The sequence below is a fragment of the Raphanus sativus genome, chromosome 5 (genome assembly GCF_000801105.2).
Source record: "Raphanus sativus cultivar WK10039 chromosome 5, ASM80110v3, whole genome shotgun sequence".
NCBI classification, from domain to species: Eukaryota; Viridiplantae; Streptophyta; class Magnoliopsida; order Brassicales; family Brassicaceae; genus Raphanus; species Raphanus sativus.
Genome location: NC_079515.1, coordinates 7,701,079 through 7,945,998, shown reverse-complemented (window position 1 = coordinate 7,945,998; position 244,920 = coordinate 7,701,079). Strand labels below are relative to the sequence as shown.

Here is a 244,920-nt window from a genome sequence, read left to right as displayed (position 1 = left end):
GGCAATTTTGTATAAATGTACTATTACATCTTATCTTAGACCCATATCATTTTAGAAACATATAATTATTAACTTTAAGAATGACAACAACATGCGTTGTATAATTCACACTTGCCATATCGATAATTATTTTTGTGACAAAAATTATCGCATGTTTCGTTGTTTCCACCATTTTCACATGGTCCCGCGTAACAGTCATATGCTTCCTGATTTATGCCAAAACCTAGATATAATAAAAAAAATTATTAGACCAATTTGTATTTTATCTCTCCATTGTTAAAGTGTGGATATAAGAAAACCAACCTAGAGCATTAGCAGTTGTTGCACGACAAGAAACAAAAGAGATTATGTGAATGACAAGTATAACAAATATGACTAAGTTTTTCATGCTGATACCCATTGTTATGATATTTCTGTTCTGTTTTATAAATTTCTCTTTATTTAAAGTAAAACTATATATAGTGACACAAACATATACAAAATAGGTATTCTCATGTTCAAAGATGTAGAGTATAAAATCAGATTATTTCCATACAATTGTATAGTAATATAAGTATTGATAATATTTCTTACCTAATTAGTTTTAATTTAAAAATAAAAATTTACTATTTAAAAATAGTCAAATTTGTAAATTTGCATAAATAAATTCTTGAATTTTTAATAAATGTTAATGGTTGTAACTCCAAAATAATTATTTGTATTAATAGTTGAAATAAAAAATTACAAAAAATGAAAAACATTCTTTTCTGCTATCAAATGATTTTAATATCAAAATCTGATGAATCCTGTAGAGAGTAGGGACTAGAAAAAAATAAAAAATCTAAATACAAATATCAAAATTTTACTTTGGCCTTTTATCTTGTAGATTTGGGTTTTAGATTATTCTGTTGCTCATGTTCATTTTTTTAGCTAGGTCATTTAATTTCTCTGGTTATCAGCTGGAAGCGTTAGGCGTGGACAAAAAAGTAAACCCAAAATCTGAACCCCGACAGATCCGAAGATAATGAATCTGAATCGATTCTTATATAAATACACAGTTTATTGGGTTTGGCTTTTATCCGAACCAAAAATGAATTCAAGTAGATAACTTAAAAAATTTCAACAATAAAATATCAAATTCAAAACCAATACGGAATAAATACTTAAAATACTCAAAAGTTTTCGATAAATACATAAATAATTATCCATTACATGAATAATTAACTCTGTTACACAATTTCTTACATATCTTTTGGTATTTGGTCAAATATGAGATTTTTATGTTCTTACAATTGGCTGACAAAAAAATTATATTCTTACAATTGCATTTGATGTTTAAGTATAAATAATTTAAATTTAAATTTAAACATGTTTATTTTATTTTATTTTTAAAATTTAAATATTGTGTTCATCATTAATAGAGTTGTTGGCTGCTAGCTTAAACTGTTAATTTTTTCCTCATCAAAATATTACTAATTTTCGATAAATATAAATATATCAAAATAAAGAGAAATTATATATAATAACACAAACATACACAAAATAAGTATTTTTCTTGGTCAAAGATCTTAAGTAAAAAACCAGATTATTTCCTTGCAGATATATAGTAGCAAAAGTATAGAGAACATTTCTTACTTAATTATGTTAAATTTTAAAATGATTTATATTATTCTTAAAATAATCAAATATTTAAATTTCCCATAAAAAAAATCTACAAATGTTAATACATTTTAATGGTTGTAACTTGAAATTATTTAAAATAATAACTGAATATTAAAATTTACGTAACAGTAAAAAAAATTATCTTCTGATTGTAACACCAAAATATAATGAATCTTCTATAGAATAGTGAGACACACATATAAGATATAAATATCAAAATTTTACTTCTGATTATTATCTTACAGAGTTTTATGTTCAGATTATTTTTTTTGCTCATGTTCATTTATTTAGCTTTGGACATTTCATTGCTCTTGTTATCGGGTGGAAGAGTTAGGTCTGTACAAAACCAAAACCAAAAAAAACTGAATCATACAGATCCGAAAAACATAAATCCGAATTGAATCATATATAAATACATAGTATTTTGGGCTTTTTATTTTATCCGACCTGAAAACAAAATTTGAGTAGATAACTCAAACATCTCAACAAAAAAATATGAAATTCGCAACCAATATAGAATAAGTACTTAATATGCTCAAAGATTCCAACAAATACATAAATAGTTATCAGTTACATGAAAAATTATTTCAGATATAAAGTTTTTGATATATTTTTGGTATGTAGCCACATATGAGGTTTTATATTCTTACAATAGTATTTGATGTTCGATTTTGAATACATTTAAATTTAAAATTTAAACAGTTTTACTTTATTTTGAAATTTAAATAATGTTTTCTATAATTTTAGTGTTGTTAATTGCTAGTTTAAACTTTTTATTTTTTCCTCTTTGAATTATTATAAAATGGCAATTTTGTATAAATATACCATTACATCTTATCTTAGACCCATATCATTTTAGAAACATATAATTATTAATTTTGAAAATGACAACAACATCCGTTGTATGATTCACACTTGCCATATCGATAACTAATTTTGTGACAAAAATTATCGCATTTTTTTGTTGTTTCCACCATGTTAACATGCAGTGGCGGAGCCAGAAATATTTTGTACCGGGTCAAAAAATTTAAACATAATTACTAAACTATATTCTACAACCTTTATAATTTGGAACCTTTTATTAAGATTACATTGATTACCTTTTTAAATATTTGTTTCGATAAAATATAAAAATATTTATTTCAACCAATTATCATATAGATCAAACTAAGAATGGTTAAATCGCTCTGACGTATTTTTTTATGAGCCTTGTCTTAAAATTATGATCACGAGATCGACAAAGTTCTCAAGTAAATATTTGCGTTTTATCTTGTCTCTTTTTTTAACATAAAGTTCTCAATTAAACATGACAAACGTTCACAGCTTCACAGTTAAATCAGAGTTTAGAACTTGTTTTGTCATAATCTTCTGCACAATCTAGGGTACCATTTCGTTATGTTTAACAATCTGTTTAATTCTTCTTTTCATCTCCACTACTCATCTTAGCCATTTAGAAGAACACATAAGATGATCCATCAAAGAAAACACACAATGTGGTCCTTGAGTGGCTTAGCTGGAGAATTATAAGAGAAGAAATGCAATTTTCTGTTAACCAGTAACCATTGTTGTCAGGAACAGATCTAGAAAATTCTGTAACATGGGAACAATATATTAAATAACACCAATCAATCAATACTATTAAAACATGTGCATTTTTATCTACTTACAAAGAGTCTATGTTGGATCATTAGATTTATTTAACTTTCTATTATTTCTCCTATAACTAACATAGTTATTATTAAATATATATCATATCTAATTAATTATTTAAATATTTTCAAAATAAGATATCTAAACATATATTCTTAAGTATCTTTTTGTAAGATTACATTTTGAAAATATATTTTACTATCTTTTATTTAAAATTTAAATATACATGTCTTTTTAATATATATTCTTAAATAATAAAAATCATAATTAATATTAACTACTATTAAAAACGAATATTGATACATTTTTTCATTTATATGACAAGAAATAAAATTTCTATAACATTTATGTATACATAACTTATATTAATAATTAAATTAATACACCAATTAATAAATATAAAATGACTTAATCTATTTATTAACTATTTTATAGACCATAAAATAATAAAATAAAATATATTCATGAATTTTACAACATACTCCAACTTATTAAACAAATATTAAACCAAGATATATATAAATTTCATATTTAATATATATATATATATATATATATATTTAAAAATAATTTTATATATTTAAATTATATATTTAAAATAATTTAATATATATTTATCATGTATGAGGCAGATTGAGTGCCAATATTTAATTTATATAATGATGCTGAAAAATATAATAATAGAATATATTTTTACCAATGTAAAGTTAAAATAATTTTGTATTATAATTTGAAGTTTAAAATATAATTAAACTTGATACAAGGCATGTTATATAAATGAATTATCTTATTTTCATAAAATTATATTCATGTAAATCTTAATTTAACTATATATATACTTTAAAGACAAATGTTATCATAGATAATTTTTTGAATAAAATTAAAGAACAGGTAAAATCTAATAATAAAAATTATTATTAAATATAAATTAAAAATTTATTAATAATTAAATATCTAATATGAATAATAAAATTAAATTCAAAATGCAAAATAAACCCAAAAAATATCGAAATAAATTCTAAGATATGTGAACAATAAAAGTAAAATAAATAAATGATTATATTTATTTTAAACTTAAATCACTAGATTGTAATAATCGTATACAAATAGTTTGAGGCTCAAATCTATTTCTATTTTATTATGTATTATCTTAAATATTAATCGATTACGATGACAACAAAATGATAAATTAATTTGACTAAAAATTGTATGGCTAAATTGGAGCATCACATTCATAATATATCCACCATTCAACTAAACATTCATGAATTATAATATTTTAAATATGAAAATGTAAGTCAAACTGTATTACATAATGAGTCATCCATCAGTTCTACCCAAAGTCGGTCACAGGTTTTAGCGGTTTTTTGCAGGTTTTATATAATTTTTAAATAACGAGTTAAAGAAAAACCAGATTACATAAATGATCATCGGTATTGCCAGTTTAATTGTGTGTTCGGACCGGATTTCTGATTACTAGATATAATGTTTCATGTGTAACATTTAAATGTAGATACACAATCAAGAATACAAACTTAAATCATATAAATTTGATTTGTTTCAAAAATTGTCCCGCGTTTTGAAAACGCGGATCAAAATCTAGTCTATACCATTAAAATAGAAACATTCATATTTTCTCTTTAATTAAAATGTCAAGTTTCCAAAAATATCCTAAACTTCTAAAGGAAATTTGATCTTCATTAATGACACTTTTGTCTTTTGATTTTGGGATTCAAATTATACATACACATTAATTTATTTCATTGCATCTATGATACATTATGAAAATTCATTCCAGTAATCATAAATTTGATTTTATTAATAATTCTAAATTGTATGCTTCTAAAAAAGAAATAAATTATTTACATTAAAATTGTAATAGTATTTATCAATAAAAAAACCTATAAACTGAAATGCATAACATATATACAATTACTTTACATGACAAATTAAACAATCTATTCAGTTTTATGAACTATTATAAAGTATATGAGAAGTTTAATCAACTTTTTTCGGAAAAAAATTGTATAAATTTTTTTGGGTTTTTGCTAGGTTAACGGTGTCGATTCACGAGTCAATGGCGAGTTTTTAAGTTTTATCGATTTTGAATTAATATTCATTAAATATCGAATTTTGTGAAAAATATCAATTGGTAGAATCTCGAATAGAATACTACAGGAAGAATATAATCCAATCTTGATTATATACGGGTTTACTTGTTTGATCGTGGATCCAAATCAGATATAAAAACACTGATTATCTTAATTCATCTATAAACCACATGTAACCACTAAAAAAAGTTAACAAATTTGTAAAAATAGAATGCTTTCTTCGCACCATTTAAATGTAAATGCATTATTAGTCGTAAAAGGAATGTGGTTATGGTTGAGACTTTCTTTCGGGGGTGCGGGACGGAGTCCTTGATTGTCCCCATCATTTGGTTTTGGTTTGAGTATTTTGGTTTTTAGGTGTTTTGGTTTTAGAAATTTAGGAACCATTCATGTATTTTGGTTTTAGTTAGGTTGTTTTCGTTTTTTAGTTTGGTTCATTACCAAAGTTGGGAACCAGTTAGTATGTAAAGAAACTTTAGATCTAGCTCAGTTCCTCTCTTTTTTTTTACTCAGTTCCCCTCTGATTTTGGGTTTCTAGGTAATTACGGACTTATAGATAAAAATATCGGATAATTTATAGTTTTCAGTTTAAATATCGAGTAATCTGGGTTCTTCGAATAAAAATATCATAAAGTTCAGACAATTTTTAATATTTTGAATAAAAATATTTGGGTAAATAGATTTATAAATAGTATTTTTAAAATATTTGATTATTTAGAAATTACATATAATTAATATTGGTAAATATATAATTTGTATTCTAAAAATTTAGATATCCATTTGATTTTCGATTTGGTTTCAATTTTTCAGTTACAGAAATATATAATTTGTTCGATTATTTATGAAATCTAATTCAGTATTTTTTTCATTTTTTCAGTTTGGTATAGTCTGGTTTACGGTTCGAGATAAATGTGTCCAAACCTATACACTATTTTATATAAAATTTATTTTAAATAGTTTATTTAATTTCGAAAACAAATCTGGGCTGATCAAAATCTAGTTAAATATACGATCACTAAACTTGCGAACAACATTCTTGTGTAATTATGTTTCAGGACACTTAGTGAATGAGGAGGTTATAGATCGGAGTCTTTGCGCTGCAGAATATTATAGAAGATAGCCATTATGATTTCTTGTTTATAGATTCATATGTCATCGTTAATTCTTTAGAAGATCTGATGAAAACTAATCCTTAATTACCTTATTTAGAACACTTTGGACGTAAACAAAAAGGCTATGACTGCATTGATAGGCTGGTGAGAGTTCGTTAACCAACCACTAAGCATATTTTATATCAGCTTTAGTGGACAAATCCTTGTGAACAGATGCAAGCAAAACAAAATGCAGAAACGTCAACAAGAACGATAATGTTTTGTATCATTAAGACAAAAGTGATGTGTACTTTTATGGTCTACGATAAAAAAAGAGGAAATGACTAAAACAATTAGTTTTGTCTCAAAACATATCCATTCTAGTTTTGTCACTATATACCAAAAAGACAACATTTGAGATCACTTCAAAAGGATGCACTTGCAAGCAAATTCAGAAAACGCATATGCTTCCAAGTCTCAAAATGCAATTACCTTTTTAGTCTTTTGACTCTATGGCTTTGCCGAGTTTAAAGTCCTGAACCGACCTCTACTGTTCCGAAATATAAGTCTCCCATCCGCATTGGAAAGAGGGCTTCAAAGTCATTGTTCGATCTTGATGTAGTGGCTGGTCAGGAGTTTTGAGACTGATATGTCCTCGAATGAATCAACTTCAAAGAGTTCTTTCAGCTTCTCATCGCATATGATTCTCCTCTTATCAGAAGGATCCTAAGTTTATGAAATAAAAAAAATGTAAAGGAAGCAGTTTTGAGTAAAAAAAAAAAGAAGCAGTGCAGAGAGCAAATAGAAAACCTGAAGATCATTCTGTTCTATGTACTCCCACAATCTCTTTACCACATCTGCCCTCGACAAATAGCTTTCTCCTCCATCACCCAAGAACTTGATAAGAGCATCTGAAAGTGGAAGTGGAGCAAGAAGACCACAACCTTCCTTCTTTGGCTTTTCTTCATTCTCGTTTAGTTCTTCACTCTCTGTGTCTAACCGAATGTACATACTCTGTTTAAACCTTGATGTAAAAAAATGAACAAATTGAAATTCATCTAGCTTTCTTACCTCCTTCCTCTGTTTCCATTTTTAGCTTTCCATTTTTTGGAGAGCTAGAGCCAGCTGATTCTCCTAGACCAGAGACGAGTAACAGATTAGAATACGGTTTTAAAAGGCCATGTAAGAAGGTACCAAGACTACCAGTCATCAAAGTACCTGCATCATCCTCTAAAGGCCATATGTGCTTGGTTAGATGTTTATTCATTTGAAACATATTGATGGACTCGAGAGGGAACAGAGATCTCAATGATTCGTCGCAGATGATTGTGCGTCCATCCTTTGGATCTTGCAAATTGTTCTCTTTTATGTACTTCCAAAGCATTTTCACAACCTGAAACAACCAGACAAAATGTCAAAAAAAAAAAAAAACAAGGGATGAAGAGAAGCTGATTTCAACTCGTGTGAGAGACATGTACCTCTGTCCTGGCTAATTTTGTCATCCCAGTAAAAGCCTGAAGCTCTGGCGAGAGGCTGCAAACTTTAGCAAATCCACCACCTCCTTTCCTCTTGGGCTTCTCCTCGGACTTGGCTGGCCTATTTGATTTAGAGTAAACTTAGTTGATGGGCAATCAAGGTGGGTGATTAACTAGCTGGACAATACAAGAAGTGAGAGGGAAATAGAAAGCTAACTTCTTTCTCTTGCGTTTACGCAAACTCCTGACTTCCTCTTCACTTTCTTCTTCGTTATCCTCTTCCACTTCTTCGTTTTTGTCCTCTTTCTCGTCTCTTTCCCCTGATGCATCACCTTCATCTTCTTCTTCTTTCACACTGGTTACACACCCTGAGAAAAAAGAATAATTTCATAGTACTTAGTCAGTTCCCCCTAACATAAAAAAAACACCAATGTATTAAATCTAAGGGCTGACTCATAGATTAACACACAATCAAACATGATTAGGCAATCAAGAGATTTAAGTATTTAAGACAAATGGTTGACAGGAACAGGAAGAATATGGATGGATAAGATAACATACACTCTAATGTGTGTACCAGAAGCAGCATTGAGTGACTGAGAGTCCATAAAGAAGTCAGGAATACAGTCTAAAACAGAGCTCTATGATTGTCATAAACACTACTCTATCCCCCAAGTTTAGTTAAAAATACTATGAATTTATGCATGCAGAGTAGTAAATGAAAAGGAAAGGTACCATCATCACCCAAGGGCCAGATATGCTTGGCTAACGCCTTGTTCATCTGAAACATGTTAATGGACTTGACATGGAACAAGGAATGCAGAGACTCATCACAGAGTATCTTCCTTCTATCCTTTGGGTCTTGCAAGTCTTTCTCTTTAATATATGCCCACATTTTCTTCACAACCTAATAACACATACGCAACAAAACACAGAGAGAGTAAATAATTAATTAATCCAACAAAACATATCTGAACCATTCTACAAAAAAAGATCAACACTTACCTCAGTGCGAGCTAACTGAGAGGAACCAAGAAACTTCTCAAGGTGAGGAGAAAGCTGACATACTTTGGCGAATCCACCACCACCTCGTTTCTTAGCCTTTACTGGCCTAATTCATTCACACATTTAACACAACAACGTTTAATCTCTTTTCCTTAACAACTAATTAATCCCTTAAAACTCAATTCGACTCAGTTAAACCTATGTTTATTGTCGGAAAACATTTTTGATTGGGTTGTGTAATGATATCCTTCGATTCAAATCATACAAAGAAATGATAAATTTACAAATCAGTAATAACATAAAAGAGATTTACCTTTCTTCCTTCTCTTCATCGTCTTCTTCTTCTTCTCCATCGCCTTCTTTGGTCATTTCATCGGCATCTTCTTCAGCCTTAGGGGGGCTATCTGGATTCTCTTCTTCTCCAGCTCCTCCGCCATTGCTCTCGAGGAAAGCATCGATTTGATCTCTGATGAAGGCCTTCTTATCCGTCAATTCCACACCGAAATCCGCCTCCAGTTGACGCCGGACGGTTGCCGGAGTCGTCGTTTCGAGGTCGGAGCTACGGAGAATCTCTCGGAGTCGGGTCACCAGGTCCGAGTCGCTAACCATTTTTTTTTTTGCCGTTAACGAGAGAGAAAATGCTCTTAAGAAAGAGAGAGTACAAAGGAAGCGGCTGATGGATGTTAAGGAAAACGATCCTTGAGGTGGAACTGAAAAACCAACCATAGGGGTATTTTGGGAAATTCGCTTACTGGTTCGTTCCTTCGGTTTCGTAACGGCGTCGTTTTCTCTAATCCTTCGCTTTCTCGTAGTTAATTTAATTAAAGACCATAGTCACGATATAATCATGGTTTATGACAATTTGGAGATGCTTTTAGATAATTTTGATCTTCTAGAAGTTTTTCATCACTCATCTAAACTATTAAAGCTGAAGTACAAATAGATTTAAGCCCTAATAGTTGCACAAAAATTACAAATGAATGTCATTGTCATACCCTGTCATTTTGCTTCCATTTTTTCTAACCGAAATTTCGTTTCCATCTAACCATTATTGGGCTTACCTATTTTTATGGCCCATATCAGTTCACAATGATATTTTTTTCTAAACCGTGGAGCTGAGCTGAGATTTTTCTAATTAAATGTTCGAAAATTAAATTACAAATCTGTTTCCAATATATTTTCCTAACTCTACGCACTCTCCATATAACAACTTTCGATAAATTCTCTTTCAAAACACTTCCTATATACAAAAATATAGTCAATCATCTATCTATATTATTAAAGTTGAGGTACACAATTGGATTGTTTAGAAATAAGGATATTAGAATAAATAAAATATGTTTGGAAACATGGATAGTAGAGATGTATACTTTCTTTTATTTACACATTTAGCCATTTTATTTTTAATAAATTAATAACAAATGAGAATTGTTTAGAAACATTAATAACATATTTAATACTTCTTTTTATTTAAAAATTTAGCCATTATTTTTACAGTAAATTAAACAACATTCTTTCTATATTTTTTTGTATTTATAATTCTGTCACTATATTTACAATTATTTTTATTTACATTTTATGGTGAAAATAAAAACACAAACCGAAATATAAATAATATATTATATAAAAAAAATTTAAAAACAATATTATTACCTTATTTAGTTTAGTCAAATATAAAAAATTTAAGAGTTCAATTTTCAAAAAGAAAACATATTTTAAAATTAATAATAATTCATAGAGAACTAATGCAAAAAATTAAAATTTTGAGACATGGATAAAAGTATATTAAGAAGAAAAAAGTAATGGCTTATGTTATTAACAAAAATTGGAAATCCATTATATCAGTTTTTCCAATATATATAAAAAAATATAACAAAAGATTAATTTCATATACCAACTTAAACTATGGTTTTTACATTTCACATTAAACTTTAAGAATATATACATATGATTATTTACAAGATGGTACATATAAAATACTATTGATTATATGATTATTTATATGATGGACCAGTACAATTAATTATATGATGACATATATATGATACATAATAGTGACTAGGGATGGGTGTTCATGTATCTATTCCGGTTCGTTTCAGATCTGTTTGAGTTTCAGGTTTCTAGGGTCAAAGATTTCAGTCACATTCATATATGTCTTAATTTTGGTTCGAATTATGGCTAGGGCTGGGCGTTCATGTATCCATTCGGGTTCGTTTCGGATCTGTTTGGGTTTTGGGTTTCCGGGATCAAAGATTTCAGTCCCGTTCAGATATTTCTAAATTTCATTTCAAATTATATTTGGATCTTTGCGGGTTTGGTTCGGATAACCCATTTAAATTATTTTTTAAAATTTATTATATATTTTGAATTTCTTAAAATCTATGAATAAAATAAAATATTGTATATAAATCTGTATAACATATGTCATAATACCTAAACTTAATATATAAATTGGTTTGGTTTAAATTTTGGGTCAAAAATCAATAATTATTTTAAATATTTTTGGTGTTTTGAGTGAACTTCCACTATGTTAAATATTTATATTTGACCATTTTTATATATTTCTAAGTATTTAAACCAACCTAAAAGTATCATATATATTCTGAATGTTTAAAATATATATAAGTCTATAAATCTTTTTCGGATAAATTTTGATATCCAAAGTACTTCGGTTTGAATTGGTTATGGTTTCAGTTGTCTAAATATCAAAATTTTGAATAATTTAGATATTTAATCAATCTTGGTTCAGATTTGATATTACTCTTTCGGATCGTGATCGGTTCGGTTCTTCAGATTTAATTTTTTTATCTATCTTTGATATTGACATTAAAAAGTAGCAATATAATTTTAATATATACCCGCACGGGCGTGCGGGTCAAAATCTAGTCTATATTATTAAAGTTGAAGTACAAAATAGAGTCGTTTGGAAACATGTATAGAAATTTAAAAAAAAAGTGTTTGGTAACATGGATAGCCTGTAATTAATACTATTGCTCTTTTTTGTTAAGAATATGCACGCCATAAATTTACTAACAAGCTAATCTAATTAAATTCTTCCGTATACAAAAATTGACTCTGATACCTCACTCTACTTGGTCGTCTTAAAATTAAAAAAAAAAAAACAGAATTTCATAACATGATAGCCAAAAGACAGAGCTTAAACAATCGTGTTTGTCATCAGAGTACTGTTTCAAATACTTTGGTTTGTGTTTTATATATGATGTATAAGTGCTTGAATAATCCTGCTTGATCACGAAAATGCCATGTCAATCCGAAATAATTAAAGATGAACCAATTTGATTATTAGAGTGCATCAACAAACATCTGTGCTCCGCAAATGTGTAATTAATAGTCCAGATAAAAATCTATAATTGTTCAGATGATGTTTACACCAAATTATCAATTAATTATAGTGAAGTTTTATTAGTATATTATATTTTTAATGATCAAACCGTAAATAGTTGACGAAAATCTATTAAACCGGATTAATAGCACAATCTATTTGAGTATACCACATGAATTCCTCACCAAGTTTGAATTAATGGCACCAAATATATTAGTCAACTACTTACTTGACAAAATCTACTCATCTATCTTCCACATATATTGCTATTCGCTAACTTAATAACTCACGTATCTCCTACGAATCCTCATTACTTGGATCACTAATATTTTCGCATTCCTTATACAATAAATTATATAAATATTTTTAAAATTTTTGTCAAAGTATGATAACTAATTTTTCCTATCTTTGCCTATAATATCTATAAATGGGAGTGTTTGGAGACTTGAATATGAGGATTAAAAAAATTTGGAATGTTTGGAAACTTGAATATTAGTCTTAATGAAATTTGTTTGGATACTTGAATAGTAATATCTATTAATTATGTTTCCATATTTCACTTAGTTTAACAATTTAATTAATTATATTACCTTAATAATAATTTACATCATTAATTATATTACCATAATAATAATAGTGAATATTTTTATTTATTAGTTAATCAATATTAACTTTGTGCTAACTATAAAATGGAAAATGTTAAATAATTAGGGGTTACATATGATTAAACATTTGGTTTAGTTTATTTTACTAAAAAAAAATATTTTAGTTTCAATCGGTGGAAAATTACGTACCCAAAAACATAGTTCAAAGATACGATTTTGTGAATAAAATAATAACTTAAAATCAAAATAATTAAAAGGTGCTACCATTATTGTCACTTAATTTTTCACTCTATATAATTATTTTACTTGATAAAAAACTCTTTCTATTTCACTTAATTTAGCCAAACACATAGAAAGAGTCTTTTATTAATTTATAAAATCAGTTAAACATGAACATTATCTGTCCATTTCGGTACATGTTGTTCCTTTCGGGTATCGTTTTTTTTTAAACCAACTCCCGCTTGAATATTATAAACTAAGGTGTGGATTTTGAGTTGGGTCATTCTGGATCTGGATGAATTCGGTTCTGATGTATATGAACCTAAAAATATCTAAATAACCAATGTATCTAAAACGGGTTCGGATATTTGTAACAAAAATAGCCATATAACCTGATTCAGTCCAGATCTTTTGAATATCATTATTTATATTATGATACATCTAAAATATGTAACACTAATTATGAAAAATAAATATTGATGTATAAAAAAACTCTTTCTATTTCACTTAATTTAGCCAAACACATAGAAAGAAATTTTTATTAATTTATAAAACCAGTTAGACATGAACATTATATGTCCATTTAGGTATATGTTGTTCTTTTGGGTATCGTTTTTTTTTTGAAACCAAGTCCCGCTTGAATATTATAAACTTATGTGTGGATTTTGAGTTGAGTCATTCCGGATCTGGATGAATTCAATTCTGATGTATTGAAACCTAATAATATCTAAATAACCAATGTATCTAAAACGAGTTCGGATATTTGTAGCAAAAATAGCCATATACAGTAACCTGATTCGGTCCAGGTCTTTTGAATATCGTTAGTTATATTATGATACATCTAAAATATATAACACTAATTATGAAAAATAAATATTTATGTATAAAAAACTCTTTCTATTTCACTTAATTTAGCAAAACACATAGAAAGAGTTTTTTTTATTAATTTATAAAATCAGTTAGACACAATGTTTTTAAAAACACTTAATTATATGTTAATTTTTAAGAACCGTGTTTTAAAATTAAACCGGGTCACCGGTTTTACCGGGTTTTAGCCGGTTTTACTGGTTTTTATCAAATCCGGGTTTTAAACCAAACCGGACTCAGCTTCTTCAGCGAGTCACGGTCGGACCGGATCGACCGGCCGGTCCGATCCGGTTTTCAAAACACTGGTTAGACTTAGACATGAACATTATCTGTCCATTTAGGTACATGTTGTTCCTTTCGGGTATCGTTTTTTTATTTTGTTTTGAAACTAAGTCCTGCATGAATATTATAAACTTATGTGTGGATTTTGAGTTGAGTCATTCTGGATCTGGATGAATTCGGTTCTGATGTATAGGAACCTAAAAATATCTAAATAACCAATGTATATAAAACGGGTTCGGATATTTGTGACAAAAATAGCCATATAACCTGATTCGGTCCAGGTCTTTTGAATATCATTAGTTATATTATGATACATCTAAAATATATAACACTAATTATGAAAAATAAATATCGATGTATAAAAATACATTTATGGGGCCAACTTAACAAAATATTAGTTGGTTCAGTTGAAATAAATATATTTAAAATATTTATAAGAACTGAAAAAAAATCAGTATAAAAGTACTGTACATTTGAATTCAAAATCATTTCTTTTAATAACAAACTACACAAATATGTTGATTTGTATACCAATTTAAATTAAAGTGTAAATATTAAATTAATATATAAATATATCATATTGTTTAAACAAAATATCAATGTAAAAGTATTGTACAGATGCGTTCTAAAATCATTTATTTTAACAATAAGCCAAATAAATATGTTGATTGGAGAGAAAATAAAACAAAGTCAGAGAAACACATAGTTTACTAAAGACATTCTATGTGTCGAATTTATTATAAAGAAAATTTTACTAAGATAAATACATTCAATAATTACAAAAAGAAGATATTTCATAAAAGTGAAAGCGCGGATCAAAATCTAGTAAAAGATTAAGTACTGTACAAGTAAAGTGATTTCTTTATGTGTGTTCATGGACAACTCTCGTTAACTCATATCTACCGCATGAAGAGTGTGGACCACAATCATGTATAATCTTCAGACTTGTATTGTAATAAGGAGGTTGATTGTTTTCAGTTTCTAGATTGGTTTTTGGTTTTTATTTCTTAAAAAACCATTTTCTAGCCAATTAAGTTTTGATTCCCTATAAATTAGGAAAACTAGTTTTGCAAAAAACTTGTTTCATAACCAATCAAGATTCTCACGAAAAATCTTTCCTATAAAATAGGGAAACTGGTTTTTAGATGTTTTGACCAAATTTCAAAGAAAAACCAAAAGCCTTGTTTTGGTGGTTTTGTAAAAACCGTACGATTACTTCTCATATCTATATATTCTTATTTTCTTTTAAATATCAATATTTAAACACAAGACCATTATATGTATATACTTTCTAACTTTTTGTCTTAAGTAATTTTATTTTACTAATTATATTTTCAATATGGACTATTTTGCTAGTTTCCCCTTTAATAATGTGAAGTAATTTATTTGTGTTTCATATCTGTAAAATACATTTAGTTATTTATGTATAATTTTAACTAACTGTAAGCAATTAGTTATTAGATTATATATTTTAATCTAGAAAAATATAATATTTTAATCTAGAAAAATAAAAAGATTGTCATTCAAGTTTTAAAAATTAAAAATAAAGCAGATATTTTTGTTATTTATATTTTAGTATAATGTAAGTTTTTTAAAAATATAGTAATTAAAAGCATGTTAATGTATGTTTATGTGTAAGTAATAATCATAATATTTTGATCAATTTTAATAGTAGCTTCTAAAATTTGATTGCTATTTTTTTCTATTATTTTAAAGTAATATTTTAGTTATTTTCGAAAAAAACTAAAAATATACTAAATCAAAAACCAAAAACCAAATCTAAAAACCAAAAGCTAAAACCAAAAACTGAAAATCAAAAAATAAAAATCTGAAAATCAAAAAACCAAAATCTAAAATCTAAAAACCAAAATCTAAAAACCAAAAACTAAAACCAAAAACTAATAAAACAATCACCACCAAGGTTACGACTTTTCATCTTTACAAAATACAACGTTAACTATACTCGTAAAGTTAAGTTTTAGAAGAAACATTAACGGCAAGTTGTAAAGTCAAAGACAAGACCCCTATGGAGTGAGAGCTCAATACTTCTTTGGGCCTAAGAGATTATGATAACATCTTACATTCATTGATATTCGAGAAAGCCCATGGGTTGTTAATTCATTGAGGTTCAAATCAGCTATTTCAAATTTCTTTTAATTTGTATCACATTTTAGTTCACATTCTAAAATTTGTAAGTATGAATCAGATTTACATTTAGATATAAAACATTGGTTTCTGTTTTAGTTATATAAATTTCAAATACTCATCATTAGATATCATATCAAAATAAATATGGAAAACTGCATATTTAAATTATATATTTAGTATTTGAATATTTATATTGCATACTAATTTGAATATTCATATATTTTTCAAGTTTTCGGTTTTTTGGGTTATCCATCCAGGTTCGGTTAATAATACTTTGAATTTAAATATGTTTTGTAATGCCTTACAAAATTTGTTCAGATATTTTTTACAGTTTGGATCAGCTATGGATCAATTTTTTTGGTTGGGTATAGTTCAGATTTCGGATTTTGGATTATGGATTTTATGCCCATAGAGACTAGGACGAACCAATTATGGAAAAGATAATGTTATGTCTACGAAAATCGGTATCGTTTTTTTCTTATATTGTAAAGAGATCTCAAGCAATGATGAAGTGATGAAAATGATGTGATAACAAAAGAGATATATGACCACTAGACCGTTATCTAAACTGATGAATGAGGATTGTATATTGTTTCATTAGTATAGACTAAAAGAAACATATACGATATTTTCAAATTATCGATCTTTCTGATCTCCCAACTTACTTTCAATTCACAATACACAATGTATGGTTGATGTTTTCTTTCTTTCTTCACGTAACCATATTTTTCGTCCATTTTATTTTTTTCTTGTTTATAGATATGATTTCTGTTTAAATTGATCCACTGTTTTTTTTTTCTTACGTTCCTAGTTTATTTGACCACGATCCTCCATTGCTTCCTTTTGCTCATCGAGTGCTTTCTTCTTATCCTCAATCTGCTTTTTCTGATGTCTGAGTGCGTTTTTTCTGGTTTTGAAAATGATTAGCCTTTTATTCAAAATGTTTTCTCTACTTAGCCTTCTCTTTCTTTGCATTTTTGAGTTTCTTCAAATACCCACAAATTATAGTGATGTTCTCAAAAATAGTTTGAGAGATCTTCCAAAAAGCTGCTCGGCAGCTTGATCACGATATTGTTGAACATGACGACTGATTATGAGTTCGTTCGTGTTCAGTAAACAAGCTTTTATAAGGGGGTTAAAATAAAAAGTTTTACATTATGTTTTAGTCAACTACTTTACATAATTTACAGTTTAACTCTTCGCCTATAATTAGTCTAAGTTACCTTTTGATTGTTATAACTAGAGGTGGCCACTTTGTTTAGATTTAGGATCCAGTTCAATCTCAATTTGGGTTATTCGGTTTTAATTAAATCTACAAAATTAGTTTGGTTCCTTGTATGCTCGGTTTAGTCATAATTTAGTTAAAAGATATACATCACAACATAAAATCAAATTTCATAACTAACAATAAAATAACTACACTCAGTTACTTAAAAAATGTGTTTGGTTTAATTTGGTTCTGCATGGGTTGGTTTGTCTTGGTTTGATTCGGTTTTGTGCTCATTCCCAGTTATAACTACCAAAAACTTCATTTCGTCTTTTATTACTTATGCGAAGCTACCAAATGTATATTTGTAACATATAATTACACGTTTTTTTATATAAAAGTAGTTTCTTTCTTCTTGTGTTCTTTCTTTTACACTACCGGTCTTCTTTCAAATATACAGTTAGAAAATAATCTTGGATATTATTATAAGTAGATGAAGTCCATGCTTATGATAAAATAATAAAATGTGGTTAAAAATAAATATGGAATATAAATTTTAATATTTTTTTGACACAAAATTAAGGATCATGAGCTTCACTGTCTCTATTTTTTAGAGTCAATCTCCTATGGGTTTCGGTGCTCTTTTATGTCTTTTTCATAATTCTTTTTTTGATTAAAACTCAAATTACCAAATCAAATTCTCCTCTTTCATCAAAACTAAATCCTAACCCCCATGGATTAGTGAACCCATGAGAAAAGATTTAAATTATATACCTTTCAAATTTGGGAAAAAAAATTTTAAAATCGTTTTTAATTATATTTTGATGATTTTCGCGAAAATATGAAAAAACAGTTTTTCGATTTTTGAAATATTTTTATCAAATTCTATAAATTAAATAAAAAATACTCACATTTCCAGTTTAGTTTTATGATTTTTCGTTTGCCATATAAAATTAAAAAAAAAACTGAACCCATTAAAGATTAAGGAATGAGATATAAGGGTATTGGAGCAATTGGTTCCAAAATGAACTAATCTGTTGTTTGGAAACATAGACTCATGGAAACTAGAATTTATGCCAAAACCAGATACTAATGATGAAATTAATGGAAAATTTTGTTATAGCAAAAAGCTGAATATGGCCACTAGAAATGATGTAGTATGTATTATCTCATTAGGTAGTGGGATGAGTGAAATGATGTCTATTCCCTTCAATATGATTTACAAATTACATTTAAGTATTCATGAATCTTACAAAGACTAGTTTTACTCATACAAACACATATAAATCTTTCACCTGTCTAAAGAAGTGAAAAAAGGAACCTGAGACATCTTTCTTGGACTCTGACTCCATGATCTTCTTCTAGGCGAAGGCATTGAAGGCATCGTCCTCTCGGGATTTCTACTTCTTCTACTCTTTGTCTTCCCCTGCATCAAGATTTTTTAACAAACTTCTCTTATTAATTCATCTGCAAAAGCTACAGTATTGAAGCTTCAAGCTTTAACTATATCTTACCTTTAATCTAAAGTTATCCAATTCACTTTCAAGTAAACCAACTCTTGTCTTAAGCTGTTCAAGTGCCTCTTCAGCAACTTCAGGGTTTATATCTGTGATATCTTCTCCTGTTACACCTGCTGCCTGAGGAAAATTTGAATCCACACAAAGATGATGTTAAGAATGCATTAAAACAAAGTTTCAGATCATCGGAATTAGAAAACTTATTACACTGATAAAACAGTGATGTCCTCTTCTCTTACCTTTAAGATACTGGTGGAGAGACATAATAGCTGCTTACCCAGCTGCATTCTATCCTCTTCGCTTTCCTTCAGTTTGGTACTTAAATGATGCATTTTTTCAAAGTTTGAATGTTGGTTCTTCCCCGAAGATGCTCGGTACCAAGCAAGCTCTTCTTTAGCACGAGAAATATTCACATCTGCTCTCCGTAGCTTCAGATTCAGCTCATCAAGCTGAAGTTTTAACACATTGTTTTCTTCCTGTTGCATATGATGAGAGAGGTACATAAAAGGGTTGGTCAGTACTAGAATAAAGAAAAGTGACAAAAGAGAAACACACAGACAAGTATTGAGAGTTTGAGAGATTCTTTCTTGCCTTGATTCTAGCATGATCACGAGTTCGCCACTCGGGGTTTTGCTGAGACGAAAGCTTCTCCACTTCTCCTTCAAGCTCCCTTAGTTTTCTTTTATGACTAACATTCTCCTTCTGTTGAAAAGTCAGAAGAGTTAGATACTTTCTGTGATATTACTAAAATGGAACAAATAGAGCGCCAATGTTTCTAACCTTCAGTAATTCGTTTTCTTTCTTGAGCAGTTGCTCATGCTGTCTATGTTCCTCCAGTTCTATCTGCGCAGTAACTAAATCAGTCTGCTTTCCTTCAATCTCCTCTAGCCATCTGCATCAAGACATTGTAAAGATAAAACATCTGTAAGGAACCAAAAGAACATCTTCCCTCTATTTAAAACTTGACAAGTGTAATTCAGTTGCTTACCCTTGCTTTTCCTCATTATATTCACTGAGTTGCCGCTTGAGCTGAGAGACTTCAAAATCCTATATACAGAAAGTTTTCAGACAAGAGAGTTTTGATTATAGTATGAAAACTTACTATTCATTCTTCCAAAGAAAATACCGTTTCTCGTGAATCTGAACTATAACGTTGAAGCATCTCTGCTATCTTTGATACTTGCTGACTATCCAATAATGACTGATAAAGAAAAGAGAGAAGAAGATATAGAGATCATTGACTGAATATACTTCAGGTACAAGAGCAGAGAAGAACATGTAAACACAGTTACTTACTGCACAATTCTGTTTGAGTCCGAGCATAACTCGAGTAATGTCATGGGTCATGCTATCCACCTTGGCGAGTTTTGAGTTCAATAAAAATATCTGGGAGCAAGAAAAACGAGGTAAACATAAATACTATATGAATGCTAAATGTTTCCGTACAACACTTTTTCAACTAGTTACCTCTTTCTGCTTGGTTGCAACTACAGTTTCAAGCTCTTCAATTCGGTGCCTTGCAGAAGCAAGCTCCTCATCCTTCTCAGACCTCATTTGTTGTGCAAGTCCCAACCCTATGCACCTGAAAGGAGAGCCAGAACCCCGAGGCTTCCCTGAACCTTTATTCAATGAAGAATCCACAGCTTGAGAAACATGAATTTCTGGTTTCACTTGCTCAGCCATTGCCTCCAGTTCCTTAACCTATTTTGAATGGAACAGTCTTAAGTAACGCCAGTCTTTTGGAAAAAAATAATTCAGCTAGTGAATCTATAAGGAACCCATCTTTACCTTATGCATGTATTCTCTAGCCTGAGCCTCTGCATGCATATTTAATTCTGAGATATGCGAGCTGAGTTGAGTAATCTGTTGGAGAGTAAACATACATATAATCATCAGCAATTTTAAGAGTGACTTAAGAGTTAAGAATCAATCACTGTTTAAATAAATTGTTACCTCGGTCATTTGATTAGCAGTATTTCTCTCAAGCGCTTCGATATGCCCCTGAGCTTCCTCAAGATCCATACGTTTTTCATCTAAAATTCTTTGACCACAAAAAAATAAAGAAATGAGTTGTTTTAAACATGTAACAGTTTATGTTGCTTAGTTTTTTTTTCTAACCTCTTCATTTCCTCATCAGCATTTCTAACACTTTCCATCTGTTGGCGTATTGTGTGAAGCTCTGTCTCCAGCTCCTCCCTTTGCAGACGTTGTCTTTCAGCTTCATCTTTGATAACGTTAACCTATTAAAATACGCCTCCATCAGAAAAGTAAACACAGCGACTAAAATTAAGCTGTTACATTGAAAATAATGATTAATCCTAACCTTATTTTCAAGTACATTGATAGTATACTCAAGCTGCTCAACTGATCCCTCTAGTAGCTTCACTTCTTCTTCTCTCTGATCAGCATACATCTTTCTTGACTCAGCAATCTGTGAAAGAGGGGAAGCGAGTTTTAGTAAGCAATACAAAAAGGGTTGAGAAGTAGACATGTTTTGTTAACACTAACGGCTTTGGTGTCTACCTCTTGAGCTTCTATGTACATAACTTCTAATTCTTTAGCCTCAGCTTTCATTTTCCCCAGTTCTTCTGTCAGATACAAAACCTCATCTTGGAGATTATCCCTCTCATCGATGGTCTCATCTAATTTACTCTGAGTAAACTCAACTTTATCATTCAGTTGTCCGAGAGCATTTCTTAGACTAAAGAGCTCCATCTCCATGCTCTCTGATACCTTCTTTGTCTGGATAAGCTCCTCCTCTAGAGAGCTTTTCTCTGCCAAGAGATCTTCAGCTTCTGCTCTAGTTTCTTTATTTTCTTCAGACAGCTGTTTTTGACACTGCATTGCCTTTTCAGTTTCCGCTTCAAGGTTGCAGATAATTTCTTTGCTCTCTTGCAGCTGAACTTCAAGCTTTTGAGCAAAAGAAACAGCATCTTCTAGTTCAGAGGTTCTCGAAGCTAGTGTCTTTTCCAAAGCTTCAACATGAACCATGATTTCCTTTGTTTCATCTTCCTTGTCCCTTGAATTGGAAGCAGATTCTTGTAGTAGGCTGAGGTCAAAAGACAACCCCTTTAGAACATCATCCTTTCGCAAAAGCTCGTCCTGGAGATTCAGATTTTCAGACAGCAAGTCTTCTACATCAATCTGCAAAGACTGAACAGTATCTGCGAATTCCGAAGCTTTGTTGGCGTTCTCACATATTAGTTCAAACATTTGATCAGAGATTACCAAACCATCCCTGTTTAGTTTCTCCAGTATTGTGCTACCTTCAGAACATTTGGCAATGCTTAAGCTGTTGGCATTTAATGCTTTAGATTGATCTTCAACAAAATGTATAAACTTGTCCCCAAGTGATCTGTTTTCATTCTTCAACGCACCGACAGCATCAGCATAAACTTGTATATCCCTTTCTTTGATACCCAGTTCTCCTGCAGTAATAGACTGGGAATGTTGGAGACTATCAAGTTCAGAAGCTTTCCTCTCTAAATCTTGCTGTAGGTTGGAAACGCGAGACTCCAAGAAGAAGACTCTTTCTCCAAAACCCTTGTTTGCTTCATCCATTTCGATGGTTTTTTGCACACTTTGATTAAGATCTGATGAGAGAACCTTGATCTTTCTTTGTGCTTCAGTCAGCTTTTGTATCATTGAGACTGTCTCCAATTTGTTATCAACCAGACAGAGGTCTTTGAGCTCACTCTCCACCTGGGAAACAAACAGTTTCTCTTTAAGATCCTCAACGATGGCCTGATGATCAAGAAGCTCTCTATCCAAAACTGCGAGACAAGAAGAACATTCTTTTACTTTTAGCGCCAGAACAAGTGTCTCAACGTCCTTTGAGCAGAGATCCATTAAATAACGCTGAACTTCAGAGTCAAAGAAATCACTTCTCTGATTCAGATGCAGCTTTTGCTCCAACAGAGTTTCTGCAAGGTTCCCGTTGCTCAAATCTATTTCTTTCATCAAACTATCAAGCTGAGACCCCATGCTGTCAGATCTTTGCAACATCAGCTCCTCCTGGTACTGCAAACCTGAAATTTTCTGCTCAAAACTGCTTAATTTTGTAGTGAGAAGATTAGTTGCTTCTTCATTTCTTGAAATTCTCTCAAAACCATTCTTTACATCAGCTAGCAGCTTACCCTTGAGCGTTGTGAACATTTCAAGCTCCCTTCTTAACCTGAGATTGTTATCTCTTAATCCGGCTATGGAAGAGTTTGATTCACCGAGACCACGTTGAAGCAGACTATTTTCGGCATTGACCCCTGTAACTGTTTCTAACAAAACCCCCATATGGCATAGATGTAGAACTGAGAGAGCACAATCCTTCATAATTATTTCAGACCAGATATCCTCGAGGAAGAACCTAGCTGACTTTGTCTCTGAAACCCAAGACTTTAACTCAGATAAATCATTTGCCATCCCAGTCAAGGCCTCAGATGACTCGTCTTGTAGTTTTCTGACAACAGTTTCCAGCTCTTCGACAAGATTTCCCACACCCATCAAACTTGACTCGAATAGCTTCTCAAGGTACTCAACCTTTTCATTTCCTTTGACATTTATGGATTCTAGCTCCTGCAGTTCATCAACTAAGGCGTTTCTCTCTCCAACCAAGCTGGTTTCCCTTGTCTTCTGTTTCTCCAGGTTGAGTTTCATCATTTCATTCGCTATTATGAGCTCATTGATCGTGATATCTGCTTCTTTAATAGTCCATTGAGCCTCCTCGAATTTCTGAAGAACACATAAGTTTTCTACATGTCCCTGGCCAGCCTCTAGCTTCATCTTAGCAAGTTCATGCTCCAAAGTCTGTAAAATAGCATGGGAACATTAGTAAAAAAAAAGAAGAGAGAAAAAAAAATCATAGCATCTGAGTGTGTTACATACCTTAAGTTTATGATCTGCATCTTCCAATCTGTGCTCATATTGTTCTTTCATGCTATTCATCACAGTCTCAAGGCTGGAAAACTCTGCAGCAAGATCGTGCAAGTTGCTTAAGCTTCTTTTCTCAGACGCCTTTAGCTCTTCCTTCTCAGCCTGGAGTCTGGTCATCTCAAATTGAACCTCCTTCAAGCTTGCAAGAGCAGATTCCATTTCTTGCTTTAGCAGAATAATCACTTTACCTCTCTCACTAGACATCTGGCTGCTAACTCTCAAGGACTCCATGTGATTTTTGTTTGGAGTCTTCTCAATGCAAGACGACACATTCCTCCCAACTTCCTGTATGAAAAAAAAAATTCGAGCAAAGGACTAAGAACAATACAATACATAATAAGCCATGTTCGTTAAAACATGAAAAATTGCAGCTCACCTGTCCTTCACTACAGTGGGCTGGAGACCCTAGTGAATTCTCTGCTTCAGTGTATTTCTCATGTTCTTGACACATGTTTATGCATGATCTCAGTCCAGATACGCCACCTGTAAGCTCAGAAAGCTTCTCTTTCATGGCTGAAATGCCAGTCTCCTCAATTTCTTCAAGCTTTTGTTCCATAACAGAAGCATTCTTTTCTTCTTCCAGAAGCTTGCTTCTAAGTTCTTCACAGGTTGCTTCCAAATCTTCTACTTGTTGCTTCAGAGAAAGAGTTAATCCCGCAGATTCCTCAAGCTGGAGATCCTTTTGCTTCAACTCAAAACTGTGGGATTCAATTACCTCAGAATATCGGTTGACAATTACTAGAGAAGCTGTTGCACAATGTGATGCTTCATAAATCCAACTTTCAGACATCTTCAGCTTCTCTAGAAGCTTTGTCATGGCCTCTGTTTTTGTGCACAACTGCGATTTCAAGAGGAGAACATGTGACTCCTTTTCCTCGTACTCTCTCTGGTGCGCTTCACTCATAACTAATGCTGCCCCTCTAAGAGACTTCAACATGGATTCTATATCACACTGCTTTTTATTGGCATCCTCTAAACAGCTTTCAAGATCTTCGATCATTAGTTCCCTCTCAGAAATTGTTCTTATTAACCCTCCAACCTGTTCAGATATCCATATCCTTTTATCTGGAAAGGAGCCCGAAATTAGATCAGCCTGGTAACATGCATCTGTAAGACCTTCATTCCCACTCAGCAGAATTTCTTCAAGCTCAGAAGTGAGAAGTTCCATCTCGTTTGAAATGATCTGTAGTTCCATTTCTTTGCTTCTGAGATTTTCTTGCAACTGCTCATTATCCATGGTCATATCTCGCAAGTTATCCTGAAGCTCCTCCATCCGAGTTTCCAAAAGCTTTACCTGCTGTTCAGTCACGTTTTCTTTTGATTGGAAATCATCAACCTCCTTCTGAAGAACTTCGAGCTCGTTCTGCAAGCAGACAATCACCTCGGCAGTCTCAGCTTCGGCTTGCCTGTGAACTTCGTCCCTTTCTTCAACTCCAAATACCTTAGAAGCACAATCATTCTTGAACCTCATGTTCAACCTCTTAGCTTTTTCAAGAGACGCTTGCATTTTCTTGAACTTGGCATTAATTGCATTGTCCTCTGCAGCTGCAGGATTATCTTTGAACTCATTGCACTGTTTGGACATCATTGCTGGGATGCCAAGCTCTTGCTTTTGTAAAAGTTCAGTATAGTTCTCCTTGATTCTCCTAAACTCTTCATCTTCTTGGATCAATATACTGTTTTGCGAGTCGAGAGCTTCAACGACAGATTTTGTCTCGCGCAGCTGACTGTTAACATTTTCTTGCTGCTTGCTCATCATAATTAGTTGGTCCTTCAACTCTCCAATATTAAGTTTCAAGCTAACTGCAAGTGCTTCTGTATCACCACGTAGTGTTCTTTCCTCATCCAGTATAATTTTCAGTACATCCAAATCAAGCTGCAGTTTGATGATTTCTTCGACATGGTTGACCTGCTGATCAGCAAGTGTTTCCGGCCGACTAACATTTTGAGTTTCCAGCAGGGCCTGCAATTTTTTGGCAATATGAAACGGTTAAGTAACAACATCACAGATGGTTTTGCAGATTAGTAAACCACACTGTTCTTATTGTGTAGACCTTTTGTTTGTTCGCACTATGTTCATCAGGTGTGGAAGCTCTGATATCGCTGACCATAGCCTGAAGATCATGGATTTCCCTGCAGAAGATGGGCGAGAAGACTTATCAGTTATCACGGATATGATGAAAATGAGAAGTCCTTTGGCCATATGCAAAGAAACAAAAAAAAAAAGAATCGTCAATCATATTTACTAACCTACTAAGCTTTGCATTCTCTTCAAGGCAAGAACCAAGTTTGCTTCGGCATTTTTCAAGCTCGCTAGAGGTCTTTTTTAACTGCGATGGGAAAAAAAAATCAAGAAACTGTGATTAAAATGGTAGAATAGAAAGAAAACAGTAGGATGACTTCTGAGCAAGAAAGTGAATCAACCTCCTCCTGTAGAGAATAATTTTCTTTGCTAATACGTTCATCCTGCGCCATAGAAAACCCAACATCTTTTCAGAACAGAATAGAAAGTAGAACAAGACTGATGATGACACGCAACCAATGAAGCATAACCCTCTGGATCTTAAGAGATAATTAAACACATGTAAAGATTAAAGAGGAAAGTAGATGTTACCTGTGGCTCTGTTACATCATCAGGATGCTTTTGCCGGTCAGAGCTTTCATTAAGAAACTGAACGAGCTGCAACATCAATAGCTAGGGTTAAGTATGGCATTGCAAACGAAAAGACTTTTATTTCAGGATACGGTGCTAACTATAGTCACCTGGTTTCGCAGATTCGAGACTTCGCCCTGTAGAATTTCTCTCTCACCTTCCTCATAGAACTCTTGGAATCTACAAGTACCATAAAACCAAAGCTTCAGAAAACAGACGCACACATTTTTTTTCTTTTTTTTCAGATTTAGAAACTTTCTAAACATATATCCACCTTCTAAGTTGGTCCAGAAGCCTTATGTTTTCCAGGGCAAAGCGGGTCAATTCAGGATTTTTATCAATTTTAGCTTGAAGCAACTGATTCTCTTCTGACAGCACGTTATTCTCTTCCAACAAAAAAGAATCTGCAGATATCTGGTTGCCAAGTAGTGATTCCAGCCTCTGTATCTTGTCTTCTCGAAACCTGAGCATCATTTTTGTGCTCCTAGTATCTTCCTCTCTTTGCCGAACCTAATATAAACAAGTGATTCAGGCTCTCTACAACATAAGTGGGAATGGAGCAGTGTAAGTGAAAAGGAATTACCAAACGGTTTAGGTGCTCAATCTCAGCTTCAAGCTTCTTAATTGAAGCATCCGCCACATGCTCTCTTCTCAATGAGCCAGCAAGTGTTATCTCCAACGATTTCAACTGACATATACATATAGTTTTAGCAGAACCGCATGGCAGAAGCATTTGAATCATTAAACTTTCTGAAAGTCGGTATACCTGCTTTCTAGACATCCTTACACAGCCTCCAGATTCATACACAAGTGAGTTACGAGCCTGTTGATGTCCTGTCTCCTGCAATACATTCTGTAATTGACTTGGAGAATCGACTTGGAATTCTGTAATGTTGGCTGTTGCTGATCCAAATGACAATGCCCTGGAGATGTTCTGGCGCTTGAGGAGGGAAAGCTCTTCCTGTTTCACACATACACAGCAAAATTGTCTAAGCTTATCTACAGATACACATAAAGATCACCTAGTGATAGTTCAAATGTCACACCTTTAGAAGTCGGATTTGACGGCGTAATTCCAGGACATCCCCATTGAAATCTTCGTTGACCACAGCCTAAATCATTTGAAACATAACATTTATTCATCATCATTTTCAACTACAATATGGATAACAGTGCAAACTTACATTATTCTGGATTAGCTTTGCTCTCTGAGCAAATTTAAGAGTGTTTAGAGTTTCTGCTGCACAACTGCCAGTAATAATCCATAAAAACAATAAGTTGAAATTCTTTACTGACTGAACGAGTTTATGGAATACTAGATGGAGTTTGTGTTGAAAGAATACCTGACGGAAGGACTAGCATTAGCAATGATCATCGTCTTTGAATTGCCACCCAGTGAGTCCTGTAGATGAAATGAGTACCATTATAATGCCATGAAAGGATAGACTGCAACTTAGACGAAGAACGGCAATGAATTCAAGTTTAACCTGAAGAAGAAATGTCAGCCTTGAATCACGATATGGAATATGCCTAGGTTTACCATTTGCAACATCCACAAGAACCATAATGACATGTCTACAATCAAGATTAACAGAATAGCAAGATTCAGCACAACAAGTGATTGATAAAACGTTTTATGCAATGGATTTAACTGTTCCTTGGTTACCCTAGTGTGGACAATGATTTATTGATGCTAGCAGCTTCTTTTAGGCGGTCACCCTCAGCGCCAGAAGTTTTTTGCCTGTTACATAATGTAGAATGTAAGAAGAGGTCTCTAAGGAAGTAGTACCAAGCCAAAGTACCATAGTTACCTCTCTGATCCAGCAAGATCAACCAGGTTCAGTCTTGCAAAACGCATATTAGTTGTTGAGTCCTTTTCCCATCTGCTCTCGATCACGCATGTAAATACACTATGTGATCTGCTGCTCTCTCTGTTCATATTTGTGGCTCCAACTTTTCGATTCAAAGAACCCTATTGTACCAAATATAATTAGAAACAAATAAACATAAAAATGTTTGGGAGACGACAATAATAACCTGTGTGATAAGCCCTAAGATGTCTTGAACACTCTCTACTTCAAACTCAGTGAGATTTTCCACATAGACACCGTTCTTAATGTCCTCTCGAAGCTAAAAAAGCGAGAACACATTAGAATACTAAGCCTTGCATATGTGTGTATTTTTACCACCAAAAACAATTTAAGATTACCTGCAAATTTGTTGAAGACGGTTCAAGAAGGTCTGTGATCTGTTCATTGTAAATCTCAAGGAAAGAGCATTTGCAATTGTATTTAAGTCTCTCGTCTCTTCTGCTCTCTTCCTCCTGCCAACAAGAACAATGGTGTAAGATATGATTAGCAAAGCTAATAATGTCTGTAATAGACATGGACAAAGCAAATATCATAAGAGAAATTACAGCTTGTATTCTTGCAAACAAAAACTCAAATATCCGTGGCATCATTCCTCTGTTGGGACTTGGTTTAACTTCTAAATCACCGACTTCCCCAAGCATTGTATATGTTTTTCCACTTCCTGTCTGCACAACCCCAACAAAATATTACAAGTTTGGAAATGAAAGGCAAAATAATAACTCGCAAGAATGAAACTGTCTCCACTTGGTCCTATTCTGGAAACTTAACTATCTCGTCTCTACAATGATAAAAGAATGCATGTACCTGACCATACGCAAATATACAGCTGTTGTAGCCAGACAGGCAATTTTCCACCATGGGCAGACCAGCAACCCGAAAAAGGGTTTCCTATAAATCAAGAATTCGATAAGTGAAACATGATCTCAACTAAGAATAGGAAAGCAAATTTTCTACCTGGTCAATCGTCTCACAAGCCACATGATCGAATAAAAACCGTGTCTCAGGTTGTCCAGTCCACGCAACGCATTGAGAGCTTTCCTGCTTTAAGCACCTATTGTACCCATTTATACTCCTCTCCATGCTATTAAGCGGCCGGACACGTATAAGAATCTACAACACATTCAAATAAACTCATCAGGAAACCAATGCTTTACGTTAAGCAATGGAAAATCAAAAACACTTTACATACCTGAACATTGTGATCCATCCAGAACGATGGATCTTCTTTAAGGTCAAAGTGAGGGACTTCAACGGTATTAACAAGAGCAGCAGCACCAGAAAGTTGCCTATCAGAGGTAGACAAGCCTTTGTACAAGGAGGCATACCCTCCACCAGCTCTGCTGCCCCCATCAAGCTTCCCTCTGTAACAAGACCCCGGAGGAGGTGGAGGCTTAGACACGCTCTTACTAGGCGTATTCTGAGCCGAACCGGTTGTCTCCGAGTAGTAGCACGAACCAGCTCCTCTCCCGACAGCTCTACCGGTCTTAGGAGTCGTGTTAGCGCGCTTCTCGCCCCAACCGAACCGGTGCTTGTGATCAGGCGTTTTCAAAGGCAATGCTGGATCTGGGTTCTTGGGTTTGGGCTTTGACGGAGTCCGATCCATCTTATTGCTACTCCGGGTGTCCTTAGGGTTGTTTAACGGGTCGTGGATCGTGTTAAGCGGAGCTCGTGGTAGAGAGGAAGAAGAGGAGTCGTTGCTGGTTTGAGAGAAGAAGGAAGGTTGGAGGAGATTCTGAGGGACGTTCTCGATCTCCTCCTCGTGCTTGCCTGAGTCTCTACGGGATAACTTAGCATCCCTCAACATCGTTAAACCTACAGTGAGAGAATTGGTAAAAAAAGTTATAAACTTTGGAATCAGAGATGAAGCTGAAAAAGATTGAAACTTTTACTTGCCTGTGTGGCTGTGTTAGTGAATTGTGTACCAAAGATTCAAAATTTAACTAGCTAGTGACTAGTTCTGATATAATTTATCTCTCTCTCAAAATATGGTTTTTTCTCTCTCTAGATTCGCATGATTTCAGCAGGAGAGGAGGAGGATGGAGAGAGAGAGAGATGGGTGATGTAAAAGAGGCGGATGATGAAACGGACGGCTGAGATTGCATCCTGTGTTCTGCGCTTTGTGGCGGAGTTCAAATTTGAATTTTTGGGTTTAGGGCTTTCCAACGTAATAATTTAAGCTAGTGAGGGTAGATATGTAAATAAACAACATTTTTTTGCCTTTATTCGAAAATATTCAACGACTATGGGGGAGATGAGGGCCCATCCTAAATTCAAATATTGCGTTGTTAATTACAAATATATACTCCCCCAACGGCTTACAAATAGTATTAAATTTCGAGATCATAAAACGCTTTATTTTAAACTGGTTTAGTTTTCGGTTAGTGTATGATTTTGATCGGTTAATAACTATTAATCAAGGTTGACAATTGGACTCGGAACTACTATACTTTAATCGGGTCGGGTTTAATAAAGAACCCGACTAGTTAGAGGGAGTAGAGTAGTGTAATGGATGTTTTGGTCTCGCTTTTGTTATTGTCTTTGTAGAGACAGCTATTAATGTTATATTCAACTCTACAAAACGCCTTGGCTCCATCGCTGCCAGATGTAGTTGTGACATTTTAACTCTTTTTTTTTTCGTCAAAGATTTTGATTAAAAAAGGGGCTAAAGCCCAAAACATTACAAGGCCCACAGAGGAGCAAACAGACTAAAATCCCCCAATTGAACCAAACAACACCCGGCCCAACTTGAGCAGACAGACAACTCGAAACGCAAAACGACGTCGGCTCTTCATAGATCTCCTCTCGATTTTGGCGCCACGTGTACTCATCCTCAGATCCGAGATGACACGCGTCACAAAAGCCCTCTCGTTATCTCCGTTTCTCACCACCGTCCGCGAACGACCGTGCGCTTCGCCGGATTACACCGGAGTTCTCAACTCCACTACATCCACCGCGAGCGCCTCCATCTCTTGGGGTTTCTGAAGTGGAAAGCATTAATCGCCAAGCGAGAGCTATTCCTTCGACAATAACGAACCACCGCAAGAGATAAGGTGCCGCCCACGAAACATCTTTTCCACCGCTATTTCTTCTTGAGCTTCGTCACCATCGCCGTAGATCTTCGGCTTCAACCGAGATCTCCCATCACGACCCACGAGCCCATCACCTTTTACACACCGCAACTTATTAAAAACAAACCCTAAAGCCGACGACGCGAGCTGTGGTAGCCTCCACGCCCCAGAGACTAGACCGACGTCGGTGAAGCTATGGAAGCTTCCACCTCGCGGAGAACAAAGACCGGCGGCGATGGATCTATGTAAGCCTCCACCTCCCGGAAAAATCCCATCTATGAAAACCTCGCCGCGCCGTGACTTCCAACAACCGCGTCCTCACTCCACGATCAGAAACTACCGCGGATGGTGACTGTCCAGAGCTTAAACAAAGCGGACACCGGAAGAAACGGGAAGAAGACAAGGAGCGGATGAATAAACTTCAAAGACAAACGACTCCGGCGACGGCACGGACGCTCACGCGCCGGCCGTACGCCGGAACCAACTGGATCTGCTTTCTCTCTTCTGTATGCAAGTACGGTTTGACATTTTAACTCTTTATAGTCTTGTCTCTTTGAGTTTATAGTAAAGTTTTACATGTCAGTCTTCTAAGTGAACATTTTAAGCCCCCTTTTTCGTGTACTAGGATGACAAAATTGGGGTTTCTAAACTCTATAGTTGTTGGCACATACAACAAGTGTTCAAGCTGAGCAAGGTGATGTTGACCGCCTGGGTTGTATTTTAATTTATATCTCATGCAATTCTTGTACTTTTCTGTTAGTATTGAACATTTTAGTTTGTATTCTACCCTTTCTTTAAACCCAACTAGAATTCTACCCGCGTTGAAACGCGGATAAAGTTTTTTTATTTGTTTATGAATATTAACATTTTTACATACATTTGTTCATGTATTTGTAGAATTTTAAATTTTCTTTTTGAAAAATTATGTTGGAGTTAGTGTCTATCTCATTTAAATATATACCTTTTTATATGTGAAATATATTTTTATATGAAACTGATTTTTAAATTTGTAATTTACCTGTGGATATACATTTTAGATGTAAATTATTTTTTTAAAATTATATTGATGATTATGACTAAAACATCAACATTTATATATCGACCTTTTTTATACGTGAAATATATTTTTATACGAAACTTATTTTTAAATTTGTAATTTGCCTGAAGATATACATTTTAGATGTAAATTAGTTTTAAGAAAATTTACATTGATGATTATGACTAAAAATATTTTTATAATTATATAAAATGTAAATATTTTCAATGTATTATTTAATCATTGATGTATTTGATGGTAAATCGGTCATAAGTATCTTGCTGAGGCATCAAGTTCTAACTGTTGTATCAGTCGTACAAATATCTTAATACTATTTAAAGCCGCAACCATCCACATTCGTAAACATCCACAACCACATCCGTAACCGCTGTGATTATACCAATTAACTAACAAATGAAATAAACTTTTAGAATACGTTTTCTCCAAGGATGGAACAAATCTAATCTAATAATTAATCACATATCAATTATACCTTATGTAGTTGAAAATGACTATGTAACATATAAATTTCTCTAAATATGTGAATATCATATTTTTACAATTATTATAAACTAATATCAGCTAATATTTATATAGAAAGTTTTATTTTTGGGAAGACTTTTCGGTGGATGTTGGTTTACAAAATGTAATAATGCATATATCCAATCTATACTATAGAAAATAAATTATGAAAGTAGTCAACATAACACATCCTCATTTTAATCAATTTATGGTGACTATTTTTTGTTTATCCACACGACATACTGAAATTATTTTGGTTTGGTACATAACAGATTAGTATAAGTCAGTTAGTCTATTAGGAAAGAATATAATACCGACGACATATATTGTGTAACCAATTATTATGAATGTATATATGTAACTGAATTATAGGAACTGTTATATTTATTTCTAATGAAATATGAATAAGTCCAAAACTTAAGTGATAACATTTATAAGTAGATAAAAAATAGGACTCTAAATTAATAGATCAGATTTTTTGTCTCTGGATTCCACTTTTCTTGTTAATTCCTACGACTTCGCTCTAAAGGTTCTAGTCCTTTTTTTTAATCTGGTTTTCAGAATTATGTATGATTAAATCATCTGACGTAAAAACATGGATTTCATGGAACTTTTGTTTATGTAGTTTAGGCATGGGCATTCGGGTCGTCGGGTCGGGTTCGGGCCGGGTCCTTTCGGGTCCGGGTTCTTCGGGTCTACGAGTTTAGGATCCGATAGGGTAATTTCAAATTTTCGGTTCCGGGTCGGTTCGGGTCGTACCGGGTTCGGGTCGGATCGGGTCTTATATAGTTGGACCCATTCGGGTAATTAGAATTTATCGGTTCGGTTTTGGGTCGGGTTCGGGTCGGGTTCGGTTCGGGTTCGACCTAAAAAATATCTAAAAATACCTTAAAAGCATCTGAAAATATTAATATATCCGAAAATATTTGACATTTTATTTAAAATTTGTGTTTTTATTATATTAAAATGTGTATATATACTAAACTATGCGAGATTGATCAATAATTGGTTGTCTCCTAATGGCTGATCCCTTTGTTCTGTAGACAAATAACCCGTCGTGGACTCCCTCTAAATTCATTTTATTTAATTTACATTATTAATTCGGGTACCCGTCGGGTTTTGGGTTCGGGTCGGGTCGGGTCCAAGACCCGCGGGTCCTCTACAACAAGACCCGATAGGATAATTTGATCGGATCGGTTCCTACCCGGACCGGGTTTTTCCGGGTCGGTTTCGGGTCGGGTCTTCGGGTCCGGGTAAAATGACCAGGCCTAATGTAGTTGTTCTTCCTAAGCGTACTTTTTGTTGGTAGAGAAATTTGACTTCTCTAAACGGTTGCCAACAACAAGGCGAGGACGCTGTGCAAGGAACTTGCACTGATGTTGCGAGAGTACTGCCAAAACTATTATGTATATAGAAATGACGAAGATTAAAGTTGGTTAATTCTCTTGAATAACAAAATCAAGTTTTGAAATTCGATTTTACTGGGTGTCTAACTATCAAAGACCAACTTGGCTTACGCCTCTCCAGGTTTAAATATAAGGAGGTGATCTTCAAAAGGGAAAGAGGGTTTGAAGTGACAGATGGTGACTCTCGAGAGCTTGATAAGCCTCTCCAGATTTATTAGTAGGCGCAAAAGAAGAAGAAAGAGCTATAATCTCAAGTAACTCTCCAATATTCATTTGGTGATATGTGACTTAGGATTCGTGACAATGGTGAGATGTCGCAGCTTGTTATTCGTTTAATTTCTACTGAATTGGAACATTTGTTAAGTTGATTGGAGGTTGCATAAACTGGTGAATATTGGAGTAAATGAAAGTTATTTAAATAGAGTGATTAAGAGGAAAAGAGGTAGAGTTATGAAAATAAATGAAAGTTCAACATAATTTATTGGCTTTGATTTTTTTTTTTGTCATCTGGTAGATTAAGATTGGATCAAACAAAGTTTACAAACAAAGACGGCAAGGACATTGCCTATCCTTCCGGAGTTAAAAGCCAGCGTAATAACATGTATCACCCGGAGACAAAAGATGGATAAAACATAAATTTTTACAGCTAACAAACTATTTATTGGCTTTGATTCTATGTTCAGCCAAAAACATACAAATCAGGTTAACTAGTAACTTTTTATCTTTTCAACTACTCACTGTACATTCAGAGCTAGTTTTTACTCTATAGCTTAAAAGAATATAAGATTTGAGCTGGGTTTTATTTTCTCTCCACTTTCCATTTTTTTTTTAATTTTTCTCCCTTTTCCACCATTTCATTTACTCCATTTTACTCTCACTTTTACCAATCACACTCAAAGTGAACTATATACCTCTAACAAAGTAACAGGAGTAAAAGAGGTAAGTTGGTTTGATTAGCAAAAGTTAAGTTGAACTGAAAAGAAAATTAACAATCGCTAAATGTTCTTGCTAAAACTACTTTTCAGTCAGACCCTAAGTATAACTGTTAGTCTAGAATCTCTTAGAGCATGATTATCCCTAAAGGGATCTTAATATTTTTTCTATTATTATTTTTCTTTCTTTTTTGTTAGAAGTAAAAAAAAAAAAATTAAAAGTGACCAATCATGGATACGTGGGGCCCAAGAACAGTCTAAGAGTTGTTATGTTTCACCTCTTGCGTGAGAGGTAAAAGAGATGAGATTTTAATACTTTGTGGGACCCACAATTAATTTATATTTTTTTTTTGTTAAACCCTTGTTAAGAATCAGGGTTAATTATGCTCTTAAATACAAGATTGCTTAAGTTTTATCAATATGGACATTTTTCAACAATAACAAAAAAAGATTGATTTTAGTTCTAAGAAGAAACCAACAAAAATGGAAAAATAAAAAATTGTTTTCTATAATATTTGTTACAGTTGTGCTAGAAAACAAAAAAAAAAGTTGTACCAATAATTATTTATCTGGTACGTTATATTTAAGAAGAGAAATAAAGTCTTTGGTGGTCCTGAATATTGATCACTATGTATTATTTCTAAATTCCATATTTGCATCTGAAATGTATTATTGTATATACGTACTTGTAGACATATAAGTATATAATTGTTAAAATTGGTTTGAAATGGAACAATACAAAAGCTAAAAGTACACACGATCGTCATCAATTTTTATTTTATGATCTCGATTAGTTAAATTTTCAAGAGCATTTTTTATATATTCGGGGGAGAAGTGGATAAGATTATGGAATAGAAGAATAATCAGAGAGGAGGATGTGGTCGTTAAAGGTCGACATACATCACAAGATTTTCTTACGTTTGTTTAATTCGTATTACTTATTGTATATATTAGACTTCAGAGTTATTGGAACATGAAATCCAACTCCATGTTGCATGCAAATATAATACGAATTCCGCATTATCTCATATCCAAGTTGCTAAACAGACATTCAAGGTTATCGTCGCTTATGCGTGTCTTTCATTAAAGAAAAACAAATATGAAAACGTTAAGTGAGTTTCCACCTATGTAGCATGGAATCGCTAGTCAAGCCTCGATTCCCGACTCCGAACCGGGAGCGGAAACGGAAGCGGTGGGAATCGCTTGGAATCGCAACAGAAACGCGTTTCCTAAAAAGTGATGTTTGGAAACGTAGAGGAAATGTAAGATTCTGATTTGGAAGCGGTTGATTGTTAGTCGGAAACGTAACCTGTAATTTCCATGGCCGATGGTTTATCAAACAAACAAAGAAGACAGACTTCATTTCTTAGGTTCATCTAGGTCCAACTTTGATTTTATCTCTCTCCCACTATTAGAATTAAATATTGTAAATTATATTATCACAACATCATAAAAAATATATTTAGTGTTGTATAACATTGATTATATATTAAATAACTTTGATTGACTAACAGTAAATTTTTTATTAGGAAGATCTTAGTAATAAAGAACTATGCTTACAAATATAGTTTTGTTTTTGCAAATATAGTTTAAAGTACATTAGAGGTTATATACTGAATTATTATATTAGACTAGGTATTGTAAACTTAGGTTTTAAGAAAAAGATATTTAGTTATAAATATCATTGATGGAGTTGGTAAATATAAGCATTAAGATAAAAAAATTAAAATTGATTTTAAAGATAATTAATTCAGGTTTTATTAAGTTAATCAATATATAATATTTACATGATTTTTAAACTATATATATATATATATTTATTTATTTATACGCTTCCAAAACGTACCCGCTTCCTAATTTTTTTAAAAATCACGCTTCTACACTTCCAAACGTTTCCGCTTCCACGTACCCGCTTCCGATTCCATGCAACATAGGTTTCCACTATATCATTGATGTAGTCATCACTTTGTAGGCAGTAGAATCTGGAAATGAGATTCTCTATGCTGTCTATTGGTTACCTTTTAAATGTTTTCTTTTTTTCTTAGGTACTAAACATTTAAAATGTCACCAATGGTTAGAGATGACATTACATTTGATTTTGAAAGATAAAGGTTGGAGGGACTTTAACAACGACGACGAAAACACGTGGCACGCCTCTCATGGTCTCGTAGAACAAACATAATGTTAGATAATTTTAGTGCTTCGTTTAATTAAGTTTAAAGTTTAAGAAACAATAGTTTAGATGATCCTTTCAAGTCGTAGCAAATTTTTAGTAATAATATTTCTCAGTTGTCCATCTTATGGGTTTGGTGCTACGTCCCATCGACTACTCTATTGAATTTCGTTTCAACCCCACGAATTATTTTAATTTAATTAACCACCCCAATCTTTAATTTGTTATTTAAGACCCTAAATTCTCTTGTTTCAGGTAACTTTGCTTTCCTAAGGTTTTGTGTGAGTGTTTAGCTATATTTATGAAAGTTTGGACACAATTAAACAAACTGTTCTTCCTCATCAAGTAGTTTGGATTTTTATTTTTTATTCAATAATTTGGGTAAGTTTGATTGAGTTTGGTTTTAGATTAGATCTGAATAATAGGACGATCTTATTGTTTTAGTAACAAGCCATGTTGTTATTTGCAAATATCACAAACTTAATGACACAGTTTCCACTTTATGGGATAAACAACTGTCAATAATTCGGAATAAAGAAAAAAAAATTCACTATCTTATGCACTTTATTGATCAGCACTTTTTGATCTTTTGTATTGATAACAATTTGATTCCTCATAATAAAGTATCAACTTACATCATGTGATGTTACTGATGTATATGTGCATGTCTATATTAATCAAAATCTTAGTCAGCATTACACTGCAAAGGGGACATGAAGTTTTGTAAGTATTATATATCCACGCAAGTTGGTCACAATTATATTTATTGAAATTCCAGTCAAAAACAACATCTAATTGTCTTGATGTCCCCCGTGTCCTTCACTCCTATTGGTGCCGAATTTTCATCCTGATCCATATCAACCAACCTAGTGCAAGATATACATATATGTGAGCTGTATCTTAAAATAAAATTATAACTACCATAAGTTTTCACGTGGATTATAAACATGAACATGTTATCATAAACGATCTATTTATATGAATCTTAAACTACACAATAACCATACCCCAAAAAAACTAAAGAATAAGTTATTTTTTAACCAATGTGTTGGACCACTGGCGCTTAAAAGATAATCCCAATACGGTGAATAAATTTGATTCTCGTTGAACATTCAAATTAGCGTTAAATCGTAAAAATACGTGGAGTATTGTAGATTTCGTGGAACTAGTCGGTCATCAGATCCCTATAGTTATATAAAAAAAAGTCATTTGTCGCTTTTAGAAAAAGTTATTTATAGGATCTCTAATTTTAGATTAAAAATTAGTTTAGCTAATTATCGTTGATGGATGTCCTGATTTAGTTATTTTATAACTCAAATAAATATTGTGATCCAGTTAGATATATATATTCTTTTTTCATTAGTACGAAGCATCATTAGTAGTTAGATATTCTCAAAAATATCTCATCATAGCATCTATAAAACTTTAAATTCATTATTATTTGTATAAATTTTAAATAAAAAATGCTAATGCAATTATAACAAGACAAGCGTTTTTAGGTTTATCAAAAAGAGTTTATAAATATCTCAAATGAAATGTCTATTCTGGACTGGTGTTGAATATCTCAAATGAATATCTCAAATGAAATGCCAAATGAGATATTCAAAAAAAAGTTTATGAATATCTCAAATGAAATGTATAAATTTGGTTTACTTATTTTATTGTTTAAAACCTTTTCGAGAGACCCCTCATGATTAAAAGTAACCTTATAGCATTTAGTTGCATGCTTGTATCTAGGGGTGCCAAAATTTTATACTTCATGAGATAGCTCAGATCAACTTAATTTTTTATGAGTATGAATTCTATTTTATACATTTATTTAATATATAAGTTTAAAGAATGAGCTTAAATTTGATTGTGAGCTATATGAACAACCACTAATGAATATGAGCCAACTTATGTGTTTGGTAACTTTTATACTGAAAATTATATATAATATATATATTAGTACCTATTTTTCTTATGCAAAAAAAAAAATTCTATATTTTATCATATTTATCTTTTACAATTAAATTTTAAAACCAATTTTTTTTAGATATGTATAGAAAATGTGAAAAAACACTCATCATCTGATATCTCAAATTAATTATTTATATTTTGTTATTAATTAACATGAAATATTTATAAATGTTTTATTTTAATTTTATGACTTATACAGATGAAAACTTTGAAGTTGAATCATCTCAGAAGTTTCAAGAAGAATAGGATTTCAGATCATTAGTTTAGCTTTAATTTAATTTATTTTAGGTGTTGTTTTTGTATTTAGAATTTAATACTAATGTTTTGGATGTTTAATATTTAAGTTTTGAAAAAATATTGTAGAACTTATTTTAACATTCTATTTTATAATTATTTTTATATTAGATCGCGATTTACCTCATGTAACTCATGATCTAAACGATCTAAATTCAAGTTGAAATTTAATAGATAAGTTGAATTGAACTAATTTGTGAAAAATCCAAATTCACTATGATTTAAGCTAAGTTGAGCGAATTAGATCATTTTTACACTTCTACTTGTATCTTTAAAAATTATACCGAAAACATAGTTGCATATATACAAATCAAAATATTCGTATATCCCTAATTAGGCCTATCCCTAATCACCATGCGTAATGCGTTAGGCATGTACTTACACATAGTAAGTATAGAAATGCCCCCAAAGAATATTTGGCTCTTCGGATGAACCAAAGTACAACAACAAATGCATCTTCCCAGAAATAAATGCTAAAAGAACCAAACGCCACATGGCATTTTATAAATCAAAAAACTTTCATCATAATCCACAAGAATAATTGTATGGCTCTACGTAAACGTGTATAAATATAACTCGGCTGTTGCAAGTTAAGACCTCACAAAGATAAGAGCTCTCGAGACGCGGAAAACATAGAGAGAAGAAACACGCATACCTCAAAAGCGCAATACACAAAAAGAAAAAGTACATCTTTAGTTTTCTCCTACAAATTAAACACAATATGGTGTCTCAAAAGCTGGAGATCTGCATCGAGTTAGTGAAGACTGCCGTCTCTTTTGTAGCCACCGTGGCTGAAACAGTGGAAGAAGCTTTCCGTAAGCCTCCGCCGGCGCTTCCGTCAGCTCATGATGTTCGCCGGAACAGTTACGCCGACGTTCCCATTCCTCTTGTTGGATTCATGTGATGAGCTTTTTGTGTTTGTTAAACTTTTATTCTTTAGTTTTGGCCTCGTTTGGCTCTCGTGCCATGAGGCGTTTTGGAATGTTGTTGATTTGTGTATAAATATAACCAAGTGAATCATGAAGAGTTACAGATGAATCGATCGTCGATGTTTATAAAACTTTTTGAGTATTAATCGCTTTAACCGTCTTTAAGATCATTTTAAGCTACTAAGCACACCTTATTTAAATTGCAGTTACAAAACTGTGTATATTCGTTACCATATAATATGTATTATGCCTTACATTATTACTAATCTATTATTGACAATTTTTCCAAAAAAAGAACTCCATCCATTGCAAGTAGAGAATGAGAAAGTTTACAAAAAAAAAAGTAGAGAATGAGAACAAATAATAAAAGTTTTACTACAGAGAAATAAAAGTATCACTTTCTGTGTTGTCAAAAAAATGTATCACTTTCTGTGGAGAAACCTACGTTACATGGAATCGCCGGTGGAGGTGCGTTTCTTGCTTCCGAAGCGGAATCGGAAGCGGAAGCGCTTGGAATCGCATGGAATCGTCTTGGAATCGCGTTTCCAGAATTGTGGTGTTTGGAAGCGTGATGGAAGCGCACGGTTCTTAGGTGGAAGCGTTTATGGTCGTAGATCGGAAGCTTAATGGTGACTGGATTGGTGATATGCAAAGAAGAAGAACATTTTTTTTATTGGCTTGCAAATTTTAATTGATTTTCGGTCCAAATAACTCTTTTCTTTGTCAAGCGGCCCAACTTAATTCACTTTATTAAATTTTAGTTCACAAATAACAATAGAGTTGGAAACTAAAAACTCAAGTCCATTATATGATGTTTTTTCACTTATTTGTTTTGTTTCTTGTTGTTTGTATTATTCAGTTGCTGCGTATGAATTAATTAATTGAAGTGTTTTTTTCTTCAGTTTCAAAGCAATCATACATAGATTTACATATATTATTATATTTTTTCTTTGTAACTATACATATTTATTTTATTTTAGTTATAGTATATGAATAGTATATGAATTATGTACTGGATTTTACTGTTTATAAAATTTTATCCTGTATATTAATTTTGGTGTTTAATATATATATACACGCTTCCAACACGTATCCGCTTCCTAAATATTTTTAAAAATACGTTTCCGCGCTTCCTAGCGTTTCCGCTTCCACGTACCCGCTTCCGTTTCCATGTAACATAGGGAGAAACAATGCTGGGAATAAATTTTTAGGTGCGTAAATTAAGTTAATTGGTTTCTAGAAAACATGTCTCAAAACTTTAGGACTACCGGATCGAATCGTGAGTATGTTCTTGACACGAATTAGGTCTCAGATGAAATATTTATCCATGTTCAAGTTAATAGATCTCTGAATTAAATTTCCTATCGCATTTAATTTACATATTATTTTTGTTTTTTATAAGATTGATTTCATCTAGTTTTTCAGGGAACAATAAAATTCGATTCATTAGATTTTAATCGTCTCATGATCCAGCTTCCATAATGGCAGCCTAATTAAAGTGGCCTACTTACTTTGATTAGTTTTATCATTTATGAAATAATTTAGTTGGAATTGCAAATGTTGAAAAGTCAAACCAAATATAAAGTGATATCACACACGAAAATATAAATATGCACACCATGATGGCTTGTTCAACATAAGCATAGTAGAATTGACAACCATTAGGACTCGCAACAACATGTTGAATCAAATGTGGAATATTTTCAAGCAAACTTCTTAGCCAAAGATAGAAGACGGTCACCAAGATCCAACGGCTTGGAAATCATGACCATATGATCAGAATCCTGGATATGCTCAACGTGGTTAGGAGGATTGTTCTTGATCATCCAGAGCTGGAACTCTTTCATTAACGTTTTGTCTTTCTCGGACACTACAAAGATCCGGTTTACCGATCCGTATCTCTCGGGAGTGAGAACAAGACTTGTGTCTGTATCTTCGTTGCTGAATAAACGTTGTGGCCGAACCAATGCACCCGCCAATTCAACGTCCTTCAAATCATACATTGTACGAGTCCAAAAGTGGTTATATATATAAGTATAGAAAAATGAAAATAAAATTATTATTTCCAGTTACGTGATAAATTTTTGTGTATGTTTACCTCTCTAGGACTAAGGTCATACATATTTAATGAAAGGAAAAGTGGACCTCCAATGGAAAGAGTAGGAGGTTTATCAGGCCCATCTCCAAATATAAACTTCATGTCTAGTAATGGAGCTTGCCACCTCACCAACTTACAAAAAGTTTAAGAGTGTCACACGATGATTATTATTTTTGAAACTATGTAAACGAGGAATGTTACTGTAGAAGTGAAATATGCAATTAGTAGCATACCCCTTTAGAAAGAAACGTGAAATTGAAGGTCGGGCCAGGCATTAGGGCAGTAACGAAAATAGCCATATGAACCTTATCATGAAATAACTCCATGGCCTTAGAAATAGCAAGCCCACCAAAACTATGTGCCACCAGAATCACCTTTTCATCCACATTTAGACTGTTCATTAGGTCCATCAATGGCTCAATATACTCGTTGATCGACGTGAGAGTCTCAGCCCGACTTAGATCGATCCCGGATGCAGCTAAGTCGACTGCAGTTACGTTGTGGCCTTGAGATTTCAATATTGGTATGAGTTTATACCAACACCATGCCCCGTGACCTGCCCCATGAACCAGCACGAAATGGGCATGGCCATGTTGTGGTGTGGCGGAGATAGGATGGTAGTACAGGCTGATCAAGAATGTAACAAGAATCAGGGCTAAGTATTTGTTGGTTTTGCTCTCCATATTTTTCAAGTTACTGGAAGGTTGTGATGAAAATATATTGCGTTTACAAAACAATTATATAGTAGAAGTGTAGAACTAAATAACAAGGTGTTGACAAATTGAACAATTCTTATGTTCATGTCATCACAGGTATATTATTTGATATTTCTTAAAAGGAATTATAGTAACAGATATAGTGTACTAGATGAAATCATTTTCTTGATATCCTTGGAAATTTTCTTTTAGTGCCATACAACTAAAAACGACTTTGTCTTTCAACAATTTATTTTCCAGCAATTCGTATATCTAAGCGGCTTTTGACGTTTTATTTTGTTAGTTTACTTTATCCCATCTTTTTTTAAGAAACAGTTCCCATCATGCTGAGAAAAGAAATAGCATATAGTATCAGAAACTATAGGACCAAATATTCTTATTTGTTTTAGCGTTTTTGAAAGTTCAAAACGCAAACGCCAACTAGAAGAAACATGTTCACAACACTGAGAAAAGTTTTTTTTTTTTTTTACTTTTCCAGTGTAAAAATATAGGTTTTATTTTTTTTGAATGAGGTAAAACAAACAAAAGTTCCGTTGTAAACGAATTCTGTATTAGCTACAATAATTTGCTATTTCGTATCCTTACAAAAGTGAGTTTATAATCATTTACATTTTATCAAAATAGAAAAGGAAAATATGGCGGTTTAGACCTGAAATTCACTAATAACCGGCTTATGAATATATCTCTTCAAGCTTGAAAAAATCAATGTATTTTGATCCCTCAAACACATCAGCTAACTGGGTAGGTCCAAACGTGTGTTCTTATAAAGGTGTGTACTGCACCGGCCACACTTGATGACCCAAACATAATGGGTCTGGCGGGAATTGATATGAACCATGTGTCCGGTATTTGCCTCCCGAACTAGATTTGTTGACTTATGTCACGTTTTTCACGTTAATTCAAACAGATTTTACGGAATTATTCCGAAAAGCTTTTCAAAACTGACATTTATGAATGAGTTAGACGTGAGCAACAACCGTTTTGTTGGTCTGCTTCTGACCGTTTTCCTCTCGTTATCCGTTGCTATTCGATTCGAAAATTCCGAATATCCGTAAGCTTTCGAAGCAAAGCAAATACTAAAATTCAATATCCGTCAAAATCGAAGCAAATCACAAATATTAAAATTTTGGGAAGCGAATATCCGATCCGATCCGTCAATATATAAATACATGTATATTTTGATTATATTTAAAGTTTTAAATGTATAAAATTATATAATTATTATTCTAATATATTATTTGATAGATTCTATTCATATTATTACTTATATAAAAGTATTACATAAAAGGAAGAGAAAATATTTACGATAATTATAATTTTTTTTTAAGTTTTGTGTTATTATAATTTTAACTAAGTTTAAAAATTTACAAAATATGAAGATTCATTGCTTTTTTAATTTTTATCTTTTATATCATGCAAAAAATATATTTTACAAAACAAATTTGTATCAAATTTTTAAGATTATTTGTATTAATCAAAACAAATGAGAGATCCGTAAGTATCCGCGAATATCCGCAAATATCTATTTATTTTCCGGATATCCGTTTTTCCGAATATCCGTATTTTTCCGAAGCAAAGCAAATCGAAAAATCAGATATCCGTAACATTCGAAGCAAATCACAAATACCTTCAAAAACCCGAATATCCGATCCGTGCCCAGGCCTAGTGCCGATGATTTCAGTCTCCTATCAAACATTGGATTTCAATATGCATCACCACCACCACCAATGTTTCCTGACACCATTAAACCAACGAACTATTTATAATATTTTGCACGTTGGTCTACACTTTTCATTAACCAAATTTATAATAAAATACATTTACAAATTTGACCTTTGTAATTTATAAGTAGATATTACAAGTGATTTAAACATATAAATATTTAGTTCTATGTTTATAGTCTAAATTCATCAAAATCTTTGTGGTTTCCTTTGTATTTCATATACCTTTGTGGTCTCAAAGTTCATTTTCGTTTACTTTTCAGAGTAATCCATCAATATGATTTTCGTACGGTCTTATACTTAAGAAACCATCTTTGAATTGTCAACTTAGATATATAATGGGTAGTTGATTTTAATTTTGGTCTTTATTGGCAACTATTATATTTTTAACTTATGTCTCAAGTGTTCTCAACTAGCTTCAGATTGAACATTTTAGTTTGACAAACAAATTATTGCTTATTTGAATCACTTTCCTTGTTTATAACGACAAGTAAGTCAGCATATATTGGAAGACACAGTTTCCGGTGATCGAGGTATACTCCAACCGATAAGTAGACTGATATAGACACTTACCGCTAATTTAGACTCATCTCGGTGGAAGTTATACACCAGATTATTTTTAAAAAAACAATCTTATTAAATTAGCTTTCAAATTTCAACGATAAGAAAAACACATCCAGTCTAGCTTAAAAAAAAATCATAACTAAAAGATACTCCCTCTGTCTCATTTTATGTGATGTTTTAGGTTATTTCACATAGATTAAGAAAACATATATTTTTATGTAGTTTATCTTAGTAACATAAAAATACATTGGTCATAAAATTCAAATCATATTAAATTCTACCTAGATTAGTGAGAACATCACTTAAAATGAAACAAAGTAAAAATCCTAAAACACCACTTAAAATGGGACAGATGAAGTATTTAGTTATAAAATAAAAATAGAATATATTAAGAATATGTGTATCTTTTGTTAGTCCAGATTTCTAACACATAATTTTACCCTAATTTAACTTCGACTCTGATCTATTTTTTATTTGTCAATTAACTTGTTAATTACTTCATATGATTCGATATATATCTTCTGACCGGCTTAATACTAATTTTAAAACTAATTCAACGAGAAAAAGTCTCAGTAGTTGAGTTTCGTCAAAGAAAGATATCTTACTCTCATATCATTGATACTGACATACGCATACAAACAAAATTGATTTATATAGAATTACAATTAAAAGAAAAAAAAACTAAAGTGGTATATAGTTAGCTACATTCCATCCAGACATAGCATAGACTCTCTTGACTTGCTCCAAACTTAGCAAATGGAGGATCTTGATCCAACTTTCATCCAAGCACCAGAGCATAGATCAAACTCCAACTCCATCCCTAACCAACCGGAAGAAATACCCGTGATCGATCTCTCACGTCTCAACGACCCTGAAGATATCCAAAACGTGATCTCTGAGATAGGTGATGCATGTGAAACATGGGGATTTTTCCAGGTGATCAATCATGGTGTACCTTGCGATGCGAGGAAGCGTGTGGAGGAGACGGTGAAGATATTTTTCGATTTGCCTATGGAAGAGAAGACCAAAGTAAAGAGAGACGAGGTGAATCCAGCAGGGTATCATGATGGAGAACACACGAAGAACGTTAGAGACTGGAAAGAAGTGTTTGATATTTATTTCAAAGATCCAATGGTTATGCCTTTTTCCACAGATCCTGAAGACGATCGTTTAAGAGTTGTTTATAACAAGTGGCCTCAGTTTCCTTCTGATTTCAGGTCAGTTTTTTTAATTTACATGAACTTGTGATTATGAGAGGCAACTAAACTACTCCGGTTTAGATATTATATATTTATATTTATATTTCTAATAATTTGACCTTAAACATGATTTTTTTTTAAATGATGAACTATATACTAAATTTATTTATCAAATTATAGGATAATGGTGTTCTATACATAATATGCAGTCATCAGTCTAACATATATATACACACTATAGTGTTCTTTCAATTTTGTAACCAAGTTACTTTGTTTTCTTTCTTATTCGTGATTTATTTTTCTCTATTTTCGATTAAAAATACAAACTTGAAAACAAAAACTTCAAATCCCAATATGATCAGAACTTCATCACTTTTCCACAAATCTATTGAAGGCACGTGAACGCTATCTTCCAACGCTGCATATGTGACGTTACAACTTACACGTAGGACATATCAAACAAGAATTTGGTGAAAAAATCTTCTTTTTCAACGGTGTAAACTAATCTCTTCTCTCTTTTTTGTTGGTCTAATTTGATTCTAGGGAGGCATGTCAGGAATATGCAGGCCACGCTGAAAAACTAGCGTTCAGACTTTTAGAGCTCATCTCATTAAGCTTAGGCTTACCAAAAGACCGTTTTCATGATTACTTCAAAGAACAAATGAGTTTTTTCAGGATCAATCGTTATCCACCATGTCCACGGCCTGACCTAGCTCTAGGTGTAGGCCACCACAAAGATGCAGACGTTATAAGTCTATTGGCTCAAGACGAAGTTGGAGGGTTACAAATTAGTCGTAGATCGGACGGTGTTTGGTTTCCTATTAAACCTGTCCCTAATGCTCTTGTCATCAATATTGGCAATTGTATGGAGGTAAAATTCTTCATATTATATCTCATTTGAAAAATATATACAATTAAATATCGAATTGTAATGACTATATATACTAATAGGGATGGACGAATGATAAGTACTGGAGTGCAGAACATAGAGTGGTGGTGAACTCAACAAGGGAAAGATACTCAATACCGTTCTTCTTGTTGCCTTCACATGATGTGGAAGTGAAACCATTAGAAGAGCTTCTGAGTCCTGAAAACCCTCCAAGATACAAAGGATATAAATATGGCAAGTTTTATGTCAGCAGAAACAGAAGCGATTTTAAAAAGCTCGAGATCCAAAACATTCAGATCGATGAATTCAAAATTGTAACATAGAACTACTGGTACTATGTGTGACTTGGGTTTTTCAAGCTATGATCTCAATGTAAGCCATTAATGTAATAATGTGTGTGAGACTGAGTCTTTGTCAGAAACAATAAAGTTGATAATGTTTAATGGAAGTTTGTGAGGTTTTGATAACAACCCGAATTAGTAGTGAAAATTGACGCTTTCTTAATTTCATGTAATGACAGAAACAAAAGTAAGAAAACAACATAATGTAGTTCATATAGTGACAAGAAGTCATTAACTCAAGAGTCTGGTCATTGTATCAGAAATCTCCGGCTGGAACGAAACTAACATACATGATCTGATCTGGTTTTGGATCCAAAGGATGGCCTCAGCCGAATTTCTTGGTAATTCAAAAGAAAAAAAATATTTCAACCCAATATTATGATGTACGGATCTATGATCATTTGGAAGTTTTAACCAAAAAATATGATATACGTACTAACTATTTTTTAATTAACTTTTCTTCATCAATACTATTAATTTTCCAGCATGACCAATTAATAACTGTTTAGTCCATTTATTTATAATCATGTTTTCCTAATAATTAACTGCCAATATTTAACATATAGATATCTGCAAAAACATATTAGATTATAATTGTCACTACACCACTACACATTTTAAGATTATCATGTTTAAAAAAATCAAACACACGCATAAATATATTAATATGCTATACAAATTCTTATATAAAATTATGGTTTTATGGTATGTGTTATACTTTAGCATAACTGTATGTATATATATATATATATATATATATTTATATGTATATTATTTATAGTTTGTATTGCAATATTTTAATAAACTAAAAAATTAGTATATTTAAAATTTAAAATAAATCTTCAATTTGTATTCATAAATTTATGATTAGAAAGTTAATAATAAAATAGTAATAATTAATTTCAGACATATTTACAGAAAAATACAAAACAACACTATATATGCGCTTCAAGTACAAATCAAGATTTAATATAGGTCTAACATTTTACCAGACCCGAAAAACCAAACTAGAACGGATTCGAAAATACAAGTTCAGATTCGAGTTTATGCTAAAAATTTTATTGGATCTTTTTTTATGGGGATCCACAAGTCTCGGTTTGGATCTACGTCCTACAAGAGACTCAATCAGGTATTCGAAATACTCAAAAATTATTATATATTAGGTAAATTTGGATGATTGTGTGTATTTTAGATATTTCAGATATTTTTAAAAATTTCAGATTCAGGTTTTTAGGTATAATTTCAGGTTTCGGGTAAATTTTAGATTTCCAAAAAATATAATTTGGGTGTTCGGGTAAAATTTGAGATACCTTTCGAGTTTTCGGATCTGATTTTGTGTAAGTTTCAGATATATTTTTTCCATGTATTTTTAGGATTTGCAGATACTTTTTGAGTTTTCAAATTCAGTTTGGATATGTCAGGTTTTTTCGGGTCCTATATACCCAAATCAACCTGAATCCGAAATAAAACTGAAATTACGAGTGTTTTACGTATATTAGAATTATATACTTGAACCGACAAGAGTTCGACAAGCTCTTGGCCGAGCAGACCTGAAAAACTATAGATATCTATATGAATCTAAATTTTCAGGAACCGAAAGATGCGGACCCAATAAGACCTGATCCGAGGACCAGATGCCTAGGCCTAATCTGAATAGATAAATATGATTACAAAAAATAGATTTATAATTATAAAGAAACGAGTATATGCCGGCCAACTTTAAATTACTATTATTTCTACAGTAAATCAAATAAGTTTTGATTAAGATTTATACACATATATGACTACAAAAAAATATGATTAAGAAAAAAACACAAGTATTACAATTAAATATCTAGAAAAAGTTAAACAAAAAATATACATGTCCTTTTGAAAGGGCGGGTCAGAATCTGGATTCTGAAGACCCGAATGTTCTCAAATATTTAAAAAAATAGTTTCATTTAAAATAAAAAATCATATAAACTTTTTAAAATACACAAAAACAGATTTTATTAATACATAACGGGTCTATGACAAAAAAATAGTTTAAAAATATTAAACTTTTTCTTTAAATTAAAATACTAAAAATAAAATCACTGTGAAATAATTCACAAGTTTAACAGTAGATTAATAAATAAAAGTCATAAAATACGATCAAAATTATTTGGAGTCTTCAAAATTTTTGTCATATTTAAAATAACAAAAATTATTCATACAGTAATTTTAGATAAATTTCATAAAATTCTTAACAAAATATAATTTATCAAGTATAAAAATATTCATGACATAAAATTAATATTTTCAACAAAAATATACCCGCCCTCTGAAGGGCGGGTCAGAATCTAGTTAACCAATTAAACTTACACATGTTATTGTGTGTGTCTAGTGAGATTGAGTTTTATATCGGAAACAATAATACTCATGACCTTTTTGACGACGATTCCGTCTACATACATAGTTGGCTTGTTTTGGTAACTCTTTTTCTAACCTACCGTGATTAAGATTCCTGACTATAATTACTAATTAACCTACTGTGATTAAAATAAAACTAATTTTCACATAAATTCGTGTACATTCATTTTCTTTAATTAATTGAAAACTTTGATAATTAATTTAAAAAATTGTTTTTAAACAAACCTCAACCGCACGACTAATTATTTTGATATTTATACTCCTGCAAATTAGCCTTTTGTACTACCAAAAATCAACATAAGAATCACCGCAAAAACCGCCATGGGAGGACTCGACGAAGCCTTCATCCAAGCTCCCGAAAACAGACCCATCACTCATCTCAAAAACTCGGGTGACTTCATTTTCTCCGACGAGATCCCGACCATCGACCTCTCGTCTCTCCAAGACCCCGATTCCGACAAGACCACGATCGCCACAGAGATCGGAAAAGCTTGCGAGAGATGGGGATTTTTCCAGGTGATCAACCACGGCTTGCCGTTGGACTTAAGGCGCCGCGTAGAGAACACGGCGGCGGAATTTTTTAACCTAACGGCGGAGGAGAAGAGGAGAGTGAAAAGGGACGAAGTGTATCCTATGGGCTATTACGACGAGGAACACACTAAGAACGTTAGAGACTGGAAAGAGATCTTTGATTTTTTCTTGCAAGATCCCACGATCGTTCCGGCGAGTCCAGAGCCAGAAGACGCCGAGCTCAGAAAGCTCACTAACCAGTGGCCTCAACACCCTTCTGACTTCAGGTGATCATTTCAGACCAATCTCTCGCTCAAGCTAAAGTCAAATGCATCTGTTTGAATTATTATTGTTAATAATCATTCGTTCGGCCCATTAATAGTGGTTACGGCCCATTGGGTTTGATTAGATTCCGTTTAGTATGTTTTTAGTTATCCTGAAAGTGAATTTTTACCATGTAATCCTCCTTGTAGAGAGATCTGCCAAGAATATGCAAGGGAGGTTGAGAAGTTAGCTTTCAAGCTTTTGGAACTTATCTCCATTAGCTTGGGTTTACCCGGTGATCGGTTATCGGGTTACTTCAAGGAACAAACGAGCATTTTGCGGTTCAACCATTACCCTCCTTGTCCCAACCCTGAGCTTGCATTAGGCGTTGGACGTCACAAAGATGGAGGAGCTCTTACCGTTTTGGCTCAAGATAGTGTTGGTGGATTGCAAGTGGGACGTAGATCCGATGGAGAATGGATCCCAGTGAAACCGATCCAAGATGCTTTGATCATTAACATTGGCAATTGTATGCAGGTAAAACCAGCTATCAATCAAGAAAACAATATACTATATTTAGATTCGATGACATATGTTGTGGACTAGGTATGGACAAATGACAAGTATTGGAGTGCAGAACATAGAGTTTTAGTGAACACGAGCAAAGAGAGATTCTCAATTCCACTATTCTTTTTCCCATCCCATGAAACCAACATTGAGCCATTGGAGGAGCTTATAAATGAAGAAAACCAGCCTTGTTACAAAAAGTGCAATTGGGGCAAGTTCTTTGTTTCGAGAAACAGAAGTGATTTCAAGAAGCTCGAAGTTGAGGACATCCAGATTGATCACTTCAAGTTGTAATCATCTTATGTTCATTAGTAAACGTTTCCTGTATCGGTTTGTATTTATTACTATTAGCTGTGGCCTATTTTTAATATACCAATTCTATCATTATTCATACCTTAAACCCGCAAAACTATTTTAAATATATTTGTACATAATCTCACTAGATTTATTCATGATATACCTAAACTTATAGGCACTACTCATTTGAGTTTATAATTGTAATATGTACTTTATATTTTGTGTCACATGCAGGTGTCACATGATATATCTAGTAGCTAGATATATACATGGTTATATTTAAATCTTGTATATTTTATATAGTTTTTTAGCAAAAAAAAAATATTTTATATAGTCCAAATTATTAGAATCAAGAACAAAGAGAAATCCATTCTTCTAGAACGCTTAGTAGCTAGATCATATGTATACATAGCTTATTCTTAAACGTTAGTACGGAGTACATTGCGTACTGTAATCAAAAGTCAAAATCTTCATCGTGTTCATCATTTAAAATCAGAAAACAAGATAATGCTAATTTTTTTTTCATTATTAATATGTTAGTACAGTTGCATGAGCTGTAATGAAGATTTTTCTCTTTTCATAATCATTTTATTTTCTCTCGACCAGTCTGTATCCAGGGACGAAGCTAGGGTGTGGGAAGGGTGCCTGTGCACCCATAATTTTTTTTGAAATTAATGTTTTTTTGTACAATTTTTTTTTATGTACACCCATAATCTATGACTTGCACCCACAAAAATAGATAAACTTCGCAAACAAAACAAATTAAATGTATTTAACAAGTTAAGCATAATTTAAAAGATTTAAGAAATCGATATAAATTGAATTTTAAAGCCATTTTGTTTTAAAATCTTTATCTGTTAAAAGTTTCTAAACATAAAAAGCTTAATGTATTAAGTAAAAATAATAATTTAAACTCCAAAAACTACATACTGATGTTTTGAATTGTATATTTTTAATTACTAGTTTATCATTAATCTCAAAAACAACAAACTATCTTACTTTTAAACAAACTTCTTATTTTTAATAAGAAATTACAGAAAAAACATTTTTATATAAACAGATATTTTGTTGTAAATATAAAAATTTAATGATTATCTATTCTGTTTTTATTAAAATAAATCTAAATATTATAAATACAATAGTGAAAAACTAATGAAAAGTAAATATTAAAATATGTTATGGTATGATCTAACAAGTATTTACTTTATAATATAATATAATATAATAATATATAAGATTTTAACTGATTATTTAATATTTATTAAATTAATACTAGTGCACCCATTATAATACTAGTCTGGATTTGCCCCTGTCTGTATCATTTGTTTTATAATTGACAATGCCTTTTGTTTTGAAATATAATTTATAATATTTTTTTTTTGCAAATGAGGGAAATTGAATAACAAATTTTTTTGTTTATAATACATTATCTGTGAAATTGATAAAGGGGAAAAACTATATCATATAGTTTTAGTGATATGGAAACTATTTCATATAATTCTGTTCATTATGGTTGCGGATCTGTCTGTATAAAAAATTCAGAAGAAAATTTGCCGTGGACTGTATCTTTTATCAGAGTGTTATATCTATATTTTTGATAGATCTGAGTTTAAATATTTTTCCTTGGGGAAATAGAATAGTTAAATCTAAAAGGAGAAATAGGAGCCAAATATTAAAAACAGAACAAAAAAAGTGAGAGAAAAATAGTGGTGGAAAAAGGAGTAGGTGGGGGAGGTCGGCTTTTGATTTTAGTTTAAATAAAACCACACAAGTGATCAGCCGATTCGACTCAAAAAGATTCAGCTCGGTCGAGCTATAAGACTGATGGCTGTTTGTTTCACTTTTTGTCATTTCCATTCAGATGATTCATTTATATGATCTATATAGATGATTCACTTAGATTTTTGTACATGTTTGTTTGTTTATCGAAATATCCTAATCTAGATGAATCATATGTTTGTTTTTTTATTTTTATTTCCATTCAGATGAGTTTAGTAAACAAATTACCAAAATACTCTTGTGTTAGTTTAATTATATGGTTGATATTATTTTTTAACTATACTACATTTAATTATTTAGTTTAATATATTTACATTAGAATTATTTTAAAATTAATAAGTTTTTTGCGGTTTAAGCGGGAAAACAAGATTTTTCTGTTTTAGCGGACAAACACATTTTTTGGTTTTGGTGTGAAAATACAAATTTTTATTTTGACGGGAAATACGTTTTTGCGGTAATAATATTTTTCAGTTTGGTGGGAAAATGAGATTTTTTGGTTTTGGTGGAAAAATAAGATTTTGTGGTTTTAGCAGAAAAACGCATTTTGTGGTTTTGACGGGAAAACACATTTTTGCGGTTTTCGCGGGAAAACAAGATTTTTCGGTTTTGGCAGAAAAACGCGTTTTTGTGGAAAAACGAGATTTTCTGTTTTGGCCGGAAACACGTTTTTGCGGTTTTGACTGGAAAACAAGATTTTTTCGTTTTTGGCGGAAAAACGCGTTTTTGCTGTTTTGGCGGGAAAACAAGATTTTTCGGTTTTGGCGAGAAAACGCATTTTTGTTGTTTTGGCGGAAAAACGAAATTTTGCAGTTTTCGCTGGAAAATGAAAATTTTTCGATTTTGGCGGGAAACACGCATTTTGTGGTTTTGGCGGGAAACATGCATTTTGTGGTTTTAGCGACAAAACACGTTTTTGCGGGAAAACAAAATTTTCGGTTTTGCCAGAAAAATGCATTTTTGCAGTTTTCGCTAGAAAATAAGATTTTTTTTTGGTGGGAAACGTATTTTTATGGTTTTGGCGGGAAAACACATTTTTGCGGGAAAATGAAAATTTTCGGTTTTGGCGGGAAAACGCGTTTTTGCTGTTTTGGCGAGAAATACGTTTTTGCGAGAAAACGAGATTTTCAGTTTTGGCGGGAAAACGAAATTTTTCGGTTTTGGCGGAACAAATGTTTTTGTGCTTTTGTCAATTTTTACGTGGAACAAAATAATATTATGTTTAGGCTTATAATTTGTGAATCACACTAGGGGCATAATAGACATTATACCATTTTAAATGAATCATCTATATTCAAATAATCCAAATTGGTTCATTTAAATGGACTTTAAAATTAAGCCTAGATTTTCAAAAGCCATCCGAATGATACATCTGAATGAATTGCACTTTTTAGTGTCTAAACAAATAAAACTTTCATTTTCATCCAAATGGTTCATCCAGATGGAGAAACAAACAGACCCTGACTATAAGTGCTACTCCCTCCGTTTCAAATTATATGTCGTTCTAGAGCAAAATTTTTGTTTCAAAATAAGTGTCGTTTTCGGTTTTCAATGCAAAATTTATTGAAAATATTCTCTATTCTATTTTTATACTGGTTGATGTGTATTGGTAATACTCCCTCTGTTTCTTAAAGAGTGTCATTTTAGCTTTTTTATTTTGTTTTAAAATAAGTGTCACTTTGTAGGGGAATTTTCAAAAATACCACTTTAATACCATTATTCATCTTTACCATCACTAAGTACATATTTTCAAAAATACCTTTTTTATTAAAATGTTAAAGACTCTTATATCTTTATTTTTATATGTTTTTCAAAATTTTAATCCAAAATTCTAAATCCTAAACCTCCAATTCTAAACCCTAAACCCTAAATCTTCAACTCTAAACCCTAAACCCTAAACTATATACCCTAAATTCAATATCCTAAACCCTAAACCCTGAAACCTCAACTATAAACCCTAAATCCTCAACTCTAAACCCTAAACTTTATACCCTAAACCATAAAACATCAAATCTAAACCCTAAAACATAAAATCTAAACCCTAAATCCTAAACGTTCAAATCTAAACCCTTCATTAAAAGTAGTGGTAAAAGTGGTTAGTGTAAACATGAAAAGTGGTACTATGAAAATGATATTTTTGGCAATTTCTCCACTTTGTATTTCCAATGCATATTTTATCATTAAGCCTCTTTCTTACCTTTTTTTAATAACCAATAGATATTTAGTTAAATCATTTTCATTTAATTAATTGTACAATAAATAATGGTAGATTAATATATTTTCCAATTTTCTTAATCCGTGTAAAATATGTCTGAGTGACACTCTTTATGAAATGGAGGGAGTAATATTTTTATTTTGGAAATATGTAAAATTAAATATTTTCTTAATATGTGTGCAAAGACTTAGAACGACAAATAATATAAAACGGAGGGAGTATACAAGTTGGTCTCTTTTTTTTCTATTATAACATTTTTTTCTTTTACATAATTAATTCTTTTGGGTTTTGGTTTGGTTTGGTTGGGTCACTCAGGTCAAGAGTAAAGGAGAAGAGAGAGAGTGTTGTAACTTGTAACATCCCTTTGACCAGAATCAAAACTACTTCAGATCTGAAAGGGCTTCTCTCGCCAGTCTCTGTCGCGTATTCTCCGGCGTCGTTTCATGATCTGACTTTGGTCTCTTCTTCTCCCCTCTCTTTTTTTTGTTCTCTCTTTCTTTTACTTGGTCTACTTCTGAACATGCCACGCCCTTTCTTCCACAAGCTGATTTTCTCATCCACTATCCAAGAAAAACGTCTGGTAACTCCTTCTCCTCTGCTTCTTCAAAATCTCTTCTTTTTGTTTTTGTTTTCAAAGTTTTTTTATTTATTTCTTTTGGTGCTAAATTGAAGTTTTCAAGGTTTTAATTCTTGTATGCATTTCTTAGAATTCTTGAATTGAATTGTCTTGATTCTCGTTAGAAATCAGGTCAAGGTTGATTTTTTTTCCACTGTTGGGAACTGAATTAGATTTTTTTTTTTTTTGATTTTGTAAAGCTTTGTGTTGTCTAATTCGTCCGATGAGAACTTAATTAGATTTTCGATTCTGAAGAGTGCAAGTCAGTAACTCATGTTCATTGTGTGTTGCTAGAAAATTGAAGTTGGGAGAAATCTAAATCCGGTCTAAGAATTTTTCATAGTCTAATAATAGCGAAGTGAGTGTAGTTTGGGAAATGTGTTTCGAGTGAGCTGACTTCTGATGATGATAACTTATGTATGGTTTTGTCAGATTGATGCAAGGACAGAGTGTTGAGATCTATTTGTGTTTACTCTGGTTTGACTCATGAGGTCTGAGATTTTAGATTCCTCTTGTGCGTGAAACTCCCAAAAAAATCTGAGAAGTGAAAAATAATCGACTTATAAGGTCCCTTTGTATGTCTATGTTACAAGACTCATTACTTGTTTTCGTAAGTGAAAAGTGTTTTCTGTGTGTAGAAGAATAAAAGTAAAATTTATGATACAGTGATTAGTCATAACACTTTGTGAATTAACATGAACACATATTCAAATACTAGTTACTACTCAGTTTAGCATATAAGATCATATAAGCAAATCAGTCTACACAAAGATAATATGTACATTTGTTATAGGCATAGTCATGGACTGTGTCTCAGCCTACGAAACTAAAACATAACCAGCAATATTTCGTGTCATTTGTATTATATCTCATGGATATTTATATCGATTCTTTTTTGTTTTAAATTGTTTCATACCGGTTATGCTTTTGTGCAGAGAGTTCCAGATAAGTTTGCGAGTAAATTCAAGGACGAGCTATCGGTTGCAGTTGCACTCACAGTACCAGACGGTCATGTTTGGCGTGTAGGACTCAGGAAAGCTGACAACAACAAAATCTGGTTTCAAGATGGTTGGCAAGAGTTTGTCGACCGTTACTCCATCCGCATTGGCTATCTTTTGGTCTTTAGATACGAAGGCAACTCTGCCTTCAGCGTCTACATTTACAACTTATCACACTCCGAGATCAACTACCATTCCTCCGGTCTCATGGACACTCCACACAACCACCTCAAACGCGCCCGTTTGTTTGAAGACCTTGAAGACGAAGACGCCGCCGCCGAGGTTGTTGTTTACTCTTCTTCTTCTTCGGTGTATCCACCGTCATCACATCATCCTGGAGTTACTGTAGCCGTTAATAAAGGGTATGCTAGTAGTAGTCCAGCTATCCAGAGCTTCTTCGCTGGACCTGTTAAAGCTGAAGAGACAACACCAACCCCAAAAGTTGCTAAAAAGAGAGGGAGGAAGAAGAAGAACGCTGTTCCTGGTAAGCTTACTCTTCTCTCAAACTCTTGTTCATACTTAGATTGATTCTCATGATGGTGTGGTCCATCCAGAGGAGATAAACTCATCTGCTCCACGAGATGATGACCCAGAGAGCCGTTCAAAGTTCTACGAGAGTGCTTCTGCTAGAAAGAGAACGGTGACTGCAGAGGAAAGAGAGAGGGCCATCAATGCAGCCAAAACGTTCGAGCCAACAAACCCTTTCTTCAGAGTTGTTCTCCGACCATCTTATCTATACAGAGGCTGCATCATGGTAAAGCCAAAAACTTATCAAAAATCAAGATCACTATTATCTTCTGCACAATGGTCTCTAAAATGTTATCTTCTTTGTTGTTGTGTTGCTTTGAACAGTATCTGCCTTCTGGTTTTGCTGAGAAGTACTTAAGTGGGATCTCGGGGTTCATCAAGGTCCAGCTCGGGGAGAAACAATGGCCAGTGAGATGCCTTTACAAAGCAGGGAGGGCCAAGTTCAGCCAAGGATGGTACGAGTTCACCCTGGAGAACAACCTTGGAGAAGGTGACGTCTGCGTCTTCGAGCTGCTCAGAACCAGAGACTTCGTCCTGAAAGTAACAGCCTATCGAGTCAACGGAATCTAGTACTAGTCGTTTCCTTATCGATTGATCTGCAGTGGAGGAGGAGGGATATCAAACTGCAAATTTCGTGTAGGGTTTCTTTAATTTAAAAAATAACTAAACTCTCTTTCTCTCTCTCTTTCTATCTATCTCTGTGTCATTGAGTCAGTTGTGTCGTTTTATCTCGATGTGGTCATGTGGATAAGTTGTTTTATCATAATATGTAACCTCCGTGTGCAACTCAAAATTGTTTGATTAGAAGTTAGGTTTAAGAGGTAAACACCTTTGGTATATACTTGTGCACCAAGTTTGTTATTTTGTTGATTCTTCCAACTTTTTCTCAGTCTCCTCGCTTTTGTTTTCCCTTCTCTCCTCTAATTAGAACTTTGTTGTCCCTATGAGCTCTGTTTTTCCTGGACCAAGATTCTTGTCTTTATTACAACGAAACACGAAAACCCTAGTTCAGGCAAAGCAAATCCATGCTCAGCTCGTGATTAACGGCTGTTTCCGAGACAACTCTCTCCTCGGCAAACTCATAGGCCATTACTGCTCGAATCAATCTACAGAAAGCTCCAAGCTTGCTCATTCGCTGGCCTTCCCTCGCTTCTCTCGTCCCGACAAGTTCCTCTTCAACACTCTGCTTAAATGCAGCAACCCAGAGGACTCGATACGTATCTTCACCAACTGGGCATCGAAAAGTTCGTTGCTTTATCTCAACGAGCGCACGTTCGTCTTCCTCCTCGGCGCTTGCGCCAGGTCAGCTTCTTCGTCGTCAGGGGTCGGGAGGATGGTTCATGGGATGGTGATGAAGCTTGGGTTTCTCCATAACTCCGAGCTGATTGGAACCACTCTACTCCATTTCTACGCTAAGCACGGGGATCTGCGTTACGCACGGAAGGTGTTCGACGAAATGCCTGAGAGAACTTCCGTTACGTGGAACGCGATGATCGGAGGGTATTGTTCGCGTAAGGACAAAGGGAATCACAACGCGAGAAAAGGGATGATTCTGTTTCGGAGATTCTCCAGCTGCGGTGATGGAGTTAGACCTACTGATACAACCATGGTATGCGTTCTTTCAGCCATCTCTCAGATGGGTTTGCTAGAAGTTGGCTCTCTTGTTCATGGTTACGTAGAGAAACTTGGTTTCACACCAGAAGTTGATGTCTTTATCGGTACTGGACTTGTAGACATGTACTCGAAATGCGGCTGCTTAACCAGTGCTATCTCTGTGTTCGAGGTGATGAGAGTGAAGAATGTCTTGACATGGACCTCGATGGCGACGGGGCTAGCTCTCAACGGAAGAGGAAGCGAAACACCGAGTCTTCTAAACCGTATGGCGGAGTCTGGGATCAGACCAAACGAAGTAACTTTCACTAGTTTGCTTTCGGCTTACCGTCATATCGGTCTTGTTCAAGAAGGGCTGGAGTTGTTTAGGAGCATGAGGACGAGGTTCGGTGTCACTCCGGTTATTCAACACTACGGATGTATAGTAGATCTTCTTGGCAAAGCAGGGCGGTTACGAGAAGCGTATGAGTTTGTATTAGCTATGCCTATCAAACCTGATGCTATCATGTTGAGAAGTCTTTGCAACGCCTGCAGTATATATGGTGAGACTGTGATGGGTGAAGAGATTGGAAAAGCTCTTATGGAGATGGAACGAGAGGAGAAGGGTGATGAATGCGAAGATTATGTTGCTTTGTCTAATGTGTTTGCTTCTAAAGGGAAATGGGTAGAGGTAGAGAAACTGAGGAATGAGATGAGAGAGAGAAGAATCAAAACAAGACCTGGTTACAGTTTTGTTTAGACATTACAGGTCCAAGTTTTTTTTGAGTTTCGTTTAAGGAAGTACAATATTTTACATTACACAACAACATAAACACATGCAGGTCTTCTGTTCTGTTAAAAGAACTGGTGTCCCCTGAAGACTCTCTTGCCTTCTTCTTCTTCCTCAAGCGGTTTGATTGAATTGATCCCATCAACATCTGCACAAACATAAAGAAACTCAGATCTTTAATCTTCACACTCATAAAGACAAAGTCTCTTCTTACCGTTTAGAATTTTTTCAAACTCCTCGTCTCTTGGTCTCTTATTGGAGTTGTGCTCTGTACCACCACCATCAACAGATTGATCATTTCTCCTAGCACCTTGGGTTCCAAGAAACCCTTCGTCTGTAACGTCCATCACGTCATCGTCGCTGTCACTGATATGAACTGCATCCAGTGGATAATCAATCTCGCAAGCCGAGACATTGAAGATCATTACGCTGAAACTTGAGTTTCCTTTGTAGTCGAAGAAGAGAAAATGGCCTTCACCGATGGAATGAGCCTCTGCAAACTCACTCCAGCCGACATGTAACCAAATCTCTTCACCGATCCGCTTAAGCTTTATCGAACGCCTGAATCCCACAGGAGTCTTCAATGTAACGAACTCAGAGAGTGTACTCCCTTGTAGCTTCACAAATTTTGGTGGAATCATCTGTTCAGACAAGAAGTAACAAAGTGTTAGATCTTGGATTCTCTGCATGTGTCAAGAACAGTTTCTAAATCTATGTGTCCCTTTTAGATCTCTAATCCAAGATAATATATAATAAAAATGTAGAATTGTTTAAATAAATCTGCTGATATAATCAAAGTTTAAAGCAACAAACAATGGAACCAATAACAGTATATGCATGAAACTCTGTTCTAAAAGTGTGTGTTTATCTATTACCAGCATGTTTCTCTTCATTGTTGAGGGTAAAACCACCTTGAAGAACTTCTTCACCGAAGAATCTGTCTCCGGTAGTTGCCGGCGGTGAGAGAATGTGGTGACTCTGGCCTTCGTTTGCCGGGTGGTAACCATTTTTCCCTTTTTTTTTTTTTTTTTTTGTAACACAAATTTCCTCCCTTTTTATTATTTTTACTTTCTCAAAGAGAGAAGCAGAGTGGTGAGTTAAAGCCAATAAAAAGAGAAACCGAGAAGGACTAAAGTTATTTGTCGTGATGTTATGAGATTATGTATCTGACAAGTGACAAGACGATCTATTTTATTTTTTCTAGTTTCCAAGACGGTCATAAAAGTTTTCACCATTCAAAAAGAAGTCGACTCTTGATTAGGTAAAAGATTATTTAAGTTACCAAAGTAAGGTATGACAAACCACAAAAATCAGAGATAAACCTTGTTAAAATCTGGAAAATGCATTTAACACAAACGTTTATAGAAATATGACCCTAAAAGGAATTTTTTCTTTACTGAACAATTTTTTATAATTTTGATACTGTTCATTTATAATTTTCACTGTATATATGGTTGTTGCATATATATTAAACATGTGGCAATGGGTTTTGTTTTGATTACACAAGTGAAAAAAGAGTGATTACGAGCCAAGCAGCTTCTTCCACCAGGCGTAACCAAGGGTGAGCATGAAAATCACAAGGCATACTGCAATAACACTCGACAAAAAGTAACCAAAGACATCATCCATCTTATACAACGGACACGGTATGTTCATTCCGAACAAACTTACCAACAATGTGTTTGCAGTGATCGCAAACGAGGCTATGGTCAGCGTCAGCTGCAGCTGGATCATTTCGTTTCTTTGATTATCAAGTTGTATGTTCACGTAGTCTTCTGTGTCGTCAATGTACTCCCTCACCGTAAGTATCCTGTTCCGCATCCCCTCTAGTTGCATGAAGTATGCCTCCAGCAACATCTCTAGATCCTCCACGTCGTCGTCCTTCGTACTACTCGTCACCATACTGGAGCTTCTGTTTGATGTGACCCGGCTAAGAAGGTTTGATGCTGTCTCTCCAAGTTCTGCTTCAGATTGCTGGTTCTGCTGGATCCATTTCCTTGTTAAGTATAAGTCTGCCATGTCTTCGTTGTCATCTAACAAATGTTCGATTTCATCTCTCACCTAGAAAAATAGTTTGGAGAGAAAATCTCACATCGAAAATATATATAAAAAATTTAAGTAATATATAAGAAATTTGGAAAAATTCGTTTATTGCCAATTACTTTTCTAATTAAATAAGTTTATAAAATCTAATATTGTATCAGAGCGAATCCAAGCTCCACACATTAATCTGATTCAAAAATATGATCATTCCATTAACATTTAAAAATAAATCTCAATTCCCCTCCATCACAACAAACATTATATAGAATCATGACTAAATGTTCAAACCTTCTGTACACGGGCTAGCAAGCGGGTGAGATTGCTTTTCAAGCTTCGAACGTATTCAAGATTCTCGGTACTGACATTCTTGGTTAGTTCATCAAGAACAGGCCAAGCTTCTGTCTCAAGTGCATCGACACTAGTATCAAGAAACGAACAGACAGTCTCTAGCGCAATCTCGAGAACCTGGAACTCAAAAGGAAGCTCACACTGCAAACCCTCTCCGGCTTCATGATCAAGAACAGAGGATTGCACAACGTTTTCAGAAGCATCAGTACTCTGAGGAAACTGTTGCTTGAGTCGTTCAACGAATGGGAGAACTTCAGGACGGAGAGGATCCAAGAGAAGCACTTCTTCAGCGGTGACTATTAGCTTTATGACTTCTAAGTTCACAACAATAGCTTTCTCCCTCGCTGCGCAGAACCAAAGATAAAATGTGTTCATTACCGTCGAGCTTATTATGTATAATGGCAAATCAAGAATGTTACCAAGAATGTTAGAAGAGTGGGAGAAGACAGGGCCAAGAATCCTGAGATCTCTAGCGGGGACAGAAGCACGTTTGATGATGGTACTCTTGTCGCATTCCACCACTTCCATAGCTCCAGTCCGATCAAACCTCATCCACAACCTCGCTCCTATAGCTTTCTTCTTCCCCTTCCCGACAACCGCAGCTGGAGTGATCGGCGTAGGAGGCGGTGAAGACGAGATGAGGCTACTCTCTGCTTCATCCTTCGCCGCAGTGCGCTTCTTTCGGTGGCGGATGCTGGTGAGACGGCGAAACGACAAGTTGCCTTCCCCCATTGCGATTTTGAGTATTTGTTCCTATCGCTTCAGAGCTCAAAGATCTTGCCGCTTCTTTGCTTTTGTCGAGTTAGGACAGATCGTTTCTCTACCGTAAACGCAAGTGAGGGACAGTGTTTGTAGTTTTGTATTATTGCAGTGGTTCAACAAAATATCCGCAGATAGGCCAACGAATTAAAAAAGAGATATATTTTTGGGTTTGGTTTCTAAAAAGATATGATGAGCTGGATTTTACAAAAAGTCCAAAAAAGTGTGTGAAATAAGATAATTCCGACCTGCCGGAATCGAACCAGCGACCTAAAGATTGTCTGCAACTACTACAGTCTTCCGCTCTACCAACTGAGCTAAGGTCGGTTACGTTTTTTAACTCAACATCTTTATTTATTACCTAAAATTTATAGTATCCTTTAAAGGTTATACTAGTTCTAGTGAGAGCTACGAGCCTAGATGTTGAGTGCGTGCTTGCGTGTAAGATCATATCATTCTTAAATCGTGATCGTGTTCACAAATTATTCCATCCATGTATTTATATAATAAACGGAGCAAATAGATTCCTTAGGTCTAGATATTACTGAAATAGAAAAAAGTGAAGTTTATGATTAGTTTGAAAGACCATTCATAGGCTACCATTTGACGATCTGAAAATATAAGGTAGTCAAGTTTATGGGCTTATTCCTTCTTAATTAATTTGAAGTCAAATAGACAAGAACCTAATTGAGCTTTGCCTAACTAAGTTGAAGAAGGATGATTAACACCACGTCGTTTGTAAAGTGCAACCTCCATTTTTTCATGTTTCGTTCTTCTTTTTGCTTTTGGAAAGCACATACTAACCTTGATGATTTATTCAAAAGTTCTAGAATATGCTATATGAATAAACGTGTTAGCAAAACTGCATAATTTTAGTCAACTGGCTGAATGACTCATTTTGGGGGTTGAAGGACCATGATTGGAGTTCTTTATATATGAAGTCAATCATGGTTGACCATTGTTTGATGTCTAAAAAACGATATGTAGACTACAATCTAAGGTATTGTTCCTTGAAAGCATACTCTTCCAATACATGATGCTCCACAAACTAGTTGTAGAAACTCACGATTTAGGTCAGAGCATAATTAGTGGTGGTCTCTAAAAAAGTCTCTTAACAATGAGAAATGTTTTTACGACATTAGTTTTACATGTGTTATTTTTCTATTTGTACAACTATTTTTAATTATTTAAATTCAATTAAATAAATATATTTTTTGGTCGAAATTTAATTAAATATATATATTATGTTAAAATATTAAATATAATGTATAAGAAATTGTGACAGAGAGACTTAAGTATCGCATCACAATGCAAGCATATATTATAAGACCAATCCTTTCCCAGAGTAACTTCACTAAACATTGGTTCCTCCACTCCAATTTTCATTTGAATTGGGGTTTTGCCGAACATTTGTAGGGTATGGGGGCCTAACAATATGACTTGCCCATCACATAGGTTTGATCGTGGAATTTTGTGATTCTAGTTGTTAGATGAGAGGACAAGAGTTGGATTCACTGTCGTGCCTAGGAATTCACACAATACTGGTAAGGTGAAAAAGTAACTTTCCCACTACTTGTTGAATATCAACTAGAACCTTTGAAAAATTTGGCTAGATTTCTTGTTTGTTATATCACATCACAATGCAAGCATACATCAAATGGGTTTGTCTGGATTTCTTGTTTGTTACTCCACTAGAACCTTTGAAAAATTAAAAGCTTCTGCAAGACCTGGTTTGCATCCATTCCATATTTGGCCTGTCAAGGAGATGAATATACAAAAGGAGCAGAAACCAAGGGCATTGAAAGCAGCAGATGCAGTAAGAAGAGGAGCAGTAGAGGGACGTAAAGCCTATGGCCCTTGCACTCTTTCCTGACCTAGTTATTTGAATGTTAATGTAAATTTGTAACTAAATTGTCTTACACATCCTATGATCTCGCTAGTGAGACATTTTATATAAATTTAAGAAGACACCAATACAAAATTTTACATCTCATTTTTCAACGTCTAAAACTTTTCTTTTCAACGTCTAAATCTTAGTCAATAAAGAGAACCAACAAATCAACTTAACGTACACATTACAGGTCTAATATTCAAATTTTATATTATACAATATCAGTTTTAAATTGACCAACACTGCATTTTGATCGAATTCCATATGAAATACAAATAAATTTGATTTTAACAAAATGGAATAATATAGGGGTTTGGTTGGCAGAATCATTCCTCCCCCACACTGTTATGTTTCTTTTCAGACAGAATTCAAATATGTGCAGTTAACAATGAAGAATCGAATAAAATAGAGGACTAATCGTCGACAAAAAAAAAATAAGACCAATCTAAACCTTTTAGATACTTTAATGACGTGGGTGTCTTTAATTGGTCGTAAGATATGCTTCCGTTTGCCGGCCATAAAACTTGTCTTGACCACAAAGACAAGAACCACATATCCCGCGGAACATTCTCTCTTTTTTTCCCGTAGTCTCATCCCACGCGCTAAGACGGCGCGTAATCTCCCCTCCTCCTCGTAGCATATCAGCCAATCACCTGTGGCGCAGTCTCCGTCACGCGCCACACCTTCACCGATTTATCCAAGCTTCCACTGTACACAACCCATCTCCCGTCTCCTTTCTCCTCTGCCTCTTCCACCGCCGTCAAACACTTGACCGGTCCCGCGTGGTCCGTCAACACCGAGAGACACGAGTGCGTCCCATCACCGTTCCTCCTCCACACGCAAATGTTCTTATCCGCTCCTCCGCTCAGCACCAGACTCCCGGCGGCGGCGAGGCAGAGCACCGCCATACGGTGGCCCCGGAGAATCCCGCCGTGAGAAAGGTACTTCTTCCCTTCCCAGAAATTAACGGAACCGTCCGAAGTTCCACAGTAAACAACGCACGCCGTTAAGTTAACCGCCAACGCCGTCACGGCGCTCTCTTGCTTCATCAACACGTTAGCCAGAAAATGCTTCGTCCCTCTCCCTTGAAGCTCGCGTTTCCACGCTTTCAAAGTTCCGTCGGCGGATCCGGTGAACAGCAAGTCGTCGAACCCGTCGGCGACGGTGTTGACGGCGTCGTCGTGAGCTTGAATCGATTCTAAGCATTTCGAGTCGGAGAGTCTCCAGACTTTGAGAGTCTTGTCCCACGAACCGGAGTAGAGTAAACCGAGCTCTTCGTTTAAGCTTAGACACGAAACGGCGTCGTAGTGTCGTATCTTGAGAACGTTTTTATGGCGACGTACCTCGACGTAGTTCTTCGGGTTCACGGATTTGGTCAGAGACTGCTTCGTACTCGGTAAGCTCCCGATTCGCGAATATACTCCGGTTCGTCTCTTAGACCCTCTCCAAACCCGGATTTTACCGTCTTGATGACCGGTGAAAATCCGGTTATTTCCGGTTATCACAATCGCTTTAACTGAACCACTGGTTGATTTAAAACCTGCGAAGTCCTTGAGATCTTTCCAGACCCGAATGTTCTTGGAATCGGATCCGGTGAATAGAAGATCTCCTGAAGCAGCTAACGAGTAGACATGACCTTCTTGCCTCATGATCGTACCGATCAAACCGTTGTCTGAATCATCATCTATGTTTCGGGGGGTCTGGTAGATCCAGGGAGACTTGTAATAGGGAGAGTAAGTCTGGTTCCACGGCGACGGAGACATGGTGGGCGTCGTTGTTGTGTCGGTGTAGTACGGAGAGTAAGTCTGATTCCATGGAGATGGGACCTGATTTGGAGACGAATCGCTGCTCGTGGTCGGCGCATTGTTGATGACATCAGCAACATCATGGCTCTGTTCTTCTTCGTCGGTGTTTAAGAAAGCAGCGAAAGTGGGTCTCCGGTGATGAGTACCACCACTGGTGTCTGCAGCTATAACCATATTTTCTTGATTGGACAAAAGAAAATGAAGAAAGCTATAAATGGAGTTGTTGTGGGGTTTCTTTTTTCTTTAAAGAGTTTTAATTTCGTTGTCGTGTGGGTAAGTTTTAAGGAGAACAAAGTTTCAAATTGTGAGATTTTTAGAAATAAAAGAGAGTGGGGAAGAAGTTTAGTTGGGTTATATATAGAGAAGATGAAGGAGTAAAAGTTGGTGAGCGGACGACGTGGGTTACTGACGCGTGGTTTTGAGACTGGGGGACGTGACCGTCACATACCGTGAACGCCAGTTTTCACATGAGACCGTGTTGATGAGAATAATGTAAATCAACACTTTATTTGGATTCTTTTTTTTTGTTTAGAAATAAACATTTTATTGATTCTAAAGAAAGTTTTTGCCTTTGTTGATTCGAAAAGTGGATTCTTCAAACTGTTAACTAGACAACCATTTGTTAACAAATTTATATATGAAGCTGTTTACCAAAAAAGAAATGTGCATATGAAGCTCATTAACAAAACGACAACACCTCTCTCAAAAAAAAACAACGAAAATACCAAAAATAATTCAAAATGTATTAAGTTAAAAAGAAAAAGACAAAAATAGCACAAAACCAAGTTTTTGTCACAAAAATATCATCACAAAGAAAAAATGACCAATTTTTTTTATTGAAGGGTAAATATGCATTTATAACGTTTGGGTTAATTAATCTAAGATATATGGTTTAGAGTTAAGGGGTGAGAGTTTTAGGAATGTATTCAAATTTTTAAAAATAAAAAAATAAAAATGAAAAAATTTCAAAACAAAAAGTGCTATTTTGGTCATTTTATTTTTTAAGTGCTATTTTGTGATAAAAACTTAAAAAGTGCTATTTTAGAGATTTGCCATAAGTTAAACGTAATGCATACATAGTACATGTTGCTTGGGCAATGTGAAAATACTTGTAACATGAGATGCCTCCGTACAACGATTAGGGTTTTTCTGAGAAGTTGGTTGGATAATTTTTCTTTTGAACTTAAAGTTGGTTGGATAATTCAGAAGTGAACAAAACTTAGCTCCACCCCCTACATTCATCCACCAATAGGAATTAGTTAATTGAGATTTGATATCTTTTAAAAAAGGAAACCAAGTAATAAGAATTTAATGAAATAAAATTTTGTTTTTAGATAAATAAAAAATAGTAGAAATTGTTAAAAAAATAATTTTAGTATTGATAAATCCGTCAGAAAATACTAAGCCCTAAACCCTAAATTCTAAATACTAAACCTTAAACCTTTAGGGAAAGCCTGAACCCTTGGACAAATCCTATATCCTAAATCGTTAATCTTAAATCCTAAACCCTAAACCCTTAATCATAGACCATAATATTAAACCCTAAATTCTAAACATGAAACCCTAAACCCTAAATTCTTTGACAAATATTAAATCATAAACTCTTAATCCTAAACCATAACCCATTTTGGAATTTAGGATCTAGGGTTTAGTATTAGGGGTTATGATTTATGGTTTAGGGATTAGAATTTAGTTTATGATTTAAGGTTTGGTTTAAATTTAAGGGTTTAGGATATATGATTTGCCCAAGGGTTCAAGCTTTTCCCAAGGATTTAGGGTTTAGTATTTAGAATTTAAGATTTATGGTTTAGAATTTAGGGTTTAGGGTTTAGTATTTTCTGACGGATTTATCAATATTAAAAAGAATATATTTTTTGATAATTGCTACTATTTTTTATTTATCTAAAAACATAATTTTATTTTATTAAATTCTTATTACTTGGTTTCCTTTTTTTAAAAGATATTAAATTTTAATTAACTAATTTCTATTGGTGGGTGAATGTAGAGGTTAACCTTAGGGGGTGAAGCTAAGTTTTGTTATTTAGAGTTAGTAAACGAGCAATAGAAGAAACAAGACAAATCAGTTTACAGAAAAAAAAAGAAAAAAAAAAGAAACAAGACAAAGCGAGTGTGGCTATCTATGTTGGCGGCTGATCATCTTCACACGGTTCATAATATTAACATTACGTAACTGTTTTTTTGTTACGTATTGGTTTTTATTACTTGGTTTGTAAGTTTTTAATTTAATTTTGACATGTGAGAGAGCAAAAAAGGTTTTCTTCCAGATGTTTGACTTTTCTGACTGCCCATGAACGATAGAAAGTTTGATCCTCGGATTTCTTCTTCTTTATTAGAATCGACTACTCGTACAAATTAAGCAAGTTGCATACGGCAAAAAAAAAGCAAGTTGCAAAACTTCTTTTCTTCTTGTTGCAAAGTATTTTTTTTTTGAAAGACTATTGAACACAACCGAAATGAACGAGTCTATGTCTCCTAGGGCTGGGCATTTTATCCGTTAAATTTGATTCGATTCGTTATCCGTTGCTATTCGATTCGAAAATTCCGAATATCCGTAAGCTTTCGAAGCAAAGCAAATACTAAAATTCAATATCCGTCAAAATCGAAGCAAATCACAAATATTAAAATTTTGGGAAGCGAATATCCGATCCGATCCGTCAATATATAAATACATGTATATTTTGATTATATTTAAAGTTTTAAATGTATAAAATTATATAATTATTATTCTAATATATTATTTGATAGATTCTATTCATATTATTACTTATATAAAAGTATTACATAAAAGGAAGAGAAAATATTTACGATAATTATAATTTTTTTTTAAGTTTTGTGTTATTATAATTTTAACTAAGTTTAAAAATTTACAAAATATGAAGATTCATTGCTTTTTTTAATTTTTATCTTTTATATCATGCAAAAAATATATTTTACAAAACAAATTTGTATCAAATTTTTAAGATTATTTGTATTAATCAAAACAAATGAGAGATCCGTAAGTATCCGCGAATATCCGCAAATATCTATTTATTTTCCGGATATCCGTTTTTCCGAATATCCGTATTTTTCCGAAGCAAAGCAAATCGAAAAATCAGATATCCGTAACATTCGAAGCAAATCACAAATACCTTCAAAAACCCGAATATCCGATCCGTGCCCAGGCCTAATGTCTCCCAAACTATTCACACCTGGTCTTATTCGTCTTGATTGACTTTCATATCTAAAGATCTTTTCTACGTAAAGTACCTTTTTGGATATCTTTGGACTTTGGGGGAGTATGGGAATCTTCTAAAACATATGAGTTCGTATATAAAATTATTCAACTTAGACAGTTGAAATTAAAGTTTCTAATAACATATATGTGTGCCTCGTTTGTATGCATGTAACAATCTTTTATTTAAAATAAATAATTTATATCATCTCATCGACAAGATAAACTTTATAAAATATGGGTTTTAGTGGTAACTAACATAAGACTTGTTCATCATTTGTATAACGTTAAATTATGATAAATAAATCTCGATTCAATACTAAACGAATTAAAACTTCAGATTCCCATATTTTAGTTTTTTATATGTATAAAACCCACCTTGGATCTTGATAATCCATGTTAAAGTTATAAATGGAAACCGCGACATTCGAAGTGATCCGATCCTCTATTGTCAACCCCTAATTAAATTGAAAACGATTCTTTGACAGAGCTACCACAGTTTTGACATTTTTAGGATTTCATAAAAACAATGCCCTCGTTTACCTTTTCCATTAATTAGTATCCGAAAAATGGTAATTGTCAATGGTCATGGCCGCAAATTCTAGAACGACTGCGTTCTTAAAGACGTTTGTCAGTAAGTAACCCGTCGAACCCCAAAGCCTTTTACATTTACACGCGATCCATCTGCAGGACATTACTGTTCCGATATCAATGAGAAACGAAGTTTATATTTAAATCGATTCGATGTTCAGAGAGGTATGATAAAAATTATAATACATATTACCACAGATCTCCTTTATTTTTCCGCTAGATGCTTGAATGATTCAGAATGCAATTGTCACTTTCAGTAACCCGAACTAACCACCTTTTTAATCAGACAAAGTTGCACTTTTTCTCTATTATAGTAGTTTACATTTTGCACGTCATTCATTTGATCACACGATATTTTGTGATAAGTTTGAATTACTGTATGATCAGTCGCTATCTAATAATATAACAACATTTCCACAGATATCAAATCGTTGTCATGAATATCTATGGTACGTACGCATCCCGTCACAACTATGTCAAGAGTACAAGCCCCATATACACACAATACCAAATGCTAACTATCATAAAACTAACAATTATCAAGATTTTTTGGAGGTTCTTCACAGGACAGCCGTACCATGGACAAATAAACAAAATTGTGTTACCCAGTTAGTGAGGAGTTCTCAGATAGTTACTGTTAAAGCTATATGGACTTCGGCCTAAAACTAATTGGTGATAATAAGAGTGACTCATCTATCTTATATATTTGCTTATGATCCTTTCTAACTATCGATGCGAGACACTTTGTATCTAACACACCATCTCGGGATGATGTTTCTTTGAGCGTCAATCTCGGAATGCTCGGACAAAGATCGATGGACTAACTTTGGACTGGATCGATGTGAATCGGGTTGGACTGCATGGATCGGGCTCTGATAACATATTAATTTTCATGAACTTCCAACTTAAAATCAATTGACAATTAGTGGATTAACCCTAACCATTTATATATTAGTTGATGTCCCTTAGAGTTTCCGATGTGAGATATATAACATCCCTAATACTCTTTCTCTAGATGATGGCTATTATCGGTTAGAAATCTCGGAACTTTTGGACCGTTAAGAGCGAATTAATTATGACATTTAAATCCGGTCGGAAGGGTTCATTAATTAGGGGTTTAGATATTTAGGATGTGATTTTAATAAGTTGGAAAAATTTATGTCATTTTGTTAAAATACTCTAGAATATCATCTAAAACCAAAGGGTTTGAGTTTTATTTTTTTAACTAAGAAATTCCACCGAAAATCTCTAAAATCATCTCGAAACTTTTAAATTTTACAACGTAAAATATTTTCAATAACAGTGGATTTCAAAGTATTTTACGAAATACTCCCTCTGTTTTTAAAAGATGCATGTTCTGGAAAAAATATTTGTTTCAAAAAGATGTATTTTTTATGTTTTCTATATAAAAATTGCAATTTTCAATAAAATTAATTGAATTTACTGAGAGATTATTGGTTAAAATGCATTGAAATTTGATATTTTCTAAAAACAATGTATGATTAATATGTTTTCTTAATATGTGTGAAAACTCCAAAACATACATCTTTAAAAAACAGAGGGAGTATCAAATTTAATAATAGTGAATTTTAAAAACTTATTTAATGAACCATTCCGACCGGATTTATTTTAATACAAATCACCTAAAATTCTCGGTTAATTATACTTTCTGAATGTATTTGTTCGGTGAGTTATTTAAGCGTCTCGAGAAAAAAGAACTTAAAATCATGTTACACACTTGGCCTTGTTTTACGAAGCAAAAACACGACCATATCTTTTTTTTCTTTTCTGAAAACTACTCGAAATCGAGATTTTGATGGAGACATCACACATGAGAGACTATTGCAAGGACATGTGTAATTTACAAAAAGAAAAACTTTATCAAATAAATGTTGGTTGTTGAGATTTTAGTTGGAGTTGTAAATTAGAACACATGATTAAGATCGCAAAGAGACGGTTCATAATTAAATAAAAGAAACGATAATATTCAATTAGTGGATAAGATTTGATTCATCATCATATATCATATGGACTGTTTGGTCCACCACTCCTTGACGGGTGTCTTTCAACTTTTTTTTTTGTTTACTTCGTTTCTACAATAATCATTCTTTCTTTAGTATCCACAGTAATTACTTAACTCTAAATCCATACATGCATAATTATTTCATAAAATAATCATATTATTGGTTGATGTCAATTACTGTAACTACCTGACGAGGTGGATAATTTCACTCAGAATGAAAACAATCATGATTTTCATGTATATCATAAAAGAGCAATAAGGGAACAGAACCCATACCATACCTAATAGACAACCAGCATCATAAAGTTTTTACATGTTATTTTAGATGATTAATTTATTCATTTGAATGATTATCTTTTGTTTGTCATCATATGATATATATCATACATGGCTTACGAAGAATAAAACCCGACTAATAAATCACACCACACAGATAAAATGATTTTCTATCATTTTATACTTTTTGGTGATAATCATCCATTGATTACATATTTTTAGTGTTGGCTATCTAACTATCTGTTCCAGTGATCACACTTTTTGACTCATACAATTTTGCTTTCTTTTCTTTTGCAGCAACTACAAACATATCATCTATATCTAACTTAGATTATGATATAATGATACACAAACAAAAAAATTAGAACATTGGTTGTGGTATTTGGTTGGTAACTACATGTGATAATTCAACGGGTTTCACATATTATATAGCGTGAGCAAACAAACCTAGCTAGCCTACTTTAATCGATCTAGTTTTTTTTTTTGGCTAAAATTTGGTGCAATATATTAAAAAGATGGCAAGAGTTTTCTTACAAAGACTCTAATGCAAACCCGTTCCGAGTTAAACCAAAATAAACCCCATGACAAAAACCATCTTAGTGTAGAATCGTAGTTGTTCCATGTGTAACCCACAAAAGAGCAGGCCTCATTTAATCGATCAAGTTCATAAATAACAATAGCATTTGACTTAACAAAACGTCAAAATTTTAGTGAAGTCACTAAAAAAATTGCAAGGTTTCATATGAAATCAAACCGATGTAGCTACATGAATCAATTCAAGTCGTTGTCAAAAAAAAAAAAGAATCAATTCAAGTCAAATAAATAATAGTTTGCTAGGTTAAAGTGTTTAAAGCTGAAAAGCCAAGTTTACAGATCCGAAATCAAATATAGCCAAGGTTACGTTAACTCTACACATAAGACTTGTAGTTCGTAATTTTCTTTTCAATAGGGATATTGGGCCTTAAGGACAATTTTTAGCCCATAATAACTTTTAAAAAAAAATTATCGGCCCATAATCAGTCCCTGGCTTGCTCTTCAAGCTCGACGACCAAAGAGAAAAAGTGTGTTAATTGCCGAACCCTTTCAAGACAGCTTCCTGGATTTGGTCTTGTAATCAGCAGTGTTTAGCTTCGTTTCGATTTCGATTTCGATTTCATGGAGTTTGTAGTTGAAGAAGGAAAGCGAGTCCATGAAGAGTGTTCCACTTTGATTCTCGTAAGCTTTTTCTATCGTTTCTTATTTCGATCTGTAAATCTTAAAAACTGCAGCTTTCTTGAGAAATTAGAGATTTGTAATTGAAGAACTGATTGACTGGTTGTCTCCTTTTTTGTTTTGTTTCCAAACCAGCCTGCACTGTCAATTGGGAACGTAGGGCAGCTAGGTGTTGATCTTCTAGTGTCATCTACTGCTGCAGAGAGAGTTGGTTATCTCGATGATCCCAATCTCCTTCCTTGTGTTGGCAATGACGCTTATGGCCCTCTTCCTTGTGGTGATCTCGCTCTTCCTCTCGAGGGTATTCTAATCTAATCTAATCTAATCTATCTGCTTCTTTTACAAGGATTGATTTCCCTAAAGACTTCTTGTCCGTGTTGTTAAATGGAAAAAGCTAGTTTCTGCTTTTTAGTGCCACTGTTGCATCGTTGAATCAGCCTTGTTGAAACCCTCAAGTTTTATTTGCCTTTTCAGTTTATGAGTCATCTTCAACTGCTACTACTCTTGCTCAGCAACGCTCTCCTGTTGCAAAGGTATTACATTTCCTTCAATCTTTCTGTGTTTTCTTCAGAATTTCTGCATTCAAATGCTTGCTCTCTTGTTGGGACTATGTTAGCTTGAATTTGTTTTCTCGGTTAAAAATGTTTGGGAACTTAGTGAGACATTCTAAAGTTATGTTTTTTTTAAAAAAAAACAGGGGATGATGATTAAATTTGCGGAGAATATAGCAGAGTTTGCTGCTTCAAGTGGAAAGAAGGATGTTATTGTGCTTTCGAGTTTAGACTTCCAGAGGCTGCACAACTTGGATTTGTCTAGGTAGTTTAGACTTAACTGAGCTTCACTTGCACCTTTTTTTTTGTTTTGTTTTGTCTTCCTTTCATTTACTAAGAGCGAAGTGTTTATTTTGTGTTCTCTGTGGAAAATTGCTTTAGAGGCCCACAGGTGTATTATCTGTCTAACGCCGAATCCGATGGAAGAGATGATCGCTGTGAATCACTCGGATTTGGAAGATTGCGCGAGTATGATTCACAAGGAAGATGTTGGAAGTATCTTAGCTCTGTCTTTGACAAGAACAGTAATGAAGAGCTGACTTTACCTTCAGAAGATGAGCTTGAAGATATAGACTACTACCCAAGCTTGCCATTTGCAGCTCTTTTCTCAGCTTTTAAGGTATATAAATGCCCACTTGCCGAGTTATTATTGATGCACTTAGATGATCTGCTCAGTGTTTATGTTGTTTGTTTGCTAGGCTAGAGGATTGAAGGTGACATGCCTGCTATGTTACTGTTCTGAAGGAGACAACATTCCTGATGCATTCCTTCTAGCAGAGGCTGCATCTAAGCTTACGGGTTTAACTCCTGACAAGTTCCACGGTAAAATAAAGTTCTCTTGGTTCAAGTTTATATGATCATCTCGGCCAATCAATCGTGTGAGACGATTAAACTCACTACGAAGTTTCTTTCCTGCAGGGGAAGAAGGTGGGAAATGGCGGATACCGTATTCGTGGAAGAGTATGTATGGAGCTCCTCCGGATATGTCCATGTTCTAAGACTGTTCTTGGAGCTCATAAAGTCAGACAGAGGTTTTAGTAACACATGAAACAAGTAAAAGTTGATGAACATTTGAGATTTTTAATTTGATACCTCTTATCTGTTTTTTCTTTTTCCTTTTCCATCATCAATTCTGTCTACAGAATAGCAAACTTAAAGAAGTAAAATTTCATTACTAGAAAGTCATATCCCTTGAGAGTCTATCAAGAATCATAGAATAGATGGATCAAACTAGTGATCAATAGATAGATTTGCAATTTCGTATGGAGACAGTAACATGTGTTGGATGTTTAAAAGTGTAAGTCCTCCCTTGGCCAGGCTAGCCATAGCCATAGGGGATGAGGTGACTACAAGTTTCTAGACCATTAGGACAAAATCACAAAACCATAATCCGAACATCAACTTTACTTGTGGGTACAAACAACAATAATGTAAGAAATATCTCCGGGACTGAAAAGAAAGTAGTTGAGCAATCAATTCTGGAGTCATTGTGTTTTAAATTTATAGAGCTAGGGCAAGCCAAGTACTTCTGACCAGCTTTTTAATGCACCTTTATTGCCTTCAGAAACAATACTATAAATTTACATATATTTTCATGCAAGTAAACCTTTGTTTTTTCTTCGGGTCACATGCAACTAGCTCTGAATCTTGAAAGAATCAAAGAAGTAATGAGTAGGGAACTCGGTCATATAGTATGGACTTAAACTTATGGAGCATGTAACTTGGTTACTAGATACATATTTTGTTTTGTGTTGCCTGTTTTGAAAAATCAAAAATGTGTTTTTAAGAAAATAGATATAATTAGTGCATATCCTAATACTCTGGTTGATGTGACGATGTATATTCTAATGATTTATTTTACAAACTTATATTTTCAGGATAAACATATATTGTTTCAGTTTTTATTTTCTTATAATTTATCCAAAAATTCCTTATATTATGAGCTTGAATAGAAAATGGTGGGAAAACTAAAACATATTTTAAAAACTAAAACAATCATCACGTAAGAATGTGTAAAACATTATGCTCGTATATGCTGACGAAACATCTAATATAACTTTACTTTACCAAAATATTGATATAATCCTTTCATGAAACATAAGCGAATAATATTTTTATATAACAATAATAAGATAAAATCAAATATTTGTGTAAATGATAATTATCGTATTTTTAAAAAACTCTTTATTATCTAATCAATAAATATTATGAAAATAATTTATTAAGATCATTGACCCACCTAAAACCATTGAACTATTTTTTCATATAATAATATAAAATAATATAAAATATTTTTGTAGGAGAGTATTGTAATTATCATGTTTCCAAAATTGTTTATTATTGAAATATTATTAAAATATTTATATATCGTAATAGATTTTATTCTTATGAAATAAAAATAGATAATCATTATCATTATTACTATGACATATCAAAACTTAGTACCAAACAAAATATTTCTAACCAAACATTTTTGACAATTTTATTATAATAAATTAATTAATTTATGTATAATAATATTTATAAAGTGAAGAATAAAATGATTTTTCGCAACGGATTTTTTCACAAGTTAGGGTGGCTAATATCATTTATATGCTCAATAAAAAATAAAAAAATATTTATTTTGTTAAATAATCATTTTCTTGTTTTGTCATCCTTTAAATACTTATTTGTATATATATATATATATTTGGCCAAAAATAAAAGCACATATATCATATTGATTTATTTATGCTCAGTCATTCTATAACTTCTATGTATAAAAAATATTACTATAAATAATAATAATAGATTAATTTATGTTAAATTTATTTATTTTAGATAAAAGAGTTTGGATTGCTCGAGTTACTTATTTTGTGAATATATTGTGTTACATATTACTTCATATTAAAGTAAAACTATTTTTAATCTAATTTATCCAAATCAAAATAATTGTATTCATTTTATTAGTTTGGTTCTTCATCTTAGTTGTGTAAGTATGTTTTTGATTTTTAAAATAATTTGGTGTATGCTAAGTTGCAATACTGAATTAGAAAAAAATAAAGTGATGATTCGGTACAATGTAGCATAAAAATAACTAATAGATTTAAAAGAGAAACTTATTTATGTACTTTAAGACCAAGATTATTTCGTAAACATTTTTAATGAAATTACATTAAATATTTTTGTTTTGAAAATATTAAAAAGGAAACTTAAATGAATATAAAAACAATAATATCTTATTTTCTGTTATTTAAATTAGTTTTCCTAATAACTTTAAAATAGGTAGTTAAATAAAACCTTCTTATTTTTAAAATAAGTGGAAACATGCATCCACAACTAAAACCGGAAATATTTGTTTGAAATATTTGAAAATTATAATAATATTTTAATAATAATATCACAATTGTAATATATTTTCTTTAATATAAATTATTATAACTATTGACGGAGTCATCGAGATACACTCGAGGAAAATCATTCATAGGTTTCTAAACCCTAAAGACATATATATATATATATATATATCAAAGAACTTGAAGGGAAACTTCTTGAAAAAGTCGGCAATTATTTCTATGTTGTTCTTTTTGGTGAAGACTTAATGACTACTATTGTACGAGTGAAAAAAACAAAAAATGGCGGGCATCTGAACAAGAGCCAAAACAAAACTAATCAAAATGATTGTTAATGATAATCTTCATATTACAATCAAAGCCAAATCGAATCAATCAAAACTAAACCAATCTAAACTAAATTGAAATGCATATCTCAACCATTTGGTTAATGTTTTTATCAATCCAAACAATCCAAACGGTTTGGTTTGGTTTAAAATCGAACTGAAAACTCTAACTATATGCAAAAAATTGACTGAGAAAACTATATGTATTAACAACACTAAATTAAGATAATTAATCATTCAATATAACAGAACAAAAGTTTATATATTTTGTCTTTTATGTAAATAGAAAAACACAAAACAACAACAAAAACATGTTTTTTCATGACAATAAGAAACATGATTTTCTACATTATCAAAAGCTTGGATTACTATGTTTGAAAATAATGATTCAAATTATTGAACTAAATTTTCTATTAAAAATGAAGAAGTGAAATCTTTGATTACTATGTTTGAAAATAATGATTCAAATTATTGGATTAAATTTTCTATTGAAAATGAAGAAGTGAATGAATATGTGATCATCAAATGATGATTTATAGTATGCTTTATAAATTGTTTTCCAACCAAACTTGAGCCGAACACAAACCAAACTAATTCAGTTGATTTCAGTTAAAATTTTATTAGAACCGAATCAAACCAAACTGAATCGAATTCAAATGAAATCCAAATTTCAACCGAAATTTCCATCATTATCATCTGGAACATGAATAATCTGGATTGGACACTTAAATAGTTTCTATGCAAGTTTAGTGCCAATTTCAGAGCTTATCATATTTTACTAATATTCTATTTAAAACATATTTAAATAACATAAAAACATATACTTTTGAAGTAGTAGAATACTTTCTTTATATCTATATTTTCTTTGATGAAAAATATATTTATATATAATGTGATTTCATAAAAAAAAGGTTCACACATATATTTTGATATTAGAAAAATAAACATAATTTTAAACAATACAAAATATATATATTTTCAAAGTAACAGAAATATTTTTAATATATTATCTATTTTCTTAGATGATTACATAAAATAATTAACTAATATATATTTAATTGACTAAAAATAGTTTATAATTAGTATTATTGAAATGTTTTATTTATATTTTTCATATATTTATTTGACTATAATATCTTACAATTACAGCAAAACAAAAATCTATAAATTATATTTTACTTATATAATATGAATTCTCAAAAACAATTTTTAAGAGATATCGAAATTTTGCTGTACAGATTAAAATTTGATTTGTTATTTGTAAATATTTATTTTAGTAAAATTATGTATAATTCAATATATGTTGTTTCGAGAATATAAATAAATATAACAATGATAGTCTTTTGAAACCTTATGCATATATATATATATAAATACTTAATTGTAATAGTTGGTTAATATATTTATAATATTATTTGAGAATTTTATATTTATTTAGTAATATGTTGAACCGTTCTATAATTTATAAAAAAATAAGGAAATTCCATAAAAATACTCGAACTAAATTTTGTTAAGCTTTTTAATACCCAAACTTTTTCACTACCCAGTTTAATACTCCAACTAATTATTTTGCTCATTTTAATATCCAAACTTTTAAAACTGTGCCCACTTTAATACCCGAACTTTATTTATTTTAATAAAAATACTAATAAGTTTCAAATAAAATTTTAAAAATCTCTAAAATTTACAAAATAAACTCAGAAAATTCTAAACTTTTTGGTGTTTGAGAAATAAAATAACTAAATAGTGTAAAATATTAAATTTTGTAATAAATTTCTAAGTTTTAAATATTGTATTTAGTTTGTTTTCTGAAATAAAAAAAAGAAATTTATTTTTATCATTCAAATTCATTTGTTTTTTGAAAAAATAAAATTTCTATGGTTTATCTACCTTCTTTTCTAAATCTTAAAATAAAATTAGAATTTTTAATATTTTTTTCTTAGATTTTTGAGATTTTATTAAGTTTTGTCTGAAACTTATTAGTATTTTTATTTAAATAAATAAAGTTTGGGTATTAAAGTGGGTATAATGTTAAAAGTTTGGGTACTAAAATGAGCAGAATAATTAGTTGGGGTATTAAACTGGGTAATAAAAAAGTTTGGATATTAAAAAGCTTAACAAAATTTAGTTCGGGTATTTTTATGGAATTTTTCCTAAAAAATATTACTATGAATAAAAGTATATTATGTTAAATTTAATGTTTTGACTTTGTATGAAAATTTTGAATTGGTCTAGTATACTTAAAATTACAGTCTTAGACTTTTATCGTATTAGTAAACCTGAAAATTCACATACGATTTATTTGTTATGACCATGTTGCCTTGCTTACTGTCTAGTAAGCAGAGCCAAACATAATCGATTGATTGCAAAAGTTCACTGAACTCTAATCTTTCCTAAGAATAAGGTTAATGCTAGATAATTAGATCTTTTGATATAGAATTACTACAAATCATAGCCCTACATAAAAAAGTAAAATTACCTAAATGCTTAAAATGAGAAAACCCACGAAACTCTATTCCTAGTGTTTTAAGGAACACTGCTTATTTTGAATCTTCTTTATTTGGTATATTGTACCATAATGCGTATCATTCTTCTACACTAGATCCGTGGAGTGTTACGAGTGTAGTACGCACCAAAGAAGCATGTCACTGGTATAATAATCTTGTAAAAGGGAGGGAACATATTGTAACGAGACTAACAAATGGATAAAAGAGAAATAGAGAGAATAATTTTCTACAAATCCAACAACAACTATAATAACAGTAAATAAAAGTCAGTGAAAATCCACTTAATAAAGTTCTCAGGCCATTAGTATCAGAGTGGGTCACCACATCAAATCCACATTAAATTCCCTCAAAACTCTATATTGCTAGATTTTGCTAATCTCTTCTTCCTGGTATAATAATTGGAGTTAGGTTAATATTGAAACATTACAAATGTTAAGAAGACTCCATGATGGGATTGCTTCCAAATTTGCAATGATTTTGATTAATTATGAATAACTTTTTGGATCGTCGTATTTGTCTGCATAAGAATAAAAATAAAAATATAAAAACAGTGACGTGGCAATTAGTCTTCCCAATACCGTTTACCCGTAGTCAACTTCTTCTCTTTTCCCCCTAAAATGCCCAAATGCTCATTTTGCGTTTAAACCTCTTTCACTGTGAAGCTCTGTTTTAGTGTGTCTTTCTTTTTTTTTCTTTTTTACATAAATTACACAACTACCATGCGATTCCCGGCGCCATCACCTTCTCCTTCGCCGTCTCTTTCACCTTATTCCGGTCTACCAGAGGAGATTCTTTCTACCTCTTCTGATCCTCCTCTACAGTTCACCCCTCCTTTGATCGCTATGGTGGTCGTTTTAGCCGCCGCGTTTCTATTCGTCACCTACTCTCGCCTCATCTCCCGCCGTTTCCTCTCTCCTCTTTTCCGCCGTTTCCGACGGTGGCGACATCGCCGGCGCCGTCTCCTCCACCTATCCTCCGCCTCTAACTCATCCTCCGATCTCCGATCTTTCTCCCCTTTCCCTTTCGACTCTTTCCACTACTCCACCTACTCTCCCTACGGATTGGACGAGTCCGTCATCAAAACGCTGCCTCTGTTTCTCTACTCCGCCGCCTCCTGCACCGGGAAGACCGTCTCTCCTGCCTCCGCCGCGGCGGGGAAAACTCCCGTGGATTGCGCTGTTTGTTTGTTGGAGTTCGAGGAGGGAGATTACGTGCGGACGCTTCCGTTATGCTTCCATGCCTTTCACCTTGAGTGCATCGACGAGTGGCTCCGATCTCACCCTAACTGTCCTCTCTGCCGCACGGCGATTCTCCGATCCGGCGTCGTCGCGTCCACCTCTCCGTTCGTTCCCTTGATGGCTCCGCGAATCCGTCCGAGCCTCGACGAAGAGAGCAACGCGATCATCGTCCGGAGCGAAACTCCGCCGCGGAGTAGTAATTTAAACACGACGGCGGCGGTTACAGACGATCGGGAGGAGATCATCACAGCGGCGGCGGAAGAGCAATCGCCGGCGATTTCTCGGTTCCGAGAGCTGAAGAGATCCTACTCGTTCGATTACGATAGGGAGGAATCAGCATCGGAGAGAGTGACGATGGAGCTACCAGCGACGGTTTCTCCATGGAGATACCGAAGATCCACGTGGAGCAAGCAGCAGCGTCAATCTCCGTTCGGGAACCTGATATCGAAATCGAGAGTGTTCTCGTTACGCTACCACCACCACAGAAGCGCGAAATCGCCGTTCTCCCGGCGGCGATCGGGAGTGTTCTTCCCGATATCGGAGCGGATTCCGGCGACGGGAAGCTCGTCGCGGCGGACGAAATCGATGACGAGTCCGATGTTCTTTCGAACGGCACCGCACTCGTCGAGCCGGCTGAGATGCGGAGATCCAGAGGCGCTGTTGTCGCCGGAGAGATGGAGGAGAAGGGACACGTGTAGGGTAGATATGTAAGATGGAAATCGACGGTGGGGATGGTGGGAAGAGAAATTGAAGTGGAAGGAGGGAGCATTAATGGAATGTGGGGTTTGGCATTAAATGGAATTAAAATCGACGAAACAGAGACGGCAAGACGTTGAAAGTATTGGAGCTTGTACGACGACGTATTAACTGTATTTTTTTGGTTTAGTATATAGTATTGTCGTTGGAGTTATCAAAAGCATTAACTTCCAAAGCTGCCAAAGTTATTATAGAAACGAAGTCAACAAACCCCATTAGATTTCAGATTTCGTTTCTATAATAACTTTATATTGTCGGTCGCTTATTGCTTCTTTCTTTTTTTAATTACGGAATTTTATGTTTGCTCAACTTTTTGTTCATATTACTAATTTTCTATTTGGCTGCTGATTAAATTTGACCAAAAACAATTGATGAATATAGAGAATGATGTTCACATTTCATCAGGTGTGGATCTATTGCGTCATTGTTATCCTTAGGTATAAGACCTACACAACCTATTATATATACTACGGTTGTAAGTATACCAATAGGGTACCATAGAGAATGGAAGATGCACCAGCAACTATAAACCATTACATAACTTACACATCAACACTATTAAATATAATACTAACTACATGAATATATGGTTAATATAATATTCATGTATTAACACATGTTATGTATTTAACGCTACAAGCCTACAATCATATTTTGCTTAATGCGCCCCTCAGGCGTTAGAACTCGGCATCTCAGTATTGAAAACGATCCAGTTCATATGAAAAAATTGTTTAACCGGTCCAAACTAATTAAACTTATCGATTCGATGGCTCAAATTAGTTAAATTAGACCAAGTGATTATTTTTATTTGGGCGTGGTCAGTCTTTAATATTGGGTTGTCGAATAATGACATACAATCCATTTTTCGACCACAATAAATTATGGTTATGGTGTTACCTACATAACATGTGTTAACTGACAAATGTCTGTCATGTTAACAATATAGTTCACGTAATTAGTGATATATATATCCCGTATATATAGTTGATTGATGGAAGGCCGATGGTAACAAATTTTGGTTATATATATCTGAGCAAAAAAAAATGTGAGAGGACACAAATGGGTTATAAGAAATGGATGAGTATTTGAACAGAAGATAAATTAACTCAAGAAGGCAAAGATGAATCTTGTATTACTTTTACATATATATAAGCTCACTGATGCATACCTGAAAAACTGAATTGCCCCATCTCTCTCACATTTTTTTTTTTAAATCAGAAGCTTAGAATAAGAAGCTCCAGGGTTTTAAGGGCAAATCATTTCACAAATAACTAATGATTGATGACCGGGGATGGAAGAGGTGATGTTGGAGGCTTCATGTCCTCATACCTGCAAACATTTGAGTCTCTCAGTCCACGTAATAAGAAGTTAATAACAAATGGACACACTTATAGCCAGAATGCTTCTCTTTCTATATATCTCACATTGTGTAAGGTGACAAAGGTCTTGGTTTTGGCTGAACAGCTGCATTCTCTTCTTGGGGAAGGGGACTTTCTGTCACATTGTCAACAGTTTCTGCTTCTGGGACAGAAGCAGATTCAGTCGGGTTCCTGCACAAACAGCAAGAAAAAACCTGAGATTGTATAGTTCGATTATACTTGACACGCTTTTACAGTCTGGTTTCTAGACACTTACACACTACCGTCAGCTGTTCCCAGTACGTCATTGCCTCCAGGCAACTCTGAGTTTTCTTCTGCAGGTGCTGTTTTCTTGGGACCGGTTGATGCAGGAGTTGGTGAGGTTGGTGGTTTCAGGTCTGCGTAACTGCACAAAAAAAAAAAGAAAAACACACAGTGAAGACTCTTTGAAGATACCACAGCCGAGCTATATGTATAGAGCAAGAGGAAAAAGTTGTTACGCTGCATAAGGAGAAAGAGGTCTCATTTTTGGTATAACTGGTGCTTCTGCCTCCTCAGTGACACTTATTTCAACTGTTGAGCTTTCAACAACAGTACCAGAATCGGTTGGAACAGGCGGCGCCACAGAGTCGCTCTTGCGGATACCCGAAGCTTTAGGAGTGGGTGATGAAGGGGGCTTTAGATTGTCATAGCTGCACCATAACATGGCCAAAAGTAAAAAGAGAGCATCAGGCTTTTAATTCATCATAATCAACATCAATTTAGTGACTCATGTGGTAAAGCCGCAAATATTATAAAGTTTTTTTTTACCTAGCATAAGGAGAAAGAGGCCTCTCTTTCTTTTCCTCAACTTGTTTCACTTCTACTGCCTCTGGGACAGTGACCTCAACAGGATTTTCTGGTGGTGGAGCTACATTGGCCTCAACAGGAGCCTGAGTTGCTTCCACCTCCGGAACCGGAGTTGCATCCACCTCCTTAGCTTTGGTGGCACCAAGTGCTGTGGCCGGAATAGGAGATGTTGGAGGTTTCAAGTCTTCATAGCTAATACATTTCCAAAACGGAAGAATAAATAAACAAGGGACTTCAAAAACAATCAGTCTAATGTCAACAAGTCATTCCAGTAACATGTTTGAGTTTGTTTGTCTTACGCGGCATATGGAGACAACGGTCTAGGTTTCACTTCTTTTACTTGTGCTTCATCCTCCTTGGGAGGTGTTGGTTCTTGCGTGACAGGCTCAGTAGGAACTGGAGTTACCTCTTTGGCTGCAACTGATTCTTGCGTGACAGGCTCTGCAGGGACTGGTGTTACTTCTTCTTTGGCTGCAACTGATTCCTGTCCACAATCGAAATGCAGAGAGATAAAGAAAACTATCTTAAATCACAGGAGGGAGATAGATCAAGATTTGTTAATGAAGAGGAGATTGAAACCTTTGGTGGAGGCAGATAAGGACGTTTGGAAGGAATCTTTTCAAGAAGCTTTTCAATTGGAGTTAATGGTGCAGTTGTTTCAGCAACTACTTCCACAATCTTAGAGCAAGAAAGTTGAGGGTTCTTAGCCATACAAGCTAGCAATTCTGCAACCTGGAGATCAATCACAAGGAAGCAAAAAAAAAAGAAGAGAGAAACAAATTAAAGCTTCTTCATAATGTGGTCATCACTGTGTCATAACACAAGGGAACAAAAATAAAAAAAAATACCTGGAGATTTGAGACCTGACCACCAAACAATGTATCATCTAGAGCAAGAGTGAGATTATGAGTTTCCTTGTATGCATCAGTTGGTCTCTCCATTCCTCCAGGCCTAACTATCTGAGATGAAAATAAGATTGCAAAAGCAAAACTCTAAGGTGTGTGATACAATCAAAAGAGTATCTGAAACTCTTCGTGTAAATCATAACTCACTGCGTAGTTGAGACCGCTTGCAATCAAGGCTTCTTCAGCTTTTCTCTTCCAGCAAAGAACTCCCCAGAATAAACTTCAAAGACAAAGATGTTTAGAAATCAAGTCATATTACAAGAACATCACATTAAGTTTTATGTGTGTGTTTCTCCAACATACTTGAGAATGGCAGCGGGAAATCCAAATTTATTTGTCCCCAAGGATGTCACCAAGATGAAGTTATTAACCTTTGCAGATGTTGCTGCTCATAAAACCACAAAGAGGAGATGAAACAAGAAAGTACAATGAAACAAACTTCTTTGAGAGTGTATTGGCTTACCAGCATCAACAAGGTTTTTAGTGGCTAAGTAATCAATCCTGTAAGGACCGGTGATATCTGATACTTCTTTCTCGCTAGCACCTATACAGCATATAACCACAGATGCATTCCCCAAAGCAGGCTGTATTGAGTCTTTCTTCTCCAAGTCACATTCCACAATCTCAAGCTTTTCTACAGCTGGGCTAAAGACACAGACACCTGCCTGTTACTTTTTCTTTTTTACCACAAAACAAACATCATTGTAGCAAATAATAATAAATCAGATCATTTTCTTCTTACGTTGAGTTCCTTCTTCTGTCTTCATATCCTTAACACTCTGCAAAAAGCATTTAATTTGAATAAGCATAAGCACCACATGATGACAATAGAGTGTTTAAAATGCAAAGTCATACTTGCACAAGACTTGCTGCTCTTTGAGCGCTTCGAACTCCTGCTTTAACTCGGAATCCGAGCTTCAGTAGCTCTCTGAATGAAAGAGGAGAGTGTTAACCAACCAACCAGCATGGCTAATTACTGTTCTCCAAACTTAAAGAAGAAACTAACCTTACAGTCCTAGAACCAACTTTACCGGTAGCACCAGCTACAAAGACAAGGTCTTGTTCCTTGGATTCTGATTTTACAGGGTTTGCCTCTGTTGCGGCAGAGCTTGCATTTATAGGACCTTTGTATAAACAATGACAAGGTAAGAAACTGTTTAAATACAAGTTCTCTAACTTGAAAACTGAAAATGTAGGGGATTACAGAACTCCATAGCAATAACACTATTTAAAGAGAAACATTATCAAAAGTTGAAACTCAACAGAAGCTAAGAACTGTTGAACACTACCTGAAGCTCTGAGGCTTAGATCGAAGGAAGAAGACCTGGACTTTCGAGAAACAGAGTGATTCTTCAAACCAGAAAACCTGACAATCCGATTGCTCTTCCATCCTTGGATAAGGAACCTCTGTCTGGGAAGAGAGGAGGATACTGTTGTTGTTAGAGGTCGCCCTCGGAGAAAACTAGTTCCTTCCATTGTTAGAGAAGACGCTGAGTCAAATGTACACTAACAGAAAATTTTCTAATATCTTCTGAATGGAGAGAGAGACGAGGAGTTGTGCCACTGCATCCTGATATGATGGGACCTACATAACATCATGAGACACCAATCAATGTTTGATAGAATGCTGACATGGCAAAGGTTTAGTTCTGGTCGGTACATTATGCTTATCCCATGACAACGAGGGGCATACAATAAAATATCATTTAAACCCGCTTCCGCTCTACTTACTGCACACCAGACCATTAGTTTCGTGAGTCCAAAACGCCACCGTTTCTAGCTTCCATAACCGGATCTTCAATCGACCTTAAGCAGCTCTACTTTCACTTTAAACCGGTTTACATACTTCACACTCCACACCAAGTACCCTCAGTATTACTTGCTCTACCGGATTGATATATAAATGACAGAGTTGCAAGAAAAACCCTGCCTGCAGTTTGAAACAATGACGATGACGATCGTTTCATACATTAGCAAGGAAGAAGAAGAAGCAAGGAAATGGAAGAGAGGGGGAGTCCAGCTGTATGTATACTGTGTATATATGCAGTGGTATTCTGAGAGTAAATCATCATGCATAGCTAGCTTCCTGAGAAGACACTTAAGAGCTAGATGTGATGGCCGGCTCGTTGACTTTGGCAAAACAGGATGCGGACGTTTGAATCCCCATCATCATCCATCGCATATAAGGTCTGAAATTTGCTGGTTATATAGAAATTTAGTCAGGGGTGCCTGGTTTGTGTATCTAGGTAGGTTGCTCTGCATCAACATCACCTAGACTACAGAGGATGGACTAATCCTACATCTCTGTTTATGATTCTCCTCTATTATCGCTGCCAGTCTGAGAAACACAATTCTCAACACTGGGTAAGCGCAAAAACTGCAGTGTGAGGAAGGGAGGTAAAGGCTAAACAATCAAAAAGTTTTTTTTTTATAGTAAGCGGCAAGACCAAGCCACCAGCAAAATGGTTCTAACAACTTCAAAAACGTAAAACCGAAATGCCCAACAAAGCTTCATTGCCACATATGCCGAATGTCAGATAACTTATTTTTTCAGAAACAGCAAAGTCACATGACGTTCCTCAACAATGGAACTACCTAAGGTGCCAAGAGACACACCATACTGAACTTGCAAATAAGACTCAAAACCAAGAAGAAGTCTGATACAATCCACACACATAGCAATCAGCTTAAAAAGATGAAACAGGGGGAATCGAAGACTCAGAGGGAGCCTTCGCAGCTGAGAAATTGAGAGCAGCAGCAGCCTGTGGAGAATAGATTCTTGCTTTCTTTATGATTTCAGCAACAATCCAATTCTTATGCTTGCTCAAAGGTCTCGAAGGATCCAATTTCACCTGCATTATTACAAATCAAGTTCCTTTCAGCTCTTGATCAAATGTATCTCAAATTCACTATAACATCTCCCACAGATTTTGAAAGCTTTAGATTGAAAACAGTATAAGAAGGAATTACTCGATCGCCGATGTTACAGGCGTTCTTCTCGTCGTGAGCCATGAACTTGGAAGTACGCTTGACGTAGCGATTGTACAGCTTGTTGTGGAAGAGTCTGTCCACGGCTACAACCACCGACTTCTGCATCTTGTTCGACACCACCGTACCTATCACCGGCTTCATTTTCTACAGACCCTGAACAAACAAGTGAGCGAGAATCTGAGACACCGGCGAAGAAGACGATCGTCTAGGGTTTTATAATCATGGGCTTTTTGATCAAGCCCAAATTACAAAAGGCCCATAGATATGAACCAGTTCAAAATTAATATCTGGTTTATTTCCAGATATAAGATCGAACCGGGATGAGGATAACGGAATCTATGGCTACCGTAACCGCTTCACTTCATCATCTTCGACCTCTATCATCACTCTCCTCGTCTTCCTCTCCTCCTCCAAGCTCAAGACCTCTCTATCTGAAGTTTAATACCTCTCACCGCGAGAATCTAAGATACCTCTCGTCTCTCGGAGTGATCCCTCACAATCCGAGACTTGCTCCTCCGGCGGACAACCTTCCCGCGATCCTCTCCGCCGTGAACTTCCTGAAATCAAAAGGAATCTCCGACGAAGACTTCCCTCGACTCGTCTTCCTCTGCCCGCAGCTCTTCTCTCCGACTTTCTCCATCTCCGAAACCGATCCCGTCTTCGACTTTCTCGCCGGCGAGGTCGGAGCCTCCGCCGCGGAATCCAGAGGACTGATCGTGAACTGCCCCAAGATCCTCCTATCCGACGTGGAGTACTGTCTGAGACCGACGCTGGTTTACCTTAAGGAGCTGGGGGTGAAGAATCTGAACAGAGCGAGCAAGACGAACGCGCACGTGCTAAACACGAGGGTGGAGAAGCTGAGAGCGAAGATGAGGTTCCTCAAGAGCATAGGGTTTGGACACGAGGAGGCGGCTAGGGTGTGCGGGAGGATCCCGGCGATATTCGGGTACAGTGTGGAGGATAACTTGAGGCCCAAGTTCGAGTTTCTGGTTTATGATATGGAGAGAGAGTTGGAAGAGTTGAAGAAGTTTCCACAGTATTTTGGGTTTAGCTTGGGGAGGAGGATAAAGCCGAGGCATTGGCATTTGAAGAAGAAGGGCGTTAGGGTTTCGCTTAGTAGAATGTTGATGTGGGGTGATCACAAGTTCTATTCCAAGTGGAAACCATGAGTTTTCTCCTGCTTCATTGTTTTCAATTGTTGATATTCAAAAATCTTAGGCCAGTTATCTACTCTCATTTGGATTTTATAATTGTTCATTTTGGTTAATAATATCTTAGATTCTTGTATAATTTATAATTTCATCTGACTCTTATTTTGGATTTGAACTTATTATGGGTTCGGTCATATATGATTTCAGGTTTTTCTGCTAGAAAATTCAGTTTTGTGTATTTGAAGTAATAGAAAAAGTGAATACGAATAATATGAAAAAGAATCCTAATCTAGGGCAACATTCACAAGTCTCTCTTTTAAGGCTGGCGAATTACAAGATCGATATCAGCACCAACTTCCATAATCTTTGCTTCCTTAGATGCCTTAGCTGATTTCGCAATGCTCTCCACCTCAAAATCTATCGCTATCTTCTTCACGAGCCCTTCAAGCATCTGTCCGGTAAAGAAAAATAATGTTGTAACCAACAAGCATATATATACACCTATTGTTAAGGAAGAACTCTTTAAGTGGGTTGAGAACTAACCAGAGAGCCGATTGCTACCAAACTTCGGAACTTGGAATCAACATCTGCAGCTTCCTCTTCTGCAATCTGTTTAGAGATTCATGTTTTTTAGGACAAAAGATTGATAAATATAATAAATTGGTGTTCTCAGATTTACTAGAACAGATGAGATTCAGTTCAATGGTAAAATATGCACACGATGGTGTGAATATGACCAAACTTAGGCCTACCTGCAACGCTGCTGACAGGACTTGAGCTTGGCCTTCTTGATCCTTCTTTTCTATTAATAGCACTGCATAACTGCCAAAAAAGGAAAAACATATCGAACATGGGGTCTGATAAAAACTCAACAATAAGTATCATAGATTATAGAGCAAACTTATTATAAGAGAGTATCGTACTTGAGAAGCAACGTAGAATATGCCAACTGCAGATTCTTATTTGGGGATGAATAACAGTTTGAGAAGGCATCAAGAATCTGCATCGATGGATAACACACAGATTAAAGACTGAGTACCCGAGAAACCATTCTTTCACATCATCATAATAAAACACACAAACACAAATCTTAGGCACTATTGTAAAATGCAATTATAAACTTAATTCCTATTCCCAGACGCAGATCAGAGCCTGAGACACGGATATTCGACAAGGATACCAATAGTAGGTTCATGAATATCATCTCAGATTCTAGTTATGATATAAAACCTAGGAAACGAAATAGTACTCACTTGACTATGATGCCTCTGTAGCCAGTAATGAAATGAAGGATTCTTGAATAGATTGACAAGGACACGAACAGTAGTTAGAAGGTTTGCAGGAAGAGCCGAATCTTCTGTGACTTTCTTTATAACATCCAGAAGCAAATCTGATTTAATTTACAGAGAGATGCAAGTTAGTAAAGAATATTAGCTGATATTTGGGAAACCATTAGCTTCATGTGAGATAATTACCATTGTTGTTTTCCACATGCTTAATAAGTAGACTTGCTCCATGGGGATGCAAAACGAGCATCCTAACTAAATCAGTAGCTGCATATTCAAAAACATAAGCATAAGCGCTATATCCGACAATTAACACGAAAAAACATTGGCTACCAAAAGGCAAATTGTTTTTATGGCCTGCAGGAAACCAATAATACTTATCAAAGAAACCAAAACATATCTCATTTTAGATTGTTGTAACTGATTTAGCTAATTGATTGAAAAGCGAAGACCTACCAGGAAACATCATCGCAGGTGGCCATGCTTGTAACACTTTCAAAAGTAGAGAAATATCCATATCAGCAAAACTGGTAGCATGGTAATGTGATGTGTCCTTGAGTATTTTCACCATTGCGCCAACTCTAGATATTTCAACTTCTGTCAGCGACTTGTCAGTATGTACCTTCATGAGAGGAAAAATAGTATCAGTAACATAAACAACCAGTACTAGAAAAGAGTAAAATAACCATGATTCATTCTTGGTGCAACTGTGCTTGTGTGAGAGCTTACTGGATCAGATCGTAGAGTACTGTTGAACTCTGTCATCTTTTTCACGATCCCATCATATTGAGCAACTTCGAAAACTAGTACACCTCTCTGGAGGAAACAATGGAAAAACAGGGATCAGTATCTAGAAACGCTACACAGGAATAAAGAAAGAAGAAACTAGCGTACTTTTGGAATGTGCTTGTACAAGGGTTTTGCCGTAGTTGCTGCAGCAGAAAGAGAGTCAAAGTGCATGGATCAAAAGGAAGAATATTACAAGAAACTAGAATCCTTTTAAGTATTATGTGAGAACAATACAGACAATATATTCATACCAGCTGTATGAGATGATTGCCCAGGTACATAAGCATTTGCTGTTACACAGAGACGGCATAACATAAAGTTACATTGAAAACCTGAAAACAAAATTTCACACCAAATATTTTTAAATCATGAGACACTATACCGCCGGTGAAGGGATCACGAAAAGATGGATTAAAATTGAAGTCCTTCTGCCCAGAGTTCTGTAATATAAATTCAACAATCTGCTGCCGATATGCGAGGGGAAGATTCTCTCTTAGAAGCCATTTGTCAGCTGCATCATAAGGATTGTCTGCAAAACAAGAAACCATTTTGGTATATATAAACAGAAGTACTTGCTTGTAGTTGCACTTGGAATAAAGATAAGGCCAGCAACATAGTTCAAGTACCTGATCGATTGTAAGGAAGCTTCCGGATAGGTTCCCCATCACCAATGTCAACATCGAAGACTTAAAAAAAATACAAAACCGGCTAAGAATTTTGTTCACTTATTTTAAATGATTTCTTAAGTTTCCATAATAGGTTTATAATCTAACCAAAATCATACTGAACTCCTTCGTGGATAGGACGGTCAGCCACACCATCTGGGCCATCAACAACCTCACCAATCTGAAAAAAATAATAATAATAAAGCAGCATTCAAGTCAAAGACAAAAATGATATGTAGTCAACAAACGAAAAAGGTTTTTTAAAAAGATATAAAAGCTCATTATGTTGACATACTTTGTCCCATCTTTGATCCTTCATATTCCATGCATAAGCAACACCATTGTCTCCCTCCCTTACGACTTTTGTCTGGCCATCACTGGTGCCTGATAGAATGCATAGAATAGTAGAAGATGTTACAAGAATCACCATAGCCAAACAGTATCAGTTACAGCTTTCGACAGGATGATAAAAGTTTAAAATACAAAGTTTGGATACTAAAAGGCACCTGGTAACGTCAGAGAATCAAGCCCCGGCAGCTCGTCAAGTTTCATTCCCCCAACCTTTTTCCTGAGATTATGAAAAAGACAAAAAATCATTAAAATCATGAAACTGCCACCGGAAAGAAATATTCTATGGACACAGGATTTAATGATCAGACTACCTGCTCAATTTATACTGAGAAAGTTGGGAGTCAAAGGCTTCAATCTCCATTTGATCTGCTATCATGCCATCACGTACGGTCCAGACGCGAGCCACTCCATCTGAACATGCAGTCACAATGTCTCCGTTCTCCAAGAATTTGGCATCCCAGACGCAGCCTGGGTGTTCCAAACTCTGAACGCATACTCCATCTGTACCAAACAAAAGTAACAAGTAAGAATAACACATCAATCTATAAAAACATGATTTCGAATTAAAGGAAAACACACATAAAAGGAAAACCATCACCTTTCCATATTTTGGCATGGCGATCTTCACTTCCACTAACAATAAGGCCAGATGCATGAGCGTCAACTGAGTAAACAATGGAGGTGTGCCCAACCATCTCCAAAAGAACTTCGCCACTTAGAGCCCACAGCCTGACTGAGCTGTTCAGATTTATAAAAAAAAAAATCTGATTAAGAACATATGGATAAGGGTGATTAACTGGGAAAATGGAATGAAATAAGGCAAGAGGTTACTAGAAGCAAATAACTTACCCATCATGTGATGCTGAAAGAAATCCCAAATCAGACATCACGGCTAAACCTCTAACAGTATCTACATTGCAATACAAAATGTCAGTGGCTTGGCCCTTTCACAAGATAATATGTGTTACAGCAGCTTCTCATACTGAAACGAAAAAACTTGAGAGATGCACAATTAGAAATTCACCTGCATGCCCTTGAAAGGTTCGTAGGCTTGTTTTTCCGTTCCAGAGTTTGAGAGTGGTATCGCTTGAACCTGAAACGAGCTCACCAGACGGCAACCTTAACACTGCCTGGATAGGCGACTGGTGCGCCTCCCAAGATTCAACAAGCTGGCCGTTTTCCCATCGTTTCAGAGTTCTGCAGAACAAGGGAAAAAAACGAGAACTTAAGTTACACTACAGAACAGTAGAGACTAATCCAATATTTGAAAGATCTCTTTACCATTGTATTACTAAAACTAGCAAGGCACATCAAGACGATAACGTACACAGTTAACATCCTAACACTCCTAAACACACTCAGAACAAAAATAATATAAACACCATAGGAAAGCCATTTGTAAGTATTCTAGAACAGAAGGACTTACTGATCAACTGAAGATGAAACTATGTCATCGTTATCAAGAGCAACACCAGTGACCTGCATCTTATGACCTTTCAATGCCTGAACAATCTCTCCATTTGTCAGGTTCCAAACGAGAACAGAAGTATCCATGCTCCCAGAGACAAGCCTTCCTTCAGGATACTCCTCGTTGGGAGAGATCCATGCAAGCGGTCCAACGAAGCTTGTGTGACCCAACAGAATCTTGGAAGGTGAATACCGGCGCTTGTTATCAGAATCAAGTGACCATACCCTAATGGTTTTGTCTCTTGATGAGGTAGCTATATGCTCATCAGTGCACACACATATCCCACGGACCTGAGAGAGAATCAAAATTTACAATTAGGTAAATTACAGTATCGAGCATCTAATCAGGAACCTAAGGCTCGCTATAATTATCAAATCCGCACATGAAACTGAAATCGAAGCAATGCAAAATCACATTTAAGTTGAATAACGGAGCTGGATCAAGCTAACGGAATCTAAAGTTATAAGGTACGGAGTTCCGAAATCTCGAAAGAGAATCGATCACGAAGACACAGTGAAGAAGGTAAGGTGAATAGCGAGAGAGAGAGAGAGAGAGAGATCGTACATCGTCGTCGTGGCCACGAAGCTCGCATCTGAGCTTGTATTCGTTGAAATCGATATCCATCATCATCGAGAACGATCAGCAAACAGAGAAGGAGAGACCAAAGCGTCGACTCAAAAGTGACTGCCTTGCGGGAGGAAGAGGAGAGGGATCTTCCGATAAAATATAAAACTAACAAAAATTATATTTCCCTCGAAATAAAAGGAAAAATGGAACAGTCTCTTATGGGCTTAAAAGCCCGGCCCAATTAAGTAAATAGTTTTTTCTTTTCTTTTGAATTTGTTTAAAATATATAAAAAGAGGATGGGGAACAAACAAGGATGGTGGTGACGTGGTAGAATCTTTTTTTTTTGGGGGCAAAATGGTGACGTGGTAGAATCTAATATTAGCGAAAGAGGAGCGGACAGTAGTTTAAATTTCCGCACCTTCCGTTGTTGGGTTCTTTCTACAAGAGTGGTGGCATTAAACCGTAATTAACAACCACCTCCGAGCCCTTTTTCAAAACCGGTCGTAGTCCCCTTGGTGATCTTTCTCTTTCTCGACCATTAATTCATCTTTTTGCACTGTTTATAAAACCCCCAGAAGCTTCATGTCCATGGTAAGCAGTGAGCTGTCTTCTTCTTCTTCCAGCAAACTTTCAGAAATAAATAAAAAATCTGATAGGTGGATTTTACAACTTGCATTGTATTCTGATTCTTTTTGTAAGTTTGTAATGTTCTCTTGCCTGATTGTATTCCCTTTTTAATTCCTTCCTAAGTTTCTTGTTTTTTTTTAACAAGAGTATAATCTACGAGATGCTTCTGAAAATAAAGCTTATTTCTTTTATTCTAAATCCAGCGCAATTCAGATCCTTAGATTCTTTTTTTTCTGCTAAAAATCCTTAGATTCCTAGTTTTGTTTTTTTAATCTATTAATTAATCTCTCAACCCTTAGTGTCAAGTAATTAAAAAATTAAGGATTTCTCAGCTCCAAAGTCTTTGAGAAAAAGAAGAAAAAAAGAAGACAATTTTTCCATAGTTTGCTTTTCTCTTTTGATCAATATATTGTGTTATGAAGTGCTTAAACTCTTTATCATCCTAAAATATGTTCCTAAAGTCTTTGATCATATAACTTTATCATCCTAAAATATGTTCCTAGAGTCTTTGATCATATAACTGCAGGTGAAGTATGTTGTTCTGTGCTAAGAACTCTATTATGATGTTATCACCATATAAGCTCTAATGGTGACTATGATAACCCCGGATTGGTGAAATTCACTTTCTATTGAATCAAGAATATACACAACAGGAGGGTATATATATAGATTATCTTTAAGGTGTCACAAAAATGGAAAAGAAACTTAAAAACTCTAATAAGATGTCTCTAATAAGAATGTTGAGAGGTATAGCATGTCTGATGGTGTTGGTTTCAACAGCTTTTATGATGTTGATTTTCTGGGGTTTCCTATCAGCTGTAGTGGTGAGGCTTTTCAGCTTACACTACAGCCGTAGATGTGTTTCTTTCTTCTTTGGCTCCTGGCTCGCCTTGTGGCCTTTCCTCTTCGAGAAGATCAACAGAACCAAAGTTGTCTTCTCCGGGGATAAGGTTCCTTGCGAGGAACGAGTGTTGCTCATTGCCAATCACCGAACAGAAGTTGATTGGATGTACTTCTGGGATCTTGCACTGCGTAAAGGACAGATTGGGAATATGAAGTATGTGCTCAAGAGCAGTTTGATGAAGTTGCCTCTGTTTGGTTGGGCGTTTCACCTGTTTGAGTTTATCCCCGTTGAGCGGAGATGGAAAGTAGATGAAGCAAACTTGAGGCAGATGGTCTCGAGTTTTAAGGATCCTCGAGATGCTTTGTGGCTTGGTCTTTTCCCCGAGGGCACAGATTACACGTAAGTCCCCTTCTTCTTTGCTTTGTTTAGAAACCCTTTTGGTTAAAGCATAGACTTTCATGCAGAGAGGTTAAATGCGAAAGGAGCAAGAAGTTTGCAGCTGAAAATGGCCTTCCAATACTGAACAACGTGTTGCTTCCCAAGACAAAAGGTTTCGTCTCCTGCTTGGAGGAGTTGAATGGCTCACTTGATGCAGGTTTGCTTATTATACTTTCGCTGTTTTTGCATCACTGATTTAAACAAACTCTTACGCAACTATTTGCACTTGTTGCAGTTTATGATGTGACCATCGGTTACAAAACCCGTTGTCCGTCTTTCTTAGACAATGTATATGGTACTGAACCATCACAAGTTCACATCCACATCCGTCGTATCAGCCAAAACCAAATCCCATATGAAGAAAAGGAAATCAATGCTTGGTTAATGAGCACATTCGAGATCAAAGACCAGTTGCTCAGTGACTTCTACTCTCATGGCCATTTCCCTAACGAAGGAACAGAAAAGGAGTTCAGCACGTTAAAGCACCTCACTAACTGCTTGGCGGTGATTGTGTTCACCATCACCTGTACGCATCTCACCTTCTTCTCGTCGATGATCTGGTTCAAGATCTATGTCTCTTTGGTCTGTGCCTACTTGACCTATGCTACTCATTTCAATTATCGTCCTGCTCCACTTGTTGAGACTGCAAAACAAGCTTTCAAATTAGCAAACAAATAAACCTATCTTTTAATGTTTATATTTTAGTATTATATTTTGAGGTTGAGACTAGATCCAATTTCTGCTTATGGAATGTGAACTCAAGCTGCAATAAATGATGAGTCTATCTTATATGCCACCATAGGTTCATGTACACATGTTAACAGCTTGGCAGGTAAAGAACAAAAAACTACAACCATAACACACCTGTGACTGCTACTTAACTCACAGAGGCACTACAGTTTCACCAAAAACAAAATAAAAGATCGATTATTCTCATTAAAAATTTGTCAAATTGGGATAATACGTCCAAGATATATCAAAAGGTAAAATAAGTTGCATATGAATGCAATTAAATTTGAGTCCCCAATAAAGTTTGAGGACACCAAGAACGCCCGTGACAATGCAGCACACTGGAAAGAAAGTAATGCCAATGTCTCACGGGTGTTCTTACTTTATATTATATTAAAGTATCATGAGACAACAAAAGAATATTGATTAAACTACTTGTATAGTATAGACCATGTTAGACATTCAATATTCCCCTACATATGCTCTTAAATCAAAATGGATATTGAATAATATGCACATGAGATTAGTCACAAGATTATTGTCTTATATGATGCTAGGACTCAGCAGTAACGTGCCTATATTCTCTATATAAACCCTTCGAAGCAGGTAGCCTAGCCTATCCTAAGCTAAGAGAAGAGCAAACAAGTAGTTGCAAAAAAAATTGGTGAGAACTCTCTAAAAATACTAAAAATCAATGGAGCCAAACACTAAGCTTGTCTTTATTACCTTGGTTCTTGCCTTGACACTCACGGCAGCAACCGGAGAGTTTTGTGGTATGAGCGTTGGTGATCTGTACTCTTGCAAGCCCTATGTGCAGACTAAGAACCCAGTGACCACCGCGATTGATCCCAAGGGCCCTTGTTGCACAGCCCTGTCTAATGCTGACTTCCAGTGTCTCTGCAAGCAGAAAACCAAAACTAATCCTTTCCTCAGTGGGATCGACCTCGACCTCGCTTCTAAACTCCCGGAGAAGTGTGGATTATCTGGTGCACCTTGCTAAGACATGTTTCCTTTTGGAAGGTTTCGCTTTGTGTTTTGATTTTCTTGATGAGTCCATTGTTCTTGTACTGTTTCTGTTTCTGATGTTGTTGTTGTTGTTGTTCCTGTTGTTGTTGTTGCAATTCACTTGTGTTCCTTGATTTCTTCAAAATAATAACAGAAAAAAAAGATATTAGTAAGAGTGACTGTAGAAAGGGAACATACCGTAAACAGTTCATTTCAACTCTAAAACATTTTACATACACGATGAGCAGATGAATAAAGACCAGAGATTCCAGTGGTAGTCAACTGACCTTGTCGTCTTGTTGAGCTAAGTTAAGCCTTGAAAGTCCCTTTCATCAATGGAGGAAGTTATATACCAAGTTGGATAAGAAAACTTGGTCTTTTGTTTCTGAATCTTCAACTTTCTCGATGACATTCATCTTGAAGTCCACATGATAAGAAGAACTATAGGCCTTTGGCTGATCCAACAGCTCTAAAAGAGTGATCCCCCAACAGAGGCAAGTAAAATAGAATGTTCACACTCAAAAAAGTGGTAGCCAACAATCACTGATGACGAGAACACTGAGAAAGCCAACTGTCAAAAAGAATCCAAGTACCAAAAATCAGTTAAACTACACAAAAACAGAGATCATGGACCTTACTTAGGTTTTCTTAGTATTCTATTATAATGTACAGAAAATTGATACCTCTTCCTTAAGCAGTGATTTCAATCGAATCCTTGGTCACAAAATGTAGCATAGAATATATAGCTTCAGTTCTGAAATGCGAAATATCAGAAGACCTAAACGTATGAAGTTGATTATCGATATATGCCCAGCTGCACCCATAAAACTTTCCCAGATCCTTCCCTCTCATACGATTCCTTATCTGTTTCATCTCGTCCCATCTACCAGACGAGGCATAAGAGTTAGCAAGGTGAATATACCGAGACCCGTTACATCCATCAATCTCCAACAGTTTCTCTTCCACTTCCTTCACAGCCTCTGTATTCTTATTCAAGTTACAAGAATTTAAAAAAGCTCCAAGAATAACAGCATCTTCTTCAACTTGATCAATACCTCTCATCAGTTCTATGGCTTTATCTAATCTATTGGTCTTTCCATACAAATCTATCATGCAGGTATAGTGATCAACCTCGGGGGATATATTGTAAACCTCTGTCATCAACTTGAAGTACTTCTCACCCTCTAGAACTAAGCCACGGTGACGACAAGCTGATAGGAGGGCTACAAACGTAATTTCATCCGGCTTGAGTCCAGCCTCAGTCATGTCTTCAAAGAGCTGGAAAGATTTTTGGTCATGGCCATGATGAGCATAACCAGATATCATGGCGTTGTACATAACTGTATCTCTCTCGAAACTACTATCAAAGACCTTTGCAGCATACTCAAGGTTCCCGCATTTTGAATACATATCAACAAAAGCAGTAACAAGTTTCTTATCCATTACAATCCCCGTTCTCAAGCTGTGACCGTGAATCTCCTTCCCCGGTTGGATTGAAGCTAGTAAAGAGCATGCACCAAGGATGCTAACCATGACCAAAGAATCAGTAACTTTGGTCTCCTTGGCTATAAACTCACGTGCAAATTCAAACACAGAATCAGGTTGACATGATTTGAGATATCCCAAGAACATTGCACTCCACACCACTAGATTCTTCTCAGATAAAGAATCAAATAGCCTCTTCGCTTCCATCATCTTGCCCTGAGACGAGTAACCCACAATCATCGAATAAGTTGAATACAAGTTGCTAAAACCATATAACAAATGGACAGACTCTGCGTACTTCATATCTCCACACTTACAGTAAACATCAACAATCCCACTGCTTATAAACTTATTAGAATATGATCCGTTCTTCACCACCCGACCATGCACTTCCTTCCCAATCTTCAGTCTCTTTAAACTACTCGCAACATTCAGTACAGCCGCGGTAGTGTGTTCGTCCCACCTCAATCCACTTTCCTCCATACTAACAGCCATCTTCAAAGCTTCTTCCTCAAATCCATTCTGCGCATATCCCCAAATCAATGTATTCCAAGAAACTGTATTGTTCAGTTCCGGATTTCTCCAGAATATACTCAAAGCTCTTTCAACATCACCTTCTCTACAATAAGCAGCAACCATCGCGTTCTTAGCCACACCATCGATAAACTCAACGCAAGATCCATTAAAGACATTACAAACTTCCTTAAACTTCCCACACTTCGAATACATGTGAACGAGAGAACTCACAGCAAACTTGCTCGCATCATTCCCTGTTTTCACCATAACGCCATGCAACTGCTCGCCATAAAACACGTTGGATAACTTAGCAGATAGTTTAAGCATTGTAGTGAGAGTGAAATCGTCAACCCAAATCCCGCCCTCCTCTTCTTTCCTTTGCATCTCACCAAACATCTCAATGGCTTCACTCTCCCACCCATCAGCTTTGGCAAACCCTGAAAGCAGAGTGTTATACGTTACCAGATCTCGTTCAGTATTAGCCGTTCTGAACAGTTTACGTGCTTCTTTCAAATCGTTGAACTTTATGTAGGCCGAGATCATAGCGTTCCATGAATAAACGTTTCTCTTAGGTATTTCGTCGAACACCTTACGAGCTTCCTGCGGTAACCCGTTTCTAGAGTAGAGATCAACGAGATGGTTCGAGGAGATTGTCGTCAAGGTTAGACCATCTTTAATGGAACGAGTGTGATGCAAAAACACGTGTTTTAAGCAATTCATGTCAAGTTTCAGACAAAAATTCTAATGTTTCAGCGCGAAGTCACCCTAAGCGGAGAGTTGACAGAAAAAGAAAAGGAAGTCACCCTAAGCGGAGCGTGACGCCACGCGCTGATTACAAAAAGAATGGTTTGAATGTTCAATTCCCGATCCGAAATCTATATTATTATTTCTGGAGTAATTTTTCGCTACGGATATCTCACGTTAAAAGTTAGACCGGTTAAAATCTATGTTATCTTTAATAATAAGTAATTATTTTTTATATTTTTCATAACTTTTAATATATATACATGTTTTTCTCTAACAAAATATTTATACTTAATTTTCAAATCTTTTAATATATTAATAGTTTCCTTTGTATTGGACGTGGTTAGCGACCAAAGTCAGATGAAAAAAAAAATTATGTAACTCGATTTTATTAATTAGGTTTGATGGTTTGTTCTGTTTTTTAGATTTTTTTTTGTTTCATTGAACAATTTTTTCATTTCATGAGAATTTGGTTTTTGTTTTATACTTTCATGTATTTGGTTTTCTTTCTATCCATAAAATATTTAATCTTCATTTGATTTTGAATGATCAAGATTGATGTTCATTTCTTATTTTTGAATTGATTTTACTTATGTTTTAATTATAAAATATGTACAAATAAGGTATTTTAAAACCAAAGAATCAATTTTACTTATGGTTTAGTTACAAAGTAGATATAAATTAGGTATTTTTAAACTGAATAACTGATTGGGATCCAAACGTGAAAGTACATTGGGTTATACCGGTTTTAGAAGATTTACTAACTCCAGCCCGAACCCGTTAGAATCTGAACCGGTACTTAACAGAACTTTCAGATAATTCTAATGGGACTAATTTTGATAAATCTGAAAAATCAAAACTCGATTGGACAAAACCAAAATCCGATTAGGATCCGAATGCCCATGCCCATTAATAATTTGGGCCATAAAAGCAGCGAAACTCGAGTTAAGCCCATTAATAATTTGGGCCTAGTATGCATAAGAATGGAAAGAGGTTGAGTATATTAACGTTTTCATAAAACCCTGCTAATAACAGCACTAGGAATATACAGTATGTCGCAAATAAAGATGTCCGACGATATGATGATCGAAGGAGCTGAAGACTTGATCAGCAATTTACCAGATGCGATCCTCCAACACATACTCAGCTTTGTTCCGACCAAAGTAGCCATCAGTACTTCCCTCTTGTCTAGACGATGGAGGCATGTATGGTGCAAGGTACCTTCTATCTCCTTAGTCGTGGATACACGGACTATAGCTTCGGTAAACCAAACCCTAACTCGCTACACTGCTCTCAAGATGAAGAGTTTTCACCTCACAGTAGAATACGTAATGGAGAGCATGCAATACACCGACAGGTTGATCAAGTTCGCCATGTCACACAACGTTGAGAATCTGTCCCTGGATTTCCATTGTCATTATTATGAATATAAGCTTCCTGATTTTTTCTACAGCTCTCCTTCTATCAAGAAACTCAACGTTATTTTAAACTCTTGCCGTACGATTGTTCCCGAGTGCAACGTGTCTTGGACATCCTTGCAGAAGTTATCACTGACTTGTGGTAGTCTCTCTGATGAATCCATGGCTAAGATTCTATCCGGTTGTCCCATCCTTGAGAAGCTGTCCCTGAATTTCCCTCGTCCTCGTTATCGTGATTATTATGACTACTATAAGCTTCCTGATTTCTTCTACAGCTCTTCTTCTTCTTCTTTCAAACAACTTAACATTACCTTAAATCGTTACCATACGATTGTTGTTCCCGAGTGCAATGTGTCATGGACATCCTTGCAGAAGTTATCATTGACTTGTTGTAGTAGTCTCTCTGATGAATCCATGGCTAAGATTCTATCCGGTTGTCCGGTTCTCGAACACTTAACATTGTCTCACTGCGGTGAACTAAATGTTCTTGATCTCAGCGAATCTCTACGTCTGAGAAAATTAGAAGTAATACGTAAAATGACGTCAGTTAAGGCCGCAAGACAGATTGTGGCACCACACATCCATTATCTCAAATTGTATGACCCTCATTTATCATTTACTTTGGTTGATGTCGCTTCTTTAACCGAAGCTAGGCTGGAAACTTCTTGTGTCTCATTGAACTCTGACTCCAACGCTGATTTTCTCCAAGTTATGGTGTTAAAGATGCTAGATAAGTTAAAGAACGCAGAGACGCTTAAGCTTGGGAGAAACTTTATTCAGGTATATATATATATATATATGTTTTGGCTCATATTAATTATTGCATTCTCTAATGCCTAAAAATCAGTTGGTAACGTCTTCTATATGTGGATTATTTTTTCATTAGACGTTGAATTTATATATAGTTCCAATAACTTTTGAATTCATGAATTGTAGATTTTATCTCTTGCTGAGATTCGTGGTGTTCCTTTCCCGATGCTCAAGGTCAAAGCAATGACTCTTGATACAAAGATCGGTCCGTATCTTATTCCTGGCATAGAAAGACTGTTACAAAACTCTCCTGATTTAGAGAACCTAACAGTACGTGGAAGGTCTCGCTTCCACATACCGGTATACATATATATATTCACCACTATTAACCTCTCTTTTTTTCTTTCCCAGCTATCATTTGAGTTCGAATATATCCATGAACCGAATTTGTATTTTCTATTATACAGGTGAAGTTTCTTGACAAATACTTTAAATCAATAGATGGAGCCTCTTGGAACGAGGACAGTGTGGATGCAAAATTAGAGCATGTGGCTTCAGTAGTGGAACTCATGCTTAAAAACTGTACAGAGAAATTAGACAAGATGGTCGTACTGTTGAATGAAGGTTACCGTAAGTTTAAAACTGAAGACCTGATTGCAACACTTTCTCACCACAACAACAATGTCACCATTGTGATCTCTTCGATGAGGGTTAAAATCTTTTGAGTGTGTTGTCATTATTGAACATTAATTTTTGTTTTTATATAACTTGTACTTTATTTAGTATCTACATTCCGGTAATGGAAAACACACTAGTAAAACCTTTTCATTTGTTCACACAAATTTCAAACCATATATACTTATACAAGTAGAGTTCTTTAGAGTATATCAAGTATGATACGTTATACCATTCAGCAATTCATAAGGTTTTCCCTCTCCACATAGTTTCGAGATTTTCAAACTTTTTGTTGATTAATTTATGTTTACTTCTTATCTTACTCTTGTCTATTGTACTCTTCTCTGTTCTGTCTTTCATCCTTGATAACACAGTCTCAAATGACATACTCTGTGGAAGCAGAAAACTATTTATTTTGGTTGAGTAGATTAGCAACACAATATGAGATTGGACCAAACAAATAGTGAGGTCTTTGTGTCTCTTATAGAACTTGGAGGAAATATGTTTTTATAATATAATTAAAACACAAATACTTGCTAGACAAGTCAAATCATTTTGAAGGATTCTCTTAGCCCACAGAAGAACAAATTTACAGCGATGTAATATAATAAAAGTTTAGAGATAACTGGCGAAGAAGAGAGGTGATAGGAGGAGAGACACGTTCCCCCCCTTGTTTGAACTCAAAAGCATTCTTCTGGGAGAGATACTCTCCTTAGCATTCACACCCTGTAGACCTCTGCTGATTGCTTGTCCCGACATCGATTGTGTCCGGCAAGTATCTAAAGAGAAAAGACAAGACAAGGTTGAGACTTCAGACCAAACTCTCAGGACTTTAAAAACCGTAAGGTTTTAGAAACTTACAGCTCTTCCTCTTCCCCGCTCTTCAGAGCGTTCTTGGCAATGCATTGGAAAGCTTCCTCAACATTGGTGCCTTCCTTAGCAGAGGTTTCAAAGTAGGGAATGTTTCCCTTTGACGCACACCAAGCTTTAGCCTTCTTCTCTGAAACCTGTTATAAAAGTAATGTTGCATCTCAGAGACATTCATTCATGTCACAATGGAGAATTAAGTCAAAGCACATCATACCACTCTGCTGTTTCCACCATCCACGTCCACCTTGTTTCCGATAAGAACAAATGGAAAGTTCTCTGGATCCGATGGACTCGCCTGTAAGAGACATTGCGTTTTAATGCTTTTGTCTATTGTGAGAGGTGAGAAAGAGCTTGAATGTAGTGTACCTGGATCAGAAACTCTTCTCTCCAGTTATTGAGATTTTCAAAAGATTTCATGGAGTTGACATCATATACAAGAACGCAGCAATCAGCACCCCTGTAGAAAGCTACACCAAGGCTCTGAAACCTTTCCTGTCCAGCTGTATCCCAGATCTGTAATAATAACCCACCCATTGACAGAAACACGCACATAAACAAGTGAACTTTGTTCAAGCAAAGAGGGTAGCTCCCACAGCTATCCTTATTTGGTTGATAGGTATCAAGAAAAGCTATTAAGAACCACATGAAAACATTCTAGTGGCTTATCTCATTCAACTAGTTAAATCATCATCACATCCATAATTGCCTGACACTAGCACAAAACAATGATAATACTATAAGTAGCATGATTCACGAGCAAGGTAAGCCTGGAAATTTCTGGCAGAAACTCATTGGTTAACTAGCGTTTTTTTAAACCAATACCTCCTCCCATAGTCAAAAACTATCTATTGGAATACAACAACTACAGCACCAGCAGTAAGCACATGCAACTAACTTTAAAAAAAAAAAAAAGTAATTAACAAATAAAGCACTAGTAAGTAAGTAAGAACCTGTAAAGTGAAAAGTCGATCTTCAAACTGGACTTCCTTAGTCAAAAAGTCAGCTCCAATGGTGGCCTTGTACTGGTTGCTGAACTTTTTATTAACATATCTAAAAAGTTAATCGTGTTAAACCGAAAACAAAAGCACAAAATCTCATTCAACTCTGTAAAAGAGCCAGCAGCCAAATTCATATAACAAGACCAAAGAATCTGTTTTTTTTTTTTCTTTGCATCTCTAGAAAAAAACTAGTAGAGTACTCCATTGAAACACACAAGAAGGATACTGATTCATCAAAGAGGTTTTCCCCACCCTGCAAAAAAAATCACAAAAGATACAAGTCCAGATTTAGTTTCAGTCAGAGAAACATAAACATCAAAAAAACATCACCATGATGATCCGGTCTCACTTTCAACAAAACCAGTATGATCTTGACCTAGTCTGTACGTTTGAGACTAGGTCAGCTCAAAATTTTCAGTTGTGATATTTGATCAACAAAACATCAATTCAGCAGCAACGAAATCAGCCAATCAACAAATCTCTTTAAAAAAAACCAATTATTCATCGGAAAACACTAAACCACCACAAGTATAAATATATATATGAGAAACCTAACCCGCTATCGCCGAGGATGATGACCTTGAGGAGGGTACGCCTGCGGGACGGCATCGAATCGGAACTGTAGACGGTGTTTTTCGAGTCTCTCTACCCTGGTGGAGAGTCTAAGCTGTTCCTGATCTGTCTTGTAATTTCTTTCCTGACTATTATTTTGTCTTTATTATATATCCTAAAAGAGAATCATTATGTTCCTCGTGTTAGTTTTAAATTAGTAAAAATCTTCAACAAGCAAGCAGCTCTCGTAGCTCAGTTGGTTAGAGCACCCGTTTAGTAAGCGGGAGGTCTTGAGTTCGACTCTCAACGAGAGCATTAACCACCAGATGCTATTGTTTTTTTCTCCACTTGTTTTTCATTTATCTATGTCCCTTCTTTGGTAAGCCAATCATTTTATTTTCTAATAAACTCATCGACTTTTTTTTACTGTAATTATTATTATTTTTTTCTTTTTGCAAATATAGTTGAAGGTGCATAATCTGCATGGCTGTATATAAAGTTAAACCCAAATATAGACCCTACAAAAGGAAGAAATTATTTGGAATAAACCATTCACAAAATCCAAGAAAAAAAAAAACAAAAAAACGCAAAAATCTCTTAAAATTAGAATTTGGAACACACAACACAATGAACTTTTTGTGTTTCTCGTTGTTCAATCTTTCTCTTACGAAAATCTTAAGGAGGGAGCTTCCAGGTAATTAAAAGAAATATTATTTAAAAAGGAACATCCAAAGAGATTATGGCGGATGAGGGGCAATCCTCGCAGAATTCACCTCCCTCCTCCGACAACAACAACAATCAACAGCAATCTCCTCCTTCTCCTAACTCTTCCTCCTCCTCCTCCCCTCCTTCACCACCTTCTTCAGACTCACAATCTCCACCATCGCCACAAAAAGGAAGCAATAACAACAACAATGGTGGAAACAATGACAACAACAACAATGGTAACAACAACGGCGATGGCAACAATGGTAATAACAACAGCGATGGAAATAATGGTAACAAAAGCAATGGCAATAACAACAACAATGATGGCAACAATGGTAATAACAACAAGGGGAATAACAATGACAACAACAACAACAACAATGGGAATAATAATAACAACAACAACAACAAAAACAATAACGGAGGAAGCAACAACCGTTCGCCTCCTCCTCCTTCTAGAAACTCCGGCCGTAACTCTCCTCCCTCACCGAAATCTCTGTCTCCTCCTAAATCAAGCCGTGGTGCCTCTAAGTCATCATCATCACGTAACGATACACCCAACACTGGTGCTATTATAGGAATCGCAGCTTCTGCTGGATTGTTGCTTCTTGTCTTGATCTTGTTCTGCTTCTGTTGTTGTTGTCGTAAGAAGAAAAAGAAGAAGAATCAAATGCCTTACTATACAAGCAACGGTTTCAACGGTAAGTCTTAAATTTGGTCAACACCACCAACCTTTAACCCTAGCTTATCCCTGTTTAGAGCTGTTTCTTGCGCACCAAGCTAATTGAAAACCCATGAAAATCTTCTTACATTCAAAACACAATTGCAAGTTTTTGAGTTTCATAATATTGTAATATATGGTAGATATCATGATAATTGACTTCTCAGGCAGAGTTTTACATTTTTGAAATATTTTCATGGAAAATATCAAAAGTTATTTTTTTTCTTGCCACCCAAGAAACAAAGTGAAAACAAAGTTTTTTTTAACCTTAGGTGCGAGTGGTCAATACCAACAACAACAATACAATAACCAAAGCGATCATGTAATGAACGTCGGGAACAACAACTGGATGAATTCACCTCCTCCACCGCCTCCTGGTGGAACCTGGCAACCATCGCCACCACCAGCAATGCCCGTCTCAGGCGGTGTAAACAGCAGCGACATGAGCTCAAACTACTCAGGCCCACACGGTCCAGCTCTACCACCACCACACCCTTCGGTAGCTCTAGGTTTCAACCAGAGCACATTCACCTACGACGAGCTAGCCGCAGCGACTCAAGGCTTCTCTCAAGCGAGATTGCTAGGGCAAGGCGGGTTCGGGTATGTTCACAAGGGGATACTTCCCAATGGGAAAGAGATCGCTGTGAAGAGTCTCAAAGCAGGAAGCGGACAGGGAGAGCGGGAGTTTCAGGCTGAGGTGGATATCATTAGTCGAGTTCATCATCGGTTTCTTGTGTCTCTTGTTGGTTATTGTATTGCAGGAGGGCAGAGGATGTTGGTTTATGAGTTCTTGCCTAATGACACGCTTGAGTTTCATCTCCATGGTAAAAGTGGTGTCATTCTTGATTGGACTACAAGGCTCAGGATTGCTTTGGGATCAGCTAAAGGGCTTGCTTACTTACATGAAGATTGTGAGTCAAAAATCCAAAAAAAAAAAAAGAAAGAAATCTAAAATATTTTTTGATCTTTTCAAGGGTTTAGTAACTTAAGATATTCAAATTTTGTCTACTCAGGTCATCCGAAAATCATACATAGAGATATTAAAGCTTCAAACATTCTTCTTGATGAATCCTTTGAAGCCAAGGTATTCTTATGATTATGAATCATAACACCTTCAGATTCTTAGGTTTGTTTATAACTGGACTGGCTCAAATCTTGTAGGTTGCAGACTTTGGGTTAGCTAAGCTATCTCAGGACAACGTTACACATGTGTCCACTCGTATCATGGGAACTTTCGGGTAATAAAGCTGTTCCTGAAGTTACTAATCTCACTCAGGAATATGTTTCCTAATCAAGAAAATATTTTTTAATCAAATGGTACAGGTACTTGGCTCCGGAGTATGCGTCAAGCGGGAAGTTGACAGACAGATCAGATGTTTTCTCCTTTGGAGTGATGCTTCTAGAGCTCATAACCGGACGCCGACCTGTTGATCTTACTGGTGAAATGGAAGACAGCTTGGCCGATTGGGTCAGCAACCATTATTATATATATATACAAAATATACAATCATCACATAAGTGTTTCTTTCCTATGTTAATAGTCCTAATGATCTACACAACTTATGTTCACTTTCTTAAACAGGCAGGACCCTTATGCATAAACGCAGCTCAAGACGGAGACTACAGTGAACTAGCTGATCCACGGCTCGAGGGTCAATACGAGCCTAATGAGATGGCACGAATGGTGGCTTGCGCCGCTGCAGCCGTTAGACACTCAGCTAGACGCAGGCCTAAGATGAGCCAGGTAAGTCCAAAATGAATCATATCACGGCCCAACCCAAGTCCAAATGTTCTGAGTCGCTCAATGATTATCAACAGATTGTTCGGGCTCTGGAGGGAGATGCATCACTAGATGATCTAAACGAAGGAGGGAAACCTGGTGGACAGAGCTCTAACCTCGCGAGGGGATCGAGCTCGGACTATGACTCGAGCACTTACAGTGCGGACATGAGGCAGTTCAGGAAAACGGCGCTGGACAGCCGGGAATACGGTGCGAGCAGTGAGTACGGAAACACGAACGAGTTCGACCAGCGACGAAATTAGTAGAGGAGTAGCTAACAACAACATAACAACTCCTAGACAAAGAGCTTTGACTTAGCTTTTAGATTCAAACAAACAAACCAACCAACCTTTCTCTGTTTATGTTTTTGTTTCCTTATGAAACTTTTTTACAACTTTTTTTTATTTTTATTTTGTCAGCTTCTGACCGTTGTACATTTATGTTTGTGTCTGTATGAAGAAAAGATAGAATCTTTTTGATTGTGATTAATTGATTATTAATGCTAAATGTCTCTAAGCTAATGTTTCAAAACATGAAATGAATCAAATCATCTCAGTTGAATTCAGATTAAAAGTTTCTAACTTTTCTTGATCCCTTATCTCTACATCGTCTTTTTTAATGAATCAAATCATGAAAAGCTTCGAACTTTTAATGATCCCTTCTAAGCTGAAGACTAATGAATGATAAAGAAGCAGAAGGGTAATGTGAAAAAAAACGAAATAGCGACACTCTAGGAGATAAATAATCAGAAACAGAGGATGACTACAGAGAAGGAGATCATGAAAGTGTAAAGAAGGATCAAGAAGCCAAAGTAGAGAGCCCAGTTTCTCTTAAACTTTCCAAAGTAGCTATCCGGTGGCTCCTGATACGGAACCTCCAGATCCCAAGCAGCAGCCGAGGCTGAGACCTCGTCTTCTCCGCCGCCACCGCCGAGGAAATCTCCAGCGGCTATACGCGACTTGATGAAACGGAGCTTGTGTGTGGCGAGGCCGAGAGTGAGCTTGTGGCAGCGACGCTGGTACTTGAAGCCGTTGATGCAGCGGAGGGTCTGAGCTACGGAGACGTAGAAGAAGAGATGGGAGAAGGAGAGGAAGAGGATTGGCGCCCAGCAATGGCGGCAGTGGAGACGGCCTGAGGGTTGGGTGAGGGAGAAGAAGATGACGGCGAGGAAGATGAAGAAGAGCTGGAATAGCTTGTGGAGCTTCTTCTTCTGGTGGTCGATGGCTCGTTTCTTCTCGAGAGTTTTCTCGAAGTGGAGCTGGATTATGGTGTTTAGAGCTTGTAGAGCTGTTTCTTTGGGGATGAAAGATTGGTTCTGCTGGTCAATCTCGTCTTCGTAGTCCGCCATTGGAGGACTGAGAAGTTGAGAAGAGAGACAAAAGTGCGTTTGTGTTCTGGAGAGAGAGTGAGTTTGGGATTGAGTGGGTGAACATGTGGGTGTGGTTCGTATCTCTAGACACATGTGATTATTTACCATATCCAACATTACATCTCATCTCAACGGTGTTATTAATAAATGGAGTTTGGTTTTTGTCACAGGTACACACACACAAGTCTTTTGAGAATGAACAGTAAAGAATTTGTTATATCTGTCTGCTAACACGTAGACAAATGCTAGTGGATAGTTTCAACTTATGTTTCTGCATCTGACTTAAAACTTAACACTGGATTTTGGTTCTCGTTGTGACAAGGAAGAAGAAATCAGATTCATAAAGTGATTGGCGATCAATAGTAAGAAGTGCTTCTGTGACCGCCAAAGAAATTAAAATACAGACAAAACTATAAAGTAGAGGTAGCATAAGAAAATACGAGTTTGTTTCCATGACTCATTGTTCCAACATTATGTCCCCTCACTTCGTTCCATCGCTTCTTTAGGTTGATCACATGGTTTTGTCATCACAACAGCGCATCCGAGTGAATGAACCTGATAGAGTATAAAGATTTATCAGTCTCACAGATTCATCAAGATATTACAGTAGAAAAAGAAGATCCTCTACATCTACTAAAACTAAGCAAAGTTCACAGTATAAATACTATTCCCAAAACTAAACCAATTACTCATGAAGGATCAATCGGTTTCTAAGCTAGTGTACTTAAAAGATACTAAAAGCTATATAGATATTATTGAGCATCACCTAGTTGAATTCTATCTGTGGATATTGAGCATAGCTTTAGCCTCCTTCTCCTGCTCAACCAAATCATCACTCGCATACTCTCTAAGCAACTCCATCTTCTTCTTCATCAACACCATCTTCTCAATCTCCTTCTCATCAGGCAACGGAACATGCACCACAAACTCCCTCTCCTTCTCTTTCTCCTCCTCCTCCTCCCTCTCCCTCCTCTCCTCCTCCACCACATCCTCCTCCTCCTCAAACAACACCTCCTTCGCCGCAGCACCAACTCCAACCCTCACAACCTCACTCGCCCCTTTCCTCGCCTCCTTCCTAACCTCATCCAACCTCCTCCACTCCTCCACCTCCCTCCTCCTCATCTCCCCCTCCGCTTCCTTCTCCAACCCCTCCAACACCCCATCCTCCTCATCCCTATAACCATAATAGCTCGCGTCTATCCTCTTATAAATATCGTACCTCGTTCTCCTCTTCCTCAGCTCCGGAGGCTTCTCGAAAAGCTCCCTAACTCCAGGAAGCTTCTTCGCCGCACCAAAGTAACGGTAACCAGGTCCGCGTCCACTAGTATTCGGCACGTCGATGATGTTCCCTTCCAGATCCGTCATCTTCGCGCCGTGACGATTGTAGTTAGGACCTCCGAGCTCCACGATGCGCCGCTCCCAGTGCCATCTCTCTCTTAACAGCTTGTTGATCTCGTCGTTGAGGTCGCGGAGCCGGTGCTCGCCCAGTCCTTCGTTCTGGATCTCGGCGACCTTGCGGCTGATCTCCCGCATGATCTGGTGCCTCCACTTGTCCGCGTCGGCGAGATCTCGGCACTCTGAGGCGAGGTAAGGACGCCGCTCCTTTGGTTTCTTGTTCTCCGCCTCCTTCATGGTGACGAACCTGTTGAGCATCGACTGCGCTTTCTCCTCGTTACGAGCCATCTTGGATCTTCGGAGTTACGATTACAGTAGAAAGAAGAAGAAGAAGTAAGGGAAGCGAATCGACTCTTTCTGTAAAGGTTGTTTCGATCTTAAACCCTAATTTTGGAGGACGAAGGAGCGACGGGGAAGGGGAGGAAGATAGATTTGACGATTAATAATATTTTCCTGGATAACTGTTTAATAATTTATTTATTTTTCATTTTTATTTTCTCAATTCTACGGCCCAGTTTACTAACTCATATTTTCTATTTACAAGGCCCGTGTATGGAATAAGTGCTTCTATATAGGACCTAGAACAACTTGGTTTGTTTTAAATTTGTGAAGATGATTGACAAGTTTTTTAGAGAGCAAAACGAATGAGTTTGACTTCTGTTAGTTTTGGGAATGAATAATTTTAAAATCTTTGAGCATGTATTTAATACTAATAGTTGATGATTTTTCTTTTAGGAATATTAAACACTATTTCTGTTTTAGTGAACTTTGAAGAAGTATTCTAGTAACTTATATATACAAAAATAACCAAATATTTTTTCAAAAAGTTTAACATAATTTTTATTGGATTATTGTTCTTGTAGAGAATCATTTTATTTGTTAGGGTAAGACATAGATCTAACTTTACTATAATAATCCCATAACTCTATACCATTTACTATAAAAAATCATATAACCTTGTAGTATCAGAATCAAATATTTTCAATACCAAAATCAGTGAAAAAATCGTTTCTAGGTAAAAATAATACTCCATATGTTTCAGTAAATGATGTTTTATTTTTCTTCAATTTAAATAATGTTTTAATTTTTTAATGCAAAAAAATTGATCTATTTATTTTTATGACTATTAGTCAATGATGTTTCAATGTAAAATATAAACTTAATAAATTTGTGTTTTCTAAATTAATGTTAAACCTTAAAGATTAAATACAAAAAATAGAAAGAGTAGGCTTTGGAAGACTTCTTCACATCTAGTTTATTGCCGGGTATCATAAAATTAAACAAAGACAATATAAAATACACAAAAATTTCAAATCATTTACTAGTTTGGGTATGTCAAAATAATTTGTTTCTATCTTTACAAGCATGAAACATTATTTCTAAAAATAAATTGCTGAGCTTAATTACAATTTTTTAAGTTATTAGTTGTAGACTAATAATATATTGGTTGAATTATTTAGAAAGATGATTTTAAATTTTAGAAACATTTATGTAAAAAAAAAATCACTAGTCAACAAAGAAACAAAAATGAAGTAAAATAGGAGAATAATAATTATTTAGAAAAATATTATCAATGTGAAAAAAACAGTTTAAACAAAATAAATTAATAAACCAAAACAAAAAGTGATATTATATTTGTAACAAGACTCTAGCCAATAACGAGAATAATGAATAATTAATCAACTTATGTGACCAAAACATATATTAAACATGTTGTTCAACAAAATCTTACTTTCGGCTAGTAGAAGAATTTTAACTTTTGAAAAATGTCAAATATTTAATTTCAAAGCCGGCAACTATATACATATACCTCAAGTAGACATTAGTGAATGTCTTCATAACCAAATTTATCTTTCATAGAGAAAAATGAGTAAGTTATATATGGATTGCATTTCTTATAGAATTCTCATAAATAAGTATGAGATTTGCAAAAAAAAATATTTGAATTATTTTTTGAGTATGTTTGATCAAGAAATTTACATTCCCACTGCACAATAAACACACAAAACGACATTGTTAATAACCTAACCATAAAATTTCCATGAATATCAAACATAACTAAAATAGAAAGTGAAAAAGTGAACTAAAAAAACCTTCAATAGGACTATGGTTGTTAACCATATCAGGGCAATCAGGGAAATGCACCCACATAATAGGCTACTTCTATCCACAAACAACTTGAACTTAAACCATTCAATCCTAATAGTGATCTCCCATGCCTTCAACATAAGGTAACCAGTTAAAGTTACCCCAAAGAAGATCAGACGTCCATTAGATCTGTAATCTTTAGGAGATGAGGGTGGTGGGGCAGAAACTGAAGAAGAATGTGGAGGTGGAGGTGGAGGTGGATGATGAATCGTTTTGTTGTCATCCCTTCCTACAGCAAAGCCGGTAAACACTAGTCCAGTCACCAGGGCAGTGACGTAAAGAGCATGAAGAATTTTTGAGACAAATAAAAACCTGAGAAATTGGATTGAGAAATCAGCTAAGAGACATGGAAAAGAGGAGATATAGATGATTACCTTTTGATCTGTTTTTCACTAGAATTATCCATCAATGAAGCAATCGCAGAGAAGAAAAGAGAAGAGAGAGAGAATAAATGGGGATGGAGATGGTAATTACGGCTGGGTTGTGAGTCAAGCAGTGGAAGAGAGTGAGAAAGAAGAAATGTGGATGGAGATGGTAATTACGGCTGGGTTTCGGGTCAAACCCGCCCCGTTTGATCCGCCAATCTACAGATTTCTTTTTTCTTTTTTTTTTCTGAAAAAATCTGATTCCACAACCCACAAACACATAAATTTATATTCGCATCTATCCTGTTTAGTTTTATAGATAACCTGCTGGATCTGCTGGTTATTGTTTTTTCAAAATAATTTTTCAATTTAATTTTTCTAAAAAATAATATATATAATATATTTATAACTAAAATATTATAGTTATAAATATTGAAACTCAAACCAGATTAACATATTGAATGACTGGGTTTATAGGTTCGACCATAGCTCCGAATCGGATTTAAGACCGGTGATTTAAATACTAAAATATTTTAAATAGACAAAATCCTTACAAATTAAAAAAAAGTTTGTTAAATTATTAATAAAGTTTTAAATCATAAAATATCCTGCACTTTTAAGCGTGTATTAAAACATTATCATTTTTATTTTTATTGGCTTAATTATATAGTTGACTCCAGAATCTTTTAAGCCGGTGATATTGTAATGTCGATACTATTAAATTTAGAACATGTCCAGTTGATATTAATTCAGTCCAAGTAATTATTTTTTCATGTTATCGGTTGGAACTATATATATATATGACAAACTAAAAAATTCAGTATATTTTATATCTCAAAATAAAGCTTCAATTTAAATTCATGAATTTATGTGCTTGAAGTGTGGGTCAAAATTTGAATAGACAACTATGATTGTAGACAAATTTGAATAGACGAAGAAAAAAAGTGTTTGCGAGATCAACTTTTAAATTGAAATTATTTTATAAAATTGACAAAACAAATTTTGATTAAGATTTATAAATAAATATAATTACAAAAACATAAATATGATTATAAATTAAAAATGAAAATTAAATTTCAAAAAAAGATATTAAAACAAAAATATACCCGCCCTTTGAAAGGACGGATCATAATCTAGTAAAATATTAAAAAGGAGTTTATAGAATAATATGTTTAATGATGTGTATTTTGAATTATGTATTATTAAGTAAACCTAAAAGAGTTTGGATCCTAAATAGATAATAATCATAGTTATAAAATATATGAATCTAAAATGTTATTGAATGAATCGATTTGAACATATATAAAACCCGAATAAGACCTAAGAGCACCATTAACCCTGGTTGCTTAAGGAGTGCTTAATAATTTTTTTAGTTAAAAAAAAAGAAAGAGAAAGAGTAGAAGATGATGAAAGTGCTTAAGTAAGCGTTTGAAAGTGATGTTGCTTGAACTGTTTGTCGGTGAACAAGCTGCTAATTGGTTCTTTTTTTAATTTTTCTTTTTCAGATAAAAAATGTTTTTTAAGCATCCCACTTAATAATTTAGGATTAATGATGCTAAGCGGTTATTTTCTGTTGAACCCTAAACCCGGAAATAACCATATGGACCCAATCCGGGGAATCAAGGTATAGCCAAATGTGTTGATATATATTAAAATCAATTCAAAATTCCAGTAACATTATTATAATGTACAATGTACATCATGTAAAAGGATTATAAATCAAATAGTAACCACGACGACATGCTTGGAATGGTTTATTGGTATCCCATTAGAATTGTAGCGGTTAGTATCTTATTGTGTCAAATCTACTTTAGCTAAGTAACATTCATCACTGAAATGTCACAACTTACAATAGACGATAGTTAGTTCTGCTTTCATGCTCAATCATTCAGACTCACTCTTGATATACCAACAGGGTGATGCCAAATAGTGGTATCTCATACAATAGTTATATTAAGTTATTAACAATGCAAAGGTTCTTTCTTCCCAGTTTAGAAAGAAATTATGGAAAAATAAGGAATAAAGAGGCATATATCAATTCGATCACTCAGGGCTACAAAACAATGGACTAAAAAGCAAAAGTTTCTTGAAACGCAGACGTAATGTAAAACCCAGAGAGTTTGTCACACACATAAACGAAATCAAAGGGAAATGAAACAAACAAATGGAGAAAGCAAATATAAAAGAAAAAATCATAAAACCCATCTTTTAGCCTTCTCCTTGATACAGCTTAGAAGCATTTTCTGTGGACAATCCCTGGACCTGCCTCATCATACTCAGCCTTGGAGATCCACATCTGATGACACCAAAGATATAAACAATCAGCTCCCATACTTGCAAAGAAATAAATAAAAAATCATGTCAATATTTACCTGCTGGAATGTGCTGAGGGAAGCAAGAATGGAACCACCGATCCAGACACTGTACTTCCTCTCCGGAGGTGCAACGACCTTAATCTTCATGCTGCTTGGTGCAAGTGCTGTGATCTCTTTGCTCATACGGTCTGCGATACCCGAGAACATAGTGGTTCCACCACTGAGCACAATGTTACCGTACAAGTCCTTCCTGATATCCACGTCACACTTCATGATCGAGTTGTAGGTCGTCTCGTGGATTCCAGCAGCTTCCATTCCCACGAACGAAGGCTGGAACAGAACCTCTGGGCACCTGAATCTCTCGGCACCGATGGTGATCACTTGCCCGTCGGGTAACTCGTAGTTCTTCTCGATGGAAGAGCTGGTTTTGGAGGTCTCCATCTCCTGCTCGTAGTCGACAGCGACAAAGGAAAGCTTCTCCTTGATGTCTCTTACAATTTCCCGCTCTGCTGTTGTGGTGAACATGTAGCCTCTCTCGGTAAGGATCTTCATGAGGTAATCAGTAAGGTCACGACCAGCGAGGTCAAGACGGAGGATGGCGTGTGGAAGAGAGAAACCCTCGTAGATTGGCACAGTGTGAGACACACCATCACCAGAATCCAGCACAATACCTGTTCAAGGAAAGAGATCATCAGCGCTCAGTTTCAAAGATCATCACATGAGTACATACAAAAAGAGAGGCTTAAGATGTACTAACCGGTAGTACGACCACTGGCGTAAAGGGAGAGAACGGCTTGGATGGCGACATACATAGCCGGAGAGTTGAAAGTTTCGAACATGATCTGGGTCATCTTCTCTCTGTTGGCCTTAGGGTTAAGAGGAGCCTCGGTAAGAAGAACAGGGTGCTCTTCAGGAGCAATACGGAGCTCATTGTAGAAAGTGTGATGCCAGATCTTCTCCATGTCATCCCAGTTGCTCACAACACCATGCTCGATAGGGTATTTCAAGGTGAGGATACCTCTCTTGGACTGTGCTTCGTCACCAACGTAGGCATCCTTCTGGTTCATCCCAACCATGACACCGTGATGTCTTGGCCTACCAACAACACTCGGGAATACAGCCCTGGGAGCATCATCACCAGCAAAACCAGCCTGTACACATGAATTATTAGTTTATAAAACAAAAGAATCATCCAGAGATCTGATAAAAGAGAGTAAAGAGACGACAAGTAAAACTAACCTTGACCATTCCGGTACCATTGTCACAGACGATGGGTTGAATATCATCAGCCTCAGCCATTTTTTTAATAAGCTGCACAAAACATAAATAGTTGAATACTCTGAAAATGAACCCTGACTGAACCAAGAACTGATCATAAATAGTTTCCAATTCAACGTGTATGACACTAGATATATTCCTAAAAATCGATAATCTTGCAACTTCAACACATCCATAAACAGAGCATAGTTCATTAGGAAAATTTTATGATGTAGCTTCCCTCAATCGCTACTCAAAACTTCAACTATCCGTAACAGTTGAGATTTCAATCGACATCTACAAATGAAAACCAGATGATCTGAATCTGGATCTATCCCTATTGAGATCAAGATCAAAGTCAATACAAATCCTTGTGACTCGATCGAGCGATCGGTCAACTGAAATCGATTTCTAGGAATGTCAAACGACTAAAGAGAGTTTCGTAGATCCAAATTCAAGTTCCAGATCTCTACCAAATTCAGGAAAACAACATCTAGATCCAAGAGATAAGGTAGATCCAGAAAGTATACCTTTGAAGGAGAAAGATCGGAAGAAGAAGAAGATGAGATCGGAAGAAGAAACGAGGAACCAAAGGAGATTCCGCTATAAGCTTCCTTCCTTCTCTCTCTCTTCTCGCAGGAGATGATAAACGGCCGATGAACAATCAATTCAAAGGGTGGAAAAGAATTGTTAGTTGAATTTATAAAGGCGGGTTTTATCTGTTCAACTTTCTTTTCGGCCATTCAAAAAAAAAATTTAAGTAAAAAAAAAAGATATTTGACAGAGACGAATCATTTCGGCCACAGGTAAAGATAACGTGACCTGGCTGTCAGACAGCCTTTTCCCTCGTGTTAACTCTTTTTTGAAATTTCATTAATGATTTCAGCCGTTGGATTAATTATGATTTAATTTGTTTTTGCTGAGATGGCTTCACTGTGATCTACGTACTCGGCCTAATATGACAGCTCCATTTTTTGGTTTTATTAATTTAGCTAATGTTTTTTCTGTTAAAGAAAAACTATTCCGGCTCTCAAATTAGGTAATTTAGCTAATATTATACTTTGTATTTTAGTTATAATTTTAGGGTATTTTTTTGAAAATAAATATCATTTTAAAATTTAGTGAAAAATTTATCAATTTTATATGTTACATAAGTTTTAATATATTCTTTTATTGATTGAAATATGGTTAGATGTATAAACAGTAATGTTTTTGTTTAGAAAATATGTAAAATTACATATTTTCTAATTTGTGTGCATAAATACAATTAAATTAAAATAGAATGAACTTAACCGAGTCAATCCAGGCAACGATGGTCGTGGTTGGCTTGTCCATTTGGATTTCACAGAATTCAATGTAACTAATCCTTTTTTATTTGAATCGAATCCTATTCAAAAAAATTAAAGTGGAAATAGTAAGATCAGGCCATGAAAGAAAGTGACTCTCATGATGAAATATTAATATTTTTATCGTATTCACAATTAGTGTATTAGATAGTGGCTAGTCATGTACATCCGAATTCGTCAAAACGATTTATCATGTTAATTATATATGGTTGCTGGCACACAAATAATAGTTGTGTTATTTTTTAAAACATTATTTCATTTGTTTAACTAATGTTTGTCGCACCGTTAGGTTTTGCATAACTAGGACGGTGGAGTTGGGATACCAATACAGTGAGTCTACCTACCCATTTTCTTAATTATCAGAAAGTTCGAACCGAAGTTCAAATTCTTCGTAAGGTTCAAAAAAAAAAAGTTCAAATTCTTCGATGCCCGAAACCACAATGTGTATTATAATTAATTTTAACACTTGGACTGGAAACATTTGACATAATGACTATGGTCTTTTCCAGTTGCGATAATTGACCTCTGATGAATTAAAATTAATTTTCTTATGCCATTGCCATGCATGTACTTTTAAACGTCAAAGCTATCTTAGATGATCGTAACTTATACATGAACGATACATCGAGAATAGAACGTATATATGAACTATATATCTGAGAATAGAAGTTTTTTCTTAATCTCAAACACTAACGTTATGTGTAGATTCAGAGTTTTGAGGCACCTGGCACAGAACAATGTATTAATATGGATTTTTTATCCTGAAATAGATTTTACCTTTGAAATTCAAGATACTTATAAAAAAACAAAAATAGCACCAAATCAAGTTTTGTCACAAAAATAGTATCATAAGGAATAAAATAACCAAAAGAAATTTTATTGAAGGGTAAATATGTATTTATAATTTTTAGGTTAATTAATCTAAAATTTAAGGTTTAGAGTTAAAAGGTAGAATTTTAGGAATGTACTCAAATTTTTAAAAATAAAAAATAAAAATGAAAATTTTCAAAACAAAAATGTATTATTTTGGTCATTTTATTTTTTGAGTGTTATTTTGTGATAAAACTTTAAAAAATGCTATTTTAAAGATTTGTCCATATTTATAAGTTATTTTGATTTACATAAAGTGGGATACACATATAGTGAAAGTGAGATAACAAACGGAGTATCCTAAACGTATGTATGATAGTTAGGTCAAATCATCGGGGCTATAGCAAGCTGAGCAATGACACTTCTATTCTCGTAATGTTTTGCCCAGCAAAAAAGAAAGATCCTCGTAAACTTCATATGTTGTTGAAAGATGAAAACTAAAAAATTCAACTTTTCGCGATCCACGTGAATCGCACGTGCTAAATACAATCCCAGAGGAGTGAGAGACTACCAAAACGTTGCGTCCATCATCACGAAACTGCTTCTCAGTTTCATAGCTACCAGCTTACCATTATGATTACATTTAATTCCCACTCTTTATTATATGGGTTATATGAAGCATGCCATGTTCATGTTTTTTAATATAAAGTTACACTAGATCATGACCCGCTCGACTGAGCGGATGTCAATTTTTTTTATCTTTGTTCGTAATAAATGTTATACATGATTGCTATGTGTACTAATTTTAAATTTTGAGAAATAAAAATGTGTTCTAATGTGTTTAAATAAACAATGTGTACTAATGTGTTTAAATAAACAATGTGTTTTGATTTTGATTTTGTACATTACAAAGTTTAATTTTTTAAAATAATTATTACATAATTTTAAAGTGAATTTTATATCTGAGGTCTAATTTTGATTTTGGTTTAGTACATTACAAAGATATGGATTATCAGATAAATAATCACATTTGGTTACCACGGTCTCTCCTGAAAAATTCAACTTGTATTGATGTGCAGTTGGTCGATATTTTCCAGAAGCAGCCGTAACTTTAAAAGTTTCGATAGTCTTCCACTCTCCAACTGGTAAATCACGTTGCATACGATAAATCTGATTCCTTTGGCACGCATCTGCAATCTTTACACCGTATAAAACAAAAAAAGAACAGATTTATAAACCAATAGAATAGAAAAAAACTTATAAAAGCTGAAACAAATGTAAGTACAGATTCATCTGCGAGGATGCACTCAAATGTGTCGCCTCCAAAACCGATGTTTTGTTTCCGACAATGAAGAACTTTAACTCGAATTTTCCAATTGTTTCTTAAAGGTTTCACACCATCTATCATAACTAAAGTGTTAGGTTTCGACATTTGTTTAATTGAGAGTTTTTGTGAATGTCGTATGGTGAATAGGAAGTCGAGTATTTATGGACAAATTTTTGTGAGGTCAAAAAGAATATTTAACATTCAATTAAATCAACCATAATAAATACAAATATTACAATTTGATTGACTCCTAAATTTTAGCTTAGGGTAAGATATACTTGGAGAATGAGATTTTCCATAACTGATTATTTAAACAACTTGGAGAAATGGGTTTTCTATAAAAGAATATTGACTGTATTTTTAAAGGAAAAAATATTCGATAATCAATTACATTAACCATAGTAATATAGCAGAACATCGATTTTATGAGAAATACTTGGGTTCACCCCTAGAGTGAACCTTTAGGTTCACCCAACCAATAGAATTTCGTTATTTCATATTCAATATCTTTTAAAAAAGGAAACAAAATATTATCAAGTTTTATTATATTTTTAAAATAAAAAATAAATATAAAATAATAGTAATCACAAAAAAAAGATTTTATATTTAAAATACCGTCAGCAAAACACTAAACTATAAACCCTAAATCATAAATATTAAATCCATGGTAAACCCTTGGATAAATCCTAGATCTTTGGATTTAAAAAAAGATATTTTTAACATAATCAGCAAAACACTAAACCCTAAACCCTAAATACTAAACCCTAAAACCTTGGGTAAATCATAAACCCTTGGATAAATCTTAAACTGTAGGATTTAGAATTTATCCAACCATTTTGGATTTACCAAGGGTTTAGGGTTTACCTAAGGGTTTAGGGTTTAGGATTTAGGATTTAGGGTTTAGTGTTTGGCTGATTGTGTTAAAAATATATTTTTCTAAAAAGTATTTTTGTTTGCAATTAATATTAATTTTTAGTTTTTAGTTTAAAAATATTAATATAATTTGACAATATTTTGTTTCCTTTTTAAAAGATACTGAATATAAAATAACGAAATTCTATTGGTTGGGTGAACCTAAAAGTTCACTCTAGGGGTGAACCTAAGAATTTCTCCGATTTTATTGTTTCCTAGATTTTAGGTTTGATAGAATAAATTTGGAGAAGAATATTTTCCATAACCGAATTTTAAAACTTGCAATATTATTAAATCTGATATTGTAGGCATGTTAAATCAACTTGGAGAAGTGGTTTTCCATAACCGATTTTTAAAACTTGTGATATTATTAAATCTGATATTGTAGGCATGTTAAATCAACTTGGAGAAGTGGTTTTGCTATAAAAGATTATTTAGTGTATATTTTAAAATTGAGAGATTCGATTTTTTAAAGGAACAATATGGACCAATCTTAAGATGAATTATATATAATAGCAATATATATGTATCTTACTATATATATATATATATAATTTCTAGAACATATATTCTCAGTAACTTAGTATCTAATTGCTGTGTATGTGACGATTCATATGTATCTTAGTATTCTAACTATATATATATATATTATATATAATTTCAATATGGATAAACAGATGAATGGTACGTATTTCAGAAGAATGATATCTATATATTATATCTATATATTATATATAATTGCAATATGGACAATCTATATATATATATATATTATATATATATTATATATAGTTGCAATATGGACAAACAGATGAATTATGAATATATATATATATAGTTGCAATATGGACAAACAGATGAATTATGTATAATTGCAATATAAAGGTAAGATTTAGTTTCATAGCAATGGTACGTATTATATCTTAGTCTATAAATCGACATGTAATAATGGTACGTATTAAATCCACATGTAATCATATGTATGTGGAAATTGTATATAGTATGTATTATAAATAAGGATTAGATGTTTAATTTAAATTTAAGAAGTTTACCTTTAAAATCCACATATAAGAAGTTGTAATGTTTATGTTTTAATAAGATAGATATATATGGCAGGCCACGTTCATGTCTTTTTCTTGTAGAAAAGTCATTCAAGGTTAGTTTTCTCTGGATTTAGAATGTAAATGGATTGATTGATCCTAGATGTCTATCTTTTCTCCATCTTAACTTTATTAGTAGTGGCACACCACAATCCACCCACAAAGTTTTTTTTTTTTTTTTTTTGCTTTTCTGGGATATGGATTGATTACCTATAAATTGAAAATGGTAAAAAACCCAGGGAATCATTCACTTCTTTTTTTGTAAAAAACCCAGGGAATCATTCACTTCTTATTATGAAAAAAATCAATTGTCTGGTATAATACTGTTTTTCCAATGGTGAGTCCCATATTTATTTATCTATTATTCTCTCCGTTTCATAAAATGCATGTTTTAGAAAGAAAAAATATTTCAAAAAGATATATTTTGTATTTTGATACATTTTATTAACTAATAATTATTAATCGTATTTTTAAAATTGATTATATTTATTGAAATAGATAATCACAAAGTATGCATTTATAACCAAATTTACAATATTTTATTAATATGTGTGAAAAAAGTTAAAAGACATATTATTTTGAAAAAGGAGGAGTACACTGATATATATACAATAGTATAAAGGATGTCATCCAAGCATGAAAGAAATTTGTGTTTCATCAAAATAAATTTGTATATATATACTAAAATAAAGTTTCTGAAAGTAAATGATACAAGCATGAAGCCATCCGTCCAATAATGTTAAATGAAATTCGTTTTGCTATCTATTTATTTAAAAATGTTTTAAGCACAAATGATGTTTAAACACACACACACACTTATGAATTCATTGATAAAATCAGACATTAAAATAGATAACAGGCGAACAAGAAAGATGTAAAAAAGGACAGAAATGAAATGTGCCAAAATAAAATAGTTAACCCGATTTATTTTCTCTATTCAATTTGAGGTTTGGTGTACCTTTTCAAAATGAATGACATCGTTCAATTATTAAAGTTAGTGAATTATTGCTGGGAAAAAAGAAAGTTATTGAGTTGTACATGAATTGATAATAGTAGATCAAGAACCTGACCGTTATTTGTTGGGCTTTATATATAGGCCCATAAACATCTGACAACTACTAATCCAGTCTCCCAAGAATCTGAGAATATGTTGGCGCCAACGAAGGGATGAGATATTTACTTGAATTTAAGTCTGGACTTCGAAAGTTGAAACCATGTTCTGATGCAGTAGTTTTAGCTTACCCGTTGTTCTAACAGTGCACTGATTCTCTATAGTCTCAAATATTCCAAGGTTGTCTCTTCAATAAAGTATAAACAACAAACTTTTTGGTAGTTCTGTTACATTTACTGCTCTCTCAGTATGTTTTTCAGTGTTAGATGATTGGTTTTTAGCACTTAATGGTCCAGATTCCGCGACCTCAGTTTGGTAAGAAAGAGAAAACAGATTCTGATTTCTGACAGCCACAAGCAATGGTTGTTAATTTATCGTACCGTTTTTAGCTTTTCTGTGATTAGTAGTACTACATTATTAAAAACCACACATTAAATTAGTTATCATCTGATTTAGACTACATGGTGGTTTTCTTGCTCAGACTCCATTCTACTTTATACCGTTTGTTCTAAGTGTAACCTATATCTTTTATCTCTTGTGAGGTCCTAGTTGAGTATTCTTGTTTTGTCACGTTTTTATATTGTCTGATCATTATCACAGCTTACTCACTTCACTAAAGTTTTGATAACGATCTGGAGAGCTAGATTATTTAATTTACATAGTTTAGCTTTAATCATTATGGTAACCACTATTAAATAAACAAGTTATATCATGTTTTTAATGAACTTTGAGATTAATCAATTCTATGAGTTGACCAAGTTGATTTGCTGCCCTCACTTAAGTGTTTTTCCTTCTCAGCTTCCTTATCTTTGTAATTAGAGTTGTTTATAATTTTATTCACTCACGTGAGTCTAGCATCTTCTACTGCGAAGGTTAAAGAGTGAAGAAAGCAACATGTAATAATGTTTTAAAACTGTACAGTGGAAATGAGAACTCTGTTCTGAATATTGAACTACAGGTAAGCTGCCACTGGCAGTACATACATATCAAGCTTTACAACATAACGTCACCTAAGCCTAGTTGACTTGTAATTAGAAGCCATGTATAAATCTTTCCGGTCCTAGCGGTGCTATTTGCATCCTATAGCTGTCCTGTGGTGGTTGATTAGATGATGAGGTCCTCTCACTGCATCCAGCTATCTTCTGGCAACTCTGAATGAGACAGTCCCTGCAAGTGGGACAAGATGAGTGTGAACTTAGCCATTTGTCTATACACCGAACATGGAACCCATGGTGACACTTTGGCAAAAGCTTGACTCGCTCTCCGGACACAAACTCCGAGAGACATATGGCACACTCTGTATCAAGACCAGGCAGATTCATCTCTGGAGAGTAACTTACCGTCTGGAAACTCTTCAAGGCTTTTCGTTTGACCCCTGTGTTGGCCAAGCGAACCGCAAGCTCGTCACTAGCTTCTGATGATAACAAATTGGAGTACCTCAACATACATCTAATGATAGAATGCAGTCCAAGTGAGCAAACTAGTGCGCATAAGAGGACTGATAGGACCATGACAACATTTGCATCAAAGCTCATATGGTGTGCATAAGAGTGTGATGCTTCCTGAGCCTCTGCAAATGGAGGAGATGCCATGGTAGGTGGTTGATAAGCTGTGTGAAGCAGCATCCTTCTTGAGTAAAAGTTTCCAAGAAAATCTTGAATAGTGGGAGAAAAAGTTGTAGTCGACATGATAAAACCTAGTTTGAAGAGTTAGATAGAAAGATAGATCTTCTAGGTTTTGTTGCAAGTTCTATATATAGTGGAAAGGTAATGGTTTAATATATTCTGATATATTAATGGGAAATAGTTTTAATCAATCGAATTTTCTTAATTATGGTTGGTGGAATATGCTGGGGAAATTAGCAATTAATGGGATTTTAGATATTAGTCGATATCTAGTATGGATTCTCCACTGAATTTGAATAATATTTTAGTGTGTTTTCTTATTGAAAATGGGGCCTTCATACCATTTACTACAATTGTAGTGCCATGTGGCAGTAAAATTAGCAAATCAAATACTCAAGAGTTGCTCACAGGGACCCATGATCTTTAGCTGAAGCAGCCATGAACTTTCCCTAATCTTTAAGACGGCATTGAGATAATACAACTCATGAGTCTTGGAACATTTCACTGGCTTCTCTCTGTTCCTTCTTAGATATTAAGGCTTGATGTTTGATGCAAACTAGTGACTTCCATCTATACTGATTATCTTTGATTTAGATCCAAATGATGTATTAACTAGGGGTAGATATTTATGTATTTGATGCTGCAGAGCAGGGAGAATCTATCCTCCGACACTAGTCTCACTCTGAAAATTACATAAAGACTATAAGCCTATCTGAGAACGACGTGTCTTTTCTTTTGTTTGTGCCACTAGGTTCCATATAGCTGGTTAGACAGGTAGTGGTCTGTTTTTTATCCCTTACCTGAAAGTGATTTAACTTTGCCTTTATTGCTTTATGTTGCTTGGAATACCATGTGATACTCGTGCGTCCTTTGCTTGACATTCTTGATTTGGTAGTCTTCCTATTGTAAGTGGTTCAGATGGTGTGATAAAGTGAGATTGGGGTATACTTGGAACACTAACCTTAAGAATATATCTGGGTGCAATTGATTTTGAAATGGTTTGGCCTCGTTCAATGTCATTGAAAGTCATGTAACTAGTTTCAGGAGCACTCTAATTAAATCTCTTCTTGTGCTAGAATTTGCATTTCTTTAATACACAGGTTTTAGCTCTTTTAATTCTTTGTCTAGGTTTAATCTCTAATACATAGCTTTTAGCTTTTATCTCTTTTAATTATTTGTCTAGGTTCAATCTTTAATTGATCAATCATTCCTACTAATCTTTTTTATCTTGATTATGTAGAGAACTTCAGTTTGTGCTTGGATGAATTGGCACATGTGCCTTTTTGTGTCCACCTTTTGCCCTCTACAAGGTTATGCCGACAGAATTTTTTCCATTTTTTATCTAAAGCTTTAGTATTCCTTTATACTACATAAAGTTGAAACGCGTGTATCTCCTGATTGAAGTGTTTAGTCCAGCAAGACGCTTTGCTTAAAGCTATATTTTACTAGTTAAAACCTATTTCTAGAGATACCATTGTGTCTTCCTTGGGGCCTTGAAGATGGTTCTCTCCCTTCATAGCTGCTTCTTAGTCTAGTAATAGATGGTTCTCTCCACCAAAAACACATGGTGTTTATTGAACAATATATACATTTTTTCTGAAAGAATTTTAAACTTATTCAAATAAAAGAAACCTTTGTACAATGAATACTAGCTACTATGGCATTGAGTTAATGAATTTGTGGAAGTTATGAGAAGAAAGATAGCAAAGAGAAGTTGAGTTCTTCATCTTGATGTGAACCAGGAATCAGTTTCTCGTTAATCATTAATTAAAAGGTTCATATTGTGATGTTTTGTTGTTATTATCCAGCCTTAGATGTTACTATAGTTGTACAATTGCAGTCCAACGAGTAGTTAACTCCAACTGTGACGAACATCACGTTGTTTCAATTTTCACACGGACTATGGTATATTACAACAATATGATTCAATACTTATCTCATATCCCATAAATGCCTTGTGGGCTTATGTTACCTGTAAATCACATTCTTCTGTTGTTAACCAATGTTTTTGAATACCATGACTCAATACAGAGTTTAGCATAGACGTGTTTCTATCACTGCATATTGTTAAGTTGGAGCATTCCATTACGATCACACACCATGTGTGTTTGTTGCCCGATATATTACTATAAGTATTCCTCAAAGTAGCTTTTAGGTTTGACTATTACCCACTCACTTAGGTGGGTTTATTTGACCTAAATATATAACGGGTTGGGTCCACCATGTACCTTTCTAAACACATCAAGTTGATTTGTTTATCATAGGGACTGAGAATCCATAATATATTCTTACCCAAAATACATTCTATGGTCGGTCTTTGCGCATATAGATGTTATTAGTGTGCCAAACCAGTTAGTAGTGGATAGATCTGTGACTTATTAGAATAGACCTAATTACCTAAACCGCATTCTGTAATCTTTGTTACGCTTCTTATTGCAATACCTTGGTGTCCCTGAGCTTCGTCGAAACCATTTATTTCAAACCTTCAAGAGTACTGGTTAGTAGTGGCGGAGCCACATGGTGAGTGGGGGTGGCCCCGGATGATTTTTATAAACTCTATGTAAAATTTTGATAATGATCTTCATGCCCCGGTTGATTCTTTAAAGAATTTTGATATGCCTCCCATAACATTCATCTCTAGATCCGCCCCTGCTGGTTAGTGGTTACTTTGTTACTCTTTGGTTGTGACATGAGATATGCAGATGAGTTCTAAAGCACTTATGAACTTTTCTTGGTAATTTACGCGCGGTTTCAATTGTCAGGAGCGGTCTTGGTCCAACAGAATAAAACATTCGTGTAAGATTTCCAAATTTTTAGAATTTATATAGGTTTATAGTGGCCCCTGAATTATAAAAAGAAAATTGTATTAATATTTATACTAAAATATTTATAGTCTCCAAAATTTGGCCATGTCAAGTGTTATCCAAAACTTTGTAACATTTTGGGCTTCAGGAAAAAATAAAAGCTTCATTGTATTTGATTTTGAATCCTATGGTAGAAACATAAACTTTGTTCAAATTTAAAAGAGAAGAACCAATTAAGTTCTTGAAACCTAACTGTTTCTTGGCATATTCTCTAGCTGCTTTATCTAAAAGTGTTTACTCTTGCTTCAGGTTCTAGAGGAGCAATTCTGACATCTATGCTTTCCCTTGCTGGAACCTGATGATCTTCATCGCAGTCGCCTAAAATCTTTTGGCATGTCTCAACCAGACAGTGTCTGCACTTCGGACAAGTGATATGTTGCGTAAGCCACCTGTCGATACAACGAACGTGGAACCCGTGGTTGCACTTAGGAAGCAGCCGTATTTGTTCTCCAGCTACGAAATCAGACAAACAAATAACACACTCCTCGCCAAGCCCTGAGAGGTTCATCTCACGTGAGTATTTCACTACAGGGAACATCTTGAGAGCTTTCTTCTTGATGCCTTTGTTTGCTGCTGGTGTGGACGGGCTTGAGATGGGATCAGAGATCATGAAACTCGAGTGACGTCTGAACACGCAACGGATTACGAAATGTAACCCGAGTGAGCAGATGATACCACAGACAAGGACAGAGAGAAGAAAGAGAACGTTGCCGCTCAAGTTGTTCTTATCAGGTACATGACCCTGTTGCTGTTGTATGTTGTGAGTAAAGGGAAGTTGCTGAAGCAATTTTCTGGAGATGAAACTTTCAATGGAATGTTCTTGGAAGACTTGAGATGAAGAAGGTAAGTGATCTGGAGACATTTACTCTCTTTTTGTTCTTCTCTTGATTTGGTTTCTCTTGTGCGGTTTTATTTCCTGAAGTAGTTGAAAATGGTGTTTATATATAGGTTTGATGATACTTTAAGCTAGTGGGGACTATAAGAATTATATATTTTTAGAAATGCAATTTATTTTTAAAGCTTATCCAATTCCACCAGTCCTTGTGTGTATAAGATTGTGCCTGTGTCCATATCTTTTCCAAATACAAAATGCTTCTGTAGGGACAATCATTTAGTCTATGAAATAATTTATATATCTTTTTAATAATATAAAAAATACAACATACAATAGTCTTGATATCTATGATTCTTATTTTAATCAAAGAGGAAGGGAGGGACCTTGTTGAGTTGTTGCATCTCTATTATCATGTATGGAGAGTTGTAAAGGAGTGTTGTTTGTTTGTTGCTTTTATAATTCTCTGTATTATTGTGTGCTTTTATTTACATGAGGTATGTCGCTTCATAATTCTCTCCGCGTTTAAATATGTCAAAATAACTTTCTAATAAAAGAAAGTTAACCTGAGTAAATTTCCTAATATTGGAGATGATTGCAACTAAAGCCAGTGAAATTACTATGTGTACAAATAGAATTACGCTATTGCTTATAGTGGACGATAGAAAGGTAGATCTATATACTTTTTGTTTAGACAATTGTCCTTTTCATTTCATATATTTTTATTCTTTACAGGTAATATATGCAAAATCGGTTTTTGTAATGATTTTCCAAGATCTAAATAATATACTTGTCTGCATATTTCTTTTTATCAATATATGTGAACCTTTTTCTGAATTATTGAATTATATTAATAATTATTCGTTTATTCTTTCCGCAAAAAGCCAAAGAAAAGAGGAGGAAACGAAACAGATGTAATCTGCTCTATTGCCCCTTTTCGGTTCTACTCCACAAACGTTATCGTCTGGATTTTGGTTTTGTCTTTTGCGTCGTTATTATCTTCCCTAACCTTATTATTTGGTGCCATGTATAACCTGCTTCTAAACTTTATTGAATGTTGTTTTAATGTTGTTATATAAACTCAAACATAATTCTCCAACCCTCCGAAAGATAGTATGGTTCTAATTTTCTAAATCTACGGAAGTCGATATTCGGTACGATATATTCGTTTACGGTAATAAGAAGTTTGGAAGCTTCATCAAGTTGACTGAAGCATATACCAGTAGATATTGCCCTTAATCAACATCGTAAGCTTTTAGTGAACATTCATATTTTTCTAACTAAAAAGGGGCTTTAGTCTGTATAAATCCTATATGGTATGTTGAGTATTCAATTTAGACAGACTTGGAGATAGATACAAATGAAATTTGTGGTTGTGGACATGGATTAGAGCACCCAAATGAAAAAGAATTCATATACAAGTGGGATCATTTACTTTTCAACCCTACCTTTTTCTCAATTTTTTATTTGCCTCTTTGATTAATTTAATGAGCTGTTGATGAGAAAGTTTATGAGATATAGATCTAGCAGTTGGTGCTAATGAGAAATATTTTGCATCTCACGTAGCCTACTGATAAGTTATAGAATTTGAAAATAATCTTAGTAGTAATCCCATAACTAAAAAGAATAATGTGTAGTGCGTTAAAAGAGATCTTAAGATGAATATTGATTTCCACATAGATATTATCATAGACGCAGTTAAACAAACAGGCAGCATGAAATACGTTTGCAAATATTTGTGTTACTTAATAAAACTAATAATATCCTTCTTTTTCTAATTTTAAATTAAAGCTCTATTCCATAAACTCAATTATGGGATAAGCTGCAAAACTAGAACAAAGAAATTTTAATAAGATCGGTAAAACCGTATAATCTAGCAAACTAAAATCCGTAAGACGACACAAAAAACAGTCGGGTAATAGTTTCATATCAGACTTTATCATTGTTGGTTGGTAAAGAGCAAAGAGCATTCCATTCGCTTTACCTTGTTGATTTTGCTGCCCAAAACGAAGCATGGAAGGGTGAATTGAAGAGCAGGAAAACTATGCCCGGAGGAGCTCCGCATTCTGAGTGATGAGACCGCAATCCACACACGAAGAACAACCGAGATGATTAAAAAGAAAAGGATTCTCTCTGTCGAAAATGATGTTATTATCCTTCTTGTATAGTTAAGAAAAAAAAAACAACACTTATACTAGGATACTAACCAGAAAAAATTCAGTATGTAGTGCTTGTTTCAGTTAGTTTTAACGTTTACGTAGTGTCAGATGTTTGAGTGAAGCTAGGGCAACACTGTTTTGAGAGTTTTATAGTCTGATTTGCGTTTTACAGTAAGTAGAAATATTCTTTTGAAGGTAGGCAAATTTCGAATATAAAAAAAAAGTCTTTTTGAAAAATCTAAGCCTAGTCTACAATGAATAAAATGGTTCATGATTCTTATATTTCATTTTAGGTTCCAACTCATTTTTAATGATTACTATCCAAATAAGCATAGTTTGGCACAAAAAAAGTTTAATAACAGTATAGTATTATGTTAAAAAGAATGTTCTTCTACAAAAATAAACTAATTTATATTTTTTTCTTAAGGTCTCCATGTATCAATTGAGGCTCAAAGTCAAATTGCATATGGGCTTGTAGTAGCCCAATTAAAAGAAGTGTGTTCTAAAGCTGACTTGTTTGGAAAAATCACATAATTTCCAATTACTATGCAACATTAACAACAGAAAGAACTCTAAATATGAGAAGTCCATTTTGCCTACTGGCAGGCAGTGGGGAAGTGTGTAAACTTCATTGATTCTTTGTTACAAAGGGTCTTGGATGTTAGTGTGTTGGCCTTTCTCTGTTTTACTAATATCTTGACTGGCTAGTTTTACTGTATGTACATACCTCTGCTTGGGTCACTAACGGTTTTTGCTCTCATATGGCTCTTCCTGCTGCGGTTGAGGATGTGAAGCGAGAAGTTCTTTCAGCTTCAGGCTATCATGCACTAAACAAGTATTTTGTCTCTTTGGTGGCAGATCTCTTCGACCATATTCACTGTGTCAAATTTAGAACAAAGGTAAAACGTCTATAACCTGAAAACAAGTGATATGTTTAGTTTTTCTCTTCTGTTATTATTAAAATATTTTTATTTTGTTTTTGTAGCTTTAAAGAAATCATATATCATGGTCAACAAAAACAATACGATGCTACTATACGAGTAAAAGATTTATATTTTTTGTACACTATTATAGATTCAATTTTGATAAAAAAGTTAAATTAAGAACACTATAATCTTTTCTTAAGAATTTAGATGCAAACATAAATTTATCGGTGCAGCACGAAGAGATAATACTAGTTAGTTTTAATAAAGAAAATTAGTTTTATATTCAGTCATTTTATTTCAAAATAGTCTAGTCTATTAATTTATAGTCCTATATTGTACCTACTATTAACAAATTATAGTAGAACCACTTAAAAGATTAGTTAATATGACATATTTAATTATTTATATAAATAATAAACCAATAATAATTTTTAATTTTATTTTTAAATGTTAACAAAATCTGTTGAAAAAGAATCTACCAAAATCCTACTAATCTTTTAAATATTTTTATAAAATAACACATTAATTAATTTCATAATTAGTAATATATTATTATTATAGATCAATGTTAACTAACTTTTTATTATAAAATAATAAAATAAAAATAAATACTATTTTTCTAAATCAATAATTATATTCTGTATTATATTAAAATAAAAGTGCTATATGCATTAAATATGAAAATATATTAAATAGGTAAATTAACATATTTTATTTTTAAATAGTTTCATTCAAAAAAATATCACTCACCATTAAAATAGGTTAAAATTTGTAAAATGTATAATATTATTATACAAAAATAAATTCACTAACATAGGTTAAACTTTTATATTACAACTATATTATCCTTTTTTAACTCTCAACAATGTAGTGTTTAAAAAATGTTTATATAATAAATATCACAGTATATAACTATTTAAAAAATATTGATAGAAAAATGGAGTTTTAATAATTCATTTAAAATATTAATGACAGACCAAATTTTAATTATAAATTTATTTTTTATTTAATAATAACAAAGTACGTTGAAAAGATATAAAAAATCTTACGAGAAGTTCCAATATTTTTTATAAAAATAATGTATTAATGTAATAACAAATACAAGTTCAAAATTCATATATTCTTCTAGACTCAAACAATAACATTATAGAGTTACACAATATATAACATTAAAATAGAAAATATATATTTAAAAATTGTAATAATATCAAAACTATACATTTATAAAATGAAAAATAATATTAACAAAAACCAAATTTAAATTCATGTATTTGTCTAGACTCAATAATAGTATTATAAAGTTACACAATATATAATATTAAAATGGAAATATCTATTTTAAAAATTTGTAATAATATTAAAACTATATATTTATAAAATAAAAAATATGCCGTGCATGTTAACATCTAGCAAATGTTTATGAAAAGAGTAGTATCTTTAAAACTATTAATATTTTCCATACCACTAGTGACAAAATAAATAAGTTGCATCAATTTCTTGTTGTAAGTTTCTACAAATTTTCCTTTCAAAGATAAATATATAAATTCTCACATTCGTATATTATTACTAAACTTCCCTTACTTACCTATGAAAAACTTATCCACTAAGTATATATATAATAAAAATCGGAAGAAAATATCGTCGTCGTCGTCTCTGAATTAAACAAAGTAAGAAACAGAATTGAGTAAAAACTATTTGAACTTCCAGTGAGTAAAAAAACCTCCCTCGATTCCAAAGAAAATTCCGATGGTTCGATTCAGTTTCAGTTTCCGTGTCCGAAGACGAACAAGTTCTCTGTTTCTGTAATCCGAAAGCTTTACCCTTTTTTTTCTTTTCCTCGTTAGGGTTCCCTCTGTTCTGCTCGATAAGGTAATGATGCTTACTGGGTATTGTGAATTTTGCATACTCTGTTCTGAGTCTGATTTGATCATAGATGATTTTTACTGTAGATTTTGTTCTGTTTGTTTGATAGTGAGTGATTAGTTAAACTTTGATTCCCCCGCCCAGGAACAGTGTTAGTTTCTCAAAAGATGAACAGAAGCAGCAGCAGCAACTCGGAAGGTGCTAAAGCAGAGCAGATCATATTCGAGTTCTTTGCTAAAAGCCTCCACATCATTCTCGAATCAAGGACTCCTTTCATGTCTTCAAGAAACTTCAGCGGCGAGCAGATGATCTTCTCATCACCTTCCTCGTCTTCCTCCTCTTCCTCAAGCGTCAGGCCTCGTGACAAATGGTTCAACTTAGCTCTCAGAGAATGTCCCGCAGCGTTGGAGAGTTTCGACATCGGTCGCAGAAGCACCTTGGAGCCTCTGGTTGTTGACGTGGTTCTTGTGGTGGCGAGGCCGTTTGATCATCAGATGGATGATTCTCCTGGTGGGGCCAGGAACGAGCAGATCATTGAGAGATGGGTTGTGCAGTATGATAACAGAAAGGTTAGGGACACTAGTAGTAGCAGGAGGTCAAGTAGTAGTAATAAGTTGCAAGTGATGTATAAGAAAGCAACTCTGCTTCTGAGATCACTCTTTGCCATGGTTAGGCTTCTACCTGCTTACAAGATTTTCAGAGAACTCAACTCCTCTGGGCAGATCTTCAAGTTCAAGCTCGTCCCTAAGGTTCCCACCGTAATCGAACCTTTCACTCGCAGAGAAGAGGCGGAGATGCACAAGTTTGCTTTCACGCCGGTTGATACGATCTGCGGTAGACTCTGCATGTCTGTGCTGTACCGATCTCTCTCGGATGTCAGCTGCTGCCAACAACACTCGGCTCCTCTGTCTCCAACGTTTATCACCGATTACGTTGGAAGTCCTTTGGCTGATCCTTTGAAAAGGTTCCCTTCTCTTCCTCTTTCTTACGTCGGCTCACCGTCACCGCCTTTGCTGCCGTTTCAGAGGCGTCATAGTTGGAGTTTCGATCGCTGTTGCAAGGCCTCTTCTCCACCACCACCTTCGGTTTCTTGCTCACCGTCTCCTCCTACACGGTCTGATTCACAGGCGGCGTTGGTTACTAATAATCCTTGTTCCCTTCGGCGTCGCCTTCCTCCTCATCCTTGTGATGTACCGTCTGGTCGTAGGAAGGAAAGCTATGCTGAAGATTTTTCTCCTGGTTGTTCTCCTTCAGTCCCAAGAAGCATCACGCGTACTGAAAGTGCTCCAGTCAGGATTCCAGCTCCTACTTTGGTGGCACCTTCTTCTCATTTGAAACTTTCGAGGCACGCTTCTTTGAAGCCAGTTAGAAACTCTGGTCCTGTTGAATCTGGAGCAGCTTTGGAGAAGGTAAACTTAACTTCTACATTTTTTCTCTTTTTTTTTTAAATATCATGCGACTGAACGAGTAAGATTTTATTTGTTTATATTTGTTTTTCTGTTTTAGCTGCATATCTATGGGAGAGAAGACTTTAGGAGGAAGCTATCTTCAAACAGCTCACCTAGGATATCATTTTCTAGAAGTTCAAGTAGATCATACCAAGATGATTTTGATGATACTGATTTCCCTTGTCCGTTTGATGTTGAGTACGATGAGATTACAGATCCTAGCGATAGCAGGTATGCTCTTTCAACTACTTGACAGTTGTTTTTGGTACTTGCTTATATGTTTCTCCAATAGAAACTGATCTTGTTTTACTGTTTGCCTTACCTTGCAGACCAAGCTCTTTTGAACAGAGAGGAGGAGATGCACATGAACAACCACCACACGAGTTGTCAAGCGGCTCATACCCAAAGAAGTCACAAGACGCTGCAGTCGGCGCTCTAGTGAATATGCTGAAGAAAGCTCCACCTCTCAGACAAGATGTCTCTGAATCCGTCATACCTGAACTCTGTTGGAACAACAATGAGAACAAACCAGGAGGGGGTCAGGAGATAGCAACGGCGTCAATGACAGCGTCAGGAATAGCTCTAGCGGCAAAGACAACAGCTGATGCGTTGGAAGAGCTTAGGTCTTACAAGGAAATGAAGAATGTGCTGCTTAGCCAATCCAAAATGGATTCGTCTTCACCCTTTGCTGTTTCAGAATCTTGACCTTTAGTCTGGGTGTTGTTTTTTTTTTTTCTTTCAAAATTTGGTCTGATATTACAAAATGTGCCTAAACCTATCCATGTAAATAAACTTGATATCCAACCAAAAAAACATTGTAAATCTACCGTAAAACCTTTTTACACTTAAATACTCAGTGTAAACAAATTATTTATTTACTCGGGAAAGAACATTTTAAAAGCTTTTTTATTTTTTTTTTGAACCAAAAAGATAAAATAAAGATTATGTTATTTTTTCCTCGATAATAACTAAAACCCTAAATAGAGAAAGAAAAAATCGTTGGACCGGGAGAGAGAGAAAGTGCGAAGAGAGAGAAAGTTCATCGCCTCTAAGTTTTCCGGCCGACGGAGTGGGCTCCGTCAGCCACCACCGTCGGTCCGGTCTTACCTTGTTCTCAACCGTTTGCTTTTCGATTCTGTGTAGTCTTTCTTGTTCCCGTCGCTGCGTCTCCTTCTAGATGGGCGGTCGGTTCTGTTCGCCGCCGTGGCTCCTCTTCTACAGAGGTGAACGGTCGGCTCTAGGTAGTGTTTAAGGCGGAGGCTCTGTTTTGCTCCGATTTCTGTCTTTTGGTTTCTAGGGTTTGGCGTTGGTTTTCGGTTCTGGATGAGATCTCGCAGGTTGATTGAGGTTATCCAGGGGCTGAAGCGTTGATGATGAAGGTGGTGATGGCGACGACTCGGGATGAGATCGTCGGCGAGGTCCGATGATGCTCTCCTAGGGTTTGAGTCGAAGCTTTATTGGGAGGTGAGGTGCGTTCCTTCTCCCTCGTGGCTGGAAGCAAGGTCCAGTGGCTTGCTCTGGGGATGGTGACGACTGGTGGATTTCGGTCGTACCGTCCGGAGATGCTCCGACGCGGCGGCGGTTTGGAACCGGATCTGCGCGGCGGCAAGCGTTGGTACCACCGGTTTAGCTAGGGTTTTCGTCGGTTTAATGTTGTTGGACTGTATAACCGGTTTGGCTTGGTTTGTTGGGCCCGGATCTGATGGGCTTTGTAATTTGTTGGGTTTCGGCCCGTTTCAATATATTTACGAAGGAAAAAAAAAAAAAAAACTAAAACCCTAAATAATGTAAACCGGGACAGACGGTCGAGATCTAAATATTTTCTGTAGTATTCACTCTCTCGTCGGAAGGAAGGAAGAAGGAGAAGAAAGAGAGGATCTGGAGATGCCGCTGTACGACTGTATGCTTCTGTTCAAGCCAGTAATCAGGAAGGAAGGCCTGATCGATCTCGTCGCTCGCATCGGTAAACACGTTTACAGCAGAAATGGTGTCCTCACGGAAGTCAAATCCTTCGGCAAGGTCGAATTGGGTTACGGTATCAAGAAGCTCGACGGTAGACACTATCAGGTATAAAAAAAAACAGTAATATAATTCCTCTTCAAGTTCCTATTGATTCGATTCGAGTTTCTTGGATTAGGATTTGGCAAATCCAATTTAGTACTTGTGCATTAGAGTTTAGATTGGGCACTAGAGTTTCAATTTAGCTTTTATTTGAATTCTTCACAGACGAATATCATAGAAGGTTCTTGTTTTCACCTAGTTGAACTTATACTACTTTTTGTCTTTATATGATTGTGAACAATTGTAATAATAAAAGTATGTGCTGGTGAATGGGGGTGCAGGGGCAACTGATGCAGATAACAATGATGGCAACTCCAAACATGAACAAGGAGCTTCATTACCTCAACAAGGAAGACAAACTCCTCCGCTGGCTCCTTGTTAAACACCGCGACGTCAAGATTGGTCCTTCCGAAATGGAAGACCGTCAGGACGAGTTTAACAGAGTTACTAGTAGGAGCATTTATGATGAGTCTTCTACTGACGATGAAGACGATATCTTAGGGTTATCTCGATGAAGCAGAAAAAAAAAATCGTCTTTAAAAGTAATATTTCTCAGATCACCAGAGTGTCCTTCATCTTTCTCTTATTGTTTGGTTATAGACTTGGTGTTGTTTTGCTCCTCAGACAAAGAAATAAGATATTGTTTTAACACTTTTGAGGTAAAGAAACATAAAATAGTGGAAAACTGAGATGGCGTTCATTCGTGAACAAAACATTTTATACTTATTTCTACCTTAATCGAAACTTTGAAATGCTATTTGTTTACCTACAAAACTTATCTGGTTCTCTGTGATTTCAAGTTAAAAGAACCTGCTTTGCCCTCTAGGGTTCAAGACCCAGAAGCAAATCAGTTCACTGAGAAATGGTTACTTCCTGTAAGAATAATATTTTCCCTTAACGGTGTACGTTCTATTCATCACAAATATATAGCAGAGTTTGTTACAACAAATAGGATTGCCCATAATCTTTACAGAATCAAATCTAAACAATAGGAATATTCTTTAGCATAATCTATCACCCTCCCACAGTTGTAGCGTGGGGTTCACACACGCCTAAGCTGGATCGGAAGTTTGTGAAGAGTGATGTTGGCAAGCCCTTGGTGAATATGTCTGCATATTGTAAAGAAGACGGTATGTGAAGCACTCGAACCTGTCCCATTTGGACCTTTTCTCGAACAAAGTGGATGTCTATTTCAATGTGTTTTGTTCGTTGATGTTGAACCGGGTTTGAAGATAAGTACACCGCACTGATATTGTCACAATAGACAATGGTTGCTTGCGTCAGAGGGCAATGCATTTCAAGTAAAAGGTTGCGTATCCAACAAGCTTCAGCGACCGCGTTGGCTACGCCTTTGTACTCTGCCTCGGCGCTAGAGCGAGAAACAGTAGGTTGTCTCTTTGCAGACCATGAAACGAGATTGTCTCCTAAGAACACACCGAACCCTGATGTTGATCTTCTCGTTGACGGACACCCAGCCCAATCGGCGTCGGAGTAGACTGTGAGCTTCAGACCTTGCGATTTGAGTAGCTGTAAACCCTTCGACTTTGTGCCTTGAACGTAACGGATGATGCGCTTGAGAGCTTGGAGATGAGGCTCGCGTGGATCATGCATGAATAGGCAAATCTGTTGAACCGCATATGCTATGTCAGGCCTTGTGAAAGTGAGATACTGTAGAGCTCCGGCAAGGCTTCTGTAGTCAGTTGGATTAGCCACTGGTTTGCCTTCATTGTCTGATAACTTTGATTTGAGATCAACCGGAGTTGCACAGGGTTTGCAGTCCTCCATGCCTGCTCGTTCTATGATTTCTTCAGCATATTTAGTTTGGTTCAAGAACAGACCTTTCTCGTTAAATATGGCTGAGATGCCCAAGAACGAACTGATTCGGCCCTCATCAGTAATTGGAAACTCAGACTTCAGAGCCTTGATGACAGACTGATGAAGCGACGAAGATGAAGACGTGAAGATGATGTCGTCGACGTACAAAAGTAGGTAAGCACGTACATTGTTCTTCATGTAGATAAACAGACTTGCATCACTTTTGCTCTGCGTGAAACCTTGAGTTTTGATGAACTCTACGAATCTTTGATTCCAGGCGCGGGGAGCTTGGCGGAGGCCATAGATCGAGCGGTTTAGTTTCCACACATGATCTGGTTTAGTCTCATCAACATATCCTGGAGGCTGGAACATGTAAACCGTTTCTTCCAAGTTGCCGTGGAGAAACGCATTCTGCACATCATACTGATTGATTGGCCAGTCGTATGCAAGAGCGACGTGAAGCACCGTTCGTATGGAGGCTGGTTTAACCACTGGACTGAAAGTCTCTGTGAAGTCTATGCCTTCTTCCTGCGATTTACCATTAGCAACAAGACGAGATTTGTGCTTTTTAAAGCGACCGTTAGCATCGTATTTGTGTTTGTGAAGCCACATAGATCGAATTATATTAGCATCTTTAGGTCTCGGTACCAAATCAAAAGTTTTGCTTTTAACTATTGCACTGTACTCATCACCCATTGAATTGTTCCAGTATGGATCTTTTAACGCTTGTTTATAGCCACGAGGAAGAGGAGAGCAATGTTGAGTATGAAGAGATAAAAGTTGTTTCTGTTTGCGTATACCGTGTTGAGACCGAGTGGTCATTCTGTGCCTTGGTGCCTCAGGTGCTGTGTTAACAGACTGAGTTGGCGGTTCGGTTATCGCTGGAGGAGGAAGAGTGTTTGGTGTCTCGCGAATCAGACGAAACAGAGGAGATGATTCAGAAGAAGCTGAAAGAAAGTCATAATCTGTATCAGGTTGAGGTTGAGGTTGAAGTTGCTTGTAAGGAAAGCATGTTTCATCGAACTGAACATGTCTGGAAATGATTATTTTTCTGGTTTTGAGATCAAAGCAACGGTAGCCTCTGTGATTGTGAGGGTAACCAAAGAAGATACAAGGAGTGGATCGAGGAGAGAGTTTCTTGGTGTTTTTATGATTTTGGTTTGGGTAGCAAAGAGAACCGAAGACTCTCAAGTGAGTGTAGTCAATCGGTTTGTTAAACAGAGTGGTATAAGGGGTTCCGTTTTGAATTGTCTTAGATGGTAAGAGGTTAAGGATGTGGACAGCTGTATGAAGAGCTTCAACCCAGAAAATGTTTGGTAGTTGAGCTTGAAACAAGAGACTGCGAACTGCATTGTTTATGGTTCGAATCATCCTCTCCGATCGTCCATTTTGTTGAGAGGTATATGGACAAGAAAATCGGAAGTTGATGCCATTCGCAGAGAAATGTTCATGAAACTGAGAGTTGTTGTACTCTGTTCCATTGTCACATTGGAAGGATTTTATAGTTTTTGAGAATTGATTTTTGATGAAAGAAGAAAAATGAAGGAATTTGGAGAAGACTTGATCTTTTGATCTTAGAGGATAGACCCATACAAAGTGAGAAAATTGATCAAGAAAGAGGACATAGTATTTTATGCCACTGATGCTTTGAACTGGTGAAGTCCATAGATCAGAGTGCACAATTTCGAATGGTTCAGTGACAGTAGAAGTAGAATTTTTGAAGGGAAGCTTTATTTGTTTAGAAAGCTGACAAGCATTACAAAGTTTCTGCAAGTCATTTTTATTACATTGTAAAGCTGAAGAAGAAAATAAAGACTTTAAAGTGTCATTGCTTGGGTGAGCCAGCCTTTGATGCCAAATGCTGGAGGAAGAGACAAGCAACGCAGAGGGAGTTGAAGTAGTTTTATTGAAAGCTGGAAAAACTGGATAGAGGTCTCCAGTACTGTCACTGCGGAGAATTGTCCTCTTGGTTTGAAGATCCTTCACAGAAAAGCCAAAGGGGTCAAATTCAATAGAACAAGAGTTATCTCTGGTAAATTTTCGAACAGAAATAAGATTCTTGATAATAGAGGGTGTAACAAGAACAGAGGTTAAAGAGAGAGGACGTGAAGGGGTTGGAAAGGAAACTGAGCCATATTTGGTGATTGGAATACTGGAACCATTAGCAACAGTAATAGATTTTCCAGTGCTCAAGTTAAAAGTAGACTTAAGATTACCTGAGGAGTTCGCTAAGTGAGCAGTAGCTCCTGAGTCCATGTACCAATTGTTGTCGGAGGGATCCACAAGAGTCATTGTGTTGAAAGCATGTGCAAAGTCAACAGTCGGCTGCAATGTAGGATTGGCACTCTGAAGCAGTTGCTGGTTCTGTTGAGGGCGCGGACCGAGAAGACCTTGCTGCTGCTGCTGTTGAACCCACTGGTTGAACTGAGGTTGCATCCAAAATGGATAGTTGTTAGCCCAAAATGGTGAGTTCCATTGCTGCATTTGTGGTCGGTAGTTATTGTTGCGTCCTCTTCCACGACCGCGTCCCCTGCCTCTGTTGTTGTAAGGTCTCTGATTGTTGTGCAGGTTGGTTTGAGCAGTGTGGCGACCTTCTGTAGGTGGAGCAGTGGCGATCAAAACCTTGTCAGCAGAGGAGGTATCCTTGTGTGTAGGGTCTGGTTTCTTGCCTCTAGACAAGCGGTCCTCTTCAAGCAGCAACATCGATCTGGCATCTTCATAAGTGGGGAAAGGTTGGCGATGCATGATAACGTTGATGATGTTTTCATACTTAGCGTTCAGACCGTTGAGCATGTACGTTACCAAGGTTCTGTCAGAGACTGGTGAATCAACGTTTGCCATCAAATCCGCGATAGACTTAAGCTCCTGACAGTAGACTTGAATGGATTTGTCTCCAATTACCTTGGAGCGCAAGTCATGATCGAGTTGGATAGCCTTCGCCTCTTTGTTGTTTCTGAAGAATTGCTCAATACGTAGCCAGATCTCTCGAGATGTGCCACCGGTTTTGAAAGTGGTTTTGAACAGATTCTTAGATAGGGTTCCATAAAGCCAAAGCTTTACAAGACCATCCCTCTTTTTCCAAGCTTCGTCGTTGGCGTTCTCAGGTAGGAGAGTTCCATCAAGATGACCCGAGACATCGAAGCTTTGACAGTGGGTTAGGAACAGTTCCTTCCACGCATCGTAATTGTGCTCATCATCATCGAGGATGAGAGGGATGTGATGCTTGATGTTAGTGACACCATAAGCACGTTCGAGATTAGCGTTTGCCATTGAAAGAGAAAGAGAGAGAGAGAAGGAGAGGAGTGAGATTGCGTAGAAGAAGCAGAGAAAGAATGGTGAGATTTAGGTTCAGGATGAACCCTCTGATACCATGTAAGAATAATATTTTCCCTTAACGGTGTACGTTCTATTCATCACAAATATATAGCAGAGTTTGTTACAACAAATAGGATTGCCCATAATCTTTACAGAATCAAATCTAAACAATAGGAATATTCTTTAGCATAATCTATCACTTCCTGCCTCGAAGAGGTTATATAGCAAAGCAAAAGAGCTTTTTATCCGACCCTTCTCTTCATGTGAATGGACTAACGATGAACAACCCTTCTTATACATGCGATTGGGGGACGTTGCCTTGCGTCTGAAGGGAATCTGTACCCATTTGTATTAGAGGATGTTAAAAGAATTTCTTTGTCCTTCGAGGTGAAGAAATTGTGCATGCTATGACGCTGGTTCCTACTTATTCGTATAGGCTATGAGAATGGGATATCAAGTTCTATTCCTACTCCAGTTACATATCAAGTAGTTTCAATCTTTGAACAATGGGATATTTACAGCAGCTCTATTGATGCTCTTACTTAGTAAGAATGGGTTTTGGCCAACATAAAAACATGTTTATCTAATGTTTTTCTTGGCGGTTGGTTTCAAACATGAGACTAGTCAGCAATGCTAATAAAACAAGTTCAAGTAAACTTGTTTTTTGAGCATAATGAATTACTGCAAGCATTCATAAAAAAATAACGTAAAATAAGTCTTTCATTCATGCAAAATGGATCCGAGAGACGAAAGTGTAATTAAGCATAAGGAGTTTAGAAACCAAACATGATGTCTTTCAATAACACATTCCATAAAGCAGACAAAACATGGCAAACTCATAACAAATCAACAATCACTGGTCTCCGGGAAGCGACTTGATGATGTCGGAGTCACCTGGGTCAACGATGCTGAGGCAAGAAACCCGGAAATACTTCCCGCAAGCAGTTCCCAAATCGACATTGTTCCCGTTGTAGTGATGAACGCCCACTTTAGCAAGCATAGCGTAATACTCGATCTCTGATCTCCTCAACGGAGGGCAATTGCTCGAGATAAGAATCAACTTGCCTAAAACACAAACATAACGAAACAAACCCTCTTAAACTATCATTCAACAGAGCTACGACGTAACCTAAACGAAGACGAAACGATCAGAAAGCTTTGTTCTTTACCTTTGGAGCTGCGAAGGGACTTGAGAACTGATTTGTAGCCAAGGGTGTACTTTCCACTCTTCATCACAAGAGCTAATCTGCTGTTGATTCCCTCATGGGACTTCTTCGTCTTCTTAGCCGCTACCATCTTCTTCTCAACGCCGTCAAGTGTCGCTGTTCGCCGGATTTACAGGAAGAAGAGAGCCCTTTCGGGGTGAGCGGCGCAAAATGATAAGTTAAATAGAAGAGACGATGGAACCCTAAGGGTTTTCTTTTTATTTATTTTCGTCAAGATACAGGCCCACGGCCCAATATAATTTCAGCCCACGTATCAATATAATCTCGGCCCACGGCCCAATATTTCAGGCCTTTAGGGTAATGGTATAACCTTTTGGCGGGAGTTTTTAGGATTTGATGCCACCAAAAAAATTTGCGAAAATGATCAAATCAATATTTCGAGAAATCTGAAATTCCGAAGCATCAAAAATAAAAACCCTTTCGTCGAAGAAATTAGAGAAAATCCACGAATCTTCCATGGGCCGATTAGATTTAGCGGCGGCGAAGAGGGCTTACCGGACAGCGACGGAAGTGGGAAACCGGAGCGAAGAGGCGAAATGGGCCAACAACGTCGGCGATATCCTCAAGAACGAAGGAGAGTACGTGGAGGCTCTCAAGTGGTTTCGAATCGATTTCGACATCTCCAACAAGTATCTGCCAAATAAAGATCTGCTTCCCACGTGTCAGTCTCTCGGCGAGATCTATCTCCGTCTCCAGGATTTCGAAGAAGCCTTGATCTATCAGGTAACTAACGCCTCTGATTATAACTGACTTTTCGAAGAAGCTTTGACCGAGTTTGACTTTTCGTAGAAGCTTTGACCGAGTTTGACTTTTCTAACCGTTTTTTTTTCTTGTGTGGTGGTTGTTTGCAGAAGAAGCATTTGCAGCTAGCTGAAGAGAACAGCGACACCGTGGAGAAGCAACGAGCTTGCACTCAGCTCGGCCGTACCTACCACGAGATATTCTTGAAATCCGAGGATGACTGCGACGCGATTCAGAGTGCTAAGAAGTACTTCAAGAAAGCCATGGAGCTTGCGCAGATTCTCAAGGAGAAACCGCCTCGCGGAGAATCTGGAAGCTTTCTCGAGGAGTACATCAACGCGCATAACAACATCGGTATGCTTGATCTCGATCTCGATAACCCTGACGCCGCCTGCAAGATTCTCAAGAAAGGATTGGAGATCTGCGACGAGGAGGAGGTTAAGGAGTACGATGCGATGCGTAGTAGGCTTCATCATAACCTTGGGAATGTTTATATGGAGCTGAGAAGGTGGAAGGAGGCGAAAGAGCATATCAAGATGGATATCAAGATCTGCCATCAGATAAGTCATTGCCAAGGAGAAGCTAAGGGGTATATCAATCTCGCTGAGTTGCACAACAGGACGCAGAACTACGGGGACGCGCTCATGTGTTATGGTAAAGCCTCTACTCTGGCGAGATCTATGCAGGACGAGAGTGCGCTGGTTGAACAGATTGAGGAAAATATCAGGATTGTGAAGAAAGCTATTAAAGTTGTGGAGGAAATGAGGGAGGAAGAGCGTCGGCTTAAGAAGCTGTCTGCTGAGATGACTGATGCCAGAGGAACTTCGGAGGAACGGAAGTCTATGCTTCAAGTGCATGCGTGTCTTGAACGTCTTATTGAAAAATCCAGCATAGTATTTGCATGGGATAAGGTGAGTTTTATTTTCAAATCGCAACACTCCATACCATGTGTTTGAAATGTGTCCAAAAGCTTAGGGGTTTTCAAAATTTCAATCATAAATAAGCCTATGGAGCAAGACAGTGTTGTTTTCTTAGACTGATTTGGTTTTTGTGAAATTCTGTTGATGCCAGTCTTTTCAGATCATTTAAGAAAACTATTATACAAGTATTGCTTGATTTTTCTTCCCTCGAGGAAAAGTACATTTTAGAAAGTTAGTGCTGGGATTTAAATTTGTATTTCTGTACTTGCAAAATAAATTTATAATGTTAGACTAAAGTGGCAAAACTATATTTGTTCTGGTCCACAGTTCAAATGACTCGTAATATAGTTTTGAAATTTAAGTTAGAAGCTGCAATTTATATTTTCATGCACTAAAAGGGTTTCACTTTCTTCTTTGAATGTCTTAGCATCTTGAGTATTCAAAAAGGAAGAAAAAAATATCAAATGATCTATGTGACAAGGAAAAACAGAGTGATGCCTTCTTGGTTGTTGGCGAGTCTTACCAAAAGCTCAGAAAATTCAGAAAATCCTTAAAGTGGGTCGGTAGAAGTTATGAGGGATACAAAGCAATTGGTAATTTCGAGGTGAGATTTTTTTGCCTGCACGGTTAGTCATTACAATTTATATTCCCTCGTCAGAATTTATGTCACAACACTGGAACCAACTGATGAGGCCTCTACTCACATGTTCTGTGTAAAAGGAATACTGATATTACTATTTGGATTTGTCAATATTATAGGTTTCCTCTTTATTGACTCTAATGCTCACTTATGGTGGTATCGTGTAGGGACAAGCACTAGCGAAAATTAATATAGGTGATGGTTTGGACTGTATTGGTGAATGGACACAAGCACTTAAAGAATTTGAAAAGGGGTACAGGTATAATCAAATTTTGCATTTGAGCTACTGTGTATTTCTCTTTTGTCATTTAATGTAAAAAATTGACAATTCTATTGCATACCATTACTCTGGGATGGAGGAAGGCTTAATAGTAGAGCAGACACAAATCCAATATATTTCAAATACGTTCAAGAATTACTGCAGTATAAATATAAATCCAATAGGCTGAATAAGTATCTTGAATCAGTAGTTTTCATTATCACCGTAGAAATCCACGCATACATACATATCTCATGCTGATGACTAACGTGATGGTCGTTTTAGGTTCTAATTTCATTTGGTCCTGCAGAATTGCTTTGAAAGCCAATCTTCCGTCAGTTCAGCTTTCTGCACTGGAACATATGCACTATAGCCATATGATCAGATTTGGGAATGCTAAAGAAGCCAGGTAATCTTCACTATGTAGTCGCTGTGCTGAAGATGGATAGAAATATAAATCTGCTATAAGGTTTCGAAGGCTGCAACTAGGTTTGCGGTTTCAAATTTTTAGTTTCTCATATACATATTATACTGTTTAGGGAGTTGAAAGAAAAAATACAAAATCTGGAGTCAGAACAGGGTGAGAGAGCAGCATGTGGTACAGAAGATGAATGCTCTGAAACCGACTCAGAAGGGCATGGGGACAAATCAAATGATAGGCAAAATGCATGTAGTTCGCCAGATCTCCAAACATCAAATTCACCTGGATCAGAACAGTTAGCAGATTTGGATGACGCAGACGATGACGTGCCACTAATTTCATTACTCCAGCCCGGGAGACGTCTTTCCAAAAGGAAACAGTTTTCAGGAAAACAAGATGTTGAGACTGATCAGGCAAAGAAAGATTTCTCTGCACCAGCAGACTCTCAACAGACAGGCTCTGGTAGGAAGCGTATTCGTGTAATCCTCTCTGACGATGAAAGTGATACCGAATATGAGTTGGGACGCCCTAGGGGCAGTTTGCACAAAGTTACAAGTCAGAGTAAGGAAGTCTCTGATGAAAGTATGTATTTTGATGGTGCTGCTAATTGTAAAGATAATCCTGCTATTCAAGACCATGTAGAAGAAGGTTCTTGCTCGTATACGTCTCTCCGTCCCACTAAAGTTGCTCCAGATGTCAACAATTGTAGACCTCTGACCAATAACAAAGCTGTTGAACCAACTGGTTGCGGTATAAAAGGATCTCAATGTGAAGCTGGCGAATCCAACAGCACGCAATGCAAACATGGATCTGCTCTCGTGAACTTCAACACTTATTCCAAGACAGATGATGTGAGATTTTTTTTACCTTGCTTTTTGTTAGCATTAACTAACCTTGATTGGATTGAGTATTTTTTTTTACCTATACTTCCTCTTTCCTTCCCCCTGATACCTATATATTGTACTTCTCGCAGCAAAAAATTCAAATTGAAATTGAAAATGTACACATGGCTTTAGACTCGTGTTCTGGCAATGATGAGTCTCTGAAGGTGGAACTTACTTGCTTATACTATTTACAGCTCCCTGATAACGAGAAATCTAAAGGTATGTGAACTTATTGATTTTACAGCAGACGTTTAGAACCGTCTCATGCCTAACAGTTTATGTTTAACAGCACTTTAAGTATACTGCTCCAAAGTTGTTTGAATCTTTGAACGTCTAATTTGTGTTTCATTAGGTCTGTTACCGATCATTCATCATTTGGAGTATGGTGGTAGAGTTCTGAAACCATTGGATGTATATGAGATTCTCACGGGCTGTTCTGAAAACGTTGTTGTTGAAGCTTCCGTTAGTGGTAAGTATTTTCTTGGTACACATGGGATCTACCCGTGATATTTGGAATATGATTGTCAAGCTGATCTTACTAGTTCTGTTTATCATCTCAAATTGTTCTTTAAGTTTTTACATGAGTGTGGCTGAACCGCTCTATTGGTTTATATTATGATCATTTGTTCTCCCCTCTTATTTATACAATACGGCTGTAAGCTATGTAATTAATTTGTTGCAGGCTGGGTTCACAAGCGTCTGATGAAGCTATACATGGACTGTTGCCAGAATTTGTCAGAGAACCCCAGTATAAAATTGCTTAAGAAATTATACATTTCGGAGGTGAGAAACACTCTTTAGTTTTTGCCAGCTAATGGATGAAATAGTTTATTTCTTTGTTTTCTTTCCAACACTTAAAACGAAGCTAGTTACAGGTATCACTTTATCTAGTGTATAATCTGTATGGTTATCTCATTCTTTGTTTAACAGGTAGAGGATGATATCAATGTGTCAGAATGCGAACTGCAAGATGTATCAGCTGCTCCTTTATTGAGTGCCCTCCATGTGCACAATACAGTTGCGATGTTGGATCTATCCCACAATATGTTAGGTGAAATTTTCCTCTATTGTCCTACCTTACACCATTCCATGTGCAGTGTTAAAAAAAATTAGTTTGCGAACGGACGTTAGTTGGGTAGATGATAAGGAACTACTAGTAAGTTCCATGGTACTTATATTTCATCATCTTATTGGTTGGTAGGGAATGGAACAATGGAGAAACTGAAACAACTGTTTGCCTCATCAAACCAGATGTATGGTGCTTTGACTTTGGATTTGCACTCCAACCGATTTGGTCCAACTGCTTTGTTTCAGGTAACCCACTAGGCCCAAGGCTATAAAGTTACACATATTCGTGTTTTTCCTGTTATTTAATATAATCGACTTTACCAGATCTGTGAGTGCCCTGTTCTGTTTACTCGGCTGGAAGTCCTCAATGTGTCGAGGAATCGACTTACTGATGCTTGTGGATCATACCTCTCAACCATCTTGAAAAACTGCCGGGGTATAGTTTCTTTTGAAAATTAACTGTTATCTGTAGTATCTAATTGTTCGGTTGAGTATATTTTTCTCTTTAATACTAAATATATATCCCTAATGTTAGACTAGTATTCGTAACTCTTCTCTTCTGTTTACGCCCTTCTGCTTAACTAAGTATCCCCATTGTTGTTTAGCACTTTACAGCTTGAATGTGGAACACTGTTCACTCACATCTAGAACAATTCAAAAGATTGCTGATGCTTTGGATCCGGAGTCGGGACTTTCACAACTCTATATAGGTACACTTTCAAATTTGTTGTCTACATTCATTTTTCTCTTAAGTTTCAATTTGCTAAAGATGGTATTTCCATACTTTTATGGCAGGTTATAACAATCCTGTTTCAGGGAGTGCTATTCAAAACCTCTTGGCTAAATTAGCTACTCTAAGCAGGTTGGAAAAACAAAATATTAAAGCTGTATTTTTTTAAAAAACTTCTCCACATGTAAATCGATCTGACATTATTATATGTTAAACCACTACAGCTTTACAGAACTGAGCATGAATGGCATAAAGCTGAGCAGCCAAGTTGTTAGTAGCCTTTCCGCACTTGTTAAGACTCCATCTCTGTCAAAACTTTTGGTTGGCAGCTGTGGAATAGGAACGGTAATGAATTTTTATACTCTGATAAATGCATTCGTTTTCATCTGACGATTGTGATCCAAATTATTCTAGGACGGAGCTATCAAAATTACTGAATCTCTATGTTATCAAAAAGAAGAAACTGTAAAGCTCGATCTTTCATGCTGTGGACTAGCGTCTCCTTTCTTTCTTAAGCTCGTCCAAGATGTTACTTTAACTTCTAGCATTCTTGAGCTCAATGTTGGAGGAAATCCAATCACCGAAGAGGTATGTTTTCTATGAACTCAACACCCCTTGAGCTCTTATCTCTAAACTATGTTGAGAGGCTGATATGAGAACTCTCGTGATTGTGTTATCATTTTCAAAGCTCAGAAACGATAGTCTGACTAACGTAAAACTATGTCTTCTTAAATCATGACTGACCCTCTGAAACAATATACAAACAGGGAATCAATGCACTGGGGATGCTACTTGCGAATCCTTGTTCAAACATAAAAGTTCTGATTTTAAACAAGTGTCATCTGAAGCTCTCTGGAATTCTATGCATAATTCAAGCACTTTCAGGTCTGAACTATTATTTTTCCTAAATCTCTTGTTGCTGGTACAATTAAACCAAATATCTTCTCCGTTTCAAATTAGCAACTAAACATTTTGCAGATAATAAGAATCTCGAAGAGCTTAATATCTCTGATAATGCTGAACTGGATGAGACTGTGTTTGGCGAGCCTGTGAATGGAAGCTCGGAAATGGGACAAGAAGAGCATGGTCCATGTGAATCCATCCCCGCAATGGACAAAACTAATAGTTCTGAGACCAAACACCATTTCCAGAACCAAGACCAAGACCAAGATTTATGCGAATCCAATATGGAGTGTGACAATCTTGAAGTTGCAGACAGCGAAGATGAGCAAGTAGAGGAACAAACTGCAACGTCCAGTAGTCTTAGTTTACCAGGCAAGAACCATATTATCAAAGAGCTTTCGACAGCGCTTGCAGTGGCTAACCAATTACAGATTCTGGATCTAAGCAACAATGGGTTGTCAGTTGAAGCCTTGGAAACATTATACATGGCATGGTCATCATCAGGATCACGAACTGGCATAGCCCAAAGGCATGTGAAAGATGAGATTGTGCATTTTTATGTTGAAGGAAAGATGTGTTGTGGAGTCAAACCATGCTGCAAAAAGGATTAAACATCTTCCTTCTCTGCTTATACAAAGCCTTCCCATTGCTCTTGGGGTCCAGCAGCTTTGTTATATTAATACTTTGAGAAATTAAGAAAAAAAAAATGGATCGAAATTTATCACCTTGTTTTAATTTTTGATAAATATTGTAAAATTAAGAAAAAAATTAAAATGTGGTGAATGTTAAAAAAAGTTATATGATAATGAAACTTGAGAAGGTACATTTACAAACGTGTATTTGTATTTGTAGAACTCATTGCGGAATTGTCCGATATTAATCAAACCATTCTTACTATTTAGCATGTGATACCATTATACCCATCATATCCTAAGAATCATGCGGTGTTTGCCATTTAGAGCATCTCCGAGAGCAACCTTAAAACTTCAAATATAAGGTTTTATGTACTCCAAGAGCAACCTCAAAACCTCAAATTATAAGGTTTTGTACAGTGAAACCTTATATTTGAGGTTTCACTGTACAAAACCTTATATTTAAGGTTTCATATTTTTGTGGGCCTTGTATTCTTATGTCTTTTAAATAGTCTTGATAACTTTTTTGTTTATCATTTTAGTCCATATAATTTTACTTCTTTTATAAATTTTATATATGTTTTTATAAATTCAACTTTTGCATATAACTTTAAATAAATAAATAAGTTTTAAAAGAAAAAACAAAGCAAAAATTGCTATTAAAGTGTAATAGTTTATTACATAAATAACAATGATGAATAATTATATTTTCTTAGAAAAATGATTTCGTTTGTAATAATCTCTTATATATATCTGTAATTTTCTATTACAGTGTAATAGTTTATTAATAAATATTATTTATAACATTTTATTGTACACTTTAGTTGTTATAAAAGTTTTGTATTTTTTTTTTGTCTAATGTTAAGGACTACAATGTAAATATCTAAAACTTTTAAGGTTTATTTTAAAGTTTACCATTGGAGAAAAACACTCTCAAACTTCAAATATAAGGTTCATCCAACTTCAAATATAAGGTTGTTCTTGGAGATGCTCTTGCAACCTCAAATATAAGGTTGTTCTTGGAGATGCTCTTGCTCTTCTGATCAAACGAGTTCTCATTTTTCAGAATTGTTTTGAGTTATAATTAAATACTATATTCTTCATCCAAGATACAACATCTTTCTTTTAACATAATTTTAAGATATAAACCTTTGAGAAGACATATCTTTATTCTTTTCATAGCTCATTGGTTGAATGAGTAAAAGATGACCCACGGGTCTTCTGTAGAAGGTGACGAAGTTGTTGTATTTTCCATTTTTATCGAATTAAACTTTACGAAAGACAACTAGCAACGGCTTTGAGATATTGTTAGAAATCAATGAAAGGATTAACAAGGTGAAAAGTAATTAAAAATGGTTTTTAGAACACTTGAGGATGTTAAATTACGCATTGAAGAAACGGAATGTTGCATCATCTCATCTCGTAAGCTTTAATTACATATAATACAAAAGAAAAAAAAAAAGAGTAAAGTAACAAACTCCCAACCTGGCCAGTACAGTATTTTACTTCTAATCTAAAGAAGTTTTACATATATGCAACCCCAAAAATAACCAAAAGATCAAGAAACAATTAAAAAGAGGTCAAACATCTGAATAGTGAACATGTCAAAGCAAACATCAGAGAGCAATGAATGGTTTTCTACTCTTGTTTTGTGTATAAGTTCATGCATCAAATTACATTATATAAAGTTTACTAGAGAGACAGAGAGAGAGTGAGTAAGCATATGATCATGGAGACAACAAGGCTTGTAGACCAATGTCGTTGTGTTTTCGTGAAGGACCAGAAGCTGGAACAGGGAAGTGTCTTGGAAAGAACCCTAAGAAATGGTCTCTCCTCATAGTCTTTTTCTTGTGATCATTATTAGGGTTTATGTAGAAAACGCTTGATGGTGACAAGGCTCTCGAGGCGTCACAGTGGTGAATGAAGAAGAAGCAGAAGAACAGAAGAAGAAGAAGAGCTTGTGGGTTTATCGATAACCTTTTCATCCAATAATATTGATGTGTGGTAACCATTTCTGTGGTTCAAATCTGAATAAGAGAAAGAGATCAATATAGGTAATTTTGTTCGTTTCAGTTTTGGAGAAGTGGGGTTTGGTTGAGGAGTTTTGATGGGAGAAAGAGAGCAACCCCTTTTGAATAGGTCTCTCTTTGGCTGGAAGCCTGGAACAATAATAATGGCCAATAAAACTGAATAAAGGTAATGGAAACTGAACATTCATTATTGCATTTTATATTTGAATCACTGAACGAACTATCACTTGTGTAAATTTTCTTGTATAAATAAATATTTCTTTTTGCGTGGAAAATGTATCCCTTTTTATACCAAAATCAGGAGTATATTATAGAAAATCATGAATTTGGAATTTATTCTTTTTTATATATCATATATGTAGTGTCAGGTTGACCGGGGAGACATGAGAAGAAGACTGTTAGGATAGTTGTTACCTTTTTATAATTGATTTCTGTAGATGTCACTATGATACTTTTTTATTATCCCTTCAATGTCTTCTTTTTCATTTGTTTTTCATTTTTTAATGTATTTGATTTCAAGACGATTAGCTCAAATCTGATAGTTATATTGATGGTGATGGAGCTTATGTGTTGGTGCAAGTTTTGATGTTGTTCATATGATTCATCTTTATGTTAGACCAGAAATCGATGGGCTGTGTCGAATTGGAAGTTTTTTTTTTAAAAGGCTTTTATATTATTATTAGATAAAGAAAAGAAACGTACAATACAGAAATAAAGGAAAAGGGGGAGAAGGCCAATTGCCAAAGCAACGGAGAGTACAGAAATAAAGAACTGACAAATGGATCAGAGAAACCATTGCAGGTAAAAACCAAGGTCTAGAAGACCAGAACTCTTGAAGATCAGCACCTAAGGAGAAGCCAGTGTTGAGGAGGGCAGTGCCCTTGTCTCGAACTGTCCTCATAATGCTGCGAATCAAAACGACCTCCGGAAAGGTAGTGCCACATGGAGACGTCTGTTCCGCTCCCTCCAAACTTCATACAACACAGCAGCCCAGATCTGGTAGGCAGCCACTGAAGATGGAGTTCTCTTAGGAAGAGATAACAACCAGTGAATGACAAGGTCCCATCTCCTTGGAACCGAGCCAAATCCGAGCTTGTGAGCGCAGTTGTTTCAATATCCAAATTCCAAAACTTTATTCTCAGTAAAGTTGGATTTCTGTTTAGGAGGAACAACCAAGCATTTGTGGAATGCTTGGGAATGATTGCCGTATGCCAAACAACAGAAGGTTGTTGATGCATTACTATAATCCCTACCGGTGTGTGTGGATTGTTTCACTTCTTTGTACCACATGCATTGTCCTCTTGACAAGAGAGGTTTTGTTCTCCTATTTGATACACACAACTTATATTATCACTGTTATCAATATTTTGGTCTTTAAAATTGAGAAACGAAACCTGGATCATGTTTCAAGGGATACTGGATAGTAACACTGCTGCGACTACAGTAGCATCATGGTATTTTGGTGCCTACTAGCACTTTTATTTTTACTTTGTCTTTACTATTATTGTTTTTGTATTTTGTTGATCCTGATTATAGATCGAACAAACTTTTTGTTATGGAATAAAACTCAGCATTAAAAAAAGCCTTTTTAATTCGGATTATTAATGATCAAGATAAAATATACATTTGTGCTACATAACTTTGATTTTAAACCCAAAAAACCAACAAAAATCGACAACCAAATTAAATTAAAAACTACAAGTAATTTAGGTTTCTGATATTTTTATAAAATTATATTTTTGAGAAATATTATTTTATAACTAAAAAATTTATATCTTAAACAAATAATATTTTGGATATTCAGATAATCGTTCGGTTTTGTTTTTTCTAATTTAGGAAAATAAAAATTATGTTAGTTTTGTAAATTTTGGTCCAGTTTTGGTTTTGAAGTTTTTGGGTTCAGATCCAACTTTTACGGTTCATATGAATATTGTTGATGGGACATATAACGTAAATAGATATATTTATGTATAAATTAAACTCGAATCTACTATATTAAAATAGAGTTCTATTTTTATCTATTGTAAAAATGGTTAGATCAATTCAGTAGAAACTTTATATATTATTTAATATTTAAATAAAAATGGAAAGGATATATTCTCTTACATTGTAGATTTTGTGATGTGATCTTAATCATAGTTTGGTATATATTATATATTTAAATTTTAAGAACATTTATTTGAAAAAAAATATATTTGATTTACGTAATCTTAGGTATATATATATTATTTATTGTAAATATATCTACACAAATTTTTGCATCTAAATATATACATAATATTTTGAGATCCCGTATTTTTTTGGAATAGAAAATTTTGTTATAAAATATAAGAATAGTACAACATATGAATTTTTTTAAAATTGACTATGAAAACTATATAGTGATGAAGGTTTAAATTATTGTAATAAAAAGTAAAATTTTGCTTATATTTTAGTATTATTTTAGATGATATTAATTTTTAATAATAAAATTATTTATATTATTTTAATATAAATTTTGTAACAAAAATGATAACAATATCAGCGGGTTAGAATCTAGTATATGTTACAGAATAGGATGAGGCTGATCCAATTCCGGTTGTAAGAATTGTATATAGGCGCGGGTGTATTACGTATTAGTTATTCATTTAATTGGAGTCCATAATTCCACTTCTTTAACCAAATTTCATGCTAATTCGATATTAGATTATTTATTTATCTATACTAATAAAGTTGAGTTTTTTATCTCCTTGGAGCGAAAAATGCCATGTGGCATTCTTCTTTTAATAATTAAAATATTTTCTCAACTTTATTTAATGTGTTTTGGTGTTAATTGTGATTAGGTGTTAGTTTATTTTTGTTATTGACAATTTATTACAATGATGTTTTAATTTTAGATTGGAAATTTAATTTATTATGAATTTTGTGTCTTGATTTTTTTTAGATTTCATAACTCTTATGTTACATATTTTTTAAAAATACTTTAAACTATTTCTTAATATTTTGTATGTCAAATAAAAATACAAAAATGGAAACTAAAGTTAAGTAATTTCAAAAAAAATTAAACATAAATTTAGATACATATCCAAACTATTACTTTATATTTGAGAACATTTAAAATATTAACTTTAGTTTTTATATATTTATTTTCATAACTAATATATTATTATATAATAAAACTAATTCATTTACTAAACCGCGGTTCACCCACGGTTCACCCAATGATCTAGAGATCCGGTAAATCGTTCGGTTCAATGTCCGGATCGAGTGTCAAAACACTGGTTTATATGGTTTCTTTGTATTTGATGTTGACGATGGAGAATGAAGCCTATATGATTCTCCTTCTTTAACGCAATCGACGTAACCGTCATATAATCAATCTAGAAATTCCACTCATCCCACTCTAATAATGTTTAGTAATTGATGGCGATTCAAGTCCAAAAGACCAACATTTGGTCTATTGGTATTGATACATTAAACTCTATGGTATCTTCCCATGTTACACTGTGTAAGGAAACCAATAATTTCTCTGATGCATGCTATCTGTGTTATACATTTTAAAAACCGTGAACATGATTAATATACTCTTAAAACTTAACTAAAAAAAGAATCATTACTTCCAATCCGAGAGAAATTTAAAAACGTTGCCTGGTTGCTAAAGTTATTTAAAATTGTTGTAAACCACACACCACCCTCACCATTAATCCTTTGCACCACACTAACCATTTATTGTCAAAACCATTACTAAATGCAACAAGTCAGCAAGTCCGAATGTCACAGATAGTTAGAAATTGTTTTTCTCATGATCATTATAGATGCTAACATCTCATTTACTAATTAACAAATTGACTTTTTACTACGAAGGTTTGATGAAATTGTTCCATTCCGGTTAAAATAGAAATTGTCCATTAACTAGAGGAGTTTAGGAACCATTTATAGTTTTTAGATAAAAAAACCTTATTTAGATTCATATTAAGTAACAAACTAATATAGAAAATAATTTTATGTTTCTTATTTTAAGATACATCTTTTTGAGAGACCTTGAAACCAAAGTAACACATACAACTCGCACATCTATATATTAAAAGTCTAACATGGTAATTTTAAAAATATATATTAGATACTCATCAATTATTTTACCAAAAATTGACACTTAACCCTTATTTTTTTATAAAATATATAAAAATTGAAGCGTATTCCATCTTTCTATTATTTGAACTAAATATATTAGTAAAAGTTTTATAGTTCATATATAGTTATTTTAATAATTAATAATTTAAGTATGTTCTCTATATAAAACATCAACTTTGTTTTATGTTTAAATTCCAACTAAATTAATTTTGTTATGACTATCGGCTTTTTATTCTATTTTTATTAAATCGATTAGTGACAACCACTTATGCTATTACACTTTGAACTAAACAATTTCAAACAAAGTAATGTATTAAGGTCACTAACCACTATCAAAAAGATCAGAAAATGTCATTTTTAATATATTTTTATTTTATATTTAACATATTTTATTTGTTAAGACCATATAATAATTTATTAATTTATGTAAAAATATAACATACGAATCCGGCGCGTAGCGCCGGAAAATCACTAGTTAGTTACGAATAAGACATGATTGATCTGCTTTGACAAGAAAAACATGATTGCATGCTCTTTTAGTCATCAACTATAAGCCCATTTAAATGGGCTTATAAATGCCACTGTTGTTATATCACTTTTGTAAAGATTTTTGTTTTGTTTTGAACTTTTGGGGCAGTTTACTCAGAGTTCTTTTCGTGGGTAATAGCACGAGATTTCTATATCAAATATTTAGAAACGTAAAGAATATACTTCATTATCACTAATGCAACCGGTATACTGATCAATTGGTCATGCAAAAAAGAGTATCGAGAAGGTTTCGAGTCTGAACAGTGAACATCGATGATGGGAAATGCCTAAGTTAACATGTTTTGATATGTTTAACGCAAGCAAATTGTGAAATTGGATCTTCTGATTTTCTTTTAGCTTTAATAACAAGAATTGAATATGCCAAAAGTATAGAATAATAATTCTGGTCACTTTAATAATTTCCAATGAACCAAAAATGTTAATGATGTCCAGTAAATACTTTTACCAATACATGCATTACATTAGTATATGTAGCCACACGTTCACTAAAGGAAAATGTATGTACATATATATCTCACACGAGCAAGCAAATACGCCCTCGTACGTTTGAAATCCTTACAAAATCCTTTCAATTACAATTTTTGCTTCTCTTGATTACATATGTGTGATCAAAAGCTTTCCCGTATATTAAGGAACAAAAAGATGAACTTTATTCCATGATATAAGCAAAAAAAAACTTTTGTCATGGACTTATATGCAGAGGCGGTCCTGAGCACAGCAAGGTGAAACATTGGACTATGGCCCCCAATTTTTTAAAAAATATTTACACTGAAAAAGGTCCCCAAATTAGCAAAAAAAATTTTTTTAGTTAAAACCTTTGTAAAATGTTTCAGGTCTCTCATCTTTCAGGAATGCCCCTGCTTATATGTAATCGCACGCGAATGAGTTTTCATCATACCTAGGTTACTTTACGGTTCCTCATTTTACTCTTATCATCCATTCATCCTCCTTAATTACCCGTAGCGTGTGAATATCTTCATCATTAGAGATTTTATTACCTTTATTCCTACTTTTAAAGTTTAAAATATTAAAGTCTTACAGCATTGTAACATGATTACCAAAAAAATGAGTCTTACAGCATTAGCAAAGTTAGTATAACTTTTATCCATGACTAATATATACTTAGTAGAATTATATATGTTATTAATGGGCATGTATAAACACAGAAATACCCACATAGATATAACATAGCAGAACTAGCTAGTGCCGAATCTGAGTTAAAGAAGAAAAGCTGGTCAGATTTGATATATAACTCACCAAAAATTGGATGATGTTGACTTGGAATGGGAACATGACACTGGATATGTTTTTCTTTTGCATGTGATGCAAACTAGTTGCCTCTACCCTTGGCAACCTCTGAATAATATGGATCACAACCCCACACTTTTGGAACTCGATTCTTCTTCATATCTCTATCTTGACCCAATATTTATTTCGAACTATTTGGACCATCAGTTTATGGAGAACTTGTTTTGAATACGTGTCATGCAGAATTGTCTTTTGCCATTTAACAGGTAGCAACTTTTTTTTGCTAAGGTTATATGTAATATCATTATATAAACTGTAAATTCACGGAAAACATATATTCTTATATCGTACCGATCATCATTCAGCTATATTTGTCATAACCTGCAAATACTCTGTGAATACAAAGTTCATGGAGATTTCATTTAAAATGCTAGTTTAGATTTATTGTGGATAGATTGTCCCCATAGATACATAAAACCTACCATTTAAAATGTATTATTAGACGACGTTCTAGAAGATATTTTTTTACTGGAAGAGAAAGTTAGAACGTAATTAAATCTCGTTTTCACCCATTTCACATTAGTATTTTCTTGCAGCAATTATTTTTTTAATAATGAGAAATACATGTTCACGATTAGATATAACACTATTTACAAAGAAAAGAAGATAGAAAAGTTGCTTGCATATGAGGACAAGCGAAATTTATTGTCTACCAAGAACAATAATGGATGAATAAGATGATGAGTGGTTTATTGGTGTTATTTACTGTATTAAAGTTGAGATCATTATAAATCTGGCGCAGATTTTTCAGATTGGCCATAATTACTTATAGAAAATCATGCACGTTCGCATCATTATATTTTAAGTCTCTTTCGGTGCAATTTTACCCTACTATACGCAATTAGCAAATTATATGCTCACGAGTTAATGAATACTCTCATTACTTCGTCTGCCATAATAAGGACTATAAAAACATATAATTTGATAAGAAAAAAGACGTGCTATATCTTCAAAATAATGTATCTGAGTTTTATTAAAAGGTTGCTCGTATCTTACGCTCTATGCCTCTATTCAACGGCTACTACCATGATTGTATACATACCTGATTAATTATGCTAAACCTAATTGAAACTTGACCTAATTAGGCCAGCAACTTTCTGTCACCCTCTGCTTATACCATCCACGGGCATTTAGTCTATTTCTTGTTTCCAAAATTAAAGTTTGTAAAACTCAATGTAAGAAAACTACATAAGCATCATCAAGTTAATTATCAATGAAGAAGAAAAATGAATGGATCAATGGAAAGGTGATAGACCAAATCAATACAATTAAAACAGCATACATTTTTTTGACATCCTCTTTATTTTTCTTAGTATTTACAGCAATACCATTCTCTTTTTATTAAAAAAACAAATGGAAAATATTTTATAACAATTAACAAGCTATCGAATAACTAATTGAGGTATAATAGGAAACTAATGGACCCACCTCATTCACCATCGCGAACCCATCACACTTTTTCTTTGTTTTTATGATTTATCCTTTTTGTTTCTTGCTTATTATTGTACCAGTAAAACAAAGAAAAAAAAAAGAAAACCTTCGATTTGATTTCGATAAATATGTGTTGGATGATATAATATATTTAGATATGTGCTTTCGGTTTTCGCTTTGTTTCCTGATTGTATTTTTGGCTTTCAATTTGATTTCGATTCGGTTGTAACTTTTGATTTCGGTTGAAGATATATAAAAACCGTTCGGTTAGTTATTAATTTGAGTGTGGTTTGAATTTTAGTTATTTATTTTTTTTGTTTGGTTAAGTCACAATGTTCAAAAATTCCAAAAAATACCATGGTATATAGTTTACATAAAATATTATCTATACCACGATTTTAGTAAATGGTTTATACCATATACCGTGGTATTTTTTGGAATTTTTGAATATTGTGACTTAACCAAACCAAAAAATAAATAACTAAAATTCAAACCATACTCAAATTAATAACTAATCGAACGATTTTTATATATCTTGAATCGAAAATAAAAAGCTACAACCGAGTCAAAATCAAATCGAAAGCCAAAAATACAATCTGGAAATGAAACGAAAACCGAACGTACATATCTAAACATATTATTTAATAAAATAACATATTAACAAATCAATAAAATTTAACTCCGCGCTTTCAAAGCGCGGATAGTATCCTAGTTTGAACATTAAAGAAAAAGAGAGCAATAAACCACACCTATAAGTGAAAGAAGAAACTGAAACAAAACAAACGAACTGAAAATCTGAAATATATTCGCATTGTTAGAACTTATGTATTAAATACGAAGCACCCACACACTTATTTTGTCATTTAAACATGGCACAACCGTACGTGAGCAAACAAAGCAATAATTAACAAATACCCTTGTTTTAAAACGCGCTAGGCGTTACGCGTGCGGCTGGTCTGGGCCTAGCGATTTAACAAAAAATCGAAATTAAATCGGGGAGTAATCGTGGATTTTTTTTATAGCTTTTTAATTAAAATATAAGTTATATATTTTGTATAGTTAAGAAAAACTTATAATGTTAAGGTAGTGTTTGACCAAAAAAAAATGTTAAAGTGGTGTAGTGGTCGATGTGCTGTTTTGACGTCATTGTCGTGACTTTGATGCTCAATTGTGCCACTTTTGTTTATTTTTAATTGTTTTTCAGTAAAAGAGTATAACTGTAAATATGACTTTATCTTCTTCTTCACGAGTTCTGAAACTTGAAATCTATCTCTGCCTGTGTTTTTCAGTTTGTTCATTGTTATAATTTTTTTGCATCGAACTGTCAACGTAAAGCTCCGGTGATTCACTGAATATAGTATTTGGGATTGGGTGATAGCAAATAAGATAATTTTGGGCTACGCGCTTCAAAATAAAAATCGGCTGCGTTCACTAAACCACGTTCTCCGCGGTCTTAACTCGGATTACTGTACAAAGCAACCGAATCATCTCAACTCGCCACGGTGACCAACCGTTTTACGAGTTCTCGGCCGATTTATCGTCTAGGCGAGCGATTTTTAGAACCTAAGCAAAAGGACCAAACTCTCAAATCCTTTGAATTTGAGATATATATTCAATGCAACCTAATTTGATAGTCAATTTTGAAATTAGGCAGTCTTAAACCATATGTTTTATACGATTGAGACAACTAAAAATGCTGTGGATATTCGAAAGCTTTTCTAAAATACATGCTGTTGCTCATCACAAAACTTTAAATTATCTAACAAACATATTATATTGACCAGAAGATGACAATCCACAAAATAAAAGAAACGCTTTTGCTTTTCTCCCCGAATAAAACACATTCGCTCGAATAATTTTTTCCCCTTTATCCGTAGTGGAAGCCAAGCCACAACACAACTTATTATGTATTGCTGAACCAAATTAACACATAATTTATATGCCAAAGTATTATTCGTTCATGACCAATATGATCAGCTTCCATATATCTGTACCACGTTTTAACATTTGCTGACTCAGAGGTTGAAACAAAGATACCATAACGTTGCTTTTTCATAATTGTTTGGTTTCTAGTAAAAAGATTTTAATCTCATGTACTAAAATAAGCCAAGCCACAACACTACTTAGTATTGTGTCCAAGAATCAATCGCCCAAAACCAATATGATCAGCTTTCATATATTTGCCGAGTCAGAGTTTGAACACAGATAATAACGAAGAAGCCTTTGAGCGGCGATTGTTTACACGCGCTCCTCTCAAAAACTCTCCCAAAAGTAGATCTCGTTTGGGAGGAGCTCCGACCATCGACGTACTGTCGATCTCTTAGGATGCTCCCTCCCTCCTTTTTTCTTTTCTTGTTTGTCGGATCCTGAGCGAAATTGATGGAAGGTAGATGTTCGCCGGAGGCACATCTCTTTTTACTCTGCGGTGTTTTGGACTCTGTCGCGGTGGTCCGCCATGAAGAGACTGAGGTTCTGGTAGGTCGTCGAGAGAAGGTTGTCGATCTCTGCTAGAGGACGGCGGAGGCACACCGGGTTCTTGCAAGTTATCTATCGGGACTAGGGTTTTCTCTCTGCGCCGTCGCTGTGGGAGGCTTCCGGTGGTCGACGAGCCCGTCTTGGAGATGGCGGTTCTCCGAGCGCGGTCCCTCTTAGTCGCGGAAGCTTTCTCTTGGCCGGAGGAATTAGGGTTTGTGCGTGGAAACCGAGAGTCGTGTGCGACGGTGAGGCGTGAACGAGCTTGGCAGAGAATGATTTGAGAGTTGGGTTTCTTCTCGATCCCAGCGTTCGGGGCCGCGGGATGCCTCCGAGGATGGCTCTGGCTCTGAAGATTAGCCGTCGATGGATCAATGGTCGGTTCGTGCACGCCGGCCAGCGTGAAGTTCCGGTAACATCGGGATTTGTTAACCATCCGTGCTCGTCGGAGTTGGGGTTTCATACCCCTTGCGTCGTCTTTCCCTCGCTCGAGTCTCTGTTTCTTTTATGATTTAGATTTTGTTCTAGATCTGCTGTGCTCTGTTTGTTGTTTTGTCTTAGCTATGGTCTTTTTTTAGGTTTCCGACTGTTTCTCCGTCGCGTCTGTACTGTTCCGAGCCCAATATCTTATGGGATGAATTAATATAATTTTCTTAAAAAAAAAAAAAAAAAAAAGAGTTTGAACACAGATATTATAACGTTGCTTTTTCATGATTGTTCATTTGTTTGGTTTCTACTAAAAAGATTTTAGCATGTACAAAAAATAAAACAGATAATGGAGCAAGTCCATGTGCATTGTTCTCTCGACGAGATCGGACTTGACTAGACCCTCGTGCAGAATATTGGGCCCCACTCCTCTCCACACGCTTCTGGCCTCCTAACTCACACGTGTATAAAAATCGACACCGTTGGTCAAAACTCCCATCAAACCCAGATCTAACGGTTACGACATTTGACCGAGCAAAGACACTCTGATTTCTGACCCTGGACCAAAAAAATTAGTTGAATCTCTGAATTATCTCGTATTAAATACAACATTTAATTCTCTTTATTATTTTTGTATTAAATAGAACATTTAATTCTTATATATCTGACTTCTCAACTGTACTATTTTTTCATTTTTTGTCAATACACACTAGAAACTACTCTATACTATCATGTCTTGAGAATATAGGACCGAATGTTTTTTTTTCTTTCGTATGTGTAAAGATAAAGAATAATCATGGAAAACTATATAGTATGTTTTATAGGTTCAAAACGGTGACGCAAGCGTGCGTTTGACTCCCGTCTTTAAAACCACCACCACTCACTTCCTTCCCCCACCTCTCACATTAACAACAATAACTTTATTTTCCCGCATTTTCTCTCTGAATTTTTTCTTTTAACGAAACGAAATGGGGAGAGATGAAACCGAGACGTACATTACGGTGCCTACCTTCTTCAAGTGTCCCATATCTCTCGACGTGATGAGATCTCCCGTCAGTCTCTGCACCGGCGTCACCTACGATCGTCCAAGCATCCAGCGGTGGCTCGACGGAGGCAACAGCACTTGTCCCGCCACTATGCAGATTCTCAAATCGAAGGATCTCGTTCCCAACCTCACTCTCCAACGGCTCATCAAAGCCTGGTCCGACTCCGTCGGTGGTGGTTCTCCGGATCCGGCGTCTGCTCTAGGGATTCCGACGGCGGAAGAAGTGAACGATTCGTTGGCGAGACTGAGTAGGCTCGAGAAGGACGACGACGACGAAGAGATTCGTCTGGAGATTTTATCGAGGATCGTTCGATTCGTTAAGGATTCGGAAGCGAACAGAGAGTTTCTCTCGGAGAGAGAGGATCTCGTAGTGCCAATGCTCGTCGATATCGTGGCGACGGCGAAGAAGATCGAGCTAGTTCTTCTAGCGGTTAAGGTTTTGGATACTATAATCAAGAAAGGAGATCGAGAACGGTTATCGAATCTGATGTTGACCAACGGTGGTGGAGGAGGAGATTGTCTAACGGCGATTCTCCTCGCGATTCAGCGCGGGGATCTGGAGTCGAAGATCGAAGCCGTTAGGGTTTTGGAGGTGATCTCCTCCGTCGATACGAAATCGAGGATGACGGTCGCGGAACGCGACGGGATTCTAACGGAGCTGATCGGATCAATCGGCACCGAGTCGGATCCTAACCTGATCGAAGCGAGTCTATCGTTCCTAATCGAAATCTCGAAATCGAAACGAGTGAGATCGAAACTAATCGCCGCGAAGACGATCGCGAGGATCAGAGACGTTCTAATAACGGAGGAGACGACGACGAGCGTCGTCGCGGTGACGGAGAAATCTCTGAAGCTGCTGGAGATACTGTCGTCGAAGCGGGAAGGTAGATCGGAGATTTGCGGCGGCGGGGGATGCGTGGAGGGAGTGGTGAAGAAGCTGTTGAAAGTGTCGACGACGGCGACTGAGCACGCCGTGACGATTCTGTGGTGTCTGTGCCACGTGTTCAAGGAAGATAAGACGGTTGAGGAGACGGTGGAGAGAAGTAACGGCGTGACGAAGCTGTTAGTGGTGATTCAGAGCAACTGCTCGCCGATGGTGAGGCAAATGGCGAAGGATTTGATAAAGGTTTTGAAGGTCAAGTCATCTGCTTCGGCTTTGGCTGCTTACGAGACCAAGACCACACATATTATGCCGTTTTGATTTTTGTTATAGTAATAATCTTTTTAGTGGTGTATGTTACACAATCAACTGTTTTGATCGTAGATATCGTGTAAATCATTTTTGCATAGTGTGATGATCAATTTTACTAATATCAATTTTTATTCTCGTTTCTGGTTTTTGATTCCAGTAATTTAATTGAGAAGTATACGATTTTTTTTGTCCGAAAACACTATTTTAACAGTAATTTAATTCAAATTTGTATCATATTTAAAACACACATTAGCAATTCGAAGTGGCATTTTTTTTATTAGATTTATATTTTTATATAATAGATAGATAGTACTAGGGAATAAGGGAATGACTAATATCTGATTTACTTTAGCTTGTTAGCTGAGGCGATGTTTGGAAATCTATTGGCTGGACAAGACACAAACACTTTTGGTACGATCAAATACAAATGACAGCTTCACGTACTAAAAGAATAAGATTAATCTAAAACTTTAGTCCACTGAATCTGGCTAAAAGTTGTATTAGTATGAGGAAAATGGATGGTTAATAGATATTTTGCTTACTAAACCAAAACAAAGGAATAAGGTTCCTTTGGATTGAAGTGACAAAATTAAATAGTGGTACTTGCTTCAACATATTTTTTATTTCTTGCTTCAACATTTGATTTGCAATTTATTCTTCTTTTGTTATAAAGTAGAGCATATTATTTATAAAGACGAGGAAAATTCGAAACAACTATTTGGTCATGGTGAGACAGATGACGAAACATCTGATCAAAGTGTTGAAGTTTGAAGGTAAGTTAGTGTGCTTCTATTTTGGTTGCTTAATTACAAGATCTGATCAAAGTGTTGAAGTTTGATCTAATTTGCTAGTATGATCATCTTGTGGGATTTGTTTTTCACTGTTGCATTAAAGTCCCAAGGATACATCAGACCATGGCCTTTATATCTCTTTTCCGCTGTATGAATTCAGCAATACAACATTTTTGGTGAGCTGCTCTTCTAACTCTTGTTAGACAAACTATTCTTATTATGGTGTAGCTGGTTTACTACTTTGAAGTTTTGAGAGATTTGAGGAGCCTTGTTACCCCAACTGTCGCTGAATGGGAATCGCGTAGATTTTTCCCCAACCGGAAACATGTTATATCTAAACTATTAAAGTAGAAGTACAAAAATAAATTAGCACTGAAAATTACACAAATATTACGTTATATGCCACTGCTTCTGTCGCTTTGCTTTCTTCTTTTTTTTTTACAAAATTTCGTTGATATAATAACATTGTTTTGGACTTAGAAATTGTTAACGGCCCAACATTTTATTAAATTAAGTACTTTACAAACCGGACACAGCAAATCAATATGGAAATGTTTCAAAATCTGCTAACCCGTTGCAAACCAATTGATTGAACATATATAACAAATACGAAATAAAAACGTATCAACACCATTATTTTCACGTTTTCTATTACATATATGTATGATATAATATTTAATTACATGCACATACCGGAACCAAAACACTATTACATATATATAATCATTCTCAACCAAAATTGAATCATTTTGTTACAAGTATGCATACCAACATTTAGCATATCTATCTATACTATTAAAACTGAAATACAAAATGGAAATGTTTGGAAATAGATAGTAGTTAAAAAAAAAATTGTTTGAGAATATGGATAGCAATTTTAAAAAGATTTTATTTGGAAACATGAATAACAGTATAAAAAAAAATATTGTTTGGAAACATAGATAACAGTATATTAAGAAAAATAAATAATATGTTTATGTTATTAATAAAAATTGAAAGTCTATTATATTATGAAAAACTATCTATTTGAGTCATCTTTAACATATACGAAAATAGACTAATCTAATTATATAATAACATTTTTTGTCTAAAATAATCATAAAATAAAATTTTAAAACTTTATATATTTAAATCAAAATGATAATTTAAAGTTGATTTATATCAAAAAAAATTTAAAATAAGCACAGATTCAAAATTTTATTTTTACTAAAATATTTACCAATATTAATTATTAAAAAATGTTTTCAATGTATATAAGAAAAATAGAATAAGAATCCCAATCAAATATACCAACTTAAATTATGGTTTTTATATTTCGCATTAAATTTTAAGAATATTATATATTCTTATTTATATGGTGGTACATATAAAATACTATTAATTATATGATTACTTATATGATGGTATAGTATAAAATATGATTAATTATACGATGACATATATATATATATGATATAGAGTGATTAGGGGTGGGTTTTTGTGTATCCATTCGGGTTCGGTTTCGATTTGTTTGGCTTTCGGGTTTTCGGGGTCAAAAATTTCAGTCCCATTTAGACATTTCTAAATTTCGGTTCAAACTCTATTCAGATATTTGCGGGTTTAGTTCGGGTTCGAATAACCTATTTAATATTTTAAAAACTGTAAAATTCATTATATACTTTAAATTTCTCAAATCTATAAACAAAATAATATATTATATATAAATTTGAATAACATATGTTGGAATACCTAAACTTAACATATCATTTGGTTTGGTTTAAATATTTGGATCGAAAATCAATAATTATTTTAACTATTTTTGGTGTTTTGAGTATAGTTTAACTATTTTATATATTAGTTTTTGACTATTTGTATATATTTTCAAGTACTTAAACCAACCTAAAAGTATCGTATGTATTCTAGATGTTTTTATATACATTAATTAAATCTAAAAATAATTAATATGTATAAGTATATAAATTTTTTCAAATATATTTGAGTATCCAAAATAATTTGGTTCGGATTGGATTCGTTTTGGTTCTCTAAATATCAAAAGTTTGAATAATTGGATATTTAATCAATTTCGGTTCCAGTTTGGTACTACTCTTTCGGATTGTGATAGGTTCGGTTCTTCAAATTTGAATTTTTTTTATCAAGTCCTAATATTGACATAAAAACAAATAGGTATATATGTTTGAAAGATCCACCCGGGCGGACGCCCGGGTCAAAATCTAGTATCTATTAAAGATGACGACTACATGTACTAAGATTAGTCTAAAACATGGTCCATTCAATCTGATATAAGCAAAATGGTTGGTTATATAATTTTGCTAACAAAACCAAAATAAAGGAATAAGGTTCCAAGATTGGTGTGGTATTTGAGATTGAGGCCAATCAATTGTTGTTGTGCCTATTAATTGTCAAATGTCATTTGTCAAATGAGCACTGGTTGAAGGTGTAGGTGTAAGATGGTCCGCTTTGGCTTGTTTTTCTTTTTGTTTGTTAGTTTTCACTTTAGGTCGTTGTTTGTAGTTGTAATTGTCCTTTGTTTATCGCTACTAGTTTTTGGTCTTCCTCCTTTTGTCAAACATAGAAAACCATATAAGATCTAGTCATGCATACAAAAAGGTTACAATAACACAAAAAGCAGAGTTACGTGATTCACTAATTGATTGGGCTGAACTTAATTCATGATGTGGGCTTTAAAGGAACGAAAGCCCATTTTCCAAATGACTTCCAAGTTCACCCACATTTTCTATTTTTGGGTCAACAATATTCTGATAAGAAGAAACAACAAAATAATCGACCAATCACAAAAATTACAGGTTTTGCAAAGATAACCGAACCAATCATCGTAAGAAATTTCTAGCGTAGGTTAAAGTATGTTATACACCACTAATACTTGATCAAAAAGAAAAATACACTACTAATTAATACTTCATCCACTTAGAAAAAAAAGCATGGCCATGGTGTTGACATTTGACCCAAAAAAACAGCATGGTGTTGAGAATATTCATGGACCTTAATAGACAAAATAGGTTTCTTTTGCTGTATTCTAGCGTATAAATGATTGTTTTGAACTTTCTTCCTTTTTCCAACATTTTGAACTTATGTTTATCTAACATTCTTTATCAGTTTTAAGTAGAGATCAGCCACAATTTTTTAGGTGATAATATACATCGAACAAACCCTAAATATTCTGATATTTAAATAAACATAATCCCATTGAATATAATAAAACATGATACACTATACTTCAACACATGTTACAGCACATGTTAATAGGTCTTAGACTCTTAGGTTAACTTTAATGCCGAAACATATCATGTAACACAGTCATCCTATTATAAATGATCACAAATAATATACGCAAATTGTATGGGCAAAGAAGTTGATCACGGCAAACAAAAAAAAACATTATTACAAAGGTTGCCGCTGATAATGAATCAATGATTCCTTCCTTTAAAATATTGAGTGGAAAGACGAGAAAAGAAGTTCCTAAACTGACTATGTGCTGTAAAGGTCTAGTTGGCTGCAAAAAGTCAACATTTTGAAAGTCAAACTAATCGGTCTAAAGAAACCAAAATGTTTTGGTCAATATACTCGTCGTTTGAACAAACAATTCATTTCAACTCCAAAACACCAAACTAGTTAAAACACACAGACAAGAAGCCAAAATTCGATCGAAACAAACTCTCTTTCCCCAATGGATCCATCGGATTATTTAACCGGCAATAACCCTTCCGACCAACAGAACCAGAAACGACCGGTTCGGATCTGTGGTCCTCGTCCTTCACCTCTCAGCGTCCACAAAGACTCCCACAAGATCAAGAAACCTCCCAAGCACCCTGCTCCTCCACATCAGCAGCACCACCTCGACCAAGCTCCGCTCTACGCTCCTCCACGTCAGCCGGTTGTTATCTACGCCGTCTCCCCGAAGGTCGTGCACACCACAGCCTCCGATTTCATGAACGTCGTCCAGCGACTCACCGGGATCTCCTCCGGGGTCTTCCTCGAATCCGGAAACGGCGGTGATGTGTCGCCGGCGGCGAGACTCGCCGCGACGGAGAATGCTAGCCCGAGAGGAGGCAAGGAACCGACGACGGCGGCTAAAGAGGAGACGGTGGAAGTAGCAACGGCTATGGAAGAAGCAGCTGAGTTCAGCGGTTATGCTCCGGGAATACTCTCGCCGTCTCCGGCTATGCTGCCGACAGCTTCTGCCGGAATATTCTCGCCGGGATTGTTTTCTCCGGCGGGGTTAATGAGCCCGTTTCTATTGTATAGTCCTGGCTATGCTAGTTTGGTTGCTTCACCAACTTTTGCTGATTTTAATTATATTTGGGATCCTTAAGAGAAATGTTTTATGTAATTTTGATTCATTTTGACATATCCCAAGACAAGGGGGTAAGATGAGAGGTTAGTGTGTAATTGTAATGTAAACTAATAACATCTTCATTCAACTTCAAAAATTTCAGACATTGATTCCTAAGATAGTGATCTTAAAATGTTTCTGCAAACTATATAGACAGGAGTTGAGAGATACTCCTGACCTAAGATACTATATTAAGTAATAGTTCTATATAAAGAAATATCTAAGTTTCTTCATGTGGTTGCAACAATAGAGTTCCAAGTTCCTCCAATCAATGTGCCAACTCTCTCTCCTTTGATTGCTTTGGCGATGTTTCCAGGCTCAGACAGATTGAAGACCACAACTACAAGAATCACAAACCAAAGTAAATTATACTTGATGTGTAAGTTTCTTCAGGTGGTTTAAGGTGTCTTGAGAGTGATGTTGTAAAGAGCAAACAAACCTGGGATGTTGTTTTCTTGGCATAAAGTGATAGCAGTCATATCCATCACGGAGAGATCCTTTGAGGTTACTTCTTGGTAAGTTAGTGACTCGTGGAGGCGAGCGTTTGGGTTTCTTTTTGGATCATCGTCAAAGACTCCATCTACATTTGTTGCTTTCAGTACTACTTCTGCGTTAACTGGTGTCAAAAAGAGTGTGTTAATGAAATCATTGGAGTTCAGTTAGAAACAGAAACCATCTTCTTATTTTTTTTTTAACTTACTCTCAGCACATCGAAGAGCTGCTGCAGTATCGGTAGTGAAAAACGGATTGCCTGTTCCGGCTGCGAATATCACAACTCTGCCTTTTTCCAGATGTCTAATAGCTCGTCTTCTAATATAAGGCTCTGCGACTTCCGACATGCGGAAAGCGGTTTGAACACGTGTCGGGATGCCGATGCTCTCCATTGTCGCTTGAAGAAATATTGCATTCATCACAGTTGCCAGCATCCTATCAAAGTTTTCGTTTGGAGTAATAGAGAGTTCAGGAAAAAATAAAACACATTCGTGAGGCACCAGAAAGTCGAGAATGGATTTGATACCCGATGTAATCAGCAGAGGAGCGGTCAAGGCCACTGCACCCAGCCCAGGTGGATCCACGAAAGATGTTTCCTCCTCCAACAACAATCGCAACCTGTAAGAAGATCAAGACAGAGCATACATGACCTTGCAATGATTAAAGCATAAACCTCCACCTCATGACTTAAGCTAATGTTTCTTGTTGTAAGTCTGAACTAACATTAGTTCTCAGCACACTTTATAAATTCTACACAGGCAATAATCATTACTTCTCGTACTAAACAGTTCCCTAATCACAACTAGAACAAAAAAAAATGTTTTAGAGGATAAACCTCGATGCCAAGCCGAGTGACAGCTGCAACCTCCCTTGCAATAGCCATAGTAACCTAATTAAGAGAAGAGAGAAAATGGATGAGACATGTGAAGTAAGGAAAAAGAGAAGAGAAAAAAAGGAGAAACCTTTGGATCAATATTCTGCTCCTCGTCTCCAGCAAGAGCTTCTCCACTGACTTTAAGCAAAACCCTTCTCCATTTAAGGGGTGGGTTAGATGTTCCATCAAAGGAAGGCATTCCAGGAAACGATGACTGCCCGTTTAACCCACTGAAAATCACAGATACTAATAAACAGCACATTTAACAAAAACAGCAAATTAAAAAAAAAAATTGGAATTTTTGGAATATATTTTTAATCAAACCATAAACCCTATAGTCAAAAAGTGTCTTCACTGACGCATTTTCACAAACACCTGGTGGGCGTGTAAAGGTTAAGAATACCTTGCGTTCATGGGCTCTGGAGTTGAACCATTGTTGGAAGACAAGGAAGAAGAGCAGCTGAGAACTACGCGCCTACTGAAACTCTGTTCGGAGAGGAAATTACGATGGGGAGGCGTGAGAGGGACGAAAGAGGTTGGGGAAGTTGAGATTGGGGAGTAAGAAGTGAGGGGCAACGGAATCGCCATTGCTGGAGAAAGAAAAGATGATGAAGAGAATTTGAATCTGAGAAGCGTCGCCGGCAAGGTGGAGGAACTTGAGTTTGCGAAGATAAGGTCTGGTTCGAATGTAATTTATTTACCTAGTTGAACTTGTCGTTCTCAGCTGAACAGTGTTTTGATATATTTTTTTGTGAAATAATTTTTTTTTTGTTAAAAATGAAATATATAAATATACATGTCTAGAAGCATGATTTTAACATATATTATAATTTCTTAAATCAGATTAGATATTGCTCACTAATGTTTAATGTATGTGCATTATACTTTTAAAATTAACTGGCGTTTAGATAATCACTCAATTTTATATATCTTGGAATATTTTTTTTTTGTTTTTGGCAAACAATCATAGCATACGTAATGACGTAAATAGGCGGAATACTATTTGTCCTGATGACATGTTGCGGATGCACTTAGATTCACCTGATCACCTCCCTCAATGTGGCTGCAGCCTGTATTACCTCTACGAGGTATCGCCAATGAGATGAACCAAACAGTACTTGTACAAGCACTTGAGGAATCTTAGAGGATGGAGACAACTGAGAAAACACACGAACGTGGCTAACCGATTAGCTGTCTGTATATGTCAAGGTTTTACAAGAAGTTCAAGTTTTGAAAAGTTAACTTACAATAACATTGTTAGAAGACTGGAATTAGATTCCTTTCTTCGCAATGACCTAAAATTGTTTATCACTAAAGCTCAATCTTTAAGATATTCTTAGGAGAAGTTAAAAGTAAGAAAATCAAACAAATACTATTCCAAAAAAAAAATCAAAATCTTAAACGCTTCTTAGTAAAGAGGCAATTATCTCAAATAGATTATTTTAAGTTTTTGTCATGATAATATTCCCAAGAAAAAATATAACCAAAATATCTTTTTTGAAAAGGTAAAAGACAGATAAATTTTAAAAGAAAATTATAGTTTCGAATTATATGTTTTTAAGTTAAATTTTTTTCTATATTTTTATTTTTTTTTTGAATTTTTATAATTTTTTTTTTGAAAAATTCTAAAATACTTTTTGAAACCACTTTTAAAATTTTTAATTTTAAACTTTCAATATTTTTTATTTTAAATTTACTCTAAAATCTCACCTCTTAACTCTAAAACCTAAGATCTATATTAGTTAACTTTAGGGGTATAAGTATATATTTACCTATTTAATGAAACATCTAGTCATTTTAATTTTCAAGTGATATATTTTTGATTAAAAAAATATATGGCTATCTAAAGGTATTTTTCTGCTTTAATTCATGTCTTCCTTTTCTTGTTCTTTTAAACCTTTCTTTAAAGACAAGTTACCACTGTAAGACATTTAAATCTCTGTCTTGTGTTTCCTTTTGAAGAAATTATATACGACCAAGTTTACATATACACACTAATATATCATCTATTTTCTTGTGGGAGAAGCAACCTAGAAATGGATACCGAAAAAGGCTATCCCAGAGGTTTCAGAGCTGACACTATACGATCAGAAACCGGCCGCGGAAGCTTCCGGTCAGATAGTATGCAGTTCGATGAACCACACGAGCTACCACAAGAGAATTCGACTAATCTCGTCCTCTTCAAAAACATAGACAGTGGTAACTTGGAAGCCACGAAAGAATTCTTGGACCGAAACCCTGAGGCTTTAACCGCAAGCTTAACCTCTAACGGAGACAGACCAATCCACAAAGCTGTTTTGTCGGGTCACATCAAGATCGTGGAAGAGATCGTTAAACGAATTCACAATCCAGTGCAAGAGTTGGTGATCAAGAACGATGACGGGTACACGGCGCTTGCTTATGCGGCTACTGGTGGGATCGTTAGAATCGCAGAGTGTTTGGTAAACAAATGCCCTTGTTTGGTTAGTGTTCGGAATGCGAAAGAACATATACCGATCGTGTTGGCGTCGTTGTACGGTCACAAAGATTTGGTTCGGTATCTTTACAGTCGCACACTTCTCAGTGATCTTGATCCTTGTGATGAGTCTGATGAACATAAGGGCAAGAACGGAGCGATGCTCGTGACCAATTGTATTGTCGATGGACTATATGGTAAGTTTCTAATGATATAAACATTTGTATGTGTGTTACAAAAAAAAAACATTTGTATGTACTATATGTTCATATATATATGATGTGGGCATGGGGCTAATGTGGCGTATGTATAAAGGTATTGCTTTGGATCTGATTCAGAGGTATCCTAAGCTGGCTTATACTAGGGACAGCGATAACGATACAGCGATCATTGCGCTTGCTCAAACGCCTTGTGCGTTCCCTAGCGGTACCCATCTTACATTTTGGCAACGTTGGGTATATTCTTGTGAGTATTATATGAAGTTTAAATATATATAATGTTAGTTATTAGGCTTTACCTTTAGATCTTTAAACTCATGGTCTTAATTTCTTATAGGTATTCACATAGAGAAGATTATTAACCCTCATGATGGTCTGAATCATCATCACCATCAATACATGAAATCACAAGATCATAATTGGATTCAGAAGTTGTTAAAATACCTCAGATTTTTTTGTAAGTGGTACAAAATCATCTCAAGTTATTAGTTCTAGTTGTTTATTTTGATTAGTCTTAGATGATAATGTTTTTTTATTGACAGTTCCACACATAAGAAAAGTATACAAACTAAAGCTAGGGCATGCTCAAGCCAAAGAGATACTAAACTGTATCTGCCAAGAGATACCTAACTTCGACGCCACTCAACAGAAGAATGCTGGTCTCAACCAAGCCCTCTTCAAGGCGGTAGAGAATGGTATTGTCGAGTATATCGAGGAAGTGATGAAGCATTATCCTGATATTGTATGGTTCAAAGATAATTACGGTCTTAACCTCTTTTTCTATGCGGTAAGCCATAGACAAGAGAAGATCTTTAGCCTCATTTACAAAATGGGTGCCAAGAAAAACATCCTTGCCACAGCTTGGGACAAACTCCATAACAATATGCTTCATCACGCCGCTTATAAAGCCCCAGTTTCACGGCTTAATCTCATTCCAGGTGCTGCTCTTCAGATGCAAAGGGAGCTACAGTGGTTTAAGGTGATAACATACTTATATATAACTGTTTCTTGCTGCACACGAAACTAGGTATACTTTTTTTATTTGCAACAAGGAAGCTGGAATTACAATTCTGTCTAGATATCTGTGAATCTCTGATTTTGACATAATTGTAAGAATCTGTTGATTCTGGAATAGGCTAAATCTCAATGTACCAGTAAAAATATTTTGAACCATTTGGCTGGACCGCCGACCGAATGATTATAAATTATTCATTCACATTTTTTATTGTTTGTACTTAATTCACGTTTATTAGTAACATAATCCAATACCGGTGTCTTGTTTACAGGAAGTGGAGAGGCTAGTGCAACCGAAGCATCGAAAAATGGTTAACTTAAAGCAGAAGAAAACCCCACAGGCTCTCTTTAAAGACCAGCACAAGGATCTAGTGGACCAAGGAGAGAAATGGATGAAAGACACAGCTACTTCTTGTACAGTCGTGGCGGCTCTAATCACCACAATGATGTTCTCCTCGGCGTTTACTGTCCCCAATAGTTACGACGGCCATGGCAAACTATTCATGACCTTCCTCATCTCAGACGCTATATCTCTCTTCACCTCATGCATGTCTCTGCTCATGTTCCTCGGCATTCTTAAGTCTCGTTACCGCGAGGAGGACTTCCTTAGATCGCTTCCGACGAAACTGATCGTGGGTCTTGCGACTTTGTTTCTGTCGATGACGACAATGATGGTGAGTTTTGTCGTGACGCTTATGACTCTGGTTAAAGGTAGAACACCCTTGGTTTCTGCTCAGTTTATGGTGCTCGCGGTTGTCCCGATTGGGATGTTCGGTGTTCTTCAGTTTCCTGTGCTACTTGAGATCTTCTGCTCGACTTACTTCCCTAGGGTTTTTGACAAGCCTCGCGAGTCGCAGCGAATGTCTAAGCGCTGCTGGAGAAAATGATGTTGATATGAATATTTATCACTCTAGCCAATGTTATGGAACACAGCCGGAGCTATTCATTTATGTGATCATCAGAAGTTTGCTCGACCAAGTTTCTATTCATTTAATAGAGTTATCGAGTTTTTTTGTTTGTTTGTCCGACTAAACAAGTAGTTGAAATAATGGATAAATAAAAGATGTATTTTTTACTACGAGTAGAAGTATGAGATGTTCTTGAAGAATCACAGGACTAAGTTCAATATGAGTGTTCATTCTAGAACATAGAATATGCACACTTGGTTCTTTCTTCTCTTCTATATATGTGTGACATAAAGTCCATCTACTTCTTTGGTTATTTAGTAGAGCAATTGCCATTATGCCATAGTATATGTTATTGTGATACAGTAATCTGTACGTTTACATAAGATATACATTGCATCGTTTCAATCCGTACGTTAACAAGTCGTATTGATGTTACGAGTTACGACTAACATCAATTGTTCAAGTTTGTAGTTAAGTGATATATGTTATAGTAATAGTGTCGTTGTGTCACCGATTCACCAAGTCGGATAAAGATGTTGTAAAGTATAATAAAATATGATATATTATTATGTTATGTTTGATATGAAAATACAATATGCATATATATAGTGTTAAAAAAAGAAAAAAATATATATAGTGCTTTTTTTTTTTTTTTTTTTTTTTGAACAACCAAGAAATATATTAAAGCAAAAGAGAGGAAACAAAAAGGTTTATAAGCCCACAAGGAGGCTAGCCCAGATGAAATGAAGAAAGACAATGGGCCTTAAGGGCCTGTTTTGCAATGAAATCAGTTTCCCTGTTCTGAGAACGAGGGACGAACTGGAAGACGATAGAAACAAAGAACGCAGAGAGACTTTTGATATCCTGAAGAGTGCCATAGATCTCTTTGATCTGGTCTTTGGAGACGATTGCTCTGATGAGCGTTGCGCAATCGGAGTAGACGATGACCGAGGAGAGGCCAAGATCTATCGCTTGACGGAGGCCGTTGCAGAGAGCTAGGGCTTCAGCCGTTAGGGGAGTGGAAACGTTCTCGATGATCTTGGAGCCCGACAGAGGAGGGATCGAGCCCTCTCTGGTGATTAACCACGCGACACCTGCTGTCTTTGAAGATTGGTTCCAAGCCGCGTCGACGAAACATACGGGTGTTGCCATTGATCTTGCTCTTTGTCTTGGATGAGCTTGGGCAGGTAAGGAATTGATCATTCTTGGGTTCTCTATGATTTGCGCTTGATCCCATTCTCTAGCTGCTGCCATTGCTTTTGTCATTACCTCCATAGGACTGTTGGTTCTGTTTTCGAAGATTAATTTATTTCTTGCTGTCCACAGGAACCAACAAATCCATGGAAGAATCGGCACTCTTACTCCAGTCGGTGGAAGGCATGATGTCGTTCTGAAGAGGACCATTGAAGCCTTAAGATTTTGGTTATCAGCTATGTGAACTGAGTGAGCCAAAGGCGCCTGGTTCCACACCTCCTTCGCGAAGGGGCACTTGAAGAAGACGTGCATTGCAGTCTCAACCTCCTTGCAGCGGGGACAGTGAGCTGCCGTGGTCATACCTCTACGCTGTAGTTCCACACCAAGAGGTAAGGCTCCTTGGAGGAGGGACCAGAGAAAGAGCTTGAGTTTTGGTGCTGTTTTAACATTCCAGACTTCTCTAAACCAGTTGAACTCATTGTCTGCAGGGGGGTCACGATTTGTTGCTGAGGACCTGGTGGTCTTTGTAGTGAACTTGCAGCGTTAATATTATGCTATATAGTGCTAATATAGCATAATATTAACTTTCCTAAACACTTAATGTAAATATGGTAAGAATATCTAAAGATTAAACATGTCATTGTAGGTATCATCACCATCTTCTTTCAACATAGCCAATACCAGCGATAGATAATAAGCATCATCAAATCTCAAAACTTGAGATAATAAGCATCATCAAATCTCAAAACTTGCGGAAGTTTTAATTTTGATCCTTAAAATTTGATTACTCTGATACCATGTTAGTAATAGGTCTAACTCACACCTAAAAAATAGCTCATGTTAGATTCTAATAGGCTTCCTCGAAATATGAATGGGAAACGATCCAACGGAAACTGCCTAAATCCAACATCTCGGACATACTACAACAATATGGACTACTTGTACATGCTACATAGGTAAGAAACGTTTATGTGGAAAATCATATGCTGGAGCCTGGACCAAACACCATCGGCTCTGATACCATCAGTTTTGATACCATCTAAAATAGAATGTGATATATTATTGTGTTGTGTTTGATATGAGAATACATGAATTTCTTGAAACATTTTTGGGTTGGGGAATTGACGTGAAACGCAAGAAAACAGAGTTGTTTGGAGTGGAGCCACCGATTCTTTATGTTCTTCATTACCTGGGAATGAAGCCGTGGCTATGTTACCATGACTATGAGTCTATGACTGTAACTTCAACTCTGACATATTCGTTGAGTTCGCCACGAATATTGCTCACCCACGATGGTGGATGGTCCACGACGCAATGCCACAGGTATGATACATCACACGACCAAATCTTTGTCTTAAACCCTAACTAACTCCTAATACACATCATTTTTTTTTGTAACTTGCATACACATCATTTTGGGCGTTGAGCAATCTTTATAGTTTTTTTTTAACATCAAACAATCATTCCATTACTCAATTTTGAAGTGATTTGAATAATATTACTTTTATAACATTTATACATAACAATTTATTGTTTTTTATTAAAAGAAAGAAATACACTAATTAATCCGCAAAAAAAAATTAGATATAACATTTTTCTCTGTTTATACGAAAACTTGAGGTGAGTTAGCAAATGTGTGATGATGTTTTGTAGGAGCTTCATCGATTTTTTTACTTGCGATCCAAGCAAAAGGCTCGGTTGGAATATGATCGCCGGCAAGCCGAGGCTGCGAACTATGCCGACGGCCACTGGAAAATAAGAGTAAATGACCTGAGATTCAAGATTTGCATCGATAAATTGTGTAATTGGAAATGCATGTTGCGGCATTGGGGATAATCAAACTTGACCGACTATGACTCGTTTGTACCTACACCACCAGCCATCACCACCGTCCGGAGATCCTCGCTTCCCGGCCATAACTTGTGACGAGATACATAGACACAAACACATATTAATGAATTCCATGAGTTTTTTTTTTCTGTGAGATTAGGTAAATATCAGATGTATAACTAATTTTTCTATATTTTTATTTTTAATTGGAATATTTTTTTCTTTTGTAAATTAAAAAAAAATAATGAAACACATATCGTCTACATCATGTATTTACAGTACATTTTTAGGTTACTATTTATTTCTTATATATACATAGTTGAAAAGGCAAAATAATGTTAGCAAAATTCAAATTATATAGGGAAAATATAGTAGATATATAGACTTGTGGTTTCTTTTTTTGACGACATATAGACTTGTAGTTAAATAACGTAAATTAAACAATGACATCATGCTCAAGTTTCCAAATTAGTCGGTCGTTGTGTACTTGTGTAACATGCATACATTATACATATAACCTGTATATATGTAAAGATTTCCTAATTATTTAGCCGAAAGACATATTGTTAGCATCAAAATCTATTGAAATGGAAATCATATATACTATAAAAAGTAAACCGAATATTTCATAAATCATTAATGATCTTTCGACATTAATGACCCAAAAGCGACAGAAGGGCACCGAAAATAGAAAATCTCGATTTATGTTTTGTATATATATGTTCCCTAATCTCGAACATAATAACAATCACAACTCTTTCCATTCAATACACAGTTACAGAACGATGTCTTCTTCTTCTTTGTCTTGTTTACCTTCTTCGTCTTCATCGCGAATTCGACAAACCCTAGTCCAGAAAACTTCTTCTTTGAGAGCTACAAGCTTAGCCAAAAGACAAGTGACTGTCTTCAAGAAAGCTCAAGAGCTTTCAATTCTCTGTGGAATCGAAGTCTGCGTCATCTACTACGGATCAGGCGGAGAGCTTAAGACATGGCCTAAAGACAGAGAGAAGGTCAAAGACATGGCTCGAAGGTACATTCAGTTAAGCGATGTGAAGCGGCGCAAAGGACAAGACGATCTTGATCAGTTTCTCAAGAAGATCGATAAGGATGATTCTAAGAATAATAATAAGAAGAAGAAAGTGAAACTTGGATCCAGTTGCAAGTATCCGGATTGGGATCCGAGGTTTGATCATTGCTCCGTGGAGCAGCTCACGGATTTGATTCAGTCCTTGGAGTGTACTCAAACCAAACTGCAACATAGGATTCGAGGTCTTGTTGAATCTCAGAGACAGAGGAATGTGCACTACACGAACATGGCTGGTCAAGAACAGATGATTACTACTACTACCACTCCTAGGATGAAACATCTTCAACAACATTCGAACCAGGTTTCTATGGATATGTATAACCATGGAATCAGTACGTTACCGCAACTTCCATCTACATCAGCTTTTAACCAAGCGCAATCTCTGGCTCCGATACCGAATTCACTGGCGATGCACCAGAATCCGAATATGGGAAGTTACTCGAGGTTACTTGGCGTACAAGAAAGTGGTTTGGATGAGATCCTGAGCATGAACATGTTACCCTATAACAGCATCAACACCAACTGTGCTAATGTTTTCCCAAACCTGTTTCAACAGAACTGTTACAATATGGAAGACTACTCTGGCTTTCTTGGACCGCAAGAAACTTCCATCAACAACATGAACGGTGAAGATTATTCAGGGTTGCTTTGGACGCAAGGAACTGGGACTAACGTGGACATGTTCGGCTACAACAACAACATCAACAACCCCAATGGTTTTTCGCAGCAGTTTGTTCAATATCCGACACAAAGAGCACCGCCTGGTTTTCAATACATGGATCGTTCAACACAAAGCGTCAGACCTTTTTAGGAGATTTGATCTCTGGCTATGTGTCTTAGAACTTAGAAGCATATTCTTATATATATATTTTAGAAGACAGTTTTCATTCTCTGTCTTGTCAATTGTGTCTGCACCGTGGTGACTAACTATATTATGTGAGTTTGTTTTTGTGTCTATTAAAATATCCCCATGAGTGTCTCTATTCAGCTTTTGCTATTCTGAGTTTTTTTAATGATAATAATTACTGTTTGCTTAATGGAAGCCTATTTTGTTCTGATGTTACCATCGGTCACCTAGTCATTCACCCCTTGCATTAAGAAAAAAAAAAGAAGTGGCCTTCAACATGAGAGTGTAATGTAAGAAGGAGGTCTGCCGCTGCGGAAGATCAGCACTCCGGAAAAGCTAGGACTAGAATCAGAGTCTCACAGAATAACTAATCTGAACAAGATGAAACTACGCATGCAATGCAATGGACAACCCATAATGTATTGCTGCACCAAAACTCACTGACCGCTGGATGAAGTCAACAGCAAGTGATAGATGCGGCTGCTGCAGATTTCTCAGTAGGCTCAAACCTAAACACTTCTGAGAGTGGAAAACTTTATCAAGATAACCATCATTTAATGGTCGAGAAACTTTGTTTCGGCCCAAAGTAATATGACCAGGGAACTTATCGATCAGATCAGCAACATGTCAGCAACTATAGCGAAGTTTATTGCAAATGGACAGCCCATTCCACAGCTTTATACATGTATTGCAAGATTAGGTTGGGCTTTTAGGGGCTGTCGGGTTCGGTTGGTTAATTTGGATTTTCAGATATTTGATATTATACTTATAATTTTCATTCGGATTTTACTAATTATCAGATCTGATTCGGTTTAGTTTCACAAGATTTGTAGTTTTTCTTGCTGTTGAACTAGAGTTTTGGTTTTCTTTTTGCTGTAATGGTAGTTTTTTAATTCTTAAAAAAAATCTTAGAATTGAGCTGTGGGATATTTGGCTCTTTGAGCACTAATAAAGACGTGAATTAAAAAAAAAGGATGTACACTTCAAAAACAAATTATAAATTAAGATTAGTGTAAACTTTGGGTTCTGAGTATAACTATGGTCTATGGGTGTTATCCTTACCATCTTCCAGTTCTGTAGATATACCATAATCAATTTTGTTCAATTTTTTAATTTTTGTCTATCGACATAGTGACGTGGTCCAGTCTGATAAACAAGATTTTGTTTGTCTTTTTATACAAACCAAAGTTCAGAGATCCCATCATCTCTTTGTGACAATGTTGATTTGTCTAAGATCCCTTTTGTTCATGTTCTTTTCAAGAAAACTACCTTAGTTGAAAGAAACATTACGAAGCTACCTACCATAGTTGAAAACTACCACATTTCGCATGCTCTGTTTCAGATAAACAAGCTACACCAAAAGAAGATACATCTTGCATTTGTGATTAGATGATCGACAAGATCAATTCTACTGATATGGATGATCTGGTTTTTTAGCTACTATTTCAGTGCTAGAGAACTTGTACGAGTCACCAGTCACCAACAATTATTTTTGTCAATGAAATAACTGAATCTCTGTTTACGATGTCTGCCCCAACAAAGCAACAAACAGAGTCTTCAGTCACTCAAACCTTAACCGAGGTTAGGATTGATTTGGACTCAAATCAGTTTGCCTCTTTAACTTCCTTAGAAGGCAAAGAAGAATATCAATTGGATTTGGATGAAAGTTCTGGTCCAATAGACCTTTTGATACTTTCAGGGAAAAGACTCTTTCAATAAAGACCTTTTAAACCCTTAGCAAAAGACATGGAATAGCAACTGCAATCCACGTCTCACAGACAAAGAAACAAAGGACGGAAAACCGTAGGAAACTAAGGTAGAAACAACATTTTACTCCCTATCTATAATCAACCAAAGTAATGGTTTGGTAGTCTTTTGTTTAATTACGATCATTGCACTTTACAATCTTCTCTACTGTGTAATTATTTTCAAAATGAAAGAGAAAAAAAACATTATGAAACTAAAACTGGAAGTGCAGAGTGTTCTTAATAACGAATAAGGGTGCGGTGCATCTTACCCAAAAAAAAAAAAAAACTAACACGGGTGCAGACATACGAACCGGTCTAAACCGGTTTGCACCGTCGCTCCCGCCATTCTAAAAACTCGTCTCTGGATTTTACCGGGAACAGAAAAGAAAAATAAAAGTTAGGAACTTTCTCCGAGAAGTGAATTTGATATCTGAAACGGAGATGGCTTCGTCGACATCTAAAACCCTAATGGACTTTTTCCAACCCGCCAAACGCCTCAAATCCTCTTCTTCCCCCTTTCCCGCCGTTTCCGCCGCCGGTAGGTCCCGCGGTTTCGACTCTGCAGCAAAATCGCCGCCGCCGCGCGTAACCGTCGCCGACGACTCGTCCGGCCTTACACCAGAGCAAATCTCTCGCTCCGATTTCAACAAATCCGTAGCCAAATCCAAGCGCAGCCTCGCCCTCTGCTCCGAGAAGGTCACGAAAGCGAAAGGTTCGTCCTTTTTTTTAGCTGATTTGTTGTCTTCTTGTCTCTTCCATTAGCTAGGGCTGGAAAAAAAAAAGAGAGAGAGACTTTTCTAGGGTTTTACGAATTAGTTTGATTTGGGACTTGAAAATTGAAATTTTGTGTAGCTGAAGGAAACTGCTGCTACGTGCCATTGGCTGAGCTCTTAGTTGAAGAATCATGGCTCAAAGCTCTCCCTGGTGAATTGGATAAGCCCTACGCCAAGACCCTTGCTTGTTTCCTTGAACGTGAGATCATCGTAGCTGAGGGTAAAGGCTCTCCTATTTACCCGCCGCAGCAATTGGTTTTCAATGCTCTAAATACAACTCCTTTTGATCGAGTGAAGGCTGTTATTATCGGACAGGTAACATCATTTTTCCGAAGAACAATGGTTTCTTTGAAGAGTTTAATGGATTCTTGTTGTGTGCTTCTGTTTGGTTCAAGGATCCTTACCATGGACCTGGTCAAGCTATGGGTTTGTCTTTCTCTGTGCCTGAAGGAGAGAAGCTTCCTTCTAGTCTTTTGAATATATTTAAGGAGCTTCAGAAAGATGTTGGTTGTTCAATCCCTCGTCATGGTAATCTACAGAAATGGGCTGTGCAGGTACATTGATCTCTCTGCTTATTTATTACATCAGTTTTCAGTTTACTCGGAGAAGAAGATCATGTAATTCATTTTTGACTTCCTCTTTTAGGGTGTTCTGCTGTTGAATGCTGTTCTCACAGGTAAATAAATGTTCATCATCGTGTGGTGACCGTGTAAGTACGAAACGTCAAAAATCCTGCAAATCTTCTTACAAATGTTAGTTATCTTGCCTTGTTGATTCAGTAAGGAGTAAACAGCCGAATTCACATGCAAAGAAAGGATGGGAACAATTCACTGATGCTGTCATTCGAAGTATCTCACAGCAGAAGGAAGGTGTTGTCTTTCTCCTCTGGGGAAAATACGCTCAAGAGAAATCCAAGTAGGTTTGATTTTTTTATTTATTTAGGCCTATGCATCTTCATTGTCTGTCTTGTATGAGATTGCAAGCTTTCCTATGATCATTGCAGGTTGATAGATGGGAATAAACATCACATTCTCACAGCAGCTCATCCATCTGGTTTGTCTGCGCATAGAGGCTTCTTCAATTGCAGGTTAGCTCTCTCTCTCTCTCTCTCTCTCTCTCTCTCTCTCTCTCTCTCTCTCTCTCTCTCTCTCTCTCTCTCTCTCTCTCTCTCTCTCTCTCTCCCCTGCGGTCCTGCCTCTTCCGTGAGTCTGCAAAACATGTTATGACTTGCGCATTGTGCTTATGTTGTCCCAACTGCTGAGTGCTGAGTTATATCACTAATGTTCCACGTTTGGACAGGCATTTCTCTCAAGCAAACCAGCTACTCGAGCAAATGGGCACTGCCCCTATAGACTGGCAACTCTAACCTCTTAAGTGCCTTAACGCCAAGACGAAGTGCTCCTGGGAAGACAAATTTTTACAATCTCGTTTGGTTAACAAAGCTTTAAGCTTTCACACCTCAACGCTCTCCTTTTGTGATTTATTATGTTATCATGGAAGTCTAGACGACTAACCTGCGTAAGACAAAGTAGCTGAAAACTGTATCTCGTCATTTTGTACTACTGAAGAATACTGTATCTCGTCATGGTGTGTATTAAATTGCTGCTGCTTACTTGTAGAACTTCCTTGTTGCTACAAAGCATGAAAAAGTTAAAAAAAAGTATTGATGATGGTGGGATATGTGAAAACTATAAACAAGTGCGTCAAAGATTAGCCAGAAGCTTTGTGCTGCCTTAAGTTAATGATGATGATGTGCTACAAGATTTTTATGCAACCCCTCTGATACTGTTATTAATGAATTCATCGCATGGAAAACAAAATTTACTATATTCTATGAACATTAGTTTTCACATATGAGATAGATACAAACTTTGCTCATCTTCATTACTTGTTAGCAAATATAATTGATGATTCCGAATGACCAAAACCAAGCTGCAGATGTTGAAACATTGACTCACTATTCTCCTCTTTTTACTCATGTCTTATGTCTCTTCCTCAAGTTCCTTATAGTTGGCAAGTGCCTTTCAATCGAAAGTGGACATCCAAAAAATGTCAAAAGATTCCCGCAGCTCTTTTCACCATCTTCCTCGCTTCCTTGAGAACCTAAATGGCTTAAGTAAGTCTTGCCTTCGTAGACATAGCTAAGCTGTTGCCATAGCAAAACACTTAACCCAATGGCCACTGAAACACTCGCCACAAAGAGGTACAATAAAACAAAGCCTCGAAGAGAGATGAAGATATCATTGGATATGTAAGCAAGCACGATACTCTTCACCCCTCTCAGAATCGATACACTATTAGCATGTGATGCATACGCTGCTCCAGTTTCTATGGTTGGCAAGATATGAATCAGGGAATACACACACATAACAGAAGCGTAGCTTGTGCTTATAATGGCCGAGATAAGGAAGGCGATGAAGTTTTTGTGATTACCCGCACCAACACAGTTACCAATCTGCAAATACCAACACAAGCCTTAAGCTCTAAACCAGTAAATAAAGTCACAGCTAGAGGAATATAGTAAAGTTTGAAATGATAAACTTTGGTACTAAGTCTGTGATTCATATGTGAAACCAAGAGACTTACAAAGGGGCAATGATGATCCATGTCGAGGACACACATGCCACAAGTGCGACAGTGATGGGTTCTAGGTGACTTTGGTTTGGAGCAGGTGTGACAAAAGGTGTAGTTGTTAAGTGCGCCGTTCCCTACTCCAGGGTGGGTTCCATAAACAATATCAATCGGTTTCCCCGCGCATTTAAAAGCAACAACCATGAATGTAGATAACGTTGATATCCCCAGAGTCACTGCTATAACAGAATGGAAAATCTCGCACACCAAGCTGATCGAAAACACGACCGGGTACGCTGCCCAAATCCCACCACCTACAGTTTTATTACCAAGAACAGAGTATATTCAATGGCAGATATCATTTCTAGATTGGTGTTTATTCTTTAGAGGAACTCTTACATATGACAAAGAGCATGAAAACAGCAAGAATAGCGACGAAACAGCGGTCACGGATACGTCTCAACACAAAGCGTCTGGTTTCAGGTCTGACAGGATTGTGATTCGTGATTGCGCCACACCAGCCACACTTGAAAACAGGGGCGTATGATGGAAGAACAAGGTTTAGCCCACAGCCCCAGCAAACTGATTCATAATCTTCGTTTATGGTTGTAACAAAACTCCCCTGGAGAATGGAAAAAAAAAAGTTAAAAACAATTATATATTTTCAGGCATGAAGCTGTTTTTCAGTTCGCTCTTTCAAAGCTACGCAAGACAAACAGTCCCACTATGCGTCTATGACTCTATGATAACTCTACTATTAGTATCAGATGCAGTCACTAGCTTATGACCTCAAATGTGTAAACATAAACACTAAGACACACACACACACACACTGAGGCATCATAAGCAAGAAACCCTCAATACAATGCAGTGAAATGGACCAGAGAGAGAGAGAGAGAGAGAGAGAGAGAAAGTTCCACAAACCTGGGAAGAGTCTTCCATGGCTTCTTCTTCTTCAGTTAATCCCAGACTACTAACAACGAGAGTTGAAGAATCAGAAACCCAAAAGAAAAACCAAAAACGTGTTTCCCCTCTAGCTTGGGAAGTAGTCTTGCTTGCAGCAATCAATGTATCAATTACAGAAGACAATCCCATCAATCATCTGGTTAATCAACCAAAGCAAACAGAACAATGACACAACCACGTTGATGATTCGCAGGAACACAACTAACTATCAGCTCCCTTAAAGCTACGAACTTTAACCTACCGGTAACTCTGATGAGAAACAATCTCCGGTACCGGTAGACACCGGTGGAGTTTTTGATCGGAAGTAAGAAGGGAGAAGAGATAAAAAATTTAGTACTTTTTGCATTATCTTTAGTCTCCCCAGTTTTTTTTTGTTATTATAATTTTGGTCCCTCTATTATGAGTTATTTACGTTATGTTATTGTGACTTAAAAAGAATAGTTTTCTGGTACAGCCAGCCCAATAGAAAGTAGACATTTTTTTAAAGCACAACTTCCCTAAAACCCCTCTAAACACCCAAAACTCTGTTCGCAGCAAACCGCTCGAAAACCCTAAAACAGCACAGCAGCAGTCGCCAGCCATGGCCAAGTCTAAGAAAGAATCCATTACCACCAAAGTAGTCTTCTTTCTCTCTCTCCTTCTTCTAGATTTTGTCTGTAACTTTGGTGGGTAATTAATCGAAACAATGTTTGTTTGTTTGGGGGGATGTTCTAGGTCGAAGCAGCAGCACCACTTGACTCAAAGACGAAGCCATCAAAGAAAAGTAAGATTCTTAGCTGTTTTGTTCGATGTTTTGGGTTCTCGCTTAGTGATTTTGTGTTTTTCGACTTGTATCATTCCCTCTGTTTGTGGACGTCGTCCACTGGACGACGACGATGAAAAGGCCACAGCTTTGTAGTTAGAATTGGTTATTGGTGCTTTGTTTACTTGAGAGACCAAACACTATGTTTTATTTTTGACTTTTGTTTGTCTTGTTTACTTTTTAAGGTAAGAGAGATGCGGAAGTTGATTCAGACATCCCAAAGGATCCCAAAAAGCAGAAGAAAGAGTTGATTCAAGCTGTTGAAAAGGCTCCACAAAAGAAAAAGAAGAAGAAGAAGAAGAATAAGAAGGTAGGTTCTTTCTTCCACCAAGCTATTTTCTTTTTTATTATTTTTTTCATTTGCATTAGTGTCAGTCCTGTATAGAATGTAGGATTAAAGCATTATCTTTATTCTAACTGGAAATCTTTATCTTGTAATAAAAAAAAAACAGAATACTAATGGTGAAGTGGTGGAGTCAGAGCAGAAATCAATTGCAAAAGAAGTAAGAATTCCATCCTGTTATACTGGATTATGAAGTTGTTATTTCCTTATGGTTATGTTTTTATCTAAAATGTTTTAATTGTTACATTTTACAGCCCAAGACGCTATTTGCTGGACATCTTCCCTTTCAAATTGAGAAATCTGACTTGTAAGCTGCACAAATACTGTTTTCTTCTTCAGATAGAAAGCTTCAAATACTTATTATAACTCATTAAACAGAGAGAAATTCTTCAAAGAAGTTGGTGAAATCGTCGATGTTAGACTTGCTAAGGGATTCGCACATGTAGAGTTTGCTTCTGAAGAAGCTGCTCACAAGGTAAGTTATTGCTCTTCTTTTTACGTTGGAGTCGTTACAATTGCGAATCTGATTCTGGATGTATGTATCGTTGATTGGTTGTTTTGGAACATGTAGGCATTGGAACTGAATGGTAAACCATTACGAGGCCGCAATATTCTGCTTGATTTTGCTAAGGCGAGACCTGCTTCACGTCCAGGAAACAAAGTTAAAACGATTTTTGTTACCGGATTCAACAAGTCTGTGAGTGAAGATGATGTAATGATCCTCCCTCCTCATGATCTTCCAACTTTCTTTTAAAACCAATTTCTTCTTACATGCTGCGATAAAAATTAATCTGTTTCTGAAACATTGCACAGATGAAAACTTCCTTGAGGAATCATTTTGGTGCTTGTGGAGAGATCAAAAGGATTTCTCTTCCTTATTACCAAGAGACTGGTGATAGCAAGGGGTTAGTAACTAACTCTTCTTTGGTACTTTGGTCAATGATGATGATGACTCATGGAACATATGTTTTCTTAATCTTTCAGGGTGGCTTACCTAGATTTGAATGAGGATGGATTCAACAAGGCATTGGAACTAAACGGAAGTGCACTAGGAGGACGGAACATTGTGGTGATTGAAGCTAGACCAAAAGAAAAGAATGCTGATGGGAATAGTGGACGTGGCAATGATACCACCTCCAAGAGAGGACCTGAACGTGGCGACGGTGACAGCTTCAAAAGAGGACCTGGAAGAGGCAATGGTGAACGTACAACACCCAGCAAACCAAGCGTAATTGCCTCAGCAGCCCAAGGTTTGTTTCATCTCCTCGTTCCTTGAAGCTTTTTGTGACTTGTAGAAATCTCGTCTCATAAACTTATGCTTTTGTATTGTCATTGCAGGGAAGAAGATCGTCTTTGATGAGTAGTGAAAGACCTTGGCTCTTCTTTTGTTCGATCTTTCAGTCCCTTTTTTTGCCTAGTGTATGAGAAAAACACAAAGCTTATATGATGAGTTGGTTACTCTTGGATTTGTAGTATTGTTTTTCTATTAACAAAGTTTTGCGTATGTGACATTTTTACTAGTAGAAACTCTGAATGAATTCCTGGCTTCACTAATTGTCATTTTCAGTATTGGTCGAATTTTTTATATTTGATTTCAATATATTATTTTAATATTAATATGTTAAGATATTATATCAGCGGTGACGTTCTTATACTCTTTTGTAAAAATTTCAATAGAGAGAATTGGTAGTTGAGAAAAACTAATCTTATGTTTAGACCATTTCTAATATATTTTGCTATTTTATATTTCTAAAAAGTAAGTTATTTGATTATATATCTCTAAAATAGCTTTATTTATAGACAATTTTCTTGAATAGTCTTTTTAAATTTTTGTCACAAAATAATTTTAAAATGACTAAAAAGTTTTTTTTTTTATTTTGAAAATTTTAATATTTATTTTTATTTATTAAAAATTTGAAACTCCATTCTCAAAACTCTACCACTTAACTCTAAATCATACTAGATTTTGACCCGCCTTTTTTAAGGGCGGGTATATATTTTGTTGGAAAATTATTTTGCGTAATAAAAATTTTGATTTTTGATAAATTTTATATTTTAAATTTTTATGAAATTTCTCTTAAATTAAATTTACTTCTATGACTTATTTACTTATTTTAAATATGACTAAATTTTTGAAGACTCTAAGTAATTCTAACCCGTTATATGATTTTATTTATTTAACCCAAAGTTAAACTTATTTTACACTAATTTTTTTAATTTAAATAATATATTTTATATCTTCAACACTCTCGGTATTGAAAAATTCATTTGTGCATTTCAGAAAAAAATATAATTCTACTTAATTTAGTTTATGTGATTAAGCTTTTATTTTAAATGAAACTATTTTTTTAAAGAGTTAAGATAATTCAGACTCGTATCATGATTTTGTTGATTTAATAATTTGTTATTTCAACTTGATTTTATTTTGAGGTTTCATTTAATAAATGCTTTCAAATAAGTAATAACGTGAAAGATCTTATAAATAATCACATAAAAACCACATTTTAAGTTGGTATATGAAATTGGTCTTCTTGTTGTATTTTTCTTATATATATTGAAAACATTTTTAATAATGGTTATTGGAAAATATTTTAGTAAAAATAAAATTTTGAATATATGCATATGTTAAATCAATTTTTGATATAAATCAAGCTTAAATTATTATTTTGATTTGAAATATTTATATAAAATTTTCAATTTTATTTTATGATTACTTTAGACAAAAAATGTTTTAGGTAATTAAATTAGTCTATTTTTTGTATATTTTAAAACTGATCCAAGTAGATAGTTTTTCTAATATAATGGATTTCCAATTTTTATTAATAACATAAGCCATTACTTTTTTCTTCTTGACATACTTTTATTCATGTTTCAAAATTTTAATTTTTACATTAGTTTTCTATGAATTATTCTTAATTTCTGATATTTTTTTTGAAAATTGAACTTTTGAAATTTTTATATTTGACTAAATTAAATAAGATAATAATACTGTATTTCAATTTTTTTTTATATAATATAGAAGCCCCTATAATATACTATTTATACTTCAGTTTGTGTTTTTTTTTTTCACCATAAAGAATTGTAAATATTGCGACAAAATTGTAAATAAAAAGAAATATAGAAAGGATATTGTTTAATTTACTGTAAAAACAATGAATTATTAAAAATGTTATTCATGTTTTCAAATAATTCTCATTTATTATTAATTTATTGAAAATACATTGGTAAGATGTGTAAATAAAAAAAAATAAACATTTCTACTATTTATGTTTCCAAACATATCTCATTTAATCTATTATCTTTGTTTCCAAACAATTCAGTTGTGTACTTGAATTTTAATAATATAGATGGCATGAATCTCGTTGTAAGAGAGTCTCAGAAGACGTGAAACTCCTCACAAGTCACAACCTTTATCTTCTGCACATGCATGCAGTGCAAGGCCCATGCTTCATCCACTAAGGACATTAATCTCACAATAGGTTCTAGTGTCAAAAACTTGTAGGAGAGTCTTGAATCCATATATAATTTTGAATTGTTACCTCTCACTCCATTTGCGTTTCTGTCATATTCAGATAATACTATATCATAACATAATAGCACACGAGTTGGAATTCAACTAATGAAACGAAATTACAACCGCATAGTATTCTCAACATGATCTGTGTGACAATCCAGAACTGGATAAAACCACCCAAGACATTGTTTTTTTCTGATGTTGTATTTTTATTTCAACTCTTCTACGAGTGCTCCGTTTAGTATTATAACTAACAAACAGCTAACGGGAAGTCAGTATCATCACATGTTTTATGGACTATAATGATTTCACCACTAGGATGTGTGACACTCGAAAACTGGATATCACTTGGCAGATCTTGAAGCATGGAAAATAATGTGACCATCGACCACTCTTGTTCCTCAGCATTCCCCATAACCCACAAATCTACATCCTGGTGGTTCCAACATAAGAATCCTAGCTTCCCTTGGTAGTTTACAAGAGTCAAATCTCTACATTGAATCCTCAATGTTTTTGGAACTTGAACATCATTAAATTTCTCATACCTAACATTGAAACTCACCAAAATATACCTATCACCATTCAATGTAAATGCTTCGTAATAGATTACCTTTTTTTTGGGTAATCCTGTTAAATTTCATACCATTTTCAAGACTTTACATGTTTTTTAGCAACTTATTTGAGCGAGAAAGAGGGAAAGGAAAGATCAGAAGAAGAGTCATGGCGCATTCGAAGAAGACCTGAAGCATGGACGGCTGCAGGCGTGGAGAAGGCGGTATCGAGAGGAGGCAGTCCCTAATCTGCATGTCAACAGCAGAGCGAACTGGAGGCAGCAGAAGATGAAGAAGAGTCATTGTGGTTATCTTTTCCTTTGAGAGCCTTGATGACCCAAGCAGAGTTCTCTTGTACAAAGCAGTCGATATTTTTAATTTTCTTTTTCTTCCAAGAATGTTGTTTCTTTAATGCAAAAAAACTAAAAAGAAAATACAGTAAAACCTCTGTAAATTAATAATGTTGGGACTTTAAGATTTTATTAATTTATAGGGATATTAATTTACCAAAGTTTCCTTTTTTAGTTTTTTCTTCTATTTATGAAATATTTTATTTATAAAATAAGAAAATATTTTATTTTACCGTATATAACATTATTTACATTTGAAAATTTTGACTTTCATTTTTTATTATATTATATGGTGTATATTTTTATGTTTCATATAATTGTTATGTGGTTTTCGATATAATTTTACTAAATATTATCAAATATATTAAAATATTAAAAAATAGAGGTATTTTCATTGTGAATATAAAATTAACAATATAATGTTTAGTTTGTATCTATATAAAAAAATATATAGATAAATTATTAATTTATGATTTTAATGGGACTATATATTTACATGAAAGTTTTAAAAATATTATTATCTTATTATTTTATCGGTTTATGTCATATTTTATACCGGTCCAAATTAGGACTGATAAAATTTATTAATTTATAGAGATTATTAATTTATAGAATATTAATTTATAGATGTTCTACTGTATATTTCTTGGCAATAATGTTCCATCAAGCACAAAGCGGTTTATCACATCTCCTATAGTTCTATTACAATTAGCATATGTTTCACCAAAGCTTTCATATTCATAACATTTTTGGAGGTCCCCTATACAAAACTCAACAAGGGTGAATTCTGGATACTAAGAAAATTATAAGCTTTGACACATGATCATTGCAAAAAAAAACTATAACTTGGTCCACACCTAAAGAAGCTAACCCAAGGCATATCTCCTTCTCGGTCTCATTCTCCTTTATCTCTTAATCAAAGACTTGCTATTGCAATTTCAGGGTGGTTTTGCCCACCAAATCGTTCTTATCATCATCTTCTTCCTCTTTGTTCTCAACTTTGACCTTCTTCTTTACTCGATCTTCACAATCTTCTCTTCTCCTATTATCTGTACTCAATGAACACAGCAAGCTCACATCATCTCTCTGACAACGCTTCACTGCCATTCCTCTATAACCAAGCTTATCATTAGTAGGACCAGCTACATCATTTTCTTCAAACATAGATAACAAAGCTCCCTTCTGATCATCCCAACAAGGAAACTCTCTGCACTGAAACCTAAACTTCTTAGGCACGTAACCAGTACATTTCCACAGCTGGCGAGAGAAAACCGACGAGAAACCTTCAAACAAATCCAAATCTCCACCTGGCACTCCTTGAACATGAACCCTTTCTTCAATCGGGATCTCTGTACATTCCCTAAAACTCTGAAAGGCACGACCCTGATTCAATATACTCTCCATCCTCAACCTATTGGTTTTGATCTTGCACTTGTAACAAGCAAAGAGATCATCTCCTTTAACATAACGTGAGCACCACGTGTGAACCCAAACGCCACATTCATCACAGTTCACCATCTCTTTACCATCGTCGAAACTCACACCGCAAACGCAGTCCACGGTCCAAATAGTGTATTATATCTATTAATTCGCATATTCCTATGACATGTATTATATCTATTAATAAAACCAAATAGTGTCATCCTTTTAATATTTAATAATCGTTATTAAAAATACAATGCAACTATTAAAATTAAAATTAACATTAACATTCTGAAAACTATTTTTCGTATGTTTTTGTTATCATTTGTATTCTGTTATAAATATTTAATCAGAATTCACAAAATATCGATAAAAAATTAACAGTTTTTGTAAGTAGTAAAATATAGGCACGGATAAAAAATTTACAGTACAATATAAGCACAAATAAATAATATATATAGTATAATTTTAACCCAATAAAGCATTTGAAAAATGTCACTACTGATATATCAAATTTAATAATAGAAATTTATATTAGATATTTATTAATCTATCTATTTAAATTATTTTGGATTAATAACCCCGCCCGCAGGGCGGACCCGGCCCTAGTTACTAGTTAGTCATAAGAATCAGTCTAAAATGTTACTTTTTGTAAAATTTCTAACTCTCTTAATTAACGTTCATACACTAAAAAGTTTGACCATCTATCTTATTAAAACAGAATCATTCCAATGGACCTAACATTTTTTTGTAAGTTTTAAAATTAAATACACCTTTCTACCATATAATTAAACTTACCCTTAATCTTATAACCATTAATATTATTTTCCTTACTATTCATGCCCGAGATATCCTTAACAAACGGTTACTAACGACGGGTTAAACAACACATCACAACTGAAATCTATTCTATTAATTCTCCAGCATGACCAATTGATAATAGTTATGTCCATTAATTATTTTAACATTACATACCTTTAAATATATTAACTGCTTCGAAATATAGGTAACCACCACGTATGTTGTCAATCAATTGGACCCCACCAACATGTTAACTGTTTCAATAAGTTTTAATTAATCAAAAATAAAACAGCAATTAAATAAAGATGTGTCGATTTATATGTTTCCTAATAATCTTGAACAAAACCAAAAATCTTTCTTCTAAATCTAACTACCTTTTAAATTTTCTACTTTCCAAACTTAAGCTATATCGATTTGTGTTCCTAATAAAATGAATCATATCATTTTTTCCGGTATATATCCAAATTGTAAATATTTTACAAAAAAAATAAGTTTATCAATTAACAAACTACATGATATTAAAATAGGGTTTAACATGGTTTCAGTGGACTTTTAATAGAAATAAATTTTCATATAGTTTAATAGGTTTTAAATAGGTTATTCGATTAAAAATATTTATTATGTGATTTTATTTAAAGTTAGTGAAGACCCCATATATATGTATATATATAACAGAATATATTAAAATTGTTTTTCAAACTTTTTGCAAGATTTTTGGTCGGTTTTCGGTGTGGGTTGGTTTAATATTTGTTTTCGGATATAACACTTTAAGAACCGTTCAAGTATATTGGTCAGATCTAATAGAATATGAGACTTTGATTTTCGGGTCTTCTGAGTCGGTTTTTTTGGGTACAAATATCTTTGACTAATTTTGTTAGGTAACTACGAAGAAAATATAATATATTGCAAATTTTAGGAATAAAATTTAAAAGTAATTTATAAAATGAATATGACACAAGTGTATAGTTATGCAACTTGACATATTTAACATAGTTATTAAAAATTATATATTCTATTAAATTAATATTAAAGAAAAATATGATTAGAAAAAAACAAATATGAAACTAAAATTTTCAAAAAAAATTAAAACAAAAGATATAAAGGGCGGATCAGAATTTATTGGATTTGTTGCTTTGTATATTTGTATGGGTCTTCCAAAAATTAAATTAGATATGATATTTTTTTTTCCTAATTGAGTTCAGTTATAGACTACTAATATACATTATTATCAAACAATTACTATAATTTGTTAACTTTTTTAACAATTTTAGAATTAGTTAATTTTTTAATAAAACACGTACTTAAGTTTAGAAATAAAATGTGGGAAATTAAAATTGTTATAATAGAGGAAACTACAAAAAACTATAACATATTGCAAACTTTATAAATAAAAATTAAAAATAGATTTCCGAAACACATATGATATAAGTACTTATGAAACGTGATTTATTTAATATAGATACATAAAATTATCTATTCTATTCAATTCATATCATACAAAAATATGATTATACAAACACATAAACATAAAAATTATATTGCTTAAAAAATAAAAACCAAAAATATACCCGCCCTAAGTACAAAAATATGATTATACAAACACATAAACATAAAAATTATATTGCTTAAAAATAAAAACCAAAAATATACCCGCCCTCTTAGGGCAGGTGAGTCTCTAGTATATAATTATATATGCATATCGGTTTAGTAGAATTCGGACCAAAATAGAAGTATTTGTATATATTGTTTGAAATAATCTCAAATACACGTTACAATCATTAGATGTAGATAGAGTGGTAATATCATGGTCTATATAATTTTTACCTTCATATTTTTTAACAATATATATATATACACGTTATATTTTCTTACAAAATATACAACCATTCAAATTTGACCCTAGGTTGCATGTTGAATCAATATATAACATATTCTAACACCTTACATTTAAATTAATATATAGGAGATCTATTTTACCTGATATTAATGTTCCTGATACCACATTTTCAAATAAAATAGTCAAATTATATTAATCATAATAATTATTTTGTCAACGTAATTTTTTTAAAAGGATAACAATAACCGTAATCGTTTTTTGCTAGCTAATTCTTAGGCATCAAGGTTAATCTAAACAATATGAATTTAAATATTTCCTTATTTTTCGATGACACCTCATCAAGTATTACCTAAATTGTTTAGATTAACCTTGATGCCGAAGAATTAGCTTAGCAAAAAACGATTTTCCATATCACAAAAAATCTAATATTAACTACCTAATCAATAGCAAAAAATATTACACTAAGATATCCTAACTATTCTAAATCGAAAAAATTATACACCTATATAAAAGCACTCAGTCCATTTGTTAAAATCATCTACCATTCCTCTCTTCCTCTCTAATCTTAAATCTTCTTATACTCACGAAATATGATGGTGATAAATACCACCACAGCTCTTAGCGATTTGAAATCGTATAAAAACCACTTGGAAAATCCAAGTAAAAGTGATTCACTCAAAGAAGCAAAGATATCTTTCTGGTGGGAAGACCTTAAGAGATGGTGCTATCTGATACATCCATAAGTGAATACCTATCATATTTCCAATTGATCGTAACATCTACATTTATGTATTCTCAAACATATAATTTATTTATTAAATTAGTTTATTCCACCGCGCTTTCAAGCACGGGTACTGATCTAGTATACCTTAATTAAGAAACAAAAGTAACATTCGTATAATATTTATGAAACTAAACATAAATGATCAACGACTATGCGTTACAATACATTAGTACTTCTGTATATATAACTCATTCAAAAATAACAAACGATATCATCTTAGCACAAAAATGGATACTCCAAAACGATACCTATCACTTTTCATATTGATTATCTTTGTAACTACATATCTATCACATGCCGAAGAAAGAAGGGTAAGAATCTATAACGGTCTTGGTAGTAAAGTATGGTTTCATTGTAAATCAAAGGACATTGATTTAGGTGTCCAGAGTTTTCCACCCGAGGGGATGTGGTCATTTACTTTTGAGCGTAGTTTCTTTGGAATATCATTGTTTTACTGTTCCTTTGATTTGCCAAATGGAAGACGTTGGTTTGATATATATAAAGAGCCCCGAGATTATTATAGCTCGCTTAGTTGGTTTAAGGAATATTGGGTGTGGATTATAACACCAAGCGGGCCTTGTACGTATAACGCGTCTCGTAAGAAGATTTGTCAATGTTATTCATGGACTAAAAATTAGTTCTTGTATTAAACAATATGGCAAATATAAAAGTATTGCATATATATTTTCTATGGCTCACAAGTCTCGAATATAACATAAATAGGACATACTAATATTTATGTTATCTTAATAGCTCACAAGTTGATTATTGTTGACTTTTTTTAAATCACTCGGTACAAGACATAGCCAGGATCTCACTAGTGTATGTATATCATTGTGTCCATACCACATGTATATTATGACGTCCCAGCAGATTTTGTAGTAACCATGCTCGCCTATCGATCCCATGAGTCCTCAAAGATCCAATAAATAACATGTCCAGATGTCTCCACAATGCATCCCCTATTGTAAGGCAATACGACGATGTCTCCATAATGCATCCCCTATTATACATATTAACATGTCCAGACCAGACAATGTGATTATATATACAACAACTTTATCTATAAGCAGAATGCAGAAAACATCAGAGCTTTATCTCATGTTTAATACATTGTACGTGTAGATTTATCTAAAAAAGACACATTATACACGTTTGACAATTGACACCATTCCTAAACAGACCACAACCATTATTACATGAACAAATATTACATACAACTTTTGTTTATGAGATCTTAGAGCAACATACCCGCAAAACCCACATGAGTTTCTTTAATTTCCCTTTTTTATTTTATTTCAAAAAAAAAAATTGCACTAATCGCTGGCTGCCACGTATCGTGGGGCCCGCAGAATAGTGACAGAAACAGCATGAATGGGTTTCTTTATCTGCGCCTTTTTGCTTTGTTTCTTCCCCTTTTCTCTCCATTTGGTGGGCCCCTCCTCCTTTAAAACTCCTTAGAGGACCTGCAATATTAGTGCTCTTATACTATTGTTTACAAACAGTGGCGGAGCTAGAAATATTTTTGACTGGGGTCATAATATATAAATTTAATTTGTAAATTATATTATATATAACAAAAATATTTTTTTCACATATTAATGGGGGCAAATGAAAACTTAAACATAAATTAGTGGGGTCAAAAGCCAAATTTTAACTAAATTTTATAATAATTTTAGGAAAACATACACTAAAAAAAAATTTCCCCAATTTTACTGGGGTCACTTGACCCCACCACCACCACTGTGCCTCCGCCTCTGTTTACAAACATATATACAAACCGAGCTTGCTTATTTTCTTGCGATATAAGCAACCTAGAGTAAATAACACTATATCTGATCCAATTTTTAAATGTGTCGTAGATTAAATTTTATAGTGAGATAACCGAGATAATAGAAAGAAATTAAATCCCTATTAATCGGACCGTCTACAAATCGTTATGTTTTCGCTAGGGATATATGATTTTATAATATGTTATGTCGAAACTGACTAACATCATGCCACGTCAGATTTATTAGAGCATAAATGATTGACACATAGGAAGGGGCGTTTTTAATTCTTACAAACTTGAGGTTACATCTTTTTAAAAGATCCTCAATTAATATATAGGGGATATATATATATATATATATATATATATATATATATATCATAAGAGTCAATCTAAAAGGTTACTTTTTGTAAAACTTCTAACTCTCTTAATTAACGTTCATACACTAAAAAGTTTGACCATATACCTTAATTAAGAAACAAAAGTAACATTCGTATAATATTTATGAAACTAAACATAAATGATCAACGACTATGCGTTACAATACATTAGTACTTATGTATATATAACTCATTCAAAAATAACAAACGATATCATCTTAGCATAAAAATGGATACTCCAAAACGATACCTATCACTTTTCATATTGATTATCTTTGTAACTACATATCTATCACATGCCGAAGAAAGAAGGGTAAGAATCTATAACGGTCTTGGTAGTAAAGTATGGTTTCATTGTAAATCAAAGGACATTGATTTAGGTGTCCAGAGTTTCCCACCCGAGGGGATGTGGTCATTTACTTTTGAGCGTAGTTTCTTTGGAATATCATTGTTTATTGTTCCTTTGATTTGCCAAATGGAAGACGTTGGTTTGATATATATAAAGAGCCCCGAGATTATTATAGCTCGCTTAGTTGGTTAAAGGAATATTGGGTGTGGATTATAACACCAAGCGGGCCTTGTACGTATAACGCGTCTCGTAAGAAGATTTGTCAATGTTATTCATGGACTAAAAATTAGTTTTTGTATTAAACAATATGGCGAATATAAAAGTATTGCATATATATTTTCTATGGCTCACAAGTCTCGAATATAACATAAATAAGATATACTAATATTTATGTTATCTTAATAGCTCACAAGTTGATTATTGTTGACTTTTTTTAAATCACTCGGTACAAGACATAGCCAGGATCTCACTAGTGTATGTATATCATTGTGTCCATACCACATGTATATTATGACGTCCCAGCAGATTTTGTAGTAACCATGCTCGCCTATCGATCCCATGAGTCCTCAAAGATCCAATAAATAACATGTCCAGATGTCTCCACAATGCATCCCCTATTGTAAGGCAATACAACGATGTCTCCACAATGCATCCCCTATTATACATAATAACATGTCCAGACCAGACAATGTGATTATATATATAACAACTTTATCTATAAGCAGAATGCAGAAAACATCAGAGCTTTATCTCATGTTTAATATATTGTACGTGTAGATTTATCTAAAAAAGACACATTATACACGTTTGACAATTGACACCATTCCTAAACGGACCACAACCATTATTACATGAACAAATATTACAGACAACTTATGTTTATGAGATCTTATAGCAACATTACCCGCAAAACCAACATGAGTTTCTTTAATTTCCCTTTTTTATTTTATTTCAAAAAAAAAAAAATTTGCACTAATCGCGGGCCGCCACGTGTCGTGGGGCCCGCGGAATAGTGACATAAACAGCCTGAATGAGTTTCTTTACCTGCGCCTTTTTTTCTTTGTTTCTTCCCCTTTTCTATCCATTTGGTGGGCCCCTCCTCCTTTAAAACTCTTTAGAGGACCTGCAATATTAGTGCTCTTATACTGTTGTTTACAAACAGTGGCGGAGCTAGAAATATTTTTGACTGGAGTCATAATATATAAATTTAATATTTAAATTATATTATATATAACAAAAATATTTTTTTCACATATTAATGGGGGCAAATGAAAACTTAAACATAAATTAGTGGGGTCAAAAGCCAAATTTTAACTAAATTTTATAATAATTTTAGGAAAACATACACAAAAAAAAAAATTTCCCCAATTTTACTGGGGTCACTTGACCCCACCACCACCACTGTGCCTCCGCCTCTGTTTACAAATATATATACAAACCGAGCTTGCTTATTCTCTTGCGATATAAGCAACCTAGAGTAAATAACACTATATCTGATCCAATTTTTAAATGTGTCGTAGATTAAATTTTATAGTGAGATAATCGAGATAATAGAAAGAAATTAAATCCCTATAAATCGGACCGTCTACAAATCGTTATGTTTTCGCTAGGGATATATGATTTTATAATATGTTATGTCGAAACTGTCTAACATCATGCCACGTCAGATTTATTAGAGCATAAATGATTGACACGTAGGAAGGGGCGTTTTTTAATTCTTACAAACTTGAGGTTACATCTTTTTAAAAGATCCTCAATTAATATATAGGGGATATATATATCTATTACTATAAAGAAGGGTGTATCCCTCCTGTTGCGACACATCAGATGACAGCTTGGAAATTTGAATACTGTGTTTAAGACACGTGTCCCACGTCTAAAACGAGTCGTTTCATTAACTGAGAATGTGTGGGCTTTTAACAATACATGTTTATTAGATAGATTGGGCTTAAGTTTGTACTGTGATTTCGGCCCAGAATCCCGTGAGGCAAACCATAATCTGATGAAATGAAGACATGGGTGGTCTTCTCGCATCTGCTTTCGACGGCGACGGTGACGCTCGAGTTTCTTCACCGTTACTGAAACGGAATTCGTTATGATTTCTTGGTGTTTAATCCCATTTACTCTGACGCCCACTACAAGTTCTTCAATGCGTGGTTTGCGTCGGCGAAGCTCTGTCAATTCGGATATAAATATGTTCGTAATTCTCTTCTGGAGATCGTCCTCTCCTCTTCTCTCTTCTTTTATCTCTCTTAGAGTATACTAATTCACTGTGTTCTTCTCCGATTTGAAGACCGGTCACTGCGCCTCCACCGTTCAAGTTCAGTTGCTCCTGTTCTGGGAGCCCAGTAACGTGCGACGCGGTGGTGAACTCATGGGAGTGGATACGCTCTTAGTGGATTCACAGGTTTAACTTTAGTTTTTTTTTTCCGGTCATAATTTTTGAGCATCTCCGTCGTTATGAATCCTTATTACCAATTCATGGTTTGATTTTTTCCATATATTATGAATACTTTTAGCGTCTCCGTCGTGTTGAATCGGTATCACCAAGTTTCCTGAATTAGTTTTGTTTGACATCTTCTAATGTGACTTTTCCTTTGTGGGGAAAACCGTTGGTTGGTCGTATATAGGTGGAGGGTCAAGGATCTTGAAGGAGAAGATGATTTAAAGTCGGAGTTTGTCTGCCCGTTTTGTGCATATGTTTTTGACAATGTCGGGCTTTGTTGTCACATTATTGAAGAGCATCATGTTAAGGCCAGGAACGAGGTAAATTAAGGATCATCAAATTTCTTTGAAAATGTTACATTTTACGTCTTTGGATACATGATATGCCTGATTATTCGGTTTGTTCATGTCTTAGCTTTAGCTTTGTTCAGATGTTACAGAGAATCTGGATTCCTTTTAGAAAGTTCAAAGCTTTTTTTGAAATAGAAAATTTGGTGATGATGAACTTTTCTGCATTCCTCATGTGTCTTCTTATCAGATGAGTCCTTTAATAGCTTTCTAAATCCAGTTTGGAGTATTTCGTCAAATTGAGTATTTGTGATTAGCTGGTAATCGCTAAATGAGTTATCTTTTATGATCCAGATCATACTTATCAGTTTTATATTAATCTGGCATTATAAAAAAATGATCTTTGTTCTCTCTCAGGTCTGTCCTGTATGAACAAAGAGGGTGGGATTGGATATAGTTAGCCATATAACGACGCAACATATGAACTTTTTAGGTTATCCTTTCAACTTTTTTTGTTTTAATATGATGCTGTTGTTCTGTATATAAAGGGTAGTCAATGTTGTTTCTCTGTTTTAATGTGATTCCTTTGTTCTGTTTATAAACGTAGTCATGTTCTTTTTTAAAGTCAAAAAAACAAATTACTTACACTAGACAAAGAGGAACAAAGGATTTCTATCACAAAATTTCTAAATACTGTTTTTTTTTTGCATGTCCGATTTTGTTCTGTGGGTGGGAAGTTTTTGGGGCCAATACAAATTGTCATTTTTTTGTGCTTCACTACATCAACGAATTAAGGTATGCGATAATGAATTACTTTTCCCTTTGTCTATCACTTTTCCCACAGCCTGACGGCGAAATGGTACACTCAGGACCATAAAGTATGTAATCATCACTTTGGTCTTTTGTCTGCATTTCATTTTCGTTGCCCTTTTTAATCTATACCTTTGCTTTTCAGGTTTTAAGGAGAACACATGACTATAAGAAAGAACTTGGGATGCCGGATGGAGTTCATCAATGGAAAGGGTCCTTACAAGTACAACAGTAGTGTACATGATGGAATGGATTACTCTTCCGTCCATGTTGAACTAGGTATAAGAGTTTTTCTATCACTTTGTCTCATGAGATGGATTACTCTTCCGTCCATGTTGAACTCAGTATAAGAGTTTTTCTATCACTTTGTCTCATGAGATGGATGTCTCTTCTAATGTGACTTTCCCTTTGTGGGGAAAATCTTCAAGCTTGAAGATCGCATTGTCTACTCCCTCTTAACTTTATTACTTTGGCACCATAGAAGTTAATAGTGCATTTGTGCACTAACAGAACTTACTAATACATGTGTTTATTACATATTAATACATGTGTTTGTATATAGCCTTAAACTTGACGTATCGGTGAGTTACTATAAACTACAGACTTTGTAGATTGATCGAGTCTCTAAGCTTCTCCAGGGTTAGAGGGTTAGACTAATTGGTAAAATTATGAATTTTACATCTTCAAGTACAAACTTGCATGAGTACTTTTACCTAAACGCCATCAATTTGCACTAATGTTAATGGCGAGAATGAGATTACAACAAACTTTTTTGTAAATAATTGTTCTTTCAGTTTACGGATTTCTGAGTATTAGTTGATTTTATTTTACATTGTCAAAGTCCTAAGAAATGTTGAAATGCATTCTACTTATTATCAAAGTCAAAGTAGAACTTAAAATGACAATACATTGAAAATTAATTTATTTTTACTGAATTCCTTTTTGGTCAGAAATTTTAAATTGAAAATAAATTTTATAGTGGTCTTATTTTTATCAAATGCAGATAAAAAGCATAATGCTTATGTAATGATTTCACCATTTTATCACAAAGCTCAAAATTAGAAAATTTAAAAAATAAAGTAAAATATAACTAAATAGCATAATGTACTACGGGCGGAGTATACTTTATTTGTGATTTCAATTTTTTTATAAATAATTTAGTAGTTTATGTTTTAGATTTGTATTTGTAAGAGATGTGTACAATATTGTTTATTGTCTTTTAGAACATTTTAAATGATGAAGGATATTATATTTATTTTAGTTAAATGTTTCATTTGCCAATTGTCCTAGATTCAAAGGGTTGGTTTTATGTTTTTGTTAATCCTTATTTACGGGTGATTTTGATAGTATAATAATAATATTGTGATTCTCTGAATGTTCTTTTTTAATTTGTACAGTAATATTACTTGATTTTGTTTGTTTTCTTTTTATGTCATCAATTATCAGTATGTTTTCTTTGTTAAGCCTTTATACAAACATGTTTTCTTTGTGGAGTTGTTGTCTATTGTGGCACTCATCTGACTTTTTAATTATTCACTTTAATTTCAAAATGAAAGATACTACGGAAAAAGACCATAATAAAAAATTAGTAGATAATAAAAGATCAAAATAATAGTTAGGAAAAATAGAACAAAATGCAGAAATAAAAATATAAAAAATTGAATATTTTTATATAAAATAGATATGTTAAGTTATTATGACTTAATAAATGTAGAATGTATTTTAAATATTTATTTGAAGAATTCTAAAAAAAAACTATAGACATAGATCTGCAACTGTGTAAAATGATATATATATATATATAGTCGAATAAGAGACACGTGATATAAAATAATGTCAGAGAATAAATAAAACTAGATAACTTCAAATTAAACAAATAATTCAACAATTATACAACATTAAAATAAAAACAGAATAAAACTTCAAATAAACAATCTTATTAATGTAAGTAAAAATTTCGTTAATTGTACTGGAAATAAAACTGAATAAAGAATAACAATCAATAAAATAATGATTCATATTAATATAGAACCAAATATTTTAAAATAAAACAAACACTAAAAAATCAAAAATATTTATTCTAACTATTTGAATTATTTTCAAATTAGCTAAATATAGAAAATAATAGTTAGGAAAAATAGAATAAAATGCAGAAATAAAAATATAAAAACAAAATTGAATATTTTTATATAAAATAGATATGTTAAGTTATTCTGACTTAATAAATGTAGAATGTATTTTAAATATTTATGTGAAGAATTCTAAAAAAAACTATAGACATAGATCCGCAACTGTGTAAAAATGAAATATAGTCGAATAAGAGACATATGATATAAAATAATTTAAGAGAATGAATAAAACTAGATAACTTCAAATTAAACAAATAATTCAACAATTCTAAACCATTAAAATAAAATCAGAATAAAAATTCAAATAAACAATTTTATTAATGTAAGTAAAATTTGTGTTATTTGTAATGGGAATAAAACTGAATAAAGAATAACAATCAATAAAATAATGATTCATACTAATATAGAACCAAATATTTTAAAATAAAAACAAACACTAAAAAAAATCAAAAATATTTATTCTAACTATTTAAATTATTTTCAAATTATTAATCCCGCCCGTAGGGCGGACCGGCCCTAGTATATATATATATCATAAGAGTCAATCTAAAAGGTTACTTTTTGTAAAACTTCTGACTCTCTTAATTAACGTTCATACACTAAAAAGTTTGACCATATACCTTAATTAAGAAACAAAAGTAACATTCGTATAATATTTATGAAACTAAACATAAATGATCAACGACTATGCGTTACAATACATTAGTACTTCTGTATATATAACTCATTCAAAAATAACAAACGATATCATCTTAGCACAAAAATGGATACTCCAAAACGATACCTATCACTTTTCATATTGATTATCTTTGTAACTACATATCTATCACATGCCGAAGAAAGAAGGGTAAGAATCTATAACGGTCTTGGTAGTAAAGTATGGTTTCATTGTAAATCAAAGGACATTGATTTAGGTGTCCAGAGTTTCCCACCCGAGGGGATGTGGTCATTTACTTTTGAGCGTAGTTTCTTTGGAATATCATTGTTTTATTGTTCCTTTGATTTGCCAAATGGAAGACGTTGGTTTGATATATATAAAGAGCCCCGAGATTATTATAGCTCGCTTAGTTGGTTTAAGGAATATTGGGTGTGGATTATAACACCAAGCGGGCCTTGTACGTATAACGCGTCTCGTAAAAAGATTTGTCAATGTTATTTATGGACTAAAAATTAGTTCTTGTATTAAACAATATGGTGAATATAAAAGTATTGCATATATATTTTATATGGCTCACAAGTCTCGAATATAACATAAATAGGACATACTAATATTTATGTTATCTTAATAGCTCACAAGTTGATTACTGTTGACTTTTTTTAAATCACTCGGTACAAGACATAGCCCGGATCTCACTAGTGTATGTATATCATTGTGTCCATACCACATGTATATTATGACGTCCCAGCAGATTTTGTAGTAACCATGCTCGTCTATCGATCCCATGAGTCCTCAAAGATCCAATAAATAACGTGTCCAGATGTCTCCACAATGCATCCCCTATTGTAAGGCAATACGACGATGTCTCCATAATGCATCCCCTATTATACATATTAACATGTCCAGACCAGACAATGTGATTATATATACAACAATTTTATCTATAAGCAGAATGCAGAAAACATCAGAGCTTTATCTCATGTTTAATACATTGTACGTGTAGATTTATCTAAAAAAGACACATTATACACGTTTGACAATTGACACCATTCCTAAACGGACCACAACCATTATTACATGAACAAATATTACAGACAACTTTTGTTTATGAGATCTTATAGCAACATTACCCGCAAAACCCACATGAGTTTCTTTAATTTCCCCTTTTTGATTTTATTTCAAAAAAAAGAAAAATTGCACTAATCGCGGGCCGCCACGTGTCGTGGGGCCCGCGGAATAGTGACAGAAACAGCCTGAATGGATTTCTTTACCTGCGCCTTTTTTCTTTGTTTCTTCCCCTTTTCTATCCATTTGGTGGGACCCGCCTCCTTTAAAACTCTTTAGAGGACCTGCAATATTAGTGCTCTTATACTGTTGTTTACAAACAGTGGCGGAGCTATAAATATTTTTGACTAGGGTCATAATATATAAATTTAATATTTAAATTATATTATATATAACAAAAATATTTTTTTCACATATTAATGGGGGCAAATGAAAACTTAAACATAAATTAGTGGGGTCAAAAGCCAAATTTTAACTAAATTTTATAATAATTTTAGGAAAACATACACTAAAAAAAAATTCCCCAATTTTACTGGGGTCACTTGACCCCACCACCACCACTGTGCCTTCGCCTCTGTTTACAAACATATATACAAACCGAGCTTGCTTATTTTCTTGCGATATAAGCAACCCAGAGTAAATAACACTATATCTGATCCAATTTTTAAATGTGTTGTAGATTAAATTTTATAGTGAGATAACCGAGATAATAGAAAGAAATTAAATCTCTATTAATCGGACCGTTTACAAATCGTTATGTTTTCGCTAGGGATATATGATTTTATACTATGTTATGTTATGTCGAAACTGTCTAACATCATGCCACGTCAGATTTATTAGAGTATAAATGATTGACACGTAGGAAGGAGCGTTTTTTTAATTCTTACAAACTTGAGATTACATCTTTTTAAAAGATCTTCAATTAATATATATATATATATATATCCAGATTATTTAACTATTTGGGTATAAGTGCATATTTATCTTTTAATAAAATTTATTTTGGTCATTTTCCTTCTTAAAAACTATTTTTATAAAAAATAAACTAAAAAACTATTCAATATAATTTTTCTTATGTTATCTTCTTATAAATATAAAACATTTGAAAAATATATAGAAGAAAAATATTTATTATTCATATTTTACAAAAAGAGTTTTTAAAATATATAATAAAGACAATATTCTTTTTTTTGTCATCAACAATTATTCTAAATAGATTTTTCCAAAAATTTGTCACAAAAGAATCTTTAAAAAGAAAAATGATCAAAATATTTTATTTAATAGTTGAAAGATCCTTATACACTGTAGATATATAAATGCAAGTAAATAAAATAATAAAAAAATAAAAAAATTATAGTTTCGGATTATATGTTTTCAAATTCAAAATTATAAAGTTTTTAGAGATATATCCTATGATATAATATAATAAACTAAATAACTAAAAAGTATATTTTGCAATTTATTTTTTCAGACGGAAGATAAAATATATTATATTTGATCTTACAAAAAAAAAAAATTGAAAATTTGTAAAGCTTGCGAGTCAAGTGTCTAAAACAAGCATACAAACAAGAAAATATACTATTTCTTTATTTGACAAAAAATACTAAAAATTAAATAAACTGTAAAGCTTGGGAGGCAAGTGTCTAACCAAATATCATTTGACAGGTGGACGGTTCAGGTCAAAACAAAAAAGATTTAGAGACATGTTATAAATACTAATCTTCCTTAGAATCCCTAAACATCCCAAAAAAAACTCTTTTCGCACTCGAAAACCCTAAAACAAAACAGTAATTCGATCGTCATCATCTCCAGCAGTCGCCATGGTCAAGTCTAAGAAAGAATCCGTCGCCAAAGTAATCATCTTTCTCTCCTCTCTCTAGCTTTTATGTCTTCTTCACGGTCTGTTTTGTCTGTAAATTTTGGGGGTGATCTAAAACTCTGTTTGGTTTTTGGGGGATTTTTCTTAGGTCGAAGCACCACTTGTCTCAACAACGAAGGCATCGAAGAAAAGTAAGATTCTTTTCTACTCTTTTTCTTCAAGTTCTCTTGTTCCTCTGTTTGGAGCGAGGACGATGAAAAAGCTTCGTAATTGACGATCGGGCTTTGTAGTTGTTTACATGGTGTTTGATTTTGACTTGACTGTCTCTTCACCTAGGTAAGAGAGATGCGGAAGTTGATCTGGACATCAAAAAGAATCCTAAGAAGCAGAAGAAAGCTGAGAAAAAGGCACCACCACCAAAGAAGATAGAGACCAGCGGTAGTAGTTCTGATTCTGAGGAAGAAGTCAAGAAGGTATAACTTCAGTTCACTTGATCTGTAGTTTTTGTTTTAAGTTGAACTTTTAGTTGATATGCTTAGAACTTTTATAAGGTTGACTTTAAATTACTAATAGTTTTATTTGAGTACTCACGTTAACTGTATTGCTTTTGAACATTAAGACTAAGAAAGTCATTGCCAAGAAACCTCTATCTAAGAAGGATGGCTCATCTTCTGAAGATTCATCTGAGGATGAGGTATTAATCACATCATGATTCGTTGAACTTTCTATTGATGTTTAAGGAATGAACATGCTTAACTTTGCGAATTATTTGTTTTTTTTTTTTAATCAGGAGCCTGCCCCTGTGAAGAAGCAACCAGAAATCCCTAAGAAAACCAAGGCAGAGAGCTCCTCATCTGAAGACGAATCTTCTTCTTCAGACGAGGTATGAATTGCATCAGTACACGTTTAGCTTCACTGTTAGTGGAATGTCACTCATAATCATCTGCATACGTTTTCTGATGTATTATTATTAGGAACCCGTCCCTGCAAAGAAGCAACCAGCAGCTGTTAAGAAAGCCAAGGAAGAGAGCAGCTCATCTGAGGATGATGAATCCTCTTCGGACGAGGTATGAATTGCGTCATTACTTGTTGGCTCAATGCTTGAGAAATTTCATGTCGTATGGTTAAGTTTATATGCTTACCACATCTGCTTAGTTTTGAATTTCGTTTATTTTCATTATTTTAGGACTCTGCCCCTGCAAAGAAGCAACCAACAACTACTCTAAAGGCTGCCAAAGCAGAGAGCAGTTCATCATCTGAGGATGAATCTTCTTCTGACGAGGTAAGGATTGCGTATTTGTTAATTAGCTCAATGTTACATGAATATCACATGCTTATTTTTCTGTTTCTTTCTAAAACATAAATAGGAATCTGCCCCTGCAAAGAAGCAACCAACAGCTGTTAAGAGTGTCAAGCCAGCTGCAAAAGATTCATCATCCTCAGAGGATGAATCTGATGAAGACTCAGATGAGGAATCAGAAGATGAAAAGGTTTGGAAAATGAATTGTTACTTGCGTTCTGAAGCAATCAGCGGGACAGAAAAGTGAATCGTTTGTTTCTTTTATTTTTTTTCTGTATAGAAAAAGGAACCTTCTACAGAGAAGCTTCCAGCTGCTACTAAAAGCAAGTCAGATTCAGAGTCATCAGAGGAAGATTCTGATGATGAGGTTTGTTGTGACACAGCTCTAGTTCTTCTTACACTACTTTTTAACAGATAGTTTCCGTGTCTTTTCACCTTTTAAATGTTTTTTATTCTATGCACTTACCTAGTCATTAACTTTGCCTTACTTGCAGGAAAGTGATGATGAGAAACCTCCTACAAAGAAGGTATGTTCTTCCACCAAGTTATTTTCTTTATTATAGTTTGGTTGCATAGGTGCCAGTCAATAGAAGTAAAGAGGTTTGCCTTGTTATGCAGGCTAAAGTTTCTCCACCCAAAACCTCTAAACAAGAAAGCAGCAGTGACGAATCTAGTGAGGAGGAGAGTGAAGATGAGAAAGTAACTCCAAAGAAAAAGGTGCCAGCAATGTTACTTATTTTATGGTATAAGACAAATATCTTTATTCTGACTTTAAATAAACTTTTAATAAAAAAACCAGGATACTGATGTTGAAATGGTGGAGGCGGAGCAGAAATCACTTGCAAAAGAAGTAAAAACTCCATCCTGCTGTAATGTATTGTATTCCTCATGGTTATGTTTTATACTTACATGTAACGTTTTAATTGTTAATCATACAGCCGAAGACGCCAACCACTCAGACACCAACCCCTCAGGCTCGAGGAGGTTCAACTACACTATTTGCTGGAAATCTTCCCTTTCAACTTGAAAGTGCTGACGTGTAAGTGCACATAAGTGTTTTTTGTTCTTGTTCTTCGGATAGAATGCTGTTACTTGATTACATATAAATAACTCATATAAACAGAGAGAATTTCTTCAAAGAAGTTGGTGATATCGTCGACGTCAGACTTGCTTCAGATCCAGATGGCCGTAGTAAAGGATACGGGCATGTTGAGTTTGCTTCTCCAGAAGCAGCTCAGAAGGTAAAAAGTTGTGCCATTCTTTGCTTTTGGAGTCGTTACTTACCCTTGGGTGTTGGAATCGCGAATATTTTATCGTTGGGTTGTTTGGAATGTGTGTAGGCATTGAAACTGATGAATGGTAAACCATTACTAGGCCGCGATATTCGGCTATCTGAAGCTAACGCGAAGCCTGCTCCACGAAGCAGGTGCTTTCTCTTTTACCTGCCATAACACAAAACATAACATGTCGTTGAAAAGTGAAAGTTGGTTGTTTATATGATATGTTTTTCCGGGCTAATATCGTTTTGATCTTGCAGCAATGCTGATGGCGGATTCCAGAGCAACAACCGCAAAGGAGAAGGAAGCCAAGTCAAGACGATTTATGTCACAAGATTCGACAAGTCTGTTAGTGAACGTGATGTATGATCCTCACCTTCAACTTTCTTTAAACCAATTTCTATCTATGATGCAAACACTTAAAACAAAAACTGTTGTGAACATTGCAGATGAGAGGTGCGTTGAGAGAGCATTTTAGTGGTTGTGGTCAGATCACAAGGATTTCTCTACCTTGTGATCGAGAGACTGGTGCTACCAGGGGGTTAGTAAACTCTTCTTTGGTGAATGATGATGATGTGATGTGATGATGATGATGATGATAATACTTATGGAACATATGTTTTCTTTTTAAATTTCAGGATGGCTTACCTAGATTTGAAAGAGGAGGATGGATTCAACAAGGCGTTGGAACTAAACGGAAGTGAACTGGGAGGGTGGAACATACAGGTCCTCGAGGGTAGACCAAGAGGACAGAATGCTGATGGAAATAATGGTCGTGATCGTTTCTCAGGTCCTAGACCCGGTCGTGCCTTTCCTGGTCGTGCCTTTCCTGGAAGATGTCCTCCTGGTCGTGCCCCCCCTGGTCGTGACCGTAGAGCACCCAGCAAACCGAGTGTACTTGCCTCAGCAAAAGGTTTGTTTCTTATCTCCTGCTTCCTTGAATATTTTTCTGTGATTTGTCGAATCTCTTCTCGTAAACGTTTGGTTTTGTATTTTTGTCTTTGCAGGGACGAAGACCGTCTTTGATGATTAGTGACAAAGCTTGTCTCTTCTTTTATCCTATCTTTCAGTCTCTTTTTTTTTGCCTTTTTAATGACAAAAAACACTCAAGCTTATGTGATGAGTTGGTTACTCTTGGATGGATTTGTAGTTTGGTTTTTCTTTACTAGTAAAGTTTTGCGGGTGTGACATTTTTACTAGTTTGAAACTTTTAATGAATTCCTTTAAACTCCTGGCCTTCACTAATTGTCATTTTTATTATCGGTCTATCATTTTATTTAAAGTTTAATTATAATAGTAATAGTATATTATGAAATATGAAATATTTGGTTAAAGATATTTGGTGACGTTTCTATAAGAATTTCAATAGTCTTTTATCTTGTGCCTAAAATACAGAATTGATATTTGAGAAAATTAACTTTATCTTAAAGATTGCAAAACACAATGTTAATTTATTCTTTGAAAGCTCATATGCGTATCAAATTTGGAGGTTTCTTATTATGTGAAAGTTAATTAAGCATTACGAATCCTCCTTCCTTCTCGTTGGTTGGAGATTCTTGTCCAAACAAATGTTTTTTTTTTTTTTGACTCAACATCAAACTTTTCATTAACCAAGAGTGGAATATATGGAATTTGACCTCACAAAGACAAAAATTGATCTAATATCACCCATGAACACTTAATTGGATCATACGCTACCCGATCTATACCTCCTTGTACTCTTTCAACCACAAATGAGAACAAGATCACTCTAGGATACAAAGTGACTTGTCCCTTAAACCAACTAATTCTACCTCTAGACAACAAGGTTACAAAGCTATCCCTAAACTTTCTGAACTATCCTAAAATGAGATACTTCACTTGTAGTCCGACGTAGCTGGTACCAAAAAATCAGATTGCAGCACATGACCACCACAACATCACCTAAAGGCGCATGATCTCACACAAAAGATCCCAGAAAGCTCGAGAATAAGGCTTCTTCACCTTGTCTTACACCTTTACTTTAAACCTAATAATCCAAAGACAAAGAATTTGCTAGCAATCAATAGTCTTTTCCGGGCATCAATTTTCAACCCCAACATTGGTCGCCAAGTGATAAGAATGCAGTCCATGTACCAACAGTGACCATGCCTCAGGCGCATTCCAGACTAGACCAAAGGCGCCAACAAAACTTGTCTAGATCGAAAAACAGACCAGAACGGCCTGAATGAAAAGGCGGACTTTGACGACATATACGGGAACCGGTCCAACAGTTTCCAAGGATGCGAAGCATGAACCACCGGTTAGAATCAGAGACTCATCGCCGATGCTGGGATGTCGAGCTCCGCCAGGACCACCACCAAATCCACTCCTCCGGTTGACACTCCGTCGGCGCGAAACCTTGCCTCATGTTAGCTCCGAGAAGTGGAGAACCATATCCCTTTTCCTCGCTATTAAAACACTCCTCTGAAGGTCCACCGCCGCACAGGAAGGCAGTATCGTGGAGGAGGAGGGAGTCCCGCACCGTCGCCATGGAAGAGACTCAACAGATCTGAAAGGAGAAAACCAGATCTGACGAGAGCCTTCAGTCCTAAAAGCCGACCCTTTCCACCACTGTCACGCCTTGTGTCTCGCCGCTGCTCCATGGAAAGGAAGTGACTGTCATCGTCGAATCTCGAGCCGAGCTCCCGTAAAACACAGAACACCGAGCATATCGACACAGGAATGAGATAGTGGTGAAGAGAGCAAAAAGAAAAGAGGAAAGGGAGAAGAAGAAGAGCTCCCGACACCGGCAAAAACCGGGCCGGAGCTGGCGTTAAGTTTGAGCGGCGGAGGTTTGAGAAAGAGAGAGAGAGAACTAGGGCTTTGCCTTTTTTTTTTCTTTACACAAATGTTATTTAAAATGTTTTCCTTTAACATTTCTCACATTCTTATAAAAAAAATATTTCATGGAAAGGTTTATTGAAAAAGTAAGGCAAATACAAAGACTAGTTAAACCCTAAATATTTTCTTCTCTCTCCGCCGCGCTCTTGGCTGTTGCATCCTCCGAGTGGGTTTTGGCTCTACGTGTGAGTTTATTTCCACTATTAGTTCCTTTTTTCATGCTCTTTTGTTTGTTGTAATACAATCTTCACCCAACAACCCACCTTTTAGTTTGGTAATACAATTCTAAAGCCTTGGATTTTGAGAAGACTAATATGTCTGGGATTAACGAATTTGTTTGATGTAGTTAGTAGTAATCCTTAGGTTTCGGTTGGCTTTGCATTTGTTTGTTTTGGAACTTGCCCGACTCAAAATTTGTTTTTTTTTTTTTTCTCTCATTATTTAATATAAAGTCTGTACTTTTACTTGCAGAGAGTTGGGTTGATTAAGAGATTAGAGTAGCAGACATGGTTGAGCTGGAGAAGAACTCCAGTGAAGAGCTGAAGAAGAGGGTCAGAAAGCGAAACCGTGCGAAGAAGAACGACCACCCAAAGCCAGAAGAAGAAGAAGAAGAAGAAGAAGAAGTCCACACGGTAGAGGAAAACGCTGATGAAATCCAGAACAAAATGGAGAAAAGGAAAGTGAAGAAGCTGCAAGGAAGAGGCAAAACTGATGAAGAGAAAGAAGAAGAAGAAGAGGTGGAGAAGATGGTGGTTGTTGGGAAAGGGATAATGACTAATGAGACTTTTGAATCCCTTGACTTATCTGACCACACTTTCCAAGCTATCAAGTCCATGGGCTTTGAGCACATGACTCAAGTACGTCTAAAATCTTGAACCTTTTTCTCATGTTTAGACCCGATTTTGTATTTCTTGTGGTAATGTTTATTAGTTTCTTATAATCATTTTGCCATCATTTAGATTCAAGCTGGATCGATTCCTCCGCTTTTGGAAGGAAAAGATGTTCTTGGTGCTGCTAGAACCGGTTCTGGTAAAACCCTTGCTTTTCTCATACCTGCTGTTGAGTTGCTCTTTAAGGAGCGTTTCTCTCCTCGTAACGGGACTGGTGTCATCGTTATTTGCCCCACAAGAGAACTTGCTATTCAGGTTAATTCCCCGTTTTTTGTTTATCTACCATACTGTCATTATCATTGAATTGGTTTTGTAAAGTGTGAATATTGTTTGTAGTTAGTGCGGCCTCTCATCCCCATTTTTCAATGTACTATTTTTTTTGGTTTTATCAGACGAAAAATGTGGCGGAGGAGCTGCTCAAGCATCATCACTCGCTGACGGTCAGCATGGTTATTGGTGGCAATAACAGAAGGACTGAAGCACAACGTATTGCAAACGGTTCTAATTTGTTGATTGCAACTCCGGGGCGTCTTCTTGACCATCTTCAACACACTAAGGGTTTCATTTTTAAACACCTTAAGGTACTCTCCTTTTTCATTGTTCCATTTTGGACCGTGTTACTCGTCTTATTCTTGAGAACGTAGATGTTGAAAACTATTACTGTTTAGCCACTTGGACATCTTTTCTGATAGACAAACAAAACAAGTAAAAGAGTCATGTATACATCAAGTTATGTTGATTTCATTCTCCCGCCTCTTTAATAGAACTAGAGAGGAGGGAAAACTACAGGTGTTTGGCTTATATTAGATTTTTAGCTTGGGCTTTGGTCTTACTAATATTTGGAAATGTGATTAACTCGACTGCTAGCTGTAGATGACTATGATAGATATTTATCTTTTTGTATATGTTCCTATAAAATTGCAGTGCCTTGTGATCGATGAAGCTGACAGAATATTGGAAGAAAATTTTGAGGAAGACATGAATAAGATTCTTACGATTTTACCAAAGGTAAATTATCTCTCTGGATCTTAATTAATTTTTGATAAAAAATAGAAATGAGAAAACTAGATAAATTCTTTTTTTCAGTATCATAGATTCCTTTTCTTTGCTTTTTGTTTTAAGTAAGTTTTACTAAACATGCCACGGTAGTTCTATACTTCTCAGGCATAACCCACTAGTGAAATAGTTGTGTTGGATTATGTATGTTATGGTTTGGAGTTGTTGTGATTTAAGTTGTTACTATGTTTCCGCAGACTAGGCAAACCGCACTATTCTCTGCCACTCAGACCTCCAAGGTAATTTTCTTTTAGCTGCGATATTGTCATTATTAGTACTTGCTGTCACTCAATTATTCTTACTCTTGTGAACCGGTTGCAGGTACAAGATCTTGCTCGGGTGTCACTGACGTCTCCTGTTCTCGTTGATGTCGATGACGGTAGACGCAAGGTATGCGAATCACAAACATTCTGGTCATGAAAAAATTTAAGGAGATTTTTACTTAAAAATGAGTTTCCAAAACTTTTAGGTGACAAATGAAGGATTGGAGCAAGGCTACTGTGTTGTTCCGAGCGAGAAAAGACTTCTTCTTCTAATCTCTTTCTTGAAGAAGAACCTGAACAAGAAAATAATGGTCTTCTTCTCGACGTGCAAGTCGGTACAGTTCCATGCCGAGATCATGAAACTGATCAAGGTTGATAGCTGCGACATCCATGGAGGACTGGATCAGAACCGAAGGACTAAAACCTTTTTCGACTTTATGAAAGCAGAGAAAGGTATTCTGTTGTGCACTGATGTGGCTGCTCGTGGTCTTGACATTCCTGCGGTGGTACGTATTTAGACGGCTATAGGTTCTGTCATTGACTTTTAATACTCTTTACTCAAATAGTACTAATGAAATCATGTTATTATCTGTAGGACTGGATTATACAGTATGATCCTCCAGACAAGCCAACGGTAGGAACGCTTCTTCTTCGCTCTGGTTTTTCTATATCCTCTTCTTTATGTTTATGCGTATCTTAGATTGTTTTTTTTCTTCTTTTTGCAGGAATATATCCATAGGGTTGGTAGAACAGCGCGTGGAGAAGGAGCAAAGGGAAAGGCATTGCTTGTCTTGATCCCTGAAGAGCTTCAGTTTATTCGATACCTTGAGGTGTGAATGGTGTTTTATAATCTTTTTTGCCGTGTAAACCTTACTTGTTTTTATTGATTTGTTACCCTAATCCGCAGGCTGCAAAAGTACCTGTAAAAGAGCTCGAGTTTAATGAGAAGAAGCTTTTGAATGTTCGATCCGCCCTGGTAATAGTTCTGGTTCTAATCTTTTTTTTTTTGTGGTTGAATGACTTTGCATCTGCAGTTGGATAAACATAGATTTTTGCTCCTGTCCTACAGGAGAAGTATGTAGCCAACGACTATAATCTGAACAAGACAGCCAAGGACGCGTACCGGGCTTATATCGCAGCATACAATTCACATTCTCTGAAAGACATTTTTAATGTCCACAGACTCGATCTCCAGGTATTGTTTTTCACACATAAACCCATTGTTCTTGCAACATATTTTTTTGTGGGTTTTTATATATTTTTTTTTTAATAATGGGATGTCACAGGCGGTTGCTTTATCGTTCTGCTTCTCTTCGCCGCCAAAAGTGAATCTGAACATAGAAAGTGGAGCTGGGAAGGTGAGGAAGGCTAGGAATCAGCAAGTTCGCAATGGCTTCTCTCCTTACAGTCCCTATGGCAAAGCCAAGTCCACACCAAAAGAGGCATGATGCGCCTCCACCGGCCTATAAAACATGGACTGCCTGGAATTTTTTTTTTTTTTGGTTTTATAAAAGTTATCACCAAGTTTTCTTTTATAACGCTGATTTATTATGATATTACAATTATGAGAAAGTTTACAGAGATAATTCGACAATTATTACAATTATCACCAAGTTTTGTTTAAAGTGATAAAAAATTGTTACTCTATTTTTTTCTTTAGTTTAGGTTAAATGTTTCTTGTAATACTTCAGTTCAATTGTTATAAGAATTGTTTAATTTCTTTATGGCAATTTCGTAACTACCAAGTTGTGTAAATACATTAACAACTATAGTACTTTGCTTTTTTATTGAAATGAAATGTTTATTGTAGTAAACACTAATAAGGCACATAACCGTAAAGATACATATAAATAATGGGGCTACAAGAAAAAGGGAAAACATATTTTGATTGAAACATAAATCAATGTGTTTATTCGGAAGAGTGAGTGCCTAAGAATGAAGCAGCCTAATGGTGAAGGAAGAACCTGAAGAGAACAAAACGCTAAACCGGTCTAAAAATCTGCTTTAACTAAACCAAACCAAAAACAGAAATAGCCATGATCGCAAAGACAACAAAACAGGAACTAATGAAATGGACCGTTGTTTTCAAGGCATTGCTCTTTTTGTGAGCCGACGCCGGGGGAGATGGAGGAGAAGAAGAAGAAGAAGTGGACGAAGGAGGAGGAGAATCAGGCATAGACTCAGTCTCCATAACTTTGATGATCATCTTCTGACCCTTTTCGCAGTGGCCCGAGATACCGCTGATGAAGTAAAACAAACCGGGACGGTCTAGTTTAAAAACCGTGTCTTCGTTGTTCGAATAAAACTGCGGTTTAGTAGCTTTGCATATTTTGTACTCGTCTTCTGATACAACTAACACCGAGTCTTTGTTGTACTTGAAACCTTCACCGAAAACAATAAAAGAGTTCATTATGTATATATAGTTGTAAAGACTAAAATTGCATACAGAAAGAGAATGCTTACGGATAGTATCGTCAACTTTAAAGCGATTGTGTGAAGCCCATTGGTTAAACACATCACCATGAGTCTTGTTAGATTGTGGTACGATCCAACCATCATCTCCTCCAACTTCAAACTCAGTGCTTGAAACACATGATGAAAACATATAAAATGAAACAAGAACAGTAAGGAGAACGATCTTATTCAGTTGACTCATTTCGTGTATTTGGATTGCTATGAAAGAGAGCTCTAACAGATAAAGAAAAGAAGAAGAAGATAGGAGTGGGCTACTTATTTTCTCTCTGTCGTTATGGCTTTTGAATGCTTAGAGGTTTTGAGTTTAAAAAGAGGTGGGACTTGGAGGTCTGTTAGTATTCTCCACATCTTAAGGGATCCATTAATAGATACATCTTTGACTTGGTAGTATTCTACTCTTTTTTTGAAAACAAACGATAACTTGTGGAAAACAACATGACTCGAAGTTGTTGAGGAATATATAAGATTTAGTGCGATATTTACTTCTCTTGTTTTGAATTACAAAATTTGAAAACTATGTGGACAATGTGTTTTTCCAAAAAGAAAACTATTAAAAACTAATGTGGTGAAAATGATGCAAGAAAAAACTAATTTGGTGAAAATAAAGACCATTTACAATTAGTTAGCTCTTTAATCAAGTATTCACATTTTTAGTTAACTAATTAACTAATTAACTTCAACCACATTAGTTGTCGTTCAAAACTCCCTCCGTTTCAATTTATTTTGCATATTTTGTACTCGTCTTCTGATACAACTAACACCGAGTCTTTTGTACTCGTTCAAAACTCCCTCCGTTTCAATTTATTTGTCGTTCTAGACTTCGGCACACTGATTAATAAAACATTTAATTTTGTATATTTACTAGATAAAAACATCATTACCAATACACTTAATTAGATTTCAACCAATAGAAAAATAGATTAGATTAAAAAGTTAATAAATTTTTCATTGAAAACAAAAATTTTGCTCCAAAACGACATATAATTAGAAACGGAGGGAGTATTTAATAACTAGAATCAAAATACTCGAGGATACGTGTGTGGCTTGCTAGTTGCTTGTATCTTTGGTGAAGACAAGTAAATTTCATCTCGTCGACCATTTCTCTAATAATTTTCAATTTTGGGGTTAACATTTCTATTTTCGAAAGTTTTGGTAAATATCGTTAATTTTAAAATAGTTCAGGTACTTTATCCCCAAATGTTGTAGCTACCCTTCTCAAGCTCTCACCACTTTGATCGGTTTAGGGTTTAAGTCGTTAAACCCAGAACAATCCGTCCGATTCGAAATCTCCAGCGAAGAAGAAGAACCAAAAATGGCGAATTCATCAATGGCTACGCTTTCGCGAAGACTCTATCGATCTCTTCTCTCTAACCCCAGACTCTCTCAGCAGGCCTCCATGTCATTCAGCACCAACAACATCTCAGACTTATCGGACACCGAGTCTCCCTTCGAAACGAAGGCTTCAGGTTCAAAAGATCGAGAAGAACGCGTGATGGAGGAGCGTCCACTCGAGAACGGCCTTGACTATGGCGTCTTCAAGGTACCTAACCTAACCCAAAAATCGCTTACGGTTCCAACCGGCTGAGTTCGTTATTTGTCGTTTTTTGATCTTTTTCTTCAGGCGATATTGGTGGGGCAAGTGGGGCAGCTTCCTCTGCAGAAGAAGCTCAAGAACGGTAGAACTGTCACTCTCTTCTCTGTAGGTACCGGTGGGATGAGGAATAACAGGAGACCGTTGATCAACGAAGACCCGAGAGAGTATGCTAACCGCTCTGAGGTGCAGTGGCACCGCGTCTCTGTTTACCCTGAGCGTTTGGCTGAGCTTGTCTTGAAGAACGTTGAGCCCGGGTTAGTTAGTTAGTTAGTTAGTTCTCTCTTCTCAGATTCGTGTTAGAGAAATGGTAGCTCGTGTTTGTGTCGATTGATAACGTATCTTGTCTTGTTTATACAACAACACAGCACACTTGTTTACTTGGAGGGTAATCTTGAGACGAAGATTTTCAGTGATCCTGTCACTGGTTTGGTTCGGCGTATTCGAGAAGTAGCCATTCGTAGAAACGGTACGAGTTTGGCTCAACTCCAAAATCACTCAGATATGTAGAGGATTGTACATATCTTGATCTTGTGTTTCTTCTCCCTGCAGGGCGAGTTGTGTTTCTAGGAAAAGCCGGTGATATGCAGCAGCCAAGTTCTGCTGAGCTTAGAGGCGTTGGCTACTACTGATTTGTCACACAATTTGGTATTGTTAGCTTTACTGTTTTTCTCTTTTTTTTGTGTCTTGAGGGTATGTTCTATTGCCATTGGTCCTTTTACTTTTTGTGGCGAATAAACCGAACCAAAACACACAGCAAATACATTTTTCTCTAATACCGGATGTAAACCATATTCTCGATTTAAGACAAAACATGAAAACAGAGACCAATCTCCACGTGTTTGCATGAAGGCCACCTCAAAGCTGAAAATTTTGTCCTCCATTTGTTTTTTTTTCCTACCCTTTCCTATTTCTGTTCTCTGTCACCGCACAATAACAACAAGTCACTCTACAATGGCGGAAACGTTCTCTAGCGGCGACAACCAATATTGGCCCATCTACGGTAGCAGCAACACCACCGAAAGAACCAGCCCTCACGCTTCTCTTCTCCGCCTTCTCCGATCTCATTCACCAACCTCCTCACAGCTCTTTGGTTTCCTCGCTCTCTTCATATCCGGCGGAATCCTCCTCTTCCTCGTGGGTGTAACCGTGACGGCAGTCGGTATCGGCTTCGTTGTGTTTCTTCCGTTGATCATCATCTCGAGTCCGGTATGGATCCCGGTTTTTATCGGTGTTGGCGGGTTCTTATCGGTGGCCGGTTTTCTCGTTGGAGCGTTGGCTGTCGTATCGTGGGCGTACCGCTATTTCCGGGGAAGGCACCCGGTTGGATCGGATCAAATGGATTATGCACGTGGTCGGATCTATGACACGGCCTCCCACGTCAAAGATTATGCTAGAGAGTACGGTGGATATTTCCACGGTAGGGCTAAAGATGCAGCCCCTGGTGCTTAGCCTTTACCGGTCGATATAGTCTGGTTCAGGGAAAGCTAGTTGGACCTGTTCGGTGTATGGAGGATAAACATGGTTCATGCATGGTAATATACTACTATAACTTTTTGTTATTTTGTTTCCGTTAATAAATAATATAAATGAATATATCTGGTTAAGTATAAGATTTTTGGTGTTTGTTTTTGTTCGTCACCTGAAATGTATATTAGTATATACTTTTGTTGGAGAGTTATTTACTTGTTTTAAGACTTTTAAATGATCAAATGGCTTTTGGGTTATATAATATATTTTCAAATAAACGAGAGTGATGAACGGTTGATAAGGAAACTTGGCCTTTTATTATATAGTATTGTTTTCTTCGCTAGATCCTTATTAGTTTACCAAATGGATTACACAATAATCTGCATAAAATATTTGATATCATCTACAAATCACAAGGGATTAACGTAACTTCTAGCGAGTTTAATCACTACTCACCCTCATAACACACCAAACAGAACATCAGTCAAATTCCTCTTCCGTCAAACTTAACACCGACCCGGTATACGAACGCCTGGGCCGTTCCGGCACCCAAATGTCACATGGCGATCTCGGAGGCAGTTCCTTGACTTGATGTCCACTACAATCGTAGAAGATCACGCCGGAATAACACAACGGCTCACATTTGTCTCCCATTAAAACCTTTCTTTGCCAAATGCGAGATTCCTCCTCCTCTTCCTCCTCCATCACCATCTCCACGGCCTTCTTTGCTTGTGTACCTCCACAGCCGTCGTAAGATTTTTTCTTCCGACCAGTCATAGTCTTCGCCTTGTTGCTTAAAGTCGTCAAGAGCTCCTTAGGACGTCTTTTCATCATCGAAAAAGACGGTGCCGGAATCCCATGTAGCTTGAGTTTAAGCTTGTTTGAGATTCGGCTTGCCTGTTTAGCACAACGTACCATTAGAGAGACGTGGAAGCTCACTCTTAGACACTGGTGAACCGATGAAACATGTTCCCTCCTCGATATCTCCATACTCTAAGGGTTTGTAACTCAAAATATATGATATGTTGTTGTGATGCTCTTTTGGTCTGAAATGGCTTCAGTTACGTTTTATTATATAAACCCCACGGGTTTAAGTAAATAGGTCCCTTAACGTAAAAGGATGTTAGGTTACTGGCTAATCCGGTAGCCTTTGCGTTGACATTACTTTATTGTGTTGACCTTTTCATGATTCTTTGTGATGATCTCTTATGATATCAATGAACTTAATATATATATGAGATATTGAGATCGATGGTTGAATTATTTGGGTGTGAATGATACACAACGAGCATGCGAGAGGCATGCATCAACGATCTCTATCTAAAATACTAACGTGTTTGAATTCATTCATCGCAGAATATTATTTATCTCGGTACATTTCGTGATGATCTTTATGACAAAAAGATATTAAAATTGATGTAACTCGTCAGCTCATCCTTATTTTTAATATATGTACATCCATCAAATTCTCTCTACAAAAACTAGTTTGACTTATAAATTTAAAATAAGAAAATATAATTGATTATAATAGTTAAAATTAATCTAAAATATAAAACATATTAAATTTTGAAAAACAAATATTTTCTAAAACTTCTTATATTTTGAAGTAAATTGGAGTATTATTCTTTTCAATTTTGATTCGTCGACCAATGTATATTAGATATCATCAAGACAATTAAAGTGAGGTGAAGAAAAACCCACCCAAATTAATGTGTTGACCCGTATGCTATATATTTTTTCCATCTGCAACAGTTTATTTTTATTACAAAATACAATAAACATGCGTCAGCATTTGTTTTATATAAAATGAAAATTCAAAACTACCTGATTAATCAGTATAGATGTCACTGCAACAGGTTTTAGTCAAAAAAAAAAATGTCACTGCAACAGGTTGATTCCGCCATTAACAATCTAAAAAGGAGAAAATAGGAACAGGCCAGTTCCGCCGATTTGATTTTATTAATTAGACTATGCACTAATTAAACTTAAATAGAAAAAGTGGTTTGGATTTGGTACCGAATTAATGTCATTTTTTTAAAACCCTACTGTATATAAATATGGTTGATATATAAACCAATTAAAACAGAATAAATCGATCAATTAAAAATAATAGTATCATTATATGTAAATTATATAAAATAAATAAGAATATATATAATTTTATTGATAACTTCATATTTAAAATGTTGATTTTAGTAATTTAATAATTTATTTTAAGTTAAAAGTCATGTTTCATTTTTATCAAATTAAATAAAACATAACTTTTACCTTTTTGTTAACAAATATGTGCTAATATTTAGCTATTTATAATATTATGGATTACTAATTTTTATTCTATATTTTTATAATTATTAACTTGAAATGTTTTCTAATTATTATAAATAGTAGAAAAAGAAAAAAAAAATAATCTATTGAAAAATGGGAATATCTTCATATTATCTAAAAACTGATATCTAATCATGTAAAGTAAAATTCATAAAATATTCTAAAAAATAAATAATTTTTTTTTTTAGTATAAAACCGAATAAACCGAAAATTGACGGTATATAAACCAAAACAAACCAAAGTAAATATAGTTTCAATATGTTAGCTTTTATGAACCAAATTGAAAAAAATGAACCAATATCCAGACTGAACACCTCTATTATACGGACAAAAGCTATACAATTTAATCAGAATCAAATAAGTAAATAGGCATGGACATATTTATCCGAAACCGAAAAACCAAACTGTATTAAACCAAAATAACTTAAATCAAACCAGATTTCATAAATAACCACATATATATTGTATCTCTGGAACCGAAAAAACGAAACCAAACCAGAATTAAACCAAAAATCAAATGGGTGCCCAAAATTTTAAAATAAAGCTGTACACCTAAATATATCAATTATATTTAGTTTCTAAATAACCAAATATCCTAAAAATACTAGTTATAATCTGAAACCCCCCAAAATAAAGCACCGCCACTTTTGTCAGACAAAAAACCCTAGTTAGAAGAGTAGCTGTCGGTCTTCTTTCTCTTATTCCGGTGGTTGGTGGTTCTCACCACCACCGGGAGCGGGTAAGACTCTAGGGAAAGAGGCTCTCAAAGCTCTTTACCGCCGGCTTTCTGTCTCCGGAAAATGATGGTTCTTCTTACATCTCTATCGTCGGCTTTGTGTCTCTAGGAAAGATGGGTTTTCTAGCATCTCGGTCACCGAAACTTATGTTCTTGTGTGGTGAATTAATATTAGTTTGAAGTCGTGGGAATACTGCTTTTGTTTGGTTCTTGTTGTTTCAGTCACTTCGTCGCGTCCTAAGTTAGCTTTTTGGGTTCGTTTTTTGTGATTTATGTTCGATGTGGAGGTATCTACTAGACCTTATCTTGGACCTTTGTGGTTTTGAGAGATGGTTTATAGACGAAGCAGTTAACTTTATCTTCAGTTTTTCTCTTGCGAGGAGGTGGGCAGTCTTTGTTCTGTAGGTCACTTGGCTGCCTTGCGAGTGTCCGCGTGTAAGAGCTGGTGGTCTTCTTTGACGTTTTCCCAAGTAGCGTTTCAAAGTCTTTTGTCCTTGTATCTTAGTTTTAGTGGTGGTTTTTGGTCATGCAAGTTTCACATGGATAGCAGCTGCTGGAGTTGGTGTAGATTTGACCTCTTGATTGTTTCTGATGTTGCTGGTTCTAATATGGCTTGGTGATATTCCCTTCAGGGTTGGGACTGCTCAAGACATTTGTTCTTTAGGTCAGCTCCATTAATATCGAATTCTTTTCGAAAGGTGGAAGAAATAGATTTGTGGACATATATGGGTTTTAGGCTCAGTTTATGTTTTTGTTTTATTTTGTTTGGTTTATGTTCTTTGTCTTTGGTTTCTTATCGACACTATGTATCTCAACTTCTTCGAGTTAAAAAGAAAAATCTGAAACCCCCCAAAAACTTCAGTTACCCAAATATTTTTGTATTTGTCCAAAGTATTTAAAATTATATCAATATTGATATCTACACAATTCGAATTAATCATACCTAATCTGAAAGCCCTGAATTATGGAACATTTTCACCCATATTATCCGAAATTACCCGAAAAGTCAGAAACGAATTGATCCAAATTTTTTTTGGATATTAACCGATAACTTATTTTATTATCCAAACTAAACCAAAACTAAAATAACTGAATCGAAATCGAACGAAATTTTTTAAATAACTCAACGGTTTCTAAATTTTTAAAACCGAAAACAGAAAAAAATATCCGAACCAAGTCCAAATGTAGATTACAGTATATGCCAAAAAAATACAGAGAACATTATAGTATATGCCAAAATTTTGAATTTTGCGATTTATTTTCGGGTTTAAGGCAAATAAATATTTAGTGTATAGATTTTTGAGACCATAATCATAATTTACATATTTTATGAACATAGTCAACGTGTCAATATGGGGATGATTGCAAATCAATTCGAAATGTATAATTTCTTCACCAAATATTTCTTGAACCCTCTCGTTTTTTAGTGTCTCGTGACCTCATTAATATTCGAAATATATCAATGTTTCCAATTCATTGTTTAGCCTATCACAATTATAAGAGAGAAATTAATCCTCATATATGCACAATGAGACAACAACTACTAGTGTATTAAGTTCTTATGGAGTATGAACTTTAATGTAGCTAGAAATGTGAAATGGTTAGTCTGTGCCATAGTCTGTATTAAGTCCTCATAGTCTGTGCCATGGCTTCTTGACGAGAACCGGTTAGTCCGATTTGTTCACGTATATAGGGAGGCTAACCGCTTAGCTGATGGGTTAGCTAACCGCTTAGCTGATGGGTTAGCTAACCTTGCTATTTTTCTTCCTTTTGGTTTTCATTGTTTTGATGTTGTTCCGTCAGAACTTGTTAGTTTGATGCGAGAAGATGTTGATGGCTCATTACGGCCACGACAAGTTCAGTTGTAGTTTGTTTTTTTTTGTTTTAATAAGTTTAGGAGGTTTTCTCCCATCTTCCTACCAAAAAAAAATGTGAAATGGTATGTTTGTTTGGTAGTAGTCAATTTTCATAAGCAAACATGTAATAAAGCATTATGATGGGATGAACAATGTAAATGCAACAAGACAACAATAGAGTTTTTATGGAAATCTGAAAATATAGTATATATGGGTTTTGGTGAGATTGTTGTTATAGCCACATGTAAACAAGATATCACAAATCAGTGATCAAAATCAACGAGAATTTAGAGAAAAATGTCCAAAGCAACTTTCCTCTTCCTTTGCCTATCTCCATTGTTGTTCATTTTGACTTCCTCCTCCTTTGGAAATGATGAAGAAAAACATGTAAGTAGTGTTCTTCGGTAATGGAACCGCAAGAGGAGGGGTTCCAGGGGCAAGAGTGCAGCTTACAAAGCTTGTGATATCCAAGGATGTAGAACTGACAGCATCCTTTCGGCATTTGATGATGCGATAGCAGAAACGTGGACCTCATCACTATCTCCATTGGTGTCGTTGGTGTGCCATTTGAGAGGAACCCCATCGTGATCAGAGCTTTCCATGCCATGTTCAAGGGGATCTCGACAGTTAACTCCGCTAGAAATGATGGTCCGATAGCTTATTTATCTTTGAGTTTTTAACTGAGTTAAAATTTCTTAGAAATAAATATAAACATCTAATTAGATAAAAGTATTATTGAAACTTTGAAAGTAATAGGATAATGATGACAAAAAATTAATAAGATAATATCGACATATATAACTTATTTTGTCAAAAAGTAATAAGCAAAAGTTGATGACTAATTTTTAGTTTTAAAAATTCATCTAAAATGAAGATATAAACAATGCATCTTCAAACTTGAAGTAACATTATTTATCTTTTGATTTTGAAGCAAAAATTAAGTAAAAGTGGAGTAAAACTTTCGTCAAAATAAAATAGAAAATAAAGTAGGATTGGAGATCTAGTGACCTTATGTTAATGTTTACCACTCATTATTTAGCCTATCACAATTTTAAGAGAGAAATTAATCCACATAAATGCAATAAAAGAACAACTATTAGTGCTTTTAAGTTTTTGTTATGAAGATGTTTACTTAGAAGAAAGAGTAATCTAGCTAGAAGCCTAGAAACTTTCATAGAGATTAATGCATCAAGTACAATACCTTTTGTTATCCTTCACTAATTGATTATTTTGTTCACTAAAGCACGGGAAATAGAGTAAATATAGGATGACTATAGTCTTTTGTCAATATAATTTGCATTATTTTCTGGTAAACGATAATTATATAGAAAAAAAATCTTTTCAAAACGTCTTTTAAAACAGAACAAAGGGAGTACAATATATGTAGATTTTGGTGAGACTGTTGTAGCCATCTGAAAAACAAAATATCATAAATCAATGATGAATTAACTTGTTATTTTGAAACAAATTATTCAAAATCAACGATAATTTACATTAATATATATGTAAAACTGTTGCATTTTAACTCGCAAAATAGAAAGAAAAAAAATGTTGAAAGCAAGTTTAATCTTCCTTTCTCTATTTCCATTTGTAACTCATGTTGATTTCCCCTTCCTTTGGAAGTGATGAAGAAAACCACGTATGTAGTGTTTTCCTGAAGTTTCTTTTTGATTATAAGGTTTCATTATTCAAATATTTAGCACTTTCTTTCTTTACAAGAAATCTTGTTAATTTTTTTGGTTGCAATATAGTTTTACTTTACAAAAAAAAAAATTATGATTCTGATTGTGAATCCATATTTGTAGGAATACATAGCTTACTATTTCGATTCTAGGGATACCGTTGACTCAACATATAAGTGTTCTCGGAGAGGTCAATGGACAAAGGTATATTTAACTTAAATATGCTGATTAGGTTACCGGATTAATTTATTTCTATGTTTAGTTTTCGAGATACTTATATCAATTGACACAAGAAGAAAATAAAAAATCTCTCTGAAATCTCTTGTTTTAGTAACCAGCTTCGCTAGTACTAAAAGCTCTAGTAACCATTTTAGCTTCTACAGCAGTGCTGTAACAGCACTATGAAATCCAAACGAAAAGCACTTATATCAGTTGCTCATTAGTTTACATTATATATTAAAAAAATGCTCTCTTTGTATTTAAATGATTGATTTTTTAGATTTTACTTTTGTTTTGCTCAAAAGAAAAAAATTGCTTTTCTGTTGCTTAATTTTTTTTTCTATTGATTCTGTGTTGCTAAAAGGAGATTTTGTTTTTGTATTTAAAAAATTGATATCTATGTATCTATATGATTATTTGAGAAATTGAATTTGTTTTATTTGTTATATTCTCTATAATTCAAAATAATTTCGCTTATTTGGATGTTTATTGTATCATCAGTGCTGACTAGTGGCTGCAAAACTGTTCCAAGTGTGCTTTGCTAGAACAGTGACAGATCGTGGGTATGCAGAATCCACATACAAAGCAGAGGTGTCGGGAACTAAGTTCGAAGTTAGAGTAGTTCCAGAAGCATATTGACCCTGAACACAATGCACGAGAAGGAATCCTTGTAGCTTAGTGTTTCAGGGAATGATCCGAAAGAAGGTAAAATGGTGTCAGCTCAGTTAATATGGTCTGATGGTGTCTGCATTGTGAGAAGCCCCATTATTATTTACTTGAGAATAACTAAAGTGTTATGTTTCTTGTTACAATTAAGACCCTTGTCGAGAAAAACTAAAGTGTTATGTTTCTTGTTACAATTAAGACCCTTGTCAATCAAGGCCTTATTGGTCTGGATTTTTATAAGTTGATGAATCATGATGAAAACTTTAGAAACAAAACCTTACAATGATGAGCTCCCTGCTCAACTTAATTAAATTTTCTTCACCAACATAAGTCACTTTGATGATCTAGAGAGACCTTTTGAGAAAACAAGTAACAGACCTGGGAGATCGATAAGATCAATTTTCCTAGGAAGATCTAAAATGGATGTTAAAAAATGAATATTTTCAGCTGCTGGGCTTCAAACACGGAAAATTTATCGTTGATGAGGAGTTTTAACCAGTGTCCTAGAGCGGATTTTTCTGGCTACTATTATTATTACAAATATATAGGAGAGCGGTTTCATGACGTTTAGAAGAATAAAAAGGTATGTGTAGATTTTGATACCGTAAGTGAATGCTTTATTAGGCTAACAATGCCAATGTATTTATACAGACTCGATGTCGGCCGTAGCCCTTAACATACGCAAAGAATATACTGAGATCACTAGGACTTATCTGATATTAACACAAGACTTATCTATAAGACCTTATGTTTATCTATAACAACAATATATCCCCAATACTCTCCCTCAAATTGGAGAGTGTGGGTTCACAATACCCAACTTGGATAATAAAGTCTGAAATGGAACACGTCCTAGTGCTTTAGTTAGAAGATCGGCAATCTGTGAGTCTGTTCGAATATGCTGAGTAACAATAGTGCCATCTTTGACTGCATCTCTTACTGAATGACAATCCCGTTCAATATGTTTGGTTCTTTCATGGAAAACTGGATTAGCTGCGATGTGTATGGCAGCTTTACTGTCACAGAAAAATCGTGTAGGCATCTTTTGTTCAGCTCCCAACTCTTTCAGTAGACGACGAATCCACTTAGTCTCTCGAAGTGCAACAGCCATAGAACGGTACTCGGCTTCCGCCGAAGAGTGCGAAACAGTCTTCTGTTTCTTTGTCTTCCACGCAATTGGAGAGCCTCCAAGCATAACAACGAAAGCGCTCAAAGAACGTCTAGTCAAGGGACATGAACCCCAATCTGCATCACAATAGATAGTCAAGGTAACATCAGAATCGGCTTTGAGAAGAATGCCCTGTCCTGGTGTGCCTTTGAGGAAACGAACGACCCTGAGCGCTGCAAGCCAATGCTCCTCCCGTGGGGCTTTCATGAACTGAGCAAGAAGATGTACAGCATAACACAAATCAGGTCTAGTATTGAGAAGATAAATGAGCCTTCCCATGAGTCTTCTATATTTCTTTGGATCGTCAAGTAAAGGTCCTTTTGCCTCAGCCAGCTTATGATTTTGTTCAAGTGGCGTGAGAGCAGGTTTAGAACCGAGATTACCCGTGTCAGCCACAATGTCCAAACTATACTTTCGCTGTGAGATGAATATTCCCTCAGGTCCTCGGCTTACTTCAATCCCAAGAAAATATTTGAGCTTGCCTAAGTCCTTCATCGCAAAACACTTGCTCAGATATTCTTTAAATTTCTGAAGCATTCGAGGGTGATTCCCACAGATAAGAAGATCATCAACATAGATCAGTACACGAAGCTCAATCCCTTTACGTGAATAGGAGAACAGAGAATAATCCTCATAAGACTGAACAAACCTGAAACGAAGCAAAGACTCAGATAGGTTCTTGAACCAACAGCGAGGAGCTTGTTTCAAACCATATAAAGACTTCTTAAGCTTGCACACTTTGCCAGGATGAGAATGACGAAAACTAGGAGGAAGCTGCATGTATACCTCTTCTTCGAGATCACCATGAAGGAATGCATTATGGACATCCATTTGATAGACTTCCCATTGATTTGCAGCAACAAGTCGTAACAGAGACCTCACTGTTGTCATCTTGACTACAGGAGCAAAAGTCTCTTTAAAATCTTCACCTTCAATCTGTTTGTTTCCTTTTACAACAAGACGTGCCTTGTAACGCTCGATTGTTCCGTCTGCGTTGAATTTAATTTTGAAAACCCACATACACTCAATTGCAACTTTTCCAGGAGGTAAGACTGTGATGTCCCACGTATTATTACCTTCCAGAGCTACAACTTCATTACCGACTGCATCTCTCCACACTTTCAATTTCATTGCTTCTTTGAGATTCTTTGGCTCTGAGTTACTTGTGACAGAAGCTATAAAAGCACGATGAAGAGGAGAAAATTGACTGTCAGTAATATACTCACACAGAGGATAGCGAGAAGTACCTGGACCGGGAGACGAAGACGATGAAGGAGACGGTGGAGGTGCGTGATGTGTATTACTTTCAGGTGCAGAGACTGCGTTATAGAGATAATAATCCTTTAAGGCAACAGACTTGGTCTTATCACGAAGACCTCTACCGAGAGGTGCAGCATCAACTTGCTGAGGTAGCGAGCCTGGAACAAGAACCGTTGTTTCTTGAACAGTTTCCAAAACGTCCACACCAGTAGTAGTTGTTGTATCAGTCGCAGGAAGCGATGGAGCAGGAACGACTACAGCTTGTTCTGTATTAATTTCTGTTGCAGCGGAAGAGTCTGAGGGATGATGCTGAGCTTGTTCTGTCGCAGGTGCAGTTAGAGGAGTAGCAGCAGTACTCCCCCTGTCGTCAGAAGGAGGTATCAACCAATCATCATCGTAAGAGACCGGATTTGTTCTGAGAGTAGCAGTGAGCTTGGGCTCCGCAAAAGGGAAAGTATCTTCCTTGAAGATCACATCCCGAGAGATAATAAACTCTTCTCGATCGATATCATAAACCTTCCAAGCTTTCTTACCAAAAGGATAGCCCAAGAAAACACAAAGTCTACTACGTTGGCCAAATTTGTCTTTGTTTCGAGACCTTCTGTGAGCATAGCAAGCTGAGCTGAAAACCCTCAACAACTTGTAGTCTGGTTTTACTCCGTGAAGTAGCTCATAAGGTGAGCGACCCTTATGCAGAGCAGTAGGCGTCCTATTGATCAGGTGGGCTGCTGTCAAGATAGCTTCTCCCCAAAACTTGACTGGAAGATTAGCCTGAAATAATAGAGAGCGAGAGACGTTTAAAATATGACGATGTTTTCTCTCAACTCTACCATTTTGTTGAGGAGTATCAACACAGGATGTTTGGTGCACGATGCCGTGATCTTTGAAGAATGAAGAGAGCACCATAAACTCGGTTTCATTATCGCTACGAACCATACGAACTGGTTTACTGAATTGTTTGTCCGCATACGCAATGAATCTCTTGAAAACGTGTTGGACTTCAGATTTTTCTATAAGAAGGTAAGTCCACACAGCTCTTGAATAATCATCTACGATAGTGAAGAAATAAACAGCTCCACAAGTAGCAGGGATTCGGTACGGACCCCAAACATCAATATGAACAAGTTGAAAACAATCTGTTGTTTTATTTGAACTTTCATAAAAAATCTCACGAGTTTGCTTGGCTCGAAAACAAGTGTCACAAGGACTTGAGCCAACTGTTTTAGAAGAAATAAACGACAAATCAGAAAGTACTGAAAACGACGGATGTCCCAAGCGACGATGCCACAAAACTTGATCTGATTCCCCAGTAGCTCGATGACTCTTCGCTGAGACAATATCCGTAAAGTAATACACACCATCACGCTCCTCACCGGCTCCAATCAAAGTCCTCGAAAAACGGTCCTGCAGAATACAGATGGTGTTAGTAAAAAGCGCCAAACAATTTGCTTGTTTTAGAAGCTTTGCAACAGATATAAGTGTGCAATTTAAATCAGGCACGTATAACACTTTAAGCAACTTAAGCTTGTCCGTTAAGGGAAATGAACCCATCTGAACTGCGGAAGTTCTATTCCCATCAGCAAAAGCTACTGAACAAGGAGGTATAGTCACGATATCCGTCAGAAGAGATTGATCACCGGTCATGTGATGTGAAGCACCGGTGTCGAGTATTACATCACCAAGATATTTCTTACCAGAGAGCTTATCTGATGAAGCGACATTGGCCTTTTCTTGAAGCATTTGACTGAGAGCACGGAGTTGATCAGCTGAGAACTCCGGGAATGAGGAATTAGAGCTCGTTGCGTGTGCATTGTTTGCTTGCCCATGACCACCAGAAACACCACGACCTCCTCTGCCTCTGGATCCTCCATTCTGTCCACGACCTCCATTGCGTTCGGTGAACCATTCTGGGAATCCCACCAGTTGCCAACAATCTCTCTTCTCGTGACCTGACTTGCCACAATGAGAGCACAGAGTTCGTGATCTCAAAATAGAATTCTCTGTTTTGTTTTGAGAATCAGTTTTGACTGTGGAGTCTTCTCGTCGCGAAGAGGAGGAAGGGCTTTGTCTAGCAACAAACCTGACTGCTTCCTGCTGTTGATCACGAGTACGTGTAGCAGAGAGCCTCTGTTCCTCCCTTATCATCTTGTTGTAAATCTCCCCAAGAGAAGGCAACGGATCGAGACCAATGATGTTAGTACACATGCTTCCAAAACGCGAGTCATCCAATCCCATAACGAACTGGTGAATTCTTTCTTGTTCTCTTTCTTTGGCCATAGCCACAGCAGCTCCACAAGAGCACACATGGACAGGTTGATACATCTGCAGTTCTTCCCACAAAGCGGAAAGCTTCCCAAAATATTCCAACACTGTTTGTCCTTCTTATCTACACGATGCGAGTTGAGACTTGAGTTGATGAACACGAACAGTATTTTTCACAGAGAACCGTTGTTTAAGATCCTCCCATAGCTGATGTGTGTCTGTAATGTAAGTCACAGTGGAACGCACTTTAGGTTCAATGGAAGCTCGGATCCATCCAACCAACATCGAGTTAACCGTCAACCAATTCTCCAAGTCGACGCTACTTTCATCAGGTTTCTTCAAAGTACCCTTGATGAAACCAAGTTTTCTTTTGGCCTGGAGTGCATTCAACATCTCTGAAGACCACTCATTATAGTTCTCTCCATTCAAAAGAACAGAGGTTATGACAGCTCCGGGATTATCAGAACCGTACAAGGTGTAAGGCGATCTAACGATAGATTCGTCCTTCTTTTCTTCTGATCCAGCAACTTGCTTGTCAGCCATATCGTGTTTCTTTTAGATGAAGAATCACACGTTAAATAAAAAAAACACAGAGATTTAGGATCTCCGCTCTGATACTATGTAGATTTTGATACCGAAAGTGAATGCTTTATTAGGCTAACAATGCCAATGTATTTATACAGACTCAATGTCGGCCGTAACCCTTAACATACGCAAAGAATATACTGAGATCACTAGGACTTATCTGATATTAACACAAGACTTATCTATAAGACCTTATGTTTATCTATAACAACAATATATCCCCAATAGTATGCAACTGTACAATTTTTTTTCCTTTATTAAGTAACAAAAATATTCAATTTGTGGATCTCTCGGGTAAGCAGTTATTATTGGCAGATGTTTGTTAGATACTCAGATAATCCAAAAGGAGCAGCACGAGCTCACAAAGTTTCCAACTCTTATGAGAAAGCTTCAGACAAAATACAAATCTATCTGTTGACGCTAAAGAAATACTAAACAGAATCGAGGCATCTAGATGATCAGTGACCTGCAAGTTACATTGTATTCTCGTAGTACCAAAAGTCTTAAGTTAGAATACAATTGGTACGAGGAATCATGAAGATTGTGTTCTACCATCGTTTTCAGCTTGAAGTCATATACGAGCAGAGAGAAACCGGAACATAAACTTCTTCCTTCCCCATTTCCACCAAGTGGGAACACGAACCAGCTTCCTTTTCACCTGATTCTCTGTAAAACCAGGTGAGAGATTTCATTAGGAGAAAAACTGTAAAACCAGATTATTGTATTTGTATATGGGAACGAGATCACTCACTTTTGTTTTCGACAAGACGTGTTTCCCACTCTGAGAGTAGTTTGGAGTAAGCGGTAGCAAGTGATGGCCAGAACTTCATTTGGATATTCATTACATCAACAACAGTCTCCAAGCCGGCTTTTGAAGGCGTGGTAGCTATAGGTAAGTCGTCGTTCTCAGAATTTTCACCAAGAAGCACCTTTTATAGATTAAGCTAGATCATGAATAAACGGTTTGTCTCCCATGTTGAAAGATATGGAGATTGAGAAAAAATAGAGACTAACCTTGATCACTGCTGTAGCAGAAGAAGATATGGAGCGAAGGTTGTAGCTGCAAATAAATGAGACCAAGATAAATAAGCTTTAAAACCTGCCCCTTGAAAGTTGAAAACAAGAGACTATTCAAAAACACGTACCCGCCCTCGAGAATAACTAGCATTTTCCCACCGCAGATATCACCCAACATCTGTGTCATTCGAGAATAACCAGCTGGAGTTACCTGAAAGTAAGAGTTAACTCGATCTCTTAATTCCAATATTGAATTGGCCAATCGATTGAACACGACACCCTCTGATGAGAATACTGGTTACAGAACCTGTCCATGAAAACTCTCAGAATATAAAACTTACATCACAGCAGCCTAACGGGTCTCCTCTAGCGGCATCAAACCCAGCTGATACGATGACAAAATCAGGAGAAAATGCAGAAGCTGCAAGGGAAGGGGCTCCATTTAGAAACCAAATCTTTGTAAAGACTAGAGCTGAAAACGAACTCAAAAGGGGATAGCACAACACGAACCTATGGGTAGAACTACATGCTGAAAGGCATATATATAGTCTCTATCACCAACTCCACCACAACTCCATGGAACATTTACACAATAACCTTCAGCCCCATTTGTACCAACCTGCACCACATTATTAAAATATTACTAACTTTTCCTCTGTTACACCACACAATGGATATGTTAAGTCAGCAAAGTCTACATGGATAATGTACCTCATCAGCAGCTCCAGTACCAGGGTAAAAGTTTCCCCCTTCATGTCTGTGCAAGGAAATGTACAGTACCTATACAATCGTTCCCAATAATTAGTCTAGGAAAGATCAACTCACAAAAATAATTACTGCATCCAACAACACTAAAAGAATTAATGAGAAGACATCCATAGAATTGGAGCATGCTTACAGATTTGTTTTGCTCGAATATCTCTTGGGTTCCATTTCCATGATGGACATCCTGACAACAATGGAAAAAAAATATATATTCATATTAGCCTAAACACATGCTGCATGCAAAGAACAAGAACTAAGAAGCTTGTGGTTCTACAAAACCACCAAGCATTGAGTTTTTAGCGACATTACCCAGTCCACAATCAGCACCTTCCTTGCCCCTGCTGCCTGTGCTACTAATGCAGCAACAGCTGCATTATTGTGAAGGCAAAACCCCATAGCATGTTTGATGCCAGCATGGTGACCGGGAGGTCTAACCTGACTCAATCAAACATTTCTTACAGCTTATATGGCGTAATTACAAATTCAAGAAAATGACTTTAAATTTTAAAATTATGGTGAATGTTGACATACCAAAGCGAAACCATTTTTCACACGGCCAGAGTAAATTTCTGTAGCTAGATCAGCGCACAAACCTGCTGCAAGTCTAGCAGCACGTGCTGAATACTCATTAGCATATGTGTCAGTGGTGAAGTAGCTGCAAAAAAAAAAAAGATGAGCAGTGAGAGTAAAAATAAGACAAACAAATCAGGTAAACAAGTATGTGTTTGCATACTGAAGACTGAAACGTTACAGGTAAATTCAAACCTGTAGAGAAGCTGGCTTGTGATATTAACAGCGTCAACATGCTCTGAAGTGTGGACCTTAAAAATTGAAAAAAATATAAACCAGTTAATGACTTGTTTGCAAAAGTAATGAAATAAACGAACTACTCGCAGTTAGAGATGTCTCTAAGACAATTTAAGTAGCAGCTGCTCACCATCTGGAGCTCTTCTTTCGTGATCTCCCTTGCATGAATAGGCACACATCTTCCAGGAAAGACGCCTGCAAGTTTTGAAACGTTGTGAATACAAAAATTACTTTCAACGGTATTAATATGGCAAAACTGGAAGATACAAGCGGACGACACTATACCAGCTGTGGCAAGACTAGCAGCTATAGCTCGAAGACGGTCAGGTCTCTCGGGATGTGGATGTGCCTTCACTTCGAACTTATTAAGCATGCCATCATCATCATCAACACACGTTAAAATGGAAACCGGAGATAAACAAACCGTACAGATTTCTCAGGAAACTAAAACAGTAACAGATACATACTTCAGAGTGTAGTAGCATTCTCTCGTCGAAACCAACAGCTGTTGAGCTAGTTGCAGATGAGCTTCCTAAGATCAAGATAAAAGAGACTTGAGCATATCTTAAGGCTATGAGGCTAAACAAGTTAACACCAACCTCCACATTTATCTTCGACTTTGGTGAGACCAGTGTCTTTGAAAAACGGAGATGCAAAATATCCATGCCTCAGGATGCCAGATTCCTTGTGCTCACCACATATCTGCATCAAGGAATCAACTTTAGTCATGCTTTAGCAAACAATTGGTAATGATAAGAGCACCATTTCACAAACATGAAAAAGGAAGCAAAAAAACGTACGTAACAATGGACCATATCACCAGGATTCGCCATAGTGCAATTAACGCAACACCATTTCACAAACTCAACGGGCGTCGTCTGCTGCACAGGCTCCCAATCACTATCGTCCTCCTCATCTTCGTCATTCAGCAATGTCTCGGCACCGTAGATATCCTGAAACGTCATTTCCCCTCTTGAAACCCTAGCTCTCTTCTGCATAAAGACATTTGACAGAGACACATGAATCAAACAAAAAAGACAGTGGCAAATCAATGGTTTAAGCTTACGGATGATGAAACCCCAGTGTCTCCATTGCTAAGCTCATCGAGGTGAGTTTCTTCACAACCGTTTTCATGTTTCCTCTTTGAATCCTCGAGGTGAGTTTCTACAACCATTGTTACCTCACTAGTCACTCAAACTACTAACCAGCAATCTTCTCTGGGACAAAGTAGAAGAGAAAAAAAGTTAGCTTTTTTTAATAATTAATGTGGAGAGAGAGATAAATCAAAACTGAACCTAATGTAAGAAAACTATACAAGAGCTAGGTCAACACAACTGAACCCTAAACTAATCTTAACTTACTTTCCTTTGTGTATCTTTAAAAATCGATCTCCTATTATTGATTTATAGTCAGCAATCTAAATTTCACTACGGAGAGAAAGCGAACTCTTTTATACCTGAAGAAATCACGGCAGAGCGATGAACCAAGGAGGCTGCGTCGGGAGCGTGACTTTACGAGCTAACACGGTGGCGCAACGGAGCAGATTGAGAAGACGAGGAGAGGACGATGTCATTATTACATGTAAGATTATTTGGGCTAAATAGTACTGTTGAGCTATACGATGATGATCCAATAATAAAAAGGCCCCAGCCCATAACTCGTTTTATTGTTTTGGAGTATATTCAATTTAGTATTCAGAAAGAAAAAAAATTCTTTGCATGGTTTTGGGTGAAATTAAAAATATGTTATTCTTTTTTTTTGTCAGCAACATTACAGACTCATATTGACTCTGTTAATCAAACAGGAGGATCCGCATCCATGTGAACGACGTAAGACGATTGCTTTCTTGCACTGCGTGCTAGACTGTCCGCCTTTTTGTTATTCGTCTTTGGTACATGAATGATCTCCGTAGTATTGAAACTACTCCTAAGATTTCTTATATCTTCTAGGTAGTTTGCAAAGGCTGGCCATTCATCTGGTTCCGAAACCATCTTCACCAATTACGAGCAATCCGTTGCAAAAGTAACATTATACTGCCTTAAGTTCCTTATACATTCCATTGACCAAATGAGAGCTTCAATTTCTGCGTGCAGTGGAGATAGACTCGCCCTTATGTTTCTTGCTCCCATCAAACCCTCAAATCATGGCAGGGTACTGTACCACCCTTGACCCGAGAACTTATCCTTGTCTTTCCATGATCCATCTGAGAAACACCATCTACATGTATTAGTTTGGACTTGTGGTGTTACTAATACAGGGGATGAGGCTACCGGCTGAATAACAGAAGCTTGCGTTTCTGCCCAGAGTCGGGATTCAGATTCGGCTACTTTAAGTGTATCTTGTAGATCAATATTCAAATTACTAAAAAAAATTATATTCCTTGTCTTCCAAATATACCATAATATCCAAACAAAATGATGGTCATCCACTACTGGGAGAACCCGCCAGAATAGATAATCCATATTTGCAAATAAAGAGTCACACAGAAAATTCAGTGGGTTTGATGGGATCCTCGAGAGAGCCCATACTTGTACAGCTAGGGGACATTCAAAAAATACATGATTGATTGTCTCTTCATGGTTTCCACACCTTGTGCAAATAGTATCTCCTTTTTTCTTTCTGGAAAAATATGTTATTCTTGTTGACAAAAAAAAATATGTTATTCTAAAATATTTCAAGTTTTATAAAAAAATCATGAGATTTAAATTTTTATATTTTTGACTTCAAAACTCTTAGCAAAAAATTTAGAATCACACCAAGATAGCTAAAATTCACTATTTAACAACAGTTGACTTTAAATACATGTTAATGTCATAATTTTAACAATATGTAGAGTTTAAATTACGTTTCATATTTCATTTTTGAATAATATAATAATACAAATCACTTCAATTTTCACATTGAATTATTTAAAATATATTCTGAATAACATACATTTTCTAATTTTAATGTAAATCAAACAAAATCTCACTGAGTTGGTTTGTGAGTAACTCTACGTGGCTACACCAAACAAAACTTTTTGTTTTGGTGTTAGATTCGACGCTCCTCGTACTTGTGAAACTTTTTTTTTCTGAAAATAGTTGTGAAGAACTTCCTACGAAGCATGATACAACAATTAATGTATAACTTCTGGCTTTATCAGCCTATGCGTCGCATGTTTTGTGCCTTCCAAAGCAGCTGGATGGCCGCCTCCTCTGATATAACCTAATATTTCCAATATGGTGGCTCACTGGTGGGAGCATGTTTCTTTTTCTATTGACTGGTGTAGGTCTGGGCGCGTTCGGTTTTCGGTTTGATTTTTTTTGGTTTTTGGTATTTCGGTTATAGAGAAATAAGAACTGTTTAGTTATCTATGAAATTCGGTTCGAGTCTGGTTTGGTTCTTTTCAGTTTCGGATCGGTTTCATGTACCAATTATAAGAACCGACTAATATCCGATAAATTTTTGGTTCCAATTCGGTTACGGTTCGGTTCCGATTTTTCAGTTAATTTTGGATAATTCGGGGTAAAACAAAATTTTGAGGATTTTCGGATATAAATCGAATAATTCGGATAAATTTTAATATTTTGGATAAAAATTATTCGGATAATTCGGTTCTTTAGGATTATTTGGATAATTTAAAATACTTTAGATAAAAAAAAATTAGAGTATTTCGATTTTTTGGATTGTT

General features: G+C 35.1%; 49 protein-coding genes and 2 non-coding genes across 60 annotated transcripts; 25 read left to right on the top strand and 26 right to left on the bottom strand.

Annotated features, from left to right (window-relative positions):
- Positions 1 to 6,762: 6,762 nt before the first annotated feature.
- Positions 6,763 to 9,668, bottom strand: LOC108856931 (uncharacterized). Of its 2 annotated transcripts, none has more exons than XM_018630837.2 (9): positions 9,287 to 9,668; positions 8,974 to 9,079; positions 8,704 to 8,875; positions 8,186 to 8,336; positions 7,972 to 8,089; positions 7,712 to 7,886; positions 7,565 to 7,627; positions 7,304 to 7,482; positions 6,763 to 7,219 (listed from the first exon to the last, which is right to left on the bottom strand). In XM_018630837.2, exons 1-9 carry the CDS (start codon positions 9,580 to 9,582, stop codon positions 7,094 to 7,096), a joined length of 1,386 nt encoding a protein of 461 aa, XP_018486339.2. In that variant the 5' UTR covers positions 9,583 to 9,668; the 3' UTR covers positions 6,763 to 7,093. The 2 variants fall into 2 exon arrangements, with proteins under 2 accessions (XP_018486339.2, XP_018486338.2); XM_018630836.2 differs by having other exon boundaries at positions 7,304 to 7,488; positions 9,287 to 9,667.
- Positions 9,669 to 18,829: 9,161 nt separating this feature from the next.
- LOC108861917 (kinesin-like protein KIN-12D) lies at positions 18,830 to 30,697 on the bottom strand. Its single transcript, XM_018635904.2, has 37 exons — positions 30,505 to 30,697; positions 29,801 to 30,423; positions 29,566 to 29,721; positions 29,416 to 29,499; positions 29,157 to 29,276; positions 28,950 to 29,063; positions 28,778 to 28,870; positions 28,552 to 28,712; positions 28,407 to 28,481; positions 28,228 to 28,315; positions 28,084 to 28,142; positions 27,925 to 27,988; positions 27,787 to 27,852; positions 27,507 to 27,701; positions 27,324 to 27,428; positions 27,015 to 27,250; positions 26,851 to 26,920; positions 26,702 to 26,767; positions 26,512 to 26,553; positions 26,338 to 26,417; positions 26,142 to 26,220; positions 24,464 to 26,050; positions 24,040 to 24,372; positions 21,685 to 23,961; positions 21,485 to 21,592; positions 21,280 to 21,401; positions 21,115 to 21,202; positions 20,950 to 21,024; positions 20,629 to 20,862; positions 20,458 to 20,547; positions 20,288 to 20,362; positions 20,150 to 20,208; positions 19,942 to 20,053; positions 19,753 to 19,863; positions 19,401 to 19,637; positions 19,159 to 19,281; positions 18,830 to 19,070 (listed from the first exon to the last, which is right to left on the bottom strand). Exons 2-37 carry the CDS (start codon positions 30,413 to 30,415, stop codon positions 18,936 to 18,938), a joined length of 8,334 nt encoding a protein of 2,777 aa, XP_018491406.1. The 5' UTR covers positions 30,416 to 30,423; positions 30,505 to 30,697; the 3' UTR covers positions 18,830 to 18,935.
- Positions 30,698 to 40,590: 9,893 nt separating this feature from the next.
- On the top strand, positions 40,591 to 41,039 carry LOC108859275 (uncharacterized). The gene has a single exon (XM_018633164.2). The coding sequence runs from the start codon at positions 40,723 to 40,725 to the stop codon at positions 40,903 to 40,905; it is 183 nt and encodes a 60-aa protein (XP_018488666.1). The 5' UTR covers positions 40,591 to 40,722; the 3' UTR covers positions 40,906 to 41,039.
- A 1,456-nt stretch (positions 41,040 to 42,495) lies between these two features.
- LOC108860797 (methyl jasmonate esterase 1-like) lies at positions 42,496 to 43,711 on the bottom strand. Its single transcript, XM_018634649.2, has 3 exons — positions 43,262 to 43,711; positions 43,029 to 43,160; positions 42,496 to 42,918 (listed from the first exon to the last, which is right to left on the bottom strand). Exons 1-3 carry the CDS (start codon positions 43,709 to 43,711, stop codon positions 42,634 to 42,636), a joined length of 867 nt encoding a protein of 288 aa, XP_018490151.1. The 3' UTR covers positions 42,496 to 42,633.
- A 3,017-nt stretch (positions 43,712 to 46,728) lies between these two features.
- On the top strand, positions 46,729 to 48,587 carry LOC108857204 (flavonol synthase/flavanone 3-hydroxylase). The gene is made up of 3 exons (XM_018631157.2): positions 46,729 to 47,246; positions 47,772 to 48,099; positions 48,180 to 48,587. The coding sequence occupies exons 1-3, from the start codon at positions 46,786 to 46,788 to the stop codon at positions 48,438 to 48,440; spliced, it is 1,050 nt and encodes a 349-aa protein (XP_018486659.1). The 5' UTR covers positions 46,729 to 46,785; the 3' UTR covers positions 48,441 to 48,587.
- Positions 48,588 to 51,104: 2,517 nt separating this feature from the next.
- On the top strand, positions 51,105 to 52,581 carry LOC108857527 (protein DMR6-LIKE OXYGENASE 1). The gene is made up of 3 exons (XM_018631521.2): positions 51,105 to 51,646; positions 51,833 to 52,160; positions 52,230 to 52,581. The coding sequence occupies exons 1-3, from the start codon at positions 51,171 to 51,173 to the stop codon at positions 52,482 to 52,484; spliced, it is 1,059 nt and encodes a 352-aa protein (XP_018487023.1). The 5' UTR covers positions 51,105 to 51,170; the 3' UTR covers positions 52,485 to 52,581.
- A 4,199-nt stretch (positions 52,582 to 56,780) lies between these two features.
- On the top strand, positions 56,781 to 59,509 carry LOC108862398 (B3 domain-containing transcription factor VRN1). Its single transcript, XM_018636509.2, has 4 exons — positions 56,781 to 57,058; positions 58,030 to 58,576; positions 58,647 to 58,846; positions 58,945 to 59,509. Exons 1-4 carry the CDS (start codon positions 56,999 to 57,001, stop codon positions 59,188 to 59,190), a joined length of 1,053 nt encoding a protein of 350 aa, XP_018492011.1. The 5' UTR covers positions 56,781 to 56,998; the 3' UTR covers positions 59,191 to 59,509.
- A 49-nt stretch (positions 59,510 to 59,558) lies between these two features.
- LOC108862396 (pentatricopeptide repeat-containing protein At3g18970) lies at positions 59,559 to 61,001 on the top strand. Its single transcript, XM_018636505.2, has one exon. The coding sequence runs from the start codon at positions 59,564 to 59,566 to the stop codon at positions 60,968 to 60,970; it is 1,407 nt and encodes a 468-aa protein (XP_018492007.1). The 5' UTR covers positions 59,559 to 59,563; the 3' UTR covers positions 60,971 to 61,001.
- LOC108862399 (B3 domain-containing protein At3g18960) lies at positions 60,937 to 62,091 on the bottom strand. The gene is made up of 3 exons (XM_018636510.2): positions 61,876 to 62,091; positions 61,215 to 61,641; positions 60,937 to 61,148 (listed from the first exon to the last, which is right to left on the bottom strand). The coding sequence occupies exons 1-3, from the start codon at positions 62,005 to 62,007 to the stop codon at positions 61,066 to 61,068; spliced, it is 642 nt and encodes a 213-aa protein (XP_018492012.1). The 5' UTR covers positions 62,008 to 62,091; the 3' UTR covers positions 60,937 to 61,065.
- Positions 62,092 to 62,392: 301 nt separating this feature from the next.
- On the bottom strand, positions 62,393 to 64,281 carry LOC108862397 (magnesium transporter MRS2-4). Of its 2 annotated transcripts, XM_018636508.2 has the most exons (4): positions 63,811 to 64,281; positions 63,332 to 63,735; positions 62,672 to 63,061; positions 62,393 to 62,586 (listed from the first exon to the last, which is right to left on the bottom strand). In XM_018636508.2, exons 1-4 carry the CDS (start codon positions 64,121 to 64,123, stop codon positions 62,575 to 62,577), a joined length of 1,119 nt encoding a protein of 372 aa, XP_018492010.1. In that variant the 5' UTR covers positions 64,124 to 64,281; the 3' UTR covers positions 62,393 to 62,574. The 2 variants fall into 2 exon arrangements, with proteins under 2 accessions (XP_018492010.1, XP_018492008.1); XM_018636506.2 differs by having other exon boundaries at positions 62,393 to 63,061.
- A 111-nt stretch (positions 64,282 to 64,392) lies between these two features.
- Positions 64,393 to 64,477, bottom strand: TRNAY-GUA (transfer RNA tyrosine (anticodon GUA)). Its single transcript is given in 2 exon segments — positions 64,393 to 64,428; positions 64,441 to 64,477. It is a non-coding gene; the product is annotated as a tRNA-Tyr (tRNA).
- Positions 64,478 to 66,208: 1,731 nt separating this feature from the next.
- On the bottom strand, positions 66,209 to 68,152 carry LOC108857493 (protein JINGUBANG). Its single transcript, XM_018631482.2, has one exon. The coding sequence runs from the start codon at positions 68,018 to 68,020 to the stop codon at positions 66,683 to 66,685; it is 1,338 nt and encodes a 445-aa protein (XP_018486984.1). The 5' UTR covers positions 68,021 to 68,152; the 3' UTR covers positions 66,209 to 66,682.
- Positions 68,153 to 75,019: 6,867 nt separating this feature from the next.
- LOC108859154 (uncharacterized) lies at positions 75,020 to 76,916 on the top strand. Its single transcript, XM_018633013.2, has 7 exons — positions 75,020 to 75,183; positions 75,316 to 75,481; positions 75,655 to 75,713; positions 75,878 to 75,996; positions 76,113 to 76,350; positions 76,430 to 76,553; positions 76,650 to 76,916. The coding sequence occupies exons 1-7, from the start codon at positions 75,124 to 75,126 to the stop codon at positions 76,727 to 76,729; spliced, it is 846 nt and encodes a 281-aa protein (XP_018488515.1). The 5' UTR covers positions 75,020 to 75,123; the 3' UTR covers positions 76,730 to 76,916.
- Positions 76,917 to 82,487: 5,571 nt separating this feature from the next.
- LOC108856896 (RING-H2 finger protein ATL65) lies at positions 82,488 to 84,199 on the top strand. Its single transcript, XM_018630799.2, has one exon. It carries the CDS (start codon positions 82,616 to 82,618, stop codon positions 83,843 to 83,845), a length of 1,230 nt encoding a protein of 409 aa, XP_018486301.2. The 5' UTR covers positions 82,488 to 82,615; the 3' UTR covers positions 83,846 to 84,199.
- Positions 84,200 to 84,968: 769 nt separating this feature from the next.
- On the bottom strand, positions 84,969 to 88,535 carry LOC108856606 (protein TIC 62, chloroplastic). 2 transcript variants are annotated; one of them, XM_018630450.2, is made up of 15 exons: positions 88,292 to 88,535; positions 88,009 to 88,126; positions 87,858 to 87,930; positions 87,745 to 87,781; positions 87,466 to 87,663; positions 87,306 to 87,387; positions 87,150 to 87,222; positions 86,946 to 87,056; positions 86,677 to 86,829; positions 86,397 to 86,581; positions 86,059 to 86,289; positions 85,749 to 85,940; positions 85,526 to 85,654; positions 85,315 to 85,440; positions 84,969 to 85,219 (listed from the first exon to the last, which is right to left on the bottom strand). In XM_018630450.2, exons 1-15 carry the CDS (start codon positions 88,476 to 88,478, stop codon positions 85,162 to 85,164), a joined length of 1,953 nt encoding a protein of 650 aa, XP_018485952.1. In that variant the 5' UTR covers positions 88,479 to 88,535; the 3' UTR covers positions 84,969 to 85,161. The 2 variants fall into 2 exon arrangements, with proteins under 2 accessions (XP_018485952.1, XP_018485953.1); XM_018630451.2 differs by having other exon boundaries at positions 87,466 to 87,642.
- Positions 88,536 to 89,499: 964 nt separating this feature from the next.
- On the bottom strand, positions 89,500 to 90,176 carry LOC108859191 (uncharacterized). The gene is made up of 2 exons (XM_018633057.2): positions 89,973 to 90,176; positions 89,500 to 89,854 (listed from the first exon to the last, which is right to left on the bottom strand). Exons 1-2 carry the CDS (start codon positions 90,132 to 90,134, stop codon positions 89,690 to 89,692), a joined length of 327 nt encoding a protein of 108 aa, XP_018488559.1. The 5' UTR covers positions 90,135 to 90,176; the 3' UTR covers positions 89,500 to 89,689.
- LOC108863380 (transcription termination factor MTEF1, chloroplastic) lies at positions 90,175 to 91,283 on the top strand. Its single transcript, XM_018637785.2, has one exon. It carries the CDS (start codon positions 90,314 to 90,316, stop codon positions 91,160 to 91,162), a length of 849 nt encoding a protein of 282 aa, XP_018493287.2. The 5' UTR covers positions 90,175 to 90,313; the 3' UTR covers positions 91,163 to 91,283.
- A 57-nt stretch (positions 91,284 to 91,340) lies between these two features.
- Positions 91,341 to 96,436, bottom strand: LOC108863379 (uncharacterized). Its single transcript, XM_018637783.2, has 21 exons — positions 96,268 to 96,436; positions 95,662 to 95,993; positions 95,260 to 95,432; positions 95,085 to 95,145; positions 94,834 to 94,973; positions 94,547 to 94,736; positions 94,391 to 94,452; positions 94,180 to 94,268; positions 93,993 to 94,065; positions 93,846 to 93,905; positions 93,602 to 93,748; positions 93,471 to 93,509; positions 93,325 to 93,362; positions 93,160 to 93,246; positions 92,887 to 93,052; positions 92,620 to 92,697; positions 92,398 to 92,534; positions 92,068 to 92,144; positions 91,897 to 91,966; positions 91,688 to 91,753; positions 91,341 to 91,595 (listed from the first exon to the last, which is right to left on the bottom strand). Exons 1-21 carry the CDS (start codon positions 96,331 to 96,333, stop codon positions 91,461 to 91,463), a joined length of 2,286 nt encoding a protein of 761 aa, XP_018493285.1. The 5' UTR covers positions 96,334 to 96,436; the 3' UTR covers positions 91,341 to 91,460.
- Positions 96,437 to 96,706: 270 nt separating this feature from the next.
- LOC108861697 (probable 1-acyl-sn-glycerol-3-phosphate acyltransferase 5) lies at positions 96,707 to 100,048 on the top strand. 2 transcript variants are annotated; one of them, XM_018635628.2, is made up of 4 exons: positions 96,707 to 96,862; positions 97,425 to 98,141; positions 98,207 to 98,337; positions 98,416 to 100,048. In XM_018635628.2, exons 2-4 carry the CDS (start codon positions 97,591 to 97,593, stop codon positions 98,856 to 98,858), a joined length of 1,125 nt encoding a protein of 374 aa, XP_018491130.1. In that variant the 5' UTR covers positions 96,707 to 96,862; positions 97,425 to 97,590; the 3' UTR covers positions 98,859 to 100,048. The 2 variants fall into 2 exon arrangements, with proteins under 2 accessions (XP_018491130.1, XP_018491131.1); XM_018635629.2 differs by having other exon boundaries at positions 96,722 to 96,965.
- LOC108861695 (putative pentatricopeptide repeat-containing protein At3g18840) lies at positions 99,611 to 102,768 on the bottom strand. Its single transcript, XM_018635626.2, has 3 exons — positions 100,598 to 102,768; positions 100,202 to 100,485; positions 99,611 to 100,051 (listed from the first exon to the last, which is right to left on the bottom strand). Exon 1 carries the CDS (start codon positions 102,633 to 102,635, stop codon positions 100,605 to 100,607), a length of 2,031 nt encoding a protein of 676 aa, XP_018491128.1. The 5' UTR covers positions 102,636 to 102,768; the 3' UTR covers positions 99,611 to 100,051; positions 100,202 to 100,485; positions 100,598 to 100,604.
- Positions 102,769 to 103,705: 937 nt separating this feature from the next.
- Positions 103,706 to 105,593, top strand: LOC108858103 (F-box protein At5g03100-like). Its single transcript, XM_057010801.1, has 3 exons — positions 103,706 to 104,857; positions 105,014 to 105,187; positions 105,295 to 105,593. The coding sequence occupies exons 1-3, from the start codon at positions 103,712 to 103,714 to the stop codon at positions 105,550 to 105,552; spliced, it is 1,578 nt and encodes a 525-aa protein (XP_056866781.1). The 5' UTR covers positions 103,706 to 103,711; the 3' UTR covers positions 105,553 to 105,593.
- Positions 105,594 to 105,992: 399 nt separating this feature from the next.
- On the bottom strand, positions 105,993 to 108,074 carry LOC108861701 (ras-related protein RABG3f). The gene is made up of 7 exons (XM_018635634.2): positions 107,927 to 108,074; positions 107,597 to 107,623; positions 107,323 to 107,422; positions 106,739 to 106,885; positions 106,587 to 106,667; positions 106,364 to 106,509; positions 105,993 to 106,281 (listed from the first exon to the last, which is right to left on the bottom strand). Exons 1-7 carry the CDS (start codon positions 107,977 to 107,979, stop codon positions 106,215 to 106,217), a joined length of 621 nt encoding a protein of 206 aa, XP_018491136.1. The 5' UTR covers positions 107,980 to 108,074; the 3' UTR covers positions 105,993 to 106,214.
- Positions 108,075 to 108,163: 89 nt separating this feature from the next.
- On the top strand, positions 108,164 to 108,237 carry TRNAT-AGU (transfer RNA threonine (anticodon AGU)). The gene has a single exon. It is a non-coding gene; the product is annotated as a tRNA-Thr (tRNA).
- Positions 108,238 to 108,507: 270 nt separating this feature from the next.
- Positions 108,508 to 111,828, top strand: LOC108861696 (putative proline-rich receptor-like protein kinase PERK6). Its single transcript, XM_018635627.2, has 7 exons — positions 108,508 to 109,331; positions 109,624 to 110,262; positions 110,365 to 110,435; positions 110,513 to 110,589; positions 110,675 to 110,819; positions 110,934 to 111,095; positions 111,170 to 111,828. Exons 1-7 carry the CDS (start codon positions 108,662 to 108,664, stop codon positions 111,392 to 111,394), a joined length of 1,989 nt encoding a protein of 662 aa, XP_018491129.2. The 5' UTR covers positions 108,508 to 108,661; the 3' UTR covers positions 111,395 to 111,828.
- Positions 111,768 to 112,725, bottom strand: LOC108861700 (uncharacterized). The gene has a single exon (XM_018635633.2). The coding sequence runs from the start codon at positions 112,615 to 112,617 to the stop codon at positions 111,877 to 111,879; it is 741 nt and encodes a 246-aa protein (XP_018491135.2). The 5' UTR covers positions 112,618 to 112,725; the 3' UTR covers positions 111,768 to 111,876.
- Positions 112,726 to 112,753: 28 nt separating this feature from the next.
- Positions 112,754 to 114,348, bottom strand: LOC108861698 (uncharacterized). Its single transcript, XM_018635631.2, has 2 exons — positions 113,267 to 114,348; positions 112,754 to 113,055 (listed from the first exon to the last, which is right to left on the bottom strand). Exon 1 carries the CDS (start codon positions 114,181 to 114,183, stop codon positions 113,278 to 113,280), a length of 906 nt encoding a protein of 301 aa, XP_018491133.2. The 5' UTR covers positions 114,184 to 114,348; the 3' UTR covers positions 112,754 to 113,055; positions 113,267 to 113,277.
- Positions 114,349 to 118,421: 4,073 nt separating this feature from the next.
- Positions 118,422 to 120,659, bottom strand: LOC108862827 (actin-2). The gene is made up of 5 exons (XM_018637077.2): positions 120,511 to 120,659; positions 119,963 to 120,034; positions 119,481 to 119,874; positions 118,781 to 119,394; positions 118,422 to 118,704 (listed from the first exon to the last, which is right to left on the bottom strand). Exons 2-5 carry the CDS (start codon positions 120,020 to 120,022, stop codon positions 118,639 to 118,641), a joined length of 1,134 nt encoding a protein of 377 aa, XP_018492579.1. The 5' UTR covers positions 120,023 to 120,034; positions 120,511 to 120,659; the 3' UTR covers positions 118,422 to 118,638.
- Positions 120,660 to 127,637: 6,978 nt separating this feature from the next.
- Positions 127,638 to 128,341, bottom strand: LOC108859295 (RING-H2 finger protein ATL78-like). The gene is made up of 2 exons (XM_018633183.2): positions 127,927 to 128,341; positions 127,638 to 127,753 (listed from the first exon to the last, which is right to left on the bottom strand). The coding sequence occupies exons 1-2, from the start codon at positions 128,272 to 128,274 to the stop codon at positions 127,709 to 127,711; spliced, it is 393 nt and encodes a 130-aa protein (XP_018488685.1). The 5' UTR covers positions 128,275 to 128,341; the 3' UTR covers positions 127,638 to 127,708.
- Positions 128,342 to 131,158: 2,817 nt separating this feature from the next.
- On the bottom strand, positions 131,159 to 131,987 carry LOC108859332 (RING-H2 finger protein ATL77). Its single transcript, XM_018633223.2, has one exon. The coding sequence runs from the start codon at positions 131,935 to 131,937 to the stop codon at positions 131,296 to 131,298; it is 642 nt and encodes a 213-aa protein (XP_018488725.1). The 5' UTR covers positions 131,938 to 131,987; the 3' UTR covers positions 131,159 to 131,295.
- Positions 131,988 to 136,619: 4,632 nt separating this feature from the next.
- LOC108862201 (autophagy-related protein 13b) lies at positions 136,620 to 139,181 on the top strand. Of its 2 annotated transcripts, none has more exons than XM_018636260.2 (4): positions 136,620 to 136,861; positions 137,006 to 138,264; positions 138,362 to 138,534; positions 138,633 to 139,181. In XM_018636260.2, exons 2-4 carry the CDS (start codon positions 137,023 to 137,025, stop codon positions 139,006 to 139,008), a joined length of 1,791 nt encoding a protein of 596 aa, XP_018491762.1. In that variant the 5' UTR covers positions 136,620 to 136,861; positions 137,006 to 137,022; the 3' UTR covers positions 139,009 to 139,181. The 2 variants fall into 2 exon arrangements, with proteins under 2 accessions (XP_018491762.1, XP_018491759.1); XM_018636257.2 differs by having other exon boundaries at positions 136,621 to 136,861; positions 137,000 to 138,264.
- Positions 139,182 to 140,102: 921 nt separating this feature from the next.
- Positions 140,103 to 141,015, top strand: LOC108862200 (uncharacterized). The gene is made up of 2 exons (XM_018636256.2): positions 140,103 to 140,370; positions 140,646 to 141,015. Exons 1-2 carry the CDS (start codon positions 140,188 to 140,190, stop codon positions 140,877 to 140,879), a joined length of 417 nt encoding a protein of 138 aa, XP_018491758.1. The 5' UTR covers positions 140,103 to 140,187; the 3' UTR covers positions 140,880 to 141,015.
- Positions 141,016 to 146,193: 5,178 nt separating this feature from the next.
- Positions 146,194 to 146,891, bottom strand: LOC108862199 (putative 60S ribosomal protein L30-1). Its single transcript, XM_018636254.2, has 2 exons — positions 146,664 to 146,891; positions 146,194 to 146,559 (listed from the first exon to the last, which is right to left on the bottom strand). The coding sequence occupies exons 1-2, from the start codon at positions 146,788 to 146,790 to the stop codon at positions 146,348 to 146,350; spliced, it is 339 nt and encodes a 112-aa protein (XP_018491756.1). The 5' UTR covers positions 146,791 to 146,891; the 3' UTR covers positions 146,194 to 146,347.
- A 270-nt stretch (positions 146,892 to 147,161) lies between these two features.
- Positions 147,162 to 153,984, top strand: LOC108861559 (protein TONSOKU). Its single transcript, XM_018635453.2, has 18 exons — positions 147,162 to 147,443; positions 147,572 to 148,372; positions 148,809 to 148,985; positions 149,189 to 149,280; positions 149,591 to 149,689; positions 149,820 to 150,552; positions 150,675 to 150,804; positions 150,938 to 151,054; positions 151,268 to 151,368; positions 151,516 to 151,636; positions 151,787 to 151,899; positions 151,978 to 152,089; positions 152,259 to 152,363; positions 152,449 to 152,515; positions 152,608 to 152,728; positions 152,798 to 152,971; positions 153,151 to 153,268; positions 153,362 to 153,984. Exons 1-18 carry the CDS (start codon positions 147,177 to 147,179, stop codon positions 153,895 to 153,897), a joined length of 3,984 nt encoding a protein of 1,327 aa, XP_018490955.1. The 5' UTR covers positions 147,162 to 147,176; the 3' UTR covers positions 153,898 to 153,984.
- A 1,328-nt stretch (positions 153,985 to 155,312) lies between these two features.
- Positions 155,313 to 156,005, bottom strand: LOC108861110 (protein IDA-LIKE 4-like). Its single transcript, XM_018634936.2, has one exon. The coding sequence runs from the start codon at positions 155,928 to 155,930 to the stop codon at positions 155,646 to 155,648; it is 285 nt and encodes a 94-aa protein (XP_018490438.1). The 5' UTR covers positions 155,931 to 156,005; the 3' UTR covers positions 155,313 to 155,645.
- A 10,985-nt stretch (positions 156,006 to 166,990) lies between these two features.
- LOC108836717 (U-box domain-containing protein 29) lies at positions 166,991 to 168,627 on the top strand. The gene has a single exon (XM_056986333.1). The coding sequence runs from the start codon at positions 167,213 to 167,215 to the stop codon at positions 168,488 to 168,490; it is 1,278 nt and encodes a 425-aa protein (XP_056842313.1). The 5' UTR covers positions 166,991 to 167,212; the 3' UTR covers positions 168,491 to 168,627.
- A 4,236-nt stretch (positions 168,628 to 172,863) lies between these two features.
- On the top strand, positions 172,864 to 173,740 carry LOC108856388 (protein MKS1). Its single transcript, XM_018630171.2, has one exon. The coding sequence runs from the start codon at positions 172,958 to 172,960 to the stop codon at positions 173,600 to 173,602; it is 645 nt and encodes a 214-aa protein (XP_018485673.1). The 5' UTR covers positions 172,864 to 172,957; the 3' UTR covers positions 173,603 to 173,740.
- Positions 173,688 to 175,696, bottom strand: LOC108856387 (uridylate kinase PUMPKIN, chloroplastic). The gene is made up of 7 exons (XM_018630170.2): positions 175,393 to 175,696; positions 175,078 to 175,219; positions 174,951 to 175,004; positions 174,642 to 174,733; positions 174,324 to 174,550; positions 174,063 to 174,239; positions 173,688 to 173,963 (listed from the first exon to the last, which is right to left on the bottom strand). Exons 1-7 carry the CDS (start codon positions 175,575 to 175,577, stop codon positions 173,854 to 173,856), a joined length of 987 nt encoding a protein of 328 aa, XP_018485672.1. The 5' UTR covers positions 175,578 to 175,696; the 3' UTR covers positions 173,688 to 173,853.
- A 1,274-nt stretch (positions 175,697 to 176,970) lies between these two features.
- LOC108859912 (uncharacterized) lies at positions 176,971 to 179,752 on the top strand. The gene is made up of 5 exons (XM_018633814.2): positions 176,971 to 177,641; positions 177,760 to 177,909; positions 178,000 to 178,119; positions 178,205 to 178,641; positions 178,949 to 179,752. The coding sequence occupies exons 1-5, from the start codon at positions 177,026 to 177,028 to the stop codon at positions 179,561 to 179,563; spliced, it is 1,938 nt and encodes a 645-aa protein (XP_018489316.1). The 5' UTR covers positions 176,971 to 177,025; the 3' UTR covers positions 179,564 to 179,752.
- Positions 179,753 to 180,313: 561 nt separating this feature from the next.
- LOC108858101 (uncharacterized) lies at positions 180,314 to 181,138 on the bottom strand. The gene has a single exon (XM_018632079.1). The coding sequence runs from the start codon at positions 181,136 to 181,138 to the stop codon at positions 180,314 to 180,316; it is 825 nt and encodes a 274-aa protein (XP_018487581.1).
- Positions 181,139 to 183,253: 2,115 nt separating this feature from the next.
- On the top strand, positions 183,254 to 184,645 carry LOC108858100 (agamous-like MADS-box protein AGL103). Its single transcript, XM_018632078.2, has one exon. The coding sequence runs from the start codon at positions 183,265 to 183,267 to the stop codon at positions 184,504 to 184,506; it is 1,242 nt and encodes a 413-aa protein (XP_018487580.2). The 5' UTR covers positions 183,254 to 183,264; the 3' UTR covers positions 184,507 to 184,645.
- A 1,917-nt stretch (positions 184,646 to 186,562) lies between these two features.
- Positions 186,563 to 188,726, top strand: LOC108859472 (uracil-DNA glycosylase, mitochondrial). The gene is made up of 7 exons (XM_056986322.1): positions 186,563 to 187,002; positions 187,143 to 187,378; positions 187,459 to 187,617; positions 187,709 to 187,739; positions 187,843 to 187,978; positions 188,067 to 188,150; positions 188,363 to 188,726. The coding sequence occupies exons 1-7, from the start codon at positions 186,732 to 186,734 to the stop codon at positions 188,427 to 188,429; spliced, it is 984 nt and encodes a 327-aa protein (XP_056842302.1). The 5' UTR covers positions 186,563 to 186,731; the 3' UTR covers positions 188,430 to 188,726.
- Positions 188,727 to 188,871: 145 nt separating this feature from the next.
- Positions 188,872 to 190,926, bottom strand: LOC108859632 (protein S-acyltransferase 11). The gene is made up of 5 exons (XM_018633542.2): positions 190,842 to 190,926; positions 190,559 to 190,736; positions 190,034 to 190,256; positions 189,650 to 189,948; positions 188,872 to 189,518 (listed from the first exon to the last, which is right to left on the bottom strand). Exons 2-5 carry the CDS (start codon positions 190,727 to 190,729, stop codon positions 189,039 to 189,041), a joined length of 1,173 nt encoding a protein of 390 aa, XP_018489044.2. The 5' UTR covers positions 190,730 to 190,736; positions 190,842 to 190,926; the 3' UTR covers positions 188,872 to 189,038.
- A 141-nt stretch (positions 190,927 to 191,067) lies between these two features.
- LOC108859277 (nucleolin 2) lies at positions 191,068 to 193,314 on the top strand. Its single transcript, XM_018633166.2, has 10 exons — positions 191,068 to 191,216; positions 191,315 to 191,363; positions 191,588 to 191,712; positions 191,855 to 191,905; positions 192,000 to 192,052; positions 192,124 to 192,220; positions 192,317 to 192,457; positions 192,559 to 192,650; positions 192,730 to 192,995; positions 193,084 to 193,314. Exons 1-10 carry the CDS (start codon positions 191,181 to 191,183, stop codon positions 193,107 to 193,109), a joined length of 936 nt encoding a protein of 311 aa, XP_018488668.2. The 5' UTR covers positions 191,068 to 191,180; the 3' UTR covers positions 193,110 to 193,314.
- On the top strand, positions 191,148 to 216,533 carry LOC108857543 (nucleolin 2). Of its 4 annotated transcripts, XM_056986311.1 has the most exons (20): positions 191,148 to 191,160; positions 212,688 to 212,752; positions 212,867 to 212,909; positions 213,055 to 213,191; positions 213,338 to 213,412; positions 213,509 to 213,601; positions 213,693 to 213,785; positions 213,905 to 214,000; positions 214,086 to 214,208; positions 214,299 to 214,385; positions 214,513 to 214,545; positions 214,637 to 214,735; positions 214,818 to 214,868; positions 214,957 to 215,057; positions 215,142 to 215,259; positions 215,359 to 215,444; positions 215,556 to 215,658; positions 215,745 to 215,836; positions 215,934 to 216,208; positions 216,303 to 216,533. In XM_056986311.1, the coding sequence occupies exons 2-20, from the start codon at positions 212,720 to 212,722 to the stop codon at positions 216,326 to 216,328; spliced, it is 1,764 nt and encodes a 587-aa protein (XP_056842291.1). In that variant the 5' UTR covers positions 191,148 to 191,160; positions 212,688 to 212,719; the 3' UTR covers positions 216,329 to 216,533. The 4 variants fall into 4 exon arrangements, with proteins under 4 accessions (XP_056842291.1, XP_018487035.1, XP_056842292.1 ...); XM_018631533.2 differs by lacking the exon at positions 191,148 to 191,160 and having other exon boundaries at positions 212,624 to 212,752; XM_056986312.1 differs by lacking the exon at positions 191,148 to 191,160 and having other exon boundaries at positions 212,646 to 212,752; positions 214,305 to 214,385.
- On the bottom strand, positions 196,841 to 197,723 carry LOC108858099 (uncharacterized; the record flags this gene model as incomplete). The annotated part of the gene is made up of 1 exon (XM_018632077.2): positions 196,841 to 197,723. A coding segment is annotated over one exon (636 nt), but the record flags the coding sequence as incomplete, so codon positions are not given.
- Positions 216,534 to 218,188: 1,655 nt separating the features above from the next.
- On the top strand, positions 218,189 to 222,013 carry LOC108856986 (DEAD-box ATP-dependent RNA helicase 51). Its single transcript, XM_018630903.2, has 13 exons — positions 218,189 to 218,342; positions 218,629 to 219,014; positions 219,117 to 219,302; positions 219,440 to 219,628; positions 219,972 to 220,055; positions 220,301 to 220,342; positions 220,425 to 220,493; positions 220,573 to 220,872; positions 220,962 to 221,000; positions 221,092 to 221,196; positions 221,274 to 221,342; positions 221,436 to 221,561; positions 221,653 to 222,013. The coding sequence occupies exons 2-13, from the start codon at positions 218,664 to 218,666 to the stop codon at positions 221,812 to 221,814; spliced, it is 1,722 nt and encodes a 573-aa protein (XP_018486405.1). The 5' UTR covers positions 218,189 to 218,342; positions 218,629 to 218,663; the 3' UTR covers positions 221,815 to 222,013.
- Positions 222,014 to 222,208: 195 nt separating this feature from the next.
- Positions 222,209 to 223,105, bottom strand: LOC108860631 (early nodulin-like protein 21). The gene is made up of 2 exons (XM_018634496.2): positions 222,830 to 223,105; positions 222,209 to 222,748 (listed from the first exon to the last, which is right to left on the bottom strand). Exons 1-2 carry the CDS (start codon positions 223,020 to 223,022, stop codon positions 222,375 to 222,377), a joined length of 567 nt encoding a protein of 188 aa, XP_018489998.1. The 5' UTR covers positions 223,023 to 223,105; the 3' UTR covers positions 222,209 to 222,374.
- A 961-nt stretch (positions 223,106 to 224,066) lies between these two features.
- LOC108859562 (single-stranded DNA-binding protein, mitochondrial) lies at positions 224,067 to 225,208 on the top strand. The gene is made up of 4 exons (XM_018633472.2): positions 224,067 to 224,381; positions 224,463 to 224,689; positions 224,801 to 224,901; positions 224,985 to 225,208. Exons 1-4 carry the CDS (start codon positions 224,154 to 224,156, stop codon positions 225,062 to 225,064), a joined length of 636 nt encoding a protein of 211 aa, XP_018488974.1. The 5' UTR covers positions 224,067 to 224,153; the 3' UTR covers positions 225,065 to 225,208.
- Positions 225,209 to 225,278: 70 nt separating this feature from the next.
- Positions 225,279 to 226,131, top strand: LOC108859563 (oleosin G). The gene has a single exon (XM_018633473.2). It carries the CDS (start codon positions 225,279 to 225,281, stop codon positions 225,882 to 225,884), a length of 606 nt encoding a protein of 201 aa, XP_018488975.1. The 3' UTR covers positions 225,885 to 226,131.
- Positions 226,132 to 226,196: 65 nt separating this feature from the next.
- On the bottom strand, positions 226,197 to 227,091 carry LOC108860808 (uncharacterized). 2 transcript variants are annotated; one of them, XM_057010845.1, is made up of 2 exons: positions 226,818 to 227,049; positions 226,197 to 226,766 (listed from the first exon to the last, which is right to left on the bottom strand). In XM_057010845.1, the coding sequence occupies exons 1-2, from the start codon at positions 226,890 to 226,892 to the stop codon at positions 226,383 to 226,385; spliced, it is 459 nt and encodes a 152-aa protein (XP_056866825.1). In that variant the 5' UTR covers positions 226,893 to 227,049; the 3' UTR covers positions 226,197 to 226,382. The 2 variants fall into 2 exon arrangements, with proteins under 2 accessions (XP_056866825.1, XP_018490161.1); XM_018634659.2 differs by having other exon boundaries at positions 226,197 to 227,091.
- An 11,905-nt stretch (positions 227,092 to 238,996) lies between these two features.
- On the bottom strand, positions 238,997 to 242,846 carry LOC108856786 (histone deacetylase 15). The gene is made up of 18 exons (XM_018630673.2): positions 242,707 to 242,846; positions 242,317 to 242,467; positions 242,051 to 242,242; positions 241,850 to 241,952; positions 241,718 to 241,782; positions 241,536 to 241,611; positions 241,381 to 241,445; positions 241,209 to 241,264; positions 240,975 to 241,098; positions 240,753 to 240,878; positions 240,577 to 240,627; positions 240,390 to 240,458; positions 240,189 to 240,297; positions 240,020 to 240,099; positions 239,807 to 239,889; positions 239,676 to 239,721; positions 239,413 to 239,590; positions 238,997 to 239,327 (listed from the first exon to the last, which is right to left on the bottom strand). Exons 2-18 carry the CDS (start codon positions 242,422 to 242,424, stop codon positions 239,233 to 239,235), a joined length of 1,626 nt encoding a protein of 541 aa, XP_018486175.1. The 5' UTR covers positions 242,425 to 242,467; positions 242,707 to 242,846; the 3' UTR covers positions 238,997 to 239,232.
- Between the last annotated feature and the right edge of the window lie 2,074 nt (positions 242,847 to 244,920).

Excerpts from the sequence above, each read along its gene's own strand:
- LOC108856931 (XM_018630836.2), bottom strand. The coding sequence starts at position 9,582 with ATGGTTAGCGACTCGGACCTGGTGACCCGACTCCGAGAGATTCTCCGT. Across the intron at positions 9,080-9,286 it reads GATGAAGAGAAGGAAGAAAG|GCCAGTAAAGGCTAAGAAAC; the intron begins GTAAATCTCTTT and ends TGAATGAATTAG. Across the intron at positions 8,090-8,185 it reads CGTAAACGCAAGAGAAAGAA|GCCAGCCAAGTCCGAGGAGA; the intron begins GTTAGCTTTCTA and ends TAAATCAAATAG.
- LOC108861917 (XM_018635904.2), bottom strand. The coding sequence starts at position 30,415 with ATGTTGAGGGATGCTAAGTTATCCCGTAGAGACTCAGGCAAGCACGAG. Across the intron at positions 29,277-29,415 it reads GTATATTTGCGTATGGTCAG|ACAGGAAGTGGAAAAACATA; the intron begins GTACATGCATTC and ends GGGGTTGTGCAG. Across the intron at positions 26,418-26,511 it reads ATTATTCTCTACAGGAGGAG|TTAAAAAAGACCTCTAGCGA; the intron begins GTTGATTCACTT and ends TTCCCATCGCAG.
- LOC108859275 (XM_018633164.2), top strand. The coding sequence starts at position 40,723 with ATGGTGTCTCAAAAGCTGGAGATCTGCATCGAGTTAGTGAAGACTGCC.
- LOC108860797 (XM_018634649.2), bottom strand. The coding sequence starts at position 43,711 with ATGGAGAGCAAAACCAACAAATACTTAGCCCTGATTCTTGTTACATTC. Across the intron at positions 43,161-43,261 it reads TCACGTTTCTTTCTAAAGGG|TTGGTGAGGTGGCAAGCTCC; the intron begins GTATGCTACTAA and ends ACTTTTTGTAAG. Across the intron at positions 42,919-43,028 it reads ATGACCTTAGTCCTAGAGAG|GACGTTGAATTGGCGGGTGC; the intron begins GTAAACATACAC and ends TATGATTTGAAG.
- LOC108857204 (XM_018631157.2), top strand. The coding sequence starts at position 46,786 with ATGGAGGATCTTGATCCAACTTTCATCCAAGCACCAGAGCATAGATCA. Across the intron at positions 47,247-47,771 it reads CAGTTTCCTTCTGATTTCAG|GGAGGCATGTCAGGAATATG; the intron begins GTCAGTTTTTTT and ends ATTTGATTCTAG. Across the intron at positions 48,100-48,179 it reads ATATTGGCAATTGTATGGAG|GGATGGACGAATGATAAGTA; the intron begins GTAAAATTCTTC and ends ATATACTAATAG.
- LOC108857527 (XM_018631521.2), top strand. The coding sequence starts at position 51,171 with ATGGGAGGACTCGACGAAGCCTTCATCCAAGCTCCCGAAAACAGACCC. Across the intron at positions 51,647-51,832 it reads CAACACCCTTCTGACTTCAG|AGAGATCTGCCAAGAATATG; the intron begins GTGATCATTTCA and ends TCCTCCTTGTAG. Across the intron at positions 52,161-52,229 it reads ACATTGGCAATTGTATGCAG|GTATGGACAAATGACAAGTA; the intron begins GTAAAACCAGCT and ends GTTGTGGACTAG.
- LOC108862398 (XM_018636509.2), top strand. The coding sequence starts at position 56,999 with ATGCCACGCCCTTTCTTCCACAAGCTGATTTTCTCATCCACTATCCAA. Across the intron at positions 57,059-58,029 it reads CTATCCAAGAAAAACGTCTG|AGAGTTCCAGATAAGTTTGC; the intron begins GTAACTCCTTCT and ends GCTTTTGTGCAG. Across the intron at positions 58,577-58,646 it reads GAAGAAGAACGCTGTTCCTG|AGGAGATAAACTCATCTGCT; the intron begins GTAAGCTTACTC and ends TGGTCCATCCAG.
- LOC108862396 (XM_018636505.2), top strand. The coding sequence starts at position 59,564 with ATGAGCTCTGTTTTTCCTGGACCAAGATTCTTGTCTTTATTACAACGA.
- LOC108862399 (XM_018636510.2), bottom strand. The coding sequence starts at position 62,007 with ATGGTTACCACCCGGCAAACGAAGGCCAGAGTCACCACATTCTCTCAC. Across the intron at positions 61,642-61,875 it reads CAATGAAGAGAAACATGCTG|ATGATTCCACCAAAATTTGT; the intron begins GTAATAGATAAA and ends TTGTCTGAACAG. Across the intron at positions 61,149-61,214 it reads GTTTGAAAAAATTCTAAACG|ATGTTGATGGGATCAATTCA; the intron begins GTAAGAAGAGAC and ends ATGTTTGTGCAG.
- LOC108862397 (XM_018636506.2), bottom strand. The coding sequence starts at position 64,123 with ATGGGGGAAGGCAACTTGTCGTTTCGCCGTCTCACCAGCATCCGCCAC. Across the intron at positions 63,736-63,810 it reads CCACTCTTCTAACATTCTTG|CGAGGGAGAAAGCTATTGTT; the intron begins GTAACATTCTTG and ends GGTTCTGCGCAG. Across the intron at positions 63,062-63,331 it reads TGCTAGCCCGTGTACAGAAG|GTGAGAGATGAAATCGAACA; the intron begins GTTTGAACATTT and ends CTATTTTTCTAG.
- LOC108857493 (XM_018631482.2), bottom strand. The coding sequence starts at position 68,020 with ATGGTTATAGCTGCAGACACCAGTGGTGGTACTCATCACCGGAGACCC.
- LOC108859154 (XM_018633013.2), top strand. The coding sequence starts at position 75,124 with ATGGAGTTTGTAGTTGAAGAAGGAAAGCGAGTCCATGAAGAGTGTTCC. Across the intron at positions 75,184-75,315 it reads AGTGTTCCACTTTGATTCTC|CCTGCACTGTCAATTGGGAA; the intron begins GTAAGCTTTTTC and ends TTTCCAAACCAG. Across the intron at positions 76,351-76,429 it reads CTCTTTTCTCAGCTTTTAAG|GCTAGAGGATTGAAGGTGAC; the intron begins GTATATAAATGC and ends TTTGTTTGCTAG.
- LOC108856896 (XM_018630799.2), top strand. The coding sequence starts at position 82,616 with ATGCGATTCCCGGCGCCATCACCTTCTCCTTCGCCGTCTCTTTCACCT.
- LOC108856606 (XM_018630450.2), bottom strand. The coding sequence starts at position 88,478 with ATGGAAGGAACTAGTTTTCTCCGAGGGCGACCTCTAACAACAACAGTA. Across the intron at positions 86,582-86,676 it reads CTTATCTGCCTCCACCAAAG|GAATCAGTTGCAGCCAAAGA; the intron begins GTTTCAATCTCC and ends GATTGTGGACAG. Across the intron at positions 85,220-85,314 it reads CCTTTGTCACCTTACACAAT|GTATGAGGACATGAAGCCTC; the intron begins GTGAGATATATA and ends AAATGTTTGCAG.
- LOC108859191 (XM_018633057.2), bottom strand. The coding sequence starts at position 90,134 with ATGAAGCCGGTGATAGGTACGGTGGTGTCGAACAAGATGCAGAAGTCG. Across the intron at positions 89,855-89,972 it reads CCTGTAACATCGGCGATCGA|GTGAAATTGGATCCTTCGAG; the intron begins GTAATTCCTTCT and ends GTAATAATGCAG.
- LOC108863380 (XM_018637785.2), top strand. The coding sequence starts at position 90,314 with ATGAGGATAACGGAATCTATGGCTACCGTAACCGCTTCACTTCATCAT.
- LOC108863379 (XM_018637783.2), bottom strand. The coding sequence starts at position 96,333 with ATGATGATGGATATCGATTTCAACGAATACAAGCTCAGATGCGAGCTT. Across the intron at positions 95,146-95,259 it reads AACCTTTCAAGGGCATGCAG|ATACTGTTAGAGGTTTAGCC; the intron begins GTGAATTTCTAA and ends ATTGCAATGTAG. Across the intron at positions 91,967-92,067 it reads TATTCTACGTTGCTTCTCAA|TTATGCAGTGCTATTAATAG; the intron begins GTACGATACTCT and ends CTTTTTTGGCAG.
- LOC108861697 (XM_018635628.2), top strand. The coding sequence starts at position 97,591 with ATGGAAAAGAAACTTAAAAACTCTAATAAGATGTCTCTAATAAGAATG. Across the intron at positions 98,142-98,206 it reads CCCGAGGGCACAGATTACAC|AGAGGTTAAATGCGAAAGGA; the intron begins GTAAGTCCCCTT and ends ACTTTCATGCAG. Across the intron at positions 98,338-98,415 it reads GAATGGCTCACTTGATGCAG|TTTATGATGTGACCATCGGT; the intron begins GTTTGCTTATTA and ends CACTTGTTGCAG.
- LOC108861695 (XM_018635626.2), bottom strand. The coding sequence starts at position 102,635 with ATGAATTGCTTAAAACACGTGTTTTTGCATCACACTCGTTCCATTAAA.
- LOC108858103 (XM_057010801.1), top strand. The coding sequence starts at position 103,712 with ATGTCGCAAATAAAGATGTCCGACGATATGATGATCGAAGGAGCTGAA. Across the intron at positions 104,858-105,013 it reads TTGGGAGAAACTTTATTCAG|ATTTTATCTCTTGCTGAGAT; the intron begins GTATATATATAT and ends CATGAATTGTAG. Across the intron at positions 105,188-105,294 it reads GGTCTCGCTTCCACATACCG|GTGAAGTTTCTTGACAAATA; the intron begins GTATACATATAT and ends TCTATTATACAG.
- LOC108861701 (XM_018635634.2), bottom strand. The coding sequence starts at position 107,979 with ATGCCGTCCCGCAGGCGTACCCTCCTCAAGGTCATCATCCTCGGCGAT. Across the intron at positions 106,668-106,738 it reads GAGAAGAGTTTCTGATCCAG|GCGAGTCCATCGGATCCAGA; the intron begins GTACACTACATT and ends TGTCTCTTACAG. Across the intron at positions 106,282-106,363 it reads AGCGGGGAAGAGGAAGAGCT|ATACTTGCCGGACACAATCG; the intron begins GTAAGTTTCTAA and ends TTTTCTCTTTAG.
- LOC108861696 (XM_018635627.2), top strand. The coding sequence starts at position 108,662 with ATGGCGGATGAGGGGCAATCCTCGCAGAATTCACCTCCCTCCTCCGAC. Across the intron at positions 110,263-110,364 it reads TGCTTACTTACATGAAGATT|GTCATCCGAAAATCATACAT; the intron begins GTGAGTCAAAAA and ends TTGTCTACTCAG. Across the intron at positions 110,820-110,933 it reads AAGACAGCTTGGCCGATTGG|GCAGGACCCTTATGCATAAA; the intron begins GTCAGCAACCAT and ends TTTCTTAAACAG.
- LOC108861700 (XM_018635633.2), bottom strand. The coding sequence starts at position 112,617 with ATGTTGGATATGGTAAATAATCACATGTGTCTAGAGATACGAACCACA.
- LOC108861698 (XM_018635631.2), bottom strand. The coding sequence starts at position 114,183 with ATGGCTCGTAACGAGGAGAAAGCGCAGTCGATGCTCAACAGGTTCGTC.
- LOC108862827 (XM_018637077.2), bottom strand. The coding sequence starts at position 120,022 with ATGGCTGAGGCTGATGATATTCAACCCATCGTCTGTGACAATGGTACC. Across the intron at positions 119,395-119,480 it reads CGCCAGTGGTCGTACTACCG|GTATTGTGCTGGATTCTGGT; the intron begins GTTAGTACATCT and ends TTCCTTGAACAG. Across the intron at positions 118,705-118,780 it reads CCCTCAGCACATTCCAGCAG|ATGTGGATCTCCAAGGCTGA; the intron begins GTAAATATTGAC and ends TGGTGTCATCAG.
- LOC108859295 (XM_018633183.2), bottom strand. The coding sequence starts at position 128,274 with ATGTCGACTACAACTTTTTCTCCCACTATTCAAGATTTTCTTGGAAAC. Across the intron at positions 127,754-127,926 it reads CCTTGAAGAGTTTCCAGACG|GGACTGTCTCATTCAGAGTT; the intron begins GTAAGTTACTCT and ends TCCCACTTGCAG.
- LOC108859332 (XM_018633223.2), bottom strand. The coding sequence starts at position 131,937 with ATGTCTCCAGATCACTTACCTTCTTCATCTCAAGTCTTCCAAGAACAT.
- LOC108862201 (XM_018636260.2), top strand. The coding sequence starts at position 137,023 with ATGAACAGAAGCAGCAGCAGCAACTCGGAAGGTGCTAAAGCAGAGCAG. Across the intron at positions 138,265-138,361 it reads CTGGAGCAGCTTTGGAGAAG|CTGCATATCTATGGGAGAGA; the intron begins GTAAACTTAACT and ends TTTCTGTTTTAG. Across the intron at positions 138,535-138,632 it reads ACAGATCCTAGCGATAGCAG|ACCAAGCTCTTTTGAACAGA; the intron begins GTATGCTCTTTC and ends CTTACCTTGCAG.
- LOC108862200 (XM_018636256.2), top strand. The coding sequence starts at position 140,188 with ATGCCGCTGTACGACTGTATGCTTCTGTTCAAGCCAGTAATCAGGAAG. Across the intron at positions 140,371-140,645 it reads TCGACGGTAGACACTATCAG|GGGCAACTGATGCAGATAAC; the intron begins GTATAAAAAAAA and ends ATGGGGGTGCAG.
- LOC108862199 (XM_018636254.2), bottom strand. The coding sequence starts at position 146,790 with ATGGTAGCGGCTAAGAAGACGAAGAAGTCCCATGAGGGAATCAACAGC. Across the intron at positions 146,560-146,663 it reads GTCCCTTCGCAGCTCCAAAG|GCAAGTTGATTCTTATCTCG; the intron begins GTAAAGAACAAA and ends TTTGTGTTTTAG.
- LOC108861559 (XM_018635453.2), top strand. The coding sequence starts at position 147,177 with ATGGGCCGATTAGATTTAGCGGCGGCGAAGAGGGCTTACCGGACAGCG. Across the intron at positions 149,281-149,590 it reads GAATTTGAAAAGGGGTACAG|AATTGCTTTGAAAGCCAATC; the intron begins GTATAATCAAAT and ends TTGGTCCTGCAG. Across the intron at positions 150,805-150,937 it reads TGATAACGAGAAATCTAAAG|GTCTGTTACCGATCATTCAT; the intron begins GTATGTGAACTT and ends GTGTTTCATTAG.
- LOC108861110 (XM_018634936.2), bottom strand. The coding sequence starts at position 155,930 with ATGGTTACCACACATCAATATTATTGGATGAAAAGGTTATCGATAAAC.
- LOC108836717 (XM_056986333.1), top strand. The coding sequence starts at position 167,213 with ATGGGGAGAGATGAAACCGAGACGTACATTACGGTGCCTACCTTCTTC.
- LOC108856388 (XM_018630171.2), top strand. The coding sequence starts at position 172,958 with ATGGATCCATCGGATTATTTAACCGGCAATAACCCTTCCGACCAACAG.
- LOC108856387 (XM_018630170.2), bottom strand. The coding sequence starts at position 175,577 with ATGGCGATTCCGTTGCCCCTCACTTCTTACTCCCCAATCTCAACTTCC. Across the intron at positions 175,220-175,392 it reads CCAGAGCCCATGAACGCAAG|TGGGTTAAACGGGCAGTCAT; the intron begins GTATTCTTAACC and ends TGTGATTTTCAG. Across the intron at positions 174,551-174,641 it reads TCCTCTGCTGATTACATCGG|GATGCTGGCAACTGTGATGA; the intron begins GTATCAAATCCA and ends AAACTTTGATAG.
- LOC108859912 (XM_018633814.2), top strand. The coding sequence starts at position 177,026 with ATGGATACCGAAAAAGGCTATCCCAGAGGTTTCAGAGCTGACACTATA. Across the intron at positions 177,910-177,999 it reads GCAACGTTGGGTATATTCTT|GTATTCACATAGAGAAGATT; the intron begins GTGAGTATTATA and ends AATTTCTTATAG. Across the intron at positions 178,120-178,204 it reads AAAATACCTCAGATTTTTTT|TTCCACACATAAGAAAAGTA; the intron begins GTAAGTGGTACA and ends TTTTATTGACAG.
- LOC108858101 (XM_018632079.1), bottom strand. The coding sequence starts at position 181,138 with ATGACCACGGCAGCTCACTGTCCCCGCTGCAAGGAGGTTGAGACTGCA.
- LOC108858100 (XM_018632078.2), top strand. The coding sequence starts at position 183,265 with ATGACCCAAAAGCGACAGAAGGGCACCGAAAATAGAAAATCTCGATTT.
- LOC108859472 (XM_056986322.1), top strand. The coding sequence starts at position 186,732 with ATGGCTTCGTCGACATCTAAAACCCTAATGGACTTTTTCCAACCCGCC. Across the intron at positions 187,618-187,708 it reads TACAGAAATGGGCTGTGCAG|GGTGTTCTGCTGTTGAATGC; the intron begins GTACATTGATCT and ends TTCCTCTTTTAG. Across the intron at positions 188,151-188,362 it reads AGAGGCTTCTTCAATTGCAG|GCATTTCTCTCAAGCAAACC; the intron begins GTTAGCTCTCTC and ends ACGTTTGGACAG.
- LOC108859632 (XM_018633542.2), bottom strand. The coding sequence starts at position 190,729 with ATGGGATTGTCTTCTGTAATTGATACATTGATTGCTGCAAGCAAGACT. Across the intron at positions 189,949-190,033 it reads TTTCATGCTCTTTGTCATAT|GTGGTGGGATTTGGGCAGCG; the intron begins GTAAGAGTTCCT and ends ATAAAACTGTAG. Across the intron at positions 189,519-189,649 it reads TGGATCATCATTGCCCCTTT|ATTGGTAACTGTGTTGGTGC; the intron begins GTAAGTCTCTTG and ends TGGTATTTGCAG.
- LOC108859277 (XM_018633166.2), top strand. The coding sequence starts at position 191,181 with ATGGCCAAGTCTAAGAAAGAATCCATTACCACCAAA. Across the intron at positions 192,053-192,123 it reads CAAATTGAGAAATCTGACTT|AGAGAAATTCTTCAAAGAAG; the intron begins GTAAGCTGCACA and ends CTCATTAAACAG. Across the intron at positions 192,458-192,558 it reads AGTCTGTGAGTGAAGATGAT|ATGAAAACTTCCTTGAGGAA; the intron begins GTAATGATCCTC and ends AACATTGCACAG.
- LOC108857543 (XM_056986311.1), top strand. The coding sequence starts at position 212,720 with ATGGTCAAGTCTAAGAAAGAATCCGTCGCCAAA. Across the intron at positions 212,910-213,054 it reads AACGAAGGCATCGAAGAAAA|GTAAGAGAGATGCGGAAGTT; the intron begins GTAAGATTCTTT and ends CTCTTCACCTAG. Across the intron at positions 215,058-215,141 it reads CAACTTGAAAGTGCTGACGT|AGAGAATTTCTTCAAAGAAG; the intron begins GTAAGTGCACAT and ends TCATATAAACAG.
- LOC108856986 (XM_018630903.2), top strand. The coding sequence starts at position 218,664 with ATGGTTGAGCTGGAGAAGAACTCCAGTGAAGAGCTGAAGAAGAGGGTC. Across the intron at positions 219,629-219,971 it reads TCATTTTTAAACACCTTAAG|TGCCTTGTGATCGATGAAGC; the intron begins GTACTCTCCTTT and ends ATAAAATTGCAG. Across the intron at positions 220,056-220,300 it reads TTCTTACGATTTTACCAAAG|ACTAGGCAAACCGCACTATT; the intron begins GTAAATTATCTC and ends ATGTTTCCGCAG.
- LOC108860631 (XM_018634496.2), bottom strand. The coding sequence starts at position 223,022 with ATGAGTCAACTGAATAAGATCGTTCTCCTTACTGTTCTTGTTTCATTT. Across the intron at positions 222,749-222,829 it reads TAAAGTTGACGATACTATCC|GTTTCAAGTACAACAAAGAC; the intron begins GTAAGCATTCTC and ends TTTTCGGTGAAG.
- LOC108859562 (XM_018633472.2), top strand. The coding sequence starts at position 224,154 with ATGGCGAATTCATCAATGGCTACGCTTTCGCGAAGACTCTATCGATCT. Across the intron at positions 224,690-224,800 it reads TTGAAGAACGTTGAGCCCGG|CACACTTGTTTACTTGGAGG; the intron begins GTTAGTTAGTTA and ends ACAACAACACAG. Across the intron at positions 224,902-224,984 it reads AGTAGCCATTCGTAGAAACG|GGCGAGTTGTGTTTCTAGGA; the intron begins GTACGAGTTTGG and ends TTCTCCCTGCAG.
- LOC108859563 (XM_018633473.2), top strand. The coding sequence starts at position 225,279 with ATGAAGGCCACCTCAAAGCTGAAAATTTTGTCCTCCATTTGTTTTTTT.
- LOC108860808 (XM_018634659.2), bottom strand. The coding sequence starts at position 226,892 with ATGGAGATATCGAGGAGGGAACATGTTTCATCGGTTCACCAGTGTCTA.
- LOC108856786 (XM_018630673.2), bottom strand. The coding sequence starts at position 242,424 with ATGGTTGTAGAAACTCACCTCGAGGATTCAAAGAGGAAACATGAAAAC. Across the intron at positions 241,265-241,380 it reads CGAAAGAAGAGCTCCAGATG|GTCCACACTTCAGAGCATGT; the intron begins GTGAGCAGCTGC and ends TCAATTTTTAAG. Across the intron at positions 240,879-240,974 it reads TGAAAAATGGTTTCGCTTTG|GTTAGACCTCCCGGTCACCA; the intron begins GTATGTCAACAT and ends TGATTGAGTCAG.